This window comes from Tamandua tetradactyla, chromosome 5 (genome assembly GCF_023851605.1).
Source record: "Tamandua tetradactyla isolate mTamTet1 chromosome 5, mTamTet1.pri, whole genome shotgun sequence".
Classification (NCBI taxonomy): Eukaryota; Metazoa; Chordata; class Mammalia; order Pilosa; family Myrmecophagidae; genus Tamandua; species Tamandua tetradactyla.
The window spans coordinates 33235021-33473440 of record NC_135331.1 but is presented as its reverse complement, the minus strand read 5'-3'; the positions used below and the strand labels follow the sequence as shown (position 1 = coordinate 33473440).

General features: G+C 44.4%; 4 protein-coding genes, 1 long non-coding RNA gene and 1 pseudogene across 15 annotated transcripts; 4 read left to right on the top strand and 2 right to left on the bottom strand.

Annotated features, from left to right (window-relative positions):
* Positions 1-20746: 20746 nt before the first annotated feature.
* LOC143682343 (small ribosomal subunit protein uS3 pseudogene) lies at positions 20747-21467 on the bottom strand (annotated as a pseudogene).
* A 10164-nt stretch (positions 21468-31631) lies between these two features.
* Positions 31632-35081, top strand: LOC143684001 (uncharacterized). Of its 2 annotated transcripts, XR_013175786.1 has the most exons (4): positions 31632-31935; positions 32314-32405; positions 34115-34253; positions 34956-35081. It is a non-coding gene; the product is annotated as an uncharacterized LOC143684001 (long non-coding RNA). The 2 variants fall into 2 exon arrangements; XR_013175785.1 differs by lacking the exon at positions 32314-32405 and having other exon boundaries at positions 31702-31935.
* Positions 35082-35920: 839 nt separating this feature from the next.
* On the top strand, positions 35921-167902 carry NF2 (NF2, moesin-ezrin-radixin like (MERLIN) tumor suppressor). 7 transcript variants are annotated; one of them, XM_077160619.1, is made up of 17 exons: positions 35922-36941; positions 100654-100779; positions 102713-102835; positions 105856-105939; positions 124338-124406; positions 125792-125874; positions 127814-127889; positions 132163-132297; positions 138201-138275; positions 139579-139692; positions 142298-142420; positions 143920-144137; positions 145436-145541; positions 148615-148742; positions 150551-150716; positions 152083-152127; positions 167589-167902. In XM_077160619.1, the coding sequence occupies exons 1-16, from the start codon at positions 36828-36830 to the stop codon at positions 152116-152118; spliced, it is 1776 nt and encodes a 591-aa protein (XP_077016734.1). In that variant the 5' UTR covers positions 35922-36827; the 3' UTR covers positions 152119-152127; positions 167589-167902. The 7 variants fall into 7 exon arrangements, with proteins under 7 accessions (XP_077016738.1, XP_077016734.1, XP_077016735.1 ...); XM_077160620.1 differs by lacking the exon at positions 167589-167902 and adding an exon at positions 152741-152759; XM_077160623.1 differs by lacking the exon at positions 102713-102835 and having other exon boundaries at positions 35921-36941.
* Positions 167903-190385: 22483 nt separating this feature from the next.
* On the top strand, positions 190386-201094 carry CABP7 (calcium binding protein 7). The gene is made up of 5 exons (XM_077160612.1): positions 190386-190494; positions 196733-196876; positions 197722-197834; positions 198325-198478; positions 198694-201094. The coding sequence occupies exons 1-5, from the start codon at positions 190386-190388 to the stop codon at positions 198819-198821; spliced, it is 648 nt and encodes a 215-aa protein (XP_077016727.1). The 3' UTR covers positions 198822-201094.
* Positions 200059-229654, bottom strand: ZMAT5 (zinc finger matrin-type 5). Of its 4 annotated transcripts, none has more exons than XM_077160616.1 (6): positions 229370-229654; positions 214551-214705; positions 209375-209437; positions 207968-208048; positions 206117-206228; positions 200059-200452 (listed from the first exon to the last, which is right to left on the bottom strand). In XM_077160616.1, the coding sequence occupies exons 2-6, from the start codon at positions 214675-214677 to the stop codon at positions 200323-200325; spliced, it is 513 nt and encodes a 170-aa protein (XP_077016731.1). In that variant the 5' UTR covers positions 214678-214705; positions 229370-229654; the 3' UTR covers positions 200059-200322. The 4 variants fall into 4 exon arrangements, with proteins under 4 accessions (XP_077016731.1, XP_077016729.1, XP_077016728.1 ...); XM_077160614.1 differs by lacking the exon at positions 229370-229654 and adding an exon at positions 229085-229210; XM_077160613.1 differs by lacking the exon at positions 229370-229654 and adding an exon at positions 228903-229037.
* UQCR10 (ubiquinol-cytochrome c reductase, complex III subunit X) lies at positions 229440-231588 on the top strand. The gene is made up of 2 exons (XM_077160617.1): positions 229440-229666; positions 231322-231588. The coding sequence occupies exons 1-2, from the start codon at positions 229517-229519 to the stop codon at positions 231364-231366; spliced, it is 195 nt and encodes a 64-aa protein (XP_077016732.1). The 5' UTR covers positions 229440-229516; the 3' UTR covers positions 231367-231588.
* Positions 231589-238420: the final 6832 nt, after the last annotated feature.

Sequence of the window (238420 nt, the reverse complement as noted above, 5' to 3'; positions counted from 1 at the left end):
CTTTGGACCTGGACCTGAGTCCAAGCAAGGCGGGAGGGTTCAAACAAGGCGGTTGGTTTCAGGAGCACGCTCCAACCACTGGTCAGGAAAGAAGGGAGATGGGTCTGTCTCTCTGTCTTCCTCACCATCCCATCTGAATCCCCAGTGGTGCCTCACTGGGAGGAGTGCTTGACCCCCCACTTGACCCCTACTCCCACCTAGCCAGGGTGACCCACTCATCCCATTTTACTTAGGACTTTCCCAGTTTTAGCCCCAAAGATCCCTGTTCCAGGAAACCCCTCATTCCTGGGGAAACTGAGATGACTGACCACCCTAACTTTGGTTCCATTTCTCTCCCCAGGACAACTGCCCACCCCCATCCCAGAATCTCTTCTTTGCCTAACCAAATCCATTTACCTGCCTGAAGGAGAAGGGTGAGGTGGAGGTGGGGGTATTCTTTGTGGCAGTCAGTGGCGTGCAGTGCAGCCAGCCGGTTAACCGAGCACCTGGTATGAGCAGACTCCTTCCCCATAGACCATGCATTCTGGGCAGCAAACCAGATGTTGAACAAAAAAAAAAATTCCACAAATAAGTAACTAGACCATTTCTATGCATTTGACCGGCAAAGGGGGAAACCCATATTCATTGTCAATTATGTTGGAATAAACTACCCCCCAAACTTAGCAGCTTCAAACAATAGAGATTTTGTTTGGATTTGCTAAAGCTGCCAGAATGGTAGATGAGACCTTGCAGCACTGATGGTGATTAACTCTGTAGAGAGAGACTTAAGGATAATTTTTTACATGTGCGCACTGCTTATAAAATTTAAAATACAGTAAATGTGGGCTTAAGAATTCCCTGGAATTAGCAACAGAGGTCACAGAGCCTGCTCTCCTGCACAGCTTTAAAAACAGGGCACTCAGCCCAAGAAGCTTAAGATCACCTGCCTGGAGGCAAGAGGGGGAGACAGTTGTTTCAGACAACCGTGAGGAATTCTGCTTCCTGACTCGAGGAGTTCACAATCTAACCAGAGTCCTGCACATACCAAGAGTCACCTGCTGTTTTCCACACGTCGGATGCTGTGCTGAGCCTTTACAGACAGGCATTTAATCCTCACTTAGCAACCCTAAGAGAGAAACTATTATCCCATTTTTAAAAGAAGGAAACGGACTTAGCAAGATTAAATAGCTCCCTTAGAGTTTCACTGCCAGCAACTGGCAGAGCCAGGATTTGAACTCTGAGCTCAACATCAAAGCCTGCTGTCTTAACCACTCGAAAGAAAGGAAAGGAAGAAAGAAATCTATTAGACAATCATTAGATTGTCCAGTTCACATCATCTGGTCCGATTCTTAAATGCAGCCCAGTGGGTAGAATCTCCCAAGTGCTTGAGGGAGACTTAGAAGAGTCCCAGGGGAGAACACAGGACCCCCTGCCACTCACACCCAGCGCCAGCCTCTCCAGAGGGCCACTTCCCAATAGGGAGTCAGCACGCATGAACCAGTCCAACACCCTGGAGGCCAGCTCCAACACCCCTCTCCTGACTCAAGCAGACACATGCTGAGTGGCTGTCACAGAGCACACCAAGCCCTCCTTCCTAGAAGCCCAGAAGGTCAAGAAGCTGTGACTAACAGAACCATCATTAGTTTTGTTTTTTTTTTTTGCATAGACAGGCATCGGGAATCGAACCTGGGTCCTCTGGTGTCGCAGGCAAGCATCCCTGCCTGCTGAGCCACTGTGGCCCGCCCCCATAGTTAGTTTTTATAAAGATAATTTATTATTCGTTTGCTAGCTGCCAGAATGCAATATACCGGAAACGTAACACTTTTAAAAGGGGGAATTTAATAAGTTGAAAGTTTACAGTTCTAAGACCATGAAAATGTCACAATTAAAGCAAGCCTATAAAAATGTCCAGATTAAGGCACTGTATTAGTTAGGGTTCTCTAGAGAAACAGAACCAACAGGGAACACTTGCAAATATAAAATTTATGAAAGTGTCTCACGTGACCGTAGGAATGCAGAGTCCAAAATCCACAGGGCAGGCTGCGAAGCCGATGACTCCAATGGATGGCCTGGACGAACTCCACAGGAGAGGCTCACCAGCCAAAGCAGGAATGCAACCTGTCTCCTCTGAGTCCTCCTTAAAAGGCTTCCCATGATTGGATTTAGCATCACTAATTGCAGAAGACACTCCCCTTTGGCTGATTACAAATGGAATCAGCTGTGGATGTAGCTGACGTGATCATGACCTAATCCTATGAAATGTCCTCATTGCAACAGACAGGCCAGCGCTTGCCCAATCAGATGAACAGGTACCACAACTTGGCCAAGTTGACACCTGTCCCTAACCATGACAGTCCACCCCTTGTCAACTTGGCACATATATATATATATATATATATATATATATATATATATATCACCTTAGACCATACTTAATTTCCAAATGAAAACAAATAAGCACACATTTTTTTTTACCTGACAATACTCAACTGTCCTGCATATAACTGGAAACACATTAAATCTCTCCAGAATAGCGTGCAAATCCTTGGGCAACATTCATTCTTAAACTTGATATCTTACAACTTAAATAGTATAACACAAACAAAACAGCATTACAGTCCTCGTTTCTGTAACTGATCACGTGGTCGAAGTTCATATTTATCACTACCTTCTTCCACTACCCATTCCATGTTCCCTTTCCCCTCAGCAAGCACTTCAGTTGGCCGTGGTTCTTTGCCTGGTGGGGTGACCCAAACCTTCATTCCTGAAGTCTCAGAGCCATTAGTGGTCCTGCCTGGATTGTGTTGTTGCAGTTTTCCATTGATTTTAATCACAGGGCATGGTAGTACTAATAGATGCCCCAGGGGATCTCCTATATTCCAAGAAAACTCTTCTTTACCTCCATTATGTAGTTGCAGTCCTACTTCCTTCTGATAGTCAGGGTCAATTACCCCAGACAATAATGTAATCCCCTTCTTGGTGTGTTGATCCAGAGGCATAAGTAGCCCAAAGTGGCCAGGTGGCAATCTTAACTTCCAGTTCAGTGGTATCACTGTTGTTTCTCCTGGAGAAAGTACACCCCGTTTTGGAACTAAAACCTGTAGACCAGCAGAACTCAGGGTAGCAGGGACAGGAAGCAAAAATTTTCCTAGTGGATCACTAGGAGTAATAGTGAGTGGCACCACACCCATTTCCACCCCTTGGTTCCTGGACCCATGGATCCTGGCTATGGGAGAAACAGCACCATACAGTGGACGTTGATTCAGAGCATACACAGCTTCCTGGAGAACATTACCCAAGCCTTTCAAGTTTTTGCCACCTAGTTGGTACCGTAATTGAGTTTTCAAAAGGCCATTCCACCGTTCTATCAATCCAGCAGCTTCTGGATGATGGGGAACATGGTAAGACCAGAGAATTCCATGAGCATGTGCCCATTCCCGCACTTCATTTGCTGTGAAGTGTGTTCCTTGATCCAAAGCAATGCTATGTGGAATACCATGACGATGGATAAGGCATTCTGTAAGCCCACGGATAGTAGTTTTGGCAGAAGCATTGCGTGCAGGGAAAGCAAACCCATATCCAGAGTATGTGTCTATTCCAGTTAGAACAAATCGCTGCCCCTTCCATGAAGGGAGTGGTCCAATGTAATCAACCTGCCACCATGTAGCTGGCTGGTCACCTCGGGGAATGGTGCCATATCGGGGGCTGAGTGTGGGTCTCTGCTGCTGGCAGATTGGGCACTCAGCAGTGGCTGTAGCCAGGTCAGCCTTGGTGAGTGGAAGTCCATGTTGCTGAGCCCATGCATAACCTCCATCCCTACCACCATGACCGCTTTGTTCATGAGCCCATTGGGCAATAACAGGAGTTGCTGGGGAAAGAGGCTGACTGGTATCCATAGAACGGGTCATCTTATCCACTTGATTATTAAAATCCTCCTCTGCTGAAGTCACCCTCTGGTGTGCATTCACATGGGACACAAATATCTTCATGTTTTTAGCCCACTCAGAAAGGTCTATCCACATACTTCTTCCCCAGACCTCTTTGTCACCAATTTTCCAATTATGGTCTTTCCAAGTCCCTGACCATCCAGCCAAGCCATTAGCAACAGCCCATGAGTCAGTATACAAACGCACCTCTGGCCAGTTTTCCTTCCAAGCAAAATGAACAACCAGGTGCACTGCTCGAAGTTCTGCCCACTGGGAGGATTTCCCCTCACCACTGTCCTTCAAGGACACCCCAGAAAGGGGTTGTAATGCTGCAGGTGTCCACTTTCGGGTGGTACCTGCATATCATGCTGAACCATCTGTAAACCAGGCCCGAGTTTTCTCTTCTTCAGTCAATTCACTGTAAGGAACACCCCAAGAGGCCATAGCTCTGGTCTGGGGAAGAGAAGGTAATGTGGCAGCAGGAGTGGAAACCGTGGGCATTTGTGCCACTTCTTCATGTAACTTACTTGTGCCTTCAGGACCTGCTCTGGCTCTATCTCGTATATACCATTTCCACTTTACAATAGAGTGCTGCTGTGCACGCCCAACTTTATGGCTTGGTGGGTCAAACAACACCCAACTCATGATAGGCAACTCAGGTCTCATGGTAACTTGGTGGCCCATGGTTAAGCGTTCAGTCTCTACTAAGGCCCAGTAGCAGGCCAAAAGCTGTTTCTCAAAAGGAGAGTAGTTATCTGCAGCAGATGGTAAGGCTTTGCTCCAAAATCCTAAGGGTCTGCGTTGTGATTCTCCTATAGGGGCCTGCCAAAGGCTCCAGACAGCATCTCTATTTGCCACTGACACTTCCAGCACCATTGGATCTGCTGGATCATATGGCCCAAGTGGCAGAGCAGCTTGCACAGCAGCCTGGACCTGTCGCAGAGCCTCCTCTTGTTCAGGTCCCCACTCAAAATTAGCAGCTTTTCTGGTCACTCGATAAATGGGCCGGAGTAGCACACCCAAATGAGGAATATGTTGTTGCCAAAATCCAAAAAGACCAACTAGGCGTTGTGCCTCTTTTTTGGATGTGGGAGGGGCCAGATGCAGCAATTTATCCTTCACCTTAGAAGGGATATCTCGACATGCCCCACACCACTGGACACCTAAAAATTTTACTGAGGTGGAAGGCCCCTGTATTTTTGTTGGATTTATCTCCCATCCTCTGACACGCAAATGCCTTACCAGTAAATCTAGAGTAGTTGCTACTTCTTGCTCACTAGGTCCAATCAACATGATATCATCAATTTAATGGACCAGTGTGATGTCTTGTGGGAGGGAGAAACAGATCAAGGTCTCTGAGAACAAGATTATGACATAGGGCTGGAGAGTTGATATACCCCTGAGGTAAGACAGTGAAAGTATATTGCTGACCTTGCCAGCTGAAAGCAAACTGTTTCTGGTGGTCCTTACTAATAGCTATTGAGAAAAAAGCATTTGCCAGATCAATAGCTGCATACCAGGTACCAGGGGATGTATTGATTTGCTCAAGCAATGATACTACATCTGGAACAGCAGCTACAATTGGAGTTACCACCTGGTTGAGTTTACGATAATCCACTGTCATTCTCCAAGACCCATCTGTTTTCTGCACAGGCCAAATAGGAGAGTTGAACGGGGATGTGGTGGGAATCACCACCCCTGCATCTTTCAAGTCCTTAAGAGTGGCAGTAATCTCTGCAATCCCTCCAGGAATACGGTATTGCTTTTGATTTACTATTTTGCTTGGTAGGGGCAGTTCTAGTGGCTTCCATTTGGCCTTTCCCACCATAATAGCCCTCACTGCACGAGTTAGAGAACCAACGTGGGGATTCTGCCAGTTGCTCAGTATGTCTATGCCAATTATACATTCCGGAACTGGGGAAATAACTACAGGATGGGTCCGGGGGCCCACTGGACCCACTGTGAGACGGACCTGAGCTAAAATTCCATTGATCACCTGGCCTCCATAAGCCCCCACTCTGACTGGTGGTCCCGAGTGACGTTTTGGGTCCCCTGGAATTAATGTCACTTCTGAACCAGTGTCTAATAATCCCCGAAATATCTGATCATTTCCTTTTCCCCAATGCACAGTTACCCTGGTAAAAGGCCGTCGGTCTCCTTGGGGAAGACTTAGAGGAAGGTTAACAGTATAAATTTGTGGCAGTGTAACAGGTTTCTTCCCCATAGGGACCTGGCCTCCCCTTCATTCAAGGGACTCAGGGTCTGTAAACTGTTTCAAGTCTGGAAATTGGTAAAGGGGCCGTGACTCTGTGTTTTTGTAATTCAGGTTAGACTTCTGTTCCCTTGACCTAGAACTCTTTTGTTTATACAGCTCCAACAAGAATTTAGTAGGCTGCCCTTCTATTGTATTTCTAGGCACCCCATGATTTACTAGCCAATGCCACAAATCTCTGCGTGTCATATAATTTTGATGCCTCCTTTGAGTTTGTTGTCTATTATAATACCCACGTCTACCCTGTCTTTGGTGATTAAGTGCTGCCACCTGGCTTCTGCCAACTCGGGATCCTGTCATCCCCATTGCGTTTAAGGATTCCAGCTCAGTGACAGCAGTTCCTACAGTAATATCTGACCTACAGAGAAGTGCAACCACAGAGCTCTTGAGGGATGATGGTGCTAGTCTCACAAATTTATTTCTCACTGTTCTGGTAAAAGGTGCATCCTCTGGACATTCCTGGGGTGTAAGAGCAGGCTTTGCATGATAAATCCACTCTAACATCCCAATCTCTCTAAGCCTCTGGATCCCCTCATCTACATTATACCAGGGCAGTTCTGGCATTTCAACCTCAGGTAATGTTGGCCACTTTTTGATCCATGTTTCAACCAACCACCCAAACAAACTGTTAACACCTTTTCTAAGTGCTCTAGCTATAACATTGAATGCAGAATCTCTGCTTAGTGGGCCCATATCAATAAATTCAGCCTGATCCAGCCTTATATTCCTCCCACCATTATCCCACACTCTTAAAATCCATTGCCACACATATTCCCCTGATTTCTGTCTATATAAATTGGAAAACTCACACAGTTCTTTTGGAGTATAACGTACCTCCTCATGTGTGATACTTTGTACCTCACCTTTAGGGGCCTGTTGGGACTTCAGTCTAGTTATAGGTGTGGAAGAAATGAGGGGTGGTGGGGGTGGGTCATGAAAAGAATTAGAAATATCTTCCAAGCCATTTGCTTCAGGGCTTTCATTTGCAGTTTCATCTGGTGAAACAGGATTAATAACTCTAGGGCTAATCCCTTCAGGAGGAGGTTGGGTGGCCAATTCCTCAAGGCAGGCTGGAGGTGGGGCGGCTATGTCCTCAGGGCAGACTATTACAGGGTTATCTAAAGAAGGCTCAGCATGGTCTAGGGTTTCAACCTCACCCCCAACATCATTATCAATCCATATGTCACCATCCCATTTTTCAGGGTCCCACTCCTTTCCAATCAATGCCCTCACTTTAATAGCAGACACCATGCAAGACTGAGATTTCAGTTTACGTTGTAAAGTTGCTACTCTAACAATAAGATTCTGAGTCTGATTTTCAGAGATCTCAAGTCTACGGCTACAGGAAATAAGATTTTCCTTCAGGATACTCATAGAAACCTCTACATCTTTCAGACGGCACTTAAGCTTCTTGTTTGAAGCCTTAAGCCCATCCCTTTCACCCTTTAATGTAGACAGTGTATCTAACAACAACCAACCAACATCTCTATAACTCTTATTTCTACAAAACTCTGTAAAGGTGTCAAAAACGTTATCCCCCAGAGTCTGGCTTCGTACAAGCGAAGCATTAGGAGAATTGAATGATGATATTTTGACTATCTCCTTTGCCAACTCAGTCCATGGATTGGGAGTGTCATTCTGATTACGGGAATCAGAGTCCTTAGTGTCTCTGAGTCCAGTCAGAGTAGAAAACCATTCATAAAAACCCATTTTTAAGATTCTGTTCCTTAAGAACCACTCCCGGTATCAAGATGTATTAGTTAGGGTTCTCTAGAGAAACAGAATCAACAGGGAACACTTGCAAATATAAAATTTATGAAAGTGTCTCACGTGACCATAGGAACGCAGAGTCCAAAATCCACAGGGCAGGCTACGAAGCTGATGACTCCAATGGATGGCCTGGATGAACTCCACAGGAGAGGCTTACCAGCCAAAGCAGGAATGCAACCTGTCTCCTCTGAGTCCTCCTTAAAAGGCTTCCCATGATTGGATTTAGCATCACTAATTGCAGAAGACACTCCCCTTTGGCTGATTACAAATGGAATCAGCTGTGGATGTAGCTGACGTGATCATGACATAATCCTATGAAATGTCCTCATTGCAACAGACAGGCCAGCGCTTGCCCAATCAGATGAACAGGTGCCACAACTTGGCCAAGTTGACACCTGTCCCTAACCATGACAGGCACCAAATGAGAGGTTACCTTCACTCAAGAAAGGCCAATGAAGTGCAGGTTTCTCTCAACTGGAAAGGCACATGGCGACATGTGCAAGCTTTCTCTCCAGGTTTCTACTTTCGTGAAGCTCCTCCAGGGACGTTTTCCTTTTTCATCTCCAAAGGTCTCTAGCTGCATGGGCTCTCGTGGTTCTCGTGGCTCTTTCCAACATGCTTCCTCTTTTTAAGGATTCCAGCAAATTAATCAAGACCCACCTGGAATGGGTGGACTCACAACTCCATCTAATCAAATGTTAATACCCATAACAGGGCGAGTCACGTCTCCCTGAATTTAATCTAACCAGGTTTCCAACCTATAGTACTCAATAGGGATTAAAAGAAACAGCTGCCTGCACAAGAGGGGATCAGGATTAAAACATGGCTTTTCTAGGGTGCATAATCCTTTCAGACTGGCACAATTATGTCGCAAGTTTACAGTTCTAAGGCCAGAAAAACGTCCACACTAAGACATCCAGGAAAAGATACTCTGATTCAAGAAAGCCGATGTCTGTCACATGGCAAGGCATGTGGCTGGCATCTGCTGATCCTTGTTCCTGGTTCCATTGCTTTCAGCTTCTGATGCCAGTGGTTTTCTCTCTGAGCATCTGTGGGCCTTCACTTAACTCCTCCAGGATACAACTCTGTGTTCTGTCTTGCTTAGCATCTCATGGGAAGGTACATGGCAATGTCTGCTGCTGTCTGCCCTTGTCTAGGCATCTGCTCTGTCTGTCAGCACTCCAAGCATCTCCAAGTTTAAGGTCACCTTCCTGGAGGCAAGAGGGGTGTCTCTGTCAGCTGTGACGCAACTGTTCTCCAAGCATCTGCATCTGAGGTTTCTTCGAAATGTTTCCCCTTTTAAAGGACTCTAGTAAACTAAACAAGACCCACCTTGAATGGACAGAGTCACATCTCCAGTTCATCAAAAGGCCACATCCACAACTGGGTGTGTCATATCTCCATGGAAACAATCCAATCAAAGTTTCCCACCCTGGACAATAGGTCTGGCCCACAAGATTGGATCAAGATTAAAACATGCCTTTTCTGGGGTACATAATAGTTTCAAACCAGCACAGATTTATTATCTCAAACGGCTCCTATGGGTCAGGGAATCAACGAATGGGTGGTTAGTTCAGGGTCTCCCAAGAGGTTGTAGATAAGTTGTCTACTTGTGCGGTAGTCATCTGTGCTGATTTGAAAGGAAGTATGCCATGTTTTAGAAATGCCATATTTTAATCAAAATCCCATTTCATAAAGGTAGAATAATCCCTATTCAATACTGTATGTTTGAAACTGTAATCAGATCATCTCCCTGAATGATGTGATTTAGTCAAGAGTGGTTGTTAAGCTGGATTAGGTGACGACATGTCTCCACCCATTTGGGTGGGTCTTGATTGGTTTATTGGAGTCCTATAAAAGAGGAAACATTTTGGAGAAAGAAAGAGATTCAGAGAGAGCAGAGCAGAACTACATAGCCACGAGAAGCAGAGTCTGCCATCCAGTGACCTTTGGAGACGAAGAAAGAAAATGTCTCCTGGGGAGCTTCATGAAACAGGAAGTCAGGAGAAGAAGCTAGCAGATGATGCCGTGTTCGTCATGTGCCCCTCCAGATGAGAGAGGAACCCTGACCGTGTTCACCATGTGCCTTTCTAGTTGAGAGAGAAACTCTGACTGTGTTCGCCATGTGCCTTCTCACTTGAGAGAGAAACCCTGAACTTCATTGGTCTCCTTGAACCAAGGTATCTTTCCCTGGATGCCTTAGATTGGACATTTCTATAGACTTGCTTTAATTGGGACATTTTCTTGGCTTTAGAACTGTAAACTAGCAACTTATTAAATTCCCCTTTATAAAAGCCATTCCATTTCTGGTATATTGCATTCCAGCAGCTAGCAAACTAGAACATCATCTGAAGATGTGACTGGGACTGTAGGATCCACTTCCAAGGCAGCAAGTCAGTGCTGGTTGTTGGCGGGAGGTCTCTCAAGTCCTTACCAAATGGTCATCTCCAATGGGAGGCTTAAGCATCCTCATGAGTCCACAACTGACTTCCCCCAGAGCCAGGGATCCAAGAAGGCTCTTCTATGATTGGTATGACATGGCCTTGAAAGCCATGCTGTCATTTCCATGATATCCCCTTGGCTACACAGGCTCTTCTGTTTGGGAAGGGACTCACAAGGAACACCATTACTGTGAGTCTTGTGGGGGCCACCTTGGAGGCTGACTACCACAGTTAGATTTGGCATTAGGCCCAACTTAATTATCAGTGTTGGACTTAGCTCTTCAAACTGTGATCTAAGAGCAGCCCTCCCCAGCCCATTTCTCTCTATCCTGTGATCTCTCCTTCTGCTTTTCCATCCCCTTCCTCTCCAAGGTCCCTTCCTGACCACGGCTGAGTCTGTAACATCTCTTTCCCTAGAGCCCTGTCTCCTGTCCACTCCCTCCCTTTCTGCAGGAAGCTGACCCATCCTCTTCTTCTCCCTCTCTCCCCTTTCCAAGCTCTCCCCCCACCAGAAACCACCTTCATTACTCTCTGCCAAGTCCTGCAGCCCAATCTGCAAAGTGAAATGAGAGGAGCCAGGGACAAAGACAGATGGGCAGAGCTGGGCAGAGAGGGAGCAGGCAGGTTCGTAAGTGTGAAATATAGACAAACCTGCCACCATCTATTCCCTGGGACAAATAGATCATCAGCGAATGGGCTGCAGAAGAGCAAAGAGACAAATTATCCAGCTGTGGCAGTGTCACCCGCACTTTATTGATGGGCCTTCATGCTCAGACCCAACTGCTCTCTGAGAACTGCATCTCCCAGCTCCTAGGGGACCCTAAACAGGCTTGACAGGGGCAAGAAAGCATTTATGTCTCAGCTGGGGCATAAGCCATGCTGCCAAGTCCTGGCCTTTCTGTCCTATGCATCATATGCAGATATGAGTTATAAAGCTTTGACACAGTGCCACATAAAAATATTAACAAAGTGCCTGTCCAGGTGTACGCTGGAAATAATAACAAATGCCAGGAGAAAAAGGAAAAAACATTTTAAATAATTAAGTACTGAACAACTCCAAAGGGCAGAATAAATTGTAAACTGTGCTTCGGATCTTACCACCAGGCAGCACCACTTTAGTTGGGGAACAAATGCCCCATCCTTAATCAGTGGAGAGGGGATCATGTTGTCAGAGTGACTTGGACTCTGGCAACTGCTGCTTTTTGTGACTCTCGAGCTGTGATTTTGCCACTCACTGTCATTATACACCACTTTAAGAAGTCACCACAGTATCACTCAAGCATTCATGAAGTAGAGTTGCCAGTGCCGAAAAACACGCCACCCCCCCCATCAGTCAATACATTTGGAGGTGAGACTGGACATGATAAAACACGATGAAGACAGAACCATCTCTGTGGCAGGTGGTCCTGTTAATTTTGGAGAGTGCTCACGGGTAATTAGAGATAATGCTGGAAAGACAAAGTAGCCTCACAAGCAGAAATATTGTGGTATGTTTCTAGATTTATGAGCTGTGCAAGCACGTTTCCTCCTCTACTGATATTCACTTGCATGGGGTAAAAATACGAAGTTTTGAATTATGTGAAGGTTACAGATGGCATTCTTCCTATAAAATGTAACTGCCCTGGGGGCGGGGGTGGGGTGCAAGGGTAATTCAGTGGTAGAATTCTCACCTGCCATGCCCGAGACCTGGCTTGGATTCCTTGCCCATGCACTTCCCGAAAAACAAAGAAGCAAAGAAAGGAAGAAAACAAATAAACAAAAATTCAACAAATGGTGCTGCAATAACGGGATAGCCACATGGAAAAAAAATGAAATGTGACCCTGGCCATACAGCATGCAAAAAAAAAAAAGCAAAAATGTAACTGCCTTGGACCTCCCCAGCTATTCCACCATAAATATGGCTTCTGGAACCCACATGGAAAGGGACCCAGCTTGAGCCCCAAAGGTATCTGCCACAGTAAAAAGTATAGAAATGGCAGCATATTGCAAGGTAGGCACAAGCATGAGTTTTCAGCCAGAAACAAACTCTTTACAGTGCCTCCTGTAGATCAGACCTTCTGCTATGTGAGGCACAATGTCCCAGAAAGACCACAAGCCCTGATCCAGAGACTTGGCTGTAGGAGCCAGGCTCTACCTCTATTAGGTTCTGTGGTCCTTTGCCAGAAACTTGGCTTCCGGAAACCTCTGTTTTGACTGTCAAATGCGGCTAATAACCTAATTAATCATAGGGATTAAATGAGAATTGCATACATGTGAAAGTGAGCATTTGGTGGTTCAAAAGCGTGTGCTTTTAGGCTTTTCCGTTTATAATCCTGTTCCAGTGAGTAAGCTGCCGGAATGCAAGATACCAGAAATCGCATAACTTTTAAAAGGAGGGAATTTATTAAATTGCAAGTTTACAGTTTTAAGGCCATGAAAATGTTCAAATTACAGCAAGGCTATAAAAATGTCCAATCTAAGGCATCCGGGAAAGACACCTTGGTTCAAGAAGGCTGATAACGTTCAGGGTTTCTGTCTCAACTGGAAAGGCATATGGTGACGTCTGCTAGATTTCTCAATGGCTTCCCCAGGACTCTGTCCATTCTTTAGACTCTCATGGCTGTAAAGCTTTTTCCAAAATGGTTCCCTCTTAAAGGGCTCCAGTAAGCAACTCCACCTCGAATGGGTCGAGGCACATCTCCATGGAAACCATCTAATCAAAAGTAACCACCCACAATTGGGAAGGTCACATCTGCATGGAAACAGTCAAAAAGCTACCACCCAGCAATATTGAGTGAAATTAAAGGATTATGGCTTTTCTGGAGTACACAACAGATTCAAACTGGCACACTCCCCATTTTAAGCAATGAAGAAGTAGAAGCCCAAAGATGGTAAAAACTTCTTTGAGGTCTCATAGCAGCTAATGAGTGCACCCTGAGCATAGAGGGTGCTAAATAAATATTAGTTCCCTTCTATGAGGGGCTCTTTAAAAAAAAAAAAATCTTTAATTGTGGCAAAATATACATAGTGTAAAAATAATTTTAACCATTTTAGGTGGACAATTCCTTCGCATGAAGTACATTGACAACACTGTGTAGCTTTCTTTCTTTTTTTTGCTTCGGCAGGCATCAGGATTCAAACCCGGATCTCAAGCACGGCAGGTGAGGATTCTGCCTGCTGAGCCACTGTGGCCCACCCAATATTGTGTAGCTTTCAACACTATTTCCAGACTATGTTCATCATCCTAAACCAAAACTCATACTCATTTACCAATAACTTCCCATTTCCCCCTCCCACCACTCTTGGTAAGCACGATGCTACATTCTGTCTCTATGAACTTGCTTATTCTAAGTATTTCACCTAAGAGAAATCATTCAATATTTAGCCTTATGTGCCTGTTTATTTAACTCAATATGATGTTTTCAGGGTTCACCCATATTACAGCATGTACTAGTACCTCACTTTTTTAAAAACATTTTTTATTGTGAAATGTATACACAAAAAAGCAATAAGCTTCGAAGGACATTGTAATAAGTATAGAACAGATTTCAAAATTTGGTATGGGTTACAGTTCCACAATTTCAGGTTTTTCCTTCTAGTTATTCCAAGACACTGGAGACTGCAAGAAATATCAATATACTGATTCAGCAGTCATACTCATTTGTTAAATCCTATCTTCTCTATTATAACTCCTCCTCCTTCGATCCTTCTCCCAATCTTTAGGGATATTTGGGCTATGCCCATTCTAACTTTTTCATGTTGGAAAGGGGTGTCGACAATATGGAATGGGGGAATGAAACTAGTTGATTTTCTTGGAAAGACTGGCACCTCTAGGTTTCAGGACTTATCTGGCCTAGGATCCATCTGAACATATAGGTTTCTAGAAAGTAATCTTAGTGCATTTAACTTTTGCAGAATCTCAGAGCACTAAGTGTTCTTTACGGTTAACAGGAATGGTGAGGGTTGGGGTTTGGGAAACCATGGTAATTAGCAATATCTACTTGAAACTTGCATAAGAGTAGCCTCCAGAATAGCATCTCAACTCTATTTGAACCCTCTTAGCCATTGATACCTTATTTTGTTACATTTCTTTTACTCCTTTTGATCAGGAAGTCATTGATGATCACATGGTACCAGGGTCAGGGTCATCCCTGAGAGTCATGTCCCATGTTGCCAGGGAGACTTTCACATCTGAATGCTATGTCTCATGTAGGGGGGAAGGTAATTATATTCCCTTCAGAGTTGGGCTTAGAGAGAGAGAGGGGACACATCTAAGCAAAAATGAGGTTTTCTGGAAATAACAATTAGACATTACTATAGGTAGGCTTAGTTTCTCTGCTACAGAAATAAGTTTCACAAAAGCAAGCCTCAAGATCAAGGACTTGGCCTATTGATTTGGAAGTCCCTAGTGTTTGAGACAGTACCAGGGGTTTCCCAGGTAGGAAAGTTTAATAGTTCCATATTTTTTTCTCCAGTCCCTCAAGGGGCTTTGCCAATACTTTTAAATTATCTGCCTGTGCTGGTTAGAACTGTTGTGTACACCAGAAAAACCATGCTCTTTATTCCTGATTCAATATTGCTGGGTGGGGTTTTTATGATTAAGTCATTTCCATGGAGATGTGTCTCCACCCATTCAAGGTGGATCACTTACTGGAGTCCTTGAAGAGGGAACCATTTTGGAAAAAAGCTTCAGAGGTGACATAGACAAGAGACGTTTGGAACTGCAGAAAGGAAACACCCCTGGAGAAGACATTAGAACCAAGAAGCTGGGAGATAAAGCAAGCAGACATCATCATCTGTCTTCCTAGTTGACAGAGAAACCCTAAATGTCATTGGCTCTTTTCTTGAGTTAAGGTATCTTTTCCGGATGCCTTACCTTGGACATTTTTATGACTTTAGAACTGTAAATTTGTAACTTAATAAATTCCCTTTATAAAAGCCGACCCATTTTTGGTATATTGCATCTCCAGCAGCATTAGCAAACCAAAACACTGCCCAACATACACTGGGATACATCCAGGTAGTACATTAAACTATAGAGAATCACAAGCCCTCGTTCCTATTCTGGGCACCATGTGTTTGGGTTGTTTAAATGAGCTGTCCAAGCAGGTTGACTTAGATTATGTGCTACAGAAAATTTAGGTTTGGGACAAAATAAACCTCTCTGTCTTTCACAGTAGGTGAAGTTCTAAAATATATAAATGATATCAACCTTTCCCCTGTATTATAATTTACCTTATACGATCACCTTCCAACCAGATCACCTTCGTTCTTATCTCTAATTGAAGTCTAATCTCTTTTTTTGGTTTCTTTAACAGTTGTTGTATGTAGCAATGCTGGCTTTCAGAGCTGCAGAATTCCAAACCTGAGTCTTAGGTATGACATAGGTACCCAAAGTTCCAGGAAAATACCAGATTTATAAATATATAGCACAGCATCTCAAAATCTAGAATAACATTTACAACTGCAGTCTAAATGTGCCTGCTATAAGAACTTGCAATGTAGGCTCCAATTTCTTATAAGAATTTTCTAAAAGAGACAATACAATATTTGTTCTTTGATTGCTGGCTTATTCTGTAGCACATGATGTCTCCAAGGTTCATTTCCCCCTTTGCATGCCTCAAGATTTCACTTCTTTCTGTAGCCACACAATATTTCATCATATGTATACACCACAGTTTGCCATTCTCCTCTCAGTAAATGTATCCTTCAGCCATCCATAGGGCATCATGGATAATGTCCCAAATAAAAAAAATCCATATTTCACATTATCCTCAGTTGTACAGTCATTAACACTCTCAATTTTAGACAATTTTCATTGCTCCAAAGAGAAAAATGACAGATAAACACACCCTCACCAAACAGAAAATCCAAACATGCTCTTAACTCTTGTCCGTCCCGTCCAATTATTTACCCCTGGCATTGCTATGGTCCTGTTAATGTCTTCGTACCAAATATAGGCCATAACACGCAATAGTAATTTTCCCCCTATACCCCTCTATTATTGACTCTTTGTACAAGATTCATACCTTTGAAGTAGTTCATGCAAGAACATTTATATTTGTAGTGTTAATCAGTGGGATTCTTTCAGTCATGTTCACCTTCAAAATGGTAACATTACATATAAACCCACTGATGAACCACCTTCACTTCTATCCATTCCCTTCCATTGAAGTTCAACCACATAAGCTAACTGTTAACTCATCTCTCTAGTTTCTGTGTATGTTTTGGTCCCCTATATTTTACATTCTAAGCCTCTGGGTTTGCCTTTACCAAGGTCATAATAGCAAAATCATTCAGTATCTATCCTACTATGTCTGGCTTATTTCATTCAGCAGTATAACCTCAAGGTTCATCCATGTTGTCATATGTTTCAGGACCTCATTTCGTTTTATTGTGGCATAATATTCCATGGCATGTATATATATCACATTTTGTTTATCCACTCATCTGTTGATGGGCACTTGGGTTGTTTCTATCTTTTGGCAATTAATAAATCTTCTATGAACATTGATATGCGTGCTGGTTTGAAATGATGTATGTACCCTAGAAAAACCATGTTTTAATCTTAATCCCATTTTGTAAAGGCAGCCGGTTCTCCTAATCCCTATTCAGTATTGTATGTTTGAAATCGTAATTAGATCACCCCCCTGGAGATGTGATTTAATCAAGAGTGGTTGTTAAGCTGAATTAGGTAGAAGCGTGTCTCCACCCATTTGGGTGGGTCTTGATTAGTTTCTGAAGTCCTATAAAAGAGGAAATATTTTGGAGAATGAGAGATTCGGAGAGAGCAGAGAATGCTGCAGCACCACGAAGCAGAGTCCACCAGCCAGTGACCTTTGGAGATGAAGAAGGAAAATGCCTCCCGGGGAGCTTCATGAAACAGGAAGCCAGGAGAGAAAGCTAGCAGATGACGCCATGTTCACCATGTGCTCTTCCAGCCAAGAGAGAAACCCTGACTGTGTTCGCCATGTGCCTTCTCACTTGAGAGAGAGACCCTGAACTCCATTGGCTTCCTTGAACCAAGGTATCTTTCCTTGGATGCCTTTTGTTCTAGTTTGCTAGCTGCCGGAATGCAATATACCAGAAACGGAATGGGTTTTAACAAGGGGAATTTAATAAGTTGCTAGTTTACAGTTCTAAGGCCGAGAAAATGTCCCAATCAAAACAAGTCTATGGAAATGTCCAATTTAAGGCATCCAGGGAAAGATACCTTGGTTCAAGAAGGCCAATGAAGTTCAGGGTTTCTCTCTCAAGTGGAAGGGCACATGGCAAGCATGGTGTCATTTGCTAGCTTATTCTCCTGGCTTCCTGTTTCATGAAGCACCCAGGGAGGCATTTTCTTTCTTCAACTCCAAAGGTTGCTGGCTGGTGGACTCTGTTCCTCATGTCTATGTCGTTCTGCTTTGCTTTCTCTGAATCTCCAATCTCTAAAGCGTTTCCTCTTTTATAGGACTTCAGAAACTAATCAAGACCCACCCGAATGGGTGGAGACATATTGTCACCTAACCAGTTTAACAACCATTCTCAATTACATCATATCTCCGGCGAGATGATGTAATTACAGTTTCAGACATATAGTATTGAATAGGGATTATTCTGCTTTTATAAAATGGGATTTTGATTAAAACATGAATTTTCTAGGGGACATACATCATTTCAAACCAATACACCTTTGATGGGACATTTCTATAGACTTGCTTTCATTGGGACATTTTCTCAGCCTTAGAACTGTAAACTAGCAACTTATTAAATTCCCCCTTTTAAAAGTTTCTGGTATATTGTGTTCTGGCAGCTAACAAACTAGAACAGTACTCAAATGTCTTTTTGTGTTACTGCTTTCAGCTGTTCTGGGTATACACTGAGTAGTGGTATTGCTGGGTCATAGGACAACTCGATATTTACTTTCCGAAGTAACTGCCAAACTGTCTTCAACAGCAGCTGTACCATTATACTTTCCCACCAGCAGTGAATAAGTCTTCCAGTTTCTCCACATTCACTTCAACATTTGTAGTTTGCTGTTTGTTTAAGAAGCCATTCTGACCTGAGGTGTTATATCATTGTAATCTTGGTTTGCATTTCTCTTCATATGCTTTCTAGCCATCTGTATTTGCTCTTTGGAAAAATATCCATTCATATTTTTAGCCCATTTTATAATTGGATGGTTTGTTCTTTTGTTGTTGAGTTGGACCATTTCTTTATGTATACAGAAAATATCAAACCTTTATCCGATAGTGATTTCCAAATATTTTCTCCCACTGAGTTGGCTGTCTCTTCACATTTTTGACAAATCCTTTGAAGCACAGAAGCATCTGATTTTGAGGAATTCACATTTATCTATTTTTTTCTTTCATTGCTTATACTTTGGATTTAGTTTAAGAAGCTACCTATTATTACTAAGACTTGAAGATGTTTCCCTATATGTTCTTCTAGGAGTTGTATGGTACTGGCTCTTGTATTTAGGTCTTTGATCCACTTTGAGTTAATTTTCTGTATAGAGTGTAAGGTAGGGTTGCTTTTTCATTATTTTGGTTATTGATATCCAGTTCTCCCATGTCCATTTATTGAAAAGGATATTCTGTCCCAGTTTAGTGGATTTGGGGGCATTGTCGAAAATCAATTGACCATACATTTCATGGTCTGTCTCTGCACTCTCAATTCAATTCCATTGGTCAATTCTTCTATCTCTGTGCTAGTACCATGCGATTTAGACCACTGTGGCTTTATAATAACCTTTAAAATTAGGAAGTGTTATTCCATGCACTTCTTTCTTCATTTTTAGGATATTTTTAACATTTCAAGGTCTCCTTCCTTTCCAAGTGAATTTGATAACTAGCTTTTTCAAGTCTTCAAAGTAGGTTGTTGGAATTTTGATTGGTATTACGTTAAATCCGTAGATCAGTTTAGGTGGAATTGCCATCTTAATGACATTCAACCTTCCTAACCATGAGCATGGAATATCTTTCCACCTATTTAGATCTTCTTTGATTTCTTTTAACAATATTTTGTAGTTTTCTGTGTATAGGTCCTTAACATCCTCGACTAAGTTTACTCCTAGATACTTGATTCTCTTGGTTGCTATTTTCAATGGAATTTTTTCCTTAATTATCTCTTCAATTAGGTCATTTCTTGTGTATAGAAACATACTAATTTTTGCACATTGATCTTGTATTCTGCCCCTTTCCTGTATTCTGCTCAAGAAGCTTTGTGGTAGATTTCTGAGGATTTTCCAAGTATAGGATCATGTCATCTGTAAGTAATAAAAGTTTTACTTCTTCATTTCTGATTTGGATACCTTTTATTTCTTTTTTCTGCTTGATTGTTCTTGCTAGGAATGTTGAATATAGTGGTGTCAGAGGGGATCCTTGTCTTGTTCCCACTCTTTTTTTCTTCTGCATGGGCAGGCACCAGGAATTGAACCTGGGTCTTCAGCATGGCAGGTAAGAACTCTGCCACTGAGCCACCGTGGCACACTCTTGTTCCCACTCTTAGAGGAAGTTTTCAATTTCTCACTGCTAAGTATGATGCTGGCTATTGCTTGTCATATATGTACTTTATTATATTGAGGAAGTTTCCTTCGATTCCTACTCTTTGAAGTGTTTTTATCAGAAAAAGACGCTTAATTTTGTTGAATGCTTTTTCAGCGTCTATCAAGTTGACCATGTGATTTTTCCCTTTTGATTTGTTAATGTGCTGTATTACACTGATTGATTTTCTTGTGTTGAACCACTTGCATTCCTGATATAAACTCCACTTGATTGTTGTGTATAATTCTTTTAATGTGTCATTGTATTTTTTTTGTGTGTGTGGTACATACATACAATGGAACTTTATTCAGCTGTAAAAAGAAATAAAGTTTACGCTCATGCTACAACACGGATAGCATCTTGAAGACTTCATGTTGCGTGAAATGAGTCAGACACAATGGACAAATATTATGATTCCACTTATATGAAATATGTATGTCAGACAAATTCATAAACAAAAGTTGATTAGAGGTTACCAGGGGCGAGGAGGCATGATGGGGAGTTGCAATAAAAATAATATGTATATATCAACCCATTTCTGAGTCTATAACCCTGAAATACAGGTCAACTAATCAAGGTGCTGCCTCACTAGCAATCAGATTTCATTGTCACCAGATTTACTGCCTGTTATTTCTCTGGTTAGTTCTGCAAACCGAGGGCTTTAGAGAAAGCACAGAAACATCTTAAGCTGGGCAACCCTAAGCACCAATGCTCCCATGGGCCAACATGACCCTCAGGGTCTGAACACTGGACATACAGTAAAATCAGGCCATGTGCCTTTCTAAAAAGTTTTATTAAAGATTTTTATAAAGCAACATCCAGGCTCCAGATTTGGCTGCCAAGGAACACCTGTTATGCAGTAAGGACTGGCTGAGGCATGGCAGGTGGCTCTGGCTTTCCACCTTTCTGCTCTGAGATGGGAGTGATGGGCAGGATCTCATCTTTGGGTTCCATTATGCTCACATGGTCAGGCAGGGGCTTAGGACCAGTTTTATCACTGGAGTCCCAGGGCAGCATGAACTTCACTTTGATGACCAGCACACCCTATCTGAGCAGCACATGGCGCATGGCAGTATCAACATAGTAGTTAACAGGGTCCCCACTGTGGATCATTAGGCCATCCACAAACTTCATGGATTTAGCCCTCTGTCCTCAGAGTTTCCCCACACACCACAGCCTTGCAGCCCTTGGCCCCACTCTTTATGATGAAATGCAGCACACCATAGCAGGTCCTCTGCACAGCAAGCCCTCCTCGGAGTTTGGAATGCAAAGACTCTTCTGGGCAATGGCACAGGGACCTCTTGTGGCCACCTTTTGAGCCTAAAGCTCTACACTGCCCTCAAGGAAGCCAAACCTCGTCTGAACTACAGCAGTCAATTCCTGGATCCAACGGCCTTTCTCATGGAGAACATTCTGTGTCCTGGTGGCCAGAATAATGATTTCTGTCCTGGTTGGTGTAACCTGAATCTCAACTCCAGATCTTCAGCTAGCTCCTGAGTAGAAACTCATTCAGTTCAGCTTTGAAGTTGCCATCAGCAACAAACTTCATCTTCTTGGAAACTTGCTCTGCCATCTTGCCACCAAGTGTTGCCAAAAGGAAAGTGCACCATTGGATTTGATTTGCTAGTATTTTGTTGAGAATTTTTGCATCTATGTTCATGAGGGAGATTTGCCTGTAGTTTCCCTTTCTTGTAGCATCTTTATCCAGTTTTAGTGTTGAGTGATGTTCGCTTCATAAAATGAGTTAGTTAGCGTTCCTTTTTCCTCAAAAATTTTTGGAAGAGTTTGAGCAGGACTGCTGTTAGTTCCATTCGGAATGTTTGATAAAGTTCTTTTGTGAAGCCATCTGGATCTGGGCTTTTCTTTGCAGGAATTTTTTTTTTTTACTTTTTTTGCATGGGCAGGTACCTGGAATTGAATCTGTCTCAGGCATGGCAGGTGAAAATTCTGCCACTGAGCCACCAATCATACAGCCCTATAGGGAGTTTTTGATGACTGACTGAATCTTTTCACTTGTGATTGGTTTGTTGAGATCTTCTCTTTTGTCTTGAATCAGTGTAGGTTTTTCATGTGTTTTTAGGAATTTGTTCATTTCATCTAAGTTGTCTAGTTTGTTGGTTTATAGTTGTTTATAGTATTCTCTTATGATTTTTTTTATTTCTTCATGGTCCATGATAATGACCTCTTTTTCATTTCTGATTTTGTTTATTTGCATCTTCTCTCTTTTTTTTTTATTTGTTGGCCTAGCTAGGGATCCACTGATTTTATTTTCTCAGAGAACCAACTTTTGGTTTTGTTGTACTTTCTTTCTTTCTTTTCTTTGTTCTCCAGTTTGTTTATTTCTGCTTTAATCTTTTTCTTCAGTTATTTGCTTTGGGATTAGTTTGCTGTTCTTTCTCTCATTCAGACAGCAGTTAAGTCATTGATTTTTGCTTTCTTCTTTTTTAATATTGGCATTTAGGGCAGGAAATAAATTTACCTCTCAGGACTGCCTTTACCACATCCCATAAATTCTGATATGTTATATTCTCATTTTAATTTGTCTCCATATATTTACAATTTCTCTAGCAATTTCTTCTTTAACCCACTGATTATTAAGAGTGTGTTATTTAATCTCCATGTATTTGTTAAAGTTCTTGTTGTTTGGTGTTTATTGATTTCCAGCTTCATTCCATTGTGATCAAAAAAAGTGCTGTGAATAATTTCAATCTTTGTAAATTTATAAAGACCTGTTTTGTGGCCAGGCATATGATCTATCCTGGAGAATGTTCTATGTGCACTAAAGAAGAATATATATCCTAGTATATATTATATACAACAATTATAACAATTTATATATGTCTGTTAGGTCTAATTCACTTATCAAATTGCTTAAGTTCTCTATTTCCTTATTGATGTTCTCACTGGTTGTTCTATCTATAGAGGAGAGTGGTGTATTGAAGTCTCCTACTATTACTGTTGAAACATCTATTGCCCCCTTCAGTTTGCCAATGTTTGCCTCAGGTACTTTGGAGCTCCCTGATTAGAAGCGTAAACACTTACAATTCTTATTTCTTCTTGGTGAATTCTCCCTTTTATTTACATGTGTTTTCCTTCCTTGTCTCTTATGACATCTTTCCATTTACAGTCTATTTTATCTGATATCTGTATAGCTACTCCTGGTTTCTTTTGGTTACACTTGCATGGAACATCTCTTTCCATCCTTTCACTTTTAATCTATTTGTATCCTTGTGAAGTGGTGAAAACTCCGTTTTCCCAAGAAAGTACCTGAGCCTCTAAGACGTGAGCCAAAACTTTATTGCAGCAGGCTCAGAGGACTTCCATCCAAAATCTGAGTCCTGAATATTCTTGGTTTTGAGATCGTAAAGTAGGCTAGTAAGGAAGGTGGGAGTCACTATGGGGATGGCCAGTAAACACTGGAAAGGTACAGAATTTCTTTTGTCTGAGATGGGACATGCACAGAAGACCCCTGTTCTGCAGACATGACCTGAGGTAAGGTCTGCAGACATGACCAGGGGCAGACAGAATCCACAGACATTTTGTTTTACTCCCTGTTTTTTACAGGCTTTAGGAGTACATAAATTCTTACATAAATTCATAAGGTGATACGCACAAACATACATAAATTCATAAAGTTATAAAACAATAATACTGAGATGATACACATGAATTTATAAAGTTATACAAAAATACTGAGGTTAAACTTGTAAACTGCCTCACTTGGATCTAAGATGAGTCTCTTATAAGCAGCCTTTAGATGGATCATATTTTTAAATCCATTCGGCCAATCTGTATCCTTTAATTGGTGAGTTTAGTCCATTAACATTCAAAGTTAATACTGTAAAGGCATTTCTTGAATCTATCATCTTATTCTTTTGTTTTTATTTGTCAGATCTATATATTCTTTTCCCTCTCTCTCTTTTCATTCTTCAAGTTACTCTTCAATTCTGTGCCTTCCTCCAGACACCCCTCTCCTGCCTTTTTTTTTCAGCTGACAGTAAATGCCCTTTAGTATTTCTTCTAGGGCTGGTGTCTTGTTAACAGATGCTCTCAGCCTTTATTTATCTGTGAAAATTTTAATCTCTCCTTATTTTTATTTATTTATTTATTTGGGTGCATGGTCTGGGAATTGAACCCAGGTCTCCTACTTGAAAGGCGAGCATTCTACCACTGAACCACCCATGCACCCTTTTCCTATCTTTTGAAGGACAACTTGGCTTAATAGAGAATTCTTGGCTGGAAATCTTTCTCTTTCAGGATCTTAAATATGTTATACTACTGCCTTCTCACCTCCATGGTGCCTATTGAGTAGTCTGAACTCAGTCTTATGTGGTTTTCCTTGTATGTGGTGAGTTACCTTTCTCTTGTTGCTTTCAGGATTTTCTGTTTCTCTTCAATATTTGACAGATTGATTAATATGTGTCTTGGAGTAGGCATTTTAGATTTATTCTATTTGGTGTTCACTGGACTTCTTTGATTTGCGTATTTATGCATTTGAGAAGAGTTGGGACATTTCCCCTATTATCTTTTCAACTAATCTTCATAACCTTTTACTCTTCTCTTCTCCTTCTGGGATGCTGATGATTAATATATTTGTGTGCTTCATGTTGTCCATTATTTCCCTGAGATTCAATTCCAATTTTTCCATCTTTTTTGCCATTTGTTCTTTTGTGCATTCAAATTCAATTGTCCTGTCCTCTAGGTTATTTTGGTCTTTCTTCTGCTTCTTCAAATCTGTTGTTGTATATCTCTGATATTTTAAAATTTGGCCTACGGTATCTTTCACCTCTGTGAGATCTTCTATTTTTTCCTATTTATTCTTTCACATTCTTCTTTAATCTCTTCTAGTGTCTTCTTAATGTCCTTTATATCATTAGCCGACCCATTGAATTTATTTAAGAGATTTGTATAAACATCTTTGATTAGTTGTTCCAAATTCTGTTTCTCCTCCAGTGTTTAAATTTGATCATTTGGCTGGGCCATATCTGCCTGCATCTTCATATGCTTTATGATTTTCTGTTGGCTTCAAGGCATTTTTATCTTGATAGAGTTGTTTTGAAAGTTGATTTCCCTCACACATTTAAGGTTTTACATTTTCTTGGGCTTGCATTGAATGTCTCCTTTTGCACTTGGTTTGTCAGTAATTCCCTGCAGGATTCCTACAAGGGATGCAGCTCTACTTAAGTATCTGTTTAAAGTTAGATAGTTTCCTAGACTGCACTTTCCATTCCTTCCCAGCAGATAGTGCTCTTGGGCATTTTTTCCCTCTGAAGCCTGCCTCTCCACAACTGCAGCAGCTGGCTGAGCTGGATGATGACCTAGTGCAATTCCAGTCAGGTCTGCAGTCCCAGTGCATGCTGAAAGCCACCAAGTCCAGGGCTTTGAGGGGGGCAGTGTGTACCTCAATGGTGATTCCACTTGTGGATCTGCTTGGAATGACCTTGGGGTTGTGTAACTGGGTATTTCAACTGCCCCTACCCACAGCCAACCTGGAATTCCCTGCTGGCTCATTTGGTTTGGGACACAGGCCATGGCACAGCTTGTTTCCTTGTCCCTGCCTCTCCATTCATGCACTCCTGAGGGGTCCAGGCCTCCATATGAAAAAGGGACTAGTAGGCACTGTGCGCTAGCTGGATGGTCTCCATGCACAGGGAAATAAGTCTCCTGGCTTCTGGATTCTCTATGGGAGCGCCAGGCAGCAGAGCTGGTGGGGATGATCTACCAATCTAACTGAGGAGGTAAATTTCCTCTGTGCTGTCTCTTGTCCCCAGTGGAGTCATGACTGAACACACTCACTCTGTTCTATCCATCCCAATTCCTCTGCTTTTTCAACGAGGACCTCCACTATATGTGTAGAAGACACTCTCTGGTCACTTGTATCCTGTAACTTCTATCCTAGTCATTCTGTCACTTCTCTAGTTGTTTCATGGAGCAGGGGTGAACTCAGCCTATTCTTTTCCAGATTAAAAAAAATATTTTTTACCATCACAATCGACTTTTTTTTCCTTCTTTTTTTTTTTTGTGAAAAATAACATATATACAAAAAAGCTTTAAATTTCCAAGCACAGCACCACAATTAGTTGTAGAACATATTTCAAAGTTTGTCATGGATTACAATTTCACAATTTTGGGTTTTTACTTCTAGCTGTTCTAAAATACTGGAGACCAAAAGAGATATCAATCTAATGATTCAGCATTTATATTCATTTGTTAAATCCTATCTTCTCTGTAAAGCTCCACCATCACCTTGATCTTTCCATCCCTCTCTTTAGGGGTGTTGGGCTATGGCAATTCTAATTTTTTTTTATTGGAAGGGTTTGTCACTAATGTGGGGTAGGGAGATGGAATTATCTGATGTTCTGGAGAAGGTGGTTTAGGTCTCAGGATTTATCTGGGCCAGGAACCCATCTGGAGGTTGTAGGTTTCTGGAAAGTTTCTCTAGTGCATGGAACCCTTGTGGAATCTTATATATTGCCCTAGGTGTTCTTTAGGATTGGCCAGAATGGTCCTGGTTGGGGGTTGGCAGGTTATGATAGGTAGCAAGGTCTAACTGAAGCTTGCATACGAGCAAGCCTCTCGACTCTGAACTCTGTCTGCCATTGATACTTTATTAATTACACTTCTTTTCCCCCTTTTGGTCAGGATGTAATTGTTAATCCCACGGTGCCAGGCCTGGATTCATCCCTGGGAGTCATCTCCCATGTCACCAGGGAGACCTTTTCCATCCTTTCACTTTCAATCTATTTGTATCCTTGAGGCTAAGATGAGTCTCTTGTAAGCAGCAAGTAGCTGAATTATGTTTCTTAATCCATTCTGCCAATCTGTACTTTTTAATTGGTAAGTTTAGTCCATTAACATTCAAAGTTATTACTGAAAATGCGTTTCTTGAATCCACCATCTCATCTTTTTAATTTTATTTGTCAGCTCCATATATTCTTCTCCCTCTTTATTTTCATATTCTTTAAATTACCCTTAGTGGTACTCTTCAATTCTGTGCCCTCCTCCAGACCTCCCTCTCCTGCCTTTTTTTTTTTTTTTTTTTCAGCCAGCAGAACACCTTTTAGTATTTCTTGTAGGGCTGGTCTCTTGTTGACAAATTCTTTCAGGACTTCTTTGTCTGTGAAAATGTTAATCTCTTCCTCAATTGTGAAGGACGATTTGGCTGGGTACGGAATTCTTGACTGGGAGTTTTTCTCTTTCAGGATCTTGAATATATCATACCACTGCCTTCTCGCCTCCAGGGTGCTCGTTGAGTAGTCTGAACTCAGTCTTATTTGGTTTCCCTTGTACTAGATGTACCAGATGGTTTTTCTCTTGCCACTTTCAGGATTTTCTGCTTCTCCTCAACATTTGACAGGCTGATTAGTATGTGCCTTGGGGAAGGCCTATTTGGATTTATTCTGTTTGGACTTTGTTGGGTTTCTTTGACTTATATATTTATGTCCTTTATAATGGTTGGGAAGTTTTCCCCCATTGTATCTTCAACTACTCTTCCTAGCCCTTTACTCCTCTCTTTTCCTTCTGGATCACCAATGATTCTTATATTTGTGTGCTTTGTTTTGTCTGTCATTTCCCTGAGTTCCAATATTTTTTTAAATCTTTTTTGCCATTTGCTGTTTTGAATCTTCGAAGTCAATTATTCTGTCCTCTATATCACTTATTCTTTCTTCTGTCTCTTCAAATCTGGTGCTGTGTGCCTCTAGTATGTCTTTTATTTGGTCAACAATCTTTAATCTCTGTGATATCTGCTATTTTTCTATTTATTCTTTCAGATTCCTCTTTATGCTCTTCTACTGTCTTCTTGATCTCCTTTATGTCATTTGCTATCCCACTTGTTTTATTAAGTAGCATTGTATGAACATCTTTGATTAGTTATTCCAACATCTGTGTCTCCTCTGGTGTTTTCATTTGGTCATTAGACAAGGCTATATCTGTCTGCATCGTGATGTGCTTAGTGATCTTCTGCTGTCTCCATGGTATGTAAATATCTTGATTGATTTTGGGAATTGATTTCTTTCAGTAGTCTAAAGCCTTGTGTTTGTAGGATGGTTGTACAGTAGGGAGCAGGATATGGGGAGGGGCACTCAATGCGGTGATTTGTTACAAGGGCAGGTGTAGGTGCAGGTTGGGGATGTTACACTGATGCTTGTGAACATGGGTGCCCAACAGCCAGGGAGTATATAGCTGTGCAGGTGCGGCAGTCTTGGGGGCATAACCCTGGTGTGTGATGGTCTAGGGCATGGGGCCCTTTGTGAGCATGCATAGAGCTGTGGCAGCAGGTCAGCGTTAAGCCTTCTTTGATTGGGGGCAGATGTGACCCACTGCGCAAGTTGGCATTTTCTCAGAGGTGGGAAGTGAGGCTGAGGGCCATGCGCATGCGCGATTCTAGGACTGCTGTAAAGTGTGGTTCCCAGAACTGAATGACATGATTGGGGCCCATGTGCATGCATAGGCCTGGAAGTGCTGTAAACGGATGCGCAAAGCTCAAGGGGTGCAGAGCGAGGCTGTGCGACACTATGGGTGGCCGGTGCGGGTAGCCTAGGTATGGAGGCCAGTGCCCGCAACCTTTATGCACTGGCAACAGCCTGCAGGGAACAGGGAGGGGGAGGCAGTGGTCAGGAGGAGTGCAGGAGAGGTGGGTTGGGCTGCACTTGGGGTGGGGGTGTGGGGGCAGGTATATGCAGTAGGCTGGTGGGGTGGGGACGCCTGTACCGCGGGGAATGGGAGCTGATGATGGGGTTTGGGTGCATGGGGTGTGGGGTGAGTTGCCACTCACATGGCAGTGCTGGTGAGGGTAGCCAGCCCAAGGAGCATGGCCTGGCTTACTTCCTAGTCCCGGGCTCCCATCCATGCAATCCTGCGGCCTCCATGCCAGCTTTCTGCTTCTCAGTTCCTTGGCCTCTGCAACCAAGGCTGACCCATGTGGTGCAGAAGCCTCTCCCAGGTCAGCCCCACTCCCGAATCGATGCCGCAGTTGCCCTCTTGTCCCTTCTCCAAGTTTTTCGTGGAGCAGGGCTAATCTCGAGCTACTCTATTCAGCCATCTTCCTGGAAGTCACTACTCCTCGGCCCATTTTTGATTGTTTGTCTTTTTTATTTTCAAGTTGTAGGAGTTTGTTTTATATATATATGTTCTAGTTAGTAAACCTTTATCAGATACATGGTTTCCAAATATTTTCTCCCATTTTGTAGGTTATCTTTTCACTGTCTTGTTAATGTTCTTTGATGCACAAAAGTTTTTAATTTTTCTGGTCCCATTTATCTATTTTTTCTTTTGTTGCTTGTGATTTTAGTGTAAATTTTTTAAAGTCCATTGTTTACTACACAGTCCTAAAGATATTTCCCTATTTTTTTTTTTTTTGGTAAGAGTTTTAGAATATTAGCTCTTATATTTAAGTCTTTGATCCATTTTGAATTAATTTATGTATCTGGTGAGAGGTAAGGGTCCACATTCATTCTTCTTCAGGTGGATTTCCTGTTGTCCCAGCACCATTTGTTGGAGAGAATATTCTTTCTCATTGAATGGATTTGGCACCCTTGTCAAAAATCAACTGGCCATAGATATATGGATGTAACTCTGGATTCTCAATTCTATCCCATTGGTCCATGGTATATGTCTATCCTCATGCCAGTGCCACAATATTTTAATTACTGTAGTTTTGCAGTAAGTTTTGAATTCAGGAAATATGAGTCTTCTAATTTTGTTCTTTTTCAAGATTGTTTTAGCTGTTTGGGGTACGAGGAACACTTTTTTTTTTTTTTTTTTTTACAGTCAAATAGCTTAATAAGTCCCATGCCAGAGAGCCCTGAGAGTTCTACAAGGAACTCTTAAGCAGGTTATATCACAGAGAAGTAGAAATGCCAACTCAGATCTGTCTGTCTGTCTCCACTACTGCAAGCGACATCCTGGGCAAATTCAAACGTCCTTAATTCAGAGCATGAAGGGAACAGGGTGAATACTAGTGATTTTCTATAGTGTTCTAGGTTTGTTCCCACAGTTTTTTCCAGAAAGATGTTATTATGCACAGCCTGATTTTGTTTGGACTCAGCAAGTCAGTGCGGTGCCTTGGAAAGCATGCTGGCCAAGGTCTCAGAAATCTTAGGTCCCAGGGTCACCTCGGTTTTTACCAGCCAAGTTGAGTCACCTTCTTGAGCCTCAGGTTGCATACAGGTGGGAACCTCTTAATTTGCACCCCACTCCAAAAAGAATGCAGTGCAGCTTGTAAAAATACAACTAGATGCATTTCCCAATACAACTTATGTAGATAGTTTGATTGAACACCATAAGTACTTGGAATCTCAGGTAGGACATGAGATTTTGTTGGTTTGTCCAGAGTGATGCCCCAATGAATCCCAGAGTGATTCGATCAGGGAGTGGAAAAGTATTTGCAAAGTCTTGGTGAGAACAGGGAGAAATTCAACTTCCCCAAGTTGAATTCTTGATATTATCACAAGCAGTGTGGACAACCAAAGCTATGGGCTGAGCCCCCAGTCTTGGGGTTTGTTCATATAGAACTTAACCCCACAAAGGTTAGGTCAAGTCTACTTAAAATTTAGGCCTAAGAGTCACCCCAACAGAGCCTCTTTTGTTGCTCAGATGTGGCCTCACTCTCCAGCCAACACAACAAGCAATCTCACCACCCTCCCCGTCTACATGGGACATGACTCCCAAGGGTGTGGACCTTCCTGGCAACGTAGGACAGAAATCCTAGAATGAGCTGAGACTCAGCATCAAGGGATTGAGAAAAACCCGAGGATGAGCTGAGACACAGCATCAAGGGTTTGAGAAAACCTTCTCGACCAAAATGGGGAAGAGTGAAATGAGACAAAGTGGCAATGGCTGAGAGATTCCAAACAGAGTTGAGAGGTTATCCTGGAGGTTACTCTTATGCGTTAAGTAGATATCACCTTGTTATGCAAGATGTAATGGAGAGTCTGGAGGGAACTGCCTGAAAATGTAGAGCTGTGTTTCAGTAGCCATGTTTCTTGATGATGATTGGATAATGATATAGCTTTCACAATGTGACTGTGTGATTGTGAAAACCTTGGGTCTGATGCTCTTTTTATCTACCTTGTCAACAGACGAGTAGAACATATGGAATAAAAATAAATAATAGAGGGAACAAAAAAAAATACAACTAGAACATCAATCAAAGCAGGAGAAAACCTAAGACAGAGTAGATTAGAAATTACCATGGGATACGGTAAGGGGGGAGGTAAATGATGTTTGATGGGTATAAAGTGTAATATTTGGAAGTTTAGAAATAAAATTAATAACAAAAACCCAATCATTTATTATCTCACAGTGTTCTTGGGTATGGAGTCCAGGCATGGCTTAGTTGTATCCTCTGTTCAGGGTCTCACAAGGCTGCAAAGTGTCAGCCTAACTGTCCTGCTTTTCTGGAGCTCAGTGTCCTTTTCCAAGCTCATTCAGGTTGTTGGCAGAATTCAGTTCTTTGTGGTTGTAGGACTGAGGTCCCCCTTGTCTCGCTGGCTGTTGGCCAGGGATTACTCTCAGCTCCCAGAGGCCACCCATGCCAGTTCCTGGCTATGTAGGTGGTTAACAACAGGGATGTTTGCGTTTTTCAAGGTTGGGAGGCACACATCTCCCTGACTTCTTCCATCTCCGACCCCTAGACCTCGTATTTTTTTATTTTGGTTTGGAAGAACCAGTTGAATTTCTCAGGGAAGTTCCTTACAATGGTGGTGCTTGGCTCAAGCCATTGGGTTTGCTACCTGGGTCTCTAGAGGTGGGAGGAGACACAAAAGTGCTTAAGGCTGAGGTCACAATTATGCCCTGGATACAACAACCAGGAAAAATCATGTTGATCAAGGAAACAAAAATCCCTCAAAACTCTGTTTTTTTTTTTTTTAAATCAAATGAATAAAAATAAATGCCAGAGCCCCAGCTCTGAGGATGATGGCCTGTCCACCCAGAGCCATGGCTGCTACAGTCAGTGGTCCTTGATCAGCCCTGGACCCAGCCATCACAAGGGTGGGTCCCACAATCCTTCCTTGGTGCAAGTCCCAGTGATGTCCCAGGTAGGGGGTCAAGGTGACACATGGAGGGTGAAGCCCTCAAGTGAGGAGTAAGGGACAGAGTCTGCTTTTTTGATTGGGGCAGGACAGAAAAAGTCACCTTCCCTAATGTATGGGAAGAATTTTTGTTCTCTAGAAAAATCAGATTTGCCGAGAAGGGCAATGTTGGTGCTGACTGGTACATCGATTCAGGGGTGGGTGGGGAGGAGGAATAGGAAGAGATGTTGGGGTGGGGGCTGGCTCAGCCCTTCCAGCTTTCCTTGATGGCTAGTGCAGAGGTGCTCAGAGATTGCTGAAAAGTTCATTTTTCTTGCTCCAGTACATCTGCGGGGCCTGTTTGCAGCGGTATTTCTGATGTGTTCTGTCTTTGGCCACATCCAGGGAGATGGTGAAGTCCAGGATGGGGTCAGAGGAGGAAGAGGATGCTGTGGGGTCCTGTTCTGGGACTGTCCTGGGGATTCAGCTCCTCACTGGTATTAGACCTCCTTTTAAAAAGTTTTATTGTGGATATATGTATCACCCAATTTTCCATTTTAACCATTTTTAAGTGTACAACTCTGTGGCAGTCCCAGTCAGGATAATCTCTTTCTGAGTCACTCATCTGATTGGGGACTTTATATCTGCAAAAAATCCCTCTCACCATGCAAAGTACAAAATCACTGGTGAATATCACACATACCACAAGTCTTGCCCACCCTCAAGGGGAGCATTATTCAAGGGAGTGGGTCACTGGAGGTTATCTTACAATTCTGCCTACCATACTGCTTATCTGTGGGTTCTAATTTCCTTTTTATGAAGCATGTGAATTACTTGTAAAATAAAGAAAAACAGAATAAAAGTTACTAAAAACAAGAACAAAACAAGCAAACCAGTTGCCCATGAAAAATACAAATGCTGCAGCATAAGAGATTTCTCTGGTGGGTCTTTATAGAAAGGATGCTGTCAGAACCTTTGTCAGAATTCCTTGGGGCTAGTTCTTATTACAGCTTCTCTGCAGGACACTACCTTCGTGCCAATGTGTAGGAAAAGTAATTCTGCAAATAGCTACAATGACAATGCAGCAGTCCAGATTTAGGCAGAATGGCCACAGTCTAGAGTTCACATGTAGCATCTAGGACAAATTGACTTAATCTGGGCTCTATAGATGTGCTTTGGAGGAAACTTTCCATGAACTTCTGGAAAGCATATGCAAAATTTTGTGCATGTGTGCATTCCTTTGAGAAGGTCCACTGATTTCATCAGATTCTCGGTAGAATGTTTTTGATTAAAAAAGAGCAAAGAATCACTGCTCTAGGGCAGGGTCCCTTTATTTTGGCACTATTGATATTTTGGGTTGAATAATTCATTGTCATGGAAGCTGTCCTGTGAGTTGCAGGATCCTTAATACCATCCTGAGGCCAGGAGCATCCTCTAGCTGTGACAACCAAAAACCTTCAGACATTGCCACATGTACCCTGGGGGCAAAATCCCTCTCGGATGAGAACTGCAGTATTCTTTGGAGCTCAGAAGAAAGCTTTCTTCCAAGATGTATTAGTTAGGGTTCTCTAAAGAAACAGACTCAACAGGGAACACTCACAAATATAAAATTTATAAAAGTGTCTTATGTGACCGCGGGAATGCAGAGTCCAAAATCCACAGGGCAGGCTGTGAAGCCGACGATTCCAATGGAGGGTCTGGATGAACTCCACAGGAGAGCCTCACCAGCCAAAGCAGGAAGGATTCTTCTCAATCCTCCTTAAAAGGCTTCCAGTGATTAGATTGGGCATCACTCATTACAGAAGACACTCCCCTTTGGCTGATTACAAATGGAATCAGCTGTGGATGCAGTTGACATGATCATGATCTAATTCTATGAAATGTCCTCATTGCAACAGACAAGTCAGCACTTGCCCAACCAGACAAACAGGTACCACCACTTCGCCAAGTTGACACATGAACCTGACCATGACACAAGCTTACTCAGGTTATTGGCAAAATTCAGTTCCTTGGGGTTATAGGACTGAGAATCACTCCCCCTCCCCCACAACACACACACACACACACACACACACACACACACACACTTTGGCATGCATGAGAATCCCCTGGAGGGTTTGTTAGAACAAGGCCCCTGGGTCCCAACCCCAGAGTTTTTGATTCAGTTCTTCTGGGGTGGGGCCTGATAATTTGCTTTTCTAATTAGTTCCCAGGTAAAGCTGACAGTGCTGTTTTGAGAACCACTGGTCTTCTGGAAGAAATGGCTGAATTCGATGTAAATCAGGCTTAAATCTGGATTTAAAGCCGTCTGGGTGGAAGAGGCAGCTCTATCAATTATGATCATGGTAGAGATGATAATTACCTCATTTTAGCCATAACAGTTTCTTCCCGGATAAATCAGGGATAAAATAACTACCAAAAGGAGTTTTGGTAAAGATGAAAAGAAACAAAGTATGCAAAGCACTTTGCAGGGTGCCTTATATTGTAAGCTCTTCATGTATGGTAGCTATTGATTGGGCTCTCATCATTGAGAACATAAGCATTTCCTCATGTCCTGCATTTATTCACTCAGTAGATATTTATTAACTGGTGTCTATGTACTGGTTCTTTCTTAAGATGCTGTACCTTATTTCACTGTACCCTCCTCAAACCCTTATCTGGTGGGTATTATCATCATCTGCTTATTCTTTGTGAATGGCAATTCAATGCCTATATAATATTCCATCTAATTTTATTCCTGGCCCCTCCCTTCTGAGATTCAGACCCATAGGTATACCTGGATGATCTCCCGGAAGGTTGAATTCAAGCTTTTACCTCTAACACACAGTGCCTAGCACCTAGTAGGCCTTCCACAAATAGGAGCTATTACTGGCCACCTACGTTATTTTTTAGTCCCTGTTGTTGAATCCACCTCCTTCCTTTACTCCTCCATTAGCTCCCAGAGTCACTTATTTTCTGTCAGTAGTCTTGGCCCTGGGTTAAAGCTCTGATTTGCTGTCCCAGTGGGGAGGCCACAGGAGAATCGAGTCCTGTTCTTTCACCCGCAGGGAAGAACTGAAGCAATGAAAATGAAGACACTCCCACGCCAAGCCAGTATTGCCTAGAAAAATCAGTTCGGTGGAGACAATTTGCTAGCTGCATCCAGGACATAAAGTTAAGTTCCCCAGATGAAATCTCTCTTGGTGTGCCAGTAAATGATTGCTGAGGCAGGGCTGGTGTTTCATGGCACAGCAGGGGCTTGCCGGGAACAGCTAGATTTATCCATTATCCACTTACAGCAACAGTGTCTGGAGAGTGCTCCAGAAGTGTAATTCACGTTTCGTGGCTGCAACAGGGAGCAATTTGGAAGTCACAACCAGGGAAACATGGTCGTGACACCAGCAGGCTCTTGATCTGCGAGACCTAGGTTCAAATCCCAGCTTTGCCTCTCCCTATTCCAGTAAGTTCACAGTCTTCTACCGAGCCTCTCAATTTCTTCATCTGTAGGGCGAGAGCGATGCTAATGATTATTAACATTTAAGGAGCACTTACGGTGTGCATAACATTGCTTCTATTTGGATAGTAATGATTATTGTAAAATAGGAAAATATAATTTATTAATTTAATACAGAAAGGTGTAATTGCCTCTCACACCCGTTATAACTCTTATAATACTAAACAATAATTAATACACGTGTATAGTTCGAAGATGCAAATCACATAAAGTACAAAATGAGAAATGCTTTCAATTTTACGACAGTATTGGACCTTCAAAAACAGCAGTATCACAGCAGTCAACCTATTGTTTGTCAGACACCGTTCTAAAACTTTATATGTTAACTCGCTTAACATTGCGAGGTAGGCACATTATTATCCCCCTTCGATAATATTATCTCTCCTAAAGCGAAGCAGAGAGATCTGGCTGGATAGTGCCGACAACCTAAGAAGACTCCACAAGCGTTCTAAGTGTTCGTGAGGTCACTATATGTAATTAAGGGCCAAACAGGAATATTCAACGCGTGTCCGAAACGCACTTTCCTACGGCGCGACGCTCGCGCGTGCTGCGTCCAGAAAACAGTGCCTCAGAGGACCAGGGGAGGACCTGGCTCCCTCGCTGGAGCCAGCCCGTGCGTGGGGACGCAAGAAAGGCGCGTCGGGAGCTGACGCCTCAACCAATCTTGCTAGAGAAGGCGTGAGCCTAAGAACAAAAGTGTTCGGAGTGGCTGCTGCTCCAGCCACTCAGGGCCGAGTCCAAGCTCTGCATCTCCAGTTAGGGCGCAACTTCTAATTGATGGAGCCGCTCTGAAGGAGGCGGGACGGAGCTGGAAAGCCCCGCCTCCCTTGGAGTTTTCAACCAACCGCACAGTCGCCGGGCTCCGCAGGGTGGCCCAGCAACCGCCGGGTTCGGTTGCGCTGAGAGAGGGGCCTGAGGGCGGGGCGGGAGCGGGCTGGGGACTCGGGTGAGGGGACGCTTCTCGGGGGCGCGCGGAGCGGGAACGGTGACAGGCCCGCGCGCGCGAGCGCGTCGCTCCCGGCTGCAGCTCGGCCCTGCCACTCCGGTCGGCCGCTGAGAGGCGCGCGGGGTCTGGGCCGCCGCCGTCGGGGAGGGCCCCATTCCCGGAGGACCCGGGGGTCCCGGGCATCCCGGGCGTTCCCGAGCGCCGGGCTGCGCCCGCCCCGTTAGTACTCGCTCGCGTCCTCTACACGCGGCGGGCAGGACCCGCCCCCCGACGCCCCTTTCGGCTCCGGGTTTCAGGGTCTTCGCGGCCCATGCGGGCCGCTAGACGCCCGCGCCGCAAAGACAGCTCCCGGGCCGGCCGGCCGGCCACCATGGTGGCCCTGAGGCCTGTGCGGCTCCTCCAGGGGGGCTAAGAGATCCAGAGCGCAGGCTTCGGGGCGGGGGTGGTGGTGGCAGGGGGCCCGGACCCGACTCCCGCGCCATGGCCGGGGCCATCGCTTCCCGCATGAGCTTCAGTTCGCTCAAGAGGAAGCAACCCAAGACGTTCACCGTGCGGATCGTCACCATGGACGCCGAGATGGAATTCAACTGCGAGGTAACGCCCGCAGCCCCGACTGGCAGCGGTGAGGGGAAGCTGGGCCGAAACCCCTCTCCACCAAGCCCCGGCGCGGGGTTGGGCACCGACCGAGGCGCCGCTGCCACGGTGACAGTCCAGGTGGAAGTGTGAGGGATTCTGCTTACATCACCTGCTGATCGTAGGTAGAGAGGGTTAGAACCAGAAGGGTCTGTCTGGGCTTAAATCCTCGTGTTAAAGGTGTTTTCTCTTCCAGGGGCTTTGAGGGTTTGGGAGAACTTTCTTTCTGGAGGTTGTTTTCATTCATTGCTATTGGAAGAGGCTGGAAGCATCTGTGGCAGGGAATTATCGCTCTCAGTTTCGAGCTTAAGCTCTGAGTTTTTAACTTCATTAGGTAATGGAGTTTTTAACTTCATTAGGTAATATTATTAAGCACCCCAAGTATTGAAAGTTGCATCTTGTCTATTGGAAAGCCTGTCCTTGCTTCCTGTTTTCAAAGTTTAAATTTTCAGGAAAAGATTCTTTGACAGAAAGGATGGTGGCTTCTATTTACTTTTCACTATTACTCCAGGATGATAATAGTTATCGTTGTTGAATACTTTCTAAGTGTTAGTCATGCACAAATTTGATCTTCACAACACAAGGAGGTAGGTACAATTATTATTATCATTACCCCCCCCCAAACTATATATCTAGTAAATGGCAGAGTGGGACTTTGAACCAAGCTTTTAGTCAGCACAGTACTGTTTTCAGGTAATTAAGTTTTTGTTACTCAGAGTGTGGTCTACAGACCACAGCATCAGCAGCCTTGACCTAAGTCAGGGATTGGAAACTTTTTTTTCTGTAAAGGGCCACGTAGTAAATATTTTCGACTTTGTAGGCCATGGAGTTCTCTGTTACAACTACTGAACTCTTTAAGCCTACTGTTAAAGTGCAAAATCAGTCTTAGACAGAATTGACTTCCAGTATGACAATGGGATGGGCTCCACAGACCCACTGGGGTTCTCACCTGCCATGCTGGAGATTGGGCTTCAATTCCTTGAGCCTGCTTATGCAAAAAGAAAAAAAAAAAGGACAACAACAACAAAAACAATTATTTATTTATTTTGGCATGGGCAGGCTCCGGAAATCAAACCTGGGCCTCCGGCATGGCAGGTGAAAACTCTGCCACTGAACCACTGTTGCCCACTCTAAAAACAATTATTTTTTAGATTATTATTATTTTAACAATTATTTTTAGCTTTTGGAAATGGTCCTAAGGGTGAGTAACAAAGAAAGAAAATCTACTCAAAGTCAGTAAGAAAGACAGGCGTCTGTGGTATTTGAACCAAGACAGATCCCTCCCTCCCCACAACCAGCTCAGCAAGGTGGGACTGATAAATCCCAAGACTGGTACAGTCAAGACCACAGGGCTCCCTCTCCCTCCAGCTCGTATTTGGAGGGTTTTCTTCACGGGAGAAGCAGGACTTCAGTGTTTCAAATCCTGTCCCCAGCCACCTGTTGCTGTGGCTAAGTCCTGGGTGAATGTGGTCTAGAGGTGGTAGCTCTAGCACATGAGATGGTGGTTCCATGCCAGGAGACGCAAGCCCAGTGCAAGATGTCCCCAGTGCAAGATGTCACTAAGAGAGCTTGCTAGTATCCCCAAACCCAGTTCCAGAGCCCTAGTTCAGAATCTTTTGTCTTGGTAGGAAAAGCAGGTCATAAAACAGATGTTTCCTAATCTCTTCCCAAAGGACTGACATCGTTTGCTACAGAGCATTGAGAAGTTTGTGCCTAAGGGTGCTCTCAGAGACAGTGGTGTATGTGGAAAATATTCATGGATTTCATGAAAATTCAGCCTAGGTTGTTTGCTGGGTAGTTTTTGGGAAACAATAGGGGAATTGGACCCCTGAAGGAGCCCTTCTGTGATCTGAATAAATATCACATACTGATCTGAGAAGCTATTCCCTCAAAGGAGCCATAGTTCGATTAGGTTAGTTTGTATAGCAGTTTATTTCTCAGGGTATTGGTGAAAATAATAGACACATCAACCAGTAATTAGTGTAGCTTTATGACTGGGTATGGTCAGGGAAAGAGAGGAAGAGACCATTACGCAAACCACCATCATCCGAGGATGACTGGGGCATACCCAAAGCTTTCTGAAGAGCAACATCAGAGCCTTAGTCCTATAGGGAGGGGGAAATAGACTTCCCTAAAATAATCTAGCCTGTCAACAAAACATATACAAGCAAATAACAAGCCCTTCCCCTCTGAGGGGAGGGTAGTACCCAGAATTACTACAATATATTATCTAAAGTGTCTAGTTTCTAACAAATAACATTACAAGGCATGCAAAGAAACAGGAAAATATGACCCAAGTGCTAGAAAAGAAAGCAGGCAACAATTACTCTCTGTGAGAGCAATCAGATGTCCAATTTAACAGACAAAGACTTCAAAGCAGCCATTAAAAATATGTTCATAGAACAAAATGAGAACTTGGTTAAAGAAGTAAAGGAAGATATGCTGACAATGTCACATCAAATAGAGAATACCAGTAAAGAGATAAAAGTTATAAGTGAGCCAGAAGAAAATTCTGGAGTTGAAAAGTACAATAACTGACATAAAAAATTCACTAGAGGAACTCAATAGTAAATTTGAACTGGAAGAAAGAATTAGCAAATTTAAGGATAGATTGACAGATTATGGAAGCCAAAGAAAAATTAATAGAGCCTCAGAGAAACTGGGACGCCATTAAGCACACAAATGTATGCATCATAGGAATACCAGAAAAAGAGAAGAGAAAGAAGTAGAAAATATCTTAAAAAAAAAAAAAAAAAGAAAAGGCTGAAAACCTTGAAAGCAGCAAGAAAAAAAACCAATTTGTTACAAGGGACCCTGATAAGATTAAGAACTGGCTTCTCAGCAGAAACAGTGGAGGTCAGAAGGCAGTGGAATAACATATTCAAAGTGCTCAAAGAAAAACACTATCAACCAAGAATATTTTGGTCCTATTTGAACCAAGACATGTCCCCCTCTCCCCCTCCCAGCTCAACAACAGGGGACTGGTACAACGTAAGACCAATACAACTCCAGATCGGTACAACCAAGTCCACAGCAAAGCTATCTTTCAAAAGTGAAGACTAAACAGAGACTTTCCTAGATAAATAAAGATTTATTGCCAGCAGTCCTGCTTTACAAGATATACTAAAGGAAGTTCTTCAGACTGTATTGAGCTAGGGAAATGACTACAAAATGGTAGAGTACTGTTGGGTTTCTAGTGATAATACATGTAATAGATATAGCAATAATTCTACAAAATGGGGGTAAAGGGAATAAAGCTATATAGAAGTAGCATTTCTGTGTAACTTGGGAATTAAGCTAGTATAAATTTGAGGCTGATTCTGATAAGTTAAAATTATATATAATACATCCTAAGGCAACCACTAAAAAATCCCAAATATATATAGTGAAAAAAATCATTAAAGCCATTAAAATGCAACATTATAAAACATCCACTTAATGCAAAAGAGAGCAATAAATATGGAATAGAGAACAAAAAAGATGTGGAAAGACCACAGTGAGATACCACTTTACACCCACCAGGAAGACTATTATTAGAAAACAGAAAACAACAAATATTGGTTTTTGTTTGCTGAAGCTGCCAGGATTGCAATACACCAGAAACAGAACAGCTTTTAAAATGGGAATTTAGTAAGTTGCGAGTTTACAGTTCTAAGGACATGAAAATATCCATATTAAGGCAAGGATATAAAAGTGTCCAAATTAAGGCAACCAAGGAAAGATACCTTGAGTCAAGAAGGCAGATGGGTCCAGAACACCTTTGTCAGCTGGACATTTGCTAGCTTTCTCTCCCAGCTTCTTGTTTCATGAAGCTACCCTGGGGGTGTTTTCCTCTTTCATCTCCAAAGGTGTCTAGCTGTGTGGACTCTGTTGATTCTGAAGCTTTTTCCAAAAGGGTTCCTGTAAACAATCCCACCTTGAATGGGTGGAGACACATCTCCATGGAAACTGTCTAATCAAAATTTATCACCCATGACTGGGTGGGTCACATCTCTATGGAAACAATAAAAAAGATGCCACTCAGCAATGAAGATTAAAGGACATGGCTTTTCTGGGGTACATAATAGCTTCAAACTGGCACAGTTGGCAAGGATGCCAAGAAATTTAAACCTTTATATATTGTTGGTGGCATTGTAAAAAGATACAACCTTTGTTGAAATTATTGGCTGTCCTCAGAAAGTTGAATATGGATCTGTCCCAACAATCCCACTTCTTGGTATATACCCAGAGGAATTGAAAGCAGGGACTTGAACAGATACTTGTATACCAGAGATTGTAACAGCATTATTCACAATAGCCAAAAGGTGGTAGCAACCTAAATGTCCATTGACAGAAGAATGGATAAACAAAATGTAGTACAGATGTACAATGGAATATTACCCAGCCATAAAAAGAAATGAAGTTTTGACACACGTTGCAACATGGGTGAATCTTGAAGGCATCATGTTGAAAGAAGTAAGCCAAGCACAAAAAGAGAAATATTGTGTGATCTTGTTTATATGAAATACCTAGAATAAGCAAATTCCATAGAGACAGATAGTAGATTACAGATTACCAGACACTAGGGGTGGGGGTGGGGAGAAAGAAAAATTACTGCTTAATAGGTGTAGAATTTCTGTTTGAGGTGAAGAAAAATTTGGGGTAATACATGGTTTGATGACAGCACATATTTTTAATTTAATTAATATCACTGAATTGTACACTTGAAAGTGGTTGAAATTGTACACTTGAAAGTGGTTTTGAGTTGTATATATGTTACTATGATAAAAAGTTTAAAAAAGACATGAAACATAATAAATTCAACCATATCAATAATATTAAATGTGAATAGTTTAAACCTATAGGTATGCCTAAGAGTTATTCTGGAGGACCTCTTTTGTTGCTCAGATGTGGCCTCACTCTCTCCAAGTCCATCTCTGTAAGTAAAATCATTGCCCTCCCCCCTATGTGGGATATGACATCCAGGGATGAAAGTCTTCCTAGTGGCGTGGGAGATGACTCTCAGGGATGAGTCTGGCCCTGGAACTGTGGGATCAACAATTCCATCCTGACCAAAAGGGGGAAAAGAAGTGTAACTAATAAAGTATCAGTGGCTGAGAGAGTCAAGAGGCTATTCTGGAGGTCACTCTTAGGCAAGCTTCAGTTAGATGTTACTACCTATCATAATTTGCCAAACCCCAACCAAAACCATTCCAGCCAATCCTAAAGAACACCTAGGGCACTATATACAATTCTGCAAAGATTCCATGCACTAGTGTTACGTTCCAGAAACCTCCAACCTCCAGATGGGTCCCTGGACCAGAAAAGTCCTGAAACCTAGAGGGCCCAACCTCTCCAGAATATCAGCTAGTTCCATGTCCCTACCCCATATTATTGATAGCCCATTCCAGCATGAAAAAGTTAGACTGGCGATAGCTCCAAATACCCCTAAAGAGTAGGTTAGAAAGATTAAAGGTGGTGGTGGAGTTACACAGAGAAAGTAGGGTTTAGTGAATGGATATGTTGGTCTTCAGTATCTTAGAGTAGCTAGAAGTAAAAACCTAATATTGTGGAATTGTAACCCATACCAAACTTTGAAATCTTTTCTACAACTAATTGTTGTGCTGTGCTTTGAAATTTATTGCTTTTTTATATGTATGTTATTTTTCACACACACACAAAAAAGTCTATTGTGATGATAAAAAAGTATTCCTTCTAGCCTCTTATGTTCTAGAGCAGCTAGAAGGAAAAATCTGAGAGGATGGTTTGGTATCTCAAGACAAACTGTTGGATCTGTCCTGCAACTACTTGTTGGAGAATGTTTTGGAAACTATTGCTTTTTTATTTCTTTGCTATGTATAAATATTATACAGTAAAAAGTTAAAAAAATAAAGGGTTGAAATAGTATAAAATTAAAGTTCTCTGATCATGGTGAAATTAATAAATTAGAAATCAATAACATAAAAAATTAGGGAAATTCATGATATATGGAAATTAAACAACACATTCCTAAATAACCAATGGGTCAAAGAAGAAATCACAAAGAAAATCAGAAAAAGAACTTTAGTTGAATGAAAATGAAGCTACAACATACCAAAATTTAGAAGATATGGCTAAAACAGAGCTTAAAGGAAAATTGTATAGCTGGAAATGTCTATCTGAACAAAGAAGAAAGATCTCAAATTAATAACATAGCCTTCCATCTCAAGACACTTGAAAAAGAAGAGAAAACAAAACCTAGAGCAAGCAGAAGGAAGGAAATAATAAAGATTAGAATAGAGTTAATGAAACAGAGAGTAGAAAAACAGTGGTTCTTTGAAAAGACTGACAAAACTGACAGACCTGTAGCTGTATTGACCAAGGAAAAAAAGAATTGGAAATGAAAGGGGACATTACTACTGATCTTATAAAAATAAAAGGATTATAAAATAATAATATAAACAATTGTACACCAATAAATTAGATAACTTAGATGAAAGTGACAAATTCCCAGAAAGAAAGCAATTACCTGAAGTGACTCAAGAAGAAATAGACATTCTGGATAGACCTATAAGTGAAGAGACTGAATTTTTTTTAAGCTACCCATTAAGAAAACCCCGGCCCACATGGCTTCACAGCTTAGTTCTACCAAACGCTTAAAAAATAATTAATATAATTTTTCACAAACTCTTCCAAGAAGTTGAATAAGTGGGAAAACTCCCACCTCATTCTAGGAGGCCAGTATTACTGTAATAGGCAAAGACATCACAAGAAAAGAAAACTACGGAACAATATCTTTTGTGTATATTGACACCAAAATCCTCAGCAGAATACTAGCAAACCAAATCCAGCAATGTATAAAAAGAATTTTGCACCATGACTATGTGGGGTTTATCTCAGGGATGCAAGGTTGATTTAACATTTAAAAGTCAATTAATATAATATGTCATCTCAATAGAGAAAGATAGCAGATAACGCCTTACTCGCCATGTGCCCTTCCAGCCAAGAGAGAAACCATGACTGTGTTCACCATGTGCCTTCTCGGATGAAAGAGAAACCCTGAACTTCATTGGCCTTCTTGAACCAAGGTATCTTTCCCTGGATGCCTTTGATTGGACATTTCTATAGACTAGTTTTGATTCGGACATTTTCTTGGCCTTAGAACTGTAAACTAGAAACCTATTAAATTCCCCTTTTAAAAAGCCATTCCATTCCTAGTATATTGCATTCCAGCAGCTATCAAACTAGAACATAGAGTTGGGCTTAGAGAGACTTCATAATTTTTGCCATCAAAGATGATGGACAACATTCTCATTTAGAACAAGATTTCTCAACCTTGGCACTATAAACATTTGGCTAGATAATTCCTTGTGTCTTGGGGGGGCTGTCTTGTGCATTACAGGATATTTAGCGGGTTCCTTGGTTTCTACTCACTAGGTACCAGTGACAGCCCCTCCCCTCCCCCCCAAGATATTTTCATGTGTCTTGTGGAGTAAAAACACCCTTTCAAGATGCATCTCTACATTGATAGGTAGAGATGAAAGGTTATAGTGGTGACATTCAGAGAGGCAGAATGGTATAAAGCAGAGCTTGTCATACTTTAGTGTATCCATAAATAGCCTGGGGATCTTGGTAAAATGCATATTCTGATTCAGTAGGTCTGGAGTAGGGCCCGAGATTCTGCATTCTGAACTCTCAGGTGATGCTGATGCTACTGACCTAGGGACCACACATTGCAAAGTAGTGTTACAAAGTGCATAGACTTTGAAATAAGACTGACCTGGGCTTGAATCTCACTTTAGTTACTACCTTGGGCAAGAAACTTAAACTCTCAACCTCAAATTGCCACATCAGTAAAATGTGGCCCAAAATACTGACCTTTCAGGGTTGTTATAAAGATTCATGGAATGGGCAGGCCATGGTGGCTCAGCAGGCAAGGATGCTTGCCTGCCATGCCAGAGAACCCGGGTTCGATTCCCAGTGCCTGCCCATGTAAAAAAAAAAAAAAAAAAAAAAAAAGATTCATGGAATGTGTAATGCCTGGAGGAAAGGAAGAAATAGAAGAGTCTGTAGTTGGCCTAATTAGGAAGGTTTGGGTCACCGTGGGCCACAGTCCTGTTGTGACTTGTCAAGCTGCTGCATCTCCAGTGGAAATACCTGTTTGTAAGTGATGTTCAAATAATCTGTTAAAAGTAGTACTAATTTGATTTATAATGATAGAGAGAGCTCTGAGAAGTGATTAGTCTTACTTTCCTGCCCCATTTTTATGTTGTGTATTAAACTGAGCAAGGTGTTAATGCAAGGAGATGGCAGGTGTGTTTTGAGAAGAAAGGAAGTGATACTTGTGAAATTCTTGGCTTTGTTGAGAACAAATGTAGGTGGCTTCTAAGAAGGACTCAATTTTAGAACCAGTGGCAGTTAAAATATGAATCAGATTATTTTATGCTAATAAGTTCAGACTTTCTGCTCTAGGGATAGGGGAAAAAATTTTTTCTTATACTACTTGCTGCATTGCACATTTGGTTTGATGCTTTGGAGGATTTTTCTACTTGAAAGATTTGATTGTTGTCATTTTGAGAAAGTGGGTACTGAATGTAATGTGCCAAGAAGCTAAATGGTTATATTATTTCTTATCTAGGGTGGAATTTTACTCTAATAATTCAGTCTATCATAAAAAGAGCCAGATATGGAAAATTTCTCAAAATTGAGTTGTGAACGTTTCTAATGTCATCTTATGTTGAAAATAAAGTGTCCAACTCCTGTTGGATGACATTCTAGATATTTTTACGTATTTAACTGAAAGTATATGATTGAATTAAATACTCATATTGCAAATAATTCTAACATATAACACATGGACATAAAGTAATCTGTGACAGAAGAAACGTTGTAAAGAGGAAAACAGAACAACTCTGGTATTTTCAGTAAGATGTTAAATCCTAGACACCCCAAGATTCAGACAAACAATACCCTTCTAGGTTATAAACTTGGGGAGGGTGGTGAGGGTTACTTCAATTGCTCAGTTATACATACTACTCCATATGAAGACAGTAAGAAAACTGTATTCTTATCTCAGAATAAAAGGCAGTCAACTACTTTTTTATGATGGGCTCCCCATGGAGTTTAAGCAGTGCCTGTGGATGGCATGGGTGTTGCGGGTCAGCTCTAAGGTGTGGATAGGCATGAGCAGATGATTAGTATGAAGAGTAAAGGAGGTGGTATGAGTGCCAAGACTATAAAACGAAGACGTATAGGGAATCATCTTCAAGATCTTGTGGTAGACAATGCTTTCTTTGACTTTACACCCAAAGCATAAGCAACAAAAGAAAAAATAGATAAATTGGACCTCCTCAAAATTAAATACTTTTGTATCTTAAGGGAATTTATTGAGGAAGTGAAAAGCAGCCTACTGAATGGGGGGAAATATTTGGAAACTATGTATCTAGTAAGGGTTTAATATCCAGATTATATAAAGAAATCGTACAACTCAACAGTAAAAGGACAGACAACCCAATTAAAAAATGGGCAAAAGATGTGAGTAGACATTTTTCCTAAAAGGAAATAAAAGTTGCTAAAAAGCAAGTGAAAAGATGCTCAGCATCACTAGCTATTAGGGAAATGCAAATCAAAGCCACAATAAAATATCATTTCACATTTACTAGAATGGCTACTATTAAAAAAACAGAAAACTGCAAGTGTTGGAGAGGATGTGGAGAAATATGAACACTCATTCGCTGTTGGTGGGAATGTAAAATGGTGCAGCTACACCATTTTCTACACCATTCTGAGGAATGGTGTGGCTGTTCCTCAGAAAGCTAAATATAGAATTGCCATATGATCCAGCAGTCCTGCTACCAGGTATCTACCCAGAAAAACTGATATATACCCAGAAGAACTGAAAGCAGGGACACAAACAGACATTTGCACATCGGTGTCATAGTGGCATTATTCGGAGTTGCTAAAAATGGAAGCAACCCATCAACTGATGAATGAATAAACAAAATGTATTATATATACAAGATGGAATATTATTCAGTTGTAGCAATCAGTGAAGTCCTGATGCATGTAACAACATGGATGAACCTTGAGGACGTTATGTTGAGTGAAATAAGCCAGACACAAAAGGACAAATATTATATAATCTCTTTAATGTGAGCTAATTATAGTAAGTAAACTCATAGAGTTAGAATTTAGAATATAGGTTACTAGTATTTTAGAATATAGGTTACTAGTAGATAAAATGAGAATAGAGAATGGGGAGCTGATGCTTAATTTGTGTAGAATTTTTAATTGGCTTGATTGTAAATGTTTGGAAACGGATAGAGGGGTAGGTAGCACATTATTGGGAGTGTAATTAACAGTGCCAAATTATGTGTTAGAATGTGGTTGAAAAGGGGAAGTTTTAGGTCATGTATGTTGCCATAGGGGAAGCTAGAGGATAAAACACGGACTGTATAACACAGTGAACCCTGTTGTTGGTGATTACTGTGCCTAGTGGTCCACATATAAAAATGTTCTTTCATGTATGTCACTATTACAAGGTGTTAGTAATAGGGTGATGTACTGGAAAAAATACACCTAATGCAAACTGTGGATTATAGTTAATGGTAATATATTTATTTTTTAGTGTGTGTGTATTTTTTTTTAACATTTTTAAATTGTGAGATAGAACATATATACAAAACAATAAATTCTGAAGTACATTTTAACAGGTAGTTATAGAACAGATTTCAAAGCTTTGTAAGGGTTATAGTTCCTTGATTTCATGTTTTTCCTTTTAGCTGCTCCAACACACAGACTATACAGAAATATCAATATAATGATTTAGTAGTCCTACTCATTTGTTAAATCCAAACCTGTATTATAACTGCTTTTCTCCTTTGATCCTTCTTCCAGTCTTTAGGGATATTTGGCTTATGCTCATTCTAATTTTTCATGTTGAAAAGGGATATGGGATAGGGGAATGTAACTGTTTGATGTTCTTGGAGAGACTGGCACCTCTGGGTTTCAGGACTTATCTGGCCTGAACGTTTTCGGTTTCTGAAAAGTAAACTTAGTGTGTGAAACTTTTGTAGAATCTCAGGGTGTTCTTTAGGGTTGACAGGAATGATGTTGATTGGGGGTTGGCAAACTGTGGCAATTAGCAGTATCTAAAACTTGCATAAGAGTAACCTCCAGAATAGCCTCTCAACTCTATTTGAACTCTCTTCACCACTGTTACCTTATTTTGCTACGTTTCTTTCCCTCCTTTTGGTCTGGACAATCCCATGTTGTCAGGGCCTGGCTCATCCCTGGGAGTCATGTCCCACGTTATCAGGGAGATTTTGTCCCCTGAATATCATGTCCCACATGGCGGGAAGGGTAATGGTTTTCCTTGCAGAGTTGGGCTTAGAGAAAGAGGCCACATCTGAGCAACAAAAGAGGTTTCCTGAAAGCAACTCTTAGGCATAATTATAGGTAGTCTTAGCTTCCCCACTACAAAAATAAGTTATTGATATCCAGTTCTCCCATGTGCATTTATTGAAAAGACTGTTCTGTCCCAGATTTGGGGGCCTTGTTGAAGATCAATTGACCATACATTTCATGGTCTATCTCCACACTCTCGATTCAATTTCATTAGTCTGTACTTCTGTCTTTGTACAGTGTGTGCAAAGTGTACTTTGACTACTGTGCCTTTCTGATAAACTTTAAAGTCAGGAAGTGTTAGTCCTCCCACTTTCTCTTTTTTTTATTTTTAGAATTTTTTTTAGCAATTTGAGGTCTCTTTCTTTTCCAAATATTGAATAACTAGCTTTTTGAAGTCATCAAAGTAGGTTGTTGGAATTTTGATTGGTATTTCATTGAGTCTGAGTCTGTAGAACAATTTGGGTAGAATTGACATGTTAATGACATTCAACCTTCTACTCCATGAACATGGAATGTCTTTCCACCGATTTAGATCTTCTTCGATTTCTTTTTGCCGTGTTTTTTAGTTTTCTGTGTACAGGTCCTTAACATCCCTGGTTAAGTTTGTTCCTAGATACTTGATTCGTTTAGTTGCTATTTTCAATGGATTTTTTTCCTTAATTGTCTTTTTCAGTTAGGTCATTACTTGTGTATAGAAACACTGCTGATTTTTGTACATTAATCTTGTATCCCACCACTTTGCTGAAATTATTTATTAGCTCAAGAAACTTTGTTGTAGATTTTTCAGGATTTTCTAAGTATAGGATCATGTTATCTGCAAATAATGAGTTTTACTTCTTCCTTTTCTATTTAGATGCCTGTAATTCCTTTCTCTTACCTGATCGCTCTAGCTAGAACTTCTAGTACAATGTTGAATAATAGTTGTGACAGTGGGCACCTTGTTTCATTCCCAGTCATAAGAAGAGTACTTTCAATCTCTCACCATTAAGTATGATGCTGGTTATGGGTTTTTCATATATGCACTTTATCAGCTTGAGGAACTTTCCCTTGAGTTTCACCTTTTGAAGTATTTTTATCAGAAAAGGATGCTGAGTTTTGTTGAATGCTTTTTTTCAGCATCAGTTGATATGATCATATGATTTTTCCCTTCCAGTTTATTAATGTGCTATATTATATTGATTTAATTTTTTGTGTTGAACCCCCATTGCATTCCTGGTATAAACCCCACTTGGTCATAATGTATAATTCTTTTAATGTGTTGTTGGATTTGATTTGCTAGTATATATATATTTTTAATTTGAGAATTTTTGCATCTGTGTTCATTAGGAAGATTAGCCTATAATTTTTCTTTCTTTAGCGTCTTTACCTGGTTTTGGTATTAGAATGATTTTAGCTTCATGAAATATGTTAGCTAGTGTTCCCTTTTCCTCAGTATTTTTGGAAGAGTTTGAGCAGGATTGGTGTTAGTTCCTTTTGGAATGTTTGATAAAATTCTCCTTTGAAGCTATCTGACCCTGGGCTTTTCTTTGTAGGAGGATTTTTGATGATTGATTGAATCCCTTTACTTATGATTGAATTGTTGAGATCTTCTGTTTCTTCTTGAGTCAATGTAGGTTATTTGTGTGTTTCTAGGAATTTGTCCACTTCATCTAGGTTTTTTAATTTATTGGCTTTTAGTTGTTCGTAATATCCTTTTGTGATTTTTAAAAATTCTTAAGGATCCATGATAACAACCCCTCTCTCATTTCTGATTTTTTTATTTGCATCCTCTCTCTTTTTTCTTTGTCAGTCTAGCAATGGGTCTTTCGATCTTACTGATTTTCTTAAGAATCAACTTTTGGTTTTGTTGATTCTTTCTTTTTTTTGTTCTCCAGTTTGTTTATTTCTGCTTTAATCTTTGTTATTTCTTTTTGTTTATTTGCTTTGGGGTTAGTTTGCTGTTCTTTCTCTAGTTCTTACAGGTGAGCAATTAAGTCCTTGATTTTTGCGCTTTTGTCTTTTTTAATATAGATATTTAGGACAATACATTTGCCTCTCAGCACTGCCTTTGCTGCAGCCTGTAAGTTCTGATATGTTATGTTTCTATTTTCATCTGTCTCCAGATGTTAACCAATTTCTTCTTTGATCCACTGATTATTTAAGAGTGTGTGTTTAAACTCCGTGTATTTGTGAAAGCTCTGGTTCTTTGGTGTTTATTGATTTCCAGCTTCATTCTGTTGTGGTCAGAGAAAGTGCGTTAAGTAATTTCAGTCTTACTTAATTTATAAAGACCTGTTTTGTGATCTGTCATGGAGAACATTCCATGAGCACTAGAGAAGAATGTATATCCTGGTGTTTTGGAGTGTAACAATGTATGTATGTTTATTAGGTCTTATTCCTTTATCACATTGTTTAAGTTCTCTATTTCCTTTTTTTTTTCATTTTAAATAGTTTTATTCACACATCATACAATCCAACCTAAGTGTATAGACATGCCTTCACCACCATAATCTGTTTCCTTTTTGATCCTCTGTCTGGTTCTATCTATGTATGAGAGGGGCATATTGAAATCTCCCACTATTGTTGAAATGTCTATTGCTCCCTTCAGTTTTGCCAGTGTTTACCTCCTGTACTTTGGAGCTCTTTGATTGGGAACATAAACATTTATGATTATTCTTCTTGGTGAATTGTCCCTTTTATTAATATGTATTGTCTTTCCTTGTCTCTTATGATATCTTTCCATTTAAAGTCTATTTTATCTGATATTAGTATAGCTACTCCTGGTTTCTTTTGGTTACAGCTTTCATGGAACATCTTTTTCCATCCTTTCACTTTGAATCTATTTGTATTCTTGGGTCTAAGATGAGTCTCTTGTAAGCAGCATATAGATGTATCATATTTTTAAATTCACTCTGCCAATCTGTATCTTTTAATTGGTGAGTTTGGTCCATTAGCATTAAAAGTTATTACTTATGAGCAGTTCTTGTGTATACCATCTCATCCTTTAGTTTTTATTTGTCAGATCTGTATTTTCTTTTCTCTCTCTCTCTCTTTATCCTTCAAGTTACCCTTACAGGTTGTTTTCGTTTGCTAGCTGCTGGGATACAATATACCAGAAACAAAATGGCTTTCAAAAAGGGAAATTCAAGAAGTTGCTAGTCTACAGTTCTAAGGCCGAGAAAATATCCCAATCAAAAGAAGTCTATAGAAATGTACAATCAGAGGCATCCAGGGAAAGATACCTTGGTTCAAGAAGGCCGATGAAGATCAGGGTTTCTCTCTCAAGTGAGAAGGCACATGGTGAACACAGTCATAGTTTCTCTCGGCTGGAAGGGCACATGGCAAGCACAGCGTCATCTGCTAGCTTTCTCTCCTGGCTTCCTGTTTCATGAGGCTCCCCAGGAGGCGTTTTCCTTCTTCATCTCCAAAGCACTGGCTGATGGACTCTCTGCTTCAGGGTGCTACATCATTCTCTGCTTTCTCTGAATCTCCTTCATTCTCTAAAATGTTTCCTCCTTTATAGGACTCCAGAAACTAATCAAGACCCACCCAAGTTCTCTAATTCCTTTTTTAGGAGACATGTCATCACCTAATCTGGTTTAACAACCACTCTTGATTAAATCTCATCTCCAGGGAAATGATCTAATTATAGTCTCGAACACACAGTACTGAACAGGAATTAGAAGAAATGGCTACTTTTACAAAATGGGATTAGGGTTAAAACATGGCTTTTCTAGGGTTCATACATCCTTTCAAACCAGCACACAGATACTCTCTCTTTTTCTGCTTTCATATTTTTCTTTATGAATAAGAATAAGCACTATTTGAAAACATCTATTCTGTATTAATCATTATGACAGGATAGGATATTTACATGTACATACATGATATTACCATCCCTTCTTTTTAGGTGAGGACTTGAAGCTCAGAAAGGTGACAGTGTTGTGTTTATCTGAACCCTGTGACCATGGAAAATAGTGCAGGTTAACAAAACCCGCTCTTTGTCTTACTAAAATGACATTAAATATCTTTGGATTGACTAAACTTCAGCTAGGCTTCTCCTTGACTATAGGTTCCTGACTTCCTCATCTGGCCTTTTCACGTAGTCAATTCAGGAGGTAGTACCGTGTAATTCCCACACCCTAGTGCTTGGCTGCCCACTCCAGTACATTTCCACTAGCTCAACCCAGTCCTTTGAACTTTACCTCTGCTTTGGTGGAGTTCTCTTTCTGGCCTTTCGTGATTGTCTTCTGGTCTTTCTTTCTCTTTCACAGTTGTCTTCTGGCCTCCCTTCTCTATTGCATGTAGTTTTGATTAAAGTCATCCTTGCCTGTTTAAGATTGTTCGGTACAATCTTTTTCTTTGTACAGGTTTGAGGTTAAAAGTTAAGTAATTTGCCCAAGGTCCAATAGCTAGGTAGTGGTGCAGTAGTAGCTCAAATCCAGGTCTGTGCTTAGTCCCCAAATCCAGGCTTTCCCTGGTGATTCCCTTCCATTTCCTTTTAATATTTTTATCAGTAAAGGATGTTGAATTTTGTCAGATGCTTTTTCATCATCGATCGAGATGATCATGTGATTTTCCCCTTTTTTTTTTGTTAATGTGCTGTATTACATAATTGATTTTCTTGTGTTGAACCATCCTTGCATTCCTGGTATAAACTCCACTTGGTTGTGGTGTATAATCCTTTTAATGTGTTGTCGAATTCAATTTCCTAGTGTTTTGTTGAGAATTTTTGCATCTGTGTTCATTAGGGAGATTGGCCTGTAGTTTTCCTTTCTTATGACATTCTATTCTAGTTTGCTAGCTGCTGGAATGCAACACAACAGAGACGAATTGGCTTTTAATAAAAGGGGATTTATTTCGTTAGCTCTTCTGAGGAAAGGCAGCTAGCTTTCGACTGAGGTTCTTTCTTATGTGGGAAGGCACGGGGTGATCTCTGCTGGCCTTCTCTCCAGGCCTCTGGGTTCCAACAACTTTCCCCAGGGCAATTTCTTTCTGTATCTCCAAAGGCCTGGGCTGAGCTGTGAGTGCTGAGATGAGGTATGCTGAGCTGCTTGGGGTGTGCTACATTGAGCGCTCTCATTTAAGCACCAGCCAATTAAATCAAACATCATTCATTGCAGCGAGCGCACTCCCTAGTTGACTGCAGATGTAATGAGCAACAGATGAGGTTCATGTACCATTGGCTCATGTCCACAGCAACAGAACCAGGCACCTTCACCTGGCCAAGTTGACACCTGAACCTAACTACCACAGCATCTTTACCTGGTTTTGGTATTAAAATGATACTAGCTTCACAAAATGAGTTAAGTAGTATTCCTTTTTCCTCAAATTTTAGGAAAAGTTTGAGCAGGATTGGTATTAGTTCTTTTTGGAATGTTTGATAAAATTCCTCTGCAAAGTCATCTGACCCTGGGCTTTTCTTTGTAGGAAGATTTTTGATGACTAATGTAATCTCTTGTGATTGGTTTGTTGAGATCTTCTATTTCTTACTGAATCAGTGTAGCTTGTTTGTGTGTTTCCAGGAATTTGTCCATTTCATCTAAGTTGTCTAATTTCTTGGCATATGATTGTTCATAGTATCATCTTATGATTTTTTAAAAAATTTCTTCAAAGTCAGTGTTAACGCACCCCTTCTCATTTCTGATTTTGTTTATTTGCACCCTCTCTTTTTCTTCTTTGTGGTCCATCGATTTTACTGATTTTCTTAAAGAATCAATTTTTGGTTTTATTGATTATTTCTATTGTTCATTTGTTCTCCCATTCGTTTAACTCTTTGTTATTTCTCTTCTTCTGTTTCCTTTGGGGTTAGTTTGCTATTCTTTCTCAAATTCCTCCTGGTGAGCAGTTGAGTCCTCAATTTTTGCTCTTTTTTGTTTTTTAATACAGGCATTTAGGGCAGTGATTTTCCCTCTCAGCACAGCCTTTGCCACATCTCATTTAAAGTCTATTTTGTCTGATATTAGTGTAGTTACTACTTTCTTTTGGTTACAACTTGCGTGAAACATCTTTTTCCATCCTTCCACTTTCAATCTATTTGTATCCTTGTGTCTAAGATGAGTCTCTTATAAGCAGAATCTCACTGGATTATAGTTCTTAATCTATTCTGCCAATGTGTACCTTTTAATTGGTAGGTGTAATCCGTTAACATTCAAAGTTATTACTGAAAAGGCATTTCTTGAATCCACCATCTTTTCCTTTGGACTTTATTTGTCAGATCTATATAATCTTTTCCCTCTTTCTCTTTTTATTCTTTAAGTTACCTTAACTGGTGCTCTTCAATTCTGTGCACTCCTCCAAACCTTCTTCTCTTGTCTTTTTTTTTTCAATTGGTTAAACTCCCTTTCATATTTCTTGTAGGGCTGGTCTCCTGTTGACAGATTCTTTCAGGATTTGTTTGTCTGTGAAAATTTTAATCTCTTCCTCAGTTTTGAAGGACAATTTGGTTGGGTACAGAATTTTTGGCTGAAAGTCTTTCTCTTTCAGAATCTTAGATGTACCATAACAACTGCCTTCTCACCTCCGTAGTGCCAGTTGAGTAGTCTGAACTCAGTCTTATGTGGTTTCCCTTGTATATAGTAGATTGTTTTCTCTTGCAACATTTAGAATTTTCTGCTTCTCTTCAAAATTTGACAGTCTGATTAGTATGTGTCTTGGGGAAGGCCTATTTGAATGTATGCTGTTTGGAGTTAGTTGGGCTTCTTTGGTTTACATATTTATGTCCTTTATAAGGGTTGGGGAGTGTTCCCCCATTATATCCTCAGCTAATCTTCCTAGCCCTTTACTCTTCTCTTCTCCATCTGGGACACCAGTGATTCTTATACTTGTGCACTTTGTCTTGTCATCTTTTCCCTGAGATCCAATTCAAAATATTCCATCTTTTTTACTATTTGCTGTTTTGAGTGTTCGAAATCAATTGTCCTGCCCTCTAGTTTGCTTATTCTTTCTTCTGCTTCTTCAAATCTGCTGTTGTTGCTGGGTCACAAAGCAAGTCTTAACAAATTTAAAAAGATTGAAATCATACACAGCACTTTCTCGGATCATAAAGGAATGAAGTTGGAAATCAATAATAGGCGGAGTGCCAGAAAATTCACAAATACGTGGAGGCTCAACAACACACTCTTAAACAACAAGTGGGTCAAAGAAGAAATTGCAAGAGAAATTAGTAAATACCTTGAGGTGAATGAAAATGAAAACACAACATATCAAAACTTATAGGACGCAGCAAAGGCAGTGCTAAGAGGGAAATTTATTGCCCTAAATGCCTATATCAGAAAAGAAGAAAAGGCAAAAATGCAGGAATTAACTGTCCACTTGGAAGAACTGGAGAAAGAACAGCAAACTAATCCCAAAGCAAGCAAAAGGAAAGAAATAACAAAGATTAGAGCAGAAATAAATGAAATTGAAAACATGAAAACAATAGAGAAAATCAATAAGACTAGAAGTTGGTTCTATGAGAAAATCAATAAGATTGATGGGCCCTTAGCAAGATTGACAAAAAGAAGAAGAGAGAGGATGCAAATAAATAAGATCAGACATGGAAGAGGAGACATAACTACTGACATCACAGAAATAAAGGAGGTAATAACAGGATACTATGAACAATTTTACGCTAATCAATACAACAATTTAGATGAAATGGACGGGTTCCTGGAAAGACATGAACAACCAACTTCGACTCAAGAAGAAATAGATGACCTCAACAAACCAATCACAAGTAAAGAAATTGAATTAGTCATTCAAAAGCTTCCTAAAAAGAAAAGTCGAGGACCAGACGGCTTCACATGTGAATTCTATCAAACATTCCAGAAAGAATTAGTACCAACTCTCCTCAAACTCTTCAAAATCAAAGTGGAGGGAAAACTACCTAATTCATTCTATGAAGCCAACATCACCCTCATACCAAAACCAGGCAAAGATATTACAAAAAAAGAAAACTACAGACCAATCTCTCTAAGGAATATAGATGCAAAAATCCTCAATAAAATTCTAGCAAATCGTATCCAACAACACATTAAAAGAATTATACATCATGACCAAGTAGGATTCATCCCAGGTATGCAAGGATGGTTCAACATAAGAAAATCAATTAATGTAATACACCATATCAACAAATCAAAAGCAGAAAAATCACATGATCATCTCAATTGATGCAGAGAAGGCATTTGACAAGATTCAACATCCTTTCCTGTTGAAAACACTTCAAAAGATAGGAATACAAGGGAACTTCCTTAAAATGATAGAGGGAATATATGAAAAACCCACAGCTAGTATCATCCTCAATGGGGAAAAATTGAAAACTTTCCCCCTAAGATCAGGAACAAGACAAGGATGTCCACTATCACCACTATTATTCAACATTGTGTTGGAGGTTCTAGCCAGAGCAATTAGACAAGAAAAAGAAATACAAGGCATCAAAATTGGAAAGGAAGAAGTAAAACTATCACTGTTTGCAGACGATATGATACTATACGTGGAAAAATCCACAACAAAACTACTAGAGCTAATAAATGAGTACAGCAAAGTAGCAGGTTACAAGATCAACATTCAAAAATCTGTTGCATTTCTATACACTAGTAATGAACAAGCTGAGGGGGAAATCAAGAAACGAATCCCATTTACAATTGCAACTAAAAGAATAAAATACCTAGGAACAAATTTAACCAAAGAGACAAAAAACCTATATAAAGAAAACTACAAAAGACTGCTAAAAGAAATCACAGAAGACCTAAATAGATGGAAGGGCATACCGTGTTCATGGATTGGAAGACTAAATGTAGTCAAGATGTCGATCCTACCTCAATTGATTTACAGATTCAATGCAATACCAATCAAAATCCCAACAACTTATTTTTCAGAAATAGAAAAACCAATAAGCAAATTTATCTGGAAGGGTAGGGTGCCCCAAATTGCTAAAAACATCTTGAGGAAAAAAAACGAAGCTGGAGGTCTTGCACTGCCTGACTTTAAGGCATATTATGAAGCCACAGTGGTCAAAACAGCATGGTATTAGCATAAAGATAGATATATTGACCAACGGAATCGAATAGAGTGCTCAGATATAGACCCTCTCATCTATGGACATTTGATCTTTGATAAGACAGTCAAGCCAACTCACCTGGGAAAGAACAGTCTCTTCAATAAATGGTGCCTAGAAAACTGGATATCCATATGCAAAAGAATGAAAGAAGACCCATATCTCACACCCTATACAAAAGTTAACTCAAAATGGATCAAAGATCTAAACATTAGGTCTAAGACCATAAAACAGTTAGAGGAAAATGTTGGGAGATATCTTATGAAACTTACAATTGGAGGCGGTCTTATGGACCTTAAACCTAAAGCAAGAGCACTGAAGAAGGAAATAAATAAATGGGAGCTCCTCAAAATTAAACACTTTTGTGCATCAAAGAACTTCATCAAGAAAGTAGAAAGACAGCCTACACAATGGGAGACAATATTTGGAAACAACATATCAGATAAAGGTCTAGTATCCAGAATTTATAAAAAGATTGTTCAACTCAACAACAAAAAGACAGCCAACCCAATTACAAAATGGGAAAAAGACTTGAACAGACACCTACCAGAAGAGGAAATACAAATGGCCAAAAGGCACATGAAGAGATGCTCAATGTCCCTGGCCATTAGAGAAATGCAAATCAAAACCACAATGAGATATCATCTCACACCCACCAGAATGGCCATTATCAACAAAACAAAAAATGACAAGTGCTGGAGAGGATGCGGAGAAAGAGGCACACTTATCCACTGTTGGTGGGAATGTCAAATGGTGCAACCACTGTGGAAGGCAGTTCGGCGGTTCCTCAAAAAGCTGAATATAGAATTGCCATACGACCCAGCAATACCATTACTGGGTATCTGCTCAAAGGACTTAAGGGCAAAGACACAAACGAACATTTGCACACCAATGTTTATAGCAGCGTTATTTGCAATTGCAAAGAGATGGAAACAGCCAAAATGTCCATCAACAGACGAGTGGCTAAACAAACTGTGGTATATACATACGATGGAATATTATGCAGCTTTAAGACAGGATAAACTTATGAAGCATGTAACAATATGGATGGACCTAGAGAACATTATGCTGAGTGAGTCTAGCCAAAAACTAAAGGACAAATACTGTATGGTCCCACTGAGGTGAACGGACATTCGAGAATAAACTTGGAATATGTCATTGGTAACAGAGTCCAGCAGGAGTTAGAAACAGGGTAAGATAATGGGTAATTGGAGCTGAAGGGATACAGACTGTGCAACAAGACTAGATACAAAAACTCAAAAATGGACAGCACAATAATACCTAATTGTAAAGTAATCATGTTAAAACACTGAATGAAGCTGCATCTGAGCTATAGGTTTTTTTTGTTTTTTTTTTACTATTATTATTACTTTTATTTCTTTTCTCTATATTAACATTCTATATCTTTTTCTGTTGTGTTGCTAGTTCTTCTAAACCGATGCAAATGTACCAAGAAACGATGATCATGCATCTATGTGATGATGTTAAGAATTACTGATTGCATATGTAGAATGGTATGATTTCTAAATGTTGGGTTAATTTCTTTTTTCCGTTAATTAATAAAAAAAAAAATCTGCTGTGTGTGTCTCAAGTATATTTCTTATTTGGTCTGTAGCATCTTTAATCTCTGTGATATCTGCTATTTTTTATTCTTTCAAATTCCTCTTTATGCTTTTCTAGTGTCTTCTTTATCTCCTTTATATGCTTAGCCATCCCATTTATTTCATTTAGTAGAGTTGTATGAGCATTTTTAATTAGTTGTTCCAAAGTCTGGGTCTCCTCTGGTGTTTTAATTTGCTCATTAGGTTGGGCTATATCTGTCTGCATTATGATATACTTAGTGATCTTCTGTTGTCTTCGAGGCATGTAAATATCTTGATGGGTTTACTTTGTAAGTTGATTTCTTTCAGTAGTCTAAAACTTTGTCATTTCAGGATGGATGTGGAGCAGCCTCAGGTTTACTTTGAAGTTGATTTCCTTCAGTAGTCTAAAGGTTTATCTTTGTGGGGTGGATGTGGAGCAGTATGCGAGGCATGGGGTAGGGTATAATGGTGTGGTGACGCGTTGCAGTCTAGATATAGGCACAGGTTGGGGACACTTCACTGGTGCCTGAGAGTATGGGGTTCAGCTCAGGCATAACTTGGAGTGCAGGAACAGGGTGTGGTATAGGGGACACAGAGGTAGAGCACAGTGGGAGGTGGATGGGGAGGCTTTGTGGAAGCACAGGGGCTGGTGTGCAGATAGGATGTGGGTGGAGCGGGGGGTCGTGGGTCTCAGGGGTAGGGTAAGTGGCACAGAGGTCAGGGCATGGGGGGGCAGGCTAGGGGTGTGTCCTTGGGCAGGGCAAGGGGTCCAGAGGGCCCTGGATGCAGATGTGGGTGTGTACAGTGGTAGCTACAGGTCCCTGGGGTTGTGGGATATAGGTGGGGGTGGGGGTGGTGTCAGGTGGGCTGTGCCCTGGCATTGGTGCACAGTGTTGCAGGGGTTGGATCAGGTGGTCATGTGTGTGCAGTGCAGGGGCTAGGTAGCACAGACTTACCTATGAGCACCTCCCAGATATGGGAGCAGGGCACTTGTATCAGGGGAGTGGGGCAAATGTGTACATTTGTGGGGCAGTGGTCAAGAAATCAGTGCATGAATGTGTGGCAGGGAGTATGTGGCTGTGTGAATGCATCAGTCTAGTGGATGAGGTCTTGGTGTGCACTGGTCTTGGGATGGGACCCTTGAGTGCACATGTGTAGAGCTCAAGGGCATCAGGCCAGGGATGTACCTGTGTGAGTTGGGGGCTGGTGTGGTCCGACTGCATAGGTCAGGGCTTGCTGAGAACTGGGGGTGGGGGTGCGTGACTGGGGCCTGAGTACGTGTGCAGATCTGGGATGACAGTAAACTGATGTACACATGCACAAAGCTTGGGGGACGGGTTGGGGTTGTGTAGCTGCATGGTCTGGGGGTGGGTATGGCCTAGGTATAAAGTTAAGTGCCCATAGCCTTTATGTCCTGGCAACTGCCTACAGGGGGCAGGGGGGAGGGGGGTTGGGTCTTGGGAGAGGTGGGGTGAGACTGCATTACCGGTGGAAGGGTTCGTTGGGCTGGGGCAGGCGTGTGCTCCCTTGGGGTGGGGGTGCTTGAGTACAGGGATGGAGGTGGGTGAGGGGCTTCAGGTGTATGGGGTGTGGGGTGAGTTGCACATTGTGAGGCTGAGCTGGTGAGGGTAGTGTGTTCAAGGAACACGGCTTGGCTTACTTCCTAGTCCCCGTCTCCTTGCCCATGCCCTCCTGAAGGCTCTGGGCTTCCTTTTGGAAAGGAGCATATTAGGCAGTTTGCACTAGTTGGGATGGTCTCTTGTCTGCTTCTCAGTTCTTCAGCTTTTGCAACCAGGGCCTCCCTATGTGGTGTAGAAGACCCTTCTATGTCACTTACACCCTGGAATTACTATCCCAGTTGCCTTCCCACCCTTTCTCTAGCTGTTCCTTGGAGCAGGGGTGAGCTCGACCTATCTTATTCCTCCATCTTTCCAGAGCTCCTTATTATTGCTCTTCAGTCTGTGCCATCCTCTAGACTTCTCTCTCTTGTCTCTTTTTTTTCCAGCCAACAGAACTGCCTTTAGTATTCCTTGTAGGGCAGGCCTCTTGTTGACAAATTCTCTTAGCCTTTCTTTGTCTGAGAAGATTTTAATCTTTCTATTTTGAAGGACAACTTGGCTGGATGAAGAATTCTTGGCTGGAAGTCTTTCTTGTTCTGGATCTTAAATATATCACACCACTGTCTACTCACCTCCATGATGCCTGTTGAGTAGTCAAAACTCAGTCTTACATGGTTTCCCTTGTATGTAGTGAGTCATCTTTCTCTTGCTGCTTTCAGGACTTTCTGCTTCTTTTCAATATTTGACAATCTGATTAGCATGTGTTCTGGAGTATGCCTGTTTGAATTTATTCTATTTGGGGTTTGTTGGGTGTCTTTGATTTGCATATTTATATATTTTCTAATAGTTGGGAAGATTTTCCTCATTATCTCTTCAGCTAACCTTCCTAGGCCTTTATTCTTCTGTTCTCCTGGGACAACAATGATTCTTATATTTGTGCTCTTCCTGCTGTCAGTCATTTCCATGGAATCTCGTTCCTTTTTTTTTTCCATCTTTCTGCCATTTGTTCTTTTGTGTGCTCGAGTTCAGTTGTTGTATCCTCTAACTCACTTACTCTTTCTTCCTCATTTTCAAATCTGTTGTTGTATGTCTCTAATATATTTTTAATTTGGTCTACAGTATCTTTCATCTCTGTGAGATCTGCTATTTTTCTATTTATTCTTTTAAATTATACTTTATCCACTTGCAGTGTCTTTTTGATATCCTTTGTCATGAACATCCTTGATTAGTTGTTCCTAATTCCATGTCCCCTCTCGTGTTTTCATTTGGTCATTTCTGGGCCATATCTGCCTGAATCTTCATGTGCTTTGTGATTTTTCTATTGCACTTGGGGCATATATTTATCTTAATGAGGTTATTATGCAAATTTATTTTCTTGACTCATCTAGGGTTTTGTATTTGCTTGCATTCACCTTGAACGTCACCTTTTGCACTTGGTTTCAGTGATTACTTGCCATACCAAGGCTCAGGTCTCATGGAGGGGATACACTTCTACTTGAGGCTTCCCAACAGATGGGGCTCTTGAGCCACCTCTTCCCTCAGGCCTGCCTCTCCCTGATTGTGGCGGCTGTCTGAGCAAGGTGAAGACTTGGTGTAATTCCAGCCAGGGTCGCTGATCTTGGTGCATGTTGAGAACCGCCAACCCTGGGATTGGGGGATGAGCAGTTTATACCTCAGCAGAGACCTCACTTATGGGCCTAATGGGTCTGCTGGTCCTCAAACTCCCGCTTGGAATGACCTCGGGCTGTGGGGCTGGGTATTTCTGCTGCCCTTGGTTACAGCCAGCCAGAAATGCCTGGCAACTGATCCCAGTGTATGGCAGGCAGCTAGTCCTGGCATGTAGCAGGGCATCTGGTCTTGGTGTGGAGTAGGACAGCTGTTTGCGGCATCCAGTGGGACAGCTGGTCCTGGCGTGGGGCAAGGTAGCTGGGCGTGCTTCCAGGTTCCCCATGGGAGCTCCCAGCTGGCTATGGAGCCATGCGAGAAGATTTCCCAAAGGTAGCTGTGAGGGTAGGCTGTACTGGAGGGATGGTCTACTCCTTTGGACCTGTATTCACCCCATGCTCTCATTTGTTCCCAGTGGGGTTATGCTCAAGCTCACTCACTCCATTCTGTCCATCTCAATTTCTCCACTCTTTCATCAAGGACCTCCCTATATAACGTAGACCTTCTCTGGTCACTCACACCCAGGCACTGCAGTCCTGGTCATTTTTCTTTCCCGTCTTTCATTCCACAGAGCAGGGGTAAATTTAACCTGTCCTATTCTGCCATCATTCTTTCTTCAGTTGTAATTATGGTACCACACCAATGCTAAGTGCTAACAATAGGGGGTATAAGAGGTATGGTGTTGTTCTTTTTGGAATAAGGAAAATGTTCTAAAATTGTTTGTGGTGATGAATGTACAACTCTGTGATTATACTGAGAGTCCTTGATTGCACACTTTGGATGGATTATATGGTGTGTGACTATATCTCAATAAAACTGCTTGAAAGAAAAAAACCCACTGGTGCCACTGTCTATTCTGAACGAGAAACAAGAAAACAGGAATGGGCAGGTAATTGGAGAATAGGTGGGCTCATAACTTATAATGACCAGTAAGGCCTGCAGTTGCTTATTTGAACCTCAGGAGCCTTTCAAGTAAGGCAGGCAGGTCTTAGTTGGAACTCCAGTTTCCTCTTTGGTAGCTTCTGCAGCAGCATAACCTAGAGGTTAAAAGCCTGAGCTCTGTTTCTGTCTCTAATGAGCTGAGTGACTTTAAAAAGTTTCTTCACTATTAGTCAGGGTTTTCTAGAGAAACAGAACCAACAGCAGAGATCTGTAAATATGAGGTTTATAAAAGTTTCTTACACAACCATGAAATGAAAGGGTCCAGAATCTGTAGGGCAGGCTGTGAAGCTGGCAGACATGATGAAGGTTCTGCACACACTCCACAGGAGAGGTTCACTGGCTGAAGAAGCAGTGAAAGAGTCTATCTTCTTCCTTAAAAGTCTTCATCTGATTGGATTATCTCATTGTGGGGGGGGAGACGCCTCAGTTGATTGCAGATCTAATCAGCCACAGATGCAGTCAACTGACTGATGACCTGATATACCAGCCTTCCAATTTATCAACCAGCCAGCAAATATCTCTGCAGTAACGGTCAAGCCAGTGCTGGCCCAATGAGACAACTGGGCATAATCATTTGGTCAAGTTGACACCAGAACCTAACCATCACAGTCCACTTCTTGTCAACTTGGCAGCTATACATATCACCTTGACACATGTTTAATTTCCAAATTGAACACAGTAAAAAGCATAGGTTTTGCCTAACAATACTCGGTTGTCCTGTGTACAACCAGAAACATACTACATCTCTCCAGAATAGGGTGCAGGTCCTTAGAGAACATTAACTCTTAAACTTCATATCCTATGACTTAAACACCATAACATGAACAATACAACATATTGTTGTATCATATGATAAGAGGAAAACAAGATATTACTTATGTACAAATGCAAACATACTCATAACAAAACAGCGAGGAAATATTCATACAGTCATAACCCTCGTTTTTGTAACTGGTCTCATGGTCATAGTTCATATTTATCACTGCCCATTCCATGTTCCCTTTACCCTCAGCAAGCACTTCAGCTGACCGTGGTTCTTTGCTAGGTGGGGTGACCCAGACCTTCATTCCTGAAGTTTCTGGGCCATTTGTAGTCCTTCATGGATTTGGTTGTTGCAGTTTTCCATTGACTTTAATCACAGCGCATGGTAGTACTAAGAGATGCCCTAGGGGATCTCCTGTATTCCAGGAAAACTCTTCTTTACCTTCATTGTGTAGTTGCAGTCCTATTTCCCCTTGATAGTCAGGATCAATCACCCTAGACAGAACAGTGATACCCTTTTCTGCCTGTTAAATCAGTGGCATGAGAAACCCAAAGTTGCCAGGTGGCAGTCTTAATTTCTAGTTCAATGGAATCATTGTTATGTCTCCTGGAAGGAGCACTCCTTTTGGACTTAAGACTTATAGACCAGCAGAGCTTAACGTTTCAGGGACAGGAAGCAAAAATTTTCCTAGTGGATCACTAGGGGTGATAGTGAGTGTTGCCACTCCCATTTCCACCTGTTGATTCTTGGACCCGTGAATCAATGCTATGGGAGAAACAGCACTATAGAGTTGATGCTGATTCAGAGCATACACAGCCTCCTGGAGAACACTGCCCTAGCCCTGCAAGGTATTGCCATCTAGTTGACATCGTAATTGGGGCTTCAAAACGCCATTCCACTGTTTTGACAACACAACTGGCTCTGGATGATGGGAAACATGGTAAGAGCAGAGAATTCCATGAGCATGTGCCCATTCCTGCACTTCATTTGCTGTTAAGTGGGTTCCTTGCTCAGATGCAATGCTGTGTGGAATACCATGGCAGTGGATAAAACATTTTGTGATTCCACATATGGTGATTTTTGCAGAACCATTGTGTGCAGGGAATGCAAACCCATATCCAGAGTTTGTGTCTATTCAGTTAGAATAAATCTCTCCTCCTTCTACGATGAAAGTGATCCAATGTAATCAACCTGTCACCAGATAGCAGATTGATCCCTTGGGGAATGGTGCCATATTGGGAACCGAGTGTGGGTCTCTCCTGGTGGCAGATTGGGTATTCAGCAATGGCCTTAGCCAGGTCATCCTTGGTAAGTGGAAGTCCATGTTGCTGAGCCCATGCATAAGCTCCATCCCTACCTACCACCATGCCCACCTTGTTCATGAGCCCATTTGGGCAATGGCAGGAGTGGCTGAGGAAAGACGATGACTTGTATCCACAGGACAGGACATCTTATCCACTTGATTATTAAAACCTTCCTCTGCTGAAATTAACCTCTGGTGAGCATTCACATGGGACACAAATATGTTCATGTTCTTTGCCCACTCAGGAAGATCTGTCTACATACCTATTCCCCCGAACTTTTTGTCACCAGTTTTCCAGTCATGCTCCATCCAAGTCCCTAACCATCCAGCCAAACCCTTAGCAGCAGCCCATGAGTCAGTGTACACACGCACCTCTGGCCAGTTCTCCTTCCAAGCAAAATGAACAACCAGGTGCTCTGCTCGAAGTTCCATCCAATGGGAGGATTTCCCCTTATCACTGTCCTTTAAGGGCATCCCAAAATGGGGCTGTACTGCTGTAGTTGTCCACTTCTGGGTGGCCCCTGCATGTCCTGCAGAACCATCTGTAAACCAGGCCCGAGTTCTTGCTCCCTCACTCAGCTGACTGTAAGGAACTCCCCAAGAGACTATAGCTCTTGTCTGAGAAAGAGAAGGTAATGTGGCAGGAATGGGGGCCATAGGCATTTGGGCCACTTCCTCATGTAGCTTACTTATGACTTCAAGACCTGCTCAAGCCCTATCTCTAATATACCATTTCCATTTTATGATCGAGTGCTGCTGTGCATACCTGACTTTATGGTTTGGTAGGTCAGACAACATCTATCTCATGATAGGCCATTCAGGTCTCATGGTTAACTTGGTGGCCCATGGTTAAGCGTTTAGTGTTTACTAAGGCCCAGTAGCAGGCTAAAAGCTGTTTCTCAAAAGGAGAGTAGTTATCTGCAGCAGATGGTAATGCTTTACTCCAAAATCCTAAGGGTTTGCATTGTGATTCACCTACAGGGGCCTGCCAGAGGCTCCAGACAGCATCTCTATTTGCCACTGACACTTCCAGCACCATTAGATCTGCTGTATTATATGGTCCAAGTGGCAGAGCAGCTTACACAGCAGCCTGGACATAACATAGCACCTCCTCTTGTTCTGTTCTCCACACAAAACTAGCAGCTTTTCTGGTCACTCAGTAAATGGACCAGAGAAGCACACCCAAATGAAGAATATGTTGTCTCCAAAATCCAAAGAGTCCATCTAGGTGTTGTACCTCTTTTTTTGTTGTTGGAAGGGCCAGATAGGACAGCTTATCCTTCACCTTAGAAGGGATATCTCAACATGCCCCACATCACTGGACACCCAGAAATTACACTGCGGTAGAAGACCCCTGTATTTTTATTGGCATTATCTTCCCTCCTCTGACACACAAATACCTCACCAGTAAGTCTAGAGTAGTTGCTATTTCTTGCTCACTAGGTCCAATCAGTATGATATAATCAATATAATGAACCAGTGTGATATCTTGTGGGAAGAAGAAATAATCAAGTTCCCTGCGAACAATATTGGGACATAGGGCTAGAGAACTGATATGCCCCTGACACAGGACAGTGAAGGTATACTGCTGGCCTTGTCAGCTGAATGCAAACTGTTTCTTTTTTTTGGGGGGGGGGGGGGAACAGAGAGGAATAGAAACAGTATATTTGCATGATATTGGAGTTAAGTTAGTGTTTTAGTTTGCAAGTTGCTGGGATGTGATATACCAAAAATGGAATGGCTTTTAAAAAGGGGAATTTATTAAGTTGTTAGTTTACAGTTCTAAGGCCATGAAAATGTCTAAATTTAAGAAAGACTATTAAATTGCCCAATCTAAAGCATCCATGGAAAGATACCTTGGTTCAAAATGGTTGATGACTTTCAGAGTTTCTCTCTTAGCTGGAAAGCCACATAGTGACATCTGTTAGCTTTCTCTTCAATGGCTTCCCCAGGACTTTGTCCATTCTGGTGGCTCTTGTGGCTCCAAAACCTAAATGGTTTCCTCCTGTTTCTAACTCCTGCTGGTCTCTGTTACCAATGATATATTCCAAGCTGATTCTCGAATGTCAGTTCACATCAGTGGGACCTTACAGTATTTGTCCTTTAGTTTTGGGCTAGACTCACTCAGCATAATGTTCTCTAGGTCCATCCATGTTATTACATGCTTCATAAGTTTAGTCTGTCTTAAAGCTGCATAATATTCCATCATAGGTATACGCCACAGTTTGTTTAGCCACTCGTCTGTTGATGAACATTTTGGCTGTTTCCATCTCTTTGCAATTGTAGATAATGCTGCTATAGACACTGGTGTGCAAATGTCCGTCTGTGTCTTTGCCCTTAAGTCCTCTGAGTAGATACCTAGCAGTGGTATTGCTGGGTCGTAATCCATTCTGCCATTCTATGTCTTTTGATTGGGAAATTCAGTCCATTAACTTTTAGTATTATTACTATTTGGATAATATTTTCCTCTACCATTTTGGCTTTTGTATTATATATATCATATCTGATTTTCCTTCTTTCTACACTTTACTCCATACCTCTCTCTTCTGTCTTTTCGTATCTGACTCTAGTGCTCCCTTTAGTATTTCTTGCAGAGCTGGTCTCTTGGTCACAAATTCTGTCAGTGACTTTTTGTCTATAAATGTTTTAATTTCTCCTTCATTTTTGAAGGACAATTTTGCTGGATATAGGAGTCTTGGTTGGCAGTTTTTCTCTTTTAGTAATTTAAATATATCATCCCACTGTCTTCTAGCTTCCATGGTTTCTGCTGAGAAATCTACACATAGTCTTATTGGGTTTCCCTTGTATGTGACAGATTGTTTTTCTCTTGCTGCTTTCAAGATCCTCTCTTTCTCTTTGACCTCTGACATTCTAACTAGTAAGTGTCTTGGAGAACACCTATTTGGGTCTATTCTCTTTGGGGTGCGCTGCACTTCTTGGATCTGCAAATTTAGGTCTTTCATAAGAGTTGGGAAATTTTCAGTGATAATTTCTTCCATTAGTTTTTCTCCTCCTTTTCCCTTCTCTTCTCCTTCTGGGACACCCACAACACGTATGTTTGTGCGCTTCATATTGTCATTCAGTTCCCTGATCCCCTGCTCAAGTTTTTCCATTCTTTTCCCTATAGTTTCTGTTTCTTTTTGGAATTCAGATGTTCCATCCTCCAGTTCACTAATTGTATCTTCTGTCTCTTTAGATCTACCATTGTAGGTATCCATTGTTTTTTCCATTTTTTCTTCTTTTTCCTTCACTCCCGTAAGTTCTGTGATTTGTTTTTTCAGATTTTCTATTTCTTCTTTTTGTTCAGCCCATGTCTTCTTCATGTCCTCCCTCAATTTATTGATTTGGTTTTTGAAGAGGTTTTCCATTTCTGTTCGTATATTCAGCATTAGTTGTCTCAGCTCCTGTATCTCATTTGAACTATTGGTTTGTTCCTTTGACTGGGCCATATCTTCAATTTTCCGAGCATCATCCATTATTTTCTGCTGGTGTCTGGGCATTTGATCAGATTTCCCTGGGTGTGGGACCCAGCTGGTTGAAAGCTTTTTCTGTGAAATCTCTGGGCTCTGTTTTTCTTTTCCTGCCCAGTAGGTGGCGCTCGTGGCGCTCGTCTGTCTGCACGGCAGTTGGCCCGGGAAACCGTGCGTGGAGGCGGGGGTCGCTGGCCGCCGCGGCTTGGGAGAGTGCCGGTCCTAATTGCCCAGCTGGCCCGAAATGCCAAGCGTGATGGGAGGGCCCCGTATCCAACGTTCCCAGTCAGACCGGGGAGCCACGTGCGTGGAGGGGACCCCAGTCGCCAGCCGCCCCGGCCGGGAAAACGCGCGCCCCTCGGGTATCTCACCGCAGCAGATTCTCCCTGCCCGTTCAGCTGTTCCAGAATGGGGTACGCTGTCTTTTTGGTCTCTGTCGTGACTCCGGGAGCTGTTTCGTATTGTTTCTGTTTCTTTAGTTGCTTTTCTGGAGGAGGAACTAAGACCCGCGCGTCTTACTAAGCCGCCATCTTCTCCGGAAGTGCAAACTGTTTCTTGTGGTCCTTAGTGACAGCTATTGAGAAAAAAGCATTTGCCAGATCAATAGCTGCATACCAGGTACTAGGTGATGTATTGATATGCTCAAGCAGTGATACCATGTCTAGAACAACAGCTGATATTGGAGTCACCAGCTGGTTAAGTTTACAATAATCCATTGTCATCTTCCAAGTCCTGTCTGTTTTCTCCATAGGCCAAATAGGAGAGTTGAATGGGGATGTGGTGGGAATTACCACCCTCGCATCTTCAAGTCCTTAAAAGTGGCACTAATCTCTGCAATCCCTCCAGGAATACAGTATTGCCTCTGATTCACTATTTTGCTAGGTAGGGCAGTTCTAGTGGCTTCTCCTTGGTCTTTCCTACCACATTAGCCCTCACTCCATGAGTCAAAGAACCGATGCCGGGATTCTGCCAATTGCTGAGTACGTTGATGTCAATTATGCATTTTGGAGCTGGAGAAATATTACAGAATAGGTCCGGGTACCCACGGTAAGCCAGACCTGAGCTAAAACTCCGTCGATCACCTGACCTCCATAAGCCCCTACTCTGACTGGTGGACCACAGTAATGTTTTGGGTCTCCTGGAATTAGTACCACTTCTGAGCCAGTGGCGGCCTGGGAAGCTGTTTCCTCAAGGTGGGCTGGAGATCAGGAAGTTCTTTCTTCAGAGCAGTCCATTGCAGATCTATCTAGCCAAGGCTCAGCAGATTCCAGGAATCCCGTCTCCTCATTGCCACCATTATCAAGCCATAGATCACCATACCACGTTACAAGATCCCATTCTTATTCAACCAAAGCCCTTGTTTTTTTTTATATTCATCATCGTGATCATTTCTTAGAACATCTGCATCAATTCAGAAACAATAAAAAGAAAACAGAAAAAAATTCATACATACCATACCTCTTACACCTCCCCTTCACCAATCACCAGCATTTCAATCTATTAAATTTATTTTAACATTTGTTCCCCCTATTATTTATTTATTTTTAATCCATATGTTTTACTTGTCGGTCGATAAGGTAGACAAAAGCAGCATCAGACACAAGGCTCTCACAACCACGTAGTCACACTGCGACAGCCATATCATCATACAATTATCTTCAAGAAACATGGCCACCGGAGCACAGCTCCACATTTTCAGGCAGTTCCCTCCAGCCTCTCCTTTACACCTTAACTAACCAGGTGATATCTATTGAATGCAAAAAATAACTTCCAGGATAACCTCTTGATTCTGTTTGGAATCTCTTAGCCTCTGACACTATTTTGTCTCATTTCGCTCTTCCCCCTTTTGGTCGAGAAGATTTTCTCAGTCCTTTGATGCTGATTTCCAGCTCATTCTAGGATTTCTGTCCCATGTTGTCAGGAAGGTCCACACTCCTGGGAGTCATGTCCCAGGTAGAGAGTGGGGAGGGCAGTGAGTTTGCTTGTTGTGTCAGCCGAGAGAAAGAGGCCACATCTGAGCAACAGAAGAGGTTCTCTTGGGGGTGACTCTTAGGCCTAATTTTTTTTTTTTTTTTTTTTTTTTTTTTTTTTTTTTTAAAGAGAGAGGGAGGAAGGGAAGGAAAGACAGAGAAGGAAGGAAGGATGGAAGGAAGGAAGGGAGGAAGAAAGGGAAACATCTTTAAACATTTTCTTGTTTTATTATATTTTGTTTGTTTGTTTGTTTGTTACATGGGCTGGGGCCGGGAATCGAACCGGGGTCCTCCGGCATAGCAGGCAAGCACTCTTGCCCGCTGAGCCACCGCGGCCCGCCCAGGCCTAATTTTAAGTAGGCTTAGCCTATCCTTTGCTGGATTAAATTTCATATGAACAAACCCCAAGATTGGAGGCTCGGCCTATTGCTTTTGTTGTTCCCACTGCCTGTGAGAATATCAAGAATTCTCCACTTGGGGAAGCTGAATTTTCCCCTTTTCTCACCATTCCCCCTAGGGGACTCTGCAAATACTTCCCTATTCACTGTTCAAATCACTCTGGGATTTATCTGGGCATCACTCTGGACAAACCTACAAAATCTCATGCCCTACGCAAGGTTCCAGGTACTATGGTGTTTGATTAAGCTGTCCATATAAGTTATATTAGGAAACGCACTAGTTAAAGTATGAATTTTGTACCAAATTAACATTTTTTGCAAAGCCCTTATTTTAACAGCAGATAACCTACAGAGTTGAGATTTAAGTTTACATTGCAAATCTGCTACTTGCACAAAGAGGCTTTGTGTCTGGTTTTCAGAGATCTCAAGTCTGTGACCACAGGAAATAAGATTTTCTTTCAGCCATTACATTTGATCTTTTTGCCACTCTGTAGGGATATTTGAGATATGCCCATTCTAACTTTTTCATGTTAAAAGGGGCTGTCCGTAATATGGGATAGGAGGATGAAACTAGTTGATGTTCTGGAGAGGCTGGCCTCTCTGCATTTCAGGATTTACCTGATCCAGGGAACCATCTGGAGGTTGTAGGTTTCTAGAAAGTTACCCTACTGCATGGAACCTTTGTAGAATCTTATACTTGTAAACTTTTACATCATTCATAAGGCGCTGAAGTTTCAAATTTGAAGCCTTCGGCTCATATTTGAAGCCTTCACCTCATCCCTTTCGCTCATCATTGTATCCAGTGTATCTAATAACAACCAGCCAACATCATAATGCCTCTTAATTCCACAAAAATCCATAAAGATGTCAAAAACATTATCACCCAGAGCTTTGCCTTGTATAAGCATACATTTAGCAGAATCCAATGGTGATATTTTGAGTATCTCTTTTACCAACTCTTTGAGTATCTCTTTTACCAGCTCACCCATGGACTCTTGTGCTATCTTTATTATTGGAAACAGAATCATTAGTGCCTCTGAGTCTAGTTAGAGTAGAAAACCAATTGTATAAATCCATTTTTTAAAAACGTTTTTTATTTTGAATATAACATAAACAGATGAAAGAAAAAGTAATAATTTTCAAAGTACACTTCAACAAGGGTTACCGTCACACTGTTTCATATTTTTCTTTCTAGCTGCTCCAAAACACTGGTGACTAGAAGAAATATTTTTTTCTTTTGTGTGAAAAATAGCATATATACAAGAAAACAAATTTCAAAGCACATCGCAACAATTAGTTGTAGAACAGATTTCACACTTTGGTATGGGTTACAATTCCACAATTTTAGGTTTTTACCTCTAGGTACAAACATCAATATATTGATTCAGCAGTCATAATTGTCTGTTAAACTGTATCTTCTCTGCATAACTCCACCATCACCTTTGATCTTTCTCCCACTCTTTAGTGGTATTTTGGGCTATGCCCATTCTAACTTTTTCATATTGGAAAGGGCTGTCAATAATATGGGGTGTGGGATGGGGGGATGGAACTAGTTGATGCTCTGGAGAGGTTGGCCCCTTTGCATTTCAGGACTTATCTGGTCCAGAAATCCAACTGGAGGTTGTAGGTTTCTGGAAATTTACTGTAGTGCATGGAACCTTTGTAGAATCTTTTTTTTTTTTAATTGTGAAATATAATACATAAACAAAAAAGCAATAAATTTCCAAATACATTTTAACAAGTAGTTATAGAACAGATTTTAAAGTTTGATATCAGTTACAGTTGCACGATTTTTCATTTTTCCTTCTAGCTGCTCCAAGACACTAGAGACCAAAAGAAATATCAGTATAGTGATTCAGCAGTCATATTCATTTGTTAAATCCTATCTTCTCTGTTATAAACCTCCTTCTCTTTTTTTTTTGTGAAAAATAACTTATATTCAAAAAAACAATAAATTTCAAAATACATCACAACAATCAGTTCCAGAATGGATTTCAGAGTTTGGTATGGGTCACAGTTCCACAATTATAGATAGATTTTTACCTCTAGCTGCTCTAAGGTACTGAAGACTAAAAGAAATACCAATATAATGATTCAGCAATCATATGTTAAACCCTACCTTCCCGGTATAACTCCACCATTACATTTGATCTTTCTGCCACTCTGTAGGGATATTTGAGATATGCCCATTCTAACTTTTTCATGTTAAAAGGGGCTGTCAGTAATATGGGATAGGAGGATGGAACTAGTTGACGTTCTGGAGAGGCTGGCCTCTCTGCATTTCAGGATTTACCTGATCCAGGGAACCATCTGGAGGTTGTAGGTTTCTAGAAGGTTACCCTACTGCATGGAACCTTTGTAGAATCTTATATCATGCCTTAAGTGTTCTTTAGGATTGGCAGGGATGGTTTTGTTTGGGATTTGGCAAGCTATGATAGGTAGCAATGTCTAACTGAAGTTTATGTAAGAGTGACCTCCAGAGGAGCTTCTCGACTCTATTTGAACTCTACCTTTTCCCCCTTTTGGTCAGGATGATATTATTGAGCCAACAGAGCCAGGACCAGACTCATCCCTGAGAGTCATCTCCCACACCACCGGGGAGACTTTCATCCCTAGATGTCATGTCCTACATAGGGGGGAGCATAATGATTTCACTTGTAGAGTTGGGCTTAGAGTGAGAGAGGCCACATCTGAGGAACAAAAGAGGTCCTCCAGAAGTAACTTCTGGGCATACCTATAGGTAGGCTAAGCTTTTCTGCTATATACATAAACTTCACAAGAGCAAGCCCCCAAATCAAGGACTTGGTCTATTCATTTGGTTGTCCTTAATGTTTGACACAGTATCAGCGGTTTCCCCTGTGGTAGAGTTTAATAATTCCATATTTTTTCTCGCATCCATCAAGGGACTTTGCCAATAATTTTTGATTATCTACTTAATATACTCTGGGATGTATCCAGGCATACTCTGGGATATATCCAGGCATTACATTAAGCTATGCAGTCGTAAAGGCCCTCATTCTTATTCTGGATCCCTTTTGTTTGGATTGTTTAAATGATCTAGCTAGACAAGTTCAGTTAGATTATGTGTTACAGAAAATTTAGGTTCTGGACAAAATAAACCTTTCTTCCTTTGGTCTCAAGTAAAAACCCTTTTTTAAGATTCTGTTTCTCAAGAACCACTGCTAGTACCAAGCTGTGTTAGGTTTCTCTAGAGAAACCAAACCAACAGGAGAGATCTCTAAGTATGAGATTTATAAAGGTGTCTCAGGCAACCATGGGAATGGAAGAGTCCAGAATCTGTAGGGCAGGCTGTGAAGCTGGCAGCTCTGAGGAAGGATCTGGACAAACTCTAGAGGAGAGGCTCACTGGCTGAAGAAGTGAGAGTCTCTCTCCTCCCTTAAAAGCCATTGGATTATCTCATTGTAGGAGACATGCTTTAGTTGATTGCAGATATAATCAGCCAATTATCTGACTGATGACATAATACACCAGCCTTCTGGTTTATCAGCCAGCCAGGAAATATCCTTGCAGCAACTGTCATGCCAGTGCTTGCCTGACCTGACAACTGGGCATAATATTTGACCAACTTGACACAAGAACCTAACCATCATAATCACCCTCTCACATGCCTCATTTTCCTCATCTGCAAAATGGGGATTGTAATAGCACCTCCTGATTGGATTGTTAGAGGGATTAAAATTGAGTTATTAGTATAGTGCTTAGAATAGTACCTGGACCAAGGTAAAGGCCACATCAGGGTTGTTAGATAAAAGGAGGTGTTTTGTCCTTTCATCATTTTGGTTCTTTTCTCAACCTCTCCTGCACTTCCCTATTTATTCTCTGCTCTGGGACTGTTGTTCTGCCTGCTCTTTCCTGAAAGCTGCAAGCCTTTTTCTTACTGCTGTGCCTTTCCTAGGCTGTTCCCTTTGCTTAAAATGTACCTTTCACTGATTCTCCTTCTAGATTTTGCCTATGTATTCCCTCCTCTTTGTGTTCAGGGGCATCGCACGCTAGTAACTGTGTGCTTCTTTCTTCCAGAGCATCCCTCTTTCCACTATACTACTGATACCCGACAAGGAAAGTAGAATTAGAAAAAGGAGAGAAGGTATTTAAAACCTGGAGAAAGTGTAAATAGGGCAAAAAGTGGAAATAAGGGATCTTTCAAAGGACTTTTTGACTCAACAACTATTTGTTGATCGCATTATTATATTAATTGCATTTGGTATAAATACCATTTCAGAGTGGGCAGCAGTGGCTCAGTGGCACAGTTCTTGCCTCCCATGTCGGAGACCCAGGTTCAATTCCTGGAGCCTGCCCATGCCAAAAAAAAAAAGAAACAAACATATTTAAAGAAGCTTATATTTTTAGCTGATGAACGATGTGACTAATGAACTCTGCTTGTTGCTTCAGTGTGTAATTTGTCTGAATCAAATGGACATTTTCCATAAATGAATCCTTTACACTTCAATGATCTCCTTGGGATTCCTTGGCATTAGTTTAAAATAAAATTTATTTTGCAACAGTTAAGTATTTTCTAGTTGCATATTTAACATGCTTTGTGGTCAGAATGTTCTTCCCTGTGTTTAACCGGTGTCTTCTCATAATATTTGGTGTTCCCACATGTATAGCAATTAATTGGTTAGCATTTCTATTCTAATACCCTTTCATGTACTTTGAGAAGTTGACTTTTAGTTAACTGTTCAGATTACAATGTCTCATTTTCTTTACTTTCTTTAAAGTCTACCTCCATCCTTGCAGTTCAGTTTTGAAGTACCAGTATTTAAGGGATTGGAGCATACATTAAGAGGGAGGGTCTCGTCTTCCCACGGTGCTCATAATTTAGAGAAACGAGACACCTGTGGAAATATAACACAAAGGTGATAGAGATATAGATATATCAAATTAGAGGCATGTTCCTGATGAGCGTAAAAGTGGAATCACCGTACAGTGGGGTGAAGAGGGAGGAACCCCCCAGCTTTGAAGGCAGATTTGTGTCCCAGATGCAGAGGGGAAGGACTTTCTGGCAATGGATGGAAATGCCTGTGGTTTGAGGGGGGAAAGGGGGAGATGTGTCTGAATTGGTATGTTCAGGACAGATTTTAGAAGCCCTGGAAGGCCAGTTAAAGAGCTTATATTTATCAGATGGAGTAGGGAGCTTTAGAGTTTTTGCTTGGGGAGTGATTTCAAGTGCTTGGTAGGCAGAAAATGTTTTGGAATGTTGGGTGGGAGGGAAGGTTAGAAATGGGGAGCCTAGTTAGAAGACAAATGCTTTGAGCCAGGTATTTTACAGACAGCAGCCTGAATAGCAGGGGTTCCTAGATGGGCAGTTTGGGGGCTAGGACAAAGTTGGGCATATATAAAATCCTGGTGAATCCAGAGACCTGTGCACTAGGATACCTGGGCCAGGATTCAGGGTCTTTTGTGACCATGAGGCAGTGGAAGACTTACTGAACCCAAGATTCAAGAGGTACTGTGGTCTAGGGTCAATCATCAAGTCCTGAGACCAGCCAAACGAGGAGAAAGTTCTCAGGGGTCAGGAGGTCACACATCTGGTCCCTGTATGAAGTCAGGTGTTAATTCATTGAGACTATTGAGACCCTGAACTGGATGTCTGAACACCTGACTTCCAGGTGACCATGGGCTTGTCCTTATTTCCCTCAGGCCTCAAATTTTCATCTGAAAAGTGAGGGGAAGAACTTGATTTCAAAGGCCCTCAGGCTTTAACATCCTATTGAAGATCAAGATGTGGGCAAAAGAGGCTTATTGCGCTCTTCCATCTTTCCTATTTCCCGCTTACTTAGGAAGTTATCTAGGGATTTGAGCCCATACATATGAGAAAAATCTACAAAAGGACAATAAGAATATTGCTTGGGGAGAAAGAGCTGGTGTCCAGATATAAGGGGTACATTGGCCTAGGTGAAAGCCCTGCCATTGCCTGATGATCTTGGATTTACCTCTTTAAACCTCAATTGCCATATCTTTAAAAAGAGGAAGATAATAGTAAGATTCTTGTAGGGTTGTTTTGAGGACAGCATGAGTGGACTTTTACAGACACTTAGCCCAGGGCCTGATTTGCAGTATGCACTTGTTAAATATCAGCTCCTTTGTTGTCATGGGCATGGGAGTGTGGGGACAAAGAGAAAGGGTCTTGTACTAGAGGCACTGTGAATTTTTTCTCCTTTAATCACCCCCTTTGAATCTTCTTCAGGTTTTTCATGCCTATGTCTTTGTAATTGTAGACTTCCTAGACTATAATTAATCTCAATATTTACCTTATGCCATATTCCTGTTTAAGGATCTTTTTTTTTAATGTGCTATATAATTGATTTCTATTTAGCTTGATGTCCACTGTAATATGAGGATTGTTTTCTGATTTCTGCTATAGTTAATCATTCTCCTTTTTTATTCCCAATGTGTCACTTTGAAATTATTTTCTGTTTTTATGACTTTTCCAGTTATTCATGCTAGGTTTGCATTCTTGTCCAGTAACATTTTTGGTGATTGCTTATTTTCAGTTTCTGAAGTTAAAGCATTCACGGTCCTTTTTCTAAGTGTCTTAAAAACCTTGACTTGAGGTTTCTCAGATCTGCCAGTCTTTTCAGCCATCTGGTGATAAGGCTTCTCTGGTTTGTTACAGGATAATGTATTCTATTGTCATATCTGTGCTTTGTCTAGTTTAGATTCTAAATCCACGTGTTTTAGTACATTTTAGCAGATAAGATACATTAAAAAATTTTTATTTTGAAATACTTTCAAACTTACAGGGCAGTAACAAAACTAATACAACCCCCATACAGAGAACTCTAGCATAGCCCTACCCCCTCAAATACCCAAATCAACCAATTTTTTTTTTCTTATGCTGTATGGCATGGTCACATTTCATCCTTTTTCCATGTGTGTAGCCCCTTATTGCAGCACCATTTGTTGAATTTTTGTTTGTTTGCTTGTTTGTTTGTGCGGGAAGTGCAGGGGTCAGAAAGCGAACCCAGGTCTCCTGCATGGCAGGCAAGAATTCTACCACTGAGTTCCCCTTGTACTCCCCACCCCCCAGATCAACTGATTTTAACATTTTGTCACGTTTGCCATATAATTCTATCTGTCCATTTACCTATCAATCCATCTATTTTTCTTTCTTTCTTTTTATCAATCTATTTTCTGAGCACTTGAGTGTAGGTTGTATATATCATGTCCCTTGAACACTTAATACTGTGATGCACATTAAGTGCAATTATCAAGTTCAAAAAATTTAACATTGATGTAAAGCTTGCAGTCTAGATTCCTGTCTTTTTATTTGTCCCAAGAATGTTCTTTTGAATCTTCTCTCCTCCCTTTTGGACCCTGTCCAGGACCATGTATTGCCTTTTTTTTTTTTTTTTTTTTATTAATTAACGGAAAAAAGAAATTAACCCAACATTTAGAAATCATACCATTCTACATATGCAATCAGTAATTCTTAACATCATCACATAGATGCATGATCATCGTTTCTTAGTACATTTGCATCGGTTTAGAAGAACTAGCAACACAACAGAAAAAGATATAGAATGTTAATATAGAGAAAAAAAATAAAAGTAATAATAATAGTAAAAAAAAAAATTAATAAAAAATTCTCCACTTGGGGAAGTTGAATTTTACCCGTTTCTCACCATTCCCTCAAGGGGACTTTGCAAATACTTTTTTACTCACTGTTCAAATCACTCTGGGATTTATTGGGGCATCACTGTGGACAAACCTACAAGATCTCATGACTGTGCAAGGTTCCGTGTACTTATGGAGTTCTATTAAGCATTCCACAAAAGTTATAATAAGAAATGCAGTAGTCAAAATACAAATTTTGTATCAAATAAACATTTTTGCTTTAGTCTTACATGTAAGTTAAAGTTTTAAAATATTAATACCATCTGTTTTCAACACCCTGAATTATTGACATTCCTTTGTTTTTCCTCATACAAAAACATTTTTAAATTTGTACATTTAGTCACTATCATTATACACGCTAGGCAGTCCTAGTTTATAACATCTCAGTCTTTATCATTAATCTTTCTGATTTCATTTGTGTCCCCAGCTCTCCTCCCTCTATCATTCTCACATTCAGCTTCATTCAGTGTTCTAACATAATTGTTAGTTAGGTAGTATTGTGGTATCCATTTGTGAGTTTTTACAATCAGTCCTGTTGCACAATCTGCATTCCTTCATTCCAGTTACCCAATATCTTTTTTTTTTCTTATGGGGTGCTTGATTTTATTTTATTTTTTTAAATACCAAAAAACACCTAACAAGCGCAAACATTCCTATTTTGATCATTCCGTTCTACATATATAATCAGTAATTCACAATATTATCACATAGTTGCATATTCGTCATCGTGATCATTTCTTGGAAAATTTGCATCTATTCAGGAAAAGAAATAAAACGAAAATAGAAAAAAATTTATACATACCATACCCCTTACCCCTCCCTTTCATTGATCACTAGCATTTCAAACTAAATTTATTTTAACATTTATTCCCCCTATTATTTATTTTTATTCCATATATTCTACTCCTCTGTGGGCAAGGTAGATAAAAGGAGCATCAGACACAAGGTTTCCACAGTCACACAGTCACATTGTGAAAGCTACATCATTATACAATCATCTTCAAGAAACATGGCTACTGGAACACAGCTGTACATTTTCAGGCAGTTACCCCAAGCCCCTCCACTACATCTTGACTAACAAGGTGTTAACTACTTAATGCATGAGAATAACTTCCAGGATAACCTCTCAACTCTGGAATTTCTCAGCCATTGACACTTTGTCTCATTTCACTCTTCCCCCCTTTTGGTGGAAAAGATTCTCTTCAATCCCTTGACGCTGAGTCTCAGCTCATTCTAGGATTTCTGTCCCACGTTACCAGGAAGGTCCACACCCCTGGGAGTCATGTCCCACGCAGATAAGGGGAGGGTGGTAAGTTTGCTTGTTGTGTTGCCTGGAGAGAGAGAGGCCACATCTGAGCAACAAAAGAAGTTCTCTTGGGGGTGACTCTTAGACCTAAATTTATTTTTAATTTTTTAATTTTTTATTTTTTTTATTAACGGAAAGAAAGAAAGAAAGAAAAAATAAATAAAATAAAGAAATTAACACAACATTTACAAATCATACCGTTCTACATATGCACTCAGTAATTCTTAACATCATCACATAGATGCATGATCATCGTTTCTTAGTACATTTGCATCGGTTTAGAGGAACTAGCAACACAACAGAAAAAGATATAAAATGTTAATATAGAGAAAAGAAATAAAAGTAGTAATGATAGTAAAAAACAACAACAAAAAAACCCTATAGCTCAGATGCAGCTTCATTCAGTGTTTTAACATGATTACTTTACAATTAGGTATTATTGTGCTGTCCATTTTTGAGTTTTTGTATCTAGTCCTGTTGCACAGTCTGTATCCCTTCCACTCCAATTACCCATTATCTTACCCTGTTTCTAACTCCTGCTGGACTCTGTTACCAATGACATATTTCAAGTTTATTCTCAAATGTCCGTTCACATCAGTGGGACCATACAGTATTTGTCCTTTAGTTTTTGGCTGGACTCACTCAGCATAATATTCTCTAGGTCCATCCATGTTATTACATGCCTCATAAGTTTATCTGTCTTAAAGCTGCATAATATTCCATCGTACATATATACCACAGTTTATTTAGCCATTCTTCTGTTGATGGACATTTTGGCTGTTTCCATCTCTTTGCAATTGTAAATAACGCTGCTATAAACATTGGTGTGCAAATGTCCATTTGTGTCTTTGCCCTTAAGTCCTTTGAGTAGATACCCAGCAATGGTATTGCTGGGTCGTATGGCAATTCTATATTCAGCTTTTTGAGGAACCGCCAAACTGCCTTCCACAGTGGTTGCACCATTTGACATTCCCACCAACAGTGGATAAGTGTGCCTCTTTCTCCGCATCCTCTCCAGCACTTGTCATTTTCTGTTTTGTTGATAATGGCCATTCTGGTGGGTGTGAGATGATATCTCATTGTGGTTTTGATTTGCATTTCTCTAATGGCCAGGGGCATTGAGCATTTCTTCATGTGCCTCTTGGCCATCTGTATTTCCTCTTCTGGTAGGTGTCTGTTCAAGTCTTTTCCCCATTTTGTAATTGGGTTGGCTGTCTTTTTGTTGTTGAGTTGAACAATCTCTTTATATATTCTGGATACTAGACCTTTATCTGATATGTCATTTCCAAATATTATCTCCCATTGTGTAGGCTGTCTTTCTACTTTCTTGATGAAGTTCTTTGATGCACAAAAGTGTTTAATTTTGAGGAGCTCCCATTTATTTCTTTCTTTCTTCAGTGCTCTTGCTTTAGGTTTAAGGTCCATAAAACCACCTCCAGTTGTAAGATTCATAAGATATCTCCCTACATTTTCCTCTAACTGTTTTATGGTCTTAGACCTAATGTTTAGATCTTTGATCCATTTTGAGTTAACTTTTGTATAAGGTGTGAGATGCGGGTCTTCTTTCATTCTTTTGCATATGGATATCCAGTTCTCTAGGCACCATTTATTGAAGAGACTGTTCTGTCCCAGGTGAGTTGGCTTGACTGCCTTATCAAAGATCAAATGTCCATAGATGAGAGGGTCTATATCTGAGCACTCTATTCGATTCCATTGGTCGATATAGCTATCTTTATGCCAATACCATGCTGTTTTGACCACTGTGGCTTCAAATATGCCTTAAAGTCTGGCAGCATGAGACCTCCAGCTTCGTTTTTTTCCCTCAAGATGTTTTTAGCAATTTGGGGCACCCTGCCCTTCCAGATAAATTTGCTTATTGGTTTTTCTAATTCTGAAAAATAAGTTGTTGGGATTTTGATTGGTATTGCATTGAATCTGTAGATCAGTTTAGGTAGGATTGACATCTTAATTATATTTAGTCTTCCAATCCATGAACACGGTATGCCCTTCCATCTATTTAGGTCTTCTGTGATTTCTTTTAGCAGTTTTTTGTAGTTTTCTTTATATAGGTTTTTTGTCTCTTTGGTTAAATTTATTCCTAGGTATTTTATTCTTTTAGTTGCAATTGTAAATGGGATTCGTTTCTTGATTTCCGCCTCAGCTTGTTCATTACTAGTGTATAGAAAAGCTACAGATTTTTGAATGTTGATCTTGTAGCCTGCTACTTTGCTGTACTCATTTATTAGCTCTAGTAGTTTTGTTGTGGATTTTTCCGGATTTTCGACGTATAGTATCATATCGTCTGCAAACAGTGATAGTTTTACTTCTTCCTTTCCAATTTTGATGCCTTGTATTTCTTTTTCTTGTCTAATTGCTTTGGCTAGAACTTCTAACACAATGTTGAATAATAGTGGTGATAGTGGACATCCTTGTCTTGTTCCTGTTCTTAGGGGGAAAGTTTTCAATTTTTCCCCATTGAGGATGATATTAGCTGTGGGTTTTTCATATATTCCCTCTATCATTTTAAGGAAGTTCCCTTGTATTCCTATCTTTTGAAGTGTTTTCAACAGGAAAGGATGTTGAATCTTGTCAAATGCCTTCTCTGCATCAATTGAGATGATCATGTGATTTTTCTGCTTTGATTTGCTGATGTGGTGTATTACATTAATTGATTTTCTTATGTTGAACCATCCTTGCATACCTGGGATGAATCCTACTTGGTCATGATGTATAATTCTTTTAATGTGTTGTTGGATACGATTTGCTAGAATTTTATTGAGGATTTTTGCATCTATATTCATTAGAGGGATTGGTCTGTAGTTTTCTTTTTTTGTAATATCTTTGCCTGGTTTTGGTATGAGGGTGATGTTGGCTTCATAGAATGAATTAGGTAGTTTTCCCTCCACTTCAATTATTTTGAAGAGTTTAAGGAGAGTTGGTACTAATTCCTTCTGGAATGTTTGATAGAATTCACATGTGAAGCTGTCTGGTCCTGGACTTTTCTTTTTAGGGAGCTTTTGAATGACTAATTCAATTTCTTTACTTGTGATTGGTTTGTTGAGGTCATCTGTTTCTTCTTGGGTCAAAGTTGGTTGTTCATGTCTTTCCAGGAACCCGTCCATTTCCTCTAAATTGTTGTATTTATTAGCGTAAAATTGTTCATAGTATCCTGTTATTACCTCCTTTATTTCTGTGAGGTCAGTAGTTATGTCTCCTCTTCCATGTCTGATCTTATTTATTTGCATCCTCTCTCTTCTTCTTTTTGTCAGTCTTGCTAAGGGCCCATCAATCTTATTGATTTTCTCATAGAACCAACTTCTGGTCTTATTGATTTTCTCTATTGTTTTCATGTTTTCAATTTCATTTATTTCTGCTCTAATCTTTGTTATTTCTTTCCTTTTGCTTGCTTTGGGATTAGTTTGCTGTTTTTTCTCCAGTTCTTCCAAGTGGACAGTTAATTCCTGCATTTTTGCCTTTTCTTCTTTTCTGATATAGGCATTTAGGGCAATAAATTTCCCTCTTAGCACTGCCTTTGCTGCGTCCCATAAGTTTTGATATGTTGTGTTTTCATTTTCATTCGCCTCTAGGTATTTACTAATTTCTCTTGCAATTTCTTCTTTGACCCACTTGTTGTTTAAGAGTGTGTTGTTGAGCCTCCATGTATTTGTGAATTTTCTGGCACTCCGCCTATTATTGATTTCCAACTTCATTCCTTTATGATCCGAGAAAGTGTTGTGTATGATTTCAATCTTTTTAAATTTGTTAAGACTTGCTTTGTGACCCAGCATATGGTCTATCTTTGAGAATGATCCATGAGCACTTGAAAAAAAGGTGTATCCTGCTGTTGTGGGATGTAATGTCCTATAGATGTCTGTTAAGTCTAGCTCATTTATAGTAATATTCAGATTCTCTATTTCTTTATTGATCCTCTGTCTAGATGTTCTGTCCATTGATGAGAGTGGTGAATTGAAGTCTCCAACTATTATGGTATATGTGTCTATTTCCCTTTTCAGTGTTTGCAGTGTATTCCGCACGTATTTTGGGGCATTCTGGTTCGGTGCATAAATATTTATGATTGTTATGTCTTCTTGTTTAATTGTTCCTTTTATTAGTATATAGTGTCCTTCTTTGTCTCTTTTAACTGTTTTACATTTGAAGTCTAGTTTGTTGGATATTAGTATAGCCACTCCTGCTCTTTTCTGGTTGTTATTTGCATGAAATATCTTTTCCAAACCTCTCACTTTCAACCTATATTTATCTTTGGGTCTAAGATGCGTTTCCTGTAGACAGCATATGGAAGGATCCTGTTTTTTAATCCATTCTGCCAGTCTATGTCTTTTGATTGGGGAATTCAGTCCATTAACATTTAGAGTTATTACTGTTTGGATAATATTTTCCTCTACCATTTTGTCTTTTGTATTATATATATCATATCTGACTTTCCTTCTTTCTACACTCTTCTCCATATCTCTCTCTTCTGTCTTTTTGTATCTGACTCTAGTGCTCCCTTTAGTATTTCTTGCAGAGCTGGTCTCTTGGTCACAAATTCTCTCAGTGACTTTTTGTCTAGGAATGTTTTAATTTCTCCCTCATTTTTGAAGGACAATTTTGCTGGATATAGGAGTCTTGGTTGGCAGTTTTTCTCTTTTAGTAACTTAAATATATCATCCCACTGTCTTCTAGCTTCCATGGTTTCTGCTGAGAAATCTACACATAGTCTTATTGGGTTTCCCTTGTATGTGATGGATTGCTTCTCTCTCGCTGCTTTCAAGATCCTCTCTTTCTCTTTGACCTCTGACATTCTAATTAATAAGTGTCTTGGGGAACGCCTATTTGGGTCTAATCTCTTTGGGGTGCGCTGCACTTCTTGGATCTGTAATTTTAGGTTTTTCATAAGAGTTGGGAAATTTTCAGTGATAATTTCTTCCATTAGTTTTTCTCCTCCTTTTCCCTTCTCTTCTCCTTCTGGGATACCCACAACACGTATATTTGTGCGGTTCATATTGTCCTTGAGTTCCCTGATACCCTGTTCGAATTTTTCCATTCTTTTCCGAATAGTTTCTGTTTCTTTTTGGAATTCAGATGTTGTATCCTCCAAATCACTAATTCTATCTTCTTTCTCTTTAAATCTATCATTGTAGGTATCCATTGTTTTCTCCATCTTTTCTACTTTATCCTTCACTTCCATAAGCTCTGTGATTTGTTTTTTCAGTTTTTCTATTTCTTCTTTATGTTCAGCCCACGTCTTCTTCATGTCCTCCCTCAATTTATCGATTTCGTTTTTGAAGAGGTTTTCCATTTCTGTTCGTATATTCAGCATTAGTTGTTTCAGCTCCTGTATCTCATTTGAACTATTGGTTTGTTCTTTTGACTGGGCCATATTTTCAATTTTCTGAGTGTGATCCGTTATCTTCTGCTGGCGTCTCGGCATTTAGTCAGATTTCCCTGAGTGTTAGACCTCACAGGTTGTAAGATTTTTCTGTGAGATCTCTGGGTTCTGTTTTTCTTATCCTGCCCAGTAGGTGGCGCTCGTGGCACACGTTTGTCTACGGGATCCACCAGTAAAAGTTGCTGTGGGTACTTTAACTCTGGAGAACTCTCGCCGTAGGGGAGGTTTGGCAGCCGAAGCGTCTTGGAAGAGTGCCAGCCGGCCCGGGGGTCCGAATGCGGGGAGGGTCGCCGGCCGCTGCAGCACGTGAGAGCGCCCGACCAAATTTCCTAGTCGGCCCAGGGCGCCAAGCGTGGCGGAAGGGCGCCAGCTATCGCAGCCCGGGAGAGTGCACTGTTCCCAGGCGGACCGGGGAGTCACGTGTTTGGAGGGAACCCCCTGGTCACCGTTCTCCACAGTCTGGGGATTTCTGACCCAACTCTTTCAGTTGGTCCGGGGGGCCTCACGTGGTGGGGACGCCAGCCGCCGTGGCCTGAGGGGACCGCCTGCCCAATTCTGCCAGCTGGCCTGGGAAGGAGGAAGGGAGGGACTCTAGCCGCTTGCCGTCCCTCCCAGGAAAGCCCGCGTCCCTCGGTGTTCTCACCGGAGCTGGTTCTCCCAGACAGTCAGCCGTTCCAGGATGGGGTACGCTGTCCCTTTGATCTCCGTTGTGGCTCCGGGAGCTGCTCTGTATTGTCTCCACTCCCCCAGTAGCTGTTCTGGAGGAGGAAAGGTGAGGGCCGCAAGGCTGTCGAGGCTGGTGGCGGAGGAGCCGGTGAAGGCTGGGGAAGAGGGCACCGTGGTGGTTGGAGAGCCGCCGGAGCAGGAGGGGGAAGAGGGGAGAAGGAGGGCGGGCGGGTCAGCTGCTGCGGGGCGTGGGCGCCGCGTGGCGGGCCGGCGGAGAAAGAGAGGGGAGAAGCTTAGACCTAAATTTTAAGTAGGCTTGAACTATCCTTTGTGGGGTTAAGTTTCATATGAATAAACCCCAAGACTCGGGGCTCAGCCTATAGCTTTGGTTGTCCACACTGCTTGTGAGAATATTAAGAATTCAATTTGGGGAAGCTGAATTTCTCCCCATATTCACCATTCCCCGAAGGGAACTTTGCAAATACTTTTCCACTCACTGATCGAACCTACCCTCATTTTTGAAAGACAGTTACTTGATACAGAATTTTTGCTTGGTGATATTTTGCTTTCACTAGTTTAAATTAAATATGTCTTCCCACTGCCTTCTTATCTCACGGTTTCCAAAGGGAAAGCAATACTTAATCTTGTTGAGGCTGCCTTGTATTGACATGTTGCTTTTGTTACATAGCTTTTACAATTCCTATTTGGCTTCAATAGTTCGATTATAACATATTTGATTATAACAGGTGTGGTCTGTTTGGGTTTATCCTGTTTGGAGTTTGCAGAACATCTTGGATATGTATCCATGTCTTTTGTTAAATTTTGGGGAAATTATCCCCATTATTTCTTATTTCGTTTACTAAGCCCTACCTTCTCTATATAACTCTACCCATCACCTTTGATCTTTCTATCCCACTCTTTAGGGGTATCTGGGCTACGGCCATTCTAACTTTTTCATGTTGGAAGGGTCTGTCAGTAATATGGGGTAGGGGGATGGAACTAACTGATGTTCTGGAGAGGCTAGGCCTTCTAGATTTCAGGACTTACCTGGTAGGACCCTATTTTTAAAATCTTTGTTCGAAATGTCCCAGGTGTGGTTTTCCACGTTGATGTTTTCTAATGCTTAAATTTTCTCTCTTGCCTGGGCCATCACTTCCTGTTTCTTTGAATGTTTTGTGATGTGTTGTTGAAACCTGGACATTTTGATATTTTAGTGTGTTAATGCTGGAATTTAGACTGTGGCCATTAAGCTTGTATTCAGCTAGTATTGTAATAGAGCTTTCCTTCACTGCCAGGAGCTAACAAAAAAAGAAAAAAACATCTTTCCCAGTCTTTGATTTCCCTCTCTCCTTCTGGGCTTAGCTATGCAATGAGTTTGGAGAATTGTTCCTGGTCAAAGCCTTAGGGCCTTCCTGATCATTTCTACATATGTGTCTTGTCTTGGTCATGGGTGTATAACTCTAGGAATTTCCAGATTATATAAAGATATATATATATGTATCTTCCCTAGGAAACTGTTTCTTCATGTTCTTTTTCTTCATGGTCCTGGACACTACGCTATATGTTCTATAGTCAGCAGTCCCTTGCTCCAGGCAGTATGACATTACTCTCTCTCTCTCCAGGCAGTATGACATTACTCTCTCTCTCTCTCTCTCTCTCTCTCTCTCTCTCTGGTGTTATGTAGGCAGCCTGGGAGCTGACTTTTACATGCAGGGCAAATTCTGGGCCAGCAAGTCTTTTAGGCCACAGAAGACAGCGAGGGGGCCAGACATGTATCTCCCATTTTGTGCATGAGGAGTAAGTACTTTGCTCCCTTTGGAACTGGGAGTGTTGGAGAATGGACCAGCCAGTGTGCCACAATATTCTACTGCCTATTGCTTTTATGTAATGTTCTCCTTTATTCACCACTCACTCTGTATGCTGCTTTGAAAGGATGTATGTCCCCTAGAAAAGCCATGTTTTGATCAAAATCCCATTTCATAAAGGCAGAATGATCCCTATTCAATACTGTATGTAATTAGATCTCTCCCTGAAGATGTAACCCAATCAAAAATGGTTGTGAAGCTGGATTAGAGGAGATGCATCTCCACCCATTTGGATGGGTCTTGTTTGGTTTATTGGAGTTCTATACAAGAGGAAACGTTTTGGAGAATGAGCAATTGAGAGAGAGCAGAGAACGACATAGCCACAATAAGCAGAGAGCCCACAAGCCAGCGACTTTTGGAGATGAAGAAGGAAAATGCCTCCTGGGGAGCTTCATGAAACAGGAAGCCAGAAGAGAAAGTCAGCAGATGATGCCTTGGTTGCCATGTACCCTTCTAGCCAAGAGAGAAACTGTGACTGTGCTCACCATGTGCCTTCTCACTTGAGAGAGAAACCCTGAACTTCATCGGCCTTCTTAAACCAAGGTATCTTTCCCTGGATGGATGCCTTTGACTGGACATTTCTATAGACTTGCTTTAATTGGGACATTTTCTCAGCCTTAGAACTGTAAACTAGCAACTTACTAAATTCCCCCTTTTTAAAAGCCATTCGTTTTTTTTTTTTTCAGAGAGAATTTGATGCTTTATTAAAAAAATACTTGAAGGGAATAAAAGTTAATATTTAAAAAAAAAAAAGAATTTGTTTACAAAGTAGTGCTGATGTCAGGGGGAAATTGTTTAATCAAATCTTCAGTCACCTGTGCTGAGATTCAAGGTATTTGTCCCAGTTTAAGAATCACTCTGGCACCACTAGATGGGGTCAGAGCACATCGTTTCTAAAGCCATTGGCTCTTTTTTCCCTCTTTCAACTCTCACTGCTAATTTTTTTCCTCTTTACAAAATTTGAACCTCGTTTTGAAAATTCACAAAAACCTTGTTACTGAGTAGCGTTACTTAGAGTTTTCCCATCCACTTTTATTTTTATTTTATTCGTATAGGGTCATTAGTTTTGATAGTCTGATGTTCAGATAAAGCTTGAAGTTGAAGCCCAGAGTAATAACTAAACTTAATAGAACTGATCTGTGGTTTTAAATTCACTAACAGTGTATTTATCTAATATCCACATACTGAGTTTGAGATTAAATGTCTCTTAAATATGTTTAAAAAGTCTCCATTCCACAGTAGTTCTCATCCATCAGTAGAATTTTTTTACCAGTCCTACCCACTTATACCTATACTTTCTGATATTGTTAAACTAAGCGTTATTTTCATGGATGACTGTGAAATTTGATGCAAGGGTCAAACAACTAGAAACAGAAATGGAATGTGTAGAATTTCTTTCTGGGTTCTGTATGAACTAGTTTATATGAATGGATTATGCTCACATTCTTTTATGCCTGTAGCTTTTTTCAAAGGAAAGACTTAAGTACAAACTACAATTTTTAAAATGGCTAGAGGGTGCAAGGGTAGTTCAGTGGTAGAATTCTCGCCTGCTATGCAGGAGACCCAGGTTCGATTCCCAGTCCATGCACTGCCCCAAATACAAACAAACAAGCAAACAAAAAACAAATAAAAATTCAACAAATGGTGCTACAATAATGGATACTCATATGGAAAAATAATGAAATGTGACCCCATCATACAACATACAAAAAAAATGTCTAGAGCAGTAATTAATCAGTTGGATAATACTTAATCATGGGTTATATTTTATAGTCTGCTAGTCTTCCTGTTTAGCATTTGAAATTTAGCCTTGTGTCTGTCTGTACTGAATTTACTTTTGCTTTCTATTTGTTGCTCGCTGCAGAATTATTCTCAGCATTTCAAACATTTGCAATCATTGATTATTACTGAATATCAGCAGCATACTAGGTGCTAAAAACTTCAATTTTTTAGGGACATTGTAGTTATCATTTTGCTATATTATAGACTTCATTATTATACAGTCAGCTCTTGAATATTAGGAGTAAGGAACATGATAGCAGAACCTGAGTAAGGAAAAAGGATGTGGAAACCACACATCAATTAATGTTAAGTTGTTAAAAACACTGAAAAAGTGGTCAGACTTCAGTTAGAGAAATGGATGAAGCTGATCCGAGTAGGACTAAGGTGAAGTAGACTAAAAAGTAAAAGGATGATATTGACTGTATTTTAAAACTTCAACTTCTGTGTGAGACCAAAGGAAGAGATGTTTATTTGGTACAAAATTTATATTTTTTGGAGCAGACAATCTAATCTAATTTGTGTGGTTACCTTATGTGAACATCATAATTACATGGAACCTTGAATAGGGAGTAAGATCTTGTTGGTTTGTACAGGTTGGTGTGATGCTCTGGTATATCCCAGAGTAATCTAGGCAAAAGATTAAAAATTATTTGTGAAGTCCCCTTGAGGGACTGGGGAAAAAGGTAGAAATATTAAACTTCCCCACCTGAGGAAGACCTGATATTCCCACAATCTTGGGGACTGCCAATTTGATGGACTGGGCCCTCAGTCTTGTGGCTTGCCCTTATGCGGCTTATTCCTGCAAAGGAGAAGCTAAGCCTTCTTATGATTAGGCTTAAGACCTACCCCCAGAGAGCCTCTTTTGTTGCCCAAATGTGGTCTCTCTCTCTAAGCCAGTTTCGCAGGTGAGCTCATTGCTCTCCTCACTATGAGAGACATACCCCTGGAGGGTAGAACTCTCGGGCAACATGGGACATGACTCCAAGGGATGAGCCTGGCCTTGGCATCTTGGGAGTGAGAAAGCCTTCCTGACTGAAAAGAGGAAGAAAAATGAAACAAAATAGTTTCAGTGGCTGAGAGATTTCAAATAGAGACTAGAGGTCATTCTGGAGGTTATTCTTATGTAGTATATAAATATCCCTTTTCAGTTTTTGGTGTGTTGGAGGAGCTAGAGGGAAATACCTAAAACTGGTGAATATAATCCAATAGCCTTGATTCTTGAAGATAATTGAATAACTATAGAGCTTTTAAGGTGTGACTGTGTGATTGTGAAAACCTTGTGACTGACATTATCTTTATCCAGTATATGGACAGAGGAGTAAGAAAAAAAAAGAAGACAAAAAAATAATAGTGGGCAAGGGGGGCATGGGGTGTTTGGGGTGTTCTTTTTCACTTTTATTTTTACTTTTCTTTTTCTTTCTTTTTTTTTTTTTTACATGGTCAGGCACTGGGAATCAAACCCAGGTCTCTGGTGTGGCAGGTGAGAATTCTGCCACTGAGCCACCATCACACCACCCTACTTTTATTTTTTTGAGTAATGAAATGTTCAGAAATCTATTGTGATGATGAGTACACAGCTATATGATATGAACCATTGATTGTACAATTTCAATAATTATGTGGTATGTGAATATGTAACATATCTCAATAAAATTGCATTAAAAAATTAATGTTAAGTGCCATTTACATCCCTGAAAATGATTTGATGTTATGGAATGGGATGTTAAAGAATTAAAAGAAAAACATTGTAGTAATGAAGAAAAAAAGTACTGTATGATTTGCACAAAACCATTTCAATCTCAGACTCAGAGGGTGTTAATCCTGAAAGACCACTTGATGACTGAAGAAGCTGAGACCCAGAAAGGTTAAGTGACTTACCCAGCACAGCAGGTTTGGATGTTTTATAGCTATTTGACTAGGCTATGATTGCACTCATGTTGTGAGCTAAATTCCAAAGATAGGTATCGTCTTCTTTGCTTTTGGGGGATTATATTGTTTTTATAGCATCACAACTGTATTATTTCTTTTTGCATTGTCATCTGTCGGCTGACTTTCAAGGGCCTCAATTTCCGTATTTATAGCATCATAAAACCTGTGCATTGTACAGAAAAATAGAGATTTACAGATGAAAAAACTGAGGCCCCTTTGAGCTATGGGGTTCACCCAAAGTTCAAGGCCATTGGTGGTGGAAAGAGGGGTCTAGGATCCAGATCTCACCTCTGTATTCAGTGCTGCTCCTTAGCCTCTCTCCACTTCACTGGGAGGGATGCCAGGAGCTGCAGACATAAGGACTTCTTTCTTTCCCTAAAAAAAACTATAATTCTTCTTGTTTTGAAAGACTTAACACAGTTTAAAACCTCCGTTTTGTGGCTGCCCAAGGTGCTGTGATTTGTTTCTTACCAGTCTCTTTTGTTCTGTGGAAAATTTTCCCATTTGATTCTTTGAGATGTAGATTTCCTTGCCAAGGTATTTTTAGAGAGAGGAAATCAGGATGTGTCACCAAAGGGGGGAAATATATACCTTAAGGCCTAATTATGCAATTAGAATTTTAATAAGGAGTGTCATAAATTCTTGCTTCATTGCAGTCATTACATAGAAGACTGTTCTACTCAGAAGCCTCATCTAGTTAACACCATCATTATCATCATCAGCAGCAGCCAACCACTAGCATTTACAGAGTGCCCACAGATTATGCAGCACTTTCTTGGGTTCTGGGTAGCCCTTCTTTTCAAGGAGTTTGTGATTTTCAGAAATTGCGGGAAAGATAGTAGTCTGGGAAAAAGACAGACACCTCATTTTTCCATATAAGTAAGGTACATATTACTTGTGTATTTCATATTGTATGGAAGCTGGGGGGAGGATGCCTGGGATATCTGCGAGATATAGGAGCAGATCTTAGAAAGGTCTAGTAACAGGTAAATTGAAGCACATAGGTTTGCTGGCTTGGGAGCAAACAAGGCTGGGTTGTACCAAGGCAGGGCAGAATTTTTGGCTTAGAATTGATTGAAGGAGGGAGAAAGCAATTGGTGGGAGGCCTTGAAACCAATAATTTAAAATAGAAAAAAAAGTAAGGTATAGAAATAGAAATGATTGGAAAGCTAGGAGAGGAAGATTACTTGCTGTGGTTGATTATGGCAGAATCTAATGGGGCAAGAATATGGAATTGTTTTTTTGTTTTATTTTGATTTTTTGCAAAGAGGAGGATTCAAGTCTATGAGATTTTGTCCCAGTTTCAGTGAAGGATGTAGGGATTGAGATTGGTAGAGTAAACAAAAATGGATCTCATTTTTGCTAAGATTCTACTTCTGTTTGGAGGATCCCTCTTTCCCTCATGTTGAGAAATAATGGCTGAGTAGGAGTGGTGTTTCTTAAGTGCAAAAGGAAACAGTATAACGGTTTTGCAGTTTAAGCTGATGAAACCAAGAATCTGCTTTTCTGATGTGGTGGTATCACACACTGAGGTGGGAGAGTCAGTGTTATAGCAGTGTTCCTGCATTTTTTCATCCTTCTGGATTAAGCAGAATAGGTTTTAATAGAACTCATTATTTACTTGCTGTATAACAAAAATCATTTTATTAACTCTTTCCATTTGTTTATCTGGTAAATTGAGGCATTTGGTATTTAATTTTTAATAATGCACAAATAAAAGTTATATTTGGGTTTGGATTTGGTACATTAACATTTTAAAATAAATTCTCAAGTCTTCTACAAATTGGTTTTTGTAGGTCAGCCATAATTGTAAAGGTCAGTGATGGACCAACAGTGAGAGGTTGTTGTAGTTTACTAGCTGCCGAAATGCAACACGCCAGAGACGGATTGGCTTTTGATAAAAAGGGACTTATTTCATTAGTTCTTCAGAGGAAAGGCAGTTAACTTTCAGTCGAGGTTCTTTCTTACGTGGAAAGGCACAGGGTGATCTCTGCTGGCCTTCTCTCCAGGCCTCTGGGTTCCGACAGCTTTCCCTGGGGGATGATCCCTTTCTGCACCTCCAAAGGCCTGGGCTGAGCTGCGAGTGCTGAGATGAGATATGCTGAGCTGCTTGGCTGTGCTGTTGCGCTCTCTCATTTAAGCACCAGCCAATTAAATCAAACATCATTCATTACAGCAGGCACATCTCTTAGCTGACTACAGATGTAATGAGCAACATATGAAGTTCAGTACCATTGGCTCATGGCGACAGCAACAGAACTAGGTGCCTTCGCCTGTCCAAGTTAACAACTGAATCTAACTACCACAGAGGTGAAATCACAGTCACCCTTGGTTTTCCATTTCTGGAATAATAATGAACACATGGCCCACACTGGTGCCTGGGCAGCCTTGAGAGGCGTAGTTCCTTCTGTTGCTCATATCTGTAAAGAAGCTAACCTTTTGAGGATTTTCATATAAAATGTTGGGGCAGCTTCTGAGCCAATTAGAAGAAACCCTGATCAGCAAATGCTTGAAAAGATCTGGGTTTTCCAGTTCTCTTTCATCTTCTGTGGAATAGACAGCCAGTCAAGTAGCATTCCTTGTGTGGCTGATAATCTAGTCCCATAGACCTCTGTGAAAAGGAATGCTGCTTCTCTTTGGGTTCTTATGCTTAGGCATTTCACTCACAAACATCCAAATCTGGTTATCTTTCTTCAAGAAAGCTTTTCTTTTCTGACTTTGGCCTTTTCCCATCTTGTGGCTGGGTTTTTATTCACCTTACACTGTTGTATCAACAAGTACAAGGGATTGTATTGTTAGTGACCCCATGGCCCAAAGAAAGCAGGGGGAGAAATGAAATGTGAAGGCTGCTAAGGAAAAAACAAATGGCTGTTTTAGGGTTTTGAGTCTAAAACTGGCCAGTTGTAAAATGGCTGTCAGTAGACATCACTCACAGTGCTTACCCAGTTAATAAACCTCAATTAGCCCCACAGAGTATTGGTGCCAGTTGCTTCCCATAACAGAAAAGTGCTGCATTCCAGATACGTTCCTGCTGCGAAGGGTAAGTGCTTAGTGCTATTTACTTAAAACATTCTAGGTTGATAAATTACAAGCACTTCACTCTGAGTAAAGCTCATAAATTCAGTCCCTACAAAAAATAACAAGCTGACAGCACTTAGTCCTGTTTATAAAGTTCATGCACATCTATCTTTGATACAGGCACAAGTATATATCTATGAAATAGCACCACAGCATGGTAAAGTAATGGGCAAGCACAGCCTCTCTGGCAAGAAGTGTTGTACTTCTAGATTCACTGCCATCATCTCCTCTGCTTGAAGGGCATCTGGAGGGTGAGGCGTGGAGAGAGGGAGGTTGCATACAGTAGAATCCAGATTTGTGCTCCTTCCTGTCTTTTTTTCCCCTTGCAAGTCACCGATCTCTCACCCTCTATCTACCTCTTTTTCTTACTGCAAATTGAGAATCTGTCTCCAAAAGCCTCCCTCTCCTCTAGGATGAGAGGAGGCCAGGAGCTGTAGTGCTGTTCGTAGAGCAGTTTGATCACTGTGGCTGGATGGAAGGAGATGGGTTTAAAATGATTGTTAATCAGAACTAGAATCTGTACTGTTTTTGGCAGTCTGTTCAGGAAAAATGATAAACCCTAACAAAAAAGGCCTTTAGGTAATATAAGTGCAAGGTTTGGAAGGCTTGCATTCTATCAGGTGTCAGTAAAAGAAATATTTTAACAAAATAATAAATAACTCATCCCACTAGTCATACACTTCTTAGAGATTCTGGCAGGTATTGTTACAGGATGCTCTGAACCAGTGACTAAACAACCTGGGTCCTAATCGACTGTGGAGATTCAGCTTGTCACAGAGCATCAGGCTGAACCTGCATATTCAGTACTGTGTTGAACATTCAGTACTGCAGATAGGATAATTATGCTGCTTGTCAGATACTAGAAAACTGCAAAGAACATTCCTTCACTTTGCAAAGGCTTGGACCCAAGTGGCAGACATACAACAGTCTGTCTCTGGCTGGCATGACCTCTCCTTCCTCAGCCCCTTCACCACAGTACAAACTCCCACCTGGCTCTTGACGCAGCTCAAATGGTTCATCCTCAGTGAAGCCCCTCACCCCTCAGGTCCCCAGGCCCGAGTTGTGTACCCACAGCACTCTGTTCTGTTAGCATTTACCAGGTTGCATTTTTTGTCATCCATTTACCTGTCTTCCCTGCCAGACATGAATAGGGACAGTATCTTGTCCTGAATTCATCATTTATCTCTTATGCCAAGCACAATGACTAGGACGTAGTGGGTGTTCAATAAATGTTTGTCAAATGAGTGATGGTTTGGCTAGCTCAATGCGAATTGATGGTGCCCTTTCTGATCTGTCATCCATCATCTGTGGAGTGAAACAGGAGTGGGAAACTTTAAATAGTGTCATGTGAGGATGTAAGGAGAGGTAGGGTTAGAATTAATAACTTCCCTTATTGAGTATTTGCTGTAAGCTGGGCACTGTTTTAGACTTCTAATGTGTATCAATGCATTTAACTCTTAGATCAATCCTCTAAGACAGGTTCTGTTTGTTGTCCCCATTCTGAAGCCCAAGAAAGTTCAATAACTTGCCCAAGGTTACACAGTGACAGAACTGAGATTTATACCAATGTTAGATAACCTTGCCTATTTATGCCTTTTAGACTGATTCCTTGATATAATTAAGCCCTAATATTATAAGGCATCCATCTTGTACATTGCTTTAACTTCTCTCCTGTGCATCCAGAATGGTATTCATTATATTCCATCCTTGGGGGAATAGAGGAAACAGTCATTCAAATAACTTTCTGTGTTTCTGTGGTTCAGGTGAAGGAGGTAGTTTAGACAGTCAACAGATAACTGGTTTTACCTGGTAACTTTGTCTGTTTGGAAACACATCAGTAAACACTCTGTTTCCAGAAAAACTGAACTACAATATGTTTCATTACAAGCAAAAGCTACCCAAGCTCTCTTTTGCCTTCTAGACCCTTCTTTTGCCTATGCTATTCCCTCTGCTACTTCTCTACTTATAACCCCTTCCACAAATCCAATCTTCATTTGGCTCCTCTTCCTACCAGGAGTCAGTTTTGATGTCATTTTCCTACCCTTCCAGGACCAAGAGGGTCCCTTCCTAGGGGTTCCTACAACGCTGGTATCCCAGTTCTGGCACTCATGAATGTTGAGGTGCTGAAAACCAGACCTGGAGTTCATTGTTATGTGTGGTGTGAGGGAAGTGATTATCTGTTCTTGGCTCATTCTGCTTTCACTCATTCTAGTCCTGCTCTGTCAGAACTGAGACCATCTATTTTGTTCACCAGTTATCCCCCGCACCTTGTACAGTCCTTGGACATAATATATGTTCACAAATATTTGTTGAAGGAGTGAACGAATGAGGGTTAATTTTGCTGTAAGACTTAAGCCTTTGGTTTTTGAAGTAGTCAAGTCAGTTAAGTCAGCTCAGTTGAACATTGTTTGCTTTATCTTTGTGTACACACTTAGCTAGACACTGTGGGGAAGAAAAAATGACTAGTATTGCTTTTGTTCTGAGGTGGTTACAATTGAGGGAGACTTTCAGATGGCCATGAATCACTTTACAGCCCAGCACTGAGGACCAGCGATAAAATGGAAGAGAAGCATTGTCACATTCTGGCGGGTCAGCCAATTCACAAACCAAGACCTTCCTGCCACAGGGTATCCCAAGAGCCGCTGGAAGCGACTGTGACCAGCAGCTCTTGTTTATAAAAAGTAGAACCCAAATTATAAAGACTAAGTAAGCCTTATATGTTCAGGAAAAAGTGGTGAAAAGTACAACCTCATAAAGGTAACAACATGTTAAGGTTAGAGTCAATCAAATAAAAAAAATGCTCAGTTTCTTTAAGACTATTTTTTTAAATAGAGCTATGACTTTAAATAAAAAATATTTGGGACATTTCTACATGGTTTCCTCTGGCATCTTAACTTATCTTGTCTAAAGCTTAATTGTTCATCTATTGCCTGCCTTCCCCCCAAACATGCTGCTGCTCCTGTATTCCATCTCTCTCTTAACGGAACCACCCAGTGTCCAAATGAGAAACATGAATGTCCTCCTTGATTCTTTCTCCTTTCAGTCCCCACAAGCTTTCAGGCACCAGCTCTATGACTGCCTCCTTACCAATTCTCAGGCTGTGTTCTCTCCTTCCCACTGCCTTGTTAAGGCTTTATGCTTCTATGCTCCCTTCCTCCAAGTTGTTCTCTACCTTGTTGTCAGAGCACATTCCAGAATGCAGATCTGATTCCATCACTCCTCTTCCTGAGACTTTTCAAAGACTTCATGGCTTTCCCACTCAGCCAGCGGCATGCCCTTATTCCTGTCTCGCCCGCTCCTGCGTCAGGCTGTCTCAGCTTTCCAGAGACTTGCAGGTCCCTGAAGAGATCATGACTTTTTAAATACTTATTTCTTCCCCTCCTTTATGTATTCCCTCTTGTTCTTTAGACCTTCTTTGACCTCGGTCGTTACCTGTGTTTCCTACAGGAACGATGTTTACTCCATTTTGTATCCTCGGCATCTAACATTGCTTGACATACAAGAATTGCTTATAATATTTGCTGAAAGGCTAAATGGGAGGTAACAGAGGCTTTAATTCACAGTAAACTGTAAATTTCTGGCCCTACTGAGAATGGGGTTTGTTTCAGAGTTGGGAAAGAGTGACAGTACACCAGTTACTGGATAAGGTGGCTGGGGAGTGATGTGGAGAAAGAGAAGGAAAGAACACCACAGAGCAGGAAAAGAAGTGCTTACCTTAGGTCCGCATGAAAAAGCCCAGTTTCTGCTTGCTAAGAGTCTATGGCTCAGTTTCCTTATTTATACAAAACAGTAGATGATTACTCAGACTCATTTCCAACTCTGACATTCTAAGATTCTTTGAGTCAAAGTTATAAATCTAAGTAGGGCATTCTGAATTGGTGTGAGAAATTTTCCTCCTATTTTCACTTTATTGAAAGCTCTATGGGGGCAAAGACATTTTATTTTTGCATTTCAAAAACAAAGAAATAAAGGCGTATACAGAAAAACTGTATAAATACAATGTTATGTTGAGAATTTAAACTCCCAAATCAGGAAATTCTCTCATCATTCCCTTGGCAGCCTTCGTTTAGATGCAGGGTACATTCCACTCAGACAGGTCCGGTCGTGGCCTGAGTTATGGACAGCTAGGAATCGTTACCTTGATCTTCTTGGCCCTTGGGTGCTTAACTTCTTCAATTTAATGTCTTCTCTTTAGTGTTACATTATCTATGTAGCAAGATAGTCATTTATAATTTATATACTATGTACTGGCTTAAAATAGAGGCAAGAGGATAATCAGCATCCTGAAGCTTCTAGTTTTCCAAAATAACATTTCTTCAGTGAAGTCTGCCTGTAGGAATTAAAACCTGCTGTGAATTTAAAAACCCTCTGTCCTATTGTCTGACTAGAAAATGGGCGTGCCTACAAACATTATTAAGCCTTACAAAAGGGGAAAGGAAAGCATCTTTTTTAAAAAATAAAACCCATCATTTTATTTTACTCTCTTCAGAATTATCTCTAAAGACTTCACCTTTGTTGTGTTCAAGCTTCTCTCCGTAGTCTCAGAAAGAGGACAGAGGCAGAAGTAAAAGGACAGATAAGAGCAATAGCCCCGTGAAGGACAGAAGCCGGTGCCTACCTCAGCCGCTTGTCTGCTGCAGTGCTCGGGGTTCTTCCACTTAGGTTGTTGCGTCGCCTAAGAAGGGGTGGGCTTGCCTGTGGCTACCTTGTACAGATGCACTTTTTTCATTGATGTGTTTTTAAATAAAAGGCCTACTTGAAAAATCCCTCTAGAATCAGGTTTTAGTAAGAGCCAACCAGATATCAGGAAAACTTATTTTTTTCCTACTTGCTTTTATAACAACTCTCTCAACCTCAAAAATTTTCCCCGTTGCTTTTCAATATACATTTTCAGTGAGCCAGAACTTTGGACAGAGATTTGGTCAGGAAAAGGAGAGATGTTTCTGCAGTCAAGTGGTCTTGTTTTTCTAGTGTCTGGAGACCTGGTATTTGAATCCCAAGATTCCTTTGTGACCATTGTTTTTGTGATGTGTCTCATGTAATCATAACTGTGCCTGGGTGGGCATTTGGATGTCCATTTGATACTTGAAAAGGGTGGACAGAAGGAGGGCAGAAACAACAGCAAAGGGGTAGTACAGGAACATTCTGGGTGATTTAACTTGAAAGCCACAAGGTGGCAACATTTACTAAGCTGTGGCTTTATTAAGATGTTGAACTTACTTTTCAAGCTGCAAAATTGAAGAACCGAGAAAAGGGTTTAGCAGCCATTACTTTAGGTCTTTTTGAAATGAGGCTTATTGGATAAACACACTATATTAGTGTCTACCTGTCACCTTGCTTTAGATACTAAGAGTGAAATTGTTCCCTGTGACTATGGCAGGTTGCCTCCCCTTAGGCCTCAGTTCCACATTTGTATTAGAAGAAACCTGTAATTGGACTCAAGGTTTCTAATGCTTCTTTTTCTCTATGATTTATGACTTTGGTTACAACTTCCTCCCTTATATTACTTTTCAAGAACTTCTAGCAAAACCAGTCTTTAGACTAAAAAACCTACCTTTTATGAAAGGTCAGAGTCATGATTTAAAAAAAAAAAATCAACAATGAAATCCCAAGTAAATTATCCCTAGAAGCTAGCCAAATCCCTGGGTTAATTCAAGAGGCTTGACTCTCCTAAATGAGTATACTTATTTACCAGCTTTCTTAAATTAGCAGCTTTGGGGATATTAAGGCTGTAAGGAACTGTCCAAGGGAGGTATCGTGTATGCTTTGCAGTGATTAAGCCATTAAGTACTAATTGGTATTTTCCCACTCATGGTTTTGTGTAGGAAGCTTTAAAATTATTTAGGAATTCTGTGCTCATCAGCCAATTTAGTATCATCCCTACATTTTGTAATCTGAGAGTAAAGAGTACGAAGAAAAGGTTTTTGTGAGAATGGATTATGATTTTTGCTTACAGTATCCTTCCCTGTTGGTTTGTTATATTGCAGATGAAGTGGAAAGGGAAGGACCTGTTTGATTTGGTGTGCCGGACCCTGGGTCTTCGGGAAACCTGGTTCTTTGGACTTCAGTATACAATCAAGGACACTGTGGCCTGGCTCAAAATGGACAAGAAGGTTGGGCTTTGGATTCAGTGAAACGGGGAGGGGGGGCTGGTGTGTTCTCTTCCATATTTTTCTGAACATGCACCTCATTTATTTGTTTATCTTTAGAGCATTACATATACATAATAGAGAAGGGGGCAAGTTCCTAAATTAGTTAGAAATTAATTAGCACAGAAAGCAGATCCTGGAGATGCTACAGGTTTCCTACTCCACAGGCTCTCCAAGACAAGCAGTATGAACTAAGATTAAATTGTTGCCAGCTTAGCTTATTTATCCATTGTCACCAGGCTCATTACTTCTGGCTTTATGCCCTTCAATTTATTGAACCACTAGTCAAGATTTATGAATAAAAATTGCTATAACCTTTATACATACACACATACAAATGCATACATGTGCATATTTTTTACAATTTTATTTGTTTGAAAGATTCTCTTGGGGCTTTTGTTCTTGAGGGAATTTTTACGAGTCTTATAGAGAAACACCATGGCCTGACTTGGCTTAATCATTAATGTGAGTGAAAAGAGTAAAGAGTGCCCTAGTCTCTGTGTCCATTTTGTCTTCATGATTCTCTTGAGCTTCTGAGACATGGTGGAGAAGTCTGGAATGTGGTTTGGAAATGGATCCTGCTTAGGGGAACTGTCTTCTACGTGGGTTCCTATGTGCTCACAAAGGCACAATTACTTTTTACCTGCCTATCTCAAAAAGAAGATGGTTGGAGAACAGGGTTGTATGCTTTTGTCAGTAACTCCTAAAAAGGCACCTAAAAGGCAAAGTAAATCAGTGTCTAATTCTTACCCCAATAGATACCACCTGCAGTTACCTACCAGAACTTATTATCTACTATGTGGCATGATAAAAAATTAAAGCCTCCTATCTTTTACCAGTTTGACTCTAAGTTCAAATGTTCAAATTGCATTCAGATATGTATACATTCTGAGTCTTCACATCAGAATTCCTTCTTGTTGTAAGTTTCATGTGGGAGCTCTTAGTGAACATAAAGAGTCTCTGTGTGTTATTGTCACTGAGAGGGTACTACTTAGAGCGTGACTCCCTAAGGTATTGTCACCTGGAATTTGGATAGAGCATGAAGAATTATGTGTCAAAGACAGCAGAACTTTTCTATGTCTTTTTGTTATTCTGAGCAAAGTAAATTTTAAATCAAGTTGATGTGTTGGCCAAATGGATGCCAGATTGGGGGCATCAGGAACCATGGAGCCTACTGCTCAAAAGATCTAATTTAGATACATGCTAATAGGGTCTCATAGCCTGTCATATGGTGTGTTTATGTTCTAAAATGAAGTGTACTCTGGAAAGCAGACGGTTCAAGTTCGTTAAGGAGTAGATGGGAAGATTAAAGGCAGTGATTTATTGACTATGCTCTAAGCATTCTGTGGGGCATCTCTAGAGGTTCTTTGAAACAAAGAGTTCCCATGATGAATGCATTTCTCTTCTGTTGCTTGGTTAGTGTTTGGATAATTTCAGAAATATCTGGTTTATTGTCTCTAAGCTCCATCCAATATAGACTTGAATATTGGAGGTAGGTAACAAGAAAAAAATAAAAGAAGATTCAACTACTTCAGAAGATTTTAAAAACCTTCAACCTATCATAAAAGGTAGTACCCAAGATCTTTGAGTTATAAATTTCTAGTTTTAGCTATTTCTATGGTCTTGAGAGTATTTGTGCCTTAGTAATCTTAGCTCAACTCACTCCTTGTGGATATTGATTAATTTGGTTTGGAAACACCATGCAAAGTGAATGTTATCTCTTGTTTTGTATGGCTTTGTGAATGCTTCATACTGTCGAATCACAGCCTTTGGGAAATGTGATGAATTTAGAGGGAAGAGAAATTCTGTATACTCCCTGTACATGTTTCTTTGGTGGTGGCATGAGAGAAAGAAGTGCCAAGATAGCACCTTTGTCTTTTGCTCCTCAATTCTGCAGGTGCTGGATCATGATGTTTCAAAGGAAGAGCCAGTTACCTTTCACTTCCTGGCCAAATTTTATCCTGAGAATGCCGAGGAGGAGCTGGTTCAGGAGATCACGCAACACTTATTCTTCTTGCAGGTACACTAGTCCATGCTATTTCCCTCATTTTAGTTGCAGAGTCAGTCAGGGAGAACGCTTGGAGTTGAACAAGCACTTTCACATTGCGGAAATATTCTCCCTCTGGAAAGTCAATCCCTTTGGTTCTTTAATGGAAAATCTTCAGAATAGAACTGTACTGGAGTGATGAGAATTGATGTTAGATTAAATTGCAAAAGCCGATGGTGAAAGAATGGAAACAAGTAGCTATATAACTTAAAACCTCCTTGAAGATGGATCTCTTTTTCTTTTTGCTAATTTAAAAGTACTCAGTAGTTGGAAAGAAAGGCTAGAAATTCTTATAAAGCAGCAGTTCTGAAGGTTTAAAATCTTTTCTCTCTGTGACAGGACTTCTAGGAACTTGAGTCACACTTGGCTTCTACCATACCTGTGCTACTTCAGACACCATGCTTCATGCTATTCCTTGACTGTAATTGACTAATTTTTCCCTTACTCCCTCATTAGATTGTAAGCCCCTTAAGAGCAAGCTTCAGTGGGTGCGCAGCAGCTATTCCATAAGTAATTGCCTAAATGAATTGATGAAATTAGGAGATCCATAATAATAGGTTCAAAGTTGGCTAGTTGGCCATCTTGGGGGAAGGGGATTGTCTGAGGATGAAAGCCCTGTCTGTTTTGCTTGTGTTGTTACTGCTTGACCAGAGCCCTTCTCCTATTTCATGGTTGATTACAGAAATTGGTGCTGGGGCTGCCATGTGTGCCCAAAGGTGCCCACTGTCAGTGAAAGATTGTGATAGGGTGTGTGAATTACATGGTTATTTGGAAGTGGATGTATAGTCAGTCCATCACATAGTCTTCCAGTAATTAGTTTGAACCTCAGTTATATTGTGCTCAGTAAGTATTTACTAAAACCCCCTTAGTGTTTTCTTTTGCAAAACGTTTGCCATATGTACATTCTTTCCAATATTTTCAGGTCAAAGGGAAGCCCTTTCAGTTTTTCTGTAGTGTGTTCCCCCCCGCCCTGCCCCATTCCCCCCTCCCACACCTTTAAAAAAAACAAAGACAGAGGTGCTAGTCTCCCTGGAGGCATGGGAAATGTCTATCAGGGATAAGCCTTGACCCTGGCACCATGAGATCAACAATGCCATCCTAACCAAAAGAAGGAAAAGAAGTATAGCAAATGAGGTATCAGTGGCTGAAAGTTCAAATAGAGTCGAGAACCTACTCTAGAAGTCACTCTTATGTATGCTTCAATTAGACATTACTGCCTATCATAATTTGCTAAACCGCAATCAAAACCATTCCTGCCAATCCTAAAGAACACCTAGAATATTATATAAAATTCTATAACGGTTCCATGTAGTAGGGTAACTTTCCAGAAACCTACAACCTCCAAATAAGTCCCTGAACCAGAAAAGTCCTGAAATACAGAGAGGCCAGCCTCCAAAACATCAACTATTTCCATCCCCCTATCCTGTATTATTGACAGCCCCTTCTAACATTAAAAACGTTAGAATGGGCATAGCCCAAATACCCTAAAGAGTGGCAGAAAGATCAAAGGTGATACAGAGTTATACACAGAAGGTAGGGTTTAAAAAATGAGTATGATTACTGAATCATTATATTGGTATTTCTTTTAGTCTCTAGTATGTTAGAGCAGCTAGAAGTAAAAACCTAAAATTGTGGAATTGTAACCCATACCAAACTCTGAAATTTGTTCTACAACTAATTGTTGCAATGTGCTTTGAAATTCATGTTTTTTTTGTATATGTTATTTTTCATTAAAAAAAAAAAGTTGGGCGGGCCACGGTGGCTCAGCGGGCAAGAATGTTTACCTGCCATGCCAGAGGACCCGGGTTCGATTCCCGGTGCCTGCCCATGTTAAAAAAAAAAAAATAGTCGATTGTGATGATAAATGCACAGCTATATGATGATATTGTGAACCATTGATTGTATACTTTGGATGATTACATGGTATGTGAATATATAATATATATCAATTAAAAATTTTTTTTTAATTGTAAAAAAAAACACCCCAAATTAGAAAGTTGCACTGCTTCAGAAACATCTCAGGTTTCATTTTCTCTCTAAGAATGTAAAATCAGTTTTAAAACCTGGGAAAAATATTTATGTTTGAACAAAACCATGTAATGGTCTCCCAGGTCTCAGAATGTCCTAGTATTATGGAAATGGCTCTTATAAAAACAGTTTGAAGCAGTGTCCATCCCTCATGGGACTTTGGCTGGATTTTCTGTTATATTGAAATGTTAGAGCATTTTGTGACTGAGAAAGACAGAATTTACTACTTTTATGAGTCTGGGTAACAGTTGACATCTGTGAAGAGAGAGTTGGCTGTCCTGTTGTGTTTATTTCAGCATGCCACCACTTCATGCAGCTCTTTGCCTCTATGTCTGGAATATCACACACTGCACCATTCTAAGAAATTAAGTACAATGAGATAGGTTAATTCAGCATTATGACTTAAGAATTATATTTCCTGGACCTCACATGTACTTAAAAGTTTAATCAATTAAACTTTATTGCCTCCTTTTTCCTTTAAGCAAGCTCACTGAAAGTGATGTTTTTTTCCTGCAGTCATAACTCAGTGGCCTTGGTGACTTTTGTCTGATATTAAGACTTAAAATGTAATTCCATTTCCTCTAGTGGTAAATGTGCTTAGCATTGGCCGAGGCTGCAATCACCACCAGAGCTGCTTCTGACACTTCTTGTGTTCACAGCTGTCCTCTGTCCCAGCCTAGATGTCAGACTCTGTTTTATCCATGGTTGTTTTTCCTCGTCAGCATTTGGAGAATGAGGAGAAGAGATAAGGGTTTTTTTTGCACATACCATCTTCCCAATAATTTCTCAGTGACCGAACTCTCACCCATACTGTGTCTATAAAAAATGGTATCCTTTGTCATAAAACTCATTACCAGGCTGGTTTGGCAGCCCTCTTTTGAACACCCTGCGGCCATCTGCTGTGGCTAGACGCAGGGCTCACTTCCACACATACAGTATCATGTCTCACTTGTTGACCTTTTCAGGTAAAGAAGCAGATTTTAGATGAAAAGATCTACTGTCCTCCCGAGGCTTCTGTGCTCCTCGCTTCTTACGCTGTCCAGGCCAAGGTAGGCTCAAAGGCATTCTTCCGGGTATTAATGTGTGCCGAGGGATTGCTTCTACCTACTGTTTCTGCATTTTCTGAACTTCAGAGAAACTCACCCCAGAAAAGGAGATGTTATGGGACTTGTGGACTTAGGGAAACCACTATAACTGTCCCAACTTTGTGTGTGTGTGTGTGTGTGTGTGTGAGAGAGAGAGAGAGAGAGTGTGTGTGTGTGTGTGTGTATGTACAGATGGTCACTTTATTCTTCATAACATTTTTTTTGAAGAATATCCTTACAGAAGATTGTGCAAATGATAAGAGTATAGCTTGATAAATGTTCTAAGAAATGATCATGATGATGAATATGCAACTATGTGATGATATTGTGAATTACTGATTATATATGTAGAACAGAATGAGCATATATTAAGAATGTTTCTTTCTTGTAATATTTTTTAATTAATAAAAAATTTAGAAAAGAGTACAGCTTGATAAATTTTCTGTATAACCTTATTATACATGTGTGATTAATTATATTCACTGGGCCAATCTTTTTATTTTTTTTTATTTTTACTTTTTTTTGCATAGGCAGACACCAGGAATCGAACCCGGGTCCTCTAGAATGGCAGGCAAGCATTCTTGCCTGCTGAGCCACCGTGGCCCACCCTCTCTCTTTTTATTAAGGACGAAAAATAAATTTATGGTCTCCAGTTTGTGCCAAATATATAGCCCGTGGGTCAAAAAGGCCCAGGTCCTCTCCACACTCATCTCCTGAGTACCAGTGGTCCTGTGTTTATGTGGACCTTGTCATGCCCCTAGAGAATGCCCTGCTTCCTTGGCCCCTGATGGACCTCCTGCTGTGCTAATGGTTAGGCACTGCAAGCTCTGTGGCCCTATGAACCCAGTTGAGCTGTCTGGTTGGCTGAAAGTCTTTTGCCAGAGAAATCACTGCAGATTAAGAATGAGGTTGCTGGTCTTGGGTTTTTGTCCCCTCTGCTTTTATAAAACCAACCAGAGGGTCAGCACAGGATCTTTGGTGTTCCTCAGATTTCCCACTTCAATCTCATACCACCTTCACTTGGTCACCTTACTCCTGCCTTTCACCCCAGTATGAGATGTTCCCAGAGCTGGGACTCCTTGATTACTTTTATGATTTTGAAGAATTATCTTTTTTTAGTTACGATTTTCTTTTTAAGTTACCGGTGTCCCTCAAGCCGTTTCTGATTAATATTAGAAAAGTAATAGGACACACAAATAATAATAATAAAGCATAGCAAACTTCTTAGCTCATTTTATTGGGTAGCTTAATAGAATTTCAGATCAAAGCCAGGAAATTTACAGGCCTGTCAACTGAAAAGAAAAAAAAAATGTCTGTACAATGCTAGTCAGCCCAACGGAAGCCTTAAGTGAGTTTACTCATTTGATGACTAGTCTAATATTTGCTGAGTATCCCTAGGACTTGGGATGTTCTTGACTCTAAGTAAGCAAATCGCCCTCAGCGATTTGTCCAAAGTCATTTGGGTTATCTTGGGTAAAGCTAAGGGCAGAATTCTTGGCTTTGGAATCACATTTTTGCTCCACTATTCCATTGTCCTGAAAAATGAGTAATTGAAAAAGCAGAGAAAGGGCCTTGACTCAACTAAAACATGTGCTTCCTTTTGTGCTTTGATTAAGAATATTAATAACAGGAAAAATGTGTCCTTTCAATCAGCATCACCCTGACAGTGATGAAGCAGTTGTTGTCACTTTCATTAAATCCGAGCTGTTCCCAGCCTAGAGTTGTTTCTTTTCAGCCCTCATTCTCCCCAGCTGAGAGGAGATTCACACTCTCAAGGGCAGTCCTTCTTTTTGAAGAGTTTCAGTCTAAAAGGCTGCATTTTCCTTGCATGGGTTTTGGGCCTGAAATTCAAAGGCCACCTGTGAAAAAAATCACTTTTCAGGGAACGAGCAGATGTTTGCCTTAACAGATGTCACTGTAGGAAAACCCTACTAATTTGGATCTTACTAATTTGAAGATGAAAGTGATTCACAGATAGCATATGTGGTTCACATGGAGGAGGATATTCTAACTATCTTTTCCAGGGTACATTTTCAGGATCTTACAAATAAAGGTAATCTATGGCTTAAAGTCCATACTCAGGAACCTGAGAATTACTCTAACATGTTTCCCAGTTTTTAGGACTGTTAATATTAAAAGGATATCTTTTATTATGTTAAACAGATTTTACATGCCTATAGTGTTTTACAATTTTATAAAATGTTATGAATATTTTGTGTGGTACTTAGTATTGAATTTTCTGGTCGCTGAGACTTGGGAACATTTTGCCTGTTCTGTGCATGAGGAATTTAAGGCTCAGTAAGGATTAGTAATTTGTCCAGTGTCATTTCATTTTTATGGAATTTATTGCCCTCCCTCCTCCTTCCCCTCCTCTGCTCCCACCTCTCCCCTTCTTCTTCCTCCTCCTCTTCTTCCTTTTCCACCCACTTCTTGATAGACTATTTGAGGCAGGATGTAATGAGTGAGTGGAGCTGGGATGAGGTCCCTGGTCTCCAGGTGGTCTAACTTAGACCTTTGGTCTTGCCACACATTGTCTAGAGTGTAAGGGAGGCCAATGGTTAGCCTGCACTGCCTTTCACTACATTCCAACTTCATTTAGTCCCCTTAGTCCAAGTTTTTCAGGAATTCATACCAGTTCCTTCTGTTATATTTGGTTTGATTTCTTCCACAACTTTTGAAACAGAAAGGAACTTCAGAAGTATGGAGGGGAAAGTGAATTGAGCTCATTAACACATGGAATATAATTAGAGGCAAATGTATTCATTGCAACATTTCAGCTGTTTGAATGATATAGACACAGCTAATTCCAAGGCATAAAGAAACAATTACCCTCAAAGTATAAATACAAATATTAATCACATGGTTCAGTTAGCAAGAACCATATTTCTTGTTTGAAGTTTGAGTTATGTTTAAATCAAAATTATGGACTGGTTTGATTTTGTTTTTTTCGTTTCTTTCTTTGCGTCCTGTCACAGATATAGCAAACCATCTTGCAATGTTTAAACCACCTGTTGGATTTTGTGTTGACAGTTTGATGTTTGAAATTTGTTCTTATTAAAAATGACTGTGGGAGAGAATGGTATTTTACTTACCAGTCTTGCATTGCTGGCCTATAAACTTGAAGTATTCAGACAAGAGAAAAGAATGGTGGGAGATAAGGCTTAGTTTTCTTATTGTTCTTTAATGAAAATCAGGGACAGATACTAAAATGCAATCAGCTGAGTACAGTCGATCCTCATTAATCACATATTTCATATTCACAAATTCGCCTACTCACTAAAATCCCAAATCAATACTTGCAGTGCTTTCACAGTCATTTAAAAACATGCACAGGGTAGCAAAAATTTTGAGTTGCTCTATGTATGCTTTCCAGGTAAGGTCATGCCTCCTTGCTTCAGCTTTCAGGCTGTAAACAAGTGTCTTTGTGATGGTATATTTAATGCCATGTTTTTCACATTTTTGTGATTTATTTATTTATTTATTTATTTATGCTGTTTAAAGTGGCCCCCAGGCTTAGTGCTGAAGTGCTGTCTAGTGTTCCTAAGTGCAAGAAGGCTGTGATGTGCCTTATGGAGAAAATACTTGTTAGCAAAGCTTCATTTGGACATGAATTATAGTGCTGTTGGCTGTCATATTAAGTAAGGTATCTTTAAATAGAAACACATAAAACAAGGTTATATTGGTTGATTGACAAAAATATTGTTCATAGGAACCTCAAACTCTGTATCCCCTAGAGCAGTGTTTCAGTATTTATTTCGGTGTTTGCAGTGACTTTATAGAATATAACTACTGCAGTTAATGAGCATCAGCTGTAGACATATACAGTCTATATCTACAAGGGTTGGGGCTTTAGAGGTCTGCAGGGGCTCAGATTATAAAGGGTCTTAACTTTATATTGTGGGTGATAGAACACCAGTGATGTTTATATTTTAGACAGATCCTTTGGTGGCTGTGTGAAGGACAGGTTGGAGTGAGACAAGTGCGGAAAGAAGGAGACCAGTTAGAAGGGTATAGTGGTCTTCCTGGTGAGTGGTCATCCTGGTGAGAGATCATGAAGCTGAGACCTGAAGCAAAGGTCGGATGAGTAAGAGGAGACTGATTTTAAAAAATCCACGATGTAAAATTTGATATAAATGGTGCTATACTCTGCATATCCTTTTACAAACTGTGTTTTTTTCCCCTGCTTAATATCGATTTTGAGAATTATCCATGTCATTATGTGTAGGTGTAGTTCATTGATTTTAACTGCTGTCTGTAATTCATTAATGAATAAACCAACTTTACTCATTCCGCTTCTGAGGAAGAACAGGTTGTTTCAAGCTTTTCCCTCTTACAAACAGTGCTTTATTGAAAATCCTTTTATATGGCTTTTAAAAAAAATTTATCAATAGAAATTTATTGCTTTTAAGTTTACAAGTTCTAGAGGCTGTGAAAATGTCAAAATCAAGGTATCATCAAGATGATACCTGGGCTCCTCTGTCAGATGGCAAGACACATAGTAGAGTCTGCTGTTCTTTCCCTTCTCTCCCAGGCTTCGTGGCTTCCAGTTTCTGGCTTCAGTGGTTTTTTCTCTGTTTCTGAGTCTCCTCTTTCAGCTCCTATGTCTTTCTCTTTTAGCATCTCTCTGTTTCTCTGAATTTCATCCTCTTTTAATGGACTTCAGTAAGAGGATTAAGACCCTCCTGGGCGATGCCTCTACTGGAATAATCTAATCAGAAGTTCCCACCCATGATAACTCTACACCCACAGGAATAGTTTAGCTTTAACAGCATAATCTTCTGGGGTTCATAAAGCTCCAAACCATCACACTACCATACAGTGCTCCAAGTCAGGGAGTGGACTTTGATTACTACTGTCTAATCCACGACCCTGTATTAGTTAGGGTTCTTTTGAGAAACAGAATCAACAGGAAACACTTGCAAATATAAAATTTATAAAAGTGTCTCACGTGACTGCAGGAACGCAGAGTCCAAAATCCACAGGGCAGGCTGTGAAGCCAATGACTCTGATGGAGGGTCTGGGTGAACTCCACAGGAGAGGCTTACCAGCCGAAGCAGGAATGGGGCCCATCTCCTCTGAGTCCTCCGTAAAGGCTTCCCATGGTTAGACTTAGCATCACTAATTGTAGAAGACACGCCCCTTTCGCTGATTACAAATGGAATTAGCTGTGGATGCAGCTGACGTGATCATGACCTAATCCTATGAAATGTCCTCGTTGCAACAGACAGGCCAGCACTTGCCCAATCAGATAAACAGGTACTACAACTTGGCCAAGTTGACACATGTCCCTAACCATGACAGACCCCATGCACATTTTGCCACCTGTCCCAATAAAATTTTCCTTTCTGATCCAAGATTTTCCCCAGGAATACTTGCTGCATTCTTTTCATACCTCTTCAGCCTTCTACATTATGGAAAAGTTCCTTAGTCTTTCTCTGCCTTTCATGTTCTCAGAGGGCAACCTTCAGCCTGGGTCTAATGTTTTCTCATGGCCAGGCCTGGGTCATATTTTCTTTCTCTTTTTTTCCCTCTTTTTTTCACACGGTCACATTGTAAAAGCTATGCAGTTAATACAGTCTAGAACACAGCTTGACAGTTTCAGGTACTTCCCTCTAGCCACTCCAATTATGTACATCTTGTGTACATCTGCAAGAGTTTCCTCCCCCTTAGGATAGTTTGCTAGAAGTAGAATTGCAAAGGACCGACAGAAGAAATACCCCTAATTATAAAGAACTCTTAAGTTTATAATGTCCAGAATAGGTAAACCCATAGAGACAGAAAGTCGATTAGTGATTGCTAGGAGAAGGGAAAGGGAGGAGTTGGGAGTGACTGCTAATAGGTACCGGTCTTGTTGGGGTGATGGAGATATTCTGGAACTAGATAGCGGTGGTGGTTGCACACCATTGTAAATATACTGAAAAACACTGGGTGGTTTTTAATTTGACCAGTTGAAAATGGTGAATTTTATGTTCTATGAGGTTTATCTCAATAAGACTTAAAAAAAAAAAAAAGAAATACATGTGGCCATTTGTCCCCCAGAGGTGTTGCCCTGATTTAACTTCCAGCAATGGTATATGAGAATACCTATTGTTCTATATCCTCATCAGCAGTAGATATTATCAGTCTCGTCAATTTTGCTAATGTAATAGAAAAAAGATTTTTAAAAATTCGTATTTCCTTGATTGACATTGGGGCTGAGCATCTTTTCTTAGGGTTATTGGCCTTGGTATTTCTTTTTTCTACTCTATCATTTATCTGTTTTCTGATTGATTTGTAGGAGATCTTTGTATTATGGGTATCAGCTTTTGGTCTATTTTTACATGTATATTTGTCAAACTTTTTCTTTTTGTGTTTTGAGTGACTTTTAGAATGGCTCTACCAACCTGTTATTATATACATATTCCTAATTTTATTCTGGTATTTTTGTGGATTTTGTTTACAGGTTTAAGACTTTCATCCATCTGGAATTTAATTACAGTATATCGTTAGAATCTAAATATTTTTCTATATATGTATTAATCAAATCTTTTTGTTTTGTGGAATCCTATTCTGAGCATTTGATTTAATTTTCCAGTACATATAGGCCTATATATTCAGAAGGCATTTGACCTAACAATTGACTCCGAGTTCTTTAAATGGTGAACTCTCCTTGGCTTTTATAGGGTGGATTCAGGTTTTGTGAAGCCTGAAGTTAGTATAATTTGGGGGGCTCTCTTTAATGCAAGAATACCTAATTATGAATATAAATTTAGGTACAGGCCCATGCAGGTGTGGAGACCTAAAATCCAAGCTTCATTAGCTCTTCACTGAAAAATTCATGCCTAGTTATACCAAAAGAATGTATCAGTTACATAAAAGAATGTGGAGCAGCCATTTCAATTTGTGCGATGATATGACTTTTTTATACTCACTAGCAGCCACAATTTAAGGATTTTCTTTCTTTCTTTTTTTACTTCTCTTTGTCTCCCTAAATATATGTATATCTATCTCTATACATACACACACACAGAGGCAGATCTGTGATATGAATATCATAGGGAATTTTGGTCACGCTTTTTGTTTTTTGGGGGGTGTGCATGGGCCAGGAATTGAACCCGGGTCTCCTGCATGGCACGTGAAAATTCTACCATTGAACTGCCTGTTCTCTTTCTTTGATTTTTAAAATATTTTTATTGAGAAATCTTCACACACATACAGTTCATACATGGTATACAATCAGTGGCTCACAATATCATCACATAGTTATGTGTACATCAACATCATCATTTTTAGAACATTTGCATCACTCCAGAAAAAGAAATAAAAAAAGAAAGAAAGAAAACTCATATATCCTGTACTCCTTACCTACCCCCTCGACTTGTATTTCAGTTTATCCAATTTTTACTCTTTATCCTCTGCTTTTTTTTTTTAATTTTCTAATAATAATCACTTTAATCTGGATTTTGTGGACTCCCAGAAACTTCAGTCACATACTATGAATTGTCAGTGTACATGGATGTCTTTTTTTTTTTACATATGCGATCAGTAATTCTTAATATCATCACATAGATGTATGATCATCATTTCTTAGTACATTTGCATCGATTTAGAAAAAGAAATAGCAAGACAACAGAAAAAGAAATAAAATGATAATATAGAGAAAAAAATAAAAATACAAAATACAAAAAATATATATAAAAACAAACAAACAAAAAACTATAGCTCAGATGCAGCTTCATTCGGTGTTTTAACATAATTACATTACAATTAGGTAGTATTGTGCTGTCCATTTTTGAGTTTTTGTATCCAGTCCTGTTGCACAGTCTGTATCCCTTCAGCTCCAATTACCCATTATCTTACCCTATTTCTAACTCCTGATGGTCTCTGTTACCAATGACATATTCCAAGTTTATTCTCTAATGCCGGTTCACATCAGTGGGACCATACAGTATTTGTCCTTTAGTTTTTGGCTAGTCTCACTCAGCATAATGTTCTCTAGGTCCATCCATGTTTTTACATGCTTCATAAGTTTATTCTGTCTTAAAGCTGCATAATATTCCATCGTATGTATATACCACAGTTTGTTTAGCCACTCGTCTGTTGATGGACATTTTGGCTGTTTCCATCTCTTTGCAATTGTAAATAATGCTGCTATAAACATTGGTGTGTAAATGTCCGTTTGTGTCTTTGCCCTTAAGTCCTTTGAGTAGATATCTAGCAATGGTATTGCTGGGTCGTATGGCAATTCTATATTCAGTTTTTTGAGGAACCGCCAAACTGCCTTCCACAGTGGTTGCACCATTTGTCATTCCCACCAACAGTGGATAAGTGTGCCTCTTTCTCCGCATCCTCTCCAGCACTTGTCATTTTCTGTTTTGTTGATAATGGCCATTCTGGTGGGTGTGAGATGATATCTCATTGTGGTTTTGATTTGCATTTCTCTAATGGCCAGGGACATTGAGCATCTCTTCATGTGCCTTTTGGCCATTTGTATTTCCTCTTCTGATAGGTGTCTGTTCAAGTCTTTTTCCCATTTTGTAATTGGGTTGGCTGTCTTTTTGTTGTTGAGTTGAACAATCTTTTTATAAATTCTGGATACTAGACCTTTATCTGATATGTCGTTTCCAAATATTGTCTCCCATTGTGTAGGCTGTCTTTCTACTTTCTTGATGAAGTTCTTTGATGCACAAAAGTGTTTAATTTTGAGGAGCTCCCATTTATTTATTTCTTTCTTCAGTGCTCTTGCTTTAGGTTTAAGGTCCATAAAACTGCCTCCAATTGTAAGATTCGTAAGATATCTCCCTACTTTTTCCTCTAACTGTTTTATGGTCTTAGACCTAATGTTTAGATCTTTGATCCATTTTGAATTAACTTTTGTATAGGGTGTGAGATACGGGTCCTCTTTCATTCTTTTGCATATGGATATCCAGTTCTCTAGGCACCATTTATTGAAGAGACTGTTCTGTCCCAGGTGAGTTGGCTTGACTGCCTTATCAAAGATCAAATGTCCATAGATGAGAGGGTCTATATCTGAGCACTCTATTCGATTCCATTGGTCGATATATCTATCTTTATGCCAATACCATGCTGTTTTGACCACTGTGGCTTCAAATATGCCTTAAAGTCTGGCAGCATGAGACCTCCAGCTTCGTTTTTTTTCCTCAAGATACTTTTAGCAATTCGGGGCACCCTGCCCTTCCAGATAAATTTGCTTATTGGTTTTTCTATTTCTGAAAAATAAGTTGTTGGGATTTTGATTGGTATTGCATTGAATCTGTAAATCAATTTAGGTAGGATTGACATTTTAACTATATTTAGTCTTCCAATCCATGAACACAGTATGCCCTTCCATCTATTTAGGTCTTCTGTGATTTCTTTTAACAGTTTTTTGTAGTTTTCTTTGTTAATAGGTCTTTTGTCTCTTTAGTTAAATTTATTCCTAAGTATTTTATTCTTTTAGTTGCAATTGCTCTTGTTTATTTATTTTTCATCCTTGTCTTTTTACTCATTTATTTTATATCCTCTGCTCTTACTTATTTATTTTTCATCCTTGTCTTTTTACTCATCTGCCTGTAACCTGGATAAAAGCAGCATCTGATGTAAGGTTTTTCAATCACACGGTCACATTGTAAAAGGTGTATAGTTATACAATCATCTTAACGATCAAGGCTACTGGAATACAATTCAACAGTTCCAGGTACTTCCCTCCAGCCACTTCATGCACCATAAACTAAAAAGGGCTATCTTTATAATGCATAAGAATAACCTCTCGACTCTGAAATCTTTCAGCTACTGAAATTTTATTTTGTCTCATTTCTCTCTTTCCCCTTTTGGTCAAGAAGGCTTTCTCAATCCCATGATGCCAGGTCCTGGCTCATCCCAGAAGTCCTCATGTTGCCAGGGAGATGAACACCCCTGGGAGTCATGTCCCACGTAGTGGGGGAGGGCAGTAAGTTCATCTGCTGAGTTGGCTTAGAGAGAAAGGTCTCTGATTTTTAAAGAGACGTTTAAGAGCCAACATCCACCTCAAGGTGACTTTTATGTTGTAAGTGGAGTTGCTCTGGTGGAGAAGTTCTTCAGCAGGGTCTTTGGGGCCCCTGCATAACTCAGATGTAATAGTTTTGATCAGTAGAGTAGTTGGAGCGCATTATAATAATCTGAATAGTTAATCTTGCAGGCCTTTGGAACCTGAATTTACAACTTAAACTTTTCAAATCTGCTTACTTTTGCATTAGAGTTTGGTTCAGTATGCTTGAGAAGTTTGCAAATGCAACCAACAGTGCTTTCTTTAGCATCCTACCCCTTCAAAAATCAGGGAGGCAAACAGTGACTGGTGTCATTATAAATGATGTGAGAACAACACTAATAATACTCGATTTTCACTACAAACCAGGCACTGCATTAAACGTCCCCCTTTGATGTTACGCTGTTAGGTCCCTTGCTTTATGGGTGGGGAGGCTGGGATTTTGAGAGAGGGAACCTTACTCACGGCCTCAGAGGTATACTCCAGAGTCTATCCTTTGAGATTGCTCTGAGGCAATACTTTCATCTGACAGATAAGGAAACAGAATCAGAGAGATATCACGACCTGAATTTTATCTTTTGATATTGAGTTTTATTGAGCAGAGCCAAGCATCATTTAAAAATCTTTATGAGTTTTATTTCATTTAATCCCAAGAGTCCTGTAAGTACTGTTATTATCCCTATGTTTCAGATTAGAAAACAGGCACAAAAACTTCCATACTTACATAGCTAATGAGTGAAAGAGCTGAGATTGAACCTTAAGCAGTCTCGTAAGGTTGCAAGTCTCTGCTTGCACTCTACAGCTCCCTCCACAAGAATGCAATTGTAGCTCAGTATAGTTACTGGCTTACATCTCAGGGCCTCCTCCAGAGATAGAGAAATTGGGCACTTCCAGTTTTAATGAAAAAGTGCCTGGACAGGATTACAAAAACTAGCATAATATTTTAAATGTTTAGCTTCACTAAATTAATTATTTTAACACAGTCACGTGACAAAACAGTGCAATATAATTCTGCCATTCACAAGGTAATCATAGGAGATTCATAAGATATACTGACTCATGGGGCTTTTATAGTCAGGGTGATATGGTAATGAGGCACTATTTAAAGTTGATGATAAGCATCTTTCAATCCTGGAGTGTCTCTCTGTAGTCTGGTATATGACTTCATTTGGTAAATGAAAACACCAGAAGTCTTATTGGAGGTTCTCTGGGAATAGGAAGGTAGGGCAATGCCCTGACCCAGTTTGGTGGTGGATAGAGCCAACAGAATTGTGTCTGACCTTTTGTTTTTCCAATGTTGGTGGCTAATAGGGTAAATAGTTATAGATTATACTAATTTACTGGAGTTTGCTGTTCTTTTTTTTTTTTTTTTTTTTTTTTTCTGGAGTGCATGGGCCAGTAATCGAACCCAGGTCTGTTTTTTTTTTTTTTCATATGTTAGAGAAGTTCTCATATACTTTCTACATACTTGCAGTTTTCCCTATTATTAAAACTTTGCATTAGTATGGTACCTTTGTTACAGTTGATTAATAAATATTATTATAATTGTACTGTTAACTATAGTCCATAGTTTACATTAGTGTTATACAGACATCTGTTTTCTTAAAAATTTTTATTCTATTAACATACATACAACCTAAAATTTCCCCTTTAACTACGTTCAAGTATATAGTTCAGTGGTGTTAATTAAATTCACAATGTTGTGCTACCATCACCACTCACCATTACCAAAACTTTTCTATCACCCTAATCAGAAATTGTCCCATTAAGCATTAACTTCCCGTTCCCTACCCCCACCCCACCCCTACACATAGCCCTTGGTAACTTGTATTCTGGTTTCTATTCTATTAATTTGCTATTTTAATTACTTAATATCAATGAAATCATATAGTATTTGTCCTCTTGTGTCTGGCTTATTTTAGTCAACATGATATCTTCAAGGTTTTTCCATGTTCCGCATGTATCAGAACTTCATTCCTTTTTTACTGCTGAATAATATTCCATTGTATGGACATACTGTATTTTTTTATCCTTCTATTGATTGCTTCCATCTTTTGGCAATTGTGGTTAATGCTGCTGTTTTAGTTTGCTATGCTGCCAGAATGCAGTATACCAGAAATGGAATGACTTTTAAAAAGGGAATATATTAAGTTGCAAATTTGCAGTTCTAAGCCTGTGAAAATGTCCAAATTAAGACCCCTTCACTCAAGAAAGGCTGATGCTGTCTGGAACAGTTCTGTCAGCTGGGAAGTCATTTGGCTGGCATCTGCTGGGGTCTTTGGGTTCTGGACAACTCTCTAAGTTGGAAAGGCACTGGAGACATCTGCTAGCTTTCTCTCCTCATTTATTAAGACTTCCCCAGGGGTGCCTTCCTTTTGCATTCTTCAAAGGTCTCTGGCTATGTGGACTCTGTTGGTGCTAATGGTTTTTCCAAAATGGTTCCCTCTTAAAGGGACCCCACCTTGAACGGATGGAGACATATATCCATGGAAACCACCTAAGTAAAGGTTACCACCCACAGTTGGGTGGGTGTGGTAGTTAGATTCAGTTGTCAACTTGGCCAGGTGAAGATGCCTAGTTATATTGCCATGGACATGAGCTGATGGCATGTGAACCTCATCTGTTCCTGATTACATCTGCAGTCAGCTAGGAGGTGTGCCTACTGCAGTGAATGATGTTTGAGTTAATTGGCTACTGCTTAAATGAGAGAGCTCAATGCAGCACAGCCCAAGCAGCTCAGCATACTTCATCTCAGCACTCGCAGCTCAGCATACTTCATCTCAGCACTCGCACCTCAGTCCAGGCCTTTGGAGATGCAGAAAGGAATTACCCTGGGGAAAGACGTTGGAACCCAGAGGCCTGGAGAGAAGGCCAGCAGAGATCGCTTTGTGCCTTCCCACATAAGAGAGAACCTCAGTTAAAAGTTAGCGGCCTTTCCTCTGAAGAACTATATGTTAACTAAATAAATCCCCTTTTATTGAAGGCCAATCCATCTCTGGTGTATTGCATTCCAACAGCCAGCAAACTAGAACAGTGGGTCACATCTCTATGGAAACAATCAAAAAGATGCCATCCAGCAGTGTTGAGTGAGGATTAAAGAACATAGCTTTTCTGGGGAATATAACAGTTTAAACCAGCACAGCCACTAAAAACATCAGTGTGAAAATAGCTGTTGAGTTCCTACTTTCAATTGTATTTGGTATATATTGAGAAGTAGGATTACTGGGTCATTTTGTAATTCTCTTTTACTTTATGAGAAACTGCCAGACTGTTTTCCACAGTAGCTGCACCATTTTACTGTCCCACTATCAGTGAGTGAGTATTCCTATTTCTCCACATCTTCTTCAATACTTGCTCTTTTCCATTTTTTGAATAGTAGCCATTCTAGTGGATGCGAAATGGTGTTTCATTGTGGTTGTGATTTGCATTTCCCTAATGGCTAATGATGTTGAACACATTTCATGTGCTTTTTGGCCATCTGTGTATCTTCTTTGGGGAAATGTCTGTTTGTATCTTTTGCCCATTTTTAAATTGGGTTGTCTGTCTTGTTGTTGTTGAGTTGTAGGATTTCTTTATACATTCTGGATATTAAACACTTATCGGATATGTAGTTTCCAAATATCTCCCATTCTGTAGGTGGTCTTTCTACAGTGCACAAGTTGTTTGATGACAGAAGTTTTAAATTTTGATGCAGTCCCATTTATTTTTTCTTTTGTTGCTTGTGCTTTGGGTATAAAGTCTAACAAACTGTTGCCTGAAACAAGGTCCTAAAGCTGCTTTCCCATATTTCTTTTAGGAGTTTTATAGTTTGGGTTATTATATTTAGGTCTTTAATCCATTTTTAGTAAATTTTTGTATGTGGTGTGAGTTAGGGGTCCACTGTCATTCTTTTACATGTGGATATTCAGTTTTCCCAGCACCATTGAAGACACTAGTCTTTCCCAATTATGTGGACTTGACACCCTTGTCAAACGCCATTTGGCCACAGATGTGAGGGTTTATTTCAAGACTCAAAACTTGATTCAATTGATCTCTGAATTTTTCCTTGGCTCTTCATCATTTCTTTTAACAATGTTTTATAGTTTCCCACATATAAATTCTTGACATCCTTGGTTAAATATATTCCTAGATATTTGATACTTTTATTGTAAATGGAATTATTTTCTTGATTTCCTCTTCAGATTGTTTGTAATTGGTATATAAAAATTACTGACTTTTGTAGCTTGATCTTGTACCCCACCACTTTACTGAAATTGTTTTACTTAACTCTAGTAGCTTTGTTGGTTTTTCAGGATTTCCTGCGTATGAAATCATGTGATCTGCAAATGGGGAAAGTTTCAATTCTTCCTTTCCAATATGGATACCTTTTATTTCTTTCTCTTGCCTAATTACTCTAACTAGAACTTCCAATCCAGTGTTGAATAACAGTGGTGACAGTGGGCATCCTTGAATTGTTCCTGTTTGAAGAAGGAAAACTTTCTGTCTTTCAGCATTAAGTATGATATTAGCTGCAGATGTTTTGTACATTCCCTTTATCATGTTGAGAAAATTTCCTAGTTTTCTAAGTGATTTTTTTTGTCAAAAAGATTTGCTACATATTGTCATATGCCTTTTCTGTATTGATTGAGATGATCTTGTGTGGTTTTTTCTTTTGTTCTATTAATATGGTGTATTACTTTTTTCTTTTTTTTTTTTAGTTTTCTAGTATTTTTGTTGAGGATATTTTCAGCTATATTCGTAGGGAATATTATTCTGTAATTTTCTTTCCTTGTGGTATCTTTATTGGCTTTGGTGTTAGGGTGAAGGCCTCATGGAATCATAGAATGAGTTAGGGAGTAGTCCCTTTTCTCCAAACTTCTGAAACAGTTTTAGTAGGTTTGGTGTTTAACTCTTCTTGGAATGTTTGATAAAATTCCCCTGTGAAGCCATCTGGTCCTAGGCTTGTCTTTGTTGGGAGGGTTTTCATGAATGATTCAATTTCTTTACTTGTAATTGGTCTGTTAACAGCTTCTGTTTCATCTTGAATCGGTGTAGGTAGTTGTGTGTGTTTCTAAAAATTTGTCTATTTCATCTGGGTTTTCTAATTTGTTAGCAAACAGTTGTTCATAGTATCCTCTTAATAATCCTTTTTATTTCTCTGGGATTGGTAGTAATGCTCCCATTTCATTTCTGATTTCGGTTACTTTCCATCCTCTCTTTCTTTTCCTTTCTTAGTCTGACCAAAGGTTTTTTTGGTTATTAATCTTTTCAGAGAACCAATTTTTGGTTTCATTGACTCCCTCTATAGTTTTTTACTTCTATATTTCATTTAATTCTACTCTAATCTTTGTTATTTCCTTCCTTCTCACTTTGGGTTTACCTTGTTTTTCTTTTTCTAGATCCTCCACTTGAGAGGTTAGGTCTCTGCTTTGAGATTTTTCTTCATTTTAAAGCAAGCATTTAGAGCTATAAATTTCCATCTCAGTACTGCATTTGCTGCATCCCATTTGCCTCAAGATATTTTCATTTTCATTCATCTCAAGGTATTTCTTAATTTCTATTGTGATTTCTTCTTTGACCCATTGGCTATTTAAGAATTCATTCTTTAATTTCCACGTTTGTGAATTTTCTAGTTGTCCCTCTGTTATTGATTCCTAGCTTTGTTCCATTATGATTGGAGAAGATACATTGTATTATTTCAATATTTTTTAATTTACTGAGGCTTGTTTTGTGACCTAACATATGGTATAGCCTGGAGAATGACCCATGGGCGAAGTATTCCACAGGTCTGTTAGGTCTGTTTGGTTTAGAGTATTGTCCAAGTCTTCTATTCCCATATTGATCTTCTGTCTAGATGTTCTATCAATTATTTAAAGTGATGTCTATTGAAAGTCTCCTACTGTTAATGTAGAACTATCTATTTCTCTCTTAAAATCTGTCAGTATTTGCTTTACATATTTTGGGGTTCTGCTTTTAGGTGCATATATATTTATAATTGTCATGTCTTCTTGATGAATTGATCCCTTTACCAGTATACAGCGACCTCCTTTGTCCATTGTAGTATAGCTACCCCATCCCTTTTGGTTACTAAGTGCATAGGTATATATTTTTTCCCTCCTTTTTACTTTCAACCTGCTTGTGTTTTTTAATTTAAAGTGAGTCTCTTGTAAACAACATATAGTTGGATAATGCTTTTTATTTTTTTTTAATCCTTTGTAGGGAGTTTTTTATCCTTTCTAGCAGTTTTTGCGGTCTGCCCAGTATTTCCATTTGCTTTCTTTCTACAATGTCTATCTCTTTATTGAGATTTTTATATTGTTCACTCATTGTTATCATAATATCCTTTAGTTCTTTCTCGGTGTATTTTCTTTTGTCTTCTTGAGCATATTATGCATCATTTTAAAAAATTCCTTGTCCGATATGTTTAATGTCTGGTTTTCATTGTTAATAGATTCTATATTTTTACCTTGTTTCTTTGTTTTGCAATCTTTTGTTGTGCACTGTACATTTTAATATTTTAAAATGTTAACTGTAGGATTTGTCCCTGAGCAGTCTGTTCCTTAAGTTTGTATCCAGTAAGTGATATGATAGATTTCCTTGAGAGCCAGGAGCTAACAAAACAAACCAATGCAAAAAAAACATATTTCACAGCTTTTGCAGACTGGTTCTGTATTGGCTGGTGCTCTCCTTTAAAGTTTAGTCCTCCTATCAGTAAGATCAGCCTGAGGCAGGGTCCTCTCCGTCTTTACTCTGTCTACTTTTCAGTCTGTCTCTTCCCTCATCTGTAGGAATTGTTGGGTTTTTGTTTTGTTTTGTTTTTTGTATACTGTATGGTGGTGGTCACATTTCATTCTTTTTCCATGTGAGTATCTCCTTATTGATGCACCATTTGTTGAATTTTTGCTTGTTTATTTGCTAGTTTGTTTGTGAAGTGCATGGGCCAGGAATCGAAGCCGGGTCTCCCACATGGCAGATGAGAATTCTACCACTGAACTACCCTTGTTCCCCCTCTATAGGAATTCTAATGACCCCTTTACTCCCTATGAAATAAACTTTCTCTCCTTCCAGGGTTTCCTTTTGTATGACTTAAAGCAAGTAATCCTTTGCCCCAGGCTGCTTCAACTTGTTTCTTACACAGTTTTAGCTGTTTTGAGCTCCTTCTGCCTGCCAAGCAAGTTCTGGGAGGGTGAGCCCGAGATGAGTTTCCTGGTTCAATCTTTCAGGGTGCCACCTGATGGCTTGGTACCAACATACAGGTCCCCAGTGTGTGCATAGGGATTACTCTGCTCTCTCCAGAACAGGCCATTTACCCACAATAGAAGTGCAGGCTGGCTCCACACAGTGTAGGGGAGATGTCAGCGAGGGTGCTAAGAGCTTCTCGTATCATCTTTAAAGTGTGTTTTCTAGATTTGGCACTAACCAAGTTACTGCAATCCCTCAGTTATTATCTGGAGTTTTGAGGAAGATAGCTCTCTTGGTTTTTCTAGTTGTTCAAAGATCCTGTGGGGGAATGGTACCCTCAAGCATCTTACATAGCCATCTTGATGAACTGTAAGCCAACTTTGTTGTTTTTGGCAAAAAGAAAAGCCACTGAATGCTGATTGATAAAGACAGACTTTGATTTTGTATTCTAATATGTTTTGTGGTTTGTTTCTTTTTAAAACTTCTTCCATTTTTAGTTATTTCCTAAGTAGGCTTAAGTTTTCTATGAAGGGAAGGAGTTTTTTTTTTTTTTATCAGAAAATAAATTTCGAAATCATTGTCCCTGGATGAGTACATTAAAATTCAGAGTACTATTTCCAGCCCTACTAGTGACTTTAGGAAAATCAGTTAACCTTTTACTCATTTCTTTGACTGTACAAGGGGAAATGACAGTATTTTTCCAAAGCATTTTTGAAAGCCTTGAATAAAAGATACTAAAAATATTGTTTGCATTATTCCTGGCTCCCAACTAGTAATTCGTTCCAATCACTAGCCACTTGGAAACATTTGTATCATAAATGGGTAAGACTCTTATCTGCTGCTCATCATACCTTTCACAGTTGTATTTTGTTGGTTCATTTAAAAAGTTAATGTTTTGGTAGTGACTGTTTTCTTTTATAGTTAGAAAACTTGGCCACATTCTATACAAATGTCACATTTTTATTAGCACATATCCATCTATCCCTTACAGGATTATGCAACTCTGTTCATAGATATAATCAGCTTTGTATTTTCATTCAAGGATAACAAAACTAGAAAGGTTGAAATCTTGACTTGTCATCAGAATTGAATTGCTCCCTTGGAGCTGGGCTGGAATGAGACTGAGCAAAGCCCTCTTCAGAAATGGCATCTGTCTCATAGAATCTCAGTTGCCTGCTCTCCCTTTCTTCTCCTCCAGTATGGTGACTATGATCCCTCTGTTCACAAGCGTGGATTTTTGGCCCAAGAGGAATTGCTTCCAAAAAGGGTAAGAAATCAAACTGGGTTGTACTCCAGCTTGTTTGGGAACATGGAGCAGTTATATGGTCTATAAGAAAGCTAACTAAAGGACTTGAAGGAATACTCTAAGTACTTGACAAGAGCATTTTTATAAATAGTTTGTAATAAATCTTGAATAAAATGTGGAATCTTTGTTAAGAATATAAAAAAGCAAAGGTTGCAACTAAAGAGACAACGACAGTTCATGAGCCTAAACTGGATCTCATAATGGAGGAGAAAAGGCCCAATAGACATTATTGTGACATATGGAAAAATTAAAATATAGACAGAATGCTTTATATCAGTGTCAGAGTTTTGAACTAAGTGTGCCTAAGCTGGCTGCATAAGTGACTATCCTTGTTCTAAGGAAATGTACACGGAAGCATTCTATGCTTGTAGAATGATATATGTCACCTACTTTCAAATGTTTAGAAAATTGATGGACAGGTTGGTAGGTGGATGGATAGATAAAGTGATACAGGAAATGTAGCAAAATTTTAAAATTGGTGAATATGGTTATGGGTGGGTGTTTGTTGGAGTTCTCTGTGTGGGTTTTTATTATTTTTACAACTGTCCTGTAAATTTGAAATCATTTCAGAATAAAAAGTTTAAAGTGGTGGGTGGCGGGGGCGGGGGGGGGAAGCGAAGGTTTGTGGAGTAGGTTTGGGGTTGCCAGACCCAGCATGACATGTTAGTGTTCTCTAGTACAGGTATTTTCTTTAAAGGTGGTTGAGCATTGTTGATTCTCGGGGTGGGGGTGGGGGGGCTGTGTTCAGCTTGGGAAATTGAGCTGTTTGCATCTGCTTTGGGTGGATAGAGGTGAGTTAGGAGTGAGTATTGTGGTTTTTAATCCTCATTGTTGCTCATTTTGTTCATCAGCTGCAGAAGCAGCCATCCCTCCCTTTTGCCACTTCTGATTTGATAGCTCCACTCATCTGTCATTGTGCTAATAAAGGCCTACTTCTCACCTTTTGCGGACTTTACCTGTTCATTTGATGACTTCTGTGCAGGCCTGGCCCAGGTGGCCAGCCCAAGATTAGTTCACATTGCTCCTGACCAAGCTCTTCTGTTGAGCAATTCTGTCAGAGATGGTCTCTGGGACAAACAACACAGGGAAGAAAGAGGGCGCTGCAGGGGACAGGGACGGGTGCACCATGGCCTGAGGAATAGTGTCGCTGTCTGAATTGTAATTCACATTGAATGCTGCTTGCATACACGCCTACCTGTGATGCTCCTTGTGTGTCTGTCTCCCTGGCTTCAGCTTTTTAAAAATAGCTTGCTGTTTTGTAAAAATGATACATAATTATAAAATTGTCTAACAATACCAAAACTTTCCATGTGTGGGCTTTTTATTTTGCTATATTTTTTTGGTAGGTGATAAATCTGTATCAAATGACTCCAGAAATGTGGGAGGAAAGAATTACTGCATGGTACGCAGAGCACCGAGGCCGAGCCAGGTAAAGCATCCCGTTAGACTATTCCATTGTTGTTTTACGTTTCTTTATGAGATTTGTTTTTACTTTTTTTAAAGAACTATAAAACTAGGTCATGCTTATTGGACAAAATCCAGTTTGGATGTATATAGGCTGAGAGTAATGTGGGTCTTCAGTTTCACGTGTGTCCTTTCTCTGCTGCACACAGTGTAGGGTGATCGCGTGTGTGCATGCACACTTCTTCCTCCTGTTGGGGTGTATAGACCTACAGCATTCATGGCTGGTTTAGTTTATTTTTAAGAATTCTAGAATATAGCAGAACTTTTATATCTTTTCTTCTATTAATGACATTTGGAGTATCTGTAGAGGTCTGACTTTCACAGAAAGGTTGGCAATGCACAATCTTTTATATCTTTATACATTTGCGTGAGTAGTTCTGAGCTTAGATTCTTTAGAAGAAGAATTGCTGGGTCAAAGGATGTGAAATATTTGCATTTCAGTGGGAGCCACCAAATGGCTCTCCAAAAAGATAGTTACCTAATTGCATTCACAGCAGCAGAATACAAGTATCTCCCCTCCATCCCATTATCTCCCAAACACTTGTTTTTATCATGCATTTTAATTTTTGTAATCGAAAGGTAAAACGTGTTTTGTTTTAATTAGAATTCCCCTAATCACTTTTGGGGTTGAGCATCTTTTTATTAGTCTTTAAAAATTTGTTCTCTTCAATCATATTTATTTCCTTTCACATGCTTTAAAAAAAGTGTACTACATATACTGAAAAGTGGACAAATCAGAAGTCTACCCCTCGATGAATTATGAGAAAGTGAAAACCCCATGTAACACCAGGTGAAGAAATAGAACATGACCCCCACGCCCCCTCACTCCCTTTCTTTCTTCCCTAAAAGTAACAACTTTACTGATTTCTAGTAATTAGAAATTAGATTATTAGGTAGATTATTGTTACCTGTTTTAAACTTTATATAAATGGAATCAGACAGCCTTATTTCTTTTACTCAACCTCATATTGTGAGATCTGGGCTCGTGGTATGTGGCAATAGTTTTTTTTCTTTCATTTTCAGTACTGCAAAGAAGTCCATTGTTTTAATACACCACAAATTATCAATTTAAGTTGTTGGGTTGTCTTCTGGCTTTTGCTATTATAAATAATGCCGAACAGTTTTCCAAAGTGATTGTACCAGTTTATGTCAGCAGTGTGTGATATCTAGTTGCTCCACCTGTTTACCAACATTGGGTTTATCACAGGTTGACCTTTAAAAAGTCATTTTAGTGCGTTTTGAGGCCAGGGAGTAGAGGGAGGAGGACAAAATCATAAGAGATTTGTGTTAAAATATTTCAGTACCGTACCAATTGGGGGCTTTTCGGCAAGTCAGTACTACTTTAAGACATTGCTTTAAATTTGACTTACAACTTGGAATCCAGTGGCCTGGCTTGGGTTTTCAGCCAAGCTATTACCTTAACCGCCACTAATACCCAAAGAAATAAAATCAGGAAGATAGCTTTCAGGTAGCTTGCAGAGAAAGTTATTTCATTGCCCAAACCATCTAGCTAAAGAAAGTACATGTAAGATAAAGAAATTCTACTTAAGTAAAATTTAAACATCTAAATACATTTGAGGGTAGAAGATAATATATCATATGCTTTTCTTGAATTAGTTAAGATGGGAGTCGTCATTTACCGAGGGCAAAGTGTAAAATTGAAGCAAGAGACACCATAATGAACCTATTCTCTTGTTTTTATGGGAATGGGAAATACTGTTTGATCTCAGTATGTTTAATAGACTTGGAGTTGGTGAGAGCTTTACTGGAATCTGCTCTGGGGTGTATCTCCTGCCAGGGACGACTCTAGAAGAACAGCAGGTTCAGAATGTCCAGCTTGGCCTGGACTCACCTCCACCCTCCTCACTTAGCTCTGGTGACATTGTCTTTCATTCTCCTCACAGGGATGAAGCGGAAATGGAATATTTGAAGATAGCTCAGGACCTAGAGATGTACGGTGTGAATTACTTTGCAATCCGGGTGTGTAGACATCTCATTGAGTTCCTTGTTTAGAAAACAGAGACTGAATTAGGGACAAGCTGCTAAAATGGGTTACTTCATTCCAGGGTGGATAGCACAGTCGACTCCTTTACGGTTCAGTGGTAAAGAAGAGGAAGGGGAGAGAGGTCTTATAGTCTAATTTTCTATTTTTGGACTTCAATTAGATCATAGGTGATTAAATGTCACTTGAGCCTTGAGGGAGTAGGACCTCTGCTCAGCAGAAACTTGTTTGAATGTTTGAGTGTAGCATCTGATTGTTTCTGGGTTTGTGAGATGTTTACTCACAGGGGATCACTTTTTTCCCCAGAGCACAAGAATAGTAAAGCTGCTTTTATAGATTACTGATTTGTTTGGGTGGGGAATCTTGTTCTCACTATGAAGCTAATTGGTTTTCTATTCAGACCGTTAATAGTCGACTGTCCTCTGGGAGCCCATTACTTCTGCATGGAGAGCTGTGTTTGTTTTCAGTCCAGATCGGGGCCTTTAGAATGGTTTTCTCCCATGGGTTGGTTGCTGGATGCAGTGTGTGGGTAGCTTCTTCCAAAGGAATGCATGCAATTCGCTTAAGTGTTTCATCACTGGCTCCATGCTGTAGATGAGGAGACTTTAAAACAGCCATCCACGGTGGGTCCACCTTTACTATTTTCATAGTTATGGTTTACTTTCCATGTTTGGGTTTCTACAAATTCTAAAATGTGCGTAAATTGAAACACATTTTAAATATTCTAGGAAAGCTTTCTACTTTATTATATTTACTATACTTCATTATATCTACTTTATTTGTTTTCTAAATACAGATTTTTACAGATTGCTTGGCATGAAATAAAGTACACTGAAATGTCACGTTATTTCATACAGTGAAAAAGTATCTAAAGGTATTCTATAATATTGCATACTACATAATAATACAGAGGTTGTTTTCTAAAGTTTTATTCATTTGTGTTTTCACAATTCTGTGGTTTTATCAGGCCCATTCCTGTTGTCCCTTATGCCCAACTAGATTGTAAGAAGTTGGAGTTTTATGATTCTCAAAAACAGTTTCTTATTGGATAATATTTCTATCTATATCAGTCAGACTAAAATATAATTTTGTGTGTGTGTTCTTATATTGAGCAAAGACAAAGCTAATAGCTATTTTAGTAGTTTGTTTTTTTTGAGTTAGCACTCCTGAATTTTTACCTGAAAATATGTGCTTAAAACATTAATTTTTTTTAATGGTGCCTGAGTCCCCATTTCCTTCCATTGAATCTTAAAAATGGTGATTCAAAATGATAGGAGGCAGAGGGTAGATCCTTTAAAAAAAAAGAAAAAAGAAAAAACTAAAAGAAAGATAACAAAATATCTCATTTTCCAATGTACTGTAGATTTTTAAGTAGAAAGCTTCACTTGTGTAGACTCAATAGTTTAAAGAGCTTTACAGATAAGGAGAGGAATCTCGCATGGTTTGATGATAATGCCTGACTTCAGAGTTAGGAGTAAGAAGATATATCTTAAAGCACTTCCTTCTCCATCTGTTCTAGTTTGCTAGCTGCCGGAATGTAATATACCAGAAATGGAATGGTTTTGAAAGGGGGAATTTAATGAGTTGCTAGTTTATAGTTCTAAGGCTGAGAAAATGTCCCAATTAAAATAAGTCTATAGAAATGTCCAATCTAAGACATCCAGGGAAAGATGCCTTGGTTCAAGAAGGCTGATGAAGTTCAGAGTTTCTCTCAAGTGAGAAGGCACATGGCGAACACAGTCACAGTTTCTCTCTCATCTGGAAGGACACGTGGCGAACACGGCGTCATCTGCTAGCTTCTTCTCCTGGTTTCCTGTTTCATGAAGCTCCCCGGAAGACATTTTCATTCTTCATCTCCAAAGATAGCTGGCTGGTGGATTCTGCTTCTCGTGACCATGTCGTTCTGTCTAAAATGTTTCCTCTTTTATAGGATTCCAGTAAACCAATCAAGGCCCACTCAAATGAGTGGAGACACATCTCCCCTAATCCAGTTTAACAACCACTCTTGATTGGATTAAATCTCCAGGGAGATGATCTAATTACATACAGTATTGAATAGGGATTATTCTGCCTTTACGAAATGGGATTTTGATTAAACATGGCTTTTCTAGGGTACATACGTCCTTTCAAACTAGCACACCATCCAACACCTGGTGTTAGATTGGTGCTTTTCATCTTGGCTAGCACACCCTCCTGGTTGCAGATCCGCTTTCCTGTCCTTCAGTCTTGTTTCAATTTCCTTATCAGTAAGGTGTTAAGTGCTATGTGTCCTCATGCATGGAACTTCCTTCCACCTCCATAGAAGGGCTGAATCTCTCAGGCAGATGGTGGCAGCATGAGACATGGGCTCCAGGGTAGTTGCCCTCTGGCTACTCTGACTTTTGATCAGCCCTTCTGTCAGAGGCATAGCACATAGATAGTAAATTAATTTTTTTTTTTTTTTTTTTTTTTTTTGCATGGGCAGATGCCAGGAATTGAACCCAGGTCTCTGGTATAGCAGGCAAGATGTCTGCCTCTGAGCCACCATTGCACCACCTGTAAATTAATTTTTAAAAACAGTTGTATTGTCAGGAACATGGGCACTCACTGCCCTAGACCCTGAACTGGTAAAGAACTGCCTTATATTTGAGTACTTAGAAAACAATCAAGAAGGCTCCTAGGACCCGGGAGCCCTGACCTCATCTTAAAATAAGTTTGAATATGATGAAGGCCATGTTTCAGCTCCAGGATCTGACTACTTACCCCTTAAACCCTAGTGGGAAGGAAGACCAAACATCTACACCAGTAGGTATTAACAAGTATCAGCAGCCTTGACATCTCCAGGGGACCTGTTAGAAATGCAGAACCTTAAGCCCCACCCCAGACCTGCTGAGTCAGAATCTGTGCCTCCCAAGGGATTTGTATGCACAATGAAGTTTGAGAAGCAGTATTCCTAGAACAGTCTTCTCAAACGTCAGCATGCATCACAGTCACCTAGTGGGCTTGTTCAAGCACAGATTGCTGGACCTCAGCACCATGGTTTCTGATCCATAAATCTGATTGGAGCCCAGAATTCTGCATCTTCAAAGGTCACAGATGGTGCCGAGACTGCTAGTCCAGGACCACTCTGAGCTGCCCTGTTCCAGACAAACCCTGCCACCACCACCCCCTCACCTTCCAGTGAGCTTGGGGCTCGTAGCCCTGGAGTCATCTACCCTGCCTGCCCTCTTGCAGAACAACTTGAGGATAAGCCCTGAGAACCTGTCTCCGAATACAAGTTCTGCCTTTTGCTCTTCAAGCTGTTCTCTCTCTCAGACATTTCCCAATCCCAAATAGATGACGATAGCACCAGCAAGTAAATTTGCAGAAATATTGTTTGAGGCTCTCAGCTCTATATGCTGGGAGTAAATAAAATTGTACTTTGCCTTCTTATTTGATATAAAGAATTGTTAATTTAAAAAAAAAACAACAAACAGTTGTATTGCAGTATAATTTAGCCACAGTTCATTTTGATGATTTAATTTTCCATTTTATTATGAAAATTTTTAAACATACAGAAAAGTTGAAAGAATTTTGAGTCAACACGTATATGCCCTCTTAAATTCTACAGTTATTTTACTATACTTGCCTTATCACATTGTTACTATGTTTTAACATTAAATGAGACCATTCCTTCCTGGCACTTAGATTTTTTTGTTTTTTTGTTTATTTGTTAGTCCAACAGCCTTTTCTTTATTTTTTTTTTTCGGAGGGGGGTGCATGGACTGGGAATTGAACCCGGTCTCCCGCATGGAAGGCGGGCATTCTACCACTGAACCACCCATGTACCCTAACAGCCTTTTCTTTCAATATAAGAAATATGTGCTCCCACTGAGTTTTATTCTACATCTCTAAAACCTGGTTATTTAATTAGTTTGAGCTTTGCGATGAATAAATTGCTTCTATGTTGCCTGTCTTCAGTATTTCTCTTGATATAAATGATTTTTGAATTAACAACACTTAGATTGCCCCTACTTCAGCTGTCAAGCCAGTGTCAGAGACCCCCAGTGATCCGTCTAAGGGACAAGTCAATCACAAAACAATACAATTTTGCCCGTGCCTGCCTCAGTTCAGAAAGCTGGAGCCCCCCGAGTTATGAAACAGCTCTGACTTCTGTTGGGACCAGTTGAAACTTGTCATATATAACAGTATGTGCCAGGTTCTTTGAAAAGTTGAGTAAAACTTCACACCTCTGCTGAAGCTGAAAGTTGCTGTTCTTTATTGGATCTACAGAATAAAAAGGGCACAGAGCTACTGCTTGGAGTTGATGCTCTGGGGCTCCACATCTATGACCCTGAGAACAGGCTGACCCCCAAAATCTCCTTCCCGTGGAATGAAATCCGAAACATCTCCTACAGTGACAAGGAGGTAGGTCGTGTTGTACTGCCAGTGCCACTAGGGTCCAGTGACTGAGCAGAAGTTCTTTTCCCATCTCTTCTCCTCCTTGCTTCTCATTAGTATAATCCTTTAATTCCCAGGCTTTTGGTTTTTGGTTGTTGATTTTTAAAGTATTTTCAGAACAGTATTGGCATCCTTTTTTCAAAGGGCATCACTAAACCCCACTACTGACTAACAAGAGGATGGGAAACTCAACTTGTCAGGGCTAAAATCCAAAGAGCAGGAAACTCACAAGCAAAAATTAATGTTTCTTATTGCTTGTCTTCTCTTTCTGGTGAGAAATTGTCTTTGCATTTTAGTTTGGTATATGTTGTAGTCAACTCTGTGCCCAGGGCTTGATACCTGTGGTAGGAAATATGTGTGAGTATCTCTGTGTATATATTTATATCTCACTCACCAATGTTATAAATATCAGCCTAATGTGCTTAGAAGTATTTGAGAACAATTAAGTTGAGTAACCTAGGTGAACACTCTCAGAATTATACCATTTCTATAGAGAATGGTGACCTTTCCCAAATGCTGCCAGTCTTCCTTCCTTCATTCATTGTTCATTAATTTTAAAGGAATTCGTGAGCTTCTCTTTTGTATTAGGCTTTGTAGGGGAAACAAAGATGGGGAAAACCTAGTGTCAGCCTTCAAAAAGTCAGGTAAAACTTCAAATGCTATAATAAATAACTGCAGTGTAAAGGATTAATGATGAAGATGATGGCAATATAGTGCTTTTCCGTTAAGAAAGCAGTTTCACCCACTCTCTGATTTTATCCTCATAAGAACACTGCTATAAGGTAGGGTCATGCCTTATTATCTCTGGGTCACATCAGGAACCAAAGAGGCAGAGGGATTAAGTGACCTGTATCTGGCGAATGACATAGCAGGTGCTGAACTCCAAGCTTACTAATGCCACATCTCCTTTTTTTCTCTTTTTAACTTTTTTTTTAAATACTATCAAACTTTTTATGATAGATACAAAAGTAATAATCATACAGAGAACTCCAACATACTCTTCCCCCTAAATACCCCAATCCACCAATTGTAACATTTTATCACATTTGCCATATATTCTGTCAGTCCATCTATCTATGTATTTATCGATCTATTTTCTGAAGACTTGCACGTAGGTACATACATTTCTCCTTGTACACTTAAATACTGCCATACACATTTCCTAAAAGCAAGGATATTCACTTATGTAGTTGCCTTAAGTACAGTTATCAAGTTCAATATATATACATAGTCCAATATTTCATATATCCCAATAATGTCCCTTTGAGCACTTTCTCCTCCCTTGCTAGGTCCCATCCAGGGTTGTATATTGCATTTAATTCTCATTGTCTATTTAATTGCTTTCTTTTTTTTTTTTAATTGTGAGAACATATATACAACATAAATTTTCCCATATCAACCACTCCCAAGCATACTGTTCAATAGGATTAATCACATTCACGATATTTTGGTACCTTCATTACCTTCCATTATTAAAACTTTCCCATCTCCCCAAACTGAAACCCTATACCCATTATGCATTATCTCCCCATTTCCCCTGCCGCCCCCCCCCCCCCGCAAATGTACTCTAATTTCTGTTTCTATGAAGTTGCTTATTTTCTGATATTTTCTTTGTAGTTACCAAAGAAATTTAACATCCTCCATCTATAACAATCTCGTTTGCGGTTTTAATACCAACTTAACTTCTATAGTATACACAAATGATGTTCCTATAATCCCTCTGTCCCCTCACATTATATAATTCTTGTCACATGATTATACATTGAGTCCAAAACCATTGATTTTATGCATTTGCCTTTTAGATCCTGTAGAAAGTAAAAAATGGAGTTATAAATAAAAAATACAATAATACTGGCATTTCTATTTATCCATATCATTACCCTCATCAGAGATCTTTATTTCTCCTTGTGGCTTTGATCTATTGTCCTTTCTTTTCAACCTACAGAGCCCTCTTTAGCTTCTCTTGTAGGGCCAGTCTAATACTGACAAACTCCCTCAGGTTTTGTTTATCTGAGAATATCTTAATCCTTTCCTCATTTTTGAAAGATCATTTTGCCAGATATAAGATTCTTGGGTGGCAATTTTTTGCCTTCAGAACTTTAAATATGTCATCCTACTGCCTTCTTGCCTCCATTGTTTCTGATGAGAAATCATCATTTACTCTTTTTGAGGTTCCCTTGTACATGACACTCTGCTTCTCTCTCAGTGCTTTTAGAATTTTCTCTTTATCGCTGGCATTTGACAATTTCATTAAAACATGCTGCAGCATGGGTCTGTTTGGGTCTGTCCTGCTTGGAGTTCGTTGAACATCGTGTATGTATATGTTCATATGGTTTGTTAAATTTGGGAAGTTTGCAGCCATTCTTTTTTGGAATATTCTCTCTACTGCTTTCTCTCTTCGTTCTCCTTCTGGGACTCTACCATGTGTGTATTGGTACTCTTGATGGTATCTCACAGGCTCTTCAGGCTCTGTTCACTTTTCTTCATTGTTTCTTCTTTCTTCTCCTTGGGCTAAATTATTTCAGTTGTTTTAGCTTCAAATTCTCTTTACTTTTTCTTCTACCATCTGCACTCTGCTGTTGAATCCCTCTAGGGAATTTTTTATTGTTGTTACTGATTGACTTTAGCTCTTTTACATAATTTCCATCTCTCTGCTGAAATTCTTTTTATATTCATCTCTTGTTTTCCTGATTTCCCTTAGTTCTTTGGTCATATTTTAGTGTAGCTCTTTGAGTCAATTTAGGACCATTTTTTCTGAAGTCTTTGGTATGTCCTAGGCCTGGTCCTCCTCATTGACGGTTTCTAATGCTTTTATCTTTGCCTTTGCCTGGGTCATCACTTCCTGTTTCTTTCTGTGTTTTGTGACCTTTTGTTGAAACCTGGACATTTTGCTGTTTTAATGTGTTATCACTGGCAGTTAGACTCTGAGGGCTCTCTTTATTAAGCTTTACGAAGCTAGTATTATGAAAGAGCTATCCTTGATTGCCAGAAGCTTACAAAGAAGGAAAGAAAGAAGACAGCTTTCCCAGTCTTTGCAGATTGACCTGTGATAGTGCCTGCTCCTTCAGGGCTTATCCGTAAAATTAGTTTAGAAAATAGTTCAGGCTAAAGTGTAGAGGCCTCCCTGATTTTTCTCTACGCATACTTTTTATCTTGGGCTTGCTTGTGGCCCTAGGTGCACTACACCCCCCCCCCCCCCACATACACACACACACACCTCCCATTTACACAGTTCCAAATGTCCCTTCTTCCCTAGGAAACAGTTTCCTCACATTCCAGGACACTACACTGTATGTTCTGCAATTCCTTGCCCAGGCATCTTAACTATTCTCCCACAGCATTCTGTAGGAGAGTTCCATGTGCTGCCTTCTACATACAGGGCAAATTCTGGGACAGCAAATCCCTCAGGCCACTACCAGAAAGATTGGGCCAGACAAATGTGCTTCCACTATGTGCAGGGAGATTACTCTGCTCCCACTGAAACTGGTACCAGGGATCCTCACTGAGACTGCAGGCCAGTAGGGGGTGGGGCCATCCAGGGCACCACACAATCCTACTGCTTTTAAGTGACCTTTTTCTTGACTCAGTGCTTTTTCTGTTACTGTAGTCCTTTAAGTGTTTTCTAGAGCTTTAAGAAGGATGTTTCTGCCAGTACTTACTGGTTATCAAAAGCTTCTTTGAGGGGATGGAACCGTAAAGCTTCTCATTTTGACATCTTGAATAGGGTGTGGACTCTTAATCCATCCCCTACTTTGCAAGGCAGCCCAAAGGAATGAGCCCTGAGAGCAAAGTAGGAACTGGATAGAAGCTGTGCCCTCTGCTGTAGGAGAGCAAGCCAGGACCATCTCCCTGACTTCACAGCTAGGGTACATGTGGAACGTGAATAACTGGGATGACTTATGTTGTCAACTGCAGAGTCTGCCCTGAGCACATTTCCCATTTTCTCTTTCTTAGTAGCAACTCGAGGGGAGGAACACCAGGCCCCTGGCTTCCAGCCCATGGTTGGGATCCACTCATCCATGCTTGATGAGACAGATTGAACTTCTGAATTTGAAGCCTTCTGGCTTTGAAATTTTTGAAGTAGTTAGCCCAAGAGTTGAGCTTTCAGGTATTTCTTTTTTAAAGCTCTTAAATTGAAAGTGCCACATGACTTATAGCAATAGATATGCCCTGCTATGGTAGTTTTTCATCTGCAGTTTCATAAAATCTGTTTATTGCATATCCACACTTTGTGTACTAAGGGGTCCCAAAATACACATTCTTCAGAGATCCCAAGGATTAAAGTCTCCCCCAGTTTGGCTTGACTCAGTAAATTCTAAAGCACCCTCTCCAGGGGCAAGGCGCCATCCTGTTCTATCATGTCAGTAACTCGTGCAATGAGAGAGCCCCAAGCTGCCTTGATAATAAGAAATAGTCTTGGTAGTTATGTGTGCCTGCCGTACTGTCAAAACAGAAATGTTGGTTTATTTTAAGTAATTCATTGATGCTTTGTGTGTGCCCTAGCATAGCACAGACCCTGTGGTTTCCCCACTACTTGTGGTAACCCTCTAACAGCTCTGGGGCTTGACAGCAATGCCAAAAATAGGCTCATGAAATTCACAAATAGCCTACTCAAGAGCAACTCTGCTTCTGTGTTAACTTGGTAAAAATGAAAGATAGTTGTTTTTTTTTTTTTTGCCCTCAGTATGTGAACCCCTTGTGGATGATACAGCATGTGAAAAAAGTACCCATGATTAAATCTCCTTAAACATATTTATCTGTTTAGCAAGTCTTTCTCGGAAATGGATATACATTTTTAAGCGAGCGTGTTATTGAAATCTAGGGTCTGTCTGGTCTCATCAGGAGGAGTTGAAGGCAGTGGTTGCTTTTTTTTAAAAATGGGCTTCCCTGCCTTATGGTCTTGCCCTGGGCTTTCTTACTAGATTATCACCCTATCTTTACCATTCCTGTTTCTCTTCTGTTTGATTTCAGGAAACTATGTTTCCCTCTTCTACTATAGTCCACTCCTTTTCATGCTCTGCTTTATGCCTTCTATTAGCAACTTTCATCAAATTATCCTTATGTTCAAAAACCTTTAGTTACTCCCGTATCCTGTCCCATCAAATGTAAACCTCTTTGTATTTTATTCCTCACTATTCCTGCCTACATCCCAGTCTAAGCCCATTTTATCATCTTAATCCTTTGCTTGTTTCCCACCAATGCATCTCTCTCCCACTCTCTCTCTTTCTCTCTTTCTCACACATACATACACATATACAGTGTTAATTTCCCCATCTCTGCCCCTCTTTCTATTGCATGCCTTGTCCAGAATGCTCCTCTATCCTACTTTTTAGCTTCTCCATCATATTCTTGTTCCTCAGGCCAGCTTAAGTCCCCTCCTACTTATTTTAAATTTACTCTAAACTCCCAGGACATTTGTGATTGGTACTGTACAATAAGGCACTTGCTTATTATTTAATTTCTTGGGTGATTAATTGTTGTTAATCTAGTTCCAATTAATTTATAAGCTTCATGAGGACAGGGGACCATGTTTTAGACTCTATGGGGGCCCTTCCAATGTTGTCCTCAAAGGTGGGGCCCTTCAAGAGTTCCTATTTCAGGTTGTCAAGCATCTTTTTCTCACAGCCAAGCCTAAGATGGTAGCAGAGGCCATATCTTTTAGGGTTCTGAACTTCCACCAATCTTCCACCAATTGAGACTTGGTGCCACTCAAGTCACTTCTTACTACAGTAAAGGAAATGAGGACAGGGCATAGCCTCAGTCTGGTTCATTGGCCTAGTGTGGTTGGTTGGTGGTTTTTGTGCTATTTCCCAGTTAGTGATAACATTCTAGGCTATCATATTGAACTGTTTTTGCTTCTGTCTTTTCAGTTTACCATTAAACCACTGGATAAGAAAATTGATGTCTTCAAATTTAATTCCTCTAAGCTTCGTGTTAATAAGCTGGTAAGTTGAGATCCTGGTTCATTATTGATAACTGTGATTTTTCTAAGAAAGTGAACATTTGTTTTTTAAAGAGTCTCAGAGTAGCCTCTTGTGAGGTGTAGAATGGTAGCTCACTTGGTACATACTTTTCTGATAGGCCTTGAAAGGGTCTTCTCTTCAGAAGTTAAACCTAAATTTTGTAAGGAGGAATTTTTTAAAATGTATTCTTATTGAAGTACTTCATAACATAAAAGGATAAATATAATGGATATATAAGGCATAAAGAATAACAGAATGAAACCTCAGCATTCTTAGATTCTCTAGACTCTCGATTCCAGAGTATGTACATAGGAGTAGAATTACAGGGCCATAAGATATATGTCTAAATTCAAGATTGTGCTACTATTTTTCCAAGGGAAGTAAATTGATTTACAGACCCAACAGCAGTGGGAAAGATTCCTTTGCTTTATATCCTCAAGACTTGTGTTATCAGCCTTTTCAATTTTTTGCCAATCTTGTGCATATAGAGTGGTATCTCAGTCATGTTAATTTTCACTAATGAAGTTGAACATCTTTTTATATATTTATTGGGCAATCATGTTTTCTTGTCTGTCAAATATCTGTTTCATGTTTTGGAGCCATTTTTCTATTGGGTTGTTTGGTTTTTTATTGGTTTTAGCCTCTCCCAAGTTTGGGTCTTGTTTTTTCACTTTTTAAATTGTGTCTTGATTAACAAAATTATTAATTTTAATTTAGTTGAATGCATAAATCTTTTCCTTCATCATTTGTACTTTTTGTCTTGCTTGACATCTTTTGACATCTTTTCTTATCCCAAGATCATAAAGCTATTTTATAATCTCCTCTAAAAGTGTCAAAGATTTCATCTTTGTATTTACGTTTTTAATCCTTCTGGAATTGATTTTTGGGTATGGTGTAATGGAAGGATCCAGCATTTTTTCTATAGGAATAACCTATTTTCCCAACCCAACTTATGAATGATCTTTGCTATCCTCCCTGATCTGCAGAGTCACATCTTGATTAGAAGAGTGAGCTGTGTCTGGAAGACACGATAAAGTGCCCCCTCTTCCTCTCTTCCCTGTGATATTTGCCTCCTGGCATGTCTGAAGCACTTCATTTTGCCTGTCTCCAGAGCTGAGAAGACTAGGGGCCATTGGAAGAACTTTGGCATTTTACCCCACGCTTTCCTCTTCAGTTTACTTCTGCCTGCAAGAGCCCTCAGACCATGAATCTGCAGCATTGGTTAGCTGGTTGGCAGTCAAGTCAATGTGTGGGTTTAACATTTCTCCTGGTTTCGTGGCCACAGATACTCCAGCTGTGTATCGGGAACCATGACCTTTTTATGAGGAGAAGGAAGGCGGATTCTTTGGAAGTTCAACAGATGAAAGCCCAGGCCAGGGAGGAGAAGGCTAGAAAACAGGTGAGCAAAACCATGTTTTAATTGATGTTGTTGCCTCTTGGTCAGTCTTGGCCTGGGAAGCAAGGAGTGGTTGTGGATTGGTAGGTGTCCTTTGACCCTGGATACACGTTTTTATTTATCTCTGTTGAATCTTCATTGGCTGATGCCCACTTGGATGTCAGCTCTGGAGATGAGGAAGAAACGCTAATAACATATATTTTTAATGTCTCTAGTTATTTCTGCACTTAAGTGAAATTGGATGTGTTTAACACAGTTTGGTAAGCAATAGCTGAGCATCCATCCATTCATCTGCCTAGCTCTTTCTTTCCTCTTTCTTTTTTCTTTTTTGTTTCCCTCCACTTGTCTTTCTCCTTTACCTGGCCTTCTCCTTTCTAATTAGATGGTGATAGAATGCACGGCGGCATTTCAGTGCTTGCTGCTGGAATGCTAATTAGATTCCAGCCTTATTTCCCCACCGCAGGTCAGCCTAGGCAGCGCATTGCCCACAGCAGGCGGTTGGGAAACTCATATTGGCAGACTGGACTATCTGCATCATTGTTTTCTACTCATAGACCTTTTCTACTCACCGAAATCCATACAACTAATTTGAGTCTTACTGCTGAGAATATCAGTTTTGTTTTGTTTGCATGGACAGGCACCGGGAAACGAACCCGGGTCTCTGGCATGGCTGGTGACAACTCTGCCTGTGGAGCCACCGTGGCCCACCCTCAATTGTGTTTTGAAGGAACTACTAGATACCAGCTGCTATTGGCTGCCCTCAGGACTTGCAGGCCCTGAGGTGTAATAATTAGTCTAAGTGCTGTACTCTGATTTGGGTAAACTGGTGAGGCTGGCTGGTATTTAGAATGAAGTGCCAGTTGGATTCAGTGTGCATTCAGTTCTTCATCTCTTTGTTCTGAGACAGCAGGCCATAGATGTGCTCTTTGGGATGCTTTGGGGTTGGTGAAATGGGGTTTATTGAACAAAGAAATGCCTTTGAGCCAGTCAGAGGTCACAGTGGCATCGTCAAAAAGAGCCCTCTTTGACCTCCTTTTCAGTGGAGCAGAGCTTAGAAGTGAGAGATCTGAAAACAGCAAGGAGCATGTGGGCCTCTGAGGCCTGGCAGGGAAGCGCACGAGCACAACACAGGCCTGCACTGGCTGTAGAACAGCAGAGGCAAGTCCCTGGCAATTTAGCATCTGCGCAACCACAGGTCAGAGGCTCTGTGTCCCGGGGGAACAAGTGCTGACCTTGGAGCCAGATCTGAAAGCTAGTGCGTGACATTAGTGAGCAACTTTCCTGCCAGACCTCAGTTTTCTTATCTGTTACGTGGAGCCAATGATACTTCTCTCTGTCTCAAATCAGAGGATTAAATGTATCTGAAGGTCTTTTTAAGCAATAAACCACTTTGCAAACAGGAAGCTTATTTTTATTGGGTAGAGGTCTCAGGGAAAACTTAATGCTGGGAACTGAAGGGGTGTGTGTTTGTTTCCAAATGGAGAATAGCAGATGTAGTAATCCACCTAATGGAAATTGTAATATGATGGAAATTAGAGAATAAATGGGCCAAGCTTTTCATTGACTTTCAAAAGGAAAATTAGAGTATCTTATTGCTTGTCATTGCATTATTCCTTTAAGTTCCAATGTAGTTGTTTTGTTTCTTTTTTGACTTAGTATTTAGAAGAGGCAGCAATTTTAGAAATCTCATGTTACTAGAGTTAGGGATAAGAGTGAAGCAAGAAATAAGTAATTAAACATGCTTTACTTATTTAAGTAAGAAAGTAGTACAGTGGTCATTTCTGGCTTCTATTTTCAGAACTCAGTTAGTACCCCAAGATCACAGAGAATAGTGCTTGCCCTGATCTTGTTCTCCTTATTAAGCTCGGCATGTGGCCCAGTTAATGCAGTGATCCAGAAGGCAAAGGAGGTGGCGGCGGCTTTGTACTGCTGCCTTAAGAATGGGGGACTGTGTTCTCTGCCTTGCTCCCTCCTGTTGCCTCCTGGCTCAGGAGTTTCCTCTGCTTGAGGCTATGCGATTTGATGCTGTGTGCCTGCTGCAGTTTCCCCTGTGAAGAACAATATGTGAACTATTGATGCATCCTGCAAAATGATTCTCTCTTCTCCTTGGGTTGAAGGCAAGAGTGGCACTATTTGATGAAATCAGAAGTATGAGAGAGGTTTGTGTTGATTAGAAATGGTAAGGCGTCTTGACTGAAGAGAGAAGAAAGCTCCCTGTCTGTGGGGCTCCGGTTCAGTGTGGAAGAAACCTGCATTGTGTCCTGTAAGCTGTAGGTCAGAGCTGCATGAGATTTTCCAACAAAGAGGGATATACTGGCAAGGAAGCTGTTCCAGCGCACAATTGTATAAGAATGACTCTTTTTCTCCAGGTAGAGACTGGGCTTGATTTTTTTGTTGTTGTTTGTTCATTTACTATTGAATGTTTTCCCAAGGGGCAGAACTTTAATAAACCTTTTAGTCGTTTAGAAGAAAAGAGGGTGGTGGGTGACAAGAGTGACACTGGGTCGGTCCACAAAGGGGAGTCTCTGGAGATGGGGCATTCTTGGATACCCGTACCGCCACAGATCCTCAGCTCCATGATTCTGCCACTGTTTTGTTCACCTCCCAGATGGAGCGGCAGCGCCTTGCCCGAGAAAAGCAGATGAGGGAGGAGGCTGAGCGCACGAGGGATGAGTTGGAGAGAAGGCTGCTACAGATGAAAGAGGAGGCAACGATGGCCAATGAAGCACTGGTGATTTCAAGGGGCGGGCTTCCCAGAAGGCTACTTTGGAGCTTCCTTAGTTTTCTGAATTAGGTCTCGTAAGACCCACAATTTAGAGTTATTTGCTTTGATGCACTTTATTTCAACTTAAAAATAACAGCTGCCTTTTCTTTCTGTCTGTGTTGGCAGAAATAGATTTAGGTTGAGTTCACGTGTAACTGAACTGACTTTCACCACAGGGCTGCCTTTAAAGCAAGGCTACTCAGTCTTGGTACCTTGACATTTGGGTTGGGTAATTCTTTGTGATGAGGGATTACTATGTGTATTGAAGGGCAGTTAGCAGCATATCCCTAATCTCTACCCACTGGATGCCAGTAGCACTCCCCAACCCTCATGTGTGGCACTCAAAACTACCTGCAAGAAGGATCAAAGGAGGAGGAGTTATAACAGAAGATAGGATTTAACAAATGAGTATGACTGCTGAATCATATTGATATTTCTTTCAGTTTCCAGTGTCTTGGAGCAGCTAGAAGGAAGAACCTAAAACTGAAACTGTAACCCATACTAAACTCTGAAATCTGTTCCTATTACAGTATATTTTGAATTAATTACTTTTTTGTATATATGTTGTATCTCACAATAAACATCCCTCTGGATGAGGGAAATCTTTGGGGTTCCTTGGTTTTTTCACCACATGGCAAAGCACATGGCAGTGTCTTCTCCCTTCTCCTCTGGATTCTGTTGATTTTCAGATTCTCTCTCCATGCCCAGTCTCCTTTGCTTATAAGGGCTTTAGTCATATTGGATTAAGGACCTTCATTCAGTTTGGCCATACCTTACCTAGTAACATCTTTAAAAGTCCAATTTACAAATGGGTTCACACCCTTGGGACCAGGGTTTGGGACCTAGGTGTGCCTTTGGTGGGGAACATGATTCAATCTCCAACTCTTGCCATCCTAAAGAAGAAGAACAGAATTAAATGTTGGGAAGTGTTGAAGGCATAATAGGGATGAAGCAAAAGTGCCAAATGCATATGAAATACATTTCACACCAAACATATGAAAGTAGAAAGGAAGACGGTGGAAGAGAGGTAGAAAAAAGTTGAAAAAAAAAAAAAAGATACCTGCAGACATTGCCAAATGTCCCTTGGTGGGGAAGGGAAGCAAAATCACCCCTAGTTTTGAACTATTGATTTAAATGGTAAAGATAAAAGGGTTTCAGGTTTTTTTCTCCCTCATAAAGCATAAACCTCAGCTTAAATAGATACACGTAAAGATGTTCTTCCTTGTGGTTCCACAAGGTTGGAGACCTGAAGGACCCTTCTGAAAAATTGGTAGCTGTGGCTTGTCTTCTATTGTCAGAGATTCACTTGGGGTTGAGGGGATAGGAGCAGGGCGAAGGGGACTGAGTGGCAGGGTCCAGAGGAGTCTGAGACACTGGTTCTTCCTGATCTGAGTATCTGAGGACAAATCTAGACAGAAAAATAGGCATGTGATTCCCATTCCAGCTGACAGCACTCTTCTCTCCAGATGCGGTCTGAGGAAACAGCCGACCTGTTGGCAGAAAAGGCCCAGATCACCGAGGAGGAGGCAAAACTCCTGGCTCAGAAGGCTGCAGAGGCCGAACAGGAAATGCAGCGCATCAAGGCCACGGCCATTAGGACAGAGGAGGAAAAGCGCCTGATGGAGCAGAAGGTGCTAGAGGCAGAGGTGCTGGCACTGAAGATGGCTGAGGAGTCAGAGAGGAGGTCAGAGGGGAGGGTCCTCTTCACTCTCCACACTGGCCTGGGAGGGGACCTGGGCCCCTAGGCCCTGACTGAGGAGCTCCTCTGTCCTAATACTGCCCAGAGTCCGAGCTCACCTGCAGGTTTCCTAATGCTGCTGCTTCTCCATCTTCTGGGACAGGGTAGGGTCCTTTGAGGATTGGTGGGAACCAGGTACCTCACCCAGTTTGGTGGCTGGAGCAGGGCACAGCCACACTTCTTTTGTCAAGTAGGCCTTTTGTCTGTTGTGGCCCTGCTGTAAGCCATATATTCCCCATTAGTCATGTCTACAGGAAAGAAATTAGCATGTCCACCAATTGCTTTTAGCTGAGGAAAAAATGAGGAGGCTCTTTTCTGCATTAAAAGAGTTTGGTTCTTTCCCCCTTTTTATTTGGGAGAGGGAACAGTAGTTATTTTCCTTTATAGTAGAATCTAGGCACCCACTTCCCTGCGGCCTGTCCTTGGTGCTAGGTCTCCTGAGGCTAATGGGAGAGAAGGGCCAGGATACCGCAGCTCATGACCAGGTTGGAGGGTGGGCTGTTCTTTGTACTTTTCAAAGACTATTGTAAGCTCTGGATTGTCCTGGTCCTGCAGCCCTAAGATAAACACTGGCACATCCAGCACGTCGTTTGGCTCTGCTGATTTAGAACACATGGATTTGGCTACAGTTTTCTTCTCCACATTCTCCGTGTCTTTCTGGGAATTTTGTCCGAGTCCTGCCCTGTCCTAGGCCCCTGTCTTTCAGTGTGCAGTTATTGCCCCTGTGAGTGGTGCATGTCAGGTGGGTGCCCTGTGCAGGGTCCTCTCACATGCCACGCCAGCCTGTGTCCTGCAGGGCAAGGCTCTGCACCCAGCCAGGATGCCCTCAGGCGCTCGTGCTCGCTTTCTGGCTAAGGGAGCTGTCAGGCATCAATTCTTTTCATCTTCTGCCCATGGTGATCCAACATAAGCCCTTCTATCCACTGAACTATTCCTTTGCCTGGCCCACGCTTATCCAGAAATGAAGCATAGAAAGCTTCCAGCCACTCCCCCAACTCCCTTCCCTTGCCTCCACTTGCAAAGATTCTTGTTTGCCTCTTCTTTCCACTGGCTTCCCTGCTATTCCAGTTTAGATTCACCAATTGAAATAATATCCAGGAATGTTCTTGCATTGGAAGCTTTGATTCCCTGCAGATATCTTTCCCTTTCCCCACTGACTCCTTTGTCTCCCCTCTGCATAGTGGGGTTTCTTCCTACTGCTTTGCCCTCCTGTGGGGAGTTGATGCCTCCTATTTTTCTTGCAGAGCCAAGGAGGCAGATCAGCTGAAACAGGACCTGCAGGAGGCCCGAGAGGCGGAGCGAAGGGCCAAGCAAAAGCTCCTGGAGATTACAACAAAGCCCACGTACCCGGTGAGCATGGGCCAGAGCTGCTGGCCTGGGGCCCTTCCCTTTGTTCCCGGTCCTTCCATCCATCTGATGGTACCTTTCAGGATGACTGTTCCAGCAGATACACGTCAGAACAAGTGATGCCGAGAGCCTAGAGTTAGGGAGCTAGTTAGAAATCCCTGGCCTGCCATTTGGCCTGGAACTAGTTAGTTCCTTGTCTGATTGCCAAGATCATAGGCAATGAAGCCTTTTCCCACAGTGAAATGTTTTCCTTATTCTAAATAATATAGTCCCAAATTATCCTCGAGAGAACTTGCTTTCTAGCTTCTTAATGTTGATCTGAATGTAATCTTCAACTCCTTGTGTATACCATATACCATAATTGTAATTCTGGGAAGGGATAGCCTGTATGCCTCCAAGTGAATTAGTGCCCTGCGTGAACCAGTTTCCAACCTCAATTTTGGAACAAGGAAGCAGACTGCAGTTAAAAGCAGTCACAAGGGCAGGCCACGGTGGCTTAGCAGGTAAGAGTGCTTGCCTGCCATGCCCGAGGACCCGGGTTCGATTCCCGGTGCCTGCCCATGTAAAAATAAATAAATAAATAAAATAAAATAAAAGCAGTCACAAAATCAATAGAGAAGGCTTTTTCTCTGTCTATTCAGTCCAGCAAAGCATTTTTTGCACACCTATTCTATTCCAAATGAATACGATGCAATCATGCAGTCTTAGGGCAGGTTGGGGCAGGGGGCAGGGGGTACACAGGTGCATGCAGGAGGAGCACTTAGCCCAGCCTGAAGGGTTACCTGAGCTGACTCTTGAAGGGTGAATAGGAACTAACCTATTAGTGGGGAAGAGATGAGAGGAGATCCCAGGCGAGGACACAGACATGTGGACAAGAACACACATAAGAGGGCATTTACAACTGCAGGGCATAGAGACGTAAGCTGCCCGGGGTTTGAGGTGGAGGGAAACATGAGCAGTTTGCTATGTCCCTGTGTTCTGCTTATCTATGACTGGGTAAGAAACACCCAAGTCAACCATATGGCTGAGAACCCCCATTTATTATCACCTGTATTACTGTGGGTGGGTGGGCTGGATGGTCCTCACTTGGGTGCTCTCAGGGGTTCTGTCAGATGGCAACTGGGGGGGGCGTTATCTGAGGGCTCAGCTGGGCTAGATGCCTAAGAAGTGTGTGTTTTTAAGCCATACGTTGAAGCAGGCTTCATAAACTGTTATAACTTTGCTCTTTTCTCTTAACAATAAATCTGGGTGATCATGTCCAGTGTTTTAATCATAATTTGTTGTTAAATGGATGAATTGTTCTTTGTCTAACCAGCCTGTACTGATGAACAAAACTGCACTGAACATTCTTGTACACAAATCTTTGTAATATAGTATGACTATATTGTAGAATAAATTCTCATAACTAGAAACTGTGGGGTCAAATTTTGAATGTTGACATTCTCTAACAAAATTATACCAGTGGTGGGCCACGGTGGCTCAACAGGCAGAGTCACCTGCCATGCCGTCACCTGCCATGCCAGAGACCCTGGTTCAATTCCCAGTGCCTGCCCATGCAAAATTATACCAGTGTATGTTCCCAGTAGTGATGCAGCATCCAACACCCGTCATTTTTGGAAATTTCTATCAAGTATGTCCAACATACATATAGAAGAAAATTGTAACTGTGCAGTTTGATGAATTTCCACAAACTGAGCTTAGAGCACACTTGTGTACCCAACACCCAAACCAGAAATCAGAACATTTCTAGTACCCTAGAAGTCCCCTCTCAGCACTACCTTTAGTATTCACTCAGACAGGCTACTTTACTACCATCTCAAATGATTGCTTTGAGCCTTGGTTCTTTGCCAGACCCAGTCCTAGACTCAGTGAAGGATCCAAGGATGAAAAAAATGCAGATCTTGCCTTCAGAAAAGTTTCAAACAGTAGAAAGAAGGCATAGCCAAAAAGGATTATTCTACAGGAAGAAGTTCAAGAAGGGCTGTTACAGAACTATAAACCATAAACAGTGTTAAATAGCAGCAAAGGAAAGAGTCACCATCTGGCCAATAGGAATTTAGAAATGCTTTGGTGAGAGATTATAGTATCTGAGATGGGCCTTGAAAAAGAAATAGAATATGGGGAGAAGGAATGTATGGGCGTAGATGCACAGATAGGGAGGCAACTTGGTTCAGGGATTTTAAGAGGGCAAATTGTGAGAGAAGTTGGGAAGGTAGATTGGGGCCATAGTTTAGATGACCCATTTTTCTAGAATGAGAAGGTCCAAAAAGCAAATATAATTACATTATCTCTGCTTCTAGACTTCCTCTGGCTGCTTCAGAGACAAACCCTTAGCACACAGGTTGAGCCCTTTCTGGTCCCACCCCAGTCTCCTCTCTACATTGTCCTACTTCCCACCCTTCCCCTCTCCCTCTCCCATCCTGCCTCCACACGCTGCCACTGCAGACCCCTGCATGCTCTCTGCGTACTCGACACCTCCTCAGTGCCATTCCTGTGTGTATCCACTATTCCTCTTCCTTGGCAAACCTTCTGGCATGTTCTCTGATAACCAGAAGAAGCCAGATCTCTTTTAGCATGTCTTCTCCAGCTCCCTCAGCCTCTGATCACTCCCTGAGGTACAGTGTGTACCTAATTTAACCATGATGATCTATGAACTCATCTGCTTCCTAAACAAGGCTTTCAGATGCTCAGAACCAGGGACTCTGTCCTATTCTCTATGTCTCCAGCTCCTAGCACAAACCTGGGTGTTTCTTAAAAGAATAAGCAAGTGAGAGGGTTTTTTTTTTTTTGCTTTGGCTGAGAATAAAGAACTCTTAAAGGCTTTAGGGAGGGGAAGGGTTTGCCAGTACTTGGAATCTTTGAGCAAGGTCACCTGGCAGTGGCATATGTGGAGTATTGAAGAGAGGAGAGATAGGAAGTAGTAATCATGGTAGCAACTCAGGATGGTGCTGAGAGGGAGGGGCCCATGCTGTGCCCATGGCCTTTATGTTTGCTGGAGGGTTGGTTGTTAGCCCAGCAGGGCCTGCTCTGTTCTTGTATAACCCAAACCTCCTAATCTGGGATTTCTCCTCAATAGCCCATCAATCCAATTCCAGCACCATTGCCTCCTGACATACCAAGCTTCAACCTTATGGGTGACAGTCTGTCTTTCGACTTTAAGGATACTGACATGAAGCGGCTTTCCATGGAAATAGAGAAAGAAAAGTACGTAGCCTTTTGTGCCCTGCTCTGGGTAGCCAGTGCACTGGAGTGAGTAGACCTGGGCCTGGGGGAAGCTGGCGGTCACTGAAGTAGCCTGTAGCCATCTCTTGCAAATGTGTACTCTGTTTCACCTACTGGAGGAAGAATTTTTTAATCACAGGACAGCAGACAGCATATGACTTTCCAGAATAAAAATAACGCTTGATTGGTGACCTGAAATTTATAGTAGCTCAAAACTTCACCTTAAGTGTAGGGCAGGGTTGTCAGGACGTTTCTAAGTCAGTCAAACTGCTGTTCAGTTGGTGATAGACTGCAGTTCTTTCCTAGTTGTGTTCTCTGGCAGCTGGTGGACTCCCTGAGATCGATAGTGGTTCTCATCTCTAGAGCAGAGTGACAAAGAAGCTTAGACCTGAGCAGAGGAAAGCAAACAGCCAGGTCAGCTTCCAGGTGGGACCATCTTGGCTGCATTAGGGTCAGCTAAGTTGAGCGCTAGCTCTTCCAGATCATAGCAGTGTCTCTATCTTTGTTTTATCATCAATGGGAGTGGGTCAGAGATGGAAAAAATTCTCACTGCAAAGAAAGTCCTGCCAAGAGCCCCTGGGTTTCCAGAGCCCAGGTAAATGAGCTGCCTTTTGTCACAGATCTTATGGCTAATATACCTTTTTGATTAGAGAACAATATCAGTAGCTACAGTGTATCGAGGGTTTGTGTGTCTGGGATTTTTAGCTTTCATCTCATTCAATTCCCATGACTAACATCAAAGGCAGCTTTTTGTGTTCCCATTTTATTAATGAGAACTCAGATTTAGAGAGGCTGGTGTACTCAACCAGAGTCACATCACTGATGAAGAACAAACCCAGGATGTAACCCCTTACCTGTCTGACAAAGCCTGTGTGCTTTTATCACCCATGGTATCCTTGGGATGATTTCCTTAGGAAAAATTCTCCTTGGAGTCCAGAGTGGGCAGCCATGAGCCAGGCTAAGTCTCTGTGATATCCACTGTCCAAGTTCCCCTTCTAGCCTTTCCTGGCTTCCAGGCATATATATTTACAAGGCTGTGATCAGGGGGCATCTACATTCTGATCTGTGTCCTCCTTTTTTTATAGTTTGCCTTTTCTTGTCATACATGTTGATAGAGTCCATATTAGCCATTGTATCACTACATTATGTTCCTTTGTATTTGTATTGCATGGTTTGCCTGGCCATGCCCTTGTTGTGGACTCTTGGGTGGTTTCCAGATTTTCACCCTTATAGATGCTATTGTCCAGCTTTTATACTTGCAACTGATGTGGGAATCATATTTATCCCCTTTCCAGTAGGAAATTCCTTCTTTCTTATGTTGTCTGAGTGATCCTTTGTCATCTTTAGGAGATCTAGTCCCAGAGCTAGTGAGAAAGTGGATGTGGCCTGTCAGAAGAGGCCATTTGAATGGAATTACTGTTACATGGAAGGATGGAGACAAGGAGATTGCTTTGGATGCCAGGAGTCTCATTTCATCTGTTGTTTTTGAACAGAACTAAAAGCTGCCTATGATAACTGGGATTTGTAGAGCAGTTTGTGAGAGTTTACGGAGGGCTTTCCTATACTTCTTATAATTTAGTCCTGACAGCAGTCCTGTGATCATTATTCCAATATTATGGACAACAAAGTAGAAGCAGAATAGTTATGTGAGCCTGTGAGTGACAGAGCAGAGACGTGAATCCCAGGCTTTAGACCCTGAAACCTATGCCTAGTAACTCATGGGTCATGGAGCATTTCTTTCACCTGTGTTTAATACAAAGCCATGACATGTGGTATCGTTTTACCGGCAGAGTGGAATATATGGAGAAGAGCAAGCATCTGCAGGAGCAGCTCAATGAACTCAAGACAGAAATTGAGGCCTTGAAACTAAAGGAGAGGGAGACGGCCCTGGATATTCTGCACAATGAGAACTCTGACAGGGGAGGCACCAGCAGCAAGCACAATACCATTAAAAAGGTATTCAGAATCTCTTGTCTTTTGCTGATCAGGACGGTTATCATGAAATGTGAATTTGGCATCAGGCTTCCTCAGTAGCCGAGTCATTAGACCATTGTCGTTTTTTATATGATCTTAGTTGAGGAAATTTTTTGATTCATGCCAGAAATTTAATCTGCCTATGACTGTGAACTCATTGGCTTGATGGAAGCTTGTGTTAAAAGCTCTGATGAAATGAATACCTGTTACGGTACAGGTTTTGATCCCTCATTTAGCAGTAAAGCGGTTCTGTCTTTTAAGCCAAGGGGCGTTATGCCCGGGGAGCTGCCTTACTTAATGAGAAAGAAAATGAAATGGGGGTTCGGGAGGAGAGACTTTCCCTCTCGTCTTTTCATATTTCTACATGGTAAGAACTATACAGTCCTGACTGTGAATTGAAAAACCACATTCTGTTTCCGTGCTTGAAGAGAACTCTCCAGGCGAATGCTTAACGTTAAAAGATGAGACTTATTTTTGTTGTTAATAGTTTCCTATCTTTCTCAATTGGTATTTTGAGCTTTCCACATTTCAGAGGAAGTTAAATTCTGTACTAATTATGAGCCCAAAATTGTACTTATATCAGCCATAGAAGAGAGGTTGTGTTTTGCCAGTTGATTCTCCACTCTTAACTGATGGCCCAAGATCACGTCACCACCTGTAAAATAGGCATCATTAAGATAAGACTGTACGTTGAGTTTAGACAATGACTGGTGCAGTTAATTTTTCGATCTTTAATCTTTGAAACGGTCTCCCAGGTTAAGAAATGTCTCTTGTTCTTGGTGTTTACGCTGTATCTGAAAACTCTGAAAGAGCTGTATCCACCTGCCATCATCGGTGGGTACACTTGGGAGCTTGGACTTCCTTCTCTTGACTCGATATTAGTATTGGCACCAGGTAGATATTTCCTTATAAATAGTGAGACCTGAAAGGAAAGGTTTTTCCATATCTCTGACTTCTGTAATTTATTGGGATTCCTTTCCAAAACAAAACTATTTAACAGCAAAAAGGGAGTTTAAAAAAAAATGAGGCCTCTACCATTGAGCAGAGAGGTAAATGATGCATAGACCAACGAGCCAGTCACGGCTTGAATGAGGTATCTCAGACCACCACACCTTGTCATCTTGGCCCCAGAAGCAGTTTAATCTGTACCACTGCTGCAGTGAGCTGGGCCCTCAGCCACTAGAACCTCAAGTGATGAGAGCTGGAGAGAGCTGTTTCCAAGCCAAAAAAGCAAACACAGTCACTTGTCATGTTTTCAGGCCTGTCTGAGCATTTTGCAAATGGCACATGTGGTGTTTATATCACAAGGGTGTGTTCTGTTTTTCTTCATTTTATTTTGCTGGTTTAGCCTCAAGCACAAGGCAGAAGACCTATCTGCATTTGAGCCCTCAAAGTAGGTTATTCCCAGGTACTCTGTATGTGGTGATGGTACTGCCCCCTAATACTAACCCATGCATGAGCTTGCCTGTCAATGTCCTTGGCACACCAAGCCCTCCCAAGGGCAGGTGGTACCTGGGTACTGGCCGCAGCATGCTTTGAGTCTCAGAGCAAGCATTCGCCTAGTGGGACCTGACTCACCTGTAGGCATCCAGAATGCTGCCTCATCCGGAAGAGCATGTCACGGGGTCAAAGGACCAATTGTCCTTCACTTTTTGTGTCAGTGTTGGGCTGGGGAAGGTCATGGCTTCTTTGTCCTCTCAGGTCTGTCTAAAAGTCCTTTGTCTTGGTGGCGTGCGTACTCCTTTGATGAATAACCCTAGCATGGAGTTGGGGTAATTTGGGTGCCCTTAAGATTGGGGTCTTTAACTCAAGATGTAGAACTTTTATATGGTGATAACTTCATGGTCATACCTGGCAGCTTCTGGGCATCAAATGAAGGGGCCACCCATTCTCACTCATTTGCCTTCAGAGCCTCTCTTTCTGTATGCACCCATTTTCTTTTCAAGCAGAGCAAACTAATTCAGGGGTCTGAATTGTAAGTCTGAGTGTACTGTTTGTTCCATCAGCACCCTGAAGGTCACCTCAGCATCGGCTCCTCTGCAGTCTGGGACTGAGTTGTGGTTGGAGTGAACTGGCGTGAGAGCAGTGCAGTCTTGGGCACCCCACGTGGATGAGCAATCAGTGGTTGTTGAGTGAATTAATTGAATGATGGCTGCTTTTCTTCAGTAACAGTTCTTTATTCTTCCAGCATTCCTGGGCAGTGGAGAGAATTCATAATGCCCAATAATAAAAAGATATCCTGCCCCTGCTTCTTAACTAAATCCCCAATAGTACCTGTGCTAATGATCCAGTCAACCCCTTGCAGCAGAGTAGGGTTTGTCATTTGGAGGCTTTGCTGCATTTCTGCTACTAGGTAGAATAGACTCTTCCATGCTCTTTACCAAATAATGGGATCTGGCACAAGCAAGAGAGGTTAAATATTAAAATACCAGACACGCCTCATTATTAGATGGATTTAAGCTGTCCATTGGTTCAGTGATATGAACCCCAATTTGTGGGTGATACTTTTGTTTAGCAGATGCCTGTTTCTACAGCTTTCATACCATGCATTGGTGTTGAATATACCAGCATTGAACTGTCCATGGAGGAATTAAAAAATAAGTCTGATAAGGGGACTTCTGACCAATGTCATATTGGTAGGCCAGGTGGATCATCTGCTCAAGTAGTGAGCCCAGGGAGCGTGAGGTCTCCTTGTGGGGTCACCTGCTTTACTGGACCCAGTGTCAACACAGAAGCAAGCCTGTGTCAGCAGGTAGTCTTTACATTCAACCTGACTCTTCAGCCTTACTGTGATCCATCTGTTCTAATTTGCTGGCTGCCGGAATGCAATATACCAGGAACGGAATGACTTTTTAAAAGGGGAATTTAATAAGTTGCGAGTTTACGTTCTAAGGCCAAGAAAATGTCCCAATTAAATCTACAGAAATGTCCAACCAAAGGCATCCAGGGAAAGATACCTTGGTTCAAGAAGGCCGATGAAGTTCAGGGTTTCTCTCTCAAGTGGAAGGGCATGTAGTGAACACGGTTAGGGTTTCTCTCTCATCTCGAAGGGCACATAGTGAACACAGCATCATCTGCTAGCTTCTTCTCCTGATTTCTTATTTCATGAAGCTCCCCGGGAGGCATTTTCCTTCTTCATCGCCAAAGGTCTCTGGCTGGTGGACTCTCTTCTTCGTGGCTGTGTCATTCTGCTCTGCTCTCTCTGAATTGCTCATTCTCCAAGATGTTTCCTCTTTTATAGGACTTCAGAAACTAATCAAGACCCACCCAAATGGGTGGAGACGTGTCACCACCTAATCCAGTTTAACAACCACTCTTGATTACATCACATCTCCAGGGAGATGATCTAATTACAGTTTGAAACATACATGCTGAATAGGGATTAGAAGAAACGGCTATCTTTATAAAATGGGATTAGGATTAAAACATGGTTTTTCTAGGGTCCATACATCATTTCAAACCAGCACACCGTCTTTCTTCTTTCTGTCATGATTCAGAATGTTTAAATTCTTCAGAATCCTGATTCTGACATCAGTTCTCACTGAGGTATTGCTGTAGACAAAGGTCTCACTTTGTAGTCATATTTATACAGCTCCTAAGATGTACATAGAAATTTTTGGCCTTGATGTGGACTTATTTTCAAAGTAGGCTGCCAGCCTCCGGTTAATCAAGAATTCTCACTAATCGAGAGTTAATAGGGTGGGCCACGGTGCCTCAGCAGGCAGAGTTGTTGCCTGCCATGCCGGAGACCCAGGTTCGTTTCCCAGTGCCTGCCCAGGCAAAAAAAAAAAAAAAAAGAGTTAATAAAGCATGAACTGGGCTTTTAATGCAACCAGAGTTACCACAGCATTATTAGATAAAATAGTAGCAGTTTGTGCTGCACAGGAGTTTGATGCACTTTCTGTTTTCTAGACCAGAGCTGATGACCAGCCACCTGCCTGCACTGAGGTGGCTCTGGAGTCATCTCTCCTTCAGTCTGGGCTGAAGTGAGCTTTTTTAAAGACTTGTTGGAAGTGTTGGTACCTAGAATGTCAAGAGCAGAGCTCTATCTAGAAAGTCTGGTGATGAGAAGAACTGCACAGGCTGGTGGTGAACCTGGAGTTTCCCGTGTCCTGAAAGCTCATTAATCTTGGGTCAAACCAGGCTGTATTGATTTCTATTTCATTTAAATGTTTTTTGACCATAAATTTCTTCAACAAAGGAATGGTTTCCGTAACTCCCACAGTCTGGGCCTATCTTCCTCCTTGCTTTCAGTATTGCTCTGCTTCAGAAAGAACTCTGGGTGCCTGATGCTGTCTTAGCAGCACTTGTGGGGGTTGTGTAACTCTTAAGGTAATTCCAAGGTTGCTCCCCCTGGGGTTACCAGGACTGTGCAATAAAGAGACAACTGCATCCCCCTGGGCATACTGAGAGGCTGTCCAGTCTGTTAACTGAAGTTTGGCCTTGTATCTCTGCTTACTTTCTCTATAATACTTATTCTCTCTTAGGGCTCAGTGTCCTCACCTATAAAAGGTGAATAAAAAATGTCCTTACCCAGAAGATCATTGCAAGGATTGAATGACATAATGCATGGTGAGAAGCATTTTCTGCACAGTGAGAGCTCATTAAAGATTTAAACATATAAAGAAAATGAAGTGTTGTGAACCTGGGGCAAGGGACAAAGGAAATGTTGGATGTTGCACCCCTACATTTAAGTACATAATTTGTGATGAGCGTATTCATTAATTGTATTAATTTCTTTGTGTTTGGAGGCAAACACTTTAAAAAAAAAAATAGCCAGAATTAACTTCACTAGTTCCTTCTAATAACTGATTTGGGTTTGCAAAAGTATATTTTTCTACTTCTGCTAATCTTAACTCCTTACATTTCTGTTTTTCCCGATTTGTAATCAGTACAACTGGTTTGGCATTTGCAGCTGAGTCAGAACAGGACTAGCAATCAAAAGCCGCCCCTGGGAACCTAGATTCATTTCATTCTCAAGGGGAGCAGCACACGTTCCTGGCATCTGAGTCTTTTGAGCAAGGGGAGTGGGGTCGGCTGGCAGGTGGGGTGGATGTAAGGTGTCTTGGGCCTTCAAAGCCCACAGTGTTGATAATGTGCACTGTGGCCAGGTGTGGCTTAGCTCTACAGCCTAACCTTAGGGTTGAGCAAGCCACCCTGGAGCGGGCACACATACTTCGGGGGCTCACTCTCATCCCCTCTCAAGGGACAGCTTTCACTCTCGTGACCCTGAGCTGGACTGAGTGCCAGCAGACTAGTCATTGGTTTTGTGCCCGTGATCTTTGAAGGAGCATGGGTTTCAAAGGAAGTAGACAAATGAGAAATCGTGGAGGGCATGGAGCTTGGAAAGCTTATTTTATTAGTCAAATGATTTGAACCTTCAAGGTCCAGTTGTGGGCTTCCGGTGGTGGAAGAACAAGAATAGAGGAGCCTTGACATTTATCTGGAGCTCCAGCCGCCTCTCTTGGATCAGGAAGACATAAAAGTCCAATGTCATCTTCAATTTGTGCAGACTCCCCTTGGAGATGCAGGGCTGGTGAAGTGAAGTAGAACACTTATAACACCCTGGCCGGGCCCAGAAGCCATAAATCACAGGGAGAGATTGAATGCGCATGAAAGGCATCTCCCACAATGAAAACAATTGGCCAGAGCCTCCTTGGTGACCTCTGGTCTGCATCACCTGCCTCGAAGGGGGCTCATGAGTGGCTCATATTTAATTACGTGGTTAATGCTCACCCCTCGTTAAGGCACCAGTAGCCAAGTATCTCTGCTGCTTTTATAAACTGGGCATTGCCTGGTAGCACATCCTCTGCCCTGACATGAAAGCCAGTGCACTGGCTCCCTGGCTTCAGAACCTTTCCTTTGTTGTTGTTGAAACACTGCAGTGGTGGGAGGAGAAGAAAGAGGAATGGGGAGTGGGGTGGGAGCAAGGATCAACCCAAAGCAGGAGCAGCACCAAATGTGGGCATAGGACACATAAGAGAAATTGCAGTGGCCAATCTGAAATGCTTCTCGTCCCCCTGCCTCTGTGGGAGTCTGGAAGACATCGGTCTCAGGGGTGCATTCTTCCAGAATCTGACACCTCGGACTCAGACCACTCCAACCTCACACACACACATAAACATACACAGCGCTGAATTTCCAGGGGCCTCGTAACTGTTGGGGCTTATGGTTTCTCTCTTGTTTCTTATAACTTTAGACAGATGATTCTGTCAGCCTCTTTTCCCAAAGACAACTGCCCATTTCCTGTTTTTGGTCAAGCAGTTGCTCTCTAGGTGGTGTCGATGAGCCTACAAATGTGCTTCTCCTGCCTATGATATTTTACTACCATTTGTAAGTTCCTGAGGACATTATGTGGGCCTTATTTGATGCAGTTAAACATCCCATTTGGTCTCTCAGCGATGAAGATGTGTTTCAGTGTAGCTCTCTTCTGGCAACTGGTTTGTTACTGCAATAGCAGGAGAGAGAGACAGATGCACATTCACTTTGCAGGCACGAAGCTGTTAGGATCCTTGATCCTTGCCATAATTTCTTTTTTTAAGACTGGCAATTTCAAAATTACATCAGAGTATCTGGACCTTTGTCCTTGTTCAGAGTGCTCTATAGATATCCTTTTGCCTCTACCTGTCCAGTGAGGTGAATCAGGCTGATTAGTCCATATTTCAGGTGAAGGAATAGAGGAGCAAAGAGCCCTGCTAGGGTCACATGGGCAGCTGGAGACACAGGCAGACACCAGCTTCCAGGTACCTTTCTGCTGCTTTAGATCCCTAAAGGGTTAATGAGCAAGCGGGATCTCCTGAGTGTTTCCTGATAGGTTCCTCTCTAGAGCAGTTGAAATAGCTAATACCAAACTGAGTTTGTTAAGGGGACAGACCGGGCCTTTAATTCTACCTCTACTCAGGATTATGTGTGGACAGCGCTCCCCCTGTGCACATCACCAGATGGCATTGGGGTGCAGGCTGTCACCAGCAAGCCCGCAGGAAACCTTAGCTGGCCCAGCTTATTGCAGCTATCTGCCTTCAGCAGGCCTTTCCCCTTGGCTGTAGCTTGGAAGGAGAGGATGTTTATCATACCCCAAGCCAAAGATTTTGTATGAATTTGCTGCTACTAGCTTAGCTGTCACCTTTCTGCTCCAGGTGGAGCCAAGTGCCAGAGACCCTGCTTGTTGTTTTGTATCTGTACCCTCCCCACTCCTTCATTTTCAATATGTAGTGGCCTAGAGGAAGTATAAGATGATTCCACTGCATTTTTGTGGGACAAGGCAAGTCTCAGCACTGGGAATTATTAGGTTAGTATCTGAAATGGGTTCAGTATTGTGGGTCTTATTGCTTAAAGTAAGACCCTCCTATCTTTCTTCTCCCTGGGGTTGAGTGGATTGAAGAGAGGCCCTTAGAGACTAGTTGGAGTATTCCTGGTGCTCTGATTAGTTTTGCTCTTCCAGCTTCATCAGAGAGCTTTCTTTCTCTCTCCATTGACATCTGAAGTGGTGCTATGTCCCTTCCACCCCCACCCTACTCCCTTTTGCTATAGGAACAAGATGATCACAGTACGGCCTTGTGAATCAATTTTCTCTATGTGCTGATGAAAGTGTAATTCATTCTTAATCAAGCAGCCTTGCTACTGCAGGCACCATGCCTGAATACATTTCGTTATCCTCCCATCACTCCGAGAAACGATGCCCCCAAAAGGACTTTCAGAGGAGAGCTGGCAGGGGTGGGCAGCCTGCCCCATGCACCCCTGGAGGTGATGTTAGAAGAACCTCTGGGGTTTGAAGCCTTCACTGCAGACTGCCAGGAGGGATCCACATGTGGTTGTCACTTCCAGACTTGCCAACTCAGGCCCCAGGGATCATTTCTTAGGAATGGGCAGGTGCTAGATCAGTGTTTCTTAGTGAGCTAGAATTCTCACCAGTGACCTGGGACCAGCATATTGCATGTGGCCAGGGCTGGCAAGAGCATGCTGGGTGCCAGGTCCTGAACAGGCTGAGAGAAGCCAGCCTTTGTCCTTTGTAAGGAGGCAGATATGTCTCCCAAATCTGAGCTTGCTTGAATTGGGTGCCTGTGTCCATTTTTTTTTTTTAATTTTTTATTAATTAAAAAAAAAATTACAAGAAACACAAACATGCCCAACACATACACTCAGCAATTCACAATATCATCACATAGTTGCATATTCATCATCATGATCATTTCCCAGAACATTAGCATCGATTCAGAAAAAGAAATAAAAAGACAACAGAAAATATAACAAAGAAAAAAAATTTTACATGCCATACCCCTTACTGATCCCTTTCATTGATCACTAGCATTTCAAACTAAATCTATTTTAACATTTGTTCCCCCTATTATTTATTTTTATTCCATATGTTCCTCTCATCTATTGACAAGGTAGATAAAAGGAGCATCAGACACAAGGTTTTCCAATTCACACAGTCACATTGTGAAAGCTGTATCATTAGACAATCATCATCAAGAAACATGGCTACTGGAACACAGCTCTACATTTTCAGGCAGTTCCCTCCAGCCTCTCCATTACATCTTGGATAACAAGGTGATATCCACTTAATGCATAAGAATAACCTCCAGGATAACCTCTCGACTCTGTTTGGAATCTCTCAGCCATTGACACTTTGTCTCATTTCACTCTTCCCCCTTTTGGTCGAGAAGGTTTTCTCAATCCCTTGATGCTGGGTCTCAGCTCATTCTAGAGTTTTGCTCAATCCCTTGATGCTTAATCTCAGCTCATTCTGGGATTTCTGTCCCACGCTGCCAGGAAGATCCACACCCCTGGGAGTCATGTCCCATGTAGACAGGGGGAGGGTGGTGAGTCTGCTTGCTGTGTTGGCTGGAGAGAGAGGCCACATCTGAGCAACAAAAGAGGTTCTCTTGGGGGTGACTCTTAGACTTAATTTTAAGTAGGCTTGACCTATCCCCTGTGGGGTTAAGTTTCATAAGAACAAACCCCAAGACTGGGGGCTTAGCCTATAGCTTTGGTTGTCCACACTGCTTGTGAGAATATCAAGAATTCAACTTGGGGAAGTTGAGTTTTCCCCCGTTCTCACCATTCCCCGAAGGGGACTTTGCAAATATTTTTCCACTCACTGATCAGATCACTCTGGGATTCATCAGGGCATCACCTGGAAAAACCAACAAAATCTCATGTCCTATACAAAGTTCCATGTACTTAAGGTGTTCAATCAACTATCTACATAAGTTATATTAGGAGATGCACTAGTCAAAGTATAGATTCGTACCAAATAAACATTTTTTGCTTTAGTCTCACACATTAGTTGAAATTTTAAACTATTAAGTACCATCTATTTTCAGCACACTGCAGTAATGACATTCTTTTGTTCTTCCTCATGCAAAAACATTTTTTAAATTTGTACTCTTAGTCACTGTCATTATACACTCTAGGCATTCCTAGATTACGCCATCTCAATCTTTTTTTTTTTTTTTTAAACATGGGCAGGCACCGGGAATTGAACCGGGTCCTCTGGCATGGCAGGCAAGCATTCTTGCCTGCTGAGCCACCGTGGCCCACCCACCATCTCAGTCTTTATCGTCTATCTTTCTTTGTGATTTCATTTATGCCCCAGCCCTCCTCCCTCTATCATTCTCATATGCAGCTTCATTCAATGTTTTAACATAACTGTATTACAGTTAGGTAGTGTTGTGCTGTCCATTTCTGAGTTTTTATATTCAGTCCTGTTGCACAATCTATATCCCTTCAGCTCCAATTACCCAGTATCTTACCCTGTTTCTATCTCCTGATGGTCTCTGTTACCAAGGAAATATTCCAAGTTTATTCACTAACGTCAGTTCATATCAGTGAGACCATACAGTATTTGTCCTTTTGTTTCTGGCTAATCACACTCAGCATAATGTCCTTAAGGTCCATTCATGTTGTTACATACTTCATAACTTTATTCTGTCTTACAGCTGCATGATATTCCATCTTATGTAAATGTCACAGTTTGTTTAGCCAACTGTCTGTTGATGGACATTTTGGCTGTTTCCATCTCTTGGTAATTGTTAATAACGCTCCTATAAACATTGGTGTGTAAATGTCCATTTGTGTCCTTGGCCTTGTGTCCTTTGAGTAGAGACAGCATATAGATGGGTCCTGTTTTTCAATCTATTCTGCCAGACTATGTCTTTTAATTGGAGAGTTTAATCCATTAACATTCAGTGTTATTACTGCATGGGTAGTACTTTCTTCTACTATTTTGCCTTCTGGATTTTATATGTCATATCTAATTTTCCTTCTTTTTACCTTTACTCATAGTCTTCCTTTCTACACTCTTCTCCACACCTCTCTCCCTGTCTTCGTATCTGTCTCTAGTGTTCCCTTTAGTATTTCTTGCAGAGCTGGTCTCTTGGTCACAAATTCTCTCAGCAATTTTTTGTCTGAAAATGTTTTAATTTCTCCCTCATTTTTGAAGGACAATTTTGCTGGATATAGAATTCTTGGTTGGCAGTTTTTCTCTTTGAATAATTTAAATATATTATCCCACTGTCTTCTTTCCTCCATGGTTTCTGCTGAGAGATCTGCGCATCGTCTTACTGGGCTTCCCTTGTATGTGATGGATTGCTTTTCTCTTGCTGCTTTCAAGATCCTCTCTTTCTCTTTGACCTCTGACATTTTGATTATTAAATGTCTTGGAGTATGTCTATTTGGGTCTGTTCTCTTTGAGGTATGCTGCACTTCTTGGATCTGTAATTTTAAGTCTTTCATAAGAGTTGGGAAATTTTCAGTGATAATTTCCCCCATTAGTTTTTCTCCTCCTTTTCCCTTCTCTTCTCCTTCTGAGACACCCACAACACGTACATTCGTGCACTTCATATTGTCTTTCAATTCCCTGAGTCCCTGCTCATATTTTTCCTTTTTTTTTTCCTATAGTTTCTGCTTCTTGTCGGATTTCAGATGTTCCATCCTCCAGTTCAGAAATCCTATGTTCTGTCTCTCGGAATCTACCATTGTAGGTTTCCACTGTTTTTTTCATCTCTTCTACTGGGTCTTTCATTCCCATAAATCCTGTGATTTGTTTTTTCAGGCTTTCAGTTTCTTCTTTTTGTTCTTTCCTTGCCTTCTTTATATCCTCCCTCAATTCATTGATTTGGTTTTTGATGAGGTTTTCCATGTCTGTTCGTATATTCTGAATTAATTGTTTCAGCTCCTGTATGTCATTTGAATTGTTGGTTTGTTCCTTTGACTGGGCCATATCTTCAATTTTCCTAGTGTGATTTGTTATTTTTTGCTGGTGTCTAGGCATTTAATTACCTTAATTAGTTTATTCTGGAGATTGCTTTCACTTTTTTTATCTAGGGTTTTCTTGCTGGATGAATTTGTTGTCTATCTGTTCTTTGACATTCCGTTCAGATTTATCTGGACCTTTAGCTTAAGTTTTGTTTAACAGAGGAGAATTTTTCAGTTCTTGTTTTCTTGTGTCTTGCCCTGCTTGTGTGGTGCCTTCCCCCACACACACACTTAGGAGGGTCTACTTAGATATTATAGAACCCAGCCAGATTTTCCTAGACCAAACTGGCCTCCTATCAGGAGGAAAGAGTCACCTGCGTTGGTTTTCCCTGAGCATGAGACCCAGCAGGTTGAAAGACTTTCCTGTGAAGTCTCTGGACTCTGTTTTTCTTATCCTGCCCTGTGTGTGGTGCTTGTCTGACTGCAGGTCCCACCAGCATAAGATGATGCTTTGGCTGGGGGCATGTTGGATACAAAGGAGAGGTTGTAGGCTGGTTTTAATGGCTTCAAATTACCAAGCCCTGGTGTCTGAATTCCTTGATGGAGGGATTCCACCTGGGTGGGGCTTCACCCCTCCCCTGGGGAAGGCACAGGCTACAGATAAGCCCCCAGAAGAGCTCACTTCTGCCTATGCCTGGGGCAGTTGCAACCTGAAAAGTCCTGCCGCTGTATCCAGAGGCAGTCAAGCCTTTGTAGATACACAGCCACAAAAACCTCTGTTTCCTTCCTTTTTTTTCCCCCCCTTTTTCTGTCAGTCCTGCCCCCTTGGTGCTGGGGCAAAAATGAGCAATCCTCCGCTTTGATCAGGTTCACCTAAGCTGGGGGCCTATTTTTAGTAGTCAGAATATGTTAATTAATTCCACAATTGGTGTTTGATTGTGCCCAGTCCCTGCTGCTGGTAAAGTCCTTTCCTTTCCCCTTGGGAAGCGGTCTGTGGGGGAGGGGCACTGGCCACCGCAGTTTTGGGAACTCACAGTTCTGGGGGGGTTGCTCGCAGCCGGTCCAGCTGGTCCAGACTGGGGTACGCTGTGTGTCCGGTCACTGACGTGGCCCCAGGAGCTGTTCTGTACTGTTTCTGGTTATTTAGTAGTTGTTCTCCATGTGTCCATTTTTGTCACACCACATACAGTTTAGAGAGAGTAAGGAGGGCTGCTCTGCCAAGTGACTCCCTCTCATGCCCTTCCTTAACCTAGTAGCTGTCATAAGCCACTCACAGTCTGACGGGAGAGAGAGGCAGGAGGGAAAGGTAACTCTGCCGGGGCTGAGTTTGGATGCTAGACAGAAAGGAGGGTCTGGTCCCCCATAGGTGGGTCACAGAGTCCCCATAAGACAAAAACACTGCCATGTATTTTGTAGCATAGAAAGGAAAGGCAGTTTCTCTTCTCAAAATGGGCTTGGATTAGTGACAGCCTTGAACAGCCAGTTCAGTCAAGAGAGAAGTTAATTTCTCCTGTATTATTCACCTGGCCGATTTTCATCAGATGTAAAAAGACAGCTGGAAGAGAGAAGCGGGTCAGCCCAGCCTGTGGTGAGGAAACTTCACGTTTTTCAGTCATCTTTAGGGAACTGCCCTGCGTGCCTTGGGTTGAAGGCTTGAGGGCCTTGTGCTTCATGCCCTTCCTGAGGAGGCCAGGCCCACCTGCCCTCTGGGACGCCCATGGCGGGCCCTGGTCCAGTTCACTTGTGGGCTTTGAAGGACAAAGCGTGGCAGACGTGGTCACTGGTCACACTCGGGCAGCATTCACCTGCTTGTCCTCAGAAGGACTCAAAGGAAGTGGATTGTATTTGACAGTTCCTAGAATGACATAGCCATTGTCTGCAAGGCTTCTGGTTGAATATCCGCATCCTGAAGCTTCTTTGCTTCAGCAGCTTTGGAAATTCAGAGAAGGACTCTTCCTGGATAATCTGCGAGTACCTTATGGTAAGGTGCAGTTGAGGATTTCACCATCCCCTCTCCCCTCCACTCACCAAGCAGGCAGAGCTGTGGGGCCTGGTGGGGTTGTGACTAGTTTGCCAAGGGAGCTTAAGTGTTTCTGTTTTGAATGCAGAATGATGGGTCAGGACTCATGAGGTTGGCTTCAGTTCTCAACTCACAGTGCAGTGTTGGACAAGAGGTGGGCCTTAGTTGGGTCACCTCCATGGTCTATTCTGTCTCTAGCAAGCAAAGGGGTGGCTGTGCTATAAAGAGAGATCCATGCTAGCTTTTGAAAGGGAAGACAGACCAGACATAGACATGGGCTCAGACACCCTGGAGCCCAAGAAGATCGTGAGAAACCAAGAAATTGTTGTTGGCGAATTTTAATGAGTTTGAGAAGATGCATGGAGGCAGAATTTATTTTATGAAGGGCCAGTTTCATAGCATTTTCTGTGGCCTATTCCTTCTCTTTTATCAGCACCTCCTACTTGTAGCTATACTGAAAACATAACAGTTAAGCTTTCTAGAATGGTCCCTGCCTGTGTACTAATGCAAGAGGTGGTGAAAGCACCAATATGGAAGGGTAGCCTGCCCAAAAGGAGTGTAGTTGGCAGAGGCTATCTCCATCCAAACTAAGGCAGTACCTCTAGGGGAGGGCTTCCTGGGCTCTCTTTAGAAACCCTCCTGGCCCTGAAGAAAAGCACAGGCTCTCACTCACTGCCTCTCTTCCCCACCTACTCTCCAGCAGGAGCTGGTGCCCTCCTGTGTGAGGCCTAGGGAGTGCAGACTCTGGAGGAGGACATGTTGTGTAAAAGGAAGGACAGCTACTGAGGTGGAGGTAGGCAGAGGTTGCAGTGGCAGCTGGAAGGGCTCCAGCAGCAGGCACTAAACTTGTGCAGTAATTTCCTCTGAACTCAGGGTTCCAATTGGAACTGGAACGGCCAAGAATTGTACAGTGGTGGTAAAAGTTGGGGGTGGTGGTGGGTGGACAACAGCCAGTTCGGCCCATGGGGCCAGGCTGGGAGACTGAGCAGAGACAGCAGGAGGCCCAGCACTCTCGGCAGCAGCCCTCACTAACCAGTCTGGCCCAATTTTGGTTGATTGCCTCTCCAGGAAGTCTGCTTTTTCCTCTGTCAGACTCAGTGCCTTTGAGAAGTCTGTGGTACTCTCTGCTCTTGCCAAGGCCGTGTGTCTGTACTGCTTTTCTGCTTCTGCTTGAGCAAAAATATTTGAGTCTCCTTCAGTGCCTTTCCTTGGGCCCAAGGTGTCACTCCTGTTCCTGCAGGATAAGAGGTCAGGCTGAGCCTTTGCAGCACTGTGGTGGGACGAGGATCTGGGCAAGCATCCTGCCCACCCAAAAAGCACTCTGCATCCTAGTGAGCACAGGCTCAAGTAACTGGAATCTGGCAGTGCTGGAGCTGCCAAAACCCTCCTCTGACACCTCAAGGGAACAGTCAGACACATTCCTTGGGTAAAGAATCCAGGAATTCTTCGAGCCAGCATGGCTCCACCAACCTGAGTTCCCTACCTAGTGAAGTGGCCAGACTTTGCGGGGACATTCACTTGCCCTGCCTTCATCTGTACCCTTTTCTGCCCCACACTCTGCTCTGTGTCCCCGTCAAGAGAAGAGGAGCCAGAGCTGGAGGAGAAGAAGGGCGTGCACTGCCATCAGTGATGGCAGCCGGTGGGTTCTCAGCATATTCCAGGCACCAGGCTGTGCTCTTCCCTGTGCTTTTTCATTGATCTTCAGGCTGCCCTCTAGGAGGGGGCTGCCATCAACCCCACTCCATGGCAAAGAACAGAGGCCAGAGGAAGTGACCTGCCCAGGGCCACAGTGCCAGTAGCTGGCCTGACAGGCTGTGAGGCCAGGCGGTCTGAGCAGCACCCGTGTAGTGACTCAGGCTCATGAAGGGTTTGGGCACTTAAGGCATAATCTTGAGATGGCTGTGGGGAGGTTAAGGAGATCAGGTTGAGAAACTGGACTAAGATGTTAGAAATGTAGGAGGAAAACTGAGTGGAGACGTTGGGTTTCACACCTTCCAATTTAAACTTTTCCCCGAGAGGATTTTGTCCCAGGCATTCTCTGGCAACAGATCCCCTTTCTTCTTTTCTTTCCCAGTCGCTACCTGGCCCCTCTCCTCCAATTGCATTTAGGGAGAAACCCATCCAACTCGGCTCCCTTTTAAGAGGGAGTTCCATCTCAGCAAAGAAATGAAAAACACTTTCCAGTTCCATTAGAACTGGGCTTTTCAAAGGCCTCTGAGCTCCGTCTCACTGAAGAAAACAACTCAGATGCTTCCCTGCATTCAGCTTGTTAGTCGGGAACTTCAAGGCCAAAGATTTGGCAGGATTTAGAGTTGGCTCTCCAGCTGTCACATTCTGAGCGCACTGATGCTGCCTGTCTTTTGATGGTGACGCAGTTGGTTTGGATCTTCCTCCCCCGCCCTACTTAAAGCTGTGTATGGTGCTGAGGATTTTTCGGATTCAGAGACTGCCAGAGGTGGGGGAATGGGCCAGGCCTGCCCATTTGGCTTTATTCCACAGAGGGGCTCAGAGAGGTCCAGCAGGCTGGTGATGAGGAGCATTAGTGCCTGGGCCTCCTCAGCCCCAGTGGAGCTCTTCCCTTTCCCAGGCCTCTCACCAGTCCATTATCATTGTGGCCCACACCTTATACACTGTAAACATTGGTGAGCCCTCCCTAGGTGTAAAGCAGGGAGCTGAGTATTTCAGGGGGTATGAAGATGAGTAATACACCCTCTCCATCCTCCGAGCACTTGCCTTTGGGAGGTCCTGGAGCTAGATAGGAAACACACATTCTTCCCCCAAGTGGTTGATTTCAGGAGTAGGTCTGGGAGCAGGGTAATGGGAAGGAGGCATGTCAAAGATTTCTATTTGGGGTCTAAAGAGTTAGGGGGTCAGGGTCAGCAAACCCCTAGTACCTTATCAACTGTGCCAAGAACTAGACCCTTGGCCCTACCCCACCCCTCCACATCTTTCCCACCCTGTACTTCTCAGTGCCATATTCTTCCTGGGAAGCCCTGAGAGGTGAGATCGGGAGAGGGTGGTTGTGCTTCTGGACAGAACACTGCCTGACCAGCTCTACTTAGCAGGGCCCTTGGCTCCCAGCCTGGGATGGAGCCCCCTCTCAGTTGTGTGTCAGGGGCAGGTCCTCTGTGGAGTCCTAGGAAACCAGAGTAGAAGGGCCACACTTTTCCTCATCCGTGCAGGCCTGCCTTCCTGAGGTCGCATCTCCTCGGGCACTTCCCCAGAGCACGAGGCCTGAGACGCATCCCCTGCCACAAGCCAGGTCCCTCTTCGCCCTGGAGAGATCAGCTGCCTGAGTTGGCATCATGGCAGACCATGTACCAAAGGCATCAGGGAGACTTTTTGTAGAATAGAATGTGACGATCTATGAGAATGTCCAGGGATCTCCTGCCTCCTGTGAAAATACCATGTGGTGACATTTTACTGACCTGCTTTTGCCGTGGCATGGCCCTCATTTGTCTAATTTGAATTATTGAATAAATCTGGAAACTTATTTGGAATTGACCACCAACTCTTGAACATTCCTTTAAACAGTCTTTCCTCTCATTCCAAAACACAAGATAGGAGGTGGGAGCCTGTTGCAAATAAGAGCAAAACCCAGTCCCCCTTTCACCTTCTTCTCTGCTTTCTTACAGCTCACCTTGCAGAGTGCCAAGTCCCGAGTGGCCTTCTTTGAAGAGCTCTAGCAGGTGGCCCGGCCATCCCAGGATCTGCCACTCCTGCTGTTTCCGGTACTAGTGGGTGGGGTCAGACATCTTGGGGGCCATCTGTGGGTGGACTGGCTGGGAGCTTCTGTGGGAGCTCTGGAACTTTCCCCAGCTGCGTGGAGAGCCCACCTCCCTTCATGTGCAATTGCCTTGAACTATGACCCTGCAGGGATTTCTCTCATGGGGTTCTAGTTCTCCAGACCCAAGACTAATTTTTTAAAAAAGCTGTTTGTTTTTCCTTATCTATTATGGGTTCCTGTACTTCCTTCATCTAAGGCCTGTGTGTCTTATTGTCCAGTGCTGGCTTCCCTGGCCCAGTTTGGAAAGTGGGTATAGGGTGAGGTTCAGAGACCTACTGGAGGTAGGAAGCCCCGCACCCCTATCCTCACCCACTCAGAGTTCCAGAACATCGCCTACCCCATGGACAAGGAACTGGCATGCAGTGAAGAAGCAAGACCAGCCAAGCCCAGGCCCAGAAACAGCCTGCCTGCTGCACATGTTTCGTGAACTCGGACATAATTCACTCTGAGTTCAGTGGTGGGTCCTTGGGCCCAGACACCTCATAAAAATGTACTATCTGCCACCTGGTGGGGAGTGAACAAGATCTGGGGAAGGAGTTTAGGCAGAAGCTGTGAAGGAGGGCTGGCTGCCAATACAGTGGCTGGGAAGCAAGGAGAGCTGAGTAGGGTCTGTAGCATTCAAAACAGTTGCTGCCCTCCTCCTGCCAACCCAGGCTGGGTCCAAGAGGCAGACAGGGAGCCCGTGTGTCTTTCCCATGCCCTCCACCGTGCTGGGCTGGGGGCCTCCCCAGTCATGCCACACTCATCTCTCATGGGCCCAGATACCCAGTTCCACGGACCCCAGTCAGTTCTGCATTCTCTCCTGACAAGAAACATGGATACTCTGAATCATGACCACAAGCCAGCAAGCCCTTCTGACCCGTTGTTGTACCTGGGGCTATTGTACTGTCACCCTGATCCAGCAGGAGCCCTTTATTGTATTTTCCCCATGGGCCTTGGGTCCGTCTGTGCCCCTTCAGCGAGAGCCTGGTGCAGCGTGCCTACTCTGGGCGGTACTCAGACGTGCTCGCTCACAGCTCTTCTCCATGCAGCTGGTCACCACCCACCCTTCGTGGTTTCCTCACTCCCTGGTTTGGGGCCACTTTCTCACTCTGTCTTTTCTCCATGGCTGATGGTGCTGCTGTGACCAGCTGCAGCCATTGAGAGCTTTCTACGTGGGCCAGTAAAGCAGAGCAGGTATCAGTCTTGATCAGAGAAAAGATGCTTATTAAATGAAGGCATGTGCGGGCCTGGAGCTTTCCTGAGAGCAGAAGTAGTCTCTGGTAATTTTACTTGGTTTTGAGGTACTGAGAAGCTCATGGAGATCATGCCTTTTTTCCAAGGTCAGGCTGAGCTGATGGTGTCCCAGGCTGGCTGTGGCTTTCTTGGCCCACCTTGCACCAAGGTAGCGAGCCTTATCCCCTCTGTATAACCCAGTCCCATCACAGCAGGCACGGGTGGGGCTCTGTATTTAGAACATAGGTGTGGGAGGTGGTGGCTGAAAGAATTTTTTTGTTTCCATGTTCAACACTCAAAGGCCTCTTTATCCTGAGACTTGTTCCCAGCCACCGGGAAGGGTCCTAAGAGCTGAGGCTTCAGGACTTAGGCCCGTTTTCTGTGTTGTGGCTGTCTCCTCAAGCTTATACCTGAATTTCCATGACAAGTTACCTTCCTCCCTACCTATAAATTTAATTTTTAACAGAGTCTGTGGGGCACAGGAACGTGGTGGTGGCTTATGAAAACATTGTTGGCCTTTATTTTTTTATTTAACTGCTGTGTTTGCAGCTGAAGCCCAGGAAATGCCAAGCCGTCTGTACTCAAGGGAGCCTGCTGGTGTCTGAGTGTGACAGGAGCGCCTTCGGGCCCAGGGAGCGGACTCGGGGTGGGGGTGGAGGAAGCGTGGCAGAACCTACTCAACCAGGAACACTTCAGCTGTCCCTGGAGGTGTAAGCAGTGGCACTTCCCAAGGATGTATCAGGCAGAGAGGATGGTGGTCCTCAGAAGGTCCTTAGGCCCCAGTGGAAAGAGAAGAAATGAAAAGGAGGAGCTCAGTTTTCAGAGACTTGTGCCTGTGGCTGAGGTGACTGTGTTCTTTTTAAGTGAACTTTTTAGGACACGGGAGCTGTAAGGAAAGCCTCTGCAGTCTACTGAGAGCAAGGCCTGGGGCATGAGGATGTCATGATGAGTGCTTCTCGGGGTTTGGGGGCCGGAGCACCACGATACCCAGCCTGTTCGCCCAGGCAGTGACCCAGTGCATGGCAGTGCTGTTGGCCCTTAGCTGTTCCACACAGACCACCTCAGTCATAGGGACTGAGGCCTCTCCTCAGTCACAGAGCCGCGCTGACCAGTGGTATCAGCTCAGTCATTCGTGCATCCACCAGGCCTGGGAAGACAATACCCCCTGGAATTACATAGCACTTCTTGAGTGACTGTGTTTTGTAATCTTGAGGACAGGTTTCTATCTCTCCCTCTGTCTTCTTTTCCAAATCAAAACAGCAAGTCCAGAGGGTGACAACCAGTGTGGTGACCTAGTATTCTCCACTGACAAGGCTGGGGGGGAGCCTCTGGTAGGATACAGACCCTCCCAGCTGCCTGGGCCCAGCACAGTACTTGTGGGCTTCCAGGGGAGCTCGTTGTTCAAAGATGTCACACCTTACTTCTCCCGTGGCCCGAGACCCGCCTCATGACAGGGCCAGACTGCCAAGGACTATTTTCTATTCTGGGAGATTGTTGTAATTTAAATGATTGTTTTAATAAAAATTCTAAGCTGTAAAAAGTTTGTCTTGGGCGTCCTCAATTTGCTTGTTGCTCAGGCCATTGAAGTGGCAAGAGAGGATGGAGGGAGGCCTCCTCTGTGGGTTCTGTGAGGAAATGGGGCCCTCTGCCCTCCCCAACTCCCCAGGGCTTCAATTCCAGGCCCTCAGTCTTTGATGGTAAAATGCTCTCCTCTTTCCCTGCTGAAGACAGTTCCCAGTATTATACCTCAGCTGGGGACTCCTTCCCTTCTCCCTTTGGTGCATGTGGGATATGGGAAGGGCACTGGATGGGGTCCTTTTTACTATCCACACCCCTGGCCATCCTGTTTTCCAGACCTGAAAACCTGCCTGTTGAACTGGGCACCTCCTCCAGGCACGTCTGCTTCGGGTCTCCCTGTCCGGGGCTGGGGGTCAGGGGCTGTGTCCAGAGCACCGTCTGCAGGACAAAACACATTAAAGCCGGTGATATTCCCAGGGCCACATGACATTTGCAGTTAAAACTGGGAACCACCGCTTCAGAGCTTGTGCTTTTTGGTTTTGTTTTAATTTTTTTTTATCAACAAAAGTCCCTTATTAATATCATAGACTATTATATAGCACTATAGGATCACTCCATCCCAAACTCCTGTAACCTAAAATCAGAGGTTCAGGCGGCAGAACTTCCAAGGGACCGCAGTACTAACCGTCTCAACCTGTCAGAAAGTGTTGCAGGTTCCCTTAGTGCAAGCCAAGAAGAGTAACAATACACAGAAACTCCCAGAAATGTTTTGAGTTTTTTAATGTATTTTTGGAAAGATTTGCTTAAAGCTGTAAAATGAGAGAATTGTGGAATTTTTAAACAGTATTTTGTTAGCTTTGAATAGTGAATTAGTACCTAGTTAGCCTTTTTATTGAGTAAATAATAATACAGAACTTCATTTCTTAAATGTAGATTGTGATTTCAGTGATTTTACTTCCCTGTTGTCTAAGTGAGAGAATATACTTTGTAAAACATTGCCCATTTTAAGCTGTCCAGGCAATATTTTTAGCCTAACTTTTTTGTTCTAGCCTAACATTTTTTTAAAGACAACCCCGACCCCAGAAGCTAGAACAATACTATGTTCACCCTGACATCGCAAGGTCTCCATTAAGTGGGGTTAAAATTAGTAACACTCCCCTGTATTTTGGTACTGGAAGTTCTCTTGAGTTCTCCTCTGCTTGCAAAGTTGGTTTGACCGTGACTGTGAACCCCAAAGCTACTGGCCGTACCTGGATGATTAACTGTGGTGTTTGTAGCCCCAGTCCCCTCTGTGTCCCTGAACAGGTCACTCTGGCCTCCCTGCCAGCAGTTCCTCCTTTGCCTTGGTCCTTGCCTGCAGCATAGAGTGCCTGGACGCTGCTCCCCAGGGCAGCCCACCCCTGAAGCCTTCATTTTGGAGGAGCAGATAAGGAGCGACCCACATATCATGAAGAGCTGGCAGCAAAAGTCTGGGAGGAAAGGTCCTAATGAGAAGACTGCCGCAACCTGTGCTAATCCACTTTCTTGGCAGTCTGGGGAAGAGGCAGTCGAGCCATCTCCCCTCAAACAGCCCCAGCAGACCCATCTCCTCAGGCAGAGAGGGACCAAGCATTCTTCTCCCTCCTAAGCCATGGTGGGGCTCCCTGGCAGCCTGTCATTACTGCATTACGGCAGGAGCGTGTGGCCGCACTCCCAACTCAGACCGAAGCTCTCACGGAGACAGCTCAGACCCTTTGAGCGGTGACTGAGGGAGGCAGCTCAGGGAAATTGCAAAGCCTGTTTAGCAGCACTGTAAGGACTTGGGCTGACTCAGAGGAACCCCCACGGTGTCCCGTCCCAGCTCCCATCTGATGCCCATTTCTCAATGGGGTGGTAGCCCCAGAATAGCACCTGCCCTGTTGCTTGTGAGCAAAAATCCAGACAACTGAAGAGCAAGCCGTGCCTCTGTCCTCAGGCCCTCCACTAAGGGCCAGAACCTTTGCTTCCTGAAACCTGTTTCCCTCTCTGTAAAGGTGGTTGATGATGACACCTCTGGTTACTCAAAGATGCTGTCATGATCACTTGAAGGACAAAAGCAGAAGTATTCAGGTTTCTAAGAAAAAAGAAGTGTGGCCATGTGATGGTATTACCATTATTTATAAATAAAAGAGGCTGCTAGCACAAAGAAACGTGGAACCTTTTCCTTACAACCAGCCAAGGGGCAAGCAAGGAAAAGCATAGCCATGTGGCTAAGAGTTCCCCTGACTTGGAACTCAGAAAAACTGGATTCAAGGCCCTGCCCAGCCACTTACCAGCCGTACGATCCAGGTGACTTCCCTAACCACAGGACACTACAGTTTCTTCACCTGTAAAATGGGAATTTGGGAGAGTTCTTTTGGACTTCATAATGCCTGGGTCGACCGGATGAATAGCTAAACCAAATGTGGTCAATCCACACGATGGAATATTATGCAGTCATGAAAGGGAATGGAGTCCCGATGCATTCTACAGTGTGGGCGAAGCTCAGAAGCATTATGCTGTGTGACAGAAGCCAGACACAAAAGGACAAATAGTGTATGATTCACTTTATATGAAATCTGCAGAATAGGCAAATCCAGATCACAGGTTGCCAGGGCTAGGACAGGAGGAAGGAGGAAACAAGAGTTGGTCTTTAATAGGTTGGTGGTGGTCTGGGATGGTGAAAAAATTTTGAATTTTTTCAAATTGTGAATACACCAGTGCCACTGAGTGGTACACTTTAAAATGTGTAATTGCAGTTCCATGAATTTCACCTCAATTAAGACAAAAAAATAAAAGAGATATTCACAGAGAAAAAAAAAATGCCCAGAAGGTCTCAGCCCAGTGCCTGCCACTGGGTCACTGCTAGGGAAGGGTGGGCTTCTTTCTGATTACTGCTTTTGTGGGGGGCACGGGGAAGCAGAAAAAAGAGCACTGGTGACCCGAGGATATCACAGCTCAAGCCCCCATGGTGTCTCCCATCCTCTCCACCTGTAACAGGTGCTTAATGACCCTGCATCTGGCCTGTTTGTCTCACTGTGTTTGCTCAGCGCCAGCTGCAAAGCCCAGGAGATGATATATAAGCCAGGTCTGGAGCTGCCTGGGAAGGATGTTCTTGTTTTGTCACATTAATACCCACTGCTCGGGTCAATAATTTACTGGAGGATGGCTCAGGGTGAGAGAGGAGCTGGGTGGGCAGCGCCAGCTCTGCACATGGAACTCTCTTGGGTCCCTGGGCTGTGAAAACCCAAATGCAGATTCCAGAGAGGCAGAGCAGTGACCTAATTTCTCTTATCAGGTATAAGAAAGAAGTCCCACTGGAGCCTTGCCCATTTCCAACATAAATACAGTAATTCCCCCACCCGAGAGCTTGGGGAGGAAGGGGCAGCCTTTGAAGGAATTAAGTCAGTAAACAAAAGCAAAGGCTGTGGAGGTGTCTCCTTGCGGGTACCTGCGGTGCCATTTTCCCTCAGAGAAAGGAGTTAAATTCCACGAGTGGAGTGGACCGAAGGGGACAACCTCTGCCTGCTTGCCTGCCCCCTGGGTGTCCCTCAAGTCTCCGCTTTATCCCCAGCCCATCAGACATCCCGCATGGCATCTCCTTCTCTCCCACCTTCCCCAGCAACACCAGCCTGGGCAAAAGGTGTTTTTCAGTGAAGGCTAATTCTGATCATTCTGTATAAGAAATTAGCCAGAAGCCCCTGTCTGGGGAAGGGCCCCATCCATGGGAGGAAGAGGTAGCTGGGAGAGCCACCAGGTACTCTTCTGACCACCTGGCCTGGCGGTCCCCAAGGGTTGTCTGTCCCAGGCCAGGGGCTGCGCTGGTTTCAGACCTCAGGTTCTGATTCCTTCAGCTCTTCTGTGTCCAGCTGTGTGTATCCTGCCGTTGAGTATGGAAAAAAAGGTTTAGAGTGGGTAAACCCTGAGGCCCTCCCCCCAGTTCCAACAGTCTACAAACACCTTGTTTCTAAAGGAATTCCGCAGGCCTGTCTCCCAGATTTGGTCAGTTTCTCCAGGGAATGCAGCAGGGGCGTGACCATCCCAGGCGCTTGCAGGGGTCAGGAAGGAGACCAGCGGATTCTATCCATGTACTCGCCCCGTGTTTCTCCCACTGTCACTGCCCCCATGCACCTCTGGTACTTGCTGGGAAAGGGCTGTTGTGCTACCAGCCCCTGCCCCCCGCCCCCCAAGTCCCTGTGAGCAGCTGGGGCTCTGGGCAGGGCGGTTGGCATTGCTCTGGGATTTCCCACTGTCTCCTGAGCAGCAGCACCAGCTCCTGTCAGAGCCCGGGAGGAGGGTGGGGGTGGCATGAGCCACATCACAGCCAGGACTGCTGTGACAGTCGCTCTGCCCTGAAACCCACAGGGACCTTCCCTTCTCTCCTCATGCCTGCATCCCTTCCCCAGCTCTCCCCAGCCTTCTGCTCCCGCCCCAAGTTCCCCAGGCTGAACCTATTAAGTCCTTCATATTAACCAGCAAAGGGGGAAACAGCCCTCTTTCATCTTAACTGGAGTGAATTTGCATTAACACCTGGGGAGTTCTGTTTGCCTTGAGAAAGCACATTGCTATTCTGAGCTGCACACGCTGCGGAGTTCGTCGCAGTATCCTCTTCTTTTATTAATATGGCTTTTCTCTCCTCTCCCCCGCCTCTTTCCCATGAAAGCAGGGAGAGTGGCTGGGGATGCCAGGGCTTCCAGCCCCATGGAGAAAGGTCCCCTGGGAATACTGAGAAAGGGGGGGGTGGGGGGCAGGGCAAATGAGTGTCTCCCTAGGGGAGTAGCTTGCGAGCTCCCTCCCTCTCTGAGAGCCGTGAGGCCCCAGGGACAGCCCCCCTGCCCCCAGCTCGAACCCAGGGTCCCCTCCCTTGGCCACACAGCATTTGCCACACTCTGCCGTGGCCAGTCCCTCGCCGGGCTCAGGGTGGGAGTCCAGCAAGGCAGGGCTCAGGGAAACACGACAGCACCTCGAGATGTTCCTCAGGTGGGCGGGGAAAGGGGGAAGCCAGGGCCGGGATGCAGCTAGCTAGAGGTGCTACTGGGCTGAGGGGCCCCAGTGAGGCCCCATGTGGAAGTCCAGCGTTACGGGCCACCGCACCCAGCCACCGCTGTATGTTCTACCCAAGGGCCCTGGGACCGCAACCCTCCAAAGCCACAGCTCAGCTTCAAGCACTGCGCCATCGGTTCCAGGCAGTAGCTCATGCACGCTAAGGCATGTCAGGAAACGTTGAGCCCCGAAAGGGTGTGGGTTGGGATTTTAGGTCTTTTGATGTGGTAATCAAGGTTCATGGAGGAGAGAAAAGGGCAGGGCAGGAGGGGCCTCAGTGCCTTGGAGATGGGCTGCCCCTTGCCGTCAAGTCTTCAGAAGGGCTGGGAAGCTAAGGGGGCACTGGGGACGAAGAGGAGCAGTGGAAAAGCCATGCCCTCTCCCCGGCTTCCCACCCTGCCCCCAGAGGATCCCACAAGATGGGGGAGAAAAAGAGGATGCAGGCAGACAGGTGGTGCCAGGCCGGAATCGGCGGTGGGAGTGTGGGTAGAGAAGGGGGTCCCCGGAGGGCCCAGCAGAGCTGGAATGGGCTGGGGTGGGGGCCCAGTGCCACTCAGAGGAGGAGCTTGGCCTGAGTCTCGCGTCCGGGTACAACGGAGATAGTTCAGGTCTCACCGCGGGGTCATGATTGGGGTTGAATGAGATCACCCATCCCGAGTTCTGAGCCAGTGCCTGCCGCAGCCGGAGTTTATTAAACGAGAGCTGCTGCTGTGTGGTTATTGCTATTTACTATTAGCTTGTCCTGTGTCAGTTATCACAGGAGACAGCTCAGGGCAGGGAGGAGCTGGGGGCCAGGAGGGGCTCTCACCACAGCTGCACCACCCTCTCGTGCTCCCCGGGGGGACAGCGGTGCCCTTCCCCAGATCACCCCCATGGGAGAGGGGCAGGGTGTGGCCGCTGGTGGGAGCCTCCCAGCTGTGGGACTTGGCCCTCGTGGCCGTGCAGGAGAGGGCTCCTGGCAGCCAGTGTCGTTGTCAGTAGCCACCAGGTAGGGGCTGGGCAGGGGCGCCCTGAGGTCTGGGCGAGGCCGCTACTCCTGGGAGCTCTGTGCCGACATCAGCATTCCACGGGCATCCCCGGCCCCCACCCGCCACTGGGCCCGTGCCAGGTGCCACGGCTGCTCTCTCCAGTGACATTTACCAGCCGGAAAGTGGCCACCGAGACGTGAAATCACCGCCAGCCTGGGGCTAACCCACTTCATTAGAGCCAGCTCCACTCTGCTGGGTCGGTCAGCACGGGCTGGACAGAGCGCACACACTCCCTCCCCGCCTCTGGCTCAGGGGACCAGCCCCTGAGGGTCCCCGGCCCCCACCCAGGGCTGACCCTGCTGCCTGGGGTCAGGGCCAAGTCTCCTGAACCTCTGCCCCGGCCAGGCGCTGAGGAGGGCCAGGGTAATGGCAGTGACGGTGGCCGTGTTGGCCCTGTTATCCTCACACCATCTCAGCGGGACCCTGGTCACAGCTGGACACACCCAGGTCACAGCAGCAGCTCCACTGAAGTTCTACCCCCGGCATCATGAGATTCCCACACAAGTCCCAGGCAGTTACACAGGGGGGAAATGGAGGCGCTGAGACCAAGTGACTGCTTGGAGCTGGGATTTGAACCCCATGCCACCCCTGTACCTGGGCTAGTTCTGCTCCTCAACTTCAGCACGGAGAGGGTGGCCAGAAGTCCTTCCCCACATGTTACCTGGGTGTGGCCAGCACCTTTCATTAGGGCTCAGGAGTAGGGACAAGCCCTGGGGGCCAGGACCGGAGGCAGGATCTTGCGGAGGACTCAGGAGAAGGACCAGCTTCCAGGGGGGAGACACCAGGCTGGCAAGAGGGGTTGGGGAGGTGGGCACTGGTGCTGCTGGGACTCAGGGACAGGGCACCACCTGTGTCCATTTACTCGTGACCCCCACACTCAGCACCTCTTCATTAGCAGGGCCCTAAAGCCCTGAGGAGCAGAGAGAACACGGGGCTGGAAAGAGCCCAGAGTCCTGGGTTCAGATACTGGCTCTGCCGCCTCCCACCTGGGTCACCCCAAGCAGATCGTGAACTTGACATCTGGCCTTGGATGAATAAATGAGCTCATGTGCCGAAAGTGCTTTGCAGGACACCTGGGACTGAGCAGGTGCCCAGACACCATCAGCAGGGACAACTGTCCTGTAACGTCCTGACCTGATCCCCTGAAAATTCCAGGGTGCCACGGGCCAGCCGTCTGGGCTGATTTTCCCATGCCCAGCACGAGGTGCCCAGTGCCTATGTGCTGAATGAATGAATGCGTCTCAGTTTCCCCAACTGTGAAACGAAGATCTTAATGACCGCCACCCCACCCCCACTAGGCCCGACGTGCAATTCAGGTGAAACCACGGCTCGGAACAGGTTTGTTTTTATAATTAAAATGCTGAGGAAGAGGAAGGAGGCAGCGATTTCCCAGCAAACGGGGGCTGGAACAGAGTGCACGGTGTCCCCATGGCCAGGCCCCATCGGGCCAGCTGAGTTGTAATAGCTGTAAGCCTGGCCATCGCTCAGTCGTCCCCGTCCCCCCCCACCCCGCCCGCCAGGAGGTGCATCTATCAACGTCTCCTTCCCCCCTGACAGCCAGACAATTAACCAGTCCAGCCCGAATCCGCTGGGCGCTGGCAGCCTCTGCCTCCTCTTCCCCCTCTCCACCAGCCCCAGGGGCAGGGGCCAGGCAGGGTCCTTGCCGTCGACTCCTTTCCCAACCCTGCCATCCCCAGTGATGGGGACACCACTGTGTCCCCATTTTATAGATTGCCCCCCAGAGGCCAGACACCGGCTCAAGGTCACACAAGCGTGTCCCAGAGCTGTGCCTCCAACACCCATTGGCTCAGTCCCAGGGGCCCCGCTTTGGACCGTCACCACCCCCACCCCCTCCCAGGCCTCGATGTCCCCAGCGCCCAAGAGAGTGCCAGGTTGTGCCCCACGGAGCTGCGCGGAGAGGCCGCCACCTGCTCGCCTGCACCCCAGCATCCAGGGAGCGTGATGGAGGAGGACTCTGTGGGGGGCCGGTGGGGCACGCCCACACATGCGCCAGCCCGCCGCTGGGTGATGGATCTTTTTTCTCCTCTCCCCCTCTCCAGGGGCTCAGCTCCATCTGGTCAGGCGAAGCGCCAGACTGATGGATGGGCCGCCTGCCAGGCCACCCTCACCACCACCCGCACTGCACCCGCCCCACTGCAGCTCCAGGGTCAGGAGGGCAGCTCAGCGGTCCCTCGTGCAGTCATTCAACAAACACATATCGAGGGCCTACTGTGTGCCAGAACACAGCAATGAGCAAGACAGACAAGGACACCAGCCGTCCCCCTCCAGTATGACGAACGTGGTCATGGGGCAAACAGGGTGGCTGGGAGCACCAGCGGAGGCCTCTGACCTATGCTCAGGGACCAGACCAGGGACATGAATCTGACCTGGGCAGGCAAAGGGGAGGAGGGGAGCTCCAGGCAGAAGGTGTAGCTTGCGCAAAGCCAGGAAGGTGAGAAAGTGCAAGGAACGTTCTTGCAGCTGCAAACAGTTCATGATGGGCGATGCATGGAGACCCGCTGGGGTGGGGGAACCAAGGGGAGGCTGGAGAATGGGCTGGGGCAGTCTGGGCTCACCCAAGGGCAAGAGGAAGCCAGGGCCAGGTAAGCACATCCAAAGAGCCCTGCCAAGAATTAATGGCTGCAGAAATGCAGAAACAGGATGAGATGCTACCAAGACGAGGGTGGAGGTGGGGGCACAGAAAGACTCTGGGGAAGCCGGGTTGGGTTCAGCTTAGCCCCCATTCGATAGATGACAAAACTGAGGCCTGGAGATGGGGTAAGACTTGCCCAAGCCCATGCTGTAAGGGAGAGGCTGAGCTGGGCCAGAGGAGGTTCCATGAGAGCCTGTCAGTGGCACCTGCCTCTTGAATCCAAGATCCCCTCCCTGAGCCGGGCCGGGCACCAGAGCCCGAGGACACCTTCCCACAGTCGCACACACACCAGCACCTTGTTCCGGGAGGCAGCTGTCCCCTTCGCACAGCCGCGGACAGGAGCCAAGCAAGAAATAGCACATCATTAAAATGACAAATCCCTTCACTAAGTGAACTGGAAGGCCAGCCTCAGATCCCTGCAGCCCCCACCTCCACCCCCCGCCCCCGGACTCTTCTCCCCTCCCACCTGGGCCCGCCAGCAGGGGAGCCTGTGCTACGGCCTAGCTGGGACCATTGCCTTGACCCTCACGTGACCTTGGGTCTTCCATCCTGGGTCTCATGGAAGGGCCTCATCAAGCAGGGACCTGGGATGGGGCATGGAAAGAGGGCTCCATTCCACAGATGAGGGAACCGAGAAGCTTCGAGAGAGGATGAGGGCCCCAGGACGAGATCCAGGCCTCCAAGAGTTAGCAGCAGGGCCGTATGGAACAAAGTCTGGCCCCAAGGGACCCTGGAGGCCCTGTCCAACCCGGGACCCACCGCCTGTGCCCTCCTGACCCTGCTCAGAAGAAAAAATTCAAAGCAAGACTCACACCTCGAAATATCAGTCCCCACCCCATGACCTGCTGGCAGAGCCTTTCTTCGGGGTCAAAAACCCACCCTTCCGCCTTGGTGGGGCCTTCTTTGGGTTCCACCCTGCGAGGAGGCTGGGACAGGGGCCTTTCAAATGGATCTACAGAAAACTGCCCTCGATTTCCCCCTCTGGTAGCCGAGTGACTGCTCCTTCTGACTGAGGTCGAGGCTGAGCTCGTGCCCCTCCCCACCCCTACACACATGCCCTGCACACATGGAAAGCACGTGCACACATGGATGCATGCACACTCATAGCTACATGCGTCCACATGTATGTGTCCCATGTCCTGGGGGCCCGGGAATTCAGCCCCCGCCTGTATAGATGCACCCAGGCCCACGCTGACAGCAAGCACACATGTGCACGGATACCCAGCCACAGACACGTGTGTCTGCACCAATGTGCCACACACACACACCCACATCCCTCACACACACACCCAGCCCTGTCCTTGCACATCCGTGTCCCATCCCTGCAGCCACTGAAAGCCCCATGTGGGGCCCAGGTCCCTCTGGGGAGCAGGGCAGGTGGACAGAGGCAAGAGGTGCCGCCTGGCCCCGCAGGAGGCCCCGGTTCCCAGATGACCCCCCAACTCCCCGTCCCTCCTCCAGGCCCTGCCGGCAAGGACATGCTGTCCGTCCGCCCGGTGTCCTGGTCTCCTTGGGCCCAGACAGAGCCCACGGAGGTGTCTGGCGCATCCTGGCTCGGCCGCAGCAGCTGGGCCAGCGCCACCCTCCCCATCCCCGGCCCCCTTCCTTATGCCCAGAGCTGTCCTGCTTGTCCTTCCCCACCACCTGGGCAACTGAGCCAACTCCCCACTCCCCACCCTTGTGCATCCATGGTGGGGAGGGGGCTTCTTGCGGGGATCCCCTGGAGGGGTCTCCCAAGCCCTCCCACCTGACCTCGGACAGGCGGTTCCTCTCCCGAGACCTCAGTTTTCCCATCAGGAAAATGGGAGGGAGGCTGAACAAGACACTTTCCAAGGTCCAGCCTGGCTCTGGGTGTCTTCTTCTCCCGAAGGTCATGAAGGGGAAGGGGAGAGGTCAGGCAGCTGGGGGAGCAGGGAGGAGGGAGACCCTCCTGGCCCAGCACCAGGCCTAACAGGGCAGGTGGGTGGAGTATCCCCGAGTGTGGCAGAGGCCGGGTTTTGGTGCATTCCACTGCCTCATCTTCCCTGCCACCTCCCCATTTCACAGATAAGGAGACCAAGGCCTGGAGAAAGAGCCACGAGGGGCCCAGAGGCACCCAGCTCCCCGCATACAGGGCCAGGAGTGCGGGACCCGGGCCTGAGACACCTCCCGCACCCCACTCTGGGCCAGGGAGGGAGATGTTCCCGGAATGGCTCTCTCCAGAGCCAGTCCCCCTCCGCTGCTCCTGGCTCCTGGCTCTGAGCCTGTCCCTCGGCACTGCCCATCCATCTGCTGTCACTTCCCGGCAGGGTGAGCGGGTCACACGTCACCTGGCGGAAGGAAGCCTGGGGCAGCCGGGGGCTCAGGACCCTGGCACGCAGCCCCGGGGGTGTGCGGCCTCCCACCTTGCAGGCCATCGTGGGATTCCAGGTTCTGTGGCCCGAGTGCAAACAAGGAGCTGGGGTCAGCCGAGGAGGCCCCAGAGCCCACCCAGGGGGCAGCCGCTTATTGTGGGGGGGTGTGGCCGAGGCAGCTGAGGCCAGGGGTGACCTGGCTGAAGGGACACATCGGCCAAGTTGGTGGCAGCGCAGATGGAGGAGACCAAGGCGTGGCCCCACAACATTTGGCAGGAGGGCAGAGATTGCTCTCTCCCTGCCCCACCTCCTCGCCGAGGAATTTGCTGATGTAGGGCGCTGGGGCCCTGTCTCCTGACTCAGCTGCTGCTGGGACGGGGCGGGGTGGCCCGTGCCAGCCCCGGGGGGGAAAGGGCAGACGGCCAGAGGCGTCTCAGCCACCCCTCCATCCCGGGTCCCAGGTCAGCCTCACACCGCACCCCAACCCCTACCCAGGACCAGCTCTGTGGGAGCCTCTAGTTATTCATTCTTTCATTGATTTGTTCGTTCAACAACTAGGTGTGAGCACTATCGTGTGTCACCACACTGGAGAAGCAGCAGTGAGCCAAATCCAGCAGCAAACAAGAAAGTAAAGTACATGGGGCGTTATAGAATGGCACGTGCAGGGCAGGACAATCAAGCGGGATGAGGAAGAAAAGACGGTTCTTATCCGTGTGTGTGTATGTGTGTGTGTGTGTATGTGTGTGTTAAACAAGGTGAACAGAGATGCTCAATGGGAAGGTGACTTTTGAGTAAAAACTTGAAGGAAGGGAAGGCGGGAGCCATGCAGACATCTGGGGGAGAGCATTCCTGGCACCGGCACAAGTGCAAAGGCCCTGAGGTCATGGTTTGTCTGTCCATCCCCTGTCCGTCCCTTCTCTTTTCTTTTTTCTTTCTTTCATTAATTAATCCAGCAACTATTTATCGATTGCCAGGCATAGTTTTAGCCTTTGTGAACTCAATCTGAAGGGCACTCCACCCTCCTCTCCCCACCTCAAGGTCCCTCACGGTCCCTTCCCGCCTCGCCTGGGGTGGGGTCCCCCAGCCCCTCATGCTCTGTCCATGCCCCCATCACACAGGTGTAGAACGGCAGAGAGAACACGTGTTCGGCCACAGGTATGCATGCAGAGAACCCACCCCAGTGGCGGCGTCCAGGCTGGTGAGTGGGGGCCTCGCGTGCGTGTGAGAGGGCCTATGCAGCACACCCGAAGTGCCCTTTCCATCCCATCCTCAGCTTCTCATCCAAGAAACGAGCAGGTGACATATTCTAAAATGAGGAACTGGGCGATTGCCCAGAGCCTCGAGGGCCACCGGGGCGAGGGCAGGAGGTCCGTGTCCCGCTGGTGCACATGGCTGAGCCCACAGGTGTGTGCATGCGTGTGAGTGCAGGAGGCGTGTGGGTGGGTGCAGAGAAGGCTGGTCTACAGGGGACCGGGCTGGGAGTCTCTGGGGTCCCTTCCTGCTGTGCTCCCAGAGCCCATGGAGCTCTCCTCCCTCCTGAGGTGATGGGACCCCAGAGTCAGGAAGGGATGGCATCTAGACCCCTGGCTGTACCCCCCCACCACCACACACACACACTCAGCCATCCCAAGACCCCATCTTGGAAGGAGCAGCAGAAAAGCAGGGGGTCACAGTGGTAACCTAGCCCAGGAAGGAGCCCTTTCGGCTGCTCCCTGCCCACCACCCCCCCAGCCCTACATGGCCCCCCAGTTCACCCCGGCCCCCCATGGCTCCTCTAATTACACAGCTGTAAAGCTCAAATCTCTAATGATCCAATTAGTAACGCCAGTACTGCTCTGTCCAGGATTAAAATTACCAATTAAAATGCTGTCGATTTTACCATCACTTAGGCTCGACATGACCTGGGCGCTGGGGGCTACAGAGGGCCATTAGTGGGCCCTGGGGTTGGGTGCCTGTGGGGCTGGGGCAGCTCCTAACTGGGTCCTGGAGCAGGGTAGCAGCTCAGAAGGAAATGCTTCTGCCCCCCACCCCTGCTTCCTTACGCCCTGCTCCAGCTCTGCCCTCGACATTGGAGAGTCCAGAGGATCACAGGCCGGTGTCCTATAGCACCCATGGAGGGGGTGGGTAAGGGGCCTCCCTCAAGGTCAACCCCTCCCTGAGCAGTGCCTCCTGCTGGAGCCTTTCCCAGGGACCTCTTGTCAAAACTCATTAATTCTGGGCGGGCCACAGTGGCTCAGCAGGCAGAATTCTTGCCTGCCATACCGGAGACCTGGGTTCAATTCCTGGTGCCTGCCCATGTGAAACAACAACAACAAAAAAATTTATTCATTCCACATCCCATTCTCTCGGTGCCAGGTTAATTGGAACCACTGAGCCCTGGGTCGAGGGGCAGTAGCTGCTTATTGGAAAGTCTGGCCCCCACCGCCCCTGCCCCCATCCACACAGTGCTAGTTCCGCAAGCTCCAGGCCCCCACCTTAAAGCCCCCACTGTGTGGGGAGGGTGCCACTCTGGTGTGGAACTCACAGCTTGGCAGGGCCCATCCCAGATGACATGCAGGGATGTCAGTGTCTTATCTCAGACCTAAGGGTGTAATGGCTGCTGTTCTAGAGGGACGAGCTCCCTGTCCCTGGAGGCATGCAAGTCCAGGCTGTGCCCAGGCTGTGCCCAGGCACATGGCGGCAGGCGGAGGCAGCCATTTGCACATGGGGAAGAGTGAGTGCTGGATTAGCTGACTGAAGCCAGACAAATAACTGGGTTCCCCTGAGAAAGAATCTGAGATGTTGGAATATAAGAATCCCCTTGGGGGAGCCACCAGGTTCAGTTCCTGCCCTCCATCCCTTGGCCTGAAGGTGGGTGCACAAAATAAGAGAGGCAAGGGCCAGGGAAGGATGTGGCAGGAGGGGCCAGTCTGAGACAGCGAGGCAGGTGTCAACCAAACACTCACCCCACGGGGATGAGCTAGGGGCTGCCGGCCACGTGCTTTGTCCTGGACCCTGGGCCCAGACCTTCCATACCCATCTTTCCAGATAAGGCACCAAGAAGAATTGCATTACCTACCCCGGCTGGCTACCTGCCCAAGTTCACACAGCAATGGGCCGTTTCTCTCTCAGGTCTGATTGCAGAGGTCAGGGCTCATGTCTGCCTGGCAGGGGGTGGGCAGGTGTGCCTGGCGAGGCCGGCAGAGCCCACCCACAGGGACTGCATACTGAGGCGCCGATGCAGCCCCTCGTTCCAGCGGGAGCTCAGGCCCAAGCCCTTGATGGCACTCGGAGAGATGTGGGGCTGAAGGGAACGGGTGCCTCGGGGACTGCAGGGTCCCAGCCTGGCCCCCACTGCAGAGGCATTCAGACGCGGGCAAGGAGAGGTGACTCCCAGCCCCCGCCCCCACCCCCACCCCCCCAGGCAGAGATGGGGCTTCTTCTGGGGGAGCAGCTGCCCTGGCCAGGAGGTCGAGTGTCTCGTCAGAGGCAACAGACTGAGGCAGGGATCTGGGAGCCCAGAGCAATTAGGAGCTGCCTTGTGCCTCATCTCCTGCCAGCTGCCACAGCTGCCACTCAGGAAGTGGAGAGCCTGGAGCTACGGCCTGCCCGTGGAAGCCACAGCATCCCCCCCTTTCCATCTGTGCGAGGGCAGCCTCCCAGCCCCCAGCCTCCCCCTGCCCCGGGTGGGTGAAGATTCCTACTCCCCCGGGTCTGGGAATGGGGGGACCCTGACCCTGATGAGACCCAGCAGCCCCAACCTCCCCTCACCCCTGCCCCGGACTCAGTTTCCCTCACCAGGCCTTCCTGCTCTGGAGTGGCAGTTCTCAAACCTGGCTACACTTTGGAATCTCCCAGGGAGCTTTTTTAAAATACCATTTCCCAAGTCCCACTCCAGACCAGCGGGCAAGCACCGCGCGCATTGCATTGCTGGCTGGGGTTTTGCAATTGGTGACATTAAATCTGCCTCCCAGCTCGGGGAGGGGGAGAAGCTCTGGGGCTCAGTGGGCCTGGGGGCCAGCCGTGGCCAGGAGGGACAGAGAGGAGGCCGGAGAGGGAGGCTCAAAAGATCCAGCCTCAGCCGTGTAACTTAAGTCCTGTGCATGCCATGAAGAGCAACACCAGACATCGCCCCGCCCCTTCCCATCACAGCCCCGCAGAAACCCTGGCTGGGGCGGGGGAAACCGTCAACCCCAGGGGGAAAATGATGCTGGGACCAATCGGGCTCCATCCCCTTCCATGTCCAGGGCTCTCTCTTTATCACCGGTAGCTTCTCAGGGAGCAAGCAATGCAAGGGCCAGTGCCCTCGCCCCAATTCCCCAGCACGGACTCGGATCCCTGCTCTGTCAGGGGAACTGGGCGACTGCAGGCTCAAAGGGGGCTGGACGGGATCGGGGCAGACAGGGCCTCTGGGCTCCGGCCGGCACCCCTCCCAGCCAGGTCTGTGAGTCTATAAATTCCATTATTCATCAAGTGACTGCCTGAGGTTGCCGGGACGATGAATATTTTATTCACCTCCAGACACCATCCCCAGCGGGTCTGGGGAACAATATTGCACCCCAGCCAAGGAGCAGAGGCCTCTGCCCTCCCTGGACAACCTCCCACCCCCAGACAACCTCCCCCCTCCCCAACCCGAATCACCTGCTGGCCACCTTCCATCTTCTCTCCCGGTGTGCGTGACCTCGAGCTTAGCGCGTGCCCTCTCTCCGCCTTGATTTCCTCCTCCGTGCAATGGGTTCCCTTACTGCCTCGTCAGACGCTTCCGGGTCCCTCCGCCAAGGCTCCCAGCGCGGCTAACTAAGCCCTGGGCAGTACCGGGAGCTCTCCTTGGTGCTGAATGTGGGTAGCGCAAGGATACGGCCTGGGAGGGGAGGTCTCCTGTGGGGGTGAGGGTGGGGGAGTGCGGGGAACTCCAGCACCCTGAAGGGAGGGGTCTGGCCTCTGGACAGGTCCCCACTTCTCCCCGTTTTACCTCTGCGGCTTGGTGAATCCTCCCACAGCCATAGGCGTCAGTGGGTCACCTCTCCTGTTGCCTCCAATGCCCTGAGGCAATGACTAGGAGGCGAGGTCTGGGGAGACCCCTCTCGGGTGGGGCCCGAGGCCCACGAATTTCCCGGTGTGATGACAGCAGCACCTTCCCCAGATGGGGGAGCGTCAGACATAATTCACACCTTGCGATCATGCCATCTGCTCCCAGCAACGTGCAAAGAAGAGGACGGGGCTGCAGTGCCGGCGGGTGGGCGAGTGTTTGTTCATTCATTCATTCTTTCATTTAGTCCTTGGCACATGTTCATCCAGTCCCTGCCACCTTTCCAAGATCAGGCCTGTGCCAGGCACCCAGACCCGGCCCATCTGAGCTGAGAGTGATTCTCTCACATCTCTGAGCCTTTGCCCCTCCTGGCTTCTCCTCCTGGACCTCCCCTGGCTCATAAGCAGCTCCACCATATTCTGAGCCTTCTCTGAGCCCAGAACCCTTCACCTGCAGGATCTAACTGCGCACTCTGAGAGTTTCAGGTGTTCTTGTTTAACAGGTGAGTTAACTGAAGCTTAGAGAGGCAAACCAACACACCTAAGGATCACATGGCGGGTTCTGGGTTCTTTCACGGCCCTGTCTCCCCCTACTCTATGCCCTCCCCAAGACCTGCCTTGATGTCCCTCCTCTGTAAATTCACCCCTCCCTGCCTCAGCCCTTTAGGCAGGGTGAGATGCCGCCTTTCCCCTGGCTCCCTGCCCGGCTCGCATCACCTGGCACCCAGGAGCCATGCAGTGAACCACGGAGCACAGCGGTGGGGAGCCGGGAAGGAGGTGGCCACTCCGCCTGGGGTTGCCATGGTTCCCAGAGGATGCAGCCTCCATGCTCAGCCTGGAGGGGCCGGGAGATATCAGCATAGTCCAGACTCTGGGGGGTCCCCCGGTCCCATACTGCTGCTGTGTGGCCCGACCTGGTCCCTTCGGCAATCTGGATCGGGGTGTCCTCGCCTGTGAAAAGGGGATGAAGCTGCACAGCCCTCTGAGGAGTGGGGAATCAGCATGTCACGTGCACAGCTCAGGTAGTTTGTGCACATGTGGTGCTGACAGGCAGCCCCGTGGGCCGAGCCTTTGTACCAGGGGAAGGGACCGTCCCAAGTCATCAGGGGACTGGAGTATATCGTGAACTTGGGGCTATCAGCATCAGTGGGCTCTGGCCCCAGAGACTCTCTGACTTGAAGGAAGCATGAGCCAGGGAGGAGCTCCGCCATGAGGTGGACAGCCTGTCCTCTGGGCCACAGACGAGGATCTGGGGGAGACCTGAAGCCCAGGTCTCCATGGACACCCCTGTTCTCCCTTCACCACAGATGTGCATGGCTGGGCCTACTAAGAAAGCCCATTTCATTCTTGCTTGATTTAACTCCAGGACCGGTTCAGGCCTTTCCTTGGAAAATTCCCCACACGGGGAAGCAAGGCCAGGAGCTGCGGGGAATGCCATGGGCGAGCGCCAAGACACTCTGCGGCAACCTCTGAAGGAGCTGCTGGGAGCTGGATGTGCCCCACCAGCCCCTTAGCAGTCTCCTGCCCAGTCTCCCTTAGCCTGGCAGGGTTGATTTAGAATGCAGCTGGCCTGGGCCGGTGCAGCCTGGACACCCAGTAAACGCCAAAGGAGGGAGCTGCTGCAGTTTATACTCTCAATCGATCCTGGGCAGCTGTAATTATTATTAATTCATGTTGCTCCGAGGGGATTTTCAAGCTAATAGGAAACTCCCAAGAGGTTCAAAGAGGTAGTGCCAGGCACGCGTGGCATCACTCTGAACTCATCACTGCCCTGGGAGGCGGCATTACCACCCTCATCTCACGGGTGGGGACATCGAGGCCATGAAGGTTGAGGGGTGTGGGTAGCAGGTGTCAGATGCAGGACATGCAAGCCTGCCTGGCTCTGAGTGCCGGGTTCTGTCTTCCTCACATCTCCATTCCATCGGAAAACTCACGCAAGCGCGACGCTTTCAGCTATCACTGCAGAACGTCAGAAAATGGGGCAGGTGAACGAAAAGAGATGGAGGGTCGGGGCTTTTCTGAGGCATCTCACACCCCAGTCCCAGAAAAGCACCCGACTGGGGAGAAAGACAGACAGACAGATGGGGTCCTTCCCAGCCACTCTGCAGGTCATGGATGCTACTGGGAGCTCTTTCCAGAGCAGGGCCTGAGAAAAGCTGGGGGCCAGGCCCGGTGCAGCCCGGCCAGGGTGAACACCTCACTCCGAACCCCATCTCCCCAGGCCCGGAGACAGCCTGTGATTAATCAGCGACAAAAGCAGAAACAAGTAGAAAAAACATAATCAGCTCGGGAAGGGCAGGGCCGGGCGGGCCTTGACAATCAGCTTCCCCCCCACCCCCCCTACCCACTCCCCACTGGGGTCCTTGACTGATTGGACTGAAGGGGGCGGGGTGGTGGTTCCAATGGGGACTCTGGGGGTGGGGCTGAGGCCATGGTGGGGGCGGGGGAACCCCTGCTCCCACAAATGTCCACGCACGTATGTGCACACATGCTCAGGCCCCGTTGGCCCGAGGGCCTGCACACCCCCCCCACCCACTCAAAGGCTCCTGCCCTCCCCTCCCCTCTCAAAAGGTGGGCTCACACAGGGGGCTGCACACAAACTTCTGACAACATGTCCATGTGCACGTGGACTCACTAAACACACGTCCACACACCCGATGGCCGGTACACACCCTGGTGGAGTACAGATATATGCACATACAGGCGGCTCCCAGGACCCCCACCCCACCACCACAAGCACACATGTGCCCTGAGCCTGGCAAACCATGTGCACACATTAGATCCAACTACAGCCGGGTGAATCGGCAGGCCCCCTGACCAGTCCCGGGCAGGACCCTGACACATCTGAGTCCCTCACTGCCCTGGGCTCCCTGTGCAGGTTGAATGGTAGAGGTCTCAGAAGGATTCCCGACTAGGCCCCGGGGTGGGGGGTAGGGTCAGTTGCCAGGCTGACCCAGGATAGAAATCTCAGCCAGCGGGCAGAGGAGCCCGTCCCAACCCCGTCCCAACTCCCTGCAACCCCCCTGCCCATGACCTTGGTCAACGCCCTTTCCTTCCAGCCTCAGTTTCCCCACCTTGGTGCCTCCCGCAGCACCAGCGCTGTGAAATTCTCCGCGGGGGACCCGGCGCCTGGTCTCGCCCTCACCTCGCTCCCCTTCTGGGTGTCAGTTTCCTGCTCTGAGCTCGTGGCGGGTGGAGGCGGCTAAGGGGTAGGAAGGATGGGCTCCACCCCCAGCCCACCTCCATCCTGGTCTTGGTGGCTGCGGACTTGGGGTGGGGGGGCGCAAGTGGTCTGAGGGAGACACCGGGGGAAGGGGAGAAGGAGCCCCTGCTTGGGGCTTGGGGCGGCCGCACAGGGGCTGGCGGCGAGAAGGGGCGGGCGTGGTGGGGGGTGGGGAGCGCGGAGGGGGCGGGCGGCGGGCGGGGGAGGCGGGGAGCGCAGCCGGCGCGGCACTGAGCGAGCGAGTCAGCGAGCAGAAGAGGCGGCGAGAGCCGGAGCGGCGGGCCGGGCGGTCAGGAGCGCGGAGCGCGCGGGGCTCCAAGGAAAGGGCGCAGCGCGCAGCGGTCGGAGCGGGGAGGCCGGTGCGGCGCCGCCCCCAGCCGGTGAACCCGACGAGGGAGGGGCGGCCATGCACCGGCGGCCCGGGGCACGGAGGCGCTAGGCCCCCGGGGAAGGCGCTCCCCCCACCCCCACCCCCATCCCCCTACCCCCACCCCCCGGCTTGCCGCCGCCGCCGGGTCCCCTCCGCAGCCGCGCGCCCCGCCCGCTCCAGCCGCCCCCGGGGCCGCCGCCGGCCCATGCACCCCGGCCTCAAAGTTTGCGGCGGGCGGGCGGGCGCGGAGCCTCCAAGATGCCGTTCCACCCGGTGACGGCGGCGTTGATGTACCGGGGCATCTACACCGTGCCCAACCTGCTATCGGAGCAGCGCCCGGTGGACATCCCTGAGGACGAGCTAGAGGGTGAGTGCCCCGCGGGGACCCCCGCCCGCCGGCCCTCCTACCTGTGCGCCCAGGTGAAGCGCGGATAGGGGTGCAGGGGGTGGCGGCGGCGTTGGCCTCAGGTGCCGGCTGCCAGGTAGGTGGGCGCTCCGGCCAGCTGCCGCGCGTGGAGCGGGATCTTGCCCGCACCCCCTGGGCGCCGCGGAGTGGGGCGCAGAGGCGGAGGGGCGGTGCAACCCCTGCCCGCGCGTGCCCCCCAGCGCTGCGGAAACTTGCCGGGCCCCGCAGCAGGGTCACGGGGCCGCGCAGCCCGCGGTGACGGTGCGGCAGCGCGGCGGACCGGGATGCGGGGGGTGCGGGTGGGAGGGGGCTCGGAGCTGCGCCCCCCGCCCCCAGCGCCAACCCGCCCAGAGCACCCGCAGCCTGATCCCCTCCGCGGCGTCCGCCCGCGGCTCTGCGCTCGCTCGCATTGACATTCCGCTCGTGTCGCTTTAGAAATCCAATCTGCTCGGGCAGCCCGGGAAGGGGAGAGGGCGACCGTCCGGCTCTTGCCCGCTGCGGGGCCACCGCCCCCGCCCCCCCAGCCCCTTCCCTGCAGCCCTGCGGGGACCCCCAGCCCTGAGCGCCGGGAAGGCAACCGGGGAGGCGGTGGCGACAACAAGTGGCCGGATGGGGCGGCTCAGTCGCGATAGCCAAGGCTGGAAGGGAAAGGCAGAGGCCAGAGCCCAGACCCTCCACGTCCCAACCCCTGCCCCTCTCTGGTGAATGGGGAACCTCCAGCCGTGGGCTAAAAGGGATTAGAGCAGAGGGCAGGGGCTGGAGTCCCTGACCAGAGGTGTCCTGGGAAGCAGGGAGACCCCTGGGTCCTGCCGACCTCTTCACATGCTGGGCTAGGGGTGGGGGTGGGTGGATGGTGCTGAGGTTTCTTCTCCCCCCACGCTACCTGGGCCCCCATATGGAGTGGATTGGGGGGTTCTGGGCTGATGGGAGTACCAGCCTCTGCTTGTCTGTTATTGGGGGAGGGGCTGGGATCTCCTCTGGGTACTTTTGGGTCGGGTGGGGGGGGGTGGTCTCTGAAATCCTGGAGGGTTTATCAGGGCCATTGTGGGGCATGTAGCTGAGACACCAGCACAGTCACGGTTGATGATGGGAGCCCAAGCAGATGGCGTGGAGGGAGGTCCTCCCTCGTCCCTGAGCCAGATTGGGGGTAGAAATTAGGGGAATCGGAGTGAGTGGGAGAGACCCTAAAGTGGGAGAAAGTGGCTTCCCTTCTACTGCACCACAGGCCAGTAGCCACCTGCTCTTCATAAAGCCCTCTCCCCAAACCCCTAGATGCCTGGAGAGCCGTGGAGAAGGCTCTGATGCAGGCAGGAAGGGTGGATGGCGCCCCTGACCTGGCCTTGCCACTCACCCACAAAGCCCAGACCCCTGCCCTGTCTGGACTGAAGCCCAGCCTTTGAGGTCCTGGGAAAAGGAGGGGCTATGGTGGGGGGCAAGAGGGCAGGGCATGGAGCCATAGGCCATCTTTCCCCCCACCTTTGTCCCCTTCCATCCCAGTCACCTCCCCACAAACCTGCCAGTTTCTCCCTCCATAGACTCTTGGGCCAGGGGCAGTACGGCTCTATGCCCCTCTGTGCCCTGGGTAGATACCATCTCCTCCCAGCCCCTTGCTTCCAGCTACCCCTACCATATCCCTGGCACCCCTGATCTAGGCCTTGTTGGGTCCCTCTTGTCCCCATCCCGCAGCTGGGGTGCAGACCCCAAGAAAAGGGAGAAGCTGCAAGGAGGCTGGAATGCAGGGGTGACCGGGGCACAGGACAGGCCATGCTGGGGAGAGGAGGCCGCCTGGTGAAAATACTGGCAGGAGCCCAGTGGCGTTAGTCACCAGCCAACCCCAACGCACTCCCTGCTCCTCTCCTGTCCCCTTCTCCCGAGACCTGGGGCGCAGAGGGGCCCTGGCGCCGGGGGCATCTGAAGGGCAGTTTCCTCTTGGGGGCAGGCAGGTGGGGTTTGTGAGGCAGACAGATGTCTGGAGTCTCCCGGCTCGCCTGGTCCCCAGGCCACTACAGATGACGGCAAGGAGTCCTCCCCGCCCTGACTCCCTTCTTGGCTGTGAATGTCCCAAGGGCCCCTCCCAGGAGAATGGGCTTCTGCAGGCCCCAAGCCCCTTGCTGTGGTCCTCGGGTAATAAGGCTGGGTAGAGAGGGTAACCGGCCCTGGCACAGTTCCCTGTGAGGACCTTTCTCCTCCACGTCCCAGTGATTCTTTAGGGCTCCTGCCCCAGGGAAGACCTAGGTGTTTTGGTAGGACATCCATAGATGGGGGAACCGGGCCACATGTGCCAAGAAGAAGCAGCTTGGGATGAAATGGTGCAGACAGAAATACAAGGGGCAACTAACCCAAGCAAGTGCGATAAAGACCAGGAAGGGAGGTGGGGAATGGGGGTGGGGGTCTTAAGATGAAGGCTTCCCAGCCAGGCAGTGCTGGGTTCAAGACTTCACAGCACAGACTCACAGAGTGACCTTGGGTAATCACTTGCCTCCCTGAGCCTCGGTTTCCCTATCTGAAAAGGGGGGGGAGGGGGTTGGCATTGCCCCTCCCCAGAGTTGGTGACAGGATGGGTGGAAGTGCTGAGCATGGAACCTGGCCCACGGTGGGGGCTCGGGGACACAGACTGCAGGGGAGGTTGGGGAAGAGGTGCCTGCAGAGGTAGGGACCGGCCAAGGCCCAGGAGGCTGGGACGGAGGGTGTGTGGGAGGCTGGGAGGGAAGGTCAGGCTGGGTGCAAAGGACCTTGAAGGTCGAATGGAAGCACTTGGGGACCTGTGGCCCTGGAAAGTGTGAATGGCCATTGGCAGGGTAGGGACATGGCAGGCACAGCTGGCCTGGGGCCTGCCTGTCCTCTACACCCCCAGCATAGCCGGGTCACACCCTCTCCCCAACATGTGCACACAGCAGAGACCCTCAGGGGCTTCAGGGCGGGGGAAAGACTCCGCTGAGTGTGGTCCCAGTGGCATCAATGGACTTGGAAGGTATGGGGGCGGCTGCAAGCCAGAGAGGTGGGGGAAAGACACAGACAGACAGGCAGCCAGCCAGCTACCAGGGCAGGACTCTGGGGCGGGCACTTGGCCTGCTCAGTCTGACAGTGGAACTTGGGTTGAGAGTGGCCAAACAGGAGCCTTCCAGACAGGGTGACGGGGTGGGAGGGAAGCCCCTTTCCTCTAGTCCCAGCACTTCCAGCAGCCACCTCTGTGCGGGCCATGCACCCAATGAGGTCTGGGGCGGGGGGCACGGGGCCAGTGCCGCCGAGAGCGGCAGCCGCTGCAGAGGACAGGAGCTTGCCTTCGGCCGGTACCTCCCCTCTCTGGTCAGGTAGGGGTTTGGGGGTGTCAGGCTAGATTTGGCAGGTGGGGGTTGCAGCAGCCTGGATACCCCAGTGTCCCCGCCAGTCTGCTCCCAGGCTGATGGGGCATGGAGAGTGAGGCTTTCAGGGAAATGTACCCAGGGGCGATGTGCCAATGGCACAGTGACAGTGGGGTCGTGACGCCCACCTCCTCTCAGGCAGTTCCATCCTCCAGAGTCTGGGCTTCGGCCGTGGGCAGGAGCCACGTCCTCATTTCACAGATGAGGCATCCGAGGTTGGAAAAGGGCAGAGCCAGCAACCCACCCCAGGCCTCCTGGTCCCAACTCCAGCCCCGAGCGCCAACCAGGACGGGCTGGCATCCCGTGTTCACGCAGTCCTCTCTCCTTCCGGTTCTGCCATCTGGGACATCGTGATTTACAGCGTCCTGCTCTGAGTCAGGCCTGCTTTATTTTCTTCGTTTTTCAATCCAGCGGCCCCATTGTATAGGTGATGAGCAAACACCGGCCCAAGGACACCGAGCCAGGATGGAGGGGAGCTGGGATTTGAACCTGGGTCTCTGCGACTTAGAGCAGGTGCCTCCTTGCCTGAGAAGATGCCCCCGTGAACTCGGCTTCCGTGGGCGGGCAGGAGTCAGCTGGGGGTGGGTGCCACGGAGCAGTGGTTGCAGGGACGATCGGAAGGGGGAGGTAACAGCCTGGGGATTGGGGCGGTTAGCTGGGCCTGAGATGCGGCTGTGGGACCCACAGGGCTGCCTTGGAGCCTGTCACCTGCCCATATTCCCTCCACTGTCTCCGGCTTCCCTTGGGCCCAGTGCATTTCCTCAGGGCCTCTGGAAAGGGGTCAGGGGCTTTTGGTGAAGAAGCCTTGGGTTTTGGGAGTTGGATCTGGCTCCTTCGTCAGGTTGGCAAAGATAGCTTGGCCCATAGCTCCTGGCAGGGAAGGGAGCCAGCTCCCACTGCACTTTGGGTCCAGGACTCTGCCCACCCAACCCTAAACGGGCCTCTACAGAGGAGGAAACTGAGGACCCAGAGAGATTGGGTGCCTGACCTTGAGTCCCACTTCCCCAAACCATCCCCTGCCCTAGAGTCTGAGGGTGGTTCCCTCACCCCCAACCTTGGCTTGATTTTCCTCTCCTATCCCATGGGATAGAGGAGTGGGGTCCTTGGGGGCAGGACAAGGGAAGAGGTAGCCTCCTAAGCCTCTCCTCAGGCTTTTTGTTTGTTTGGGGGAGCCGGGGGGATGGAAACTAATGTGTATCCTTCCTAGGATTGTCAACTAAGAATAAATGGGCTCTGAGGGATGACCTCACAGACACATGCATGAACTCTTTTCAGCCCCTTTTTGCGTGTGCTCCGGATGGGTGGGGCTGCCAAGTCATTCATTCGTCCATGCATGTAATCATTCATTCAGCAAATGTTTGTGCCTGAATGATGGGCACTGTTCCAGGTGACAGGGTCAGCCATAAACAAGATGGACATGGTCCCGGTGTAGTCAGTGTAAGGATGGGGTTCTGGACACCCAAAGTAGGCAGAGCAAATCTGGCTGGTCCAGGCCATGGTCAAGGCTTGTGGCTGGGGGGAAGCAGTGGCAATAGCGTCAGCTAGAAAGCTATGTATAGTGGGCACAAAGATTGCAGGGCCAGTGCCTCTGTCTGTACGCAGAGACTCCCAGATAAATGGATCCCTTCAGCAGCTTCCGTGCTGTCAGGCCTCTGCTCACACACCTCTGCTGATGGAGAGCTCACTACCTCCTTGGTGGATCAGGAAAGCTCTCGGTGGGGGTTGGCCTGGAGTTCTCAGAGTCCAGGGTTTGCAGAAACCCTTGACTGGCTCAGGTTTCCCAGCCCAGTCATAGCCCAGATTCTCAGGCCTCACCTGGGACGGGAACAGGGGTGGGAGAAAGGTTCAGAGTCAGAGCAACTGGGGGGACCCAGGCAGCTCACATGCAGAGGAGCGGCTTGGGATTGGGATTTGGGCAGCAGGGAGCTTCCAGAGGCTCTGATTGGAGGCCTTGGTCAGGCCCCTCACCGGCACCACTCTTTGCTGGGGAGGGCATGTGTGGCACCCCCGAGAAGGGAAATGCTTTTCAGAACCCTGCTGGGGCTGAGTATTCATTAAGCATTGGCAGACCCAAGAATCAGAGGTAGAGCAAAGGTCAGAGGTGAGAGGATGGTTATTCCCCAGTTTTCTGCAGCCTTGATAAACAAAGCCCTTGTCATGCCCACTTTATTGTGGGTAAAACTGAGGCAGGCATTAGGTTGCTTGCTCCATCCAGGCTCCCGGCCCAGGGCCTGAGTTGCCTCAGGGTCTCAGGCAATTCCCCAGCTCCAACCTGGCCTGCACCACGTGGGACCCCATCACCTGCCTCTGGGTTTCCCCAAACCTCGAGCTCCAGGAGGCAGTCTCTGCCAAGCTGTCAGCCTGTTAGCTTGAAGTGGCTGTCGCCTCGCGTGGCCGGTGCTAACAAGCTGAGCCCGGGGGAGGGGGAGGAAGCGCAGTGGGGTTGGGGCGGGGAGGGGGGAGCGTTGGCGGGAGGTTGGGGGTGAGCAGGGAAGACTCCCGGCAGCTCACGGCCAGGGCCGGAAAAGCCCCGGTGTTGTCCCTGATACAGCGGGACCCATGGCACCCGCCACACAGGGTCGCTGTGAGCAGGCCCGGAGACCCTAAGAGCACGTCTGTCACTGGCCCAGGGCGGGGGACACAGGAGAATCCAGCCTGCAGCACTGTGGCTGGAGTTTGGGGCTGCCCACAGTCGTCCTTGGCCAGAGTCGCCAGGCTCGGGGCTGGATACTCAATATCGTGCTGTGCTCGGGCAGGGGGCTCGGGGATCCCGGGGGTCTGGGAAGGGGGTGTTGGGGACTGGCATGAGGTCCCAGCCCGCTCTGCTCCCCCCACAGAGATCCGCGAGGCCTTCAAGGTGTTTGACCGCGACGGCAACGGTTTCATCTCCAAGCAGGAGCTGGGCACGGCCATGCGCTCCCTGGGCTACATGCCCAACGAGGTGGAGCTGGAGGTCATCATCCAGCGGCTGGACATGGATGGTGAGCCAGGCTAGCGCCATCCCTGCCTCAGTTTCCTCACCCGACACCTGGGGCCTAAGCCATAGGGTATGAGCCTCTTATGCCGGCTGTGCCCACCCGTGGACTCTTGCTCCCCCAGCTCTGAGCCGGCCCCGAGGCCACCCCAGGCCTGGTCCCATTTCTGAGCCTGAAGAATAGACGCTCGAGAGGGTGTGACTGCCCCAGCCTCTCCCAGGGGCCAGACACACTGCCCCTCCCACTCTTTATTCTGAGAAACCGTTAAAGTACAGGAAAGTAGAAAGAAGACTGTAATACCCCAATTCCCACCACTCCAAATGAAACTATCGTAGTTGTAATTGCCTCCTGGCATTTTATTAAGGAAAAATTCCTAAGAACCAGTCTTGTCAGGCTCCCTCCCCTTCCTCCCACCCGCAATCTCCCTCCACCCCTCCCACCTCTGCAGCCAGAGGTGGCAATCTGGGCAGATGTTCTTGCCACTTCAGCTCCGTTCCCTGCTTGTGTCATGGGGCAGCTTCAGGCCCTACACCCACCCCAGGGGGACAGCACGGTGCAGAAAGCCCTGGAGAGTTCTGGGTGAAATGTGTGAGTCCCGCTCCAGGCTCACTTGCTGTGCTCCACCTCCAGCCTCCCAGGTGGGGCCCTCATCACACTTGGTGGCTTCAAGGTTAGCCCAGAGCTTGGCACAGATCTGGAAATTGTTGACGCAAAGCTCAGGGGATGGGACCTGCCTGAGGTCCTAAAGTGGGCTAAGGGTAGCCAGGCCTCCGTCCTGGCTCGCTGGGCCCCAGATGTCCACTCCAGCCCAGATGCAGTCTGACCTGCTTATTATCCTGTGCCTGCTCTAGGCGATGGCCAAGTGGACTTTGAGGAGTTTGTGACCCTCCTGGGACCTAAGCTCTCCACCTCCGGGATCCCAGAGAAGTTCCACGGCACCGACTTTGACACCGTCTTCTGGAAGGTATGCCTTGGCTGGCTCTACGCAGGGCTGAGCAGCTGTGGAGGGCTGTTCTAGGGACAGCAGATGGCCAGGCCCACACTGCAAGGGGGGACGACCACTCCAGGCCTTTGTCCGCTGGACATCCATCTTGCCTCCCAGAGGGTCAAGGACTCTTTTTTTTTGGTACTTGAGAAATCTTCACACACATATAGTCATGCATGGTGTACAATATATAGCTAACAATATTCATCACCATGATCATTTTTAGAACATTTGCATCACTCCAGAAGCAAAAAAAAAAACACAAATTCACACATCCCATTCCTCTTACCCCTGCCTCTCATTGACCACCAGTGTTTCAGCCTATCCAATTTTGGGGTCAGGGACCCTTGGGGGGAATGCAACCAATGGGTCCCAGACCTCTTAGATCTAGAGGCCTGTCGCTTGGGTTGTGTGGGTGGGGGGTGTGACTGTGGCACGGGCCAGAGCAGCATGTCTCCCCCCCACCAAGTGTGACATGCAGAAGCTGACGGTGGACGAGCTGAAGCGGCTGCTCTACGACACCTTCTGTGAGCACCTGTCTATGAAGGACATTGAGAACATCATCATGACGGAGGAGGAGAGCCACCTGGGCACGGCCGAGGAGTGCCCTGTGGACGTGGAGAGTGAGTGACCAGCCCCCAGGGCCCCACAGCCATGGATGGGGGCGCTCAGCTACCTGAGTGGGGCATGGGCTGGGGATGCCTTGCTAGCTCCAAGCCTCAGGGTCCCCACATGCCTACCAGGTCTGTGCGAAGTGCAGGCGGCTCACCAAAGTGAGTCCATTGGTTTGCTGATCCTTCTGTCTCTCCCACTCCCTGGTGCTCCCCGGCGGCCACAGCCTGCTCCAACCAACAGATCCGCCAGACGTGTGTGCGCAAGAGCCTCATCTGCGCCTTCGCCATCGCCTTCATCATCAGCGTCATGCTCATCGCAGCCAACCAGGTGCTGCGCAGCGGCATGAAATAGGTGCCGCTGGGGGCGGCCATCTGGCGCATGTGGGGGTGCTCAGGGCCCACCCCATGCCCACTGCCGCCTGCAGCCCCTTCACCCCCAGACGGCTCCCTGGGCCTCTATAGGCGTGGACTCTTGGGGCCTGGGTGCCTGGTGACCACCTGCCCACGGGCCTTGCATGGAGCAGTGGCCTGGCTGTGGAGGGCGGCTCTGAGGACAGCCTCCAGCCCCCGGCCCTGCCTGCATCCCTCCCCTCCCCATGCCCCCACCTGGCCTGTATGTAGCACTAACTCTTCCCGCTGTCCAGGGGATCCTGAGAAAGTAAGGAGGAATTTGCCCAGTCACTGTGGTCCCTTGGTTGGGCAGGGGCTCCTGCCAGGGGCTACACAGCTAACCTCGACCCTAATCCCTGAGGTTTGCTCAGGGATGGGGGCACGGTAGGGGGGGATATGAGGCTGGGATCGCCTCTGACCATCCTTAGCCCCGAATCCAGCTCTCCACCTCCTCCTCACACTGGGTTGGGGCAGAGCCAGCCCATTTTACAGATGAGGAGTCCAGAGATTTGGCCTCAGTTCCCCCTTCAACAGGGATTTTTAAGAAGGGTAGAAGGTCGTGGAGGATGGGGCATCCAAGGTGGCCTTGTAGTCACCCACCTTCGGGGCCCCCACCCCCACCAGAGGTCCAGGGACCTGAGGACTACACCCCCCAACTACCCTCTAGCACAGGACCTAGACTGTAGTGCAGTTGAGGACCGAAGCAGACCAGAGGCTTGGAGACTCCAAGAAGTCTGAGAGGCCTGTGGGATCTGCCCACAAGCCTGCAGGCTACTCCAAGGCCGAAGCCATGGGAGTGCCCCCATGCTGCCCCTAGGCAGCTTGGACAAGCTTCCTGAGCAGGGCTTGTCCTCCTGGGTTCCCCTACTTGTCCATACCCTCAAAACTGAGGGTCCAGCTCATGTCTCTGCCCCAGTCATGCTGTCCCACATGCTTGAGCACCAGCCCAGTACTGGCGGAGATGGGGGTCTAGTTCTGCCAAGGATGGGACAGCAGATGGAGTCCTGGAGCACCTCTGCCTGGACCTGGAGCCATTGTTAGCTGGACCTCTCCCAGCCCCCGAGGGAGAAGGGCAGCAAACAGGGATTGGTCTGGAGAGCATCTCATCATCCCACCCTGCCGGCCTCCTTGGGGCTAGAAAATGTAGCTCAGAGGGTGGGGCCAGGGAAGTGCAGCCAGAGCTGTGGGAGCGGACAGACTGTCTTTATGAACACTCAGAAGTTTATGGAGTGCTTCATGTACATCTGAAGGCTTCCCATAAAGGAGGGAGAGCAGAGGAGATGAGAGTAGAGCTGTCTGGTGCAGAGTTGGGACTGAGGTGGGGGACCCTGGGCCTCTGTAAGGCTAGGCCAAGGCCCACAGTTTCAGAGGCTCCACAGGGCACGACTTCCCCATTACAATCCTTGTCTTCATTATGACCGATGAGATAGCTGATGACCAGGGATCAGGCAGGGACGAGGGGCTCAGCCCCACTGGGCACTGGGCTGCAGGGGCCACCCCTCGGATGGGGGTGCCCGTAGAGATGGGGGTAGCTCCTGGATGGGTGGCCAGCCCACAGGGTACTGGAATACGGCAGTTCTCACGGGTTCGGCCCTAGAGAGGAAGACAGAAAAGGGCAGAGAATTAGTGGGACACAGTCCAGGCCCGGGCTGGGGTGAGCCCCCACCACCCCAGCTCACCCCCTCCCTGCCCCACTATGGGGAGGGTCAGCAGCCTGCATGACTTTTCTGGAAGGCAGAGCCTCGAAAAAACACAGACCCTTTGAGCCAGCAACCTCACCTCTAGGAAATGGGCCCCAAGGAAAGAGCTGGGAGTGTGGTCAGAGATTTAGCTACAAGAATGGCAGCAAAAATATGGAAATAACCTAAGTAGCCACCTGTGGGGGATTGATTAAATACATTATGCACGTCCACAGCAGAGAATGCTATGCAGCCTGCATAAAAATTATGCCAGACTTATATGCACTGACAAGGACAGATGTCATGACATACTATGTGAGTAGGGAGAAAAAGCAGCTTATAAAATAATGTATATAGCATGATACTATTTTTGTTTAAAGATATATAACATATATAAATGCATAAAAAAAACCCTGGAAGACACAGCAAAATGTTAACAGTGGTTCTATCTGAGTGCAACAATGGGTGATTTTCTACTTCTTTATACTTTTCGAAAGTTTTACAAGCACGCAAGCCTTTGGAATCAGAAAAAAAAAATTAAGTCTAAACAATTTTTTTTAAAGCCTCATTTCTCATGCCACTCTCTTCTCACTGAAGGTCCATCTTCCCCACAGCAAGCTCCCTGGGGACTCAGTGCCTATCAGAAGCCCCCACCCTTGGTCAGGCATCCTCTGTGTCCAGCCCGGGGACACCCTGTCACAAGGGACCGACTGAGGCCCAGTGCATTACAGGGGCAGGTCAGGCCCCTAAGGGCTGCAGGAGCCCCTCAGACCATGGAGCACGTAGAACCTGGAGTTCCACTGAGAAGTTCATCTGTCTCCTCCGCTGGACTGGCGCTTCCAGGGCAGTTGGGGGCCCAGAGTCGGGCCCGGCACAGGCAGGCTACCCAGTGAATGTTGGTGGACTGACCAACAGTAATGCTGAAGCTGTCACTGACCAGGTGACACTCTGGGCCAGACACCATGGCCTAGAGAACCCTCAAGAATCTTCACATGAATCCCACTTTACAATGAAGAACTGCAATACGAGGAGTCAGTCACACGTAGTGACATTGGGTGGGCAGGGGTGGGGGGTGAAGGGTGGACCCAGGTGGCTGCTCTAGTCATTCCCTACCTTCCCCCCACCCCCACCCCGTGACACACACACTCGCTCTGTTCTGGCAGCACCCCTGATTCCCCAGGCCCAGCCTCCAGTGAACTGAGGCCCTGGCAGCCCCTGGCTGGCCTGCCTCTGCAGAAGGGGAATTGCCCTGAGTCATCTGTGAAAGGTATGGACAGACCTCGGGCTTCTAAGGTAGAAGTGGAGGTAGGGGCTGAGGTCAGGAGACGCAGGAATTGGCCTCACTGCATCGACCCAGCCTGTCCCTCCCTGGGCCTGGCCTACTGTCCAGTGGAGTGGGTGTCAGGCACCGCCTCCAGGGCCTCCTGTTGGGGAAGGACAGGGAAATCCCCTACTTGGCGGCTTGCTGCCTGCTGAAATGTGCAGAAAGCATCTCTCAGCATGATTTATGGCACTGGGAGATTTCATAAACGCCACCAGCTGCGGAGAAGAGTGGGCGTGGGGGAGTTCCATGGTTGCTGTAAGGGAGAGCCCCAGCTGCGAGCCAAACCCAGGCTCCCCTCAGGGTTAGGGCTGACAGCGAGTCTTCCTCAGGGACAGGGTGATCCTGGGGAGCCCCTTCCCCTTAGCCTCAGGCCCTTCCTCTAGAAAAGGGGAAGATTCCTGGGCAGCTGGGACCCAGCTGCTGGGACCAGGGCTCAGCCAAGCACCTGTCCACCCTGAGCCTCCAGACAGGAGGAGGACATCCCCTGCATGTGCCCACAGAAACTTGCGTGTGGCCTGGGCCCCAGACATGTGCAAATCGTACCCTCTGGCCGCCACATAGAGCAGACAGGATACCAAGGTGAACATGTGGCATGCCTCTGGGCTGTGGCTTCTTTGGTTTTCCCATGTACCAGGATGAGAACACCTCTCTTTTGTGTTTCCCTAGCTGGGGTCCTAATCAGGAGGCACAGTCTCGGGAGCCAGCTGGGCGAACAGCAGCACTGGCCCAGAGTGGGGTGCAAAGGGGGAAGATTAAGAGGGATAAAGGCACAATCTGAAGCACTAACATGGAAGCAGGGACAAGTGCTAGCCTCACTGGGGATTAGTCTGCATGCCTGAGGCTGGCCTCTCCCTCCCTCGCCTGCACCTGGCAGATGCTCAGGGCCAGTCTGCATTTGAGGGTTGGTCTGACTCGTCTCAGAGGCTCTGATCTGCTCTGTGAGGTTGGAGCCTGCAGGTTTGGATTGCCTGGAGTGGTCATCTGAGGCCTGTGAGCCCTGTGGCCTGAGGGGCCCATGGAGCTTAATACCCAGATGGCAGTCTTCCAGGCTGGGGGCCTGCTGCCAGGAGTCAGTGAGGAGCCAGATAATTTCGGGGGTTGTGGGGGCCTTCCTGGAAAGGGTAATACCTTAGCTAAAGCTTGGAGGATGAGTTGGGGAGAAAGTTGCAGGAAGAGGAAAGAGCACACACAGGCTCTCTGAACTCAGAAATGGCTACACATCTAAGAAGCTGCTAAGTTCCCTGTGACTGACAAGAAGGCTGGATGGGGAGACCACCAAGGCACGGGGGAAGCAGCAGAGGAGATGGCTAGGCCAGCAAGCTGGGACTCTCCTGTGGTGGATGTAGCATAGAAAGGGATTGAGTAAGGGAAGGCAGAGCCAGGCTGCGTTTTTGCAGCTATTTTAGGACGTCGAACTGAAATGAAGGGATGGGAGAGGGAGGGGGTGGCTGTGGCATCCGGGAGAGCCAGAGGGTGGAGGGTACAGCAGAAGTTGTTACCTTTGCACAGGACTGACTAAAGACTGGGGAAGGAGACTTAGGAAACTAAGGCAGCCCAGAGACTTGAATCCACCTTCTTTTACCCTGTAGGGTGGGAGCCAGGAATGCAGGGGCAGAGCCCAAAGCCCACAGGCCACAGGGGACAGCGGTCATTTTTCAAAAAGGCTATGAAAGACTGAGCCAGTGATGGGAAAAGCAACAATAAATGGTCAGGGCTGGACAGGTCTGCTCTACCCAGAGAGTAATTCATTTTAGCTCAGAGCCTTCGAGAAGCAGATGGATAGTCAATGAGCACAGGGATAAGTGGTTGCTTGGAAAGCAGGTCCTCTGGAAGGGACCAGATTGGGTAGCCAGGGGAAGAGGGGTCTGGGGGACAGAATTTCAATTCCCCACACCTAGGACGGTCTCCTGTGGCAGGATCTACTCCAGAAACAGCCACTGCCATCCTGCTGCTGCCACTACTTCAGCCTCCGCCTGGACAGAACCCCTGGCAAGCCCTGAACATGGTTCATGAGATAGCGAAGGCCTGGGGTTCAGATTCTGAGCAGGGGCCGAGCTCTTCCCAGGTTACAGCTAAAGCAGCAGGTGTGAGACCAGGGTAGTCACAACCCCTGGAGAGGCTCAGATTCCTCAACTGCAAAGCTGGGATGTTAATCCCATAAAATGCCCAGGCCTAGTACCAGGCACACTAGAATCACTGAACAAACCTGATTACCACGTGGGCACCACCTCCACCTGTGACCTTGGGCTAGTCATTCAGCCTCTGTTTCCCCATCCTTTTCCCTAGTTCTACGAACCTCATGGCCACAGGCACCCTTGCACGTGAGCATGGGGACCCACAGTCTGAACTAAGGGCAAGGCCTTCAGAGCACCCCATCTCAATGCCTCAGATACACCCAGGCTGTGGCGTATCACTCACTCCCAGCAGAGGATACCAAGGCGGTTGGAGCAGGGAGGTGAGCAGTTAGGGTGATGTGGTTAGTAAGTGCCTGCACCAGAAGGCAATCCTGGATCCTGTGAACAGGCCTCCACACAGGGGCCTGGATCCCCAGACGAAGGCTGGTCCTCAAGGGAGCTGCTCATGGGGCCAAAACCACAACTTCTCAGACTTGGGCCAGAAGGGACATTACGCTCCACTATTGCGGTCATACCTATACCATACCTTTTTAAGTCCCCTGTAGCTCAGGAACACAGCCTTTAGCCCTTTCTTTGACCCTGTTCCCTTTAAAACCTGGTAGAAAAGCCCCAGAGACCTGAATTGATCTGGCTTTGACCCTTGAGTGGCCTTCAAAGTCCATGCCCCATGCTGATGTGGGGTATGAGCTGTGTCCCCTCTAAAGAGGACACGGGGCAGCCAACTCTGCAAGGAGAATTGTTACCCTCCACCCTATGTGAGACTTGACATTTAGGGGTGAAAATCTCCCTGACAATGTGGGATGTGGATCCTGGGGATGAGCCTGGCCCTGGCACACTTTGAAGACAAAAGAGGGGAAAAAGTGTAATACAAAAAGGCATCAGTGGCCAAGACAGATCAAATAGAGTCAAGAGGCTATTCTGGAGGCTACTCTCATGTAAGCTTCAGTTAGATAGTGCTACTTGCCGTGGTCTGCTAAACCCCAACCAACTCCACTCCTGTGTAAGAACACCTAGAGCTCTAACTGAGAGGTTTCAAACACTAAGTTTGCTTTCCTGGAACCTATAATTCCCAGAGGGTTCCTAGGTCAGATAAATCCTGAAACCCAGAGGGAACAGTCTCTTCAAGATTATCAATTAATTATATCCCCCTATCCTTTAGTGTTGACACCTCTTCTCAACATGAAAAAGTCAGAAGGGACATTGGGCAATGGGATTGGGAGAAGGATCAAAGGAGAAGGAGGAAGTATAGCAGAGAAAATGGGATCTAATAAATAAGTATGACTGCTGAATTGCTATATTAACACTCCCTCTAACCTCCAATGTTTTGGAGCAGCTAGAAGGAAAAATCTGAGATGGTGGAATAGTAGTGCATGACAAACTCTGGGACCTGTTCTGTAACTACTTCTTGGAGTGTGCTTTGAAAAATATTGCTTTTTTCTTTCTTTGCTTTGTATATATATTATATTTAACAGTGAAAAAGGTTTTTAAAAAAGAGGTCATGCGGCAGCACCTGGCACAGACCCAAGGGCCCCTTACCCAGCATGTTCTCCAGGACAAGAAGAAAAGGGGCTCCCCATCTACTTCTGAGCATCCTAAGCACTGGGCCCAGGCAGCAGTTGTGCTGACCCCACTTCAAGCCTCTTCCTTAAAGGGGCAGTAGGGCAGTGGCTTTGTCATCACACCCCAAGCAATCCCAGCTGAGTTATGAGCCCTTGGGCAGGTCACACCCCTCCTGTGAGCCTCAGTTTCCCTTCTGCACAGCTAGGTAACCATGCAGAGCCATAGAGGGCAGAGTAGGTGAGGGTGTAGGTACCCAGTGACTGGTCCTCAGGGGCTCAGTGACCAATGGTCCAGGCCCCTTCCTCTAGCAACGGACTTGGTGATGCAAGATCAAATCTGCTTTTTCCCACCCCCACCCCTGGTCAGTCAGCACAGACTCCAGTAAGGGGATGAGTAACTATAGGGTGGGACTGAGGCTGAGGAGCAGGCACCTGAAAAGACTTGCCTCCGGCGAGAGCCTGGGACTCAGTAGCCCCAAAATGGCCCCACCCTCAGGGCAGGCTGGTTGAGGTCTTGCTCCCAGAGGGATTGAGAGGAGGGGGCTCAAGGGGGCCTATACCTGCTACTGGGGGCTGAGCTCAGCCGCTTAGTTCTCTTCTCCAGCCAGTTCTCGAGACGGACCTCTGGGAGCTCCACGGCGTCTAGCGGCCACTCCCTGGCCCGCCTCTCCTCTGCGGGGGCAGAGAGACAGAGGCAAGTCAGGGCACACTTATGCCAGCCTGGACCCCAACCTCCCACAAAGAAGCAGAAGTTAGCAGTACACGGGGAAGCCCTGAGGATAATCCTAAGGACAGAGCCTCTGGTTTGTCCCCATTAAGCTACCACCTCCTCAGGCCATTTGTATAGCCCAGCCCCCCTCTGGGTCTCTCTCTGCTTATCCTTAAAATGAAGACAACACTGGTTGTCTGTCAAGCTTTGTGGGCTTCAAAACAGTTTAATGTACATAAAGAGCCTGGTACTCAGGAGCTGTCCTCATCCAGCAGGATGCAGAACCAGGCAAAACAGGAGTTGAATATTGATTGGCCTCGCCACGTGCCAGTTCTCTGATGCTGGACAGAGACATGAGCCTCAGTTTCCCTGGTGTTTCTTTTCATAAAATGTCCTGCAGAAACCTTCACTCACTGAATTAAAACCAAGCAACATACGGATTTCCCACAAGCTGGGCATGACAGTGTAATGAGGTCCAAATCTCAGAGGAAGTCCTTGGGATGGAGCCTCGGCCCAGAGGCAAACAACCACCTGCGTGGCCCAAAACTTCTTTGTGCAGGCCCTGGGCTAACCCTGCACATGCCACATCTCACTTCATCTCCATAAGGAGTCACCATTTGATAGGTCAAGACACTGCCTCTAAAAGGTTGAGCCACATGCAAGGTCATGGGGGTAAGGCAGAGCCAGGACTATCTTGAGCTGCCAGCAGGGGCAACGCCTCTGCTCTTGGCCTCCTCAGGCCCTCCACCCACGTCTCTACCATGTATCATCTCCAGTTCTAGACCCATTGGTCTGTGCTCTCCTCACGATGGGCCAACCATTCCCTGAGAGCCGGCAGCTGGTGAAGAGCTAAAGATGCTGCTGCTGCCAGGCTGTCCTGGGCTTGCTTCCACTTGGGGAAGCTCCTGGAAACCCTATGCAGCCATACAGCCAGGGAAGCAGAGCACCAAGCCCACAGGAGCAAGGCGTACCAGGGGACAAGGGAAAAGGTCAGGCCACACAGAACACTGCCCTGAGGCCCCTGGACATAGAGAAGGGTAAGAGGCAGTACGCTGGGAGAGCCAGAGTCTGCTTCTAACTTGCTGAGGGAATCAGGCAAAACCCTTTAGTAGCTGAGTATTGGCCTCAGTTTCCCCCATCTGTTCAATGAAGGGCTTCATGAGAAGTCAATAAAGACCTTCTAAGTAGGTGCTTCCTTGGTCTCTACTCAGGGAAGGAAAACAACCCACAGGCAGGCATGCAGTTTCTATTTCTTCCTTGGGAAGGTAAACTTGTTCATCCCTCAGAATCATCAGACTGTGAGAATCTTGAGGGCAAGAGAAATACATCCCTTCACTCCTAGAGTGCAGAAAGGGGCTCAATATATGCTGACTTACTGAGGAAGGAAGGGAAGGGTACATATGAACAGGTACCAGGGTCCAGGTGGGCTGAGGTACCCTTGAGGGCTCCTGGGTATGAGACCCCACAGGGGTCACATGTGGGGCTTACATGATGGCTCTGCTACTTCTCCATTCAGCCTGGGGCAGTTTGCAGGCAGTCCTGATATCCAGCTCTTACTGGGAAGTCTGGGCTCCCTCTTACCTTGGGCAATCCTCAGCCTCCCTGACATGGTGGTCACAAAGACCCACAACAGCCTCCTAGGCCCATATCCTGCTCCCTCTGAACCCCACACCACCCAGCCAGGGTCCCTACTGAGACGCACCCTCCACCTGGATACTGAGCTCCTGCAGGTCCCGCTCTGACATGTGGGAAAATCTGCAGTTGGAACCAAAGTCACACTGACCTGCAATCAGAAGACAGAAATACTTACTGCTTGGAGGGGCTCACCCAGTGTGCTAAGAAGCACTCTGATGAAGCATCTCCAGAGATTTAGGGGCAGGACTTCAGGGACTAATGAGTAGCAACCCCACCCCTGAACCAAAGTGGTCTCTCTCCAGTCCCATACCCACACAGCCATGGTAACCTTTCTGGTCCACATGCCCTGTTCGAGACCTTCTGTGGCTGCCCACCACCTGGGGATCAAACCTGATTGGAGCATTTCACGATGGGGCTGCAGGATGGTCTCGTTACCCCCTGCCTCAGTGAACTACATATAGGTCCCCAAAAGGACTATGCTTCCTCCCAATTCCAGACACCACACGTACAGTGCCTTCTTCTACCTGCCTCCCCCACTGGGCTTGCACAACAGCCAGACTGCTCCCTAGAAAAGCTTTAATGGCAGCTTCTCCAAAGAAGTCCCAAAGTCCAGGGTAGCCTCACAAATCTGAACCGAGGAGACCAAAATGTGTCTCAAAAGAACTGGAGACTGAGGTGTCCTTAAGCCGGAGTAACCTATCGGTGACAAATTCACAGGACAGTGAAGCCTGGAGAACGTCCCTGACCTGCAGGCCTGGGGCCAATTGGAGGGGCAGCCCTGTCTCTTGAATGGAACATAGCTGTTCACCCAGCTTCCCTAGCTCAAAGCAGTATACTGAGTTCCCTTACAAACCACGTTAATCACTGTGGTTTTCTTCTTTGCCTTGGCTGCTAGGAAGCTCAGGGCCAAACCCCTAAAGAGTACACATGCTCTCGAGGGCAAACATGGAAGATACCAACTGTTCTTCTGGCTGTGCCTTGTTTTTCATATTTTTATTTTCATCTGCCTTTGGTTCCTTCACTTACTTGGGTTTTTATCTTTCTGAACTAAATGCACCCTTATTAACTGAGTGCTCATCAGTCAAATCGAACACCTATCACCCTTGGTTCTAATTCTGAACCTACCTCCCTGCATCTTCAGACCTGTCACTGTTTCCAACCCTGCCCACTGGGAGGGAGGGTGCAGAGGAGGTCCAGAGCCCAGGCCGACACAATCAGTTGGTCTGTTACACACCTCAGTGTCTCCTGGATTTACTTCCAATCTCCTATGGCTTGCTTTCTCTGGGTGAGCCAATAACATCACATTATAGGTCTACGGAGCTGAGGACCAAGACCTGAGAGGCTCTAGGGCACAGTCCCTGGGAAGAGACTTGTCAGCTAAAACCAAGGCCACAAAGGGGTCAGGGGGAGATACTCTGCAGTAGACTGGACATTGCTGGTCCCTGAGGGGCCCAGGCTGAACAGAGCTCTGTACCTGTCAGTAGAAACTTCCTGCAGGGCCGCTTGTTCTGCTCGTCCAGCAAGATGGCAGCTGCATCTGCAAGAGAACAGAGGGGAAGGGTTCAGCCGTGCTCTCCCAAGGGAGGTGGGAGGAGGCAGCCACAGGGGCGTGGACGTCAGCTGGACACAGGTGCTTCCTATCATCAAGAACAGCTGTGAGGAGAGACAAGTTCTCCCTGTCCACGAGTGTAAACAATGGACGACCACAGGTGGGGATGTGGAGCAGCAAAGCCAAGCTTCAGGTGACCATGTCCTCCAGCCAGAACCAGCCAAAGGCCAAGAACCAGGTTTAGGTCAGAGGTTCTTGAATTTGTCTGTATAATGGAATCACCTGGGGAGATTTTAAAAAAAAAGAATCCTGGTGTCACAGGAATTCTCCGTACTGTCTTTGCAATATGAGTCTACAATTATTTCAAAATAAAAAGCTAAAAACAAACAAACAGACAAAAACCTTCTGATCACCAGGAAGCCCACAAGCAAATCCCAAGGCCACATGGGATCAACTGCTCTTGTTGGCCCCTCCTACCACGGGCTGCTGGGGGGTGAGGGTGGGGGTGTGGAGTCGCACTGATTTCTTGGCAATCATTCTGGAGACTAACCTTAGCTCTGGTCTCCTCTGACTTTTCCTACCTTTATTTCCATCATATATTTATTGTTTTAAATTCTGCATGCTCCTTTGGGCAAAGCAAATTTGATTGTAAGCAATCAGTAAAAATCTGTAACTGTTGGTAGAATGGATTGTATACCCCAACAAAAGACGTTATTAAGCTTAACCCACTGTAAACAGGACCTTTTGGTGACGTTACTATTAGTTAAGGTATGACCAAACTGAATTAGAGTAGGTCTTAATCCTATTACTGGAAGCCTTACAAAGGGGGGATATTTGGATGCAGTCAATGAGTAGAAACCAGAAAAAGGAAAAAGGCAGAGTAGGGAGAAGCCAGAAGTCAGAAAAAGCCTGAGGAGGAGACCAGGACAGCGGCACCACATGACGGAGGGCAGCCACCCCCAGGAGAAAGCATGACCCTGCCGACACCTAGACTTCAGACTTCTTTCTGGTCTCCAAACTGTAAGTCAACTAATTGTCATTGTTTAAGTCAACCCACTGTGTGGTCCTTGTCAAAGCAGCTCTGGCAAACTAAAAGCGTAAGTGGGCACAACGTGGGAGGAGGATGTCCTGATTTGAAGGTACTTCTATCTGCCCCAGAGGGGACAGCAAGAGGAAGAGGCTGCCCTTCTACTCCAGACCTCTACTGGGAACTTTCCCACTCACCACCTTTCCTAGAGGCTACCGGACAGAGCAAAGACCATGCGTTTTGGAGTCAAGTGAACCAGCATTCAAATCCCAGCTTCCACTAACACGTGCAAGCTGCACTGCATAATCTCTCCAGGTTTCAGGTTCCCCTCATGTAAAACGGGAGGATGAATTCCACCTGGCAGGGCTGCTGTGAAAATTTAATAAGATAATGGATGGAAAGCACTGGGCAGTGCAGGCAGTGGCTCCCAACCCTGGCTACACATTAGAATCACCCAGAAATTGAGAACAATTATATTAGCCCTTGGGGTTGGGACCGGCCTCAGGATCCTAGCTCCAGGTGATGTCATGTGCAGCCAGGGTTGAGATCCTTTGTAGTAGGTGCTCAACAAATGGCAGCAATTCTGATTTCAGTTCCTCTTTACAAACCTGCTGTACAGTGCTAACATCACTTATAGAGGGGGAAACAGGCTCAGATAGGGGAAATGATCTAACTCAAAGGCACCCCATTAGGAAGTGTGGCACTGCCAGGGATTTGAACCCCAGTGCCCGACAGTCAAAAGGCCCTGCTGTTCCCTGCACAGTTGCCTATCTCCTGGCTAGGTGTTGGGGTCACTGTTGGGGACTCCTCCCTTCCCCAGGGGAGGATTGCAGGGGGACGAGCATGGGGATGGTCTGCTCCCCTCTGTGGCTGCTGCCTAAGTGAAGAGACGCGGCCTCTGGGGGCGGGAGCTGGTCATCAGAGGACTTGCTCCAGGAGTGGCCTGGCAGAGCTGTGGGGAGGACTGCAGGGGACTGAGCCCAGAACCTGGATAAGGGACCTAGGCTGAGTGGTTCAGTGTGGGAGAAAAGTCCCTGGCTGTCCATCATCTGACTAACTGTTCTCAACCCCAGCCACATGTCAGATTCACTGAGAAGCTTTGAATGTACACAGACACCTGGGCTCTCTCTCCCAGATTTTAATTCGTCTGAGGGGGCAGAGCAACAGAATTGTTAAAAGCTCCTCAGTGACTCTGAAGGGCATGCAGGGTTGACAACCAGCAGCCCAGGCCCTGCACAAAACAGCCCATGCTCCTCTATTTGACATTCAAGGCTCCTTGTGATCTGACCCTGTTGGTCCTTCTCACTTCATCTCCCAAAATTAAGAGCCACCCTTAAGCCCTATATTTGTTTGTTCGTTCATTTAGACATTTGCTTAACAAACATTTACTGAGCACGTACTGTGTGCCAGGAGACATGCCAGGATGAGGATTTAGTGAAGAACAAGTCAGACCTGGTCCTTACTTCCAGTCCGATAGTCACCCTAATCCACATGGATATAAACGGCTAAACATCTAGCCTGTTATAGAATGACCTAACCCAGCCCAGGGCTGCTGCCCGAGTTGAGCACTGAGATGGAACGACCTGGTTTGATGGGGTGGGGGAAGAGCAGGAAGGACATACCCACAGAGGGAACAGTGCCTGCAAACAGGACATGCAGTGGCCAGTGTGACTCGAAGCCTGGAGGGAGAGGCTAGTAAGGCACGGTGGTCCTGTAGGACAGGGGCTATGCCTAGAAACACTGTAGTTAACTGGATACAAGGTTTATCTTCCCAACTCTGTGGCAGTGGGCCCTTAGGAAAGGGGCCCAGTTTTACTCACCTTCATGTCTTCAGGGAATTGAGGACACTCTAAGTGTTCATCAAGTGTTGGTGGAATGAATGAGCCCGTTAGGTACGGGGCCTGTGGCCAATTCTTTTGTGGACTGTGAGGCATCCTTTCTCCTCACTACACTTGGATGCCACACAGTCATCACGAGATTACTGAACCCTTGTCACATCCCTGAGAGGTGGGTACTGTTGTTATGGCTTCTTTACACATAACAATATTAGGGCCACACTGTCAGGGAATGGCAGAGCCAGGAATGACACTTCGGCAGCCTGGCTCCAGAGGCCATGTTTGACATGAGCAGGGCAGGTGGGTATCAGCCCATCCAAATATAAAGAGATTTGTCAAGGCCATGAAGCTGGGAGCAGAGTGCGTGTTGGTCGAGTCTCAGGCCTCCCCAAAGTGCTCAGTGTAAGCTGGGGCCCTGGGGAAGCCTCTTGAGTGGGTGGAAAGAGCCCAGGTACCAGCAGTTGGGGATCCAGGATAAGGCAATCACTGTTCGGGGTTTTGAAATCATCCCCTATAAGTATGCACCTCCAGCCTGCCCATGTTTCCTTGCGGAGCTGTTCTAAGCACTGAATGTGGCCATGAGAGGATGCTGGGAACACAGGAGCCCTGAGAAGGGGCTGATGGCTTATGCGGTTCTATCAAGCAACACAAGAGCCTCTGCCCATTAGCTCTAGCCCCAAAGACCAACCCTTTTAGGCCTAGAGTCTGGGGGTCTCACCAATGTGATCCTGGGACCCAAGTTCCATGCCAGATGATAGCATTCTCTGATTTGGGGGCACAGGAAGCCCTTGCCTGACCCCTGCATTAGAGGCCTCCCAGGCACCTAAGAGGCACCCTACCAACCCTGAACTGCTCCTCTGCCCCCACTCCCAACCCCTCACAATCACGGCCACACCTGTCTACTGAACAGCCTAGCCACTCTCTCATCTGAGCCTCTGAGCCTCTACTTCCTCATCTGAAATGGAAAGAATCTGACAGTTGCAAAAAGACCATGTCTAGGTCCCACACCCCAAACCTGCCTCAGGGGCCAGGGGTCAGGGGATCAATGTTTTTTCTTCTTCTTTTTTTTTTTTTACAAGGTTTCCAGGTGACCTCAACCCATAGTCAGGGTTGAAAACCACCCGCCTTAGAGTTACTGAGAGAAGCAATTGATAAACTATGGAAAGAACTTGGTATGCAGCATTCAGTCCAATTCATGCTCACTCACTTCCCTTCTTGTGAATTCTGGGTTCACACCAGGAAATTCTCTCTACCTCCCCTTCTCCTCCCTTCTTGGCTGCTGGGGCTCAGTGCCTTCTTTCCAGGCTCAGACCCAAGTATCAATGCCTCCTCCCGGAATCCTGATCTCCCACTTGTGTGGTGCTAGCCATGCCAGTCTAATTCCAGGAGCTCCTAGTTTCCACCCCCACCCCACCCCCGAGCCCTGACCCACAGCCAAGCTCTCTTTTCCTTTGATTGGCTCTGGATGGGCCAACCACTGCCACCTCCCTTGCTGCTCCTCAGAGTACACGTCTAATAATAAGAGCCATGCAACAAAAGTAGCTATGGTCTGTGAGTGTCATCTGTGCCAGGCCCCGTGCTGGGTGCTTTATAGCCCTTAGCTCAGTTCCCAAGTTGCATCTACTTGGAGAAGCCTTTCCCGGAAAAGCCTCCCTCTGGCAGCTCGGCTATTCATCCATCAGTCCAGCCAACCATTCAACCCTTCAACAGCCATTCACTACCTGCCCACCGCTCACTATGCATAGCAGAGTCACCTCCTTCAAACGGCATTCTGGCCACGTCAGCTCCTACTTAAAGCCCGTCAGAGGCTACTCTCTGCCCCTGGGACAAGCCATGACCCTTACCCATGCAGGACTATCTGATCTGGCCCCTGTCCTATCTCCAGCATCAATCTCTACCTTCTTCCTCCTTGTAGCTACATTTAGCCACACCCTCTCCCTGCCCCTCTGAGAACACCTCTGAGTGGCTTTTCCTCATCTTTTAGCTGCCTCCTCAGAGAGACCCTCCTGGTTACTGCATCCTGAGAACTGGGTACAGCGAGGCCGGCCAACAACTGCTGGGTAGGAATGCACATCCCAGCCTACCCCTTCCGGGGGCCCGTGGTCCCATACCTCCTACTCTTTTGCTCTTCCAAGAGCCCAAACAGAGACTCTCACAGACCCATGTGCTTCCTTGTCTAATGACAGGAAAGATCAGAGAGCAGGGCTTGTCAGCCAGACTGCTGAGCCGGCGCACCCACCTCGGAACATGTCGTACCAGACCTTCTTGGCTTTGAGGTGCTGCAGCCCGTTCAGGTGCTTCTTGCGGTTGTGGAGGTTGTCCTGGAAAGAGCGGTCACAGTAGTCACAGAAGTATCGTTTCCCCATGGTTGACCATGCTGGGTGCTGCTGCCGCCTGGGGAGCCACAAAGCACTCAGTTAGACCCTTGGAGCAAAGGTCCCAGTCCAAAGTCCCCAGCAGCACACCTCTGACTGAGCGGGCGTTACTTACAGGTAGTACCGACACGTGCTACCTCACCAAACCTCACTACAGAGCCCCATGAGGAGCTGCGCTGGGGCCAGCAATGACTGCCTAAAAGGCCTCATTCCATAAGGCCCTTGTAACAATACTGGTGCCCAGCTTCCATCCCAGACAGTGGGTGAGACCCGGGCAGCGATATTTTTTTTAATCTCTCCAGGTCATTCTAATATATAGCCAGGGTAGGGAACCACTGCCTGATACCATCTGGCTGACCGCCCCAGCCCCTACCATACTTCGGCCCTTCTCTCTCCCCTGTCCTCTTCAGACGAGCCATGCTGGCCATGCTGTCCTCTTCACTGCTCCTCACAACATGCCAGCTACTTTCTACCTCAGGGTATTTGCACCTGCTTTTCCCTCTGCCTGGAATGCTCTTCCCCCAGATATCTGCCATGCTTACCCAGTCAACTCCTTCAGTCGTTACTCTGATACTACCCTCTCAGTAATCGACTGTGACTACTTTGCTTAAAATGGCAACTCCTACCCCAGCTTTTCCTGCTGCCCTTGCCCTGCTTTATTTCTCCTCTTCATGTTTATTACCTCTGAAGTAATTGACTTATGTTTATTGTCTCTCCTCCCCAACAAGGATATAAACTGATGAGGTCAGGCATATTTTTTGTTTTGTTTATTGCTGAAGCCCCACCACCCAAAATGGTGCATGGTTCAGAATAGAACACTAAATATTTTTTGAATAAATTAATGAAACCCCATCTTCCATATGGGACAGCTGAGATTCAGAGAGAGGATGCGATCTGCCCAAGGGCCCCCAGCTGGTAAATCAGAATGCAAACCCAGGTCCCCTAAAAATCAGTGCTTCTCTTACATTATGCTGCCAGTGTCCTCTTTTTCACAGACAGCTTAATGCTTAGAGATGGTGAAGAGGGCTCAGGCAGCAAAAGCAAACAGCTTCCCAAGGAGATTAGCTAAATTCTCAGGCAGCAGCTCTCCAGCCAGTCACGTAGGGAAATGAGAACCTTTCGAGGTCCTAAGACCACTGCCACCACTCCTGACGCAGAAGCTCTGTAGCCCGAGGTGGTAGGTGCTCCCATGACTCTCATGGCAAACCCTCAGGTCTCCAGTCTGGTGGCCAGAAGAGGAATGGACCCACACAGAACCAGCAAGTAGGCTCTACAAAGGCTGAGCCCAGGGCAGCTGTTCATACAAGGAAGAAGGGAGATGCCCTGGCAAATCTCATTTCACAAAGCAGGTTTCTGAGGCCCAGAGGAGGAAGGAAAGTGACTTTCCCAAGGTCACAGAGTAGCAACAAAACCTCGGACTCTCAGGATCTAAGGTTGAAGCTGGAAAATGATCAGCAGAGTGGAATGCTCGGGAGGAAGAAGGTGGGGAGAGATGCAGAGACAAATAAGCCTCATGGAGGGTCTAGGCAGCCAAGCGATTTGCTGGTGAAAGCTGTTCCTGCAACAGATAGGGACAGCCAGCCATTTAGTCAAGGGCTATAATGAGATCAGGAACAGTCATTCAAAAATGAAAACATGTAAAACCTCTCTTCTCCCATTACTGCTGAGAAATGGCATCCCAGACACATGGACTTGATATATTAAATTTGGCAGCTCTAATACACCCGGTCTTGCCAATAAACTTATAGGAACTGAATTGAAATGGTAAGAGATGAACATTAAATGGCTGAGTGCTTAACTAAGCCATTCCCAAAACTTAAACCTCTGAGGAACTGCGGGCTCTGGAGATTAATGGGGAAGGGAGGGGCAGAGAGAGGGTGTCCCTCTAGAAGACTGAAATGGAACAGTAGCTCTGCAGCAGTCCTAGCTCGACAAAACCATAGAGGGCCCTAAGCAGCTAGCCCTGTAACCTTGGCAAGTCATTTGCCCTCTCTGGGCCTTCCTATCATCACAAGAAAACAAAGCAGTGGGTCTAACTGATTGGCAGATTGCTTGGAGAGAGGTCCAGAAGTTTGCTCATTCAAATAACAAAAGAGTAATAGCAACCCAATTAAAACATGGGCAAGTAGTCTTAATAGACATTTCTCCAAAGAAGACATACAAATGGCCAATAAACACATGTTCAATATCATTAGCCATCAGGAAAATGCAAATCAAAACCATAAAAAAACCCACTTTACACACTAGAATAGCTATTATTTTAAAACATGGAAAAAAGTGTTGGCGAGGATGCACAGAAATAGGAACCCTTGTGTTCTGCTGGTGGGAGTGTAAAATGGTACAGCCACTGTGGAAAACAGTTTGGGCAGTTCCTTAGAAAATTAAACATAGAAAAGTTGGAAACAACCCTAGTCTCCATCAACAGATGAATGAAGAAACAAAATACGGTATGTGCTGGTTTGAAACTTTTTATGTACCCCAGAAAAGCCATGTTCTTTCTCCTAATCCAACCTTGTGGAGGCAGGCCTATTATTTGGTGGGACCTTTGATTAGGTTGTTTCCATGGAGATGTGACCCGCCCAGTTATGGGTGGAACCTTTTGATTAACTGGTTTCCATGGAGATATATCTCTGCCCATACAAGGTGGGTCTTAATCCTCTTACTGGAGTCCTTTAAGAGGGAATCATTTTGGAAAAAGCTCAGAGCTGACACAGACAAACATTTGGAGATGCACAAAGAAAACACCCCCAGGGAAACTGAAACCAGAAGCTAAAGGACCAGCAGATGCCAGCCACATGCCTTCTCAGCTGACAGAGGTGTTCCATAAGCCAGCAGCCTTTCTTGAATCAAGCTATCTGCTTCTGGATGCCTCAGTTTGGACATTTTACTTGTAACTTAATAAATCCCCTTTATAAAACCAACCCATTTCTGGTATATTGCATTCTAATAGCATCAGCAAACTAAAACACAGTACATCCACACAATGCAAAATACAATCTGCAAAAGGGAAAGAAGTTCTAACACATGCAACAACCTGGACGAACCTTGAAAACATCATTTTGAGTGAAATGAGCCAGATACAAAAAGACAAACAGTGCATGATTTCATTGATATGAAATATCTAGAATAAGCAAATTCACAGAGCCAGAAAGTAAATTAGAGGTTACCAGTGCTAAGGGGCAGGGAAGGATTGGGGGATATTGCCTAATAGGTACAGAGATTCTGACTGGAATGATGAAAAAGTTTTCATAATGAATGGTGGTGAGGGTAGGACAAAAGTGCAAATGTAATTAATACCAATGAACTGTACACATGAAAGCGGTAAAAATGGGAAATTTTATATTGTATATATGTTACCACAATAAAAACATTAAAAAAAAAGAGTAAGAATAGTAAAAATAACAATAGCATTGTCTGGCATTAAATAAGTGCTTAATAAATTTACCTATTAGAGGTAATAACTTATTGAGCACCTACTATGTGTGGGCACTAGGGTAAAAGCTTTAGAAGCATCATCCTCAGGACAAGCTGTGAGGAAGGGAGTATGCCTTTCCACATGAGGGAACTGAGACTTTGAGAAGTGAAATGACTAACCCAAGGTCAACTGATAGAAAGCAGCCAAGCTGTGCTTAGAATCCAGGCAGTTAGAATCGAGAGCCCAGACTTCTAATCACTTATGAAAATCTGTACCCAGCTGCCAAAAACTTTCCTTCATAAATTACGCACTCTGCCCCTTGGGATCATGCTGGCCACTTCAAGCCAAGAGCAGTATGTATTATCATTCCATTTTACAAATGAAAAGACTAAGGTCCAGAGAAGTCACACATCTAGGAAGGGCACAGCAGCTCTCAGGGTGCCTGGAACTCAGGCCTGCTGGCAAAGCCTGTGCCCAGACCATTGTGCTAATTGTCCCAAATGTCCAATCTTCAGGAAATCAAAACCCATGGCCTGCCTTCTACCCACCCAGCAACACTAATCATAGAATCCCTATTTCACAAAGGAGGACATTGAGCATCAGGGCCAGCAATCACCTCGAGCTGTGTGGCAAAGGGCTAAGAACCAGACAGTCTGGAGTCATTGCCCAGGTACAAATCCAGATGCCACTGCTTTCTAACTCCGTGACCTTGGGCAGTTATTCAATTTCTGATCTGTTTCCTTCAATGAAAACTGGGCTAATAACAGTGGCTCCTCATGGGGTTGCCCTGAGAATTCAGATCACCCATATAAGCACAGAGGTCTAAGAGATCTCAATAAACATTGGCTGTCGTTCCCATCTTTATACTGACCTCCAAAAGAGCCTGTATTTCAGAAAAGAGGCTTAGAACCAGGAACAGAATGTCAATGTCCAGGTGATCTTTGGGGTCAGCAAGTTAGTATTATACACGAGGAAAGTGAGGCCAGGAAAATGAATTTGCCCAAAGCACGTAGCACAAGAGGTAGACGTGGGGCTGGAAGTAGCCCCCAACAGAAACCCAGGCTCCTGCCCCACCACAACAGCTCTGCAAAGCCCCCACCACCCAAGGGTGATGTCAGAGGAGCAGACCAGTTCCCGAGGAAGTGCTTCCCGTCTACCTCACAGGCCTGGCTCCACGGAGGCAGAGCCCTGTTTCTGGGCAGGAGGTGGCCTTCAGCAAGGTGACCTTGTCCTGGTGTCACCCAGGCATGGACTTCTCATGGTGGTCCTGACCCAACCACCTCCTGATATAGTGCCTTTGTACACATTAGAAGAAGGTGCTATGTCCTCTGGACAGGTACAGAGCCTGACATAAAACTGTGCAAGTGGAGGTGGGGCTAGATTTCAGCTCCCTTCATGCCACCTTACCCCCACCCCTCAGCCAGATGTTCTTGTCAAGGTACAAACCTGTACCACTGCACTTGGCAGGCCTGGGTCAGAGAAGGGGAGAGGAGGGGACAGCTGGACCGTCTCTAGATGGTACCCAGGCACTAGCACGGGGTGCTGACTAAGCTGGCCCTCTCTGCCCGTGATTCACCACCGCCGAGGCTGGCTTGCTCCGGCAGCATGTGAGCAAGGCCCTGTCCGGAACACAGAACAATCCGGCCCCACTCCCTCGCCAGGAACACAGGAGGTGCCACCCACCCATTCCCGGGGAATGGGTGCAACGGCATCTGCTGGCTCCTTGGAGCTGCTCCAGCTGGCAGGCCTGGCTTCTTGTGGCCAAGGGGCAGTAGGCAAGGCTAATGGGGTGACCCTCTGGGAACACACAGGTCTGGATTAGGATTCTAGCTCTGCCACTTATAAGCCGGATGACCTCAGGAAAGTAATTTCATCTCCCTGAGTCTGTCCTTAGCTATCAAAGCAGGGCACACCCATTGCTGTATAGTTACCAAGGTACTACAGGTAAGGGGCCTCCTGCATAGTTACTGCTCCAAGAATGTGGACTATGTCTACGGTTGCAATGAATCCAGGTGCTCACCCCTTCACACTCTCCGCGAGCACACCCTGACCACCCTATCTGAACTTGCAGTACAGGCACTCCGTCTCTTCGACACCTGCTCTGTCTTCCATAGTATGCCTCACCTTCTTACAGGCTTAGTGTCATGCCTGTCTACTTTCCCTCTAGAATATAAACTCCACAAGGGCAGAGGGTTCTGTCTGTTTGCCCAACTGCTTACTCCAGCACCTGGAACAGGGCTGGCCCATTCCAGCGTCCCATCCTGTTAGAGGACTGAACGAGCAAGGAGCCTGCCAGATGCAAAGTTCTTACTTCCTCTGACTCAGAGCACAAGGAAGAAAAATAGAAGAGAGAAATGTAAAGCCCTTAAAGGCTCACTGCCAGGGTCCCCCTCACCCCAACCCCAGGACCCCTGTGCTCAGCAAGCTCTGGTTCTGGCCAGCTGAAGGGCTCACCATTTTGACCCTGTTCTACCACTTAAAGTATGCCTGGAAGGCCTATGGACCCTGACTTCAGTCATCTAGGTTCAAAGAAAACATTAGCCAATGGTTGAGACACTGTGGGTGGAAGAAGGAAAAGAAGAGAAAGTGGGGTGGGGGAGTCCTCAGATCCGAAGCCTCTGCTAGGCATATCTAGGCACATCTAGGCACCTCTAGGCATGAGGCTTTCATGGCTTATTCACTCCTCACAAGGACCCTTCAGATAGACAGGAAGGCATCTCATTTTGCAGATGAGGAAACAGACTGGCAACTACTCCTACCTGCTCAGAGCCTCAGCTAGGAGAAGCATAATAGCAATGACAGTGCCTTGTGCCTGACTATGGCCTCCCATAAGGCTGTGCTGGTGGGGGACCGAGGAGTACAGAGCCAAGATCCCAGAGCCCATTCTCTCCCCATCTTGCCACCATGCTGTGAAGTCGTCATGGGCCAACATTTGCACTTCACTGATATTCTTGGTTCCCTTCATTATGTGCAACTTGGGCACAGAGCTGGCTTTGGCACAGAATTAAAATACTTTGGCACAGAATGAAAATAAGCCAAAAGTGTGGCCTTGGCCAGGGTCTGGGATGTGGACTGTCGTTACCCTGGACTGGTGCTCACCACATGCTGCCCTCAAGCTCATCTGTCACATCTGCTGTCATGACATCAACAGATCATGACATCAACAGACCCCAGGTAAACAGTAGACTACAGCCAGAGGATGGCTCTACTGCATGCCCACCAAGAGTGCAGCAATGAATCAGCGCCTCACCTGCCTGTTATCTGGAGATGAGGACATCAGACCACCCCTGGTGGGGGTGGCCCGTGGATTCCCCTGCTCAGGACTCTGCTCAGAGGGGCCAAGAAGATCCAGGTGTCTTTCCTGAGAGAGCTTCAATACGTTAGGATACCCCCTTTTTTTTGTAGTGAGACACTCAGTTTCTTCTTCACCCTTGTTCAAGTTTGCCTCTCACCCCCTCACTCCCTAACTTGGCAGGTCTGGGATCGGGACTCTGAGGAGGTCTGATGCAGAGTCCACAGGCCACACCTGGAGAGTACTGATCTGAAGAAGCAGATGATAGACTGAAGAACAGAGAGAGTGAGAGCTAGCCCATAGTCACACAGACCATTCATGCACATCTTTTGAAATTGCTTTTCCTTTAAAAACTATCCTAATCACTCAGCCCAGGTCTGAGTCCCATCCCTGCCACTTTCAGGCCATGTCACATTCAGCAAACTACCCACCCCCAGGACCTGCTCTGTAAAGCGGAGATAATGTACTCTTTCATAAGGTTATTGTGAGGATTGAATCATGCATGTTAGGTCCTTAGCACAGTACCTGGCATTCCAAAGTGCTCAATACCCATTTGTGGATGTGGCAGCCAGCTTCCCAGATGCCCCCAGTGACCACTACCTCCTGGTATTCTCACCCTGTGTACCAGGGGTTAGTCTGTATGAACAACAGAGTACAGCAGAGGTGATGGCAATGTCACTTCCAAGATTAGGTTAAAAAGACTCTGCGGCTTCCAACTTGGTCTCTCTCTTTCTCCAGTCACTCATCCCGCGGCCAGCAGCCATGTGGCAAGCAACTCTGCCACGAGTGAACTTGGATAAGGACCTTTCAGCCAGAGTGAACTTTCAGATTACTGTAGCCCCAGCTGACAGTTTACCTGCAACTACCCAGCAAGCTGTGCCCAAATTCCTGGCACTCTGAAACACTGTGAGATAATAAAAGACTTGTGTTTTAAGGAGTTAAATTTGGAGATAATTTGTGATTGTACCAACAGATAACCAAGATGGGAAAAATGAATGAAAACTCAAATCACTTTACGTGTGACAGACACAAGTACAAAACACCCCACATCCCAAACACTGCTGAGCCAAGTCAAAGGAGAGCCCTTCCTTCCACTCACACACGCATGACCCTCAGTCTCCATTGTTTCCTTTTTAGTAATTCATTCATTCACTCATTAGCCAAACATTTGCTGAGCACTTACATTTGGCCAGATGGGACTGATATCTCATGACGCAGTCCCTGCTCTCACAAGAAGGTACGCTGTGTCATTGCCTTGGGTGACCAACAAATTTGCCCCCAGTAACAGTACTGGGTAACAAGCCCAGGGACAGGAGGATGCACAGCATTTAGGGGGCTCAAGACAGGACACCTGCATTCAACAGGGGTTTCTTCCAAGGAAATGAGCAGAGATGACGACAAGGCTGTAGGTGCCAAGAAAGCCACTGCAATGTAGCTTATCTTAAAACTGAAATCTAAATGTCCAACAGTAAGGACACCTGACAGTTACCCACTGGTCACCACATACCAGTGTGGGATAGGGGTGAGGGATTCAATGACATGAGCACAAAGCCTGTAAGGTCGGTTCTGTCCTCATCCCACACCTCAAAAAAACTGAGGGCAGAGAGTCAAGAGTTGGCAAGGAGCAATAGTAGGGCATGAGCTGTACCTGTTCAGTGGAGTACCACACAGTCATTAAAACTCAAGTCAGAGGAAAATATTTCCTTACACAGACAAATAGTCACACTCTATTCCTAAACAAAATGACTTTCTATCACAACTGTATGTACAATATAATATCACTTTTAAAAGAGAAAGACCTCCTGTTCTAGTTTGCTAGCTGCCAGAATGCAATATACCAGAAATGGAATGGCTTTTCAAAAGGGGAATTTAATAAGTTGCTCGTTTACAGTTCTAAGGCTGAGAAAATGTCCCAATTAAAACAAGTCTATAGAAATGTCTAATCAAAGGCATCCAGGGAAAGATACCTTGGTTCAAGAAGGCCGATGAAGTTCAGGGTTTCTCTCTCAAGTGAGAAGGCACATGGCGAACACAGTCAGGGCTTCTCTCTCGGCTGGACAGGCACATGGCAAATACGGTGTCATCTACTAGCTTGGTCTCCTGGCTTCCTGTTTCATGGAGCTCCCCGGGAGGCATTTTCCTTCTTCATCTCCAAAGGTCGCTGGCTGGTGGACTGTCTGCTTCATGGTGCTGCAGCATTCTCTGCTCTCTCTCTGAGTCTCTCTGAATCTCCAAAATGTTTTCTCTTTTATAGGACTTCAGAAACTAATCAAGACCCACTCAAATGGGTGGAGACATGTCATCCCCTAATCCAGTTTAACAACCATTCTTAATAAATCACATCAACCAGGGAGATGATCTCATTACAGTTTCAAATACACAGTATTGAATAGGGATTATTCTACCTTTAAGAAATGAGATTTATATTAAAACATAGCTTTTCTTAGGGGGCATACTTTCTTTTCAAACCAGCACACCTCCCTTTCATATATGCACATACACACATATAGACTAGAGCAGAAACAAAATATTTACTGTGGTTATATAATGAGATTTTGTACTTTTCTATTTTTTTAAGTTTCTACATTTAACATGTATTGCTTTTTAAACTTTGAGAAAAAAAATCCTCTTTAAAAAAAATGGAAAATGTGTTAAGCAGGGATAAATTTTATTCCTTCTTCCTTAGGAGACTGCCATGGACGGTTCTAGTGGTCTGGTTCGCCTGGATGAACAAGCAAGAGGTGGTGGCTGTAATGGGCAGGGTAAGACATTTCCTTCAGTCCCCGGCAGAAGGCTGACAGGGAGAGCCCTGGTTCAACCAGACCAAGACCCAGTGAAGGGCAGCTGACTCCAAATCTGGGCTCCAGGGAGCTGCAAGCTAGAGACACAGTTTCTCATCAGACAGTTACAGGACCCAGGGGACCAGAGTTTCTAAACAGGCAAAATAAAAATAGTCTGAAGGAGGCTTCTGAACCAGATACCCAGGCTCAGAATCACCTTTGCATCCCACTTTCCCTATCCAAGTCTAGGCTCCAAATGCCATCTGAACCTTGCTGTCACCACTATCACTGCCATCCAAGACAGGGCCTCCTCTCCTCACAGCTGCATACAACCTCTTCAGTTCACCCCAAACTGGGAAGCATAAGATCAATCCTCCTATAACAATCCCCCAAATTAACTCAAAATCAACCAAAGACTTAATAATTACGAGAAAATATAAGAGAAAATCTTCATTACCTTGGATATGGCAATGGTTTCTTAAGAAAAGAAAATATTGCTGAAAGCACAGGCAATAAAAGAAAAAAAATGGGTAAATCAGCCTTCATCAAAATTTTAAAATTTTCTACATCAAAGGACACTATCAAGAGAATGATATACTATAGGAGTATAGGAGAAAATATTTGCAAATTTGATAAGAGATTAATATCTAGAATATATAAATATATTAAGAACACATACCACAAGAAACCAAACAACCCAATTTAAAAATGGGCAATATACAAATGCATGAAAAGATGCACAATATTATTAGCGAGTAGAGATGCAAATCACAACCACAATGAGTTACCACTTCATACCCACTAGAATGGCTAGAATAGATGGAAAACAGCAAGTGTTGGCAAGGATGTGGAGAAATTAAAACTTTGTACATGGCTTCTGGGATTGCAAAACAGTGCTGCGACTTGGAGGCTCCTCAAAAGTTAAAAGTAGAATTGTATGACTCAACTCTTAGGTATAGACTTGAAGGAATTGAAAATATGAATGCCTATGTTCATAGCAGCATTATTCATGATTGCCAAAAGGTGGAAACAACCCAAGTGTCCACCAACAGACGAATGGATAAACAAAATTTGGTATATACGTACAATGGATTATTATGTAGCTGTAAAAGGAATGAAGTTCTGATAAATGCTACAATATGGATAACTGTGTAACACTATGCTAAGTGTAAAAAGCCAGACACAAAACGATAAACATTTTTGACTCCACCTTTATGTGGTATTTAGAATATGCAAATTCACAGAGAGAGAAAGTAGGTTAGAGGTTACCAGGGGCTGAGGGGAGGGGGACTGGGAGCTATTGCTTAATCGGTACAGAGTTTGGGGTGATGAAAGGGTTTTGGAAATAGCGGTATGGTTGCACAACCTTCTGAATGTAATTAATGCCACTAAACTGCACACTTAAAATGGTTAAAAAGGCAAATTTTATGCTATATATATTTTATCCCAATTAAAAAAAGAAATGGGTAATTGAGAAAATATTTGTTAGTAGTTAATATTAGACTTGTGACTTTTTAAAGGTCAACAGTGGTTGGAAACACAGCTGCATATTAAAATCATCTGGGGCATGCCACGGTGGCTCAGCAGGCAGAGTTCTTGCCTGCCATGCCAGAAACCTGGGTATGATTCCCAGTACCTGCCCATGCAAATAAATAAATAAATAAATAAAATCATCTGGGGTGCTTGCCATAACAGCTGCTGAAGCTGTTGAGCATATTTTGATTTCATCTCAGAGGTGAAGCCTAATGATTTTTAATTAATTCAGAGAACCACTGACATAAGAGAATTTTACTCAGTCTGTAAAAAAAAAAGTATTAGAATGTTTACAAGAACTTGAAATTCAGTATGTTTATAAATTTAACTTATTAGATTTTCTAGAATTGTTTAAGTATTCTGAGGAAACTGTGCTTGTTAGGTTATGCAACCCTGAAGTGCTTAAAAAGAAAATCAAATATATTAAATTTATAAATGCAGTTAAAATGTTTAAGGGAATTTAATTAAGCTGTAAATAGGGCTGAGTGAAGAAATTTAGTTTACTCAACTTGAGTTCAAACATTAATCAAAGGAACATCATCTACTCAATGAGATCAAAAGAAGAGAGCTTTATTTTGTCCAAAACCTAAATTTATTGTAGCACACAATCTAATTCAACCTGTCTGGATAGTTCATTTAAACAACTAAACACATGTAGCCCAGAATGGAACAAGGACTTGTAATTCTGTACAGATTAATGTAATATCCAGATATATCCCAGAGTATGCTGGGGAGATGATTAAAAAGTATTGGCAAAGTTCACTAAGGGACTGGAAGAAAAATATGGAATTACTAAACTGGGAAACTTCTGATACTCTCTCAAACACTAGGGACTCTCAAGTAAATAGGCCAAGCCCTTGATCTTGAGGCTTGCTTTTATGAAAAATTTTCATAGCAGAAACTAATCCTACCTATAATTATGCCTAAGAGTTACTTTCAGAAAACCTCTTTTGTTGCTCTCACGTGGTCTTTCTCTCTCTCTCTAAGCCCTCCCCACTACATGGGACATGACATCCAGGTGTGTTAGTCTCCCTGGCAACATGGGACATGACTCCCATAGATTGAGAATGACTTCTTGACTTAAAGGGGGAAAAGAAATGTAACAAAATAAGTTATCAGTGGCTAAAAGAGTTCAAATAGAGTCCAGAGGCTATTCTGGAGTCTATTCTCATGCAAGCTTCAGATATTGCTAATTGCTATGAATCGCCAAACTCCAACCAACAACATTCCTGTTAAACCTAAAGAACACCCGGGGCTCTATCTGAGAGCCTACAAAAGCTTCATGCACTAAATTTACTTTTCAGAAACCTAAAACCTTTGGATGTTTCATAGACCAGATAAGTCCTGAAACCCAGAGGTGCAGTCTCTCCAAGAATATCAACCAGTTCTACCCCCAATCCCATATTGCCAACACCCCTTTCCAGCATGAAAAATGTTACAATGGGCATAGTCCAAATATCTGTAAAGATTGGGAGAAGGATCAAAGTGGAAGAAGGACTTATAACAAAGAAGTTAGGATTTAACAAATGAGTAGTATGACTACTCAAACATTATATCGATATTTCTTTTTTAGTCTCCAGTGGAAAAACCTGAAATTGTGGAACTGTTACCCATATCAAATTGTTCTATGACTACTTGTTAAAATGTACTTTGAAATGTATTGCTTTTTTGTATATATGTTATATTTCACATTAAAAAATGTTAAAAAAAATTAAAGGAAAAATTAAGGTCATTTTTCTCGTTTTCCTAGACTTATGTATGGAATAATGATTTCCAAGTTGAAATCTAAGACTTAAAAAAAACTAGTTTTTTTTGTTACTCCAATGAGAATTTAAAATACAAAAACTAAAACCAAATAACACAAACCACACCTTAACTCTCTATGCTCTTCCCTATCCCACCTAAAATTATTTCTTCCACCTAAAATTATTTCTTCCTCCTCTGAACTTCCCATCAGCCAGATCTGTGCTAAAAAGACATAAGTATTTTTTCCCTGGAGCCACACAACTCCGGGCCCCAAGGAGTTTCCAGGATACTTGCAAATAGTAAATAACCACACTTAGGATAACTCATTGTGGACATAAAGCATTTTATAGTTTTCCTTCCAATTCCTTAACCAACACTACTATTTCCTTTTACAGGTGCAGAAAATATGCTCCAGAAAGTTGGTGCCTGATCAAGGTCATTCAGAGTCAGAGTCAGATCTAGGCCTGAATCCAGTCCTGGGGTTTTGAATGCCATCCTATCCCGATTCTTTTATCACTCGGTCAGATATCCCTTTTGAACTTTAGCCTCCATACCCCATTTGCCTCTTGACATCTCCACTTATATCTAAAAGGCAGCTCAAAGTTAAACGTGGCTAAACAGAACTTATAATCATACCTTCCTGGTTAATGGCATCTCCCTCCATCCAGTCACTGAAATCAACTCTTAGGTATCATGGGACCCTCTGCACAACCTCCCAAAATACAACCCAAATCTGGCCACTACCCTAATCTCAAATTATTATCCTCCCTCAGCTGAGCCTCCAGAATACCTTCCCCTCTGAAATCCATTCTTTGGAAAGCAGCCAGACTGATAATGTTAAAACGTTAATTGGATCATGTCGCATCCCTGCTTAAAATTCTTCCATGCCTCCCCAATGCAATTAGAAGAAAATGAGACTCCTATTATGGGCTCAAGGCTACCTCTCCAGAGTCCACTGTGCTCCTTTCTCAAACACCCCAGGACTGCAGTTGCCTCAAGACCTTTGCGTTAGCTTTTCCCTGTTTCCTATTCATTCAGGTCTCAGTTCAAACGTCACCTTCACAAAGGCCTTCCTCCGCCACCCTACCTAAGGTAGCACCATCACCCCCTACACATCCATCAATCTGTCAGCTGTTCTTCCAGACACTACTTGTTTGTAGTTTTCGCACCTCCTCATCCGCCCACACCCTAGAACGTGCGCTCCACGAGAACAGGGACTTGTTTGCCGCTGGGTCCCCACCGCCTGGCCCAGAAGAGGCGCTCAGAAAGCATTTGGTGAATGGCCCTGGTACTCCAAAGTCCACGCTCTTTCTATTCCCAAGAAGGAGTGACCCCTCCAGACCAAGATTCTCAGCTGCGAAGCCGAGAGTTATAGGAAGCACGACCGCTTGCCCTGAGGCAGGACTGGAGGGTTTCAGCCCCCAGACCCGACTTTCGCCATAGACTTCACCTCTGGCCTCGGGGATGACAGAGAAGAGATGACGAGCCCGGGGCCCGGGACGCCCAGGCCCTCTAATAACCGCCCACCCCGTGAATTAATCCGTCCCGCCGCGGAGCACGCGGACCGGGTAGGAAGAGTCCAAGTTCTGCCGCGGGGAGAAAGAGATTCGCCCCTCGACTCGGCAAACGTACCTGAGCTCCTCCTCTTTCGGGCTCGCGTCTCGTACTGTTTGCTGGGATACGTAGTCCTTCCTGATTATCCCTCCTCCCTTCCCAGAATCCTTTGGAATCAAAGCCGAGACGCGCGGTGGAGGGCGGGATGGGGGGGGAAAGGAGTTGAAAGCGCGAGGGCTTCTGGGAATTGTAGTTCAAAGTAGTCGCTCAGAAAGAAATTCATTAATTAATCTTATCAAACTACATTTCAACTGGCCTGATTTAGATATTATAGGGCTTTCTCCCGCGAAGGCCAGCAGTTACCTTTTTCTTGGGGGGGCGACGGGGTGGGGGCGGGAAACGATCAACACTGAACTACAAGTCCCATAAAGCGTTGCGGATCGAGGGCCTTTGTAGCGCGAGGTCGCGGCAGTGAGAGCGCGGTGGCCCCAAGTTAAGCTGTGAGGAAAAATGGCACCCCCGACGTTGACTGCCAAGTTGTACTCTCTGTTGTTCCGCAGGACCTCCACCTTCGCCCTCACTATCGCCGTGGGCGCTCTGTTTTTCGAGCGAGCCTTCGATCAAGGCGCGGACGCGATCTTCGAGCACATCAACCAGGGGGTGAGGTCCTGGGCCGTCCCTGACCTTGGGCCGGCCTGAGGGAGTCAGCGGGAGTGGGGGTTGGGCGGGACCCGGTCTACCTTTACGAAGAAGGGGTTGTCACGGGACCTGCGGGGCATGAATCTTAAAATCTTAAACGAGGCCCGTAGATCCCATCTTGCAGGGGTTGTAAATATGGGTGTTCCCCCACCCCACATACCCACAAATCTATTTGTAGAAGCAAAAATTAAAGCCCAGCGAGAGCAAAGAACTTAATAGGGCCACAGCATCAGAAGTGAGTGGTAAGCTAGGTCGGGAATCTGTATCCACTGCCTCCTTCGAGGGTTTCAGGGGCAGTTTGAGCAGGCGACCTCTCTTGGAAAGGGCATCTCCGTTGTCATAGTTGCTGTGGTTTTCAGAGGGCGCTTTCAGATTCCCAAGGCCTCCCACGCCTGGTATTAGAATGTTTGAGATGATGATAACGATATGGGAATGTAGTTAATGCCACTGGATTGTACATTTGAAAGTGGTTAAAAGGGGAAATATTGAATTGAATATGTTACTGCAATAGAAAGTTTGAAAAATAAAGATTAAATTTTTAAAAAGAGTGGGGCTTGTGAAATCAGAAATCCCTGGGTGAGAACACTGGACTTTGTTGCTTAATACCTGCATGACCTTGGACATGTTACTTAACCTCTCAGCTTCAATTTCTTATCTATGAAATAGGGATAATGATACAGTAAGTACCTTAGGTAATTATTGTCGAGTTATATGAGCTATGGGTGAAGTCCGGCAGTTCTTAGTAGGTGTAACCACTCAAAAATAACATTGGTTACATTCCTCAGGAGAAAGTGGAAGCACAAAATAGCAAATTGCCACACTTTTGGACTCGTGTTACCAGGCACCGTGCTAGGTTCTATGTACACTTTATAGCATTAAACCTCATAGCAGACCTTCATAGTTGGTTATCCAACTCTTCAGGTATAGGAATTGCGGCTCATATTGGGAAACACCTTGTCCATATAGCCCTGTTCCATCACTTGTTCATTTTTAATTTGAAGCTGTCTAACTCCCAGCCCAGGCAGCTCAGTCCACTAATGCCATACCTGCCCCCTTGACCAGTGCAGTTTTCCTGACCATATGAAATTACTGCTACTGTCTTCATCTCCTGCAGGCAGTTCCATCAGCCGTGCCCAGTGATCTGGAAAGACATCTGAGCAGGCTGTCATCTCAACCCATCCATTTCCCTGTGCTTTTAGAAAGGAATTTCAGCCTGTTTCTGTCCCAGGGATCTTTGGTCTGAGGAAATAAAAACCTCAGTGTGAAATATTTGGGGACTATGCACTTAGGACCTCTTGAGACATGTTCCAGGCTCTCTTCCTTGGTACTTGTGTGCTTTAGGGCAGTTCCCTTAATCTCTCTGAAGCTGTTTACTCTAAAAGTAAAATCATCCCTTCCCATTTACCATGATAATAAAGAGTGCCAGAGCATTTTATAAATGTTAGGAATTGTCAGGCTTAGTGTTGCTTCCATTTTACCTACCACGATTGTACATATTCAATCAGGATATAGCTTATGTTTCTCTCAAGCTTGTTTTAGAGACCAGGGCAGTAGGAATAGTTATGAAATGTGAGCAGCGGAGCTTGAGATTTGTGGCTTTTCTCTTTAAAATGCAGAAGTTGTGGAAGCACATCAAGCACAAGTATGAGAACCAAGAGTAGTTCCTTGGAGGCCCCCATCCATACTAGAAGGACCGGGTCCACCCACCAGCTGTTTGCCCAGAGCCGGGGCCTCAGCTTGAGGATGATGTTCGAGTTACTCTTCACGGACCACCTTTAGCTGTTGGCAAGAAGTGGCTTCACCTGAAAAGACTCTTTAAATTCTGCTGTGTTGGAAGTATGTTTAGTCAGAGTTATCAGCAAATAAATGTAAATTGTTCTTGACATCTGCTTCTGCATCGAGTGCTTTGTTAGCTCTACCTGAGCTTCATCCATCAGGTGAGATCTCTTCAAAGGCTTCTGCAAACATCTGAAAGGTTGCATCCACTATTTGGGGTTCCCTGTTAACTTCCAAAGAATTCTGGTTTTCCAAACATGAGTGAGAGTTGGAGATGTTACCTTCAACTTTGGCATCTGAGCAAATAATTCCATTCTTAAATCACATGGAGTGGGATTCTCCATGGGAAAGTGCTGTGGCCTAATTGCGAGTAAAAAACCCTGTTTTGGGTATATTGGGCCACCCCCAGTCCACGTTCTAGCCTCTGCTCTGCCTTTAACATGCTGAGTGTCTTTGGGTGAGCTGCCATAACACTGGGCCACAACCCAACTTCTGATGTTCAATTTAAACCAGAGTGCTGCTGTCTGAAGAATTCAGCTTATCAGGGTGCTTGAATCCTCACTCCACCAGTCCTAGCTGTGTGGACTAAGGGTGAAGTACTCAGCATTGCTGAGCTTCAGTGTCATTATCTGTAAAGTGGGAATAATAGAAGTACCTCCTGCATGGGGTTTTTATGAGCATTAAATGAAGTTCAATGCTTAAAAGCAGCACATGGAGGTAACTGCTGGCAGAGAGAAATGGAGGGAAGCAGAAGGACCTGGAGAACTAGAAGATTCTGCTGACAGGCTGTGGAGCAGTAGGACATAAAGAAGAGGGGTTTGAGGAACATGACCAAGTCATTCAGCAAGTGTTGGAGTAGGTGCTGTGTGTGGAGTACTGTGCCAGGTACTGGGTGCACAGTGGTAAATAGAGCACATGAGGTTTAAACTTACGGGGAAAGGCTATACATGCCATCCTAGATACTTAAAGACTGGACCAAGGGCTCTGGGGAAGCCACAAGGAGAGAGAATAACCATGGCAAGGTAGTCAAGGAAGACCCTGGAGTAGGTGGCATTTAAACTGAGGTTTGAGGTTGATAAAGGTTAACCAGCTGTGTTAAAGGTAGAAGCAAAGCAGGGAAGTAGAAGGTTTGAAGGCCCCAAGTTGGGAAAAGCACTTGTCATGTGTGTGAAACTAAAAGGCCTAGGTGGCCGAGGAGTTTGAGGATAGTCAGTAAATGAGCCAGATCATAATCTTTTGAGCCACAGTGAATAATTTGGATTTTACCGAAATTCTAATGGAAACCACTGAAAATTTTTCATGCAAATTCTATCTTGTGTTGTTAAAAAAAAAAAAAATCAGGCAGGCCACGGTGGCTCAGCAGGCAGGAACGCTTGCCTGCGATGCCAGAGGACCCGGGTTCAATTCCCAGTGCCTACCAATGTAAAAAATTAAAAAAAAATCACTTTGGCAGCTGTGGGGGCAATTAATTTGGGAGGGGGAAGGAATGGAAGAAGAGTGACTAGCGGAGATCCCAGTTAGAGATGATGGCTGTAAATACAGGACCCTGGAAACTGACCTGGCTAGGAATGGCAGGAGAGCATTGAGGAAGTACTGCACAGGTGTAAAGGAGTTTTATCCTGCAGTTGAGGAAACTGGCCTGGAAAGGTAAGTAACTCACCTGCCAGCTGCCTCTTCATGCAGAGCCTGGTCCTCATCATGGTCCAGCCAGAGTGGAATCATCCACTAGCAACTCATGGGGTGTGATCCAGGTCAGGAGACCCATGTAGAGCTGAGAGAGACTAGAAATCATCCAGTTTGTCTTACCTAAGGCATATCTTCATGAAGTTGAGGCCTAGAGAAAATTATGACCTGCCAAAGGTGGTACGTCTCTGGAGAGCAAAATCAAGACTTGAACCAAAGTCGGGGCTATTCTAAGACTTTTTCAAGAATGTTTTCACCATCATGTAGAGGATAACTTTGAAGAATGAAGATTGCCACATATAGTATACTTTTCTCAATGATTTGTGGACAATTTACTGGGGAAAAAAATGAAGTAGGAAGCATTTTCTGAATTGAGTTCTTGCAGAGTTATTCTATGTTATTGTATGGTACCTGTTGATAACTCAGAGTGACAGAGTCAGAACATGCTTATTTGATCAACTGCCTTCAATGGGACACATCAGACAGCCCAACCAACAAATGTATCCATAAGCTAGTTTACAGTTAAGATGCCCCATAATTTGTCATCAGCATTTCTGGACTGTGGGTGTTGTTTTTCCTTTCAGTAAGAGCTGAACAGTAAAATAATAACAAACCCTGTTTTACCTCTCAAATTGGCAGAGCCACAAAATGATAGTATTGAGCCTTGTCAATGACATGAACAAATAGCACTCGTACTGCTGGCAGGAGTGTGTCAACTGGTACCATTTACTTGAATGATTTAACTTTTTAAATTGTGAAATATACATACAAAGAAAAGAAAGGCACAGAAGCTCTTGATCTGAAAGACTTCCCATTTACCTATTTTTTCTTTTGCTGCTTGAGCTTTAGGTGTAGTTTAAGAAGGTACCTCCTATTACTAGATATTGAAGATGTTTTCCTGCATTGTCTTCTAGAAGTTTTATGGTACTGGCTTGGGTATTTGAGTCTTTAATCCATTTTGAATTAATTTTTATGTAGGGTGTAAGATAGGGGTCCGCCTTCATTCTTTTGGCTATTGAAATCCAATTCTCCCATGCCCATCTGTCCTAGTTCAGTGGATTTGGGGGTCTTATTGTAGATCAATTGTCCATAGATTTGGTGGTCTATTTCCATACTCTCAATTTTATTCCATTGGTTGATATTTCTATCTTTGTGCTACTACATGCTTTTTTGACCACTGTGGCTTTATAGTTAGCTGTAAAGTCAGGAACTTTACACTTTGGTTGGTTTTTTTTAAGTATACTTTTAGCTATTTGGGGTCTCTTCCCCTCCCAAATAAATCTGATAACTAGCTTCTCCAGGTCTTCAAAGTAGGGATTTTGATTGGTATTCCATTGAATATGTATATCATTTTAGGTGGAATTAACATCTTAATGATATTCAACCTTCCTATCCATGAGCATGGAATGTCTTTCCATTTGGAGCATTTTTTATTTCTTTTAGCAATGTTTTGTAGTTTTCTGTGTACAAGTCCTTGACATCCCTGGTTAGGCTTTGTGCTGGTTTGAAACTGTTGTGTACCCCAGAAAAGCCATGTTCTTTGATCCTCATTCAGTATTGCTGGGTGGAATCTTTTTGATTAAGTTGTTTCCATGGAGATGTGACCCACCCAATTGGGTGGGATCTTTTGATTAAGTGGTTTCCATGAAGATGTGTCTCTACCCATTCAAGGTGGGTCACTTACTAGAGTCTTTTAGGAGGGAACCATTTTAGAGAAAGCTCAAATAGAGACCTTTGGAGATGCAAAAGGAAAACACCACCAGGGAATCCTTACAAAATGAGAAGCCAGGAGAGAAAGCTTGCAGACATCGCCATATGCCTTCCCAGCTGACAGAGGTGTTCGGAAGCCAAAGACCCCAACAGACACCAGCCATGTGCCTTCCCAGCTGACAGAGGTGTCCCAGACAGCATCAGCCTTTCTTGAGTGACTTAATTTGGACATTTCTATGGACTTAGAACTATAAACTTGCAATTTAAATAAATTCCCTTTTTAAAAGCTGTTCTATTTCTGGTATATTGCATTCCATCAGCTTTAACAAACTAAAATAGGCTTATTCCTAGAGACCTGATTCTTTTGGTTGCTATTTTGAATGGAACTTTTCTCTTAATTGTCTCTTCAGACAGGTCATTACTTGTGTGCCTAAAAAAATACCAATTTTTGTACATTAGTCTTGTATCCTGCCACTTTGCTGAATTTGTTTATTAAAGTAACTTTGTTGTAGATTTCTCAGGTTTTTCTAAATATAGGATCATGTCATCTGCAAATAATGAAAGTTTTACTTCTTCCTTTCCTGTTTGGATGCCTTTTATTTCTTTCTCCTGTCTAATTGCTCCAGCTAAAACTTCTAGTACAATGTTGACTAATAGTGGCGACAGTGAGCATCCCTGTCTCATTCCCGATCTTAAGGGGAATGCTTTCAATCTCTGACCATTAAGTATGATGCTGGCAATGGGTTTTTCATATATGCCTTTTATCATACTGAAGACGTTTCCTTCAACTCCAAACTTTTGAGTTGTTTTTATCAGGAAAGAATGCTGACTTTTGTAAAATGCTTTTTCAGTATCATCGATAGGAATCATGTCTTTTTTTCCTTTCAGTTGTTATTGTGCTGTGTTATGTTGATTGATTTGCTTGCATTCCTAGTATAAACCCCACTTGTTCATGATGTATAATTCTTTAATGTATCATTGGATTCAGTTTGCTACTACTTTGTTGAGAATTTTTGCATCTATATTCATTAGGAAGATTGGTCTGTAGTTTTCCTTTCTTGTAGCATCTTTGTCCGGTTTTGGTATTAATGCTAGCTTCATAAAATGAGTTAGGTAGCGCTCTTTTTTCCTCAATCTTTTGGAAGAGTTTGAGCAGGATTGGTGTTAGTTCTTTTTATAATGTTTGATAAAATTCCCCTGTATAGCCTTCTAGTCCTGGGCTTTTCTTTGTAGGTTTTTTGATGATTGATTGAATCTCTTTACTTGTAATTGGTTAGTTGAGGTCTTCTATTTCTTCTCCAGTCAGTATAGGTAGTTTGTGTGTTCCTAGGAATTTTCCGTTTCGTTTAAGCTGTCTAACTTGTTGGTGTTTTAGTTTGTTAACGCTGCCAGAAATGCAGTATACCAGAAATGGAACAGCTTTGCAAAAGGGAATTTATTAAGTTACAAGTTTACTGTTCTAAGGCCATAAAACATATCCAAACTGAGGCATCGAGAGAAAGATACCTTGACTCAAGAAAGGCCAATCTAGGAAGGCACGTGATTGGTATCTGCTGGAAATTTGGCTTCTGGTTTCGAACAGCTTTCCTGGGGGAGTTTTCTTTTGGATCTCTAAATGTCTCTTCCTGTGTCAGCTCTGCAGATTTTTCCAAAATGGTTCCTTCTTAAAGGACTCCATTAAGCATCCTACCTTGAATGGGTGGAGACACATCTCCATGGAAACCACCTAATCAAAAGGTCCCACCCACAATTGGGTGGGTCACATCTCCATGGAAAAGGCTTAATCATCAAGATCCCACACAACAATATTGAATCAGGATTAAAGAACATGGCTTTTCTGGAGTACACCACAGTTTCAAACCAGCACAGTTACATATAGTTGTTCATGGTATTCTCTTACGATTTTTAAAAATTTCTTCAGGATCCATAGTAACGACCCTCATCTCATTTCTGATTTTGTTTATTTGCATCCATTCTCTCTCTTTCTTTGTCAGTCTAGTTGGCAGTCCATCAATTTTATTGATTTTCTCAAAGAAACAACTTTTGGTTTTGTTGATTCTTTTGATAGTGTTTTTGTTCCCCAGTTCATTTATTTCTACTTTAATCTTTATTATTTCTCTTCATTTATTTGCTTTGTTAGTTTGCTGTTTCTAATTTCTACAAATGAGCAGTTAAGTCTCCAATTTTTGCTCATTCTTGTTTTGTAATGTAGGCCTTTAGGGCAATAAATTTCCCTCTCCGCACTGCCTTTGCTGCATCTGATAAGTTCTGATATGTTGTATTCTCATTATCATTCATTTTCAGATATTTACCGATTTCTCTAGAAATTTCTTTGACCCACTGATTTTTTGAGTGTGTGGTTTAATCTCTATGTATTTGTGAAAGCTCTGATTCTTTGGTGATTTTAATTTCCAGTTTCATTCCATTGTAGTCATAAAACGTACTTTAGATAAGTTCAATCTTACTAAATTTATTAAGACTCATTTTGTGTCCCAGCATATGACCTATCCTGGAGAACGTTCCATGTGTACTAGAGAAGAATGAATGTCCTAGTGTTTTGGGATATAATGATCTATATGTGTCTATTATGTCTAATTTGTTTATCACATTGTTTAGATTCTCTATTTCTTTGTTGATCCACTTTGGTTCAGTCTGTAGTGGAGAATGGTTTGAAGTCTACCACTATCATTGTTGAAACATATAAGTCCCTTCAGTTTTGCCAGTGTTTGCCTCATGTTCTTTTGAGTTTCTTGATTGGGAGCATAAACATTTATGATTGTTAATTCCTCTTGGTGAATTGTCCTATTTATTAAATATGCAGTGTTCTTTATTTCTTTTGTCATCTTTACATTTAAAGTCTATTTTGTCTGATATTGGTATAGCTCCTCCTGCTTTCTTTTGGTTGCAACTTGCATGGAACATCTTTTTCATCCTTTCACTTTCAATCTATTTGGCCCTTGAGTCTAAGAATCTCTTGTAAACAGCATATAGAGGGATAATATTTTTAATCCATCCCTTCTGCCAATCTGTACTTTTTGATTCATGAGTTTAGTCCATTAACATTCAACGTTACTACTGTAAAAGCAGTTCCTGGGTCTACCATCTTATCCTTTAATTTTCATTTGTCAGACCTATATATTCTTTTCCCTCTCTCTCTCTATCATTTAAGTTACCCTTACTGGCACCCTTCAATTTTGTGCCCTGCTCCAGACTTACCTCTCCTGTCATTTTTTTTCTTTACTGACAGGACTCCCTTTTGTATTTCTTTTAAGGCTAGTTCTCTCAGTGTTTCTTTGTCTTTGAAGATTTTAATCTCTCCCTCAACTTTGAAGGATAGACAACTTGGCTGGATAAAGAATTCTTGGCTGGAAGCCTTTCTTGTTCAGGATATTAAATATATCATACTACTGCTTTCTTGCCTCCATGGTGCCTGTTGAGTAGTCTGAACTCAGTCTTATGTGTTTTCCTTGTATGTAGTAGATCTTTTTCTTGTGCTGCTTTCATGACTTTCTCTTTCTCTTCAACTTTTGACAGTTTAATTAGTGT

Excerpts from the sequence above, each read along its gene's own strand:
- NF2 (XM_077160618.1), top strand. The coding sequence starts at position 36,828 with ATGGCCGGGGCCATCGCTTCCCGCATGAGCTTCAGTTCGCTCAAGAGG. Across the intron at positions 100,780-102,712 it reads GGCTCAAAATGGACAAGAAG|GTGCTGGATCATGATGTTTC; the intron begins GTTGGGCTTTGG and ends TCAATTCTGCAG. Across the intron at positions 144,138-145,435 it reads GCTGAGGAGTCAGAGAGGAG|AGCCAAGGAGGCAGATCAGC; the intron begins GTCAGAGGGGAG and ends TTTTTCTTGCAG.
- CABP7 (XM_077160612.1), top strand. The coding sequence starts at position 190,386 with ATGCCGTTCCACCCGGTGACGGCGGCGTTGATGTACCGGGGCATCTAC. Across the intron at positions 196,877-197,721 it reads CCAGCGGCTGGACATGGATG|GCGATGGCCAAGTGGACTTT; the intron begins GTGAGCCAGGCT and ends TGCCTGCTCTAG. Across the intron at positions 198,479-198,693 it reads GTGCCCTGTGGACGTGGAGA|CCTGCTCCAACCAACAGATC; the intron begins GTGAGTGACCAG and ends CGGCGGCCACAG.
- ZMAT5 (XM_077160616.1), bottom strand. The coding sequence starts at position 214,677 with ATGGGGAAACGATACTTCTGTGACTACTGTGACCGCTCTTTCCAGGAC. Across the intron at positions 209,438-214,550 it reads CTGGTACGACATGTTCCGAG|ATGCAGCTGCCATCTTGCTG; the intron begins GTGGGTGCGCCG and ends GTTCTCTTGCAG. Across the intron at positions 208,049-209,374 it reads CAGGAAGTTTCTACTGACAG|GTCAGTGTGACTTTGGTTCC; the intron begins GTACAGAGCTCT and ends TTCTGATTGCAG.
- UQCR10 (XM_077160617.1), top strand. The coding sequence starts at position 229,517 with ATGGCACCCCCGACGTTGACTGCCAAGTTGTACTCTCTGTTGTTCCGC. Across the intron at positions 229,667-231,321 it reads TCGAGCACATCAACCAGGGG|AAGTTGTGGAAGCACATCAA; the intron begins GTGAGGTCCTGG and ends TTTAAAATGCAG.